Source organism: Magallana gigas, chromosome 5, assembly GCF_963853765.1.
Source record: "Magallana gigas chromosome 5, xbMagGiga1.1, whole genome shotgun sequence".
Classification (NCBI taxonomy): domain Eukaryota; kingdom Metazoa; phylum Mollusca; class Bivalvia; order Ostreida; family Ostreidae; genus Magallana; species Magallana gigas.
Window position 1 is genome coordinate 32,629,650 of NC_088857.1, and position 288,358 is coordinate 32,918,007.

At 32.9% G+C, this 288,358-nt stretch overlaps 11 protein-coding genes, 6 long non-coding RNA genes and 3 other non-coding genes across 27 annotated transcripts in view; 12 read left to right on the forward strand and 8 right to left on the reverse strand.

Moving 5' to 3' along the window:
- Positions 1-12,838: 12,838 nt before the first annotated feature.
- On the forward strand, positions 12,839-16,939 carry LOC105318831 (uncharacterized). 2 transcript variants are annotated; one of them, XR_010714181.1, is made up of 7 exons: positions 12,870-12,998; positions 13,191-13,268; positions 14,011-14,222; positions 14,470-14,625; positions 15,014-16,254; positions 16,600-16,806; positions 16,925-16,939. It is a non-coding gene; the product is annotated as an uncharacterized protein (transcript). The 2 variants fall into 2 exon arrangements; XR_010714180.1 differs by lacking the exon at positions 13,191-13,268 and having other exon boundaries at positions 12,839-12,998.
- A 373-nt stretch (positions 16,940-17,312) lies between these two features.
- LOC105318834 (uncharacterized) lies at positions 17,313-18,581 on the reverse strand. Its single transcript, XR_004601525.2, has 4 exons — positions 18,502-18,581; positions 18,252-18,398; positions 18,030-18,141; positions 17,313-17,889 (listed from the first exon to the last, which is right to left on the reverse strand). It is a non-coding gene; the product is annotated as an uncharacterized lncRNA (long non-coding RNA).
- Positions 18,582-25,757: 7,176 nt separating this feature from the next.
- On the forward strand, positions 25,758-29,914 carry LOC105318828 (epithelial membrane protein 2). 3 transcript variants are annotated; one of them, XM_011416116.4, is made up of 4 exons: positions 25,758-25,894; positions 28,001-28,237; positions 29,242-29,382; positions 29,508-29,914. In XM_011416116.4, exons 2-4 carry the CDS (start codon positions 28,024-28,026, stop codon positions 29,699-29,701), a joined length of 549 nt encoding a protein of 182 aa, XP_011414418.3. In that variant the 5' UTR covers positions 25,758-25,894; positions 28,001-28,023; the 3' UTR covers positions 29,702-29,914. The 3 variants fall into 3 exon arrangements, with proteins under 3 accessions (XP_011414418.3, XP_011414416.3, XP_011414419.3); XM_011416114.4 differs by lacking the exon at positions 25,758-25,894 and adding an exon at positions 26,596-26,757; XM_011416117.4 differs by lacking the exon at positions 25,758-25,894 and adding an exon at positions 27,110-27,550.
- A 4,860-nt stretch (positions 29,915-34,774) lies between these two features.
- On the forward strand, positions 34,775-40,938 carry LOC105318830 (uncharacterized). 3 transcript variants are annotated; one of them, XR_010713978.1, is made up of 5 exons: positions 34,775-34,789; positions 37,721-37,894; positions 38,639-38,864; positions 40,515-40,655; positions 40,792-40,938. It is a non-coding gene; the product is annotated as an uncharacterized protein (transcript). The 3 variants fall into 3 exon arrangements; XR_010713977.1 differs by lacking the exon at positions 34,775-34,789 and having other exon boundaries at positions 37,708-37,894; XR_010713979.1 differs by lacking the exons at positions 34,775-34,789; positions 37,721-37,894 and adding an exon at positions 38,496-38,519.
- An 8,577-nt stretch (positions 40,939-49,515) lies between these two features.
- LOC105318827 (uncharacterized) lies at positions 49,516-55,726 on the forward strand. The gene is made up of 6 exons (XM_011416113.4): positions 49,516-49,665; positions 52,633-52,814; positions 52,995-53,142; positions 53,637-54,482; positions 54,576-54,672; positions 54,789-55,726. The coding sequence occupies exons 1-6, from the start codon at positions 49,629-49,631 to the stop codon at positions 55,246-55,248; spliced, it is 1,770 nt and encodes a 589-aa protein (XP_011414415.3). The 5' UTR covers positions 49,516-49,628; the 3' UTR covers positions 55,249-55,726.
- A 1,685-nt stretch (positions 55,727-57,411) lies between these two features.
- Positions 57,412-61,884, forward strand: LOC136275256 (uncharacterized). The gene is made up of 3 exons (XR_010713792.1): positions 57,412-57,626; positions 60,514-60,699; positions 61,277-61,884. It is a non-coding gene; the product is annotated as an uncharacterized lncRNA (long non-coding RNA).
- A 5,861-nt stretch (positions 61,885-67,745) lies between these two features.
- On the forward strand, positions 67,746-78,830 carry LOC136275787 (uncharacterized). Its single transcript, XR_010714278.1, has 3 exons — positions 67,746-67,816; positions 68,319-68,413; positions 77,961-78,830. It is a non-coding gene; the product is annotated as an uncharacterized lncRNA (long non-coding RNA).
- A 15,809-nt stretch (positions 78,831-94,639) lies between these two features.
- LOC109618602 (uncharacterized) lies at positions 94,640-102,340 on the forward strand. Its single transcript, XR_010714212.1, has 4 exons — positions 94,640-94,810; positions 100,939-101,180; positions 101,306-101,449; positions 102,206-102,340. It is a non-coding gene; the product is annotated as an uncharacterized lncRNA (long non-coding RNA).
- Positions 102,341-102,401: 61 nt separating this feature from the next.
- On the reverse strand, positions 102,402-109,413 carry LOC105326990 (elastase). Its single transcript, XM_020066692.3, has 2 exons — positions 109,275-109,413; positions 102,402-104,670 (listed from the first exon to the last, which is right to left on the reverse strand). Exons 1-2 carry the CDS (start codon positions 109,306-109,308, stop codon positions 102,839-102,841), a joined length of 1,866 nt encoding a protein of 621 aa, XP_019922251.2. The 5' UTR covers positions 109,309-109,413; the 3' UTR covers positions 102,402-102,838.
- Positions 109,414-110,136: 723 nt separating this feature from the next.
- On the forward strand, positions 110,137-111,298 carry LOC105326993 (virulence metalloprotease-like). The gene is made up of 2 exons (XM_011427253.4): positions 110,137-110,254; positions 110,451-111,298. The coding sequence occupies exon 2, from the start codon at positions 110,492-110,494 to the stop codon at positions 111,296-111,298; it is 807 nt and encodes a 268-aa protein (XP_011425555.4). The 5' UTR covers positions 110,137-110,254; positions 110,451-110,491.
- A 90-nt stretch (positions 111,299-111,388) lies between these two features.
- On the forward strand, positions 111,389-112,565 carry LOC136275795 (neutral protease-like). The gene has a single exon (XM_066085787.1). The coding sequence runs from the start codon at positions 111,389-111,391 to the stop codon at positions 112,262-112,264; it is 876 nt and encodes a 291-aa protein (XP_065941859.1). The 3' UTR covers positions 112,265-112,565.
- Positions 112,566-124,394: 11,829 nt separating this feature from the next.
- LOC105326991 (dentin sialophosphoprotein) lies at positions 124,395-128,320 on the forward strand. Its single transcript, XM_020066686.3, has 3 exons — positions 124,395-124,552; positions 124,680-127,804; positions 128,011-128,320. Exons 1-2 carry the CDS (start codon positions 124,492-124,494, stop codon positions 127,781-127,783), a joined length of 3,165 nt encoding a protein of 1,054 aa, XP_019922245.3. The 5' UTR covers positions 124,395-124,491; the 3' UTR covers positions 127,784-127,804; positions 128,011-128,320.
- Positions 128,321-137,552: 9,232 nt separating this feature from the next.
- LOC136275671 (uncharacterized) lies at positions 137,553-140,839 on the reverse strand. Its single transcript, XR_010714192.1, has 3 exons — positions 140,449-140,839; positions 139,156-139,417; positions 137,553-138,981 (listed from the first exon to the last, which is right to left on the reverse strand). It is a non-coding gene; the product is annotated as an uncharacterized lncRNA (long non-coding RNA).
- A 10,238-nt stretch (positions 140,840-151,077) lies between these two features.
- LOC136275679 (uncharacterized) lies at positions 151,078-152,225 on the forward strand. The gene is made up of 3 exons (XM_066085351.1): positions 151,078-151,277; positions 151,574-151,771; positions 151,974-152,225. Exons 1-3 carry the CDS (start codon positions 151,202-151,204, stop codon positions 152,078-152,080), a joined length of 381 nt encoding a protein of 126 aa, XP_065941423.1. The 5' UTR covers positions 151,078-151,201; the 3' UTR covers positions 152,081-152,225.
- Positions 152,226-152,242: 17 nt separating this feature from the next.
- On the reverse strand, positions 152,243-158,783 carry LOC117685373 (uncharacterized). The gene is made up of 8 exons (XM_066085350.1): positions 158,649-158,783; positions 155,609-155,794; positions 154,665-154,808; positions 154,359-154,473; positions 154,066-154,236; positions 153,789-153,964; positions 153,255-153,373; positions 152,243-152,988 (listed from the first exon to the last, which is right to left on the reverse strand). The coding sequence occupies exons 3-8, from the start codon at positions 154,694-154,696 to the stop codon at positions 152,786-152,788; spliced, it is 816 nt and encodes a 271-aa protein (XP_065941422.1). The 5' UTR covers positions 154,697-154,808; positions 155,609-155,794; positions 158,649-158,783; the 3' UTR covers positions 152,243-152,785.
- An 18,318-nt stretch (positions 158,784-177,101) lies between these two features.
- LOC105326987 (uncharacterized) lies at positions 177,102-182,458 on the reverse strand. The gene is made up of 2 exons (XR_010714119.1): positions 182,065-182,458; positions 177,102-177,644 (listed from the first exon to the last, which is right to left on the reverse strand). It is a non-coding gene; the product is annotated as an uncharacterized lncRNA (long non-coding RNA).
- Positions 182,459-221,455: 38,997 nt separating this feature from the next.
- LOC105342707 (uncharacterized) lies at positions 221,456-256,556 on the reverse strand. 3 transcript variants are annotated; one of them, XR_010713971.1, is made up of 9 exons: positions 256,170-256,556; positions 255,887-255,993; positions 254,726-254,783; positions 248,966-249,043; positions 247,828-247,890; positions 239,194-239,268; positions 231,273-231,335; positions 223,345-223,392; positions 221,456-223,208 (listed from the first exon to the last, which is right to left on the reverse strand). It is a non-coding gene; the product is annotated as an uncharacterized protein (transcript). The 3 variants fall into 3 exon arrangements; XR_010713970.1 differs by having other exon boundaries at positions 247,828-247,887; positions 256,170-256,553; XR_010713972.1 differs by lacking the exons at positions 221,456-223,208; positions 223,345-223,392 and adding an exon at positions 226,503-230,277 and having other exon boundaries at positions 247,828-247,887; positions 256,170-256,553.
- Positions 232,961-238,173, reverse strand: LOC105331733 (uncharacterized). The gene is made up of 5 exons (XM_066085352.1): positions 237,869-238,173; positions 236,658-236,761; positions 234,973-236,328; positions 234,657-234,807; positions 232,961-234,312 (listed from the first exon to the last, which is right to left on the reverse strand). The coding sequence occupies exons 2-5, from the start codon at positions 236,676-236,678 to the stop codon at positions 233,741-233,743; spliced, it is 2,100 nt and encodes a 699-aa protein (XP_065941424.1). The 5' UTR covers positions 236,679-236,761; positions 237,869-238,173; the 3' UTR covers positions 232,961-233,740.
- A 13,366-nt stretch (positions 256,557-269,922) lies between the features above and the next one.
- LOC105342706 (sulfotransferase 1C2) overlaps positions 269,923-288,358 on the reverse strand; it is a 19,242-nt gene continuing 806 nt past the window's right edge. The window contains exons 2-5 of the mRNA XM_011449728.4: positions 280,866-281,180; positions 271,553-271,644; positions 270,306-270,465; positions 269,923-270,098 (exon numbers count right to left, since the gene is read on the reverse strand). Of these exons, the coding sequence (XP_011448030.3) occupies positions 269,977-270,098; positions 270,306-270,465; positions 271,553-271,644; positions 280,866-281,180 (689 nt within the window). The 3' untranslated portion in view covers positions 269,923-269,976. The remainder of the gene's footprint in view (positions 270,099-270,305; positions 270,466-271,552; positions 271,645-280,865; positions 281,181-288,358) is intronic.
- On the forward strand, positions 275,971-279,376 carry LOC117682363 (uncharacterized). Its single transcript, XM_066084509.1, has 2 exons — positions 275,971-276,043; positions 276,677-279,376. The coding sequence occupies exon 2, from the start codon at positions 276,683-276,685 to the stop codon at positions 279,251-279,253; it is 2,571 nt and encodes an 856-aa protein (XP_065940581.1). The 5' UTR covers positions 275,971-276,043; positions 276,677-276,682; the 3' UTR covers positions 279,254-279,376.

The following is a 288,358-nucleotide window of genomic DNA, read 5'->3' on the forward strand; positions in this document are numbered from 1 at the left end:
AGCTTTCAAAACACTTTAAAAGCAAAAAATATGTGGAATGTAAATATTTGGATATATAATTGGTGTAAATAGAGTGTATAGTGTTAATGAAGATAAATGTTTATATTGGATGTGCTTATACTCAGTATGAATTAAACAAGATAATTTAAAATAAACCCAGAATATTAGATGCATATAACTTCATCTCTCAATTCTTTTCATGTTTCAATTTAAGTGAAAAAAAAATTAGTATTTGGTGGATTTGATCCAGCGACCACAAAATCAAAAGGAACTCCGCGTTATCACTTGGCCACGCATCTAAAATTTTCAGAAGATGCATTTTCAATATATATAATTCATATGGCTATAAACATGATTGTATTAGAAAAGACACTAATTGAAATATTTGTCTAATTTTCAGTACAAAGACCATGTTAAAACAAAACTTATACAATGTAAACTACAATACCTGTAGAATATAATATTAATCCTATTTCTTTGGTTTAAAGTGGTTCAAATAGTCAAATTTTTGTTAAATGTCGACTTTGCTTATTTTGCATATTCACAGAGCAGGGGTATCACTTGTCATCAATGGCTCACAGATATCTTGTTTATCCTATACTAGCTACCCTCCTATATATCCCTAACAAATCCTGAATATTTTAATGATGTCATGTAAAAGTAAAAGTTTCGTATAAAATCCAAGGGGGGGGGGGTCTCTGGTAGAAAGCATGACGGGTAGGGATTTTCCTGCTATTTTATGTAGTATACATGAAAATTATTTTTTTTAATTCTCTATTGCATAACATAGTTGTTTATCTCTCTAATACATGAAAAAAGTATGTAGAACATTTTTTAAAATTTTTTTGTGACACCCTAAAATAAAGGGAGGTTACTCCAAAACATCCGGATTTTAAGCGTGCAGAATTTCATGATTTTTTTGACGGGAAATAAAGCTCTTTGTAAGGCTAGCGAATGTACCCTGGAAACACAATAAAACGATGCCTTAGCTAAAATTCAGTCGGGATTTCCTAAATCAGTTTTCAAATTTCTACCCAATTGTTATTCAATTTAACAAAACTTAAATGATTAAATACTAAAACACTTATAGTATTAAACTAATTATATTGACATTCTGGTGGCATAAAATATATATGATGTCAATGGTTAAAATTTTTAGATATGGTGTCTTTTATCGTTTTTAAGCATTTAAAAAAAAAAATTTGTAGTGTGTGCCATATGTTTTAAATTGAGATTAAACCAACAGAATATATTCAAAATTAAGATGACTAATAAATAAAGTCTGATCTTTAAATATTATAGTACTGCCAAAAATATTTTATTGAAAAACAAAATCTGAAAAATTAAGTCCAAATTTCCAGTTTTGCTACAAGCCCAATTTTGTTTGACACTAATTCCATAATAAAGTTAATATATTGAATGTTATCTCAATATTTATTCTTTTCATTTTACTTTTTGTGTTTGGAACAAATTTTACTCATGACATTGCATGAGCTTTAAAACAATCCGAAATTGAGAACTCAAACCCTATCAGTCAACAACGTTCTCAACCTATTTTCAATACATGAGACGTGGAAAGACGAGAAGGAAGATATTGATGTACTTAATTTAGTTAAATTCTAATAGTAAATGTGCTCGGATTCAAATCAAAAAGGTAAAAGTTTTACAAAACACATTCACATTTATAAAATATATTAAGTTCTCCAAGAATATCTCTAAGAAAGGAGGCCAAAAATGCATGTAAATTAATTTCCGTATCAATACCGGACCGCTCCCAAGTACTGGCTAGATGCGTCTATTAAAGGACAAAGCTAAGCATGATAACAATGGTTTTTATTCATAATTGATAATTTTCAAAATAGACCATTACTGCATATAGCATTATTCTACGCATATTTATGAAATAATTAACCTCTGTCTGCTCGAAATCGAACCATTCATTTTTGTACAGTAAAACATCACATAACAAATAGGTATGTTGCTCTCTGCCACTTTTGTGACTTTATTGTTTAACCAAATTCGGTTTGAAATAATCAGAAAAATGACAAAAGATGATTATATAACAATAATTAATAGTTTTATAAAACTAATTATTAAATTTAATCATAATTATTAAAATTATGAATATTTCATTCTTTATGCCATAATATTTTACAACTAAAATAATCCATAACTCCCATTACTGATGTAATCAATGATGTGATTGATTAGATCATTTATGCAAAACATAATCCTTGTGGTCTGAAAGCGCCATGCTTAATAAAGAAAAAAGAAAATACACAACGATTATTCTTTTTTATATACAGTCATGTTCATGAAAAAGGAAGGTGGAGGTGGTTTACAGATCGCTTTAAAATTTTCAATGCTTAGCTATCGGCGTCCTGAAAGAAAGTGAGAAGCCACGCTATTAAAATGACACTCCCAAGATTTTACCGCGGAATAAATTCATTGGTTACATCCGGCGACGGTGATTTTGTATCCATATATGAAGATGCTGTATAACTTTGACAATACCACAGGAAAGATAACTCTCGCGAACTTAACCGAAATTATCAATATGCATAAAATATTTTAAGAAATCTTAAAAATCATTTATTTGCGAAAAAATGATGGACAGCATAGTAAGATCATGGCAAAGCACATTCATGTGAAAGATGTAAGGTCTAAGGTGTCAACCGTGCTTTCAAAAAACAAAATGGGACGTGGCAGGTTAATTATTATACTAAGATATCAAGTGTATTGGAGGATAATAAGTGATGCATAATTACTTCTATTATCTATAATCTGTAAGTTTTCGTAAGAAATAGAGGGGATTATACTCAGTCGATGTAAATATATCATTATAGAAACGGGCATCGTCTAGCAGACGATATCCTGAATATTTGTTTGCCATAATTAAGGGGATACTTATTTAATCACATTTGCCATAATAAAAGGGATACTTATTAAATCACATACTGCACCTATTTCCTAGAAGAGTTAGATCTGAATAATGAAAACATAAATTTTAATGAAATTATCAACAATAAAAACTGTTAATAACAAATAATCCGTGTGGTTCAATATACAAAACACAATACACGATAGGAAAAGCTAGCAGTTGGGTATGTAAACAATTTACCTTGCACAAGAAACTCGTCACTTTTACAGGTGGCAGTTGGGTATGTAAACAATTTACCTTGCACAAGAAACTCGTCACTTTTACAGGTGTAATAGACAATAACAAAAATACAGATGCATAAGTACACGTCACATGCATTGTTTCTTCGCGTATTTCATAGAAATCACAATGTTAAATGTATATGTAGGGTGAGATATGATTGAAAAAATGACAATAACAAACTGTCAACCATCTCAAAAATCCATAGACAAAGTACACATACAAAGCAGAGCAACACGAACCTCCATATAGATAGAGGTACATTGTAGGGTCAGGGAAAAATGTCGTAATTAGGGGAAAATATCATGATCAGGAAAAACGTGAACAATTCGGTTTTCAATTAATAGTCGAGTGCAGAGCACCCACGGACCTCTGGAAAACCTCAGAGGAAGGACCAGGCCCGGGGGCCATAAAAGACAAGCTCACTTTTGATCTCAGTCTCACTTTTACCAAAGGAACATATAGTGGAAAATTGAGACTGAGATCAAAAGTGAGCTTGTCTAACTTTTATGGCACTGGGGCCAGGTGCCTACGAGGAGTGAGCATCCTTTGCTGACGGGTTACATCCGCCGTGTGCTCTTTGTCATGATCAGGGAAAAACAGGAAAAGTCCGTAGACAATCAGGTGGTTAATTATTCTAACAGTTAGTATGAAAAAGTCAGTCAGCATGCGACCCAGTTGAAGATCTTATTTGCTGACAAGGTCGTAGTATCGACCATAGAACTTACGAAAAGATGACTTCAAACGAGACTGTTTAAAGTCATGTTTTATTACATTGTAACTTGTTTGTCAGTACTTGCCTCCCCTTAGAAACTGTTCATACGAAGAGCATGCCCTTGCGTATCGAATTAACTGAGAGACAAAAACACCATATGCAGGTGATGAAGGTATGTTGCTACATAAGTAAGGAAAGTTGACTATAGAAAAATTGAAGTCGTCTCATTTATCGTAAGGTTTTGTTGTAGGCTACCATCAATGTCCAATTCCAGTAAAATATGAAAATATGAAATAGATGACGCAGACTCTGTGGTCTCTTTTATTTCAAGTTAACCGGGATATATCGAGTCGACGTAAGTATGAAAATAACAATTGTTAATTGATAATACGTCGTCGATATACCTGAATGTTGAGTTAAAGGCCACAGCGAGTGATTTATTTTTTTCACATACAGGATTTTGAATAAATTCTGCTTCATAAGAATACAAATTTAAAATAGATCTGTTAACAATGGAACACAATTGATACAGGACAACAGATTGTTGTAAGACTTGATTTCCAAAAACTACATAGATGCTGTCTATCAGAAACTCAAGCATCTTTTTACTGTCAACTTCAGAGTACTTGTTTGTGCAATCAAATGGTCTTTAATAAAATAATTTTTTGATTTTCAATGACAAGGTAGCATTTATACGACTTCCATTATTGAAGAAACAACTGTCGATGATATCAAAAAGCCTAGATTTTAATTTGTCATGAGGAATGGTTGTATAAAGCGTTGAAAATTCGCACGTTTTGATGTTATTGATTTTGGTAAGATTTTGTGACCTCAAAGTTTCTAATAATTTTTTATAGTTTTTTAGTATCCACATCTGATTCACACCATTTCTGATCTGCAGGGAGAAACAGTACAGCAGCACTAACGTCAAACCGCCTATCATCATATTGCTTTGTATGGACACGAGGATTACAAAGAGATTTTAGTTTCGGACCGCAATGTCCGCATAGGAATATATACTAGTAATTTTGCAAGGATATGTATGTATGATGGTGATATCCCTTGAAGTGCCTTCAAAACAGTCACAAGTAACTTAAATTAGATTCGAAATTCCACTGGCAGCCAGTGAAAAGACATAAGCAGGGGTTATATGAGCATGCTTGTTTGTCCTTGTTATAATACTAGCCGCTATATTTTGAATTCTCTGCAGTACAGGGAGCTCGAGCTCAACCCATACTGCAATGCATTTCCATAATCCAGTCTAGAGGTAACGAGTGAACACACTAAGACCTTGAAGGCATTTTTAGTGAGAAGTTTTCGAATACGACCAATATTACGACGTTGCTAAAAACGTTTAAAAAATACAACTTACCTCGTCTACCATACCAAGAGACCAATCGAAAAGTACATCAAGATTTTCAACAGAGGATTATGCCTAAATGATCTAACCATCAAAAGGACTGTGAACGAAGGCATTGTCTAGCCGCCTAACTAAAAGTCATTTTTTTAAATTTGTCTAATTAAAGTTATTTTTTTTTATAATAATGTAAACATTTATGTTTATTTTCATTAAATATAAATGATTTGGTCAAACAAAGAGGGATAACTTTGTATTTTGGGTTAAAATAGCTCATTTCATAATAGAAAATAACGGAAAACGGAAATGTTTTTTAAAACATCTTTCTCCCCCGTGAAACAAAGTTCCATTTGAGGGGCTTAAATTATTGTCATTTAGCATATTTTTACCAAAGGGTTTGTTGTTTCCCGGGGGGGGGGGGGGGGGGCATATGTCTTCAGACCGAAATACATTACAAAAAAGAATTTTACTTTGTAAAGTTTCGAAAAATAATTAACAGATATGAATTTAAATGAAATTTTACTTCAATATATATCGTAAATTTGTTATTATTAAGTTTTTTTGCACATATTGGCCGCTAAATAATATTTTCCTCACTCAAAGAGACCAATTTCATTTAAAAAAAATTAAGACCCCGCGTTAGCAAAACTTTTGTTTAAGAATAAATGATTTGATTAAAAATTTTATTTAGATATAAATTGATTAGGATTAGATTATACTTTTTAGTAGAAAACTTAGTTTTTAAATATCTGACAGAAATTTCGAAATATTTGGATGTAAAATGTAGGCGGGAAACGGGCGTTAGTGTTCGCAGTTCTTTACATTTTATTAAATACACCAGATTTGTTTTAAGGAGGAAAAATAAAGAGTTCTATTTTATCCTGATTCAATTTAAGCATATTTCATTTTATCACTGATATCAGCCAAGCATGCCTTAAGCCTAGCTTCTATTGTTCCCGATGTCGCATTTAGCTTGATAACCATGTAAACTTGGGTATTGTCAGCATACGTATGGTAAGACAGTCCATGTCTTCGACAGATCTCACATATGGGTTTCGAAAAAATGCAATAGAGCTTTGATCCAAGGACAGACCTTGGCGGTACTCCATAATTCAGATGAAAATCCACTGACATAAATGAAATGAATGGACCGCAGCTCGCTTATATCTGTGATTGAGATAGGATTCTATACAACATAAAGCATCACCACGTATGCTATATGAAAATTTAAGGCGCTTAATAAGGATAGAATAGTCAATCACATTAAAAGCCGCTGACAAGTCCAACATCAAGAGAACTGCACATGAGTTAGAATCTAACAATGTCACAATGTCGTGTTGTACCTCTAGAAGAGCTGTTTCTGTAGAATGGTTTACGCGGTATGTAGATTGGTGAGAATCTTGCAGATTGTTTGATACAAAGTGATGCTCAACGCGTCCACTGACCACCTTTTCCAGAATATTTTAAATGAAGGGAAAGTTTGAAACTGGTCAATCGCTCTTAAAGACTTCTGTGTCTTGCTTCTGAAATGTTTAAAGATGATGGCACTGATGATTCTGCCAAAGATTTATTGATTATTGTTGTGACAACAGGCAGAAGAATGTGAATGACTATCTTGAGAATATTTGTGGGGATGAGATCTAATTCGCACGACTTTGAAGCCGAGCTCATGATAGGTTTACGAGCTTCAGTGTTTGTTGTTGATGAGAACTTCAATTTCTGTTGTTGACGAGACGACTTAGAAGCCGAGCTCATGATAGGTTTACGAGCTTCAGTGTTTGTTGTTGATGAGAACTTCAATTTCTGTTGTTGACGAGACGACTTAGAAGCCGAGCTCATGATAGGTTTACGAACTTCAGTTTCTGTTGTTGATTAGATCACCTCCAGCATTACCGTTGTTGTCACAAAGAAAAGGGTCCTGTATTGTAGGCAAATTACTAATAGTCCAGTCATTCTAGCCAAAATATGACCAAACCTCAAACTAATTGCAACAGAAAAAAATCGAGAATGTTTGGATGAAGGGAAATTGTTAATTTTGGGTGAAAACCTTGATTTTTGGTGAAAAATCTCTGAAAACTGGTAATTTGCCGTGACTCAAAAAAACAAAATTAGCAACTTGCATAATTTTTTAAAAAATTTAGATTGTCCTTGTTCATCCACATTTTCGTTTGAAGATAAGCCCTCTGGCTATGAAATAAAGCCGCATTTGATGTTGGCAGCAAAGTATGAATTTGAACGCATGTTTTGTTTGTCAATACTCTTGCAGCAAACTTCCTGTAGCGAAGAACATTTCTTCTGGAACTCAAAATCAGGAGTAGAAGATCGTAAGTCACGAGTTGGCTCGGTTATCGATACATCCTTTTCTCGCATGTCCTTCTTGATTGAGTTAGCATTAATGTAATCACGTCGACATTTCTGATGAACTTTTTGTCCTGGAGTTGTGACGATTGTATCATTTCTGGTTTGGCTGGTCCTATTAACTGTGTTACATCCTTTTTCTCTTAGTTGTGTTATTTCTTCACCATTTTTTAGAGACACCCGACAAAAAACACAAGCATCCATCATTACCTAAAAAAGAAGATCAAACTGTTAAGATGAGATTCATTTATTTTGATTTTGCTTTCATATTATTTTTATCATATAAGATTTGTTTTGAATACAATATTAAAATAGATATATATGTTGACTTATAACCAATAAATTATTCCGATGTATTATCTGTTCTCAATTGAATTGTATAATGGTATTTTTGTTGAATATTAATTTCCCTCTGTTAATTGATTAATAAATATTCATTTTTTTTATCATTTTATTTTTTTGGAAATTGTCTCATCCTGTCCGCCCTATTTTTTTTAAATTTCATCCTAGCCCCCACACTAACATAAAAAAAAAATGGTAGCTCCATAACACAATTTGTCTGTATCGATTTTGTATTTGATTATCGGTAGAACTTCATTTTTCCATGAATTAAATTTGGTTAGATTGTAACCTTTTTGGCACTATCGGCGTTCCATAGTTTTATTTTTCGTCAGCAACTCCTAGCAATAAGAATAAAATTCCCTTTTTACGGGACTATTTAATGTATGTAATGTATATATTGTAGTCCAAATATAAAAAACAGAGCTGTTTTGTGTGTGATTTCTGGTTTAGAAACCTCGGCAAACCGAAATGAGCTCATTTCTGCCGCGTACTACATTTTGACGTTTCCCGTGTAGGCCCTATCTACGCCTTTTAAAAACATCCAAAATACCTTACATGGTAGCCTTAACTCTTAAGAATGTTAAATACGTATAAAACTGTTATATATAAGTTTTATATTAACTTACCAGAATGAAAAGGATGGAACCTAGATGCGTCGTCTGCAGTTGACCATTACGAGTTGTCTCCCATATCGTCATTCTCAATCTACGGGCGCCATATCTTTCCATAATATTTGAAGTAAAATCTAGATTTTTTTGGGGTCAAAATTGACGACTTTCCCCTACATAGGCGTCGGAACCGGGGGGGCTAGGGGGGGCTTAGCCCCCCCCCCCCCCCACTTTTTTTGCAAAATTATACCTAACCATTACAAACATAGCATGATAGAGGGTTCAGCCCCCCCCCCCCCCCCCCACTTTTTGTTGTAGGAAAGATTATTGTTCCTAAATTTACCTTGAAAGATTGAGAAGTTAGATTTAGAAGCCCCCCCCCCCCCCACGGATTAGGAATTTCATGATTTTGGGAAAAAAAAATTGGGTAAGTAATTTTTTTTTTGGAAGTATAGGTATACTCTCGCCCCCCCCCCCCCCCCCCCCCCCCCCGCCCCCCCACGGATTAGGATTTCCATGATTTTTGGAATTACTTTTTTCTCAATATTTCTGAGGATTAATCTAGCCCCCCCACTTTCAATTTGCTTCCGACGCCTATGCCCTATTTCGATTTTTCTCGATTTTTGATATGTTTTTTATACGTTATATTTCTCACGAATTCCACAAAAAACATTTCTGTTGCAATTAGTTTGAGGCATAACCATAGAATGACTGGACTATAAGGATATGGCTGTTGTTCCTAGTGATGATCAAGTACAATGTACGACCTCGGACATGAGTGGCTCCTGTCACTTGCTTCGATGTGCCATGGTCCTCCAGAATTCTGTGAAACCTACACGCATCGATGTTGTTTTAGTCATCCAGTGGCAATGATCAGTAATTCCTCAGGAAGGAGAACAAGATTGCCAAAATAACATGACCACTCCTAAAGAAACACAGAGTTTCGGAATGCCGGTGGACGATAAACCCAGCATAGTCTTACATTGTTGTTTAATGAACTAACCGTACATTCCAAAAGTTCAAAATGAGTAAAATGAGTATCGAAAGAAATGTTCTCTTTTTTTTTACACACAATCTTTTTAACAAAATTAAGTTTTCAAATATGGGGCGTAAAGGGCTGTCGAAAAGACCTTCCTTTTTTAATAATAAAACAGGTCTACTTTTACTTGTTTTGTTTCATTGACAGGGTTCAGTATTCAAAATCTAATTTATAATTGTGCTTTTGCACTGAAACGGTTTTGAAAGGCATGATTGATTGGAGAATTAATTTTTAAAGCCTTCACGTTTTTTTTGTCTGTTGTAGAAGTGATGTGTACATTTGTAACTAGTAAGCAAAGCCTAGAAAACACCCACGATAACTCTGATGCCAATTAATCCGATAAAAAGCCTGAAACCAAAATTCACGTTGAAGTCGATTTTGAAATATATTAAATAAATTGAATATTGAAAAAATTAGGGCATTTAGATTCAGGGCTCCCTCTTTACTATTGTGATATGTCTATTGTTTGTCTGCAATTCCTATATAACCTACTCAAATACATGAATAAAACTCCTCTTTATAGAGTAACAAAAGGAAAGCTGTCAACGTAAAAGCAAACAAAAGGATAACTAAGTTCAACAGCTGGTCAGGTTTTTTTTAAATAAACTATTAAACATCAAAATCCAAGTAATATGCATATTTCTGATATATGTACAATTGGTTTGCAACTTACCGTCCTATCATGAGGAGGGGGATGTAGGAGGAGTTATCGGTACAATAGGGGTGCCCTTTTGGTAGCCGCTTTCTCACCCGCCATTTGCACCATTTCAATAACCAAACTGATCAATCAATGAAATCAGCAATACAGAAATAATCTTAAACATGTACGAGGGTTTATTTAAATTGTTTTATATGTGTGTAAAACGAAAAAGGACAAGAAAGTCTTTAACATGTCAAGTTGTGGGGCAGTCATTTCATACTGTTCCTTTTATTTATGAAAACAAAACGGAACATTTTCTAATTCTAAATATATGTCAAATCATCAAAATTCATATTGGTAAGGTAGGGTTTACACAAACTTCCAACAAGCGCAATATTTACTGTGTATTTATTTGTATAGTTACTCATCACTTATTCAACATCACAGAAAGATTGACAAATGCTTGACCTCAATTCAAAGACGTTTTTGTAAAAATATTAAATTGTTATATACTAACTAGGAGTGGTCTTTCCGTCAGCACCAGAATAAACTAGTAAGTGACAATTATCTCAAGGTCGTGACGAATTGTCCAGGGATTGTTGAATTATAGTAAAACGTTTTGATTGGTTGTTTGTTTGAAGCGCACTTATCTTTGAAAATACTCTCATTGATCATTACATCCTATAATGCATTTCATCAATAAAACGTTTCAACCGGGATTGGTTTATTGGGGGTTATTCTTATAAAGCAGTCCTTGTATTCTTTTTAATTGTAAATAAGCGCAACGCATTGCATTATCGGTCATCAAAGACTCCTTATCAACAAATAAAACAAGGAAGTTGAAATACTACTGGTAAACTTGGCGGTTTTAAAAATCGGCATATTGTTGCTCAGGATAAAAAATAGCTTTTGGTGAATTGAAGAAGATATGATAATTGATTGATTCTTTGCATTTATTTCAGATTAAGTTTAAGTTGAATTTCGTATATCAATGGTAAATACTTATTTAAAAGTTTAATTGAAAACTACTTGCTTAATACTAAACTGCTACATGTAAAACAAATGATATTTACTGTCACATTGCGTTAAAAAATCTAATTCAAGGAGTGTGCATTCATATACTTATTAAGTATTTGATGGAAATATGTCTCTATTATAATTAAATTATAATTTATAAGTTCCATTTTTCCAAACGACGTCGATGGTCAATAGATTTCATTACGTCATATTCGATACGCATCAAAGTTGGAGACATATATAAAATATATAGTAAAGTTGTTGTGAACGCCAAGTTGTTGTTCCTACAGTTCTGCTTTGACCTTCACATTTGACATTGAATCTTAATGTTGATGTGAGGAAAAAACCATTGTCCAGAGTACATGTATATCTTCTTGTCAATTGGTCCGATCTGGCTATGCTTTTTTTACAGGGTGTCTGTGGTCAGAGAGTATGCAGTGACCTTGAATGATGTTTGATGGTCAAGGTCATATCGAATCATACAAAAATCTTTAAAAGCCTATACATGTTTATTCTACTCTTAGCCCTATTTGGCTCATTTTTAACATAAACATGTCGTTTTGGTTAATGGTGTGCAGAGATAACTCATGCAGTTTTCAAGATAAAAGGTTTTTGTTTTGCATATTAACAGTACATATGTCAGAGAGATGTCCATATTATTGGGATTTTTGTTTTGGATAATTTATGACCCAAAAAACCTTGTTCTGCTTACACTTATTTGCAAAATATTGCATTAAGACTACACCTATTGTACGGATACGGATCCCCCAACAGATTTCAAGAAAGGTTATCTTTGTTTTGCAGATCAATTGTACATATATCAGATGTGTGCATATTAATCTTGTTTTACAATAATGCGAAAATTGCCAGCTGTTAAACTTATTTTCTGCAAAATATTGTATATATACACCTCCGTTATATGTATATGTATTGTGTATTAATTTAGGGTTAAAAATTGATTATTGATACTCTGTTCACACTAAAGGAAAAAATATGTTTGCTGTCACATTGTTTTGTTTCTTTCAAGTTTGTTGGGGGTTTTTCCCAAAGTTGTAGATGATTATTATATGTTCCTATTAAACTTGATGTAGGGAAAATGCTTAAAAAGAATGTGCATACTGCACAATCCCATTCGATTTTATTGATAAAAATATTGTTTAATTGATAATAATTTGTAATAAGTCTATAGTGGTTTTTTTTTTTGGTTCAAAACATGTACACACATAATTATTGTATAGTGACTAAGGACGTAAAACCAAAAGAAATGTAAACAAATAAAATTTTTAAATTGCAAGATTTACATCTTAGAAAGTTGTCACGAAAGCTCAAAGTAAATTGAATCTATTAATTACCAGGTTACATAATTTTATATTTTATAATATGTAAAGCTTTTTTGTACGTGTATAATTTGATTTTCGAGCAAAAGTTAACTAAAATGTTAACCTATTATTATTATCATTGATATAACTTTCCAATTTGCCTATCTAAGGTTTTAAATGGATAAACAAGAAGTATTGTTCAGTGAGACAATAACAATGTAACTTTTAAACGTTGTTTGAATAGGCCGTAAATATTAAAGGGGTCCTTATACAAAGCATTCATATATAGCACAACAGATGTTTGTTTATGTCTTTCAGATGTACTAAAGTGTTTCAAACAGGAAGATAACTGCTGCCCAAGAGCAGTCTATCCCCTATTTCAACAAGTACATGTGACAAACTACATTTCGCTGCTTTACTGACCAGTATTTCAGGATATTAAAGTAAGTATAATTTATTTTACTTTTCACTTACAAAAATAGTGAACGTGGTTTTGTGAAGAATATATCTTTTAAAGTCTGCTTTAGGCATTTACTTTTACACGTTTTCTAATAAAGCGTGAAAAATAACGATTTTAATGGTATATTCAAATATATTAATAAAAAGGTTAATATGTATATTATATCTTCAATGAGGTCAAACATTTCACCACATGGTTTACCGACCAAATAAAAACTGTGAGACTGATTTGCTCTTTTGTGAAGTTGATACAGGTAGAGCAATGAATCTACTTCTTGACTATATTTTATACTTTTTATCTGACTTATCGAATGGTTTTATTATAAATACAAAAACAGGGACAAATTAAGTTTTTATTTATATGCATTTCATCACGTTCATATCGAATTTCAACTAACTAACAACTGAGTAACTCGAGACCAGATGTACAATGTACCCAGTTAATGTAATGTTTAGGTGATTCGAAACTGAGCGAAAACGATCCGCAACTTTTTTTTATTCCTATTCAATTGAATTTAAGTTTTTTAGAATATACTTTTAATAAATGTCTGTAATAGCTTCAATATAATAATATACGTATTAGTATATGTAATTCATCTACTAGTAAGAAACAAGTCACAAGAACTTGATAATTGATTATATCGAAATTTTTCTTTCCTTTATCTTTGTAATCGTCTCTGCCTTGCCTGTGCACGTGCAGTTTTTTAAAGCAGCGCTATAAACGGCAAAATCATAAATGGAAATCTGAAAAACTGCTCTTTTGAAACTTTAGTGATAATGCAAAGCAAGAAAGTTTATAAAGTTAAACAGACATATGACTTAACTGTTTAAACTTTTAATAACCGATAAAAACTTTCATTATGTATTAGATTAGTCGTAACAGCGTTCACCCTTGGCATGGGCGAGAGCGAAAATTCCATTTTAAATCATGATTTATGAGGAAAAAGTGTAACTGATAAGGGTCACAGCGTGAAATATTTATCATTTCTTTTCAAGTCAGGTGATCATAATGGAGTCCGTAGAGTCCCGGCCAAAGCTATTAATTACCGGCTGGTCCTTTGTGATGGGAGCAGGGATGTTAAATGTAATAGCTATTGGAACACCATATTGGATCTATTCGTCAGCTATTTTGCGTGTTAATTATGCTGGACTGTGGGTGTTTTGTACAAAATACTATCTGAATGCTGTTGCCGGATGTGTCGAGTTAGGTTAGTTTTTCAATTACACTTTCGCTATCCAAATTATTGTTCAACGCGTAAAACAATTGAATTAGAATGTCTACCACTCGCAACATATATTTTATTAGTGTGTAGTATAAAAATCTGCTGATATCCGATGGGAGAAAACATCATACATGTACATGTACTTGTACACGAAAAACCAATGTTCTTAATATCAATTACTAGTGTTCGTTGTTCTTCATGTATTCATCTAGATCTATTTTTCCTATAACAGATTCTGATTTTGGATGGGTAAAGTCAATAAGAGCAATGATGATTTTATCCGTGATGTTCTTTGGAGCAGGCTTTGTATCTTTCACTCTAAAAATATGGGTTTTAAAGACCCGAAAGGAGTTCGAATATTTGGGCATCGCATCAACATTCGCAGGAGGTTTGAATAAAAACTTTTTCGATTAATGAGTTAAATGACTAGTCATATTTTCAAATTTGCCGCCCTCAAATGGTTGCATTAAAAAATGATCGCCGAGAAACAAAATCATGATAAAAGAATAAAAGGCTTATATCGAAATGTGCTGTGTTACAAGTTTTGGAATATGTAAGACTTTATATTTTGACGTTAGCAAAGTTAATGTTTGCTTTAATAAGAGAGATATTTGAACCAATATAGTTTAAAATAAATTACCTTCACTTATATTATGAAAACTTGCATCTAGTTACATGTGCATTTGTTAATATCAACAAAATAATGGGATCCATTTTGATTAATATTAACGTTTATATTGGTAAGTTGATACACACTCTTTTTTTTTTATTTACAGCAGTCTTTACCCTTGTTGCGGTTTCCAGATTCGCCGACATGAAAGAGATGAAGATCAACAGCGATTACTCTCTGAGCTTTTCGTTTGTCTTCAGCATCCTTGGAATGATTTTGGCTTTAGTCGCCTGTGGTTTGGTGGTTATTCACATTCGAAAGAGCAGTCAACCAGCGACCTCTAGTGATTTCACATAAACCATGAGAACCCTTTTATTCATGATCAGTTTTCAATGTTATCGGCACATACCAAATTATAATTGCTTAATACTGTTATCCTGCAATTGCCTTATAATTTTTATTATAAAATGCATTTAATTAGGATGGATTTGAAGAGTTTGTGTTGCCGTGTCACCCTTGTTAAAAACGTGGTACCGGGTTTTTTTTTCAAATGGTTTAGAGAATATTATTTCATGTTTTAGTTTTATTTATTTTTTTATAATGAATACATTTTTAAAATTATGATTGATTCAAATAAAAATGAGATTTTCAAGTGAGTTGATAGCTGTAAAATTTAAGACATCATTTGACATATTGAACGTTTTGTATTTTAATAGTTAACGTTTTACCATTTTAATTGTCACCAATGCCAATGGCAATTCTGTACATTATTATATTTCCTTGCTTGTTTAGCGCTGAATTTCATATTCCTCGGAAGCGTTTAATATTTAAACCCTGTCTTCAATGTTTTATTCAAGGCTTTTGCTTATTACGAATCTTTTTCAATAAACAAACAGAATATCAGTGAAAAGATGTCAGTTTTATTATACAACGGTCCTTTTAATTCAACGATAATCATGTGTATTAGGTGTTCGTAATGCAATAAGTTACTTAGTTGTGCTTGAATTCTTCCGCATATTTTTTAAAAAAAATTTATATGAATATCAGTCACTGTCCTTTTTGGCTTCTCGGTCAAGAAGTTTGAGCTAGAGACGGTTTTTGTTGAATATATATTGCAAAATAGAATTTACCCCATCAAACATAGTGTATCTGTAATCAAAATGCTATATATATATATATATATATATATATATATATATATATTTATTTACATTCACTTTCTTTCCTCTTATTAAATTGCATTGATAGATTTGAGTGATATTTACGTATAACATAGAAGACCCAATCACCAAATCTGGTGCGGATGAATACATTCAGTCTTCCTTCAGAACATAACTGACTCTCCTCCCGACTTCAAACCGGATCACGAACTGATATTATACTTGGGCTGATTAATATTTCATGAATGTAAATATTTTTAAAGATTTATATGAATTTAATTGATTAATTTTTAGTATATACCTAAAATAAATTCATCAAATTACAGAATGAAAATAAAATTGTGTTATTAGAATTTAAAACGCTGTGCACTATTTTTGTCAGCATAATTTGGCTGTTTCAATGGCTCTTCCGTTAATTTCGCATTACTCGTTGAATAAGGCCGAATTTTTTTTTAATAAATCATATTTGCGGAAAGAGAACAAATGTTAAAAAACGTAAATATAAGCATTGAATCATTATTTTTTGAAAGATGTGGTCTCATAACTGCAACGGTTTGTGCATATATATATATATATATAACGATACTTTCAGAACAAACCCAGATCAAGCAGCAGCATATGTCATTGCATGTGTGGTGCTCCACAACATCGGAATTGAGCGGGGAGACATAATGTATAACAGACAAGATGTAGATGCTACACCTTATAACCCTACAGACCACCACGTGGCATTTAACGGTGCAGAGGGCAGTCATATGCAGGACTTCATAGCCCAGAAATATTTTGGCTAAAGAGACATGTACATACAATAGCTCAGTTATTTCATTTTATGAATTATTTACCTGTACTTCCTAATAATTAGAATCATATTCAAAGGAAAATTTTATAGTTTATTAAAAATTTATATGCGTTTTCAGAAAGACGCCCAAGTGAAGAGAGAGAGAGGAGAAGCACCAAGTTTTTTTTTCACCAATAAAATCAGCTATTCGATTTCTCCTCGTAGTTTGTGTCCGATTTGTTTTTACCTAAGTGCTCACATGGTAATCAGAATTTGACGATAATAGGCATGTTAGTAATGGTTGCAGAATGCGGTGTGATCGGGCAAATCTTGATTCAATTTCAGCGCTAAATATTTTGATGATCAGCTTTGAACCCGTGACTTCGAATTTAGTACTGTTTGTTTGAATACATGAAATCTTTTGTCCGTTTAAACTCGGGGGCGAAAAAAAACCCACAAAAAACTTGCAGACATGAGAGTACATCTCAGAGATATGTGGTAGGTAGAGAAACATGTCATGTCTAATTAATTCTCTCATTATTTAGATAGTTAAAAACGCTGACAATTGAAATAGATTTTAAATTCTATCAATTGAGGCAATTCAAGCAAATAAGAAAACAGAAGCGAATAATTCTGAAAATACACGAAAGTATACATTATGTCATCTAAAACTGTGATGGAATAATTATTCATTAAGAGAAATTAATAGTTAACTGCTTAAAAGAAAAGTTTCTATATACAGACCTTCCCGTTTGTAGGACACTACGTCAGGGGTCCCGAATCCACTTGTGGCCCACGAGTGAACTCGGGATCCCTGATGTTGTGATGATGAGAAGCATGGCTATATGCAAGTTATGTCTAGCAGACATTCAGGAAACTCTGCATTAAGTTTGCAAATCTCATATGACTTTTTGATTACAATGAAGTCAATTTCAGTTTGCAATTTTTTCTCCTCTTTTTCTAGTTTCCTTTGTTCTAGTAGAAGTTTCTTTATTTCTTCTGATAGTTTCTCGTTTTCCAGTGTCAGATTCTGGATTTCCATTTCTTCAAGACGTTCTCTTTGTGGCATCTTTCTCTTCTTTGTCTCCATTGTTGAACGTTTTTCTAAATATTTAGATATCAATATGTCGTGTTGATATATATATATATATATTTTTTAAAAATTATTGCTTAAATTCATACATGTATTTTAAAAATTGCAAAAATTGATCGTGACCAATCTTCCTTCTTATCGGCAAACCTACCATTGGATGAACTTAAGGCATCACCACTTGCCTCAACAGTCGGGCAATCCTCCATTCAGTGCAACTATACTATGGCAAATCTCTTGAGGTTGTTTGGTATATAGTAATGGTTCTAGAAGTTAGTACAGAACTATTAGTAAAGTATCTCTTACGAATTAAAAAAAAGAGCCTGAATAAGACGAAGCCGTAACTATTCTAATTAATAAAATGAACATTTTGTACCATCTGTATCAATTCCACCGACCAAGCCGACAATTGTGGGACGGGTATCCATCGCTTGATACAGGGCCTCCTCTGCTTGTGTCAGTGGTGCCGGTGGTTGACCACCCCCTGTCTTAGGGCGGCGTATTCCATCGATTTTATCTTTAGCTTTTAATCATATAGAAAAGTCAGTGTTAAATATTATTTGTATATTATTGACTTAATGTTCAATTGAATTAAGATGAATGTGCATGAGCATTTATATATTTACCTCTTTGTTTAATGTTATCGTATTTTTTGGAAATTGAGTCCGATGTTCGTTAATTTCTGAATTGTCTACATAAAAAAGAATGACGCTTCTAGAATAAACTAACTTTAGACCAGTCGGACTAAATAATGATGTTTCAATCGGAATAACACGTCGATTGAAGTATATTATTCATTTAAAGATTGATTTAGTTCTAATTAGGTATACAATAATAAATCAAATTTACTTGACAACAACGAAGGAAAAATTTAATTTTTACTATGCAGAAAAGTTTTCAGCACCATAAAACTTAAAAATTATGCATGGATGTTTTTTTATGTGGGGCTGAAATACACAGGAAACATATTTTTATGCACACCTGCTATTTCAAACGGAGATAATGATGAAACTCGTCTGCAAAACAACAACCATGTTTTGGGTAAGTTAAAAGCGATGCTTTTGAATACTTACGAATTGAGTCTGTCAGTGATGGACTGTCAAGTCTCTTCTTTAATTTTGCAATGTTTTCCCTTAGCCCCTGCCCCTTTCATTTTCCCAAACAACTTATCCTCATACTTTAAAACCTCCTCTATAAGGATAATTTGTTCCTCAGAGGACCAGTTGCCCCCCCCCCCTTTTCCTCTTCGCTGCAGATATTAAACTTTCAATATCGTTTTCGGCCATATTTAATCAAAACAACACACAGACGACAACTTTTATTACATGTACGTAAAAAACACTACGTAAAAAATCCGCGAAATAACGCGTTTTTATTCGCGCAACTCAGACAACTGAGTTGAGTGTAAATTTTAAGCCTCAACTGAGGCCTTCCTCAAAGTGATTGGTGACGGTGAATTGAGGAAAATCTCAACTGAGGCTACCTCAGTGATTTGAATTGAGTATTGAGTTGAGTAATTTGAAAATATTGGTGACGACGGGGCCTGATTGGTCTGTCCGTCAGAGATCACTTGCCCGGAGCATATCTTCTTTCCCCTTGCCTCAATCCGGGTGATACTTTATCTACATGGTGCTTTTGGGTAAAGGGTTTGCAGTGACTTTGAACCATGTTTCTATGTCTACGGTAAAGGGCATAGCAGAATTTTCATTATTCTTGTCCAGGGCATATCTTTCAATATGGCTCATTTCCCTCCAAGAGAGTCTATGGTCATAGGATGAGCAGTGACCATGAATGGAGTTGGTAGGTCAACGGTTAATGTCATATCAGACCACGCAAAAACGCTTTGTTTAGGGCATATGTATTTTCCCCTTGGCCTTATTTGGCTCATGTTTTACATAAACAGAGCTTTTGAGTATAAGTTGTTTAGTAACTTGAACCATTTTCCACGGTCAAATGTGAATGTCATAGCAGAATTATAGTAACAGTCCTCGTATGGAGTATATCTTCACCCCCTCTGCTCCAGTCTAATTCACCAACATGGTGCCTTTAATCAGAGTGTATGCACTGACGTTTAATTACGTATGTAGGCCAAGTGTCAAATCAGATCACACGAAAAACTTTTTTAAGGACTACGTTTACTCAGAATGAAAAAAACCCCCACTGATGATCATGAAAAACGATCTATTGTGTGTTAGAGACCTTTAATAGTAGTGTTATTTTCACTTTCATAAAAGTAGGTCAATGGCATTCTTTTTGAGTTACTGGCCATTGAATATATTTCTGAAAATTTAAGAAAAATCCCTGTATATATTACACTACGATTGAGATTTTCTTACTTACCAATGTTTGCTTCAAATTAACAAAAATATGATGGTAATGCTAAAACATTTATAGTATTAAACTTAGAATATTGACCTTACTCTGCTGGCATAAAATTTATATGGGGTCAATGATCAAAATTTTGAAATATGACGTCTTTTATCGTTGTTGTTTTTTTTAGCTTTTTAAATTTAAATTTGCAATACGATTATCTAAATGAAAAAGTAAGATAAAACGAACAGAAAATATGCAAAATTATGTTGACTAACAAATGAAATCTTAACTTTAGATATTGTAGTACAGTCATTTCATGCATATCTTTAACATATTAATGCTATGCCATGGTGTGCAATTTAAATGATATGCTATGAAATTTCAATGCAATGCTATGAGATTTGTATACTATGCAAGGAGAAATCGAAATAAGAGGGTTAATGATATGCTATGATATGCAATGAGATTTGAAAAAAAAACGCAGACGAGTTCCAAACATTTAAAAATAAAATGATAAGAAGCTAAAGTTTACCACTAATCTGCAATGTGAACATTCATTCTTTTTAATAAAATCATTTTAAACCGAGTTAAAATCATGTTGTATGCTATGCTAAGGTTCACGTATGCAATTGTATGATATGACGAATGAGATTGTATGCTATGGTATGTGATTTTAATGTTATGCTATGATATTCCAATGCTATGAAATGAGATTTTAATGTTATGCTATGGTATATGTTGGAAAAGATATGCTTGAATTCAATAGTAGTAAACCTATTACTTCTTTTCAAGGTAAAACTAGGAATAATTATCGTTCCTGAAAAAAGTTGGGGGCTAAACCCTCTATGATGCTATGTTTCTTATGGTTAGGTCTAACTTTGCAAAAAAAAAAAAGGGGGGGGGGGCTAGCCTAGCCCCCCCCCCCCCCCGGTTTTGACGCGTATGCAAATGGATATTAATGCATAATCTCGCGTGTTTTAGTTTCATACATTTCATACCACTTGGCTGTAAACCTTAGACATTGATTTGTAAACATTAATAAACAGATTATTATTGTATTCTACGTCTAAATGGATAAATTATGTAAGCATAAAACGGGGAAGTTTAATGGGGATACCCTCACCACTAGATTGTTAGAAATTATATTGAAAATTGACGTAAATAACCAAATTTAGAGAGAGATATACTAAATACCCATCCACTGGTTTGAAATAAATACAATAGAAAAGAAGTTTATTATTTCAATTTTAAATAAATAAGATAAGGTAAAAATTCGGACAAAGTATAAACAAAAAATGAACAAAAAATATGGCTTTACATATTAAGCATTATATCGTAATAATGTGTAAAGTATTAATTCCCGCGCTTGCGCGGGTTATCATCTAGCTGTAAAAATAAAAGCAGAACACGTACTTAACTAAAATCGTGACCATGCCCCTTTTACATGGTGTATGTTTACTGACCCAAGATTGTGCCTCGTTGGTCATAATGATTTTTATAGTTCTGTAAAAAATACACATGTACATGTATAGATGGTTGTCCGCATATATATGCTGTAGTTATTGATTTGTTCATTATACTCTGTCCCGAGTTTTTGCTTTCACCACTTTTTGCTTGATATTTCAATAATAGTAAATACCTTTGTGCCCAAACTACGTTCATCCACCAATATGAAAAATGTCCAGATTATCTGTTTTGAAACGCCCCTTCTACCGCTTCAGGTTTCAATACACATCCCGAAATTGAAAGTCTACGGAGATTTTGCATTGCAACAGCCATTAATAAGCCCGGATGATAATGTTAAAAAAATGCGCGATGTATTCCGAGTGTATTCCGAATGGAGAGAAGATGTAAACATTCCCCATTATAAATCTCCGTAAGGAATCGGTTTTCGTTCCTGTGAATTTTTCTGAGTGGAAAGGGATAATTGTTCAATGAAGATATCTTGGATATATTCCCTTTTAACAATTTCAACTGTATTTCTTTCACAAGTATGTGTAATTTTATTAAAAATCGATGGAAGCAATATCTTGGGACACACTATAGAACAAAACTGGTGTAATTCATTTTGTTTTAAAAAAGCGGCATACAGACATTTTGTAAACTAAATAAATACTCTTACTAGGTAATACTGACTGCACGTTAAGCTCTCCATACAGATCACGTTATCTCAGTATCGTTTGTGTCATTACCCAAACACTTGTAGTCAAGAGATCGGTGACCCGATTTTCAGTGTTCTCAAATAAACCTGTTTAATCATTCACACTCTCCAAATCCTATTATTGTTTGTATGATGCATCTACATACTCAGTAGAATGAAAGAAGGGTCAATCAAAGCTTAGAAATGCCTTCTCTCTCTTTTTTTTATTTAAATTTCAATACGATTGCCAAAGTTATTCCTGTATTTTCTGTAAAAAATTTTGAATAATTTGAAACAAGTTATGAGTGGCATAGTTATATAATCTACCATGTTAAATATCAAAATTTTAATGTTCTTTGATCTCTAACATTAATAACAAAGAGGACTATAAAGAGGTTTGTGTAAAATGATGACGGCGAGGCAGAGGCATTTCTTTGACTAACTAACACCCTGAGTCGTTCTTTAAGATTCTGCCACCCTTTCAACTTTGTGTTATGAATTTCTTGCGAGTTTTGAGCCAGAAAGCTAAAACTTTGAGGTACATGTATTCGCGCGCCTGCTCTGTTGGAAAATTTACCAATTTTCCTGTCTGCTTTAACATAAATTACTACATGTTAATAAGGAGAAATAATCATTTCCCCAACATACCTCTTTGCAGTGTGAGTTCCATGCTCAATGATTGCCTTGAACGAAAATTTTGGTTGATTTAAACCAAGACTATGATGCCTCTTAAAATTTCCTGCATTGTTTACAGTTAACAACACGTCGTAAATTGGACACCTGACATCTACATTTACATAGCTACACTCATTGAGCATTTGTCTGGCGCCGGCCGTTTATATTTTGCAATATCATGTGACGTCTACGTTGCGGTTGAAAGTTGCATGGTCCAAATATTTGGTAATTTCATTATCAAGTAATTTTTATACAAAACCTTTATATTAGAAAGTGCCCATGAAGACCAACAGAATCAGTCTCCTCTTAAATGTTAGAAATATTCAAGGTTATATTAATTAAATCACTTCTTGATAAAAGCACACACACAAAAAACAACCGCAAATGCATCATGAACGAGTTTATAAAAGTAAACCGTTTGTTTTAGTTGCCCTTATGATAGATTTATTCAATCTGCATAAAAGTAATATGTATCGATTGTAGGCAGAACAACCTGAGAAGTTTTTGTGAACAAAATGTACACAGGTTTATTTTTGAACTGCAAAAACATTGCGACATTACAAATACGTAATACAGCCATACCCGTCTTGATGTCAGGGGTGAATTTTAATATGAGGCGAAATAAAGATGTACCCTTTTATTTGAGTTTAGTTTGTTAACAAATTTTGTACATCAATTTTTAAATAAAAAGGCTTATTTGACTAGAAAAACTGCTTCAATGTCAAATAATTATCCATATTCGTAGCATAACAATCGTTTAAAGCATACCCAAAAGTTATTTAAAATCGGACCAAGCATTAATGTAAGATCATTTGAAGCGCTTCCTAAGAGTCACTATATTCTGGAACTGATTTTTCTTAAATAAAAGGTGAACTACGAAGTTCATCAGTTTGCCTTAGTCGTGTTACATGTATGATAAACTTTATGTATTTTGAATAATGTCTGCAATATACAAAAGATGAATAAGACCACTTAAAAATCATTTTTATGTCGTAATAACGAAAAAAGATACCGTTATTCCTAGAAAAATTCTAGTAATTACGAGATAAGTATCTCGTAAGAAGGAGAAAAGATCGCGTAATTACCAAAACTCTTGTTATTAGCATTTAATTATCTCATAATTACAAAAAAATATCTCGTTATAATAAGAAAAGATCTCGAAATTACAAGAAAAACATCTCTTAATTTCGAGAAAAAATTAAGTTTTTATGAGATGTTTCGTATTTTCGAAGTAAGATCTCGTTATACACAGACACACACACGCATATATATACATAATATGCATATGCCGTCATCTTAAATCTCAAAAACAAAAATGTGTGAAGAGGACGTTGACTTGTATAATAAACTTTACAAAATTAAACACATATATTTGAACAATGTTTAAGCGTTTTATCATTAGATTAAACTATGTGTCCATATTTGTTCTAACCAAGGGTTTTCAACCCCTGATCAAGCCGTAGTGAATTTCACAATTTAGGTACATGTACATGTGAATGGTTTCATGGACATCATAATCATGCATTCCGTTTATCCACCCCCCTGCTTTGGAGAAAGAGAAGCAGATTTTATTCTACATTTTCACAATCTGTCCATATCCTTTCCAATAGGACCTGAAAGCCTGAGCCAGGGAAAATACATTTTACAAAGTTGGAAGAATGCCTCATGGACATTATGGCAATGGATTTAGTTTTTTAAAAGAAATATGGGAGAATATAAATAGAATTTTAAAGATTTTACACATTTTCAATCGATGTTTATTTAGGTCGTTTTTAGAGCCCGAACCCCTGAACAAAAGGCCATGAATATCTAAATTGTTGTAGAGCATTAAATGAATACTACTAATGATATTAGTTATTTTCGCACGTGTTTGGTAGTTGGGAAGAACAATTATGGTGTTTTTTTCTATTTGAATTAATATGCCCTTTTTGCTTACATGTATTTACATGTAGCCCTGTGGTTGGTATGGTCATGAATATTACAATTTATTCCTATTATATTTCCTAGAGATTCTTGAATACAAATGTGTTAATATTTGCTTTGTATGTTTCAAGAAGTTCAAAATTTAAATTTGTTAACGAACGACGCACGATAAAAGATCGCAATGAGCGTTTTCTCCTGGAACTCGAGTTTTCACTCTAGATACCAACCTCTTGATGCGCACGCACAAATTAATTAACTCTATGTACTCTCCAAAATGGAGGGTGTCAATAAATACCATTATGCACGGTAAATTAGAAATGTCGAATGAAAATGCGATGCGTATGTACTTTTCCATGAATTTTTCCTCAAGAAACAAGAAAACGCTCAATATGCCATAATTGGAAGAAAGGTGTGTTGTGGTAATATCAGGCATATTATTTTTTTGTATTTGTATCAAGTCATTTTACCCAATGACTACAGTTTAGAATTGAATGTGCAATACGTACAACGCTTTATCATAGATCTGTTTATGTATATAATGTTAATTAAAACACATGTTTACCAAACGACAAAGGCTATTATTTTCACACATCATAAAATGTTACCAGATTTACGCAGCTTTTTTTTTTCTTGACTATTTTGATAAGTATATGCGTATTATTTATACTTTTCAAACGTAAATCTAACCGTTGAGATAACTCAAGTAAATATCAGAAGCTCTTTAACCTTACACTTCACCTATATATCAGTATACTGCAGTCAAATTTTAAATCCCTCTTGTAAGTGCGTTAGTACTCTTTTGTCGAAAGAGATTAATAAACCCCATCATCAAATAAATACATGCATCATTCGTAGGATGCTTATCCACAGTTTGCTAAGCCATTGACCTCCTTGTTGGGTATAAAGCATATGACATTCTGAAAATTTTTATTCATCTTGATTCTACAGAGAAATTTTATACATTGAAGGTAAACGTAAACTATACAACAATTAATTTATAGTTAAATAGTAGATATTTAAAATAGATTTTACCTTATTAAGTTTAACATATCTTAATATAATCTAAAGAAATTATTTTAACACAGAAAAATGTTTAGTTTAAACACTCCCCCTGGATATAGAATCATATATCGGATAATATCTTTTGTACCGCATGCGTGGAAGTTATCTACTGTGTAATAAAAGAATACTTTTTATCATACCAAATGTTAGAATTTTTTAGACATGGTTACGATATTTTAGTATAAAGAATGATTGCTCGATCTTGTTTAAATAATGAAGGTTTTTTTGTATACAAACGGCTCGTAAATTTAATACACGTTGCTACCTTAAATACGTACGTATATGTTTATTGGAAGTGTAATGATCCTTTTACATGTAAGTGTTTTGATTGTTATTTTGTACGTATAATTAATATATTCCTCAAAGTAAATGGCAGGTAGCATGCTTAAAGGAATGTTTAAAAATTGTCAAACAGAGGGGTTGATACCAAACCTCCATTTTCTGTGTGAGGAAGGGGTGTGGACGGCGGAAGGATAGTGTCTTTAATCAATGTCAACATTTGTTATTTTTATATACCTTGTAAGTTTTTATCATCACAAGGGCACATAAAGTTTACAAAATTGTTTTAATAACAAAATTGTAATATATCGTCCGTCAGAATAAGTTGATAATATCCCGATGCAGAGCATCTATAGTGGATTGTACAACAGCTTTAGAATCTGACAATTAATTCCCCAAGTGGTTTTCCATATAGCGTGTCACATGATCAGTTAGGAAAAACTACTGCGTAAAAAGTATAATCCACAAAAAATTCAATAATAACTTGAAGGTATGTGTTTTGAATTTGGTTAGTAGTTTTATGTATTTTACAGTTTAACTTTCAATTAAACTAGTTGCCAAAATTAGAATTTTTCAGTTTCTAAAATGTTCTTTGAAGGAAAAACAACAACGTAAAATTAGCATAATTAGAGTCAACAGCGCGAATTTAAAGATTTATATTTAGATTTCTTAAAGAGAAACGATTTTTGCAGTTTATTCCTGTGTTTGTTATATTATGAATTAAAATGTACACAACGGATGCAGTTGTGTGCGATTGAGGTTGTGGATGTGTCCGGGGGGAGGGGGGGGGGGTGTTAGGGGAAGGAGGAGCACATGACACATGCATGCATGTGGAATTCAGCTGGATTTAAATGTTGGTGGTATGGAAAAATCACTACGGGTAGACTTGATATAGAATAAAAGAATACAATTGACTGATAAAGGTCAGACATGAATGGTCCACTGGCATCGTAGACGATGTTTATAATCAATAGGACATTGACCGATTAATATTCTTTCTTTGTGTGCATATCGTGTTAGCACATTGTAACGATTCAGTTTATCTCTAAACCGAAAAATATGGACCCGTGTATAACATTACGACTTCTCTTAAAGATCGGTTGTATTTTTCGGCAAAGAAAACAAAGGATGTTGCGTTTTTAAATACGTAGTTATAAAACCCACTACAGTCATGGAGAAGTGACACATAATCACATGATCTAAATAAGCTTAAGGTTTCCAAGGTCAACGGCCCGGATACATCAATCGCCACTTTATGCCCTAATGAGACACATGGACAAACAGCAAGTATTTAATCACGAGGAAAAGAAATACTATGTTTTTATCATGAATCATCGAAAATGATTTTTTTATGACATAAAAAAATGAAGTTTTCAGTTTTACATATTAATTGTCAAAAGCCCTAAATTAAAAAAATATATATGTGAATTTCGTTCCTTATGTACAACTGTATAGCAATTAAATCACCAATTGCATGGTTATTTTTCCATCGCAATACACCGTATAACCAACCGTGAATAACGGTCTTTTCGCGTATTTTTATGACAAAATATGTCCCACTGTATCTTGACTTTTGTAAAACATTTTGTTATTATATTCAAAGAAACTGTCACTCATATTTTATTGTCAATGAAATGCATCAAATATTTTTTGACAGAATATTTATGTATGAAATACCCCAAAACGCATACTTTTGATAATGTATATGGTTGAAACATTTTATTTGTATTCAGGTTATTCATAATCATTAAACACCATGGCATGTGGCGGAAATTCCTGTTATTTTGGATTTGGATTGTTCCTGCTCATACTTGGACTTGTAATTGATGTAATAGGAGTGGCCTCTCCATACTGGATTTTAGCTGAAGTTGGAGGGGAAAAGGTTTATGGAGGATTGTGGAAAATTTGCACATCCGGATCAGTTGCTACATATTCATTTTCCGGGTGTGCCGACTTTGATGAGGTCCCAGGTATAATAACCAAGCGAATTTACAATTCTGATTTTTGCAAAAAAAAAGTGTTTATACAGATTTTGTTGAATTGTATAAAGAATCATTTACTTATATCTTCAAATTTAATTAAAATATACTAACCATTTTGCTTATAACATTGTGCCGGATAATTATGCCAGTGCCAAGGTGGCATTTTTGCACCCGCTTAAGATGCAGTTTCGGTAAAATCCATGTATACCAAATGATAGACCATTGCCTAGAGAGTATATAACCACTTTTGTTTTTAGGGTGTTTCACCTGACAGGTGAGATATTTAACTTCAAAAATTAATATCCCATCGGAAAATGAAAATTCCCATAGGAGAATTGACTCTCCTACAGGAAATATTGACAATCCTATAGGATTTTTTAAAAGTCCTGTAGGAATTATATTTCCTATAGGAGAATGGTAATTCCTGTAGGAATTTGATTCAGACATGTAGTTTTCCTATAGGATATTAAGTTTTCCTGTCGGATTTTATAAAATCCTATCGGAATTGAAATTCCTATAGGAAGTTCTTGTATTCCGATAGGAAATTTCAAATTACCTATAGGAATATTGATTTTCCTATGGGAAAAATGATTTTCCTATAGGAATTCATTTTTGAAAGGTAAATATCTTACCTGACAGGTGAGATACACTGATAACAAAGGTGGTTATTAACTCTTTAAGCAATGGTCTATCATATGGCATAATTGAATTTTTCGATATATGCAGCTTAAGCGGGTGCAAAAATGCCACCTTGGCACTGGCATAATTATCCGGCACAGTGTTTTATGTGTAATTGATATTAACCATTTAAATCAATCACAGTACTATAAATACATATTTTGCATATGTTGTTGTGTTATACATCTACTTATTAAATATAAAAGATAACATTTTGTTTGACTTAAGATTCAGGGCATGCTATATTTGTGTTTAATATCAGCACGTGTCTGTACTATTTATTTGTTTCAATCTTTGTTTACATTCTTTCAAAGATTGGTTCAAAGCTGTGCGAGGTTTCGGAGTCCTGGGAATTCTCCTTCTGCTAATAGCAGTCTTGACTGCGTTTCTTAGAATTTGTCTGAAGGACAGAGCATGCGTACTGGTCCTCGCCATTGTGTTGTCCTTTATGGCAGGTAAAAAATTTGTATTATAATTCAAAATTATAAATTAATTAATCAAATCCTAGTTTGAATTCACATGTACATGTAAATGTCGAAACACAATGAGTGCTGATAAACTGTCTACGGTTTTGTTTTAGCTGTGTGCAATGTCATATCTGTATCAGTCTTTGGAGAGAAATACTACGACATCGTCAAAGACAGCAGTGTTTTCAGCTTTCACTTTGCCTTCGTTTTCTGCATTCTTTCAATTGTCATATCGGGAATCGCTGGAATATTCATGATAGTTGAGGTAGCAAAAAGATCTTCCTACACATCCATGACTGGACGATAAATCAGTTTCCTATGGAAACGAGCGAGCATTTACAATTATTGATTTACTGTGTTAGATTAACACATTTTTTCCTAGCATACTGAATGTCGTAACAAAAATATGTATTCAGTGAATTTGGTGTACAAGACAACAACATCATTATATTTGTTTAAATATATTATAATCTGATGTACACGTTTGTTCGTGATTTATCATTAAAATGATCAATCAAAATTTTTCTGTCATATTTATTTTAATATAATATATAACACACTGTTCGGTCGGTATTTTCTAATTCTTCTGATTTATAATTACTTGAGAGAGAGAAAGAGAAAGATAGAGAGAAAGTTCAGACTTCAAATGAACCTTGAAATGCAAACTTGGGTCCGTCTAAGTGCGCTATGGTACTCAGCCCTCTGGGTCTCAATGTGTTTCAGTTTCAATTTGCTTACGAGAGTGAATAGGGTTTTATATACCAGACGTAAGATTTCGCTAAGATTTTATTGTTAGAAGAAATAAAAAAACATATATTTCCCCTTTGACAGAAATTTATGATAATATTTTTGTACATTGAATATAATTTACCATAATAATATAGGTTTTACAGACGCTCTTAAATTTTGTTTCCTAGCTTAACCTACAATGTTTATTTCTAGAAGATTTTCATATATCTAAAAAGAAAATAGAATCTTACTGTCATAACTGCCCTCAAACACAATCGGGCGAATGTTACTTTTTATAATATATACCAGGCAAGAAAAACCACTAAAATTTGCGGTATTTTCAGTAATTTAATCTTCCGTATTAATTTGGTGTAAAACGATTTAAACATTTAATTACAGTTAACATACATTTATAATTCGTACGTAGATAGTGTGTATTGCCAGGAACATTTATTTCGCGGCTGTCAGAAGCTAAATATATCGTATAGCCCCCTAACTCCGTCACTACCCCAACTCCGTCACTTTCGGGAAACTCCTCGCCTATTAAAATCAAGTGCGGTTATGACGTCATTTTTTGAATATCAAAAAACTTCAATCAAATGTCAACAATTTACAACGGTTAAATTTAAGAATGTGTTCAAACATAACAAAATTACACCTTGTTCATTTTATGCAACAATAATTGCGTGAAATCAGCTAACACTTTTTCATCGGTGCACTAAAATAACGATATTTCTGACATGCAGGCCCATTCGATGATTTACGGTGTTCAGTCATTTTAAGACAGGTCAAGATGAACCATTTCACATGTAATTTATTTTTTATTAAGGTTATTAATACATTTTTTTCAATCCGCAATAGCATTCATGCACTACACTTGATGATAACGTCAAATCGCTCATGCCGTAATTTTTGCCTTATACAGGGTTACAGATATATACGGTATATCTGTATTTAGAATATGCAACATTTATTAAAAATGTAATAAATAAATAATGTAATCATCAATATATTCATTATTGATATATTTTTGAAATATGTAAGGACAGAAATCAAACGGCTTCCATACATTCTGAAATGGTCATTGTGATTGTTGTTACAAGGACCCATTTTTTAATTCTGGCGATCATTTCACTTTGATAAAATTAAATACAATTTAAATTGTATAAACCGATTTAACTTATTTTAACTTGGCCTATATACAAGTTGAGTTTAAACTAAATTGTTAATGTGTCCTCATTCCCTGGCGTATCATAGGTCATATAGGTGACGGAGTTAGGTTCATAAACTATGATAGCACGTGTGATAAACGTCGTATTCAGAGGGCTTAATTGAATAATAATGAAAATATTTTTGTTAATAATTTTATAAATTATAACGTTTCAGATTATATTTAGTGATTGCAAATGATAAAAACCGCAAAAAATAATTTACAGAGAAACGCGGAATGTTTTCTGCTTATGGTGACGGAGTTTGGGTACTCGGGGATATATCGAAAAATGATACTATTTTAATTATCGAAAAATGCTTTAACCGAGTGAGTTTCTTTAAACTTTTATTACATAAGTTAACAGTGGCATCCAACACTATATTTGATGTATTTTTGTGACGTCATATATTTTTCTTAAGCACGTGACGGGTGTATTCTAACACGGTAAATAATCTATAAAAATCGCATCGGCACAAGTGAATAATGACATTAAATCAAAAATATTTTTATGAAAAATCCTTCGATAAGTAATGTATTTTGCAGTTCTTGCTGGGGGTTCATATAAATATTTCGTTTATTTGAAATATTGTCAAAACATTTCGCACCGCCATCGAAACTAGGCACATTTTTACCTTTAAGGCTCGATTTACACAAAATCGGGTCAATCGGTAGGTTTCCCCCAGCAAGATTCACAGTGGTACTTATTTTCTCTCCCGATTTCACGTAAAATATACTAAGATTGTTTTTATCTTTCACTTGTGCAAAGCCGTTTTTTATATGCACATACAAATCACCATTCATTAATTTACACGTAGCAGGGGGAGTCTCAAAACCATTAGTTTATGAATAGTTTTTTACCTATTACGAAGCTTTAAAACTGTTGATTTTTTTATACTCCATATCGGTGATATTGAATTTAGTATCACTAGTATTTACAACAGTGTCTATGTAAAGGAATGAAGCGGTTTTATTATGCACAATGAATATCACTTATTACGTTACATTAAATTCCCTAAGAACGATCGAAAGGAATGCAGATCGTGACGTCAAAGTTAACTATGACGTCATATCTTATGAAGTACAGACAAGTGACTTTCTACATATCGCTGTGAAATTAATCGGTCAGCCTTAACATAGCCGCGTTTTTTTCCTAGTTTTATCTAGCACAATGCGACTTGTGATCAGATTGCCAACACTTGTTTGCATACATTACTGTCTGCGATGTTATTTTCTACTAATAATAAACTATTCATGCTCTGCACTTACATATTAAGTAACTATTGATCACTTAAGCTGCGCTTACTTTGAATCCTTCTGCGGTTTGAGGCAGTAACTTCACATAATTAGTAAAAATATTTGAGACCAATGAAAAAAAAATACAGAAGATTTCCTTGCAAATGTTTTGCAGTTAAGAGACATGCACAACCTGTAATTTTTCCAGACCAGGTGTGATCTAAAAATGTCATATGGAGAAATCACGTACACTTTATTCATGAGCTAAATGCCACGTGACACTGTTCTCATTAATATTCATGTCTTCAAATTATCTCCCTTAGGAATGAAAATTACATATCTTTTATGTATGAAATTTGTGTGATTACGTCAAAACTTTAATTTTTTTAGAATGAGAACATGTGTTGGGGCAATGCATAGATTATCTGTGTATGTTTTTGTCACCACAATATCAGTGATTCACGCTTCAAATTCACTTTGAATGCCTCTCTATCAAACCATTATAGATAATCTAAAAATAGGACTATACCAGCTAAAATGAGTAAATAAATAAATAAACAGCTAAGAATATCAGCTTGAAACGGAATAGAATTATAACCTGAAAAATCTCATTCAATTTATAACGAAAATTCTTAAATAGAAGTATGCAATATGCCTAAATTTCAATATAAAGCCTAAATGCCTAGTTGCAAGTCCGACAGCGTACTGAGAAAGTCTTGAAAATGCTAAATTGAAAGTAAAAAGGAACCGACAAGACTTTTAAAATTTGAGTCAAGATTTCTGACACAGCTAGTTTGCAATGTAAACTTTGTAAATATATGAGAAACTAATTTACCTATGTATGGCAAGTATTTTAAAAATAATTCCAAAATCCCTTCATGACGTCTTTCATCACTAAAACACACTTTATTCCTACAACGCCCCGCTTCGATTTTTCAGATTCAAAAGGAACCGCTCTCTCAATATCTAATGTAAACAAAACAAGCACATTCCGATGCCGGATGTAGTAAATGAGAGAACCAAATGAGGAGAAAATATTTCCGAAATACTTATTTTTTAAAATTTGCGATTTTTCTCATTCCTTTCTATATATTCTATTGTACTGAAAATCGCCATTGTGATAACAATATGGCCGCTATGCAAATTAGTAAAATGTACACCATTTCTCCATATGTATCTTGATCTTAAGCTTTTGTCATTTTATTTATACAAGTTCAGGGTCACTGGAAGAAAAATGATGCATCAACAACTTTCCAATAATGAAATACATGAATTTTTTTTCTCAATGTTTGTTAACTTGCTTTACGTCGAATTAAAGACAATCATATTTTTTAGTTACACTTGTTGAAGTTCATTGAGTAGGATGTCATCCCCAACCTCTGTTGGTAATGAATCTACTGGCGTATAACCATGATCTAAGCTCTCTCTCTCTCTCTCTCTCTCTCTCTCTCTCTCCTCTCTCTCTCTCTCTCTCTCTCTCTCTGTGTGCCCATGAGAAAAGGGGCCTTATGGCAATTTTTTACATTTTGAGTCTTTCACAGATTTTGATAGAGCAAGGCTAGAAGTTGCCAAATCTGAATTTTTAATGGTCCTAGTCAACTGTTATTAGTTTTCTTTATTTATATCAATGACGTTAAAAATAAATAAATCATGACGTCATGTTTTTGCACCAATGTCAAGAATTTAATTGTAAAAGTGACTCTTGTTGAATTGTTTTTTATGCATATAATTGTGCAATCCAGAATGAAATCTCTGAATCCATGCGTCTTGAAATTGTTATAAAAATTATGTAAATGTTGCAGGATAATAATTCTTTAATATGGACAGGTGATTACACTTAAGAAATATGAGGTATACATATTTGAAAATAAACGTGATCAGGATATCTCAGTACACATGTTAAATGTATTCTCTTTCAAGCTTCAATTCATATGTTTATCTTCATCATTTCATTGTAAATTAATTTGGACATGAACTACTTATAGCATTGCGCTATATTCACAGATACACATATATACACTGTACTGTCTCAGTGAGTGCATCTGCTCTTCAGTCGGAGTTGGACAGAGACCTCATTGGACAGCAGGACGTACAGGTACATAGGTCCTAACATTTCTGTAGAGGTACTGTTGCCTTTCCCGTCTTTTTTTCTTCAGTGTTTTCTTCAGAGTCCATTTGCTTTTTGACGAACACAAACCAATGTTCTGCAGAGGAAAATCGAAGGTGATGATAATTTCGTATGTTCTTCACAGGGCGAATGAAAGTAAAACTTGTAATAAACAAACAATATAAAGCACTTATTATACACAACTGAAGTATTATTTAGAAACTTAACGTGTGTATCCAGGTATTTGCATGGAGTATTCTTTCTTACAATGACATCCGATTATAACACGCCAGCAGAGGTACGCTAAGACAAACTAGTTTTTATTTTGCCTTAAAATGAATTTAATAAATTTTTATAACGTCTAGATACATCAATGAGAGAGAGAGAGAGAGAAAGCGATATTTGTGTTAAAAAAAACTAATCCGAACTGTTGTCGGCATGAAGTGTGCATTTTTGTTCAAAAGTTATGTTCTGTCAGGGCATAGTCAAGCATGTTTAAAACTGCATTAGGACCATTCGTCCAAGTTCCATCGGATCCTGCAAAACAAATAACATGAAAATACTGCAGAATAAAACACACCTATAGTTTGATTTTCATCCATGATAAAATTAAGCTGCTTAGAAACACTGTCAATTCTCACTCCGAATACCAGTAGCTGCAAAAAATAGATCGGGCCTATCTGACGAGAATTATGAGGTAATTGAAAATGCTGAGCGAAGTGAAATGTGTAATGATCATTTGAGAGTTCTCGATCTTCCCTATTCTCTATTTCCTTCAACGCATTTTCTTTACGGGATCTGTAGAACTCTCGCTCTTTCTTGGCATCTGCAATGTGTTCCTGAATGTCGCTGATGGCCAACAGCTTCTCTTCTTCTGTTACAGCATCCAAAGTTTCATTCCGCAGTCGCTCACACCGATGGCAAACATCATCCCTAGGTTTGCTAATTTTGATATGTGTGACGCACTTCAGCCATATGTCTTGAAAAGAAGATACTTTTAGAGCACGAAGTTCAGACTATTTACATAATGCAAAGTAACGCTTTTGAATGTCCTTCTTTGTGTGTGAAGATGGAGGGTATACTGTCTTCAGACTGAGGCACCCCTACTTCTCCAGCAAAATTTAATGTAAATGTCACTACATTTCGAATTTCATAATATTTTAGAGAGTTTGCTGGGTTTTTCCCTGTGTTGCCATGTTCTCGGGAGATGGCCCCTTTTTCATTGAGATGTTTTGCAATATTAAAACTTTTTGAGTCGTGTTATATATTAAAACAAACGGATTACTGCATGTTTCCTGGCCTTGGAAAAGATATATATAGTTTGTTCTCTTCTCCCTTTTTTCGTAGATATCTTCTTGCTACCTTTTTAATTGAGTGAACACATGATGTACATCTCTCTCTTCTTTAACCATTTCTCTTTGTTTAAAAATGTGATCTATGACCTCTTCTTTTGTAAAATGTTCAAAACAAATACTTGAACAGCGACATTTGAATTCATGTGATTCGCAAGAACTGTCTTGATCACCCCAGTCTTAGCATATTGATTTACTCTGCTTGCAATTCTATCATCTGCTGCATTTTTCTAGAAGTATCTCATCATCATCACTGTTTATGAATATATCAATTAAACAGTCGTTTACAAGTGAATTTATTTTATCAAGTAGAAAGTCTGCTTCAATTTTACATGTAAGAATAATCACATTTTTTAACCCTTACTTCAGGGGTGTGTATATATATATATATATATATATATATATATATATATATATATATATATATATATATATATATATATATATATATATATATTGCAAAAAAGGTCTTAAGATAAACACTTCAGTATATGTCATTTGTTATTAAACGATTTATATAAATATTTATACACTACAGGAACACCATATTTCCATCTGAACTTAAAACTAAATATTACTCCCTCTGTGGTACCCCTATAGTGTATAGAGTTACTCATCCTGTATTTTATTTATAGAAAATAATATCTTCATATAATCCTACGTGATCTGAGAGATACATATACTTTTCTATTTAGTTAGAAAAATTGTTTTATAGTTTCATGCTTGCATAAATACACCACATAAAACTGTTTATGCAATGTTAATACAGTTTGTATAAACAGTCAATATTTACATGATCACGGGTAGAGTAGTGGGGCGGATCTATTGATATAAAAGAATAATCCACCGGTGCCTATGAAAAAAATCGTATCAATCCATATGTAGACAAATATAACGTTACTTCAAGCTGGTCCTTATTGAAATCACAGTAGGCTTGTCAATATTGAAGACATATGATAAGATAGACACACATATATATATATATATGCGTATGTGTAAATGTAAACAATCTAGAGATCTCGTCTGGAGCTTCTTCGTTGTGAAACCGACTTCGAATAGAATTCCGTTAAATTTTGTAATTAAAACCAGTTGACAGATAAGGACACGAATTAAATACATGACAGTACGGCAATAATTTTTTATTATAGGTTAAGTACGACAAAACGTTTGACACGTCTTAGAGAAGAAAATTCTGCGTTGACATTGCACATCTTTATGACGTTATTTCTGTTTTAGTAAAAATGCCATAAAGGCCCCTTTTCCATGGGCGCAAGTATATATATATATATATATACATATATATATATATATATATATATATATATATATATATATATATATTGTGTGTGTGTGTGTTTATAGGAAAAGTTCTCTTTATTTTAATTGTTTGTACAAAAAATATCTTATAGTTTTTTTAAAGATAAAATGCATTTAAAATATTATATGTAAATGTTCACAGAAAAGTGAGGTAAACTGCATAAAAGAAATTTTTGAGTTTGACAAAGGGGGATGATATCGAACCTCCATTTTCTGTTAGAAAGGGGTAGTGATAGGTGTAAGGAAGTTTCTTTAAATCATATCAAATTCAACTGTCATTTTAATATACCATATCAGTTTTAATCATAACATTTGGGGTCATTAAGTTTTGAACAAATGTTTTAACAACAAGAATTTGTAAAAAGTCTTCCTTGTCAGAATCAGTGTGAGAGATCCTGATGTGCCTATCTGTAGTGGATTGTACCAGAGCTGTAGAATCTAACAATTAACATTCCAAGTGTTTTTCAATATATCGTATCACATGTTTAGTCAGGAAAAACGCCTGCAATAAACACTAATCCACAGGGGAAAACATTGCACAACAATTTGAAGGTAGGTGTGTTGAATTTGGTTTAACTTAGTAGTTTTTATTAAACATTTTATTAAGTATTCTTTGCAGTGATGGTAAACATTTTACTGATATTATATGCTAGTAGACATAAAGTGACCTTTTTCAATTCGTATATCTTCCTTGTAAGGAAAAAACCCAGCAAGTAAATATGTTCGAATAATTAATGTCATCAGCGCGCACCGTTAAATGTATAATACTTTTTTCCTAAAAATAATGAAATTCATCAGGCGAAACTCTTTTAATTTTAGACAGTAAATTACAGATGCAATTTCCCGCAAGCGCAGGTGTGCATGTGTGTTTAAGGAGAGAAGTGGTAGGAAGGGAAGCATGACATTAGCATGCGGGAATCATCAGGATTAAAATATTGTTGGCACAACACAAAAAAAATAATAAAGAAATAATGATTTTTGTAAAAAATACACTCGTAGAACGAGTGATCCCGCATGGTTGACAATGAGCGTTAATACTTGGGAAATGGCCGATTACTATTTTTATTACGTTAGCATATTACTCTTGTAGAAAAGTTTGTTATTACATTCATTTAAAATGTCACTTGTGTTTTTTTGCCGATAAAATGCAGGAAGAAGCAATTAAGTTGTATCCAGAGTAAGTGTAGTTTAGGAAGTATTTTTTAAAAATGTAAATCTATGGTGACTGCATGTGAGTATGTTTTACTTGTAACAAGAGAGTATGTTTATACGATTTTACTTGTTTTTAAAATATAGATTATCCTAAATGAATTATGCACCATGGCATGTGGCGGAAATTCGTGCTATTTTGGATTTGGATTGTTCCTGCTCATACTTGGACTTGTAATTGATGTAATAGGAGTGGTCTCTCCATACTGGATTTTAGCTAAAGAGGGTGGAGTAAAGTTGAATGGCGGATTGTGGGAGATGTGCACTTCCGCATCAGATGTTTCAGAGTGTTCCGACTTTAATAAAGTTCAAGGTATAATGAAATATAATAATAATTCTATAATAAGGTTTTTATTTGTGCATTTAAAAAAATGTTGACCTTCGTAACTGATGAGAGATTAATTGCATTCTCAATTCAGTTTAAATTTTGCTGATAAGCAATGTAAAATTAATAAAAAAAAAATAATAGTAATCGCTGGACGTCGGACATATATAAAGCTTGAAAGTTGCATTCTCCAAAACAATGGAAGTAAGCAGTATCTTTTTTTTTTCATTAAAAACGTATACATGATTTTAAAAGTGTCAACATTACAATTCGTAACTAAAAAAAATGGTGTATGGGGTGAAATGAGCAAGAGGGGTTACAAGTTTTTTTTTACTAAAAAAGAGCTGTGCTTTCCTGATTTAAAAATAGATAACTATGTCTGAACGGTGTAAAATTGGGTTGCTTCCTTGCAGGTTGTAACCTTTTGCCTACAATTGTCTAATGTAAGAAATAACTGATGGTTGATGATTATCTATGAAAAAGTAAGGTAAAGGTCATCTAAGGATGTTAATGTTACTCGGCTTAGTCGAATAATTGGAGTTAGTTGAGCGATAGTCGAGTACTCGATGATATATTTGAACCTGCGAGTCCTTCAAAACCAAATAGTGCTACTGCCATCTTATCTTAACTAAAAAAAAAAAAACAGTTAAAAATTTTTGATAATATATACATGTACAACATGTGTTTGATTTAAAGAAATTGATAAGTATTTTATCCGAATACCCGTTAACAAATGTCCTTGCTTTTCCTTTTTTGTAACGATTGCACATTACAGCTCCATATCATGACATCGAATGAAAAACAATGGTGACCAGTTCCACGATAAATCATTGCTCGTGCCTAATCAAAGATTAATGATTATAAAAACAAACCTGGAGATAATTATAGATATGATTAAAGTTTTGAATATACAAACATCTAATCTAATAAATAGCTGATTAGAAGAACACAAAAATTGTTCTCAATTACAAGTTTAAATAAATCAGAAGAGAAAACAAATTTTACACGCCTAAAAATACACAAGGAAAACGATGGGGAAAAGTGTCCGAAAAAAACAACTCTTTTAACTTTCTTAGTCAAAAACTGCGGAAAAATAAAACTAGAGGTACTGTGAGCAAGCTCACAAATGATACCCCGCTACTCGAGAATTTATCTATAATAGTAAGTGATGGATGCTATCTAATAGACCGTCAATCTTCTATCAATAACAATTGCTCTATTTTTTAAAAAAGCTTATAATCTATTAATAATTTCCTTAAAATAATACAAAATAATAAAATGTTTTATTGCAACCAACTGCGCAAAAATGAAGGGAAATGTAAACGACTTATTATTTCTCGACTTCGCAAGTTCCGTGCATTGACAAATGAACTATATTGAGATTTATTTATTTCAAAGTAACTGGAACATGTTCATGCTTCCTATTGAATAATTTTGTTTAGTAAGACAAGCTTTTGAAAAATTATTACTTTAAGACTTGCATATGCAATACGCTATCATTTATATCAAAATTATTTTAATTTTACACTGACTTTGATTAAGAGCAGGCTATCAATGTTTTATCAGTGCGTACCTGGATTATCATACACTATCGGTGTTAAGTTATTGTTTAAAATCATTGCTTACATTCTTTTCAAGATTGGCTTAAAGCTGTTCGAGGTTTTGGAATATTGGGAATTCTCCTTCTGCTGATAGCCGTCTTGACTGCGTTTCTTAGAATTTGTATGAAGGACAGAGCATGCGTACTAGTTCTCACCATTGTGCTGTCCTTTATGGCAGGTAAAAATATCTTTCAAGTTTTGTAATTGGATATCGTGCAAAAAAGATTATAGTTTAAATGCACAAGTTTTCCAAAGTTGTTATTGTTGAAAAACAATCAATCAGCACTTATAAAATGTCAATGATTTCCTTGTAGCTGTTTGCATTGTGATATCTGTATCTGTATTTGGAAAAAAGTACAACACCATCGTCAAAAACAGCAGTATTTTCAGCTTTCACTATGCCTTCGTTTCCTGCATTCTTTCAATTATCATTTCGGTAATCGCTGGAATATTCATGATAGTTGAGGTAGCAAAAAGATCCTCCTACACATCCATGACTGGACGATAGAATAGTTTTGTATGGAAAAAGACACGAAGCAAGCATACTTGAAGATGAAGATTTACTTTTGTTCGATTGACACATTTTTTTCTAGCATAGACCAATCCACACTTTACAAAAGTTATGTCCCTTGGCCGCCATCTTTGGGGAAAAACCCATATATTTCTCACTGTAGCCTTTGTAGTTTAGAGGGTTGTTACTTCGTCATTTGACATTAGAAATCCGTTTCCGCTGTGAATTTGGATTGCCCCAAGTTGGGGCAACCCACACATCGAAGGAATAAATAAATAAATCCGAGAGATTTCTTCACAGGGCGCCCAAATATTTGGTTGTATAAAGAAGGGAAAAGTTGTGTTTTTCCCTTTTGACCTTTGGGTTGACCCCGCAAAGGGGAACAACTTTTGCAAGTGTGGATTGGACTATTCTGAATGTCTTTAAAATATATTGTCTTAAATGAATTTTATTTAAGACGACAACTTATACTAGAATATGTTTAAATATATATTTTTACTGTATATCTTTATCAAAAATGATCAATTGCAATTGGGTTTTTTTCGTGGTATTGTACTACAACAAATTTGAAAAAAAAACCTATTTGATCAGTGTTTTAATTTTTATACGATTTAATTATATATTTAATGTACTAGTCTTGTAAAAGAAAGGGACAGATAATAGTTACTAGGCATCTTCTTATGCGGTTGCTCATATTTTTCTTTAAAAATCCTTTTCGAAATCATGAAATTCTGTTTTATTGTTACTATTAAACAGTGATACAAATTTTCACAATTGTTGATAAACATTGTCAAACATTGAATATCATTACGATCACATGTACCAATACCTATATTTATAGGCAAACTAAATATTTTAATTTCATTTTTTGTTCACATCATCAAAGTACATGTCATATTTTTCTTATCCTGAGCACAAAATCCGTTGGTATATGTATCGTCAACAATCATTGCTGTGTTTAATGTATAATGCTACATTCTCTTGTCGTTACAAATTCATAATATAAAGTTAGAAGATTATACAGTAAACTAAAATTCTAAGTGCGAAATTGATCAATACGCTTACGTTATAAATAGATATCCAATTTCGAGAATTTTAATAATTAAGTTTTAAAGGAGCAACTAAAAGTTTTAAGGAGCAACCAAGATTATGGAAAAATAAGTTACACAACTTAGTTTTATGGCACAAAAAATAATTCGTTGAGTTTTATGAGGTGATCAATCTAGAAGTACTGATACCCCCCGCTAAGAAAAAAAATCATAACTCAAGTATTTTCCTATTATAGAAAATGATAGATGCTATCTATATTTAACTGTCCATGTTCTTTCAATAACATAAGCTCTATTTTTTTTAAATTGTAAATGCTAATATGAGTACACAAACGAATTTGTATTCTTTAAATTCCATTTATTCTCATTTTATCTGTTAGAGCTTAAAGACAATTACTTCCTTATGATGACAAATATGACTGGAATAAAACAATAATCCACATGTCAAGTAGCCATTTGATAAATTGAAATGTTTGGTATACCGAGCCCGATTTTTTTCCAATCTTTTTAACAATATTTTTTTTTATAGAAAACATGAATGACATCGGGGCGGGCCATTGTCAGAGGTCGGGCGGTGATGATATAATGTTAATCTTACAATAGATTTAATGACACAAGCAAGCTTTGTGTTTGATTTTACCTTCCGATAACACAAGACAGACGCAGACAGAAATTAAGTATTTCTTTTAACCAATGACTTTTAACTTGCCCGAATGACCATTGGTCAAGGTTATGACTCACCCTCAGGTCATAGGCAATTTTTTCTGTAAATTAAGAATTTCCTATGTTTCTCCATAAGGAAGATATAGAGCGGACATGAATTTTGCACTTTCTGTCAGTGCCCTTGACCTTGCCCGAATGAACTTGGGTAAAGTCATAAGCAACATTTGTGTGAAATAACAACTTCCAATATGTCTCCACAAGAGTAATAAGGACCAAACAATAATTTTGCTTTTTTTCCTGTCGGGGATCTTGACCATGCCCGAATGACCTTGAGTCAATATCATCCTCTAGTAATAAGCAATTTTTGTATGGAATTACAACTTCCAATGTTTCTCCACAAGGAAGATATGGACCAGACATTTTTTTCTGGTAGTAACCTTGACCTTGCCGGAATGACCTTTGGTCAAGGTCATGACACATTCTTTAGTTAGTACGTGCGCAATCTTTGTCTGAAGTTAGAATTCCTTATGTTTCTACATACGGTAGATATGGACCGACCCGCATTTTGCACTTTTCCTCTCAGTGACCTTGCCCGAATGACCTTGGGTCAAGGTCATGACACGAAAGTAGCACAGAAAGACGGATAAGGTGATTCCTACCCCCCCCCCCCCCACACACACATACACACACACTTTGTTTGCGGGGGGTATAATAAGGTCAATAGTGATCAAACCTAATAAAGCCTGAAGTACAAAGATTTGATTACGCGCGTCCGCCTTTAATCATCTCATATAATTCAAGAATGATTCCCCATAACTTTTTGGATTGGACTACACATTACAAAATCGACCCGTAAAGTTATCACGTATTAAAACTCTAGAAAATGTAAATACAAACAGATGGACTTGCCGATAATAAGATACATCATTTTATCTTATGTGCAGAACATATTTATAACATAATGATTATATTCATAAAATTCAAACGGAGGCCAAGCAGTTGCGCGCAGTTAACATACAAGATTGGTCAAAAAGTTTATTTCTTATCCTCTTCATATGTGAACGAAAGAGAGAGTTATATGTCTCTTGATTTAGAAAAATTCCAATTATTTGCAGTTACCGTTATATTCTTAGTAGAGTACCGGTTGCACTTACTGAGAAGAAATTTGGTATGCAGATTCATCATTAAAATGTCTCGATCAAGTTCGGTTTTGGGTACGATTGAGCATTTTTCATGAGTTATGTACCTTGGACTTCGAAAAATTCCAATTATCTTCAGTTTCCACTCATTTTCTTCACAGTGATTGTACATTCTTAAAATGAAATTTAATATACCGATATATTAAATTAGTATTTAGGCTAAGTTTGATTTTAGATACGATCGAGCAATTTTTAACAGAGTAAGCTTCTTGACTTGGAAAAAATTCAATTATTTGCAGTTTTTGTTCATTTTCTTCGCAGCTGTTTCTAAGGGAAGACCATAAGTGTTAATCCAACATTGATAGGGACATAAGTGAAGTGAACTGAACTTAAGTTAGTTAGATCAAAAGCTATTAGGACGCGTAGAACTGGTGCTATCACCAGTTTCCGTGGTGCTTAGCGGAACAGTCATGAAGTGGATGGGACAGAAGTTCATCTAAGGTTAAACCTAGCATGAATTCATAAAAGTATTTTGTCACCATGTTATTTTTTATTGCTTCTCAACTGCTACATGGGTTTATATGCCGGTCGAGAAAATTGTAGTTGGTTCCTTTTCAATTGAGGCATTAAGGATGCGCAGAATTTACTTTGTGGTAGTATATTTTGGAAAAAAAAAACCAACGGCAATCATTTAAAATTTCATCTTTATCTGGAGTACCGTGTAGGTGTTTTTATTTCATATTTTTAAAAAATAATTCATACCTATCGACTTAAGATTTTTATCGCATATTACAAAGAGTATTCCAATATAAATGTCAAAACATTGATTAGATTCAAAAGTGTTTGTTTTAAATATTTTGCATCATTTGATATAAGGGTCACCTGAGTTAGGTCACCCGAGTCACTGACGACTCATTCGTCGTCCGTTCACAATATTACTTTTTAATTTCGTAAAAATTACAAGGTCAATTGTCACTATTTTAGGAAGGATCGCTACATCGTCACAACATGTATGAAATCCGTTTGAAACGCCATTTTGTTTCAGATTTTTAACATTCTGTCGTGGTACAAAGTAGATATTCACCGTTTTGTTCAACTCTTCTAAGAAAAGGAATCAAAAAACAAATCATTCATGCATGGTACTGGTCTATTGTTCATCGAGTTTGCGACTGGACTGCACCTTCCTGCAAAACCTGAACGTGGGATGGTGAAAGAAAATTGACATCATACTTTGTAACAGGTGTATGGTGGCACATCTCTGCCCCTTGTGTTATTTTTCCATCAAATATGTCGACATGCAAGATAAATATGTTGACATGCAAGATAATTATGTCAACATGCAACATAACTATGTTGACATGCAAGAAAATTGCAATCAGATAAGAATTATACAAAATATCAAAAATTCTCAAATATCGCCTACTTGTGACATCCAATATGCTAGATGCTACTTTTTATGTCGACGTATTTATGTTAACATGCAAGATAAATATGCTGACATGCAAAATATTTATGTCAACATGCAACTTATTTATGTCAACATGCAACTTATTTATGTCAACATGCAACTTACTTATGTTGACATGCGAGATGAATATGTTGACATGCAACTTGAATATGTTAACATGCGAGATAAATATGTTGACATGCAACTTATAAGTTGTATGTCAACATAACTTAGTCGCATGTTAACATAACTAAGTTGCATGTCGCAATAAATAAGTTGCATGTCGACATAAATAAGTTGCATGTTAACATAAATAAGTTGCATGTCGACATAAAGAAGTTGCATGTTAACATAAATAAGTTGCATGCTGACATCAATAGGTAGCGTATCTAGCATCTTGAATGTCACATGTTGGCGATATTTGAAATTTTTTATAACTCTTATTTGATTGCAGTTTCCTTGCATGTCAACAAAGTTATGTTGCATGTTGACATAACTATCTTGCATGTAAACATATTTATCTTGCATGTCCACATAATTAATAGAAAAATAACTTGCATACAAGGGGTAGAGATATGCCACCATACAGATGTAATAAAAAAGGTTGTTTTTTTTCTCCAGCATATTCTCTGTAAATAGGAAATCACGGTCTCCTTTAACAGTATGGACAGGTTAAACAACTTTTTAAAAAAGTTTGTCTAGTAACTTAATGTACTCGTTCTTATTTATGAAGATATTAAGGGCCAATGTAAAAAAGAATCCAAACGATTTATACAATAATTTTATGGTTACAAGGCGTGCACGATCTTGAGTCTTTTCCAGACCAGGTGTCATATTTCTAATTTTGTTTTGCAGGACATTGTAAGCATATAAACCTTGCATGTAAACCTTAACATTTTGTTACTTTTTCAGTATTTAGACTTGATAAGCATTTTGATTTAAAGACATTTTCAATCAACCCCTATTTAATACTTTTTTTAAAGTTCATTCCAAACCTATGTTGGTCTTGTATGGATATGTTTACTAAATTCTCAACGGTCAACGCTATATTTTACAGAATTGTTGTGTACTGTTCGACATGTACAATGTACTGTACCTCTAATTTTATTATAAATAATGAACACTTAAGAAGTTGAAATATTTCTGTAATGAAAACACCAATTACTATCCAGGGTAGTCCTTCATACTACTTTTCCACCAACATCTCTATCCACATCACATGTTCTTGTGGAAGGTGCAAATAATGGACAAAATATAATGAAAAACGTATTATATAAATCAGTAATATAAAAAAAATTATGTCGTTAACAAGTGGGTTTTTTTTGCCTTTTTTGGCTCAAATAATCATAGATTTCCTCATGCTCAAACAGGAAAGCATGTGATGAAAAATTTAAGTCTTAATACACGTGCTTATCATGCTTTTTTGATCATGTCACATACTAAAGCCATTTGAACTGGAACTTTCTTCCCGGCATGTAAGCGAAGCTTCCGTAACACAATTTCAGTGGGAGAATGCAACCAAAGTTCGTCAAAACATAATTGATGACTTAATTCGTTGAATAGTATGTGGCAGTGCAATGCTGCTATGAATATCATGACTTGCAATTTAACTTTAAAATCGGTTGAATTTTATGCTTGATATGGTGGGCTGTAGGAGATTCAAGTATAGATCAACGGTCATTTGTGTGTTTATTGATAAAGCTAAGTACATGTAGACCTGTTGGTCACTTATCTTAAAATTGCCCCTAAAGTTATGCATATTTGACTCTACAGTGTAAAAGATAATTTATAAACTCCAATCTCAAAAACTTGAATTCCGCTGTAGTATTTGAATCTAATGCATAAAAGAAATTAATACTCACTGACAATAGGTTTCGAAAATTTCAGGAACAATTAACATGGTTTTACAAAATTATCATTGATTGTGCATGATTGTTGTCAGCATCACTCATGTAGTTGTGACCTCTTAAGCATTTTATGGTAATATTACCTGTATTTTTAATATTAATGAACTTTGACAGTAGTCGTACCTATAAATGTTTAGATGTATGACCAAACAAATTTCGTTGAATATGAGCATTTTTCCAGAGGTACTTGAGGATAATACCCTTCCCACAAATCCCTTGCACCCCACAGCTTTAGACCCCCCCCCCCCCCGAGTAGTTTACTCCTATTTTGATAGAAATTCTCTACGTACACACCATGTCTCTTTCCAAATATCTGAAAAAAATAAAGTGAATTTAAAAAATTAGGCAAACCCTCTCTCTCTGCATCTTAAAACGGAAAAGAGTCATTTTGGGGACTAAAGAACAATCCGCTTTATTTATTCTACAAAACGGGTTGATATATCGCAGTTTATACATGTGTTTCGCTTATTAATATGTTTTTAAATGAATGTGCATCTCTCTTTAATCGTACTCTATTATTCAAAGCAAGCTAGGTTACTGAGACGGAAGTCAACATCTTTCATTTATGTCACGTACACGCTAGTCTCGTGCTTATGTGCGCCAATACATGTAAACGAGTTTTCTCGAATGTAATCGTATTATCATAATGGAAATTTAAAAAAAAAAATAGTTAAAATACATGCGTTATATAGAAAGCCTATGCTTATTTATGTTTTTGGAGAAACGTGTTATTAAGTCCAGTGATGAGCCTTTCGACGACGGGTCAGAAATATAAATAAAATGCTACTACTGACCACGGTGTGTCAGATTATTAGTATGCACTTGATTGCATTTAATTATTAGGAGAATATTGTGGGAAACACAGCTGTCCAGTAATCATCTGGAAGCTGTCTCTGCCTCCTTTTTTAACGGTATGATAAATTATAATACTTGCGCGCATTCTCAAAAGTAAAGTTATTAGATTCAGAGGGTTCAGCCAATATTTTTTTTGTAATATATATTAATGTTGATAATTTGCATTGTATTTAATATTAAATGTAAAAATGTCATATTAAAATGTTATATCTAAATAAAAAGAGTAGTCTTCTGGAAGCTGTCTTTTTGCCTCACCTTTTTATACAGACTGGAACACGGGCTACTCCCCATGTGGGAGGGGACTTTCCAGTAACACCTTGGCTAGGGCATCTGCCATGTGTGGGCATGTTGGAAGTAAGATCTCGAGGATCTATATCTATTAGACCAAGTATCATGAAGCTCCACATGACAAAGAAATGGCTTCAGAATATAGAGGTAAAGTGTTATAATATAGTGGTTGAATTCGGGTTATCAACTTGCCGTAGCCACACCCGAAAGCAACGTCAACGCGGACGGACATAGTAGACAGTTACGTAGTGGAGTGGCATGCATTTTTTCTTTTTATGAGGCATATGGGGGGGGGGGGGGGGAGGGGTTTCACATGAACCGTCATGTCCTCAACCACCTGCGATTTTTTCTTGATTGTGCTTATTGTTATTAAGTGTCAGGTTTTTTTTTAATTAAAAGAACGATTGGTCTTTTTTTACACTTGAGGTTTATAAGAATGTTGTGCATGGTTTTTGCTCAAACCCGGAACTAAAAACAAAACAGAATACGGAACGGGAAATTGAATATCACTTTAATTACTTGAAAATTATATGCATGTTTATCATTTTACAACGAATTATTATTTATTTGATTCCTGTTTCCAATGTTTCACGAATCTCTAAACTTAATATGATTTGGTTTCCGAGCGCGGAAGGGAAGCAACTAATGCACATAGTATAAAGATGTTTTATAGGAAGATTAAAGATTAAATATATATCTATCACCAAAGAAGTGTTTTGAAATGATCCATGCGTTAACCTTGCAAGAATTATATTTTCACTTACATTCAACACAAAAAACTTGTAATAGTTATCTCAGATTTTTTAATGATCGCATCGTTTTCAGTGCAATATGACACTAACTAGCTTGGAAGGAGTTTTACAAACTCGCGATTTGTTTGAGGTCAACTTTACATGTACATTCAATATGATTTTAAAAAATCATCAATCAAACTCGTTATTAGTCATAATTTAAAAAAAATGGTTTAAAATGAAATTTGTTATTATGATGATCAAACTAGCTGTAAGTTTATATTAAGTCTGAAAAGATAATTTTGTAATTTAATTAAATAAGAATATTATAAAATAAAGAGTCAAGTCCATCCATTAATGATTACGTAAATGTTGCAATGCAAAATACTTTTATGAAGAGGAACTGCATATACATGTAATTGGTTTAAAATGATAGGGATGATATAAAAAATATGTCCCTATGTATAAATAGTAACTGCAACAACAAAAGCCGGAAAAAGTCATAATTAGCTACGTGCATCACAGTGAAAGATCACAGTGAAAGGTTGAAATCAACAGTTCATGAGGATGTTATTTTTAATTTTCATTCTTATTCAAGGTTAGTTATCCTTGTCTTTTATGAATATCGAATAGCAATACTTATTAGCTGTTTATCATCCCCAAATATATTTGTTTCCAAATTTATTTTAATAGAAGCATAAAATTAAATTAAAATAATGTGTAACTTGCATTGATTCATTGATTGTAAATTTCAACAAAAATAATGGGACTTTCTAAATATTTTATTTACGTGCATTGATTAACTTAAAAATATCATTATTGCAAGTCTTGCGTTTACAAAAAACAAAACAAAAGAAAACAATAACAAACAATAAAAAACCAAGCGACAAACGCATAAAAATCTATTGTTCTAGTAAATGTTGTAATAAACATATTGCGAGCATCAATTCATCGCATAAACGTTAATTATAACTGAACAAACTTCAAACAAGCAATTTTCATTGTGTAGATTACATGTTGTAGTTGTACATCCATGAGTCCTTTAAATAAGAATAAGCTTATGCAATAAAGTTTGATATGTATAATTTAATCCATCGCTACGAATTTGAACCAAAAGGAATGATAATTATTTTAACACTGTTATTGCCAAGACCTGGTCCTCTGCTTCTCAACTAAATAAAGCTGATTCACATTTTAAGGTATTAAAAAAGTTTTTCGGTGTCTGTAAATCCACGCATTACCAGATTAGTGGACGGATTTAAGGTCTTTACATGAAACAAAATTTTATTAAAACAAATTCAAAACAAGAAATCTATATTTTTAAATAATTGGCTTGGGGCACACTCTTAAAATGATTGTGTTAGCAAACATAAAACGCCGCTTGGGAAACTTACACTCCATAACTGAAAGCGACAGAAAAAGAAAAAAATATAGCATTGATACGCAATATATACCATAGAAAAATTTGTGAAACGAATATCCAGTGGGGTGGGAACCATTCAACCCAGGGGATTAGGCACTTTCTTCAATGATATCTAACTTTTATGTCTAATTTGAAATTCTTTTGAGAGAAAAGGTGTTAATAAAAGCAACGATTCGGCAATACTTTTTTTAAAAAAAATTCAACACCTGGGTCACACAGGAAACCAATGGCAACTAGTTATTTATTCGTCGTCGGACATTGGCAGTTGGACATTTTTAACATAATCTTGAAAACTGCTAAAACGTGACCAAACGTGCTTCTGTGATCTTTACGCTGAATTCATATTTATGTAGGCGGAGGAGTTATCTATTACAATGCTAATTTCCAGGTCCCCAGGGGTAGAGGTTTTTATATCGGGCCGTGACAAAAATGGTCATATAGTGTTAATTTTTTTTACTTCGGGGGGGGGGGGGTTCTTGTCCATATACATGTAGTATATAATGTTTAAAATTGTTCGTTTGTTCTGAAAATTAAATACTATTTCACAATTAGAGAGTGTCTTTTAAAATCAAAATATCATGATAGCTCAATGAGTACGAGTTCCATTTCAAGAAAGTAGTTGAACAAGAACTGAATTATGTTCTTTATTTGTCACTAGTATGCTGACATTATTAAATGAAGACTTAATGCAAATTGAGAGAGTAGGGCAGTCGTCTATTTTAAACTTTAAATGTATGTTAGACATATTTCTGTATAGCCCTGAGGGTGGGATTTAAGGCAGTGGGAAAATTATACTAAGGTTAGACTGTGATAATCAGGTGACCGTAAAGGCCTAGTGGCTTCTTATGTAATTCTGTTTACTTACTCGATTAACCTATGCATGAATAAGTTAAAGTCTCCTTGGTTCAACTATAATAAATTGATCAACATGATAAGTAGCGTAGTGGACAATGCACTTGCTTTTCACCGCTGCGACCTGAGTTCGATCACCGTAATCGACAGTGGTTGTATGTGATAGGGTATGGCGGTCGCCCGCTTGGACACGTGGATTCTCTCCGGGTACTCCGGCTTCTTTCCACACCAATGACCCCCTCGCGCTTACATCCGTGCCAACGAGAGATATTACTATAAGTGGTAGAACTTGCTTATCAATCGTTGTAAAAATAAATAAAGTTCAGGTTCAATAATTTCCTATGACTGAGATCAATCTATTATAGCCTAACCTACGAGACTTAAACCAATTAATTAATAATATATAAAGTCGGAAATCAATGTTTTAATTGGTTTTGCCTTGGAATATACTGCGTTATTTTAGTGATATACTAGCAATTGTAATATTTTGATGGGTCTTTTCTTTGTATAACGTAGATGTTTATGTAATATAGATAAAAATAAGTTAGATTAATAAATGAATATAAATTTCATATATTTAGTGTGATATCTTGTACCCTTTTAACTTTAAGGGTGAAAATCAATTCTAAGAATTCGCCATTTCGTGACGGCAATGTTTTAAAATCCAAATCAAGGAAACAGGCAACAAATTTGGTAAATTTGAATGCAACAGCAAATGACTAATTTCAAAATTAACCAGCCAGGAAGGTTTAACCTTTCATAAAATATCAGAAGGACATGTCAACGTTTTGTGAATGTTCAATTTGCTATTCATTAGAAAAATAAACACCCATCGAATTGTCTTCTTAACTACCTAGTTTAATTAAAAAGAGAATATTTACAAAATCAGACCCAATATATTTGGTGCTTAAAAATACACCAGGGGTTCCGAGGAAACAGATTCTAATATGGAACAAAGGTGTTGAGAGAAAAAAGTCATAACTTGATTCGAATCCCAAAAACTGTTGCGCCAAGAATAAAAAATGTTTCGATGTGGGTTTTTTTTTTAATTTATAACGAGTAATAAACTAAGAAAATTTTATTCGAAAATAATACCTAATTGGTATTTTTTAAAATGCGTAACTTGTCGTTCATTATGTGTTGTAGGAGTGTGGAGGATATAATAATGCTTACTTTTTCTTTAATGATGTTTGGAATAAGCTAAAATACTTCAAAACCTACCCCTATCAGATAATCTAGCATAATATTATTGTATTATAATTATGTTGTTGATTTGGTTTTTTGGCATAGGATCGTTGGCGAAAAGTACGAGTGGAACGATCACATCACCTGGGTATCCTGGACCATATCCTCTCAACACTAACGAAACGTGGCTTATAAATGCACCATCCAATGCAGCTGAAATTGTTATCATTATCCATGATCAAGACATACATCAAACCAAAGGCTTCCCTTGTGATGATTATTTAAAGGTTTCAATATTTTCTTAACGAACACATTAAATATTGTCATAGAAAGACACATCTTTTAGAAAATGATTAAATTAAATTATGTCAATAACAAAAATTCAAATTGAACGCAAAAAACTGGGTAATGCGATTTTAAGTAATATCACGAGTTATGCAACGTTATCAAAGTGGGGTTTTTTTCAGGTGGAAGAAATGCGAACCCATTTCGTTCTTTACAGACAGTGTGGTACTAAACATTACAATGCATTAGTAGCAAAAGGCAATGCTGTCGAGGTATCATTCAGATCAGATGACTTTGGTTCCGGAAGAGGTTTTAAGTTAACCTGGTCAGGTATGCTTCTAAATGGTACTTGCAAAATAATAAAACTCTTGTTATGCCGTCCTCGACAATTATATGTATGTTTAGGACCATTTATAGATAAAATTGGTCACTATTCATATCATTTATTCATATAAACTCGTTCTGAATCGAATAATTATATTTTTAATAGGTATTATATTTTAAATTATGATCATTATTGCATTTCCAGCGAATCACATTAAGACAGTCGGCAACTCAATTAGCTTTACGTCATTTATATTGTATTATACCTAATAATGTTACATTGTACACGCGTATACAATACATACATATACATGGTATTACTAGTACGTGTACCTGACATCTGGGCCACCAATTATATATTACTCTTTCAATTATAGAATTAAATGTTACGTACTCAATTTTATTATCACAGGAAATTAAAAAAAACTTTCCGATTCCCACGCAATGATTGACCAAAAAAACCCAATGTGGCAATATTAATTTTATTGGATTTTTTCTAGTGTCAAAGTATGCCACAAGAACTACAGAAATCATGAAATCGATAGTTGATGCAACAACCAATTCAACAGATCTATCTTTAAATCATTCGACAAAAAATACCGCTTATTCTATGCTTGATTTGTTTACAAATCATTTGGTTTCTAGAGCAACTATGGCGACATCAGCCATAAAGAAAATGGAATCCTTAACTTTGGTTAGGGTAACTCATTTTTACAGAACAGTTCCACAAATATTAAACATACCTACACATAAGGCGAAACTTTCGTACAAATATAATACTGTTACTCCAGTAACCAGCCTTTCAACTCTTTTTCAAAAGCGCCATTCAGTTTCTTCTGTACAAAAATCTTATCCTTCTACAACTGATCAAAACAAAAATGAATCTGTTACCAAAAATACAATGGAATATAAACCGATTTCATCCAGTCATGGACGAGTCGCAATGAGTTCGCTTGGAAAACCAAAACTGACTGAAAAAGCAGCCTTTGCTTCTATTCAGCAAACTGTTGAAACAACTACGTCAGAAAAGAAATCTGAAAGGCCCACTTTACGAAAAACAACAGATAAACTATATTTTTGGAGTGAAGCAGAGGTTAAAAGTACAACGTCCAAAAAACAAAGTTCAAATAATTCCATGCCATCAGATGTTGTCACTGCTAACACTACTACGGTAATGAAAAACAGCAATTTTGACGACAATTATACAGTTCACCAAACTACAATATTAAGTAATGAAGTGAATACAAATAAAACTGATGATATAACAAGCAGAGTAAGCAGTGAAGCAACAAATTTGAAAACTACATTACCAAATACCTGGGTGAATGATGTTTCTGACTCATCAGGTACGTAATTATATGATTTCACATACGTTATTTTTTCCAGCTTAAACGCAATAATGTCGCAAGAAACTTTTTTTTTTTTTTTTTTTTTTACAGATTTTCCCTGGATTTTCGTTTGTGTTCTTGGAATTTTTGTCCTGTTGATGTGTGTTTTAGTTATCATTATCTTTCTTCAACAAAAGAAAATCAAAAGGTAATACGTTGATATATACATGTACACGATTACACCGATTCAAAAAAAATATCTGATATTACAACACAAGTATTAATGACTATTCAATTGAATAATTATGAAACCTTTTTTTTCAGACTTAAACATAGGTCAAATGTGAACTGTTTAAACGACGATGACAGTTATAAAACGATTGCATGTGTAGATGAAAAAAGAAGTAAGAATCGGACGTATTCGAAGCTGCTGACTAGCAAGATGCATAAAAGTAAACGCCCAACGAATGTAGATGATGAAATGTATCTTTCAATAGGAGAGGGTCTTACAAACAAGAAAACAAACAAATCTGACTCTTTCAACAATACATCGAACAGGCGTGACTTTGCTCCACTTGATTTGACAGAACTGAAAGATATACCTACTTATATAGAAATTGTACCGGACCGCATTTCAATTTGTAATAAAACTACAACATTTGCAAGTGAAAAGGTAGTTTCCGAACCTTTCTACACCGAAAACGAAGAACATAGTATTCATTTGTCAATAGAGGGATCAACTCTACTATCAAATGCGTATTTGGAAATTAATGATAAACTGTAACTATATTTGATGCGTAAATCTTTAATGTTTAAGTGCCGAAACGCAATACTAACAATATATCATGTCGATATCCAGTTTAGATCGTGGTGAAGTTCGTTTAACAATAGCGTACACCTGTTCAACCATGCGCCTGTCATCGTCACACTCCTCTGAAGAGCATTGACTGAAAAGAACCCTGTAACACTAATTTTTGTTTAAAATTCCTACCTAGAATGTAAAGCAGGTTATAAACACTTTAACCAATTTGGCTTCTTTTATTTTTATTATACCCAGTTATTTTTTGTACTCATTTATCCTTTAAACCCGTTTCACAGAACTTTGTGACACTTAGTAGATAATTATGACACAACGTGTAAACGTGCATATTTACCAGATTCCAATTGTTTTCTTTTAAACCTAGAATGTTGGCTCTATTTTGAATTTATAAAGTGCAACTTTGGTTTCATAGTTTTTTTTTGTTTTTGTTTTTGTGTTTTTTTTTTTTGGGGGGGGGGGGGTGCCGATCATTTGAAATTAATTTATAAGGGTGGATCCCTACTCAGACGCGTCATCAATGTAGCAGATATAAGAAGCGTTAAAATCGAAAACGATATTTTTTCGGGTTTACCCTTTTTTGCCCTAATTTTTAATGTTTAATTGATAATTCTGAATTTGATAGAAGCAGTCAAGTGTAAATAATGTCTACAAGTATATAAATGTTTTGATCTTATTGAGTCCAATAGTTGGAAATCGTGAATTTTTGTACTGAGATTTTAGTACGTTTGTGTTTATCTATGCAGAGGAAAGGTACTGTTTATCCAAACAATTAATTTGTACTCAATACATGTAGTTTTGAAAGAAGAATTGTAGGGTTTATAAAAGCAAAGAAATAAAATGCTGTTTTCTGATGTATTTTTAAATTGTGTTCGTGACACTGCATTTGATAAGGGGGTATATGTGTTCTAAAGGTCGTAGAAAAAATAAGAAGCATGTGAAATCCAATATTTTTTTTGCTTTTTAGTTGCAATAGACATAAATCTAATATTTTAAAGTTTAATTAATGGTGTTTAACCATAACATTTTTTAAGATAAGTAAAAATTATGAAATAGCATTTTTGTAACATTTCATTTTAAAATTTAATTTTAATCAATCAAATAATGATAATCACACCTGTTATTACTTTCTTACATTATTAATGATTAATTAAAACATTCGAATGTTTGTTTTGCTTTGATATTTTTTTAATATGAGCCAAATAATGATTTTGGTTGAAATCATGTGATCGAAGAAGGGGATATGCATCTTCTGGAGACTCCAGTGATAAAAGTAAATAGCTAAGGCGTGTATTTTTGGGGCTTTTTTATAACGTAAGGTATTATTCTACTTGATTAATGAAAAAAACCTTACTTTAACCACAAAAAGCCTGAGTAGGGACGTACCTTAAACGACATTAGAATGAAGGCTTTTTCAGGATTCGTCCTTTTAAACCACCAACACACAACATGGTGCACCTACTTTTTAAATATTTTGATATTGATAAAGATTAACTTTGTTCAAATTCTTGGACCAAAGAGTTTATTACATGCAAAGTTGTACAAAAGGTTAATTGGAAATCAAACGGCCTCAAAAATTTCCTGTTAACAATAAACTATATACGATAATTTGTACTTCGGTGATGCACACATCTCGGTAGAAGTGTTACCTCGTTCATTACAAGATAGATCATAAGATAGTTAAATAAGTTATACATACTAGGTGCATGTAAAAGAAAATATGAGACTCGTAATTTAAGAAAAATGTGAGAAATAACAAAACAAAACCAAAAAAATGAAGAAAAAAATTAAATAACAAAACAATACCACAAAAAGTTTGATGCTGTCTGCCATTCTCAATTAGGTTGTTTGTAAATGAGACTGTCAAGGACCCGCCTTTGTTTATGAAATGTATGTCAGTTAATCGATTCGCGATGATGTGTCTACAATCTTTATACTGAAACATATGTCGGGTGCTTCGTTCAATTTGATATCAGTTGCTTTGTAAGACTAGCGATTTAAAGAAAAATGACTAGCTCTTAGGGTTTTACTCATATTCGGGTGTTTCCAAAACATCAGTCCTAGTAGAATACATGGTAAAAGATACATAATTTCCGAAGAAATGAACGATAAAGTAAGCACGGACATGGGCAAACCTATTCCCTCCGGTAACCAATCTCTTCTACAGTGTGTTGCTCATTGTGGCTTTGCTGGCGGCTGTGAGTCAGTGTCGTATTCTCCGTCCTCATACAACGGCTATTCAGTTATACATTCGTCCATTTCACCAAATTTAATTTTGATGCCAGGAGCGCGATATTTTACAAATGAGGATGTAACACAAAGTACTCTCCACAATCCAGCTCTCGGTGAGTGTATATTTTATTTGAGATATTAATTTGTGATCTGTCATTGTGTGTACACGTTAAGTAAAAGTAAACATTAATCATAACAGTAATATGTATTTCTTTGTTTAGATTGATGAAAACTATATACATATCTATATACTATATTAAATAATAGACTCGAATTTTTGGCCTTTATTCCGATAAATCGAAAAAGTACTGTCTTTTGTTTTATATATTTTAAATATCATTGGTACATGTACCTAAAGATTACCAATTTGTTTTTAGTTTTTCTCAATCAAGCTTCGCTAATTAATAATCAACGAAAATTCCGTTGATTTTTTGGATTTTACAATCTTGCACATTACATTCACGATAAATCGCGAGAGGCTCTTTAGTTTATGTTTCCACAATATCACATTTGCATGGATAATCCCAGAAACGATTATATAAAGACGTGTAAATTTTCATTGGAAATTTGCTATATATTCTTTTCGTCAAGGAAAACACGGGAGATAACACAGTGCATTTACTATGAAAAATCCCGAGAATTCTGAATGTCAACATAATGTGTAAATTCGAAGCGAGTGAAAAAAAGGTGGTGAAAAAGTGTTAGATTTTTCAATTATATTAATTAAATTTTTAGATCGAAGGTATATACAGCCTCAAAATGGTTTGTTATGAATAATTTTACTGTAATTATCCCCTCGCGCAACTTGATTTTTAAAAAAGCCCTTGCACGGATATAAATCAAACTTCGTACATTTATTGAGCATGGTAAAAGGACAAACCCTCTAGCCTTAGTATTCAAGTCAAGTAGTTGAAAACTTTATAATATATCGTGAAAATAACAAAATTTTAGACAGGAATTTTATGTACGACTTGACAATAATTACTTCCGTTTCACAACTGTGAACCTAAAGTGAAAGTAAGCAGTTCAAATCAACAAAATTATTTTTTTGGATTAAGATCTAGTACAGGTAACGAAACACTTTTTAGCTCACCTGAACCGAAGGTTCAAGTGAGCTTTTCTGTTCACCTGTTGTGCGTCGTCCGTCCGTCTGTAAACTTTTCACATTTATGACTTCTTCTCTAGAACCACTGAGCCAAATTTAACCAAACTTGGTACAAAGCATCCTTATGGGAAGGGGATTCTAAATTGTTAAAATAAAGGGCACAACCCTTTTTAAAAGGGAGATAATTGCGAAACTGCGAAAATTGGGTGGGTGTCTTAAAAAATCTTCTTCTTAAGAACCATTGCACCAGATATGCCAATATTTACACCAAAGCTTGTATATATAGTGAAGATTCTAAATTGTAAAAATCGCGATCCCCGGGTAAATACTGGGGTCCCAAGAGGGGTTCAAAGTTGATTAAAAAAGACAAATTTAACATAGAAATATATGGGGGAAAATGTTTTTAAAAAAATGTATTCTCAAGGACTACAGTGCTAAAATTAGTGAGATTACTATACAAGTACCCTAAGATAGTGTGGATTCTAAATTGTGAAAACCGTGATCCCCGGACTAAAACTACGTACGGCTCCAAAATATGTCCAAAGTTTAACATAGACTTATATAATGGGAAAATGTTTTTAAACTCTTCTTTTATTTAAAAGAATTACAATGCTACAGTTTGTGAGATTACTATGCAATCATTCTAAGATAGTGCAGATTCTAAATTGTTTAAATCATTTTTTTATTCAAAGAAGTATTAAAAAAGAAAGAAATTTCCATGATAAGTTTATCATTAATAAATTATCTGGAAATACATGTGTATGTTTATCGACTAGTTTTTTTTTTTTTTGTTTTTTTTTTTGGGGGGGGGGGATTTGAATCCCGACATCAATTACTGAAATATCGGGATCCAAGTGATCATAAATTCAAACAGCTTCAAAAAGGTGTAGATCTTAGTTTTTACGAAGTTTTGAATCATTGATAGACTTTATCAACTATACATAGACTTTCCATGTTTTTTTAGTTTAGTGTATAAGACAGATGATCGATGAGAATGCAAAATCTAACATGCCTAATGTCCTCATCACACCTGCAATTTTTTTATTTGATGAATCGATAAAGAAGCTTTTAATGATTGAAATACAAAACAGATGCCAATACCATCTTTTAATTATTTAACGAATATTTTTCAATTTTTTCAGTGAAATGGGATTTTTTTTAATACTGCAAATGGGTATTTTAGAGCTTTTAATTCAGTCTCATTTGATGTGTAAAATAACTATGAATAAAAACATGCCAAAGATAAAATTGTTTATTCTTTTTATGTATTGTTTAATATATGGCAAAATCTTGAAATATATGAGTTTTACAATATGTATTCAGAGTTCACTTCATAATAATCCCTTTCGAAATAAAATGATACAAGGACTATTGTTCAGGTGAGCGATTTGTGGCCCATGGGCCTCTTGTTGTAGTAGTGGAGGGTTAGTACAATTTGGTCTCCTCATTTACATAACTGTATATTCCTAAATAATGCATCCCACAGACAATAGTTCATGTCGCGAGGGGATGCTCCGCTTAGCGTTGCCCTTGTTTGCAATGCAACTTCATTAATTTTCTACGAAGTCGTTTGGAGCGATCCTACAAATTTCTGCTGCATTATGGGTACCGGGAGGCATTTTAACAAGTTAAAAACATTGGCAAACTCCGAAAGGTATTTTACAAGTTATGTAGTACAGTTTGAATATTTACAATTCGCAATGTTATCAAAACATTGGCAAACACCAAAGTGTTTGTTGCATATCCTGTGTATAATCGTAACATTTTAGATGTTTAAAAAACACCATACTTGTTCCTATATGCAGAAAACCAAGCATAACATACATTGTTCAGTATTCGAGCTGCATAAAAGACTTCAGTAAAGAACTATAACTCGGGGAATTTTTAAATTTCAGTGTCTTGTGCAGAACTAAGTTCACAGGGCTATATGTGGAATGAAACAATTGGTAAATGTTGTCATTTTCAAAACATCATGTTGAATGTTATTGAGGCAAGAGTACGATGTATGTCAGAAGCTCCCAACAGTGTTCTTCTTCTCATAGACTCCGAGGAAACCTACAATTTTGCTGTGGACACTCTGAGTATGTACATACAGTGTATCATACGTTGTTGTGGTACTAATCATGATCAATAATAGAATGCATAATTTGCAAGGAACGTTAAGAGTAATTTTGCATTTGGTCTCAATATTATTTTTCCCGAACTTATTTGTATTGTTCTTTCTTAATATCAAAGACCATTTATGACAAATATATGATTGACCCAAAGATGACTTGTGCATCTGGGTATAATTGACCTTGTTGATTAATTTTGTGAAATGTCTTGCATAATCGGGTCGCAAATATATGTTTGCTTGATATGAGAAGCACGAATGTATATTTTCGAAATGATATATAAAAAAAAACCAACCAAGTTTATACATGTACCTCAGATGATGCAACGAAATATACTTGGAAAACCCAGTTCAATATCATTTGATCATTGGGAAAAGTTGCATTAATAATGGCTATTTCATTAAGGATTTTTCTTTCACTATTATATTGAATTCAGTGAGTTTAAAAACTTGCATATGATACACAATTTTAAACTGACCAAACAATCCGCAGAAAAATGTACAATACGGAATTTGTATATGAATGCTATTTTATTCACTTTCAGAAAAATATGACGTTGGAACTATGTACGTCCAGGGCTCGTTATTCGATGGTAACTTTGTTGATGATAATGGAATACTGATGGTTTATTTCAAATGGCTCGAGGGAGAACCTACACGTGGGTACTATTTGCGAATCGACCTACTCACATATCGTCAAAAGACCACATATGGGACATCTTCGTATAATTCAATGTGTTGTCTTTTGTAAGCGACGTTAGTTTTATCTTTGAGACTGTGGTGTATTTGTTGTGAGGGGGATTCCATACTAAACATGTAATAAAATTTCAAAAAAATGCACGTGCAACCGGTTATGTTACTATTCTTATTTTGAGAAACTTAAGCCTACTGTAAGACCTTTTTTACTCAACTTTTCATTTGGATGAAAAATCAAACTTGTCTTTAAAAATATAACTGATAAAAGGGATCACGTAGATCTAGCCCTTCAGATATTTTAACAGTTTTTTTAATCAAACATTGTAAAAATTGAAATGTACAAAATAGACACAAACTAACGGTCAATAAAAATATAATCACATCCAATTTCTTTTGAATTAGAGTGTTTTTTTGTCAAAGAAAGTGTTCAGAGTCATTCCAATTGGCTTGCATGTAAATTTAGACCCACCTACTCCGTTAACCTAATAATTTTAGTTATTCCCCTTGCATTGGTCATTAAGCCTGCTTTTCATTTACATGGCAGCGACTCGATCGTTAAATGAGGTTATTGACAATTTTTGGGTTTTTAAAAGTAAAATATCGTAGCTTAAAAAAAATATTAATTTTACGTTTTTATGGTTTACAAAGTACTTATTGATTATCGCTCACGGTTTTATCAAACTATTTATGTTCTATTTAAGAAATAAGGTATCATATCTGGATGTATATCAGGATATAATTACGGGTTGGTCACGTGATCAAATCCCTTCGGGCTTTATGGAAGATTGATCACGTACAACCCGTATTTATTTCCCGATATACATCCAAAAATGATACCTTATTTCTTATATTTACATTTGTTACAAGTAATGACAATAAAAATGCTCCATATTTTCTCTTTTGCGATGACATTGTAAGCTGCTTCGATTAAGATGACGTAACAAAAAATAGTACAACAATGCTGCAAGCTTTTGAATACCATTATAAATAAATATGACACTACTTTTGAAAAGACAACACTTTTTTATTATAATAAAGGGATACAGAAAAGAAAATTCACTTGTACAATTGAAAAAAACCGATTGAAGCTTGGCGGAATAGTACATGTACCAGTTCTGCTGAAGTCACGATTAAAAATTTGAAAACAAAGCGATTGAAAGTTGTGTAAGAGTCTACTTAGGCATTTTCAGGAGAAACTTATCGCAGAATCAGATTCAAGAGCATGATGATATTCCTCCGACAATATAGAGGAGGGCAATTTCAACTTCGAAGTTCTTTTTACGGAACAAAACGGAGAGAGAATCACAAGGAGTTTTTGACCGTGATCCGTGAATGGACTAAACACGAAAGGTCTGTAATACTGCGTTTGCAATTTTGATCGAGGCTTGCAATAAAATCAGAAATGAATTTTAACGGGATTAACTCCTATGACATATTGCGGTTGTTATTTTCAAGAACGCCTCGTTACGATGTCGATCCATAATCATTCTGTTCATAGGCCTAACGTGTTTTTTAACATGAATTTTTTATACCCTGCAATTAATGTTATAATTTTTTTAGAAACTGAATGAAAAAAACTTCGTATAACAAAATACAGATACGTTTATCTTTTTAAGGTAGAATAACACACCTGGAAAAAGTCACTGAAATTAACAGGAAATTTTTTTATAATGGAAGATATAATGATAAATAAACTGTACAAATGTCAAGTAAGCGAAAAATTTGCAGTTTGGGGATAAAAAATGAATATGTAATATAATTATTCCAGTAAGTAACAACAAACGCCCCTGCGGGATTCGAACCCGGGATGTACGGATCACAAGTCGGACACTTTATCCACTCGGCTATTGAGTAAGTTAATTGTTTCAGTCCATAAATTCCTTTCAATAAAACGAAATGTCGTTTCGATCAGCGGTCAGCCATTTTGAAATGATGTGTTATTCCACCTTGAGCCTAAATTATGTTTTCAATACGATATCTAATAGGCGTGTTTCAGCACTAGATCTAGTCGGTTAGTTTGAGCACATAGAAAAAGGAGTGACCTTGATAATTCATGCGCTGCTTTGACCTCTTGACTCATAATGATGTTATGCAGAAATAACAGCGTATTGCGCAAACAGTTTTATATTAGGGAAAACATTTGCAAGTGTAAATATTTGATCATAAATTTCCGATGATCATCGATTTTTAGCAGCACGATCGCAGCGTTCGCTCTCGCCATCTTAAGGTCAAGATCTAGTAAATGAAAGGTGCCTACAGGTTTATGATATTCAAGATATAAATTCTTTTAATGATGCTTCATAACAATATCTTTGTTTCAAAGGGTGTACCGGGGCTTTAATTTTTAGTAAAATGGGTTTTTTTTGTTTTTTTTTGCAAAATCGTCATACAATCCAACTTTATTTGATTTTGTTCGGGATCAGTTTAGATACAACTGGGATAGATTCGATCTTAAGATTTTCCGATTTTTCTTCAATTAGACTATAATTTCGTTTTCAAGTTTTGTTGAAATATGATTGTATAGCAATTGCTTAATCCGAGTGACAGTTTATTTGTAGTTTTTATTCATAAGTTAAAAAATATCTAGTGAGGCGACAATTCTTCATTTTCATTAACATTTTTTTCAAACATATTATAACGTTTAATTGGCCGTCTTTGGTATGTATTTTCATATTTGTTTTGCGTTTTAATTGATACCAAATTTTTATTATATTAGTTGTAAAATATCCGGTTTGAAGCTAAAACGATGTTTCCACTTTCTATTAAAATATACCCCCCCCCCCCAAAAAAAAAAAGAAATGACAATATCGGAGAAGTACTTAAAGACGATTGTACGGATGCACACGAGATTTGGTGGCTGGGCCTATTTTTTGTTTGTTTGACAAATATAGCCATAAAGTGAACATACATTTTAGATGAACATGTTTTTAGATCACTCAATTGGGTTTTCATCTAATTTTTAACCCCCCCCCCCCCCCCCCCCCCCGATCCACAATCCTAATCATGAATTGATCAAACGATAAAAGTTAGGGTATCAGTCAGAGAAGTTTCAGATTAGTGTTTGGATGCTTTTAAATAAAAATACGAGACTTCCTGACAGTTCCATATACAAATTATGGTACTAATTAAAGGTGTCAGTCAAGGCCTGTGGTCTTGCTGGTAATACAAATTTACAGTTTTTATAACGTATATAATTTGGGAAATATCTGCCAGTGTTTCTATCGTTTTCCAGTATTTACCTGTAAAGATAACTAAAACCTAGTGATTTCATTCAAAACGGCCATAAACTTTTGAAATAAGAATTCATTCACAGGCATTAAAATAACATATGCACTTTAATTTTTTTAAATTTGATTTCTCCAAGTAAAATATGCAGCAATATGCAAAACTAAGAGTAATGAGCTTTTTACAATATTTCATAATATATTTCCAACCTACTCTCTGTAAGAAATTTTATATGCAATTCGTTAATCTCAAATCTCATTCAAAAAAATTACAACTACTTATAAATTAGAAACTACATTGAAGAATGAATAAAAGAAATATTTTAAAGATATTTTTAAAAAATCCTGAAAAAAAATGTTTCATAATATATTTCCAACCTACTCTCTGTAAGAAAAAAAAACCTTTTTATATGCAATTCGTTAATCTCAAATCTCATTAAAAAAAATTACAACTACTTATAAATTAGAAACTACATTGAAGAATGAATAAAAGAAATATTTTAAAGATATTTTTAAAAAATCCTGAAAAAAAATGATTTAAAATGTCGAAACTTTCTTGGAATATATATTTATTTTTTTATTTGCTTTACGATATACAGTAGACAGATAGATCTAGATGATTAATGAAAGGAGATTTGATTGTTAGCTTCCAGCAATTGTAATCTCTCTCAATATTGGAGCGAGACTTGTTAAAAAGATCATAAGAAGAATGCAAAGACGCGGGAAATTAGTTTTGGGAATTAATGTACAATACCATAAGACGTGTTCAAAGTAGTACACGCTGTGTAATAATCTTCGGCCATTAAAGACGCATGGATTGTAAGCAAGAGATAAAACATTGTGAAAATGCAAAAAAAAAACACAACCCAAAACTTATTATATTAGTTGTAAAATATCCGGTTTGCAGCTAAAACGATGTTTCCACTTTCTATTAAAATATACCCCCCCCCCCAAAAAAAAAAGAAATGAAATAATTGGAAGCCAATATCGGAGAAGTACTTAAAGAAGATTGTACGGATGCACACGAGATTTGGTGGCTGGGCCTATTTTTTGTTTGTTTGACAAATATAGCCATAAAGTGAACATACATTTTAGATGAACATGTTTTTAGATCACTCAATTGGGTTTTCATCTAATTTTTAACCCCCCCCCCCCCGATCCACAATCCTAATCATGAATTGATCAAACGATAAAAGTTAGGGTATCAGTCAGAGAAGTTTCAGATTAGTGTTTGGATGCTTTTAAATAAAAATACGAGACTTCCTGACAGTTCCATATACAAATTATGGTACTAATTAAAGGTGTCAGTCAAGGCCTGTGGTCTTGCTGGTAATACAAGACTTCACGGTATTGAAACGTTCAAGCTGTGGGAGGGAGAATGTATTGGTAATGACCGACGTCTTCTCCAAATTTACTGTTGCCGTCCTAACCCGTGACCAAACGGCACAAACGACAGCTTAGATTCTTGTCCGAGAATGGTTTCTGAAGTATGGCACCCCAGAACGGCTTCATTCGGACCAGGGTCGCAATTTTGAAAGTTTACTGATATCAGAGTTATGCAAACTTTACAACATTAGAAAGAGCCGTACACCCGGAGGGAAATGGGCAGTGTGAACGCTTCTATCGAACATTGCACGACTTATTAAGGACTTTCCCCAAGTCAAAAGAAACGTTGGCCTGAACATCTGCAAGAACTTGTGTTTGCATACAACTGTACTATTCATTCGACAACTGGATTCACCCCATTCTTTCTCATGCACGGAAGACACCCGCGACTTCCCATTGATTCCCTCCTGAGTTTAGACAGTGACATGGAATCAGGTGGCATACAAACGGATAGGCTGAAAGAGGCATATGAACTCGCCTCAAGACGTCTCGAGGAACAGGCTTGTACTTGTCAGGAATCGTGGTGTAGTTGGGAGGAACAAAATTCAGGATTCTTGGGAGAAGAGGAACTTTATTGTACTTCGAACCGTGAATGAAGATGGATATATTTACGAGATTGCTCCTATAGATGGTTGTGGTGACTCGAAGATAGTGAACAGAGTGAACCTCCGTCCAGTTAGTTCTCCAGAAGAGGAACCATTCAGTGAACCCTTACCAAGATCACAAGAATTAAGTTCCGATAACAAATGTGGTGATACAGAAACAAAGAATCAGGAAAACATGGAAGACTCTGACAGCTCAGATGATGACTCTGAAATCTGTACCGTGAGATCACGCAGACCAAGTCAGATCCCAATTCGTCGATCCGTCTGTACTACAGCAGGAACTCACAGCAATCCATACCATCATCTAAAGTCAGCTTCTAGATGATCTATGTGGAATTTTTGCTTTTTGTAGTTTTTTGGCATTTTGTAGCTTATACATTTTGTAGAATGTGTAGTTAATGCATTCGGTAATTGAATGTAAAATCTAGTCTACATTTTATCATTCTAATTTTGTAGATTAATTGTATCATTTAAGTTGGTCATATATATGTGATGCGCCGAATATTTTTTGATAATAGTAACAAGGGACGTTACTAAATCAAGTTGGGGAGTGTGTAGCCAAGTGTATAATTGTAGACTCCGTTCTTACTTTCCGGATTTTTGTATCTCTACCATGACCTTTTATTGTTTTACCATTGAACTTGGTGACGTACATGTAACACAAATTGAGAACTGTGACCGATAGATGCCATGTGCGTTGCCTTTGATGGTCTGTAAGCTACTTTGAGCCACTTGGACGACTCCACAGGTGTGTACTTGAATTTAAATGTGTATTTTCATATTACTTTATCTAAGAATAATTATTAAAATCATCTGTAATTCTATTGAATGATGTAGTCTATGCACTGATCACAATTGTGTATTCCCGCCATTTCGGTAGCTTCACCATTCAGTCGTTTGATGTTTATCTGTAGAAATACTTTTATTCAGTATTACTGATACAATTATCGAATTGTTTTATTGAATATATATTACTGTGAAATGAGTTTTGATCACATTATTGAATTTATCTTGTCTGTTATAAATGTGGTTAGGTATTCCGGAAACTGCGTTTCCGTTCATACTGAAGTCTCAGTTTAGGTTCTGTAATTATGTAGCAAGTAGTGTTTCCTGTTATCATTGTTTACATTTCGCTAAAGTGAGATTTGTAGTTATAATGATTACTTGCTTGATGGTAATATTTTCTTTATCAAATACTCAAATACAGTTAGTGATTATGCATTCTAGTCATATGTTTGTATGTTGAGCTGCTACGTTAGGAAGGTTGTGAAATGGTGATTATAAGTATCCTTGTCGGGTTGTTATAAACACATAATATGTTTATGATTGGAAACTATAGACACCATTAGGGTTGTGTCCTATTTAGAATGTATTACAATGTTCACTATTTGTGTGTAAGTAACTTGTGTATTTATAACAACACTATCCAGTGAATGATATAATTATCATCTTGAGTGTTGATCTGTACTTGCAGCATAACTGCTGCTACCTTATTACTATAGTTACTAAAGGTGGGCACATGACCCAGACCTGTCCTAGCAATATTTTGTATAACTGATTAAATTATTAATATGTATCTTAGTGCACATAATGTGACATCAATGTAAGATATTTTTGAAAGTTACTTTGTTTAATAGTTCAATACATATAATTAGAATTTTCTTGTAATTTTACAGGCTGCCTTCTGTTTTGCAATAAAAGTTGTAATCCAAAAACGACTTCGGCTTCAATATGTTGAAGAAATAGCTGGTGGAGAAAGAAGAAACTAGAGGTACTGTGAGCAAGCTCACAATTGATACCCCCCGCTAAGAAAAATCATAACTCATGTATTTTTTCTATTATAGAAAATATTGAATGAATCTATTTCATCGTCCATTTTCTATAAATAACAACTGCTCTATTTTTTAAAACTGTTATTGCTTATATGAGTACACAAACCAATTTCTATTCTTTAAATTCCATTTTAGTTCAAGTTAACTGTTAATGCATGAGGACATTTGCATCCTTATGTTAACAAACATGACTCGAATCAAACGAAATTCCACATGTCAAGCAGCCACTTAATATAAACATTTTGAATTATTGGTATACTGAGCCCGATTTTTTTTTAACAATGACCTTGAACTGCCTCAATTGACCTTTGGTCAAGGTCATGACATACTCTCAGGTTATAAGCATTCTAGATGTGAATTAAGAACTTCCAATATTTGTCCATTAGAAAGATATGGACTGGACACGAGTTTTATACTTTTCTGCAAGTGACCTTGGCCTTGCCCAAATGACCTTGGGTCAAGGTCATGACAAACCCTTAGCTTATAAGCAATCTTTTTGTGAACTGAGAACTTCCAATGTTTCTCCAGAAGAAAGATATGGACCGGACAAGAGTTTTGCACTTTTTTCTGCCATTGACCTTGACCTTGTCCAAATGACCTTGGGTCAAGGTATTGACACACCCTTAGGTCATAAGCAATCTTTGTGTGAAGTAAGAACTTCCAATGTTTCTCCATTAAAAAGATATGGACCGGACACGAATTTTGCAATTTTTTCTGTCAGTGACCTTGACCTTGCCCAAATGACCTTGTGTTAAGGTCATGACACACCCTTAGGTCATTAACAATCTTTGTGTGAAGTTAAAACTTCCAATGTTTCTCCATAAGAAAGATATGGACCGGACACGAATTTTGCACTTTTTCTGTTGGTGACCTTGACCTTGCCCGAATGACCTTGGGTCAAGGTCATGACAAACCCTAAGGTCATAAGCATTCTTTGTGTGAAGTAAGAACTTCTAATGTTTCTCCATAAGAAAGATATGGACCGGACACGAATTTTGCACTTTTTCTGCCAGTGACCTTGACCTTGCCCGAATGACCTTGGTTCAAGGTCATGACACACCCTTAGGTCATAAGCATTCTTTGTGTGAAGTAAGAACTTCTAATGTTTCTCCATAAGAAAGATATGGACCGGACACGAATCGAACAGACAGACGGACGGACAGACGGACGGACGGACAAGGTGATTCCTATATACCCCACCAAACTTCGTTTGCGGGGGGTATAATGATAAGAGAAAGAGAGAATGCTATTAGAGAAAGAGAGAATATTTAATAGAGAAAGAGAGTATGAATTGAAAGAAAAAGACCGTACGTTATATGAAAAGAGGAAGAGTTATCATTTTGGCAAAAAAGCATGAAAACAACCAGAGAAAGAGGAGATAAAATAGGTGATGAGTTTTAAGTTTATGTTTGAAAGAAGAGAGGCAGATTTGAAAGAAAAATTGGCAATCAGCGAGAGAGAATTTGATGAACAGCCACAGACTTTACAAGATCAGAAAGAGAAAATGAGATTATTAGAAGAGAAAGAGAGATCAGAAAGGGAAGAGTCATTCAGGAAAAGAATGAGAGAAACAGATCAAAGAGAGAAAGAAGTAGAAAAGAGAGAAAGACAAATGAAAAAAGAGAGCATGAAGAGTTTATCTCAAACTTAAATAGGTTAGCCCCACATAGTGCTACCACAACACCATCAGTGAAAAAGTTGAGGACAGAAAAGGTTCAAAAATACAAAACAGACCCACGCCACCAAATTGCCAACTTACGATGGAAAAACAGAGTGGAAGCCTTACTACATTCAGTTTAATCATATTGCTACAAAAATACATGTGGAATGAGAGATGATTGAATGTTTGAGAGAGAAAGCATTAAAATTCTTTAGTTCTAGACCAGAAAATGTGCAAAAGGACTTTAAGTTGTTAAGTCAGAAATTTAAAGAAAGGTTTGACAGGAAGGACCAGCCTCATATAATTCGTCGCCAACTGCAAGAGATCCAACAGAAGGCGGACGAAACCCTGGAAGAATTTGCCGAAAGGATAGAAGATTTATCCACTGAGGCTTATCCAGACAGTCCAGAATTCTTCAGAATCAACATCATCATCGATGCATATTTAAGGGACTGTTTGGAAAAGAGAGCTGCATTAGTTACTTTAGGTAAAGATCCAAAAACTTTAGACAAAGCGGTTCAACATATGAAGAGTGCAGTTACGAACCAAAAATTGATCATGGGAACAAAGAAAGATGTTAGAAGTGTGACATTTAAAGACAAAGACGACATACCCAACACAGAAGATGTCAACATTAGACTAGTTAATAAAGTCCTTCCCAAAACAACTTCATCACTAGAATCCAGAATTTCGACCTTTGAAAACGACATCAAAGAGACAAAAAGATTATTGAGAGAAATATTGGAAAGAATGAGCGGAGAGAGAGAGAGAGAGAGAGAGAGAGAGAGAGAGAGAGAGAGAGAGAGAGAGAGTCAAGACCCAGGTTTAAGTCAACACAATGATCTCCCATTAAATACAATAGGTCAAGATCTAACAGTTCAGAAAGAGGGAGTGAATGCTTCAAGTGTGGGGAGATAGGTATTTTGCAAGAAACTGTTCAATGCAAAATAATACATTTTTCAGATCAACATCGCCATCACAAAACAGATCACCCTCACATTCACCAACAAAGTCCCAGGGAGATTTAAACTGTCTGGAGCTGAGGAAATAGGCCATTCGTCAGCACATAGTAATACCCCCAGTCCACAACCACATACTAAATATAAATATAAAACACCATCTGAGTACAAAAATCTTTATGTACCAATTCAAACTCAAAATGTGATGATAGATGCTGTAGTTAACACTGCAGCACAAGTTTCTGTTATCAGTGAAAATCTTTACATGAGGTTACACCCTAATCCCAAGATCAAAGGTCATGTGCTTCTCAAGGGTATAAGTGGAACTAACATAGATTCTAAGATTTGTCAGGATGTTCCCTTATTATTAGGAAATTTCAAAACCATGTGGAATTTTGCTATAGCAAATATAGATGATTCTGTCATATTGGGCCTTGATTTTTTAGAACATAACAAGGTAGATATCAGTTTACTTTATCTGGTATCACATGCGTTCAGATTGCACAGAATATGTGAAGTGTGTAACAGAAACAAAAAACCTAATGTCAAAGCTAAGTCACAATTGGGACAATATCATGTTGGTGTTCTATTAGAAAGAATACATATGGACATTTAGGACCTTTAACTGAAACAAAGAATGGAAATAAATGAAAACTAGAACTTTTTTGTCTTCAACAAAAAGTAAGGGCTTTTCGACATCCCTTTTCCCTTTTTTGATTGTAAATGTCAGGTAAAATCGTATCTATTTTTTATTTAAAAATTCTTCACCGCCTTGGTATAATCAGTTGCCTATTAGAAATATAACCTTATGAATAATGCAATGTCAAAAAAAGATAACTTCAGCACTTTAAAAGTAGATATACTTTTAATTTCTAAAAGAATATTTCCAAAAAAATCATAAAATAGTAAGCATTCCTTTCTCAAATAGAAAACGTGGTATGCCTAGCGTATTAATGTTCTACGTTCATTGAGCAAAGCGAGAAAACTCTTTGTAAATCACTTTTTCAACTTTTAAAAAGTTGCAATATTCACACCCTTAATACTCCTATAAGAAGTTAAAAAAATGGCCCTACGGACATAATTTTTAAATTGTACTCTTTACTCAAAACTTAAAACCGAAAAGATTTTAAAAATCGGATGAAAAATAAAAAAGATACAGCTAAAGGGTTGTTTTTAGCTTTGACCCCTCTAGATCCCTTATCTTTCAAAATTTTTATCTCAAAACATTTTCCGGTCTTCAAATTAGGTTCCTCAATATAAATATTAAATATGAAAATATTTACTTGAAAACTGTTTGAGAAAAAGTGGCACGCGTGAATTCAGTTTAACATTACAACACCCAAAGACGATTTTTTATCAACTTATAAAACCGGAAGTTCTCAATGGTTTCACACGAAACTTTAAATATATGATGATTATGACAATTTTAACATTTTCCATTCCTCTTTTTAAAAAATTGGTGGTTATTTCAATTTTCAGTTTTTTCATCCCCCTTTTTTTGAAAGTTTGAAGTCTAATATCTCAAAAAAAGCAAGAGATACAAAAAAGTTGTCGCTTACGATTTTGTATATCATACTATGAAGTATCTAAATCCAAAATTTCTTAGTTAATAATCAAAAAATAAAATAGATACAAAGGTCCTTTTAATATTTTGTTTTTTGCATGTGTAAACCGGAAGTATATAGACCGGTAGTCCAAAAAGGGATATACGGGAGAACTAAACAGTTGCTAAAAGAATCTAACATTAAATTCTTATTTTTTTGTTCCGTTTTCAAAAAATCCATGACGAAACTTTGTCGAGAAGAATAATAATAATAAAACAGAACGAAAACAATAGGTCTTGTCGACCAAAAGTCGAAAAGCCCTAATAAATACATTTTGATGATTATAGATCAGTTCACAAAACGGATTGAATGCTTTCCTTTACCTAATCAAAAGGCAGAGCTTATTGCTAAGAGCTTTGTAGATAATATTATTTGTAGATTATGATGCCAATTGGAGTTACATACTGACCAGGGAAAAAATATGGACGGTACTATTATGCGTCAAATATGTGAACTTCTACACATTCCTAAAACAAGAACAACACCATATCATCCTGCATCCAATGGACAGGTAGAAAGATACAATAGAACACTTCAGAAGCTTTAATGAGTTACATTAAAAATAAACAGGATACATGGGATGAGTATTTACAACAATTAGCGGGCGCATTAAGGGCTTCCAAGAATAGACAAACAGGGTTTACACCTAATGAAATGATGATAGGTAGGGATGTTATTCAGCTATTAGATATCTTCTTAGATACTGTAGATCATGAGGAAGAGAGAGATTTAAACACTTAAGTGAAGGATCTTAAATCAAACTTAGAATCTATCCACAGGGAAGCTAGAGAAAATCTTAGAACTTCTAAATGTTGACAAAAGAGAGACTATGATTAAATATCAGTTCAAAAGACCTATGATATAGGGGATATTGTCTACAAGACAAATCCTGCTACAATTGTAGGTACAAGTCCAAAGTTAAAATCTCCATGGAAAGGTCCCTATTTAATACTAGAAATCAAATCTCCAGTATTGTACACAATTCAAGATCGAAAGAAAGAAGAAGTGATACATCACGACAGAATTAAATTGTGTCAGGACAGAAATAACCCTTTGTGGCTGTCAAGATTAAAGGGACATGGTCACGATTTTGGTCAAAAAATATTTTTCCGATTTTAATATTTACAATGCTTCAGAAAGGCATTTTTAATAGGCAACCGAAATTTGAGTGTCATTTGTTGAGTTATAAGCGAGTTACAGAGCTTGAAATTCTTCGTTATGTAAACAAAGCGTTTGTTTACATTTTGAACGTTGAAGTAAAAATTTCAGTTTTAAATCTAAAACGAATGTATTAAACATTAGGAACTGTTTATCTATGCTTAAAATAAATAAAAAGATAGACAAATAAGCTGAAAAAGGTTTTTTACTGGTATATTGAACTTATGTAAACAAAAAACAGGACACGAGCCTTGTTTACATGACAAAGAATTGTGAGCCCAGTAACTTGCTTATAACTCTACGAGTGACTCTCAAATTTTATTTGATCATTAGAAATGCATTTCTAAAGCATTGTAAATAGTAAAAACATGAAGAAAGAATTTGACTTAAATCGTGATCATGACCCTTTAAGAAATCAGATTCTTAAAGATCAATACAGTACAGATACATGTTATTCAGAATTTGACGACTTAAATCTTCATACACTATTCAGATTACCAGAAAATGGTGAATTATCTGTAGCTCCACAGTCAATGACGTCGGATAGTCTGTTGTAATTGTCTAGTTTAGATCTCAGAGTTCCATTTAGTCCATCAACTGGTAACAGAAATTCAGGAACGTTAATTAAAAGGGTTAGAAGAAAGCGAGAATATTTGAAAGATTGTGATTTAGATACCTTAATAATACTGGTGTTTTTAAAAAAAATAATGAAAAATATTACTCATTTTTAGGACAGACTATAATTAATGACTTGATTATCACTTGTGTATATATATAATTGTGTATTGGTTTTATGACTTAATATTCCCATTTCTCTTGGGTCTCCTAATTACAATAGTTTGTTTATGTATTAATAAACATATATTTAAAAAAAATGTGTATCATGAAGTTTTATTACCAGTATTTACTATATGGTATATTTAATATTGTTTTCCCTTGGACTGAAATGTCACATTTTCATTGGTTTAAACATAGCACGTGATTGCCTCATATATCTCTATATTTGTTCTGTGAGAAATAATATTAGGCAATATGGCCGTCATTGGTCGACGCTTCGCTTACTCATTTTGACATTTCACAGTATTTTATACATAAACTGCATGCTGTAAGTTCTTAAAGTATTTGGAGTTGTTGCCCTTTGAAATTCTTTAAAATTAGAGTAGTTGCCCTTAGAATACTGACGTCACATTGTTTTGTCTGGAGCAGAACAAAATGGCAGCGACGAAATTTGCTCAAATCTCTGCAGAGGAAAGGGAGAAAACATTTGAAATTAAATAGCAACAAAACATTGTAAGTAAACATGGGTAAAGCAAAGATTTTGAAAGAGTATTTGAAAGGTGAGATGAAAATTTTGAAGAGTTTAAATGAGTTAAATTGGACGAGATGTAAGGCATCTTGTACACGGCTTTGCGTAGATCATCGCTATTTGTGAATAAATATGTCGCTTGATAGCCCTCGAGAAAACAAAACACTTATTAGGTTAGTTACTGACTCACTACGGAAATATATTGGGTTGATCAATCTCATAGAAGGCTCGGCTTCGCCTCGCCATCTATGAGATTGATCAACCCAATATATTTCCGTAGTGAGTCAGTAACTAACCTAATAAGTAATAATATTATGTAGTTCATGATGGAGGATGAATTCGTACCCAACTATGAATTTGGATCAGACATCGAGACACCAAGTCCGCCTAAAATCCAAGAAGCCACCAAAAGTAAAAAAGGCAAACCATGTCCTGTGTGCTTGGCAAAATATACTCATATTAAGCGGCATATTATCAGAGATCATTTACCTTGGTATGCTTCACCATCGACATGTTGTTCACTTTGTTAACTTTGGACAAGCACATTTTTTGGATTTACACAATCAAAAAAATCACAACAACAATTACACTTCTCAACATTTGGATATTTTTTGGGTTGATTTCATGTTTGGTCTTTTGTTACGCATAATTCAGATTCTAAAAGTGGAAAACTTTGAAAACTTGTACAAATTTATCAACAACAATGAGCGCTTTGAACGTGCCAGGGATCAGTGTTTAGTGATGAATATTCAGTAGTTGGAGAAAAATTTCTTTATCATAATTCTCTAGTGAAAAAATACCACTGGTTCCATATCCTGTTACAAATGCAGCTGGTCTATTGCATTGGAAAATTTTAATTATCTTAATCAATTTGTCAAATAGTGCTGAATTACATACAAAAGTGTTCCAAAAATATGTTGTGTGGATATTAAGTTCTTCATTTGTATACTGGAGTGAAAAGCGAGCAACTGAATTAGGAATCAAAAACTTTGAGTTTGAGTTTGACAAAAATGTTCTTGAGATCTTTTGGAAAGGCGTTAGGGGAATGAAGTGGGAGAGTTTAATAGATATCATTGAATTTTGTAAATCAAAATTTCTAAACCCAGATTTCATTATAATCCATCTAGGTTCCAATAATATAAAATTTTCATGCTCAAAAAGGCCATTTTCAAAAGTTCAGAGGGATTTAAATGCTGCTATGAATTTAAGAATTTTCTCGGAGACATATTTTATTTTCAGAAATACTTTCTAGGCTTGTTTGGTGGAAATTAAAATGGACAGAAGGGGAGAATGAAAGAACGATTATCAATTCAGAAGTTAAAAGAATCTTAGATAGGGAACATTTCATACATCATCCAAAAGTTATTGCAAGAAAATCATATTTTTTCAGAGATGACGGTGTTCATCTTTCTGAATGATTATTTGATAGAGGATTTTAAGCTTAGGATAAAACACTTCATTTTATAGTTCTGTATATACATTTTGTTTTTATACTTCACATTGCAATGGCACACTTATAAACTGCTGTCGATACAGTCGGAATGTCCGATTGTTCACAGCTAAATGTAATTTGTGTCATTTGGCAAGCTGGATTGTTTTAGTATGTTTTTATAACTTTTATATACCAGTTCTTTTAAATAAAATGGGGAAGAATGTAGTGATAACCGATAAGCATATTCACATCGGGTCTGGGGCTCAATAACAGTCAGCTGATCAGGTGCGCGAAATCGACAGTTGTATAGATACCCAGATTACAGACGGACGTTCTCGCCGATCCTGTGATTGACACAACTAAGTCTGGTGAATTATTCACTAACTAGGCACTCTGCATGTTTGAAATATATACCTTCACAACACAATCACCAGATTTAGTTGTTTAGGCCTAAAAAAAAAAAGTTGTGTGTTTAGGGTAACCCGACCTAATCTACAAAAATGCCCCGATCCTACCATTTTTAAATGACTATTTTTATCCAATTGTGATTTTTATATTATTTCTATTAAAAACCCATTCTTAAATTAGACACCAACAAACATTCTTAGGATTCATGCAGGAAAAACTATGATAAAATAAAAAAGATTTTCTACCTACCTAACCTAATTTTTTCATAAGTGTTACCCTAAACACACAATTTTTATAATAGACCTTAGCCATGTCATTTGATTTACCTACTTGCTACATTCAGGTCAGGTCAATCACTAGATTTAGCTACGAAGCTTGATGTACCTACATAGCTTTATTTACCAACCTGAAGTAGGTTTCTTACTAGGAAAATCAAGCTACATAGCTTAATCTAGTGATGTTATTTACCGTATATACCTGAAGTACGTTAATTCTGCTACTTTTTTGGGTTTTTTTATGTAAAACACAAAAAGTCCCAAGGAACTGTCAACCTACATTTGTACCTACATTTGTACTGAGTAGTTTTCGAAAATGAACCAAAAGCAAAAAGTTAGGTGGTTCACTACACCTTGAAATAGTTTTTCAAATCAGCAGAAAATTACTTGATTTAGTAAATAGCATGATAAATGATATGTATATACATTATATATTAAGTAAGACAAAAGTGTGTTTTCAAAAATTAAATTCTGGAGGAAATTTCGAAAATCTTTTGACATAATCTATTTTACTCATGCATTGGCCCATATATTTTGGATATGACTTCATAAAGCTGATTTTATTGTCATAGTTGCATAGATGAGCGATGTAAATATTTCTACTGTGACAACACTATATTTGTATATTTTAATACAAAACTTATTTAACTGTACGTTTGAATATTGTTTTTTCTGGGGGAGAAGAACTCAGAACAGATTTCAAGAAGCCTAGTGGTATTAAAGCCTTCTTTCCTGATGTACCGTTGATCGGAATGAGTGGGACCTTAACAACTGAACAGAAGAGGACAAAACCAAAACAGTTGGGCTTAGACAGTTATAAACTCACAGAGGAGACACCAGACAGGCCGAACATTTTTCTTGAAAAGTACAGGAAAGTGTCTGGCAGTGATGTTACTTCGGAATACGAAACGATTGTCCTTGAACTGTGTAACAAACTCTACGAACAAAAGAATGACTTCCCCGTCACCTTGCTGTTTATACCTGTTCACTACATGAGTGAAGGATAAATGTATCTACAGAGCCTCTTCCAATCTAGTAACATCAACGAAGCAATCTACAGTGCAATATGTTCAGGGCAGGATGAATATGTAATTAACACAACAACAATTGAAGAACTGAAAAAGATCCAAGAATCCGCTACGTGCAGATCATCTCAATTTCTGGAATGGGATTTCATCCCAGAAATGTGTCCCGAGTTGTTCATACATGCCCTTCGAGAAATGCTTCACAATATTTGCAAGAAATTGGAAGAGCTGGCCACCAAGGACAATCATCCATAGCAACTCTATACTTTGGAAATCGGGACATTGCTACCAATCTCCCGGGCATGAAAGAGGATATCATCACTTACTGTAAAACGGAGGACTCTTGTTTAAGAAATTGCTTGCTTTCTGTGTTTGGTTTTGAAAAAGATACTTCCATAACCGATTGCAATTGCTGATCGTTTTGCAGAAGCCAGTACTTTTGCGAGGAATGTGTAGTTTGGTTTGATGAACAAGCTCTTATGTCTGGGCAGCTCATGTGATCTGAGGAAATCTGGATAAAATTGATTTTATGTACTTTACATTTTATTTTTTTTCAAATACTGACAAGAAAATAGATGATAATTTTTAAAATTACAAACTTTTTGAGCACTTACAGCTTACAATGAGTACATATGCAAAAATGTTTCCATACATGAATTTATAAATTACTGAAGTTACTATGAAAACATTCAATAATGTGTGTGTGTGATGTCACAGTAATAGACACGCACGTTAATCATTTGTTGGTTGCAATATTGCAAACATAAAATGGGTAATGTGAATAATTCTAAATCATCTGCCTTGCAATGTTAAAGCTAAATATATGTAATGAACAGCAAATTTAAAAAGTTCACCAAAACATGGACTTGGTTGGTCACATCATCAAACCATCTGAATAGACATTCAGGCTTCACAGGAATTGACCAACCAAATTCATATTTTTCAACATTGCTGTTTATTTCTGAAATAAGCATATTGCGTTCTTCTAAATAGTCACAGATCTATAATTTTATTTATATAGGTGGTAAATTGTCTAAATTTTCATAGTCCTCTTCTTCCTCCTCTTCAACTGCAACATTAAATCCTCCAGTTAAGCGGCTGATAATTTGATGAATTCTGTAATTAAATTTTGGAAAGTCTTCCAATTTTGACGGCACATGTCCGATATCTTGGAAACCATCACACATCCTGCCAGGGGTAAATCGGAATGGCCTGAGCTTTCGAAGCTCTTTGAATAACCGTATTTCATCGGCCTCTGTGACTGTATTAGAATGTCTTCCACTTTTGGGGTTCAGCAGAATACTTGAGTCAAAATTTGAACATATAGTTCACCGATAGCATCAGCTGACCTTGTAACTCTGGATATTAACTGCTCTTATTCTTTGAAGGGGAGATAGCATATGATCACAATTCAATATTTAATAAATGTTTTCTACCAAGTATTTGCTCAATGCCGAGTGTGAGAAGAAAAATGGTAGGGAATACTGACAGTTAAGAATGGCCATGTTTAAGTCGCCTTCTTTTGCAGTGTCATTCATTTGCATTAAATGCAGGTACCAGTGACAAAGCTGAAGAAAATAATTAAATAATCACGTTTCTTCTCTGTTATACCAGGAACTAGAACAATGTTGTTATTTACATTTAACAACCGATATCTTTGCTGAGTTTGAAGATCTTTTGGTTCACTCTGTTCAGTGTCAGCTTTACAGTATCCGTAATAATCCATAAATTTGGTTATACGATCAAGAAGTTTCTTTAATTCTTCACCTATTTTCCCATCAGCTATTGTCAGATTATTTTCTGGGTTGCTTTTCATATTGTCCATTTCAAAATATTCAAGAAATTGCTCTTTAATCATTGCCTCGCCAGTAACCATTAATAGATCATGATGTGGTCTAAATCTTCCTTTCACCTTACCATTAACGTTTGACCTATGTAGTAGGGTTTTAAAGTAATTGAGAGTTCCTGGAGAGTTCTTATTTTTGTAGAACCTCTTGTTAATTTTCTAAAAATAAAAATGAAATGAATGTGTACGTGTGTAAAAAAAAAATACAATTATCTGATCTCAAATTTAAATTGGTTCAATTTTAATGATTATAAAATTTGTGTTGATAAATAACATATAATGTTGGAGAATGTCAGAGAAAAAACCTCTTATTTAGTTTGAAAAGTTATCCGTGTATGCAAAAAACTGTTCTAAAATGACTGGTTGTATTAGAAATGATATTTACCACCATATAGGTGTATGATGATGATGATGATGATGTTATAATGAATATGTGAATGAACTTGATTTTAATAAAAGAAAAAAAAAAGTATGAAAAGAAATGTTCAAGCAATGGTTCTTTACACACCTAGAGAAAGCACAAAATGAAATGCTTATATTTTACCCAAGACAATAAAATATTTTCAGCTGAGACAATTCACTAAAGCAGTACATATATTTTCTTAAAGGATAACTTTCTTTAATGCAGAATTATGATAAACTTACTATTTGTAGTTTCCGTATAGTTCACTCTCATTCTGAACCTCCTGTATAATAAATAATTTTTTACAAAATAACATCAAAACAAATAACAAACAATAACATGGTAATGATAAAGATATAGCAAACAAAGCTAAACAATAACAAGGGAGAAGAAATCACTGCCATAGTTTTGTGAAAAGTACTGTAATCTTAGTTATTAAATCTTCATTCCTAATTAGAATATTCATAACTGGAAAAAGAAAATGTAAGAGTGCATGATGCAAAAAAATACCGACAATTTACAGTTCCCGATCTATGGACCTGCATGACCATCAAAATTGGGGAAAATGTTCTATATAATATGTCCCTCCCCCTATTTTGTTATTTAAGGGGAAGGAGGCATGGGTTTTCTGTGACAAATATGAGTAACCTTGCATAGCTTATTTGATAAATTTCTGAAAGAGATGGATTGGATGGCATTATATCTACTGAAAAGAACCTAGTGATCGAGTACTTAAGATCTGTATCATTATTTTCTTGTTATCAATATAGTCTGGTCCTGATTTCTAGAAAAGGCTCTAGAAACACGTTTTAACGGCAATGATTATTATTTGGTCCAGCATGGTTTTTTATCATGATTTAAGTATGCCGAGTCTGAAAAAATATGCTGGCCTTTATGAAAATGGCGTTTAGTAGGTCAAAATGGCGATTCAAAAATGGCGGACACCCAATCTTCAATTTTTTCTCTTAAAGTCTCTTCAATGGGGAAAAAATTACTATACAAACTAATTAATTGGTCAAGCATAGTATTTCATCGTATCCTATGAGTGCCGAGTCTTAGAAAATATGATGTACTTCTACAAATGAGGTTAATTAGATCAAATGGCGATTTAAAACGGCGGATAACAAAATTTTGTTAATTCTTCCTATATTTCTAAAATGGACAAAAAGCGCGAGACAAACAATGAACATTCGGTCCAGCAAAGTTTTTTAATCATGACTTGGATGTGGTTACTCAGTAATGATATGCTGTCTTAAAAAAAATAGCGTGAATTATCTAAAAAAAAAAAGGGCGATTCATAACGGTGAACATCCAGTTTTTATAATTTTTTTCTTTAGTTTCTAAAATGGAGAAAAAGCGAGGAACGAACAATTGTAATTCTGTTAATAACATTTTCAAATCATAAATAAGGCGTGCTAAGTCTGAAGGATTATGCTGGTCTCCACTAAAACGGTGTGTTGTTATGTAAAAATGGCGGACAGCCAGATTTCACATTTTTTCCTTAAAGTTTCTTAGTTGGAGAAAAAGCATGAATCCAACAATTATAATTTGGTCCGGCAAAGTTTATCAAGATAATCAAGGCATGCTTAGTCTGAAGAAATATCCTGGATATGACGAAGATTGCGTTAAATAAGCCAATATGGCATTTAAAATGGCTGACACCTAGATTTCTTCACTTTCTATTTAACTTTATATTCCAGTTCAACAAAGTTTTAATTCAAAACTACGATAAACTGAGTTTGAAAATATATGCTGAATTTTCGAAAATGGCGTAATTTAGGTCAAAATGACGTTTCAAAATGGCCAACAGCCAAATTTCATAACTCTATTTTAAAGCCGGTTAGAGGGGTAAAATGTGTAAGTATAACATTATACAAATATGCACATGACAAATTAGACTTAAACGCTTTGACGATTTAAAAGAAAAAACCAGTTCCACTTTTTACTAACAAAATGTTAATTTTCTCTGCTTTGTCTTATTAAGGCGTATTTTGTATTTAAACATTCTTTGTTTATGCTTTTCAATATCCCGACTTATTCCTAAACCTTTCTGGGATTTTTTAAAATTACATTTTATGGACCAATTTCTTCAATCCGCCTTTAAAATAGCTTATATGATAACAACCGGATACGTGGGAACAGTGTACGACATTGAGAACTATTCTAGTGTATGTTTGTCTCTTCCTTTTGTGCCTTTATAGCAAATAAATCAAACTAATATATCATCATATGTACTGGAAAAGCTCGTGATTCAAAATGAGCCATAAATCAACACAGCTTTACATATAGGAATAAGTATGCGCAATATGTTTTGCGCAACCCTAAGAATTTTACTCTTTTTAACATTATTAGGGACAATTTATACTTTGTATAAGGAATCAAGCTGCCTATGTCTTCGTTAAGGATAAAACAACCTTTTGCAAAATTGTCAATATGTGTTTAATACAAAATCAAACAAAAAACTGTATGGGATTGTACCATGTAATGATGTAAGATAACTAGCAAAGTGCTATATCCAAAGAAAATAAAACTTCTTGTCTCTTAATTTCTTAAATGTTGCAAGTACTAGTAAATCAAATATTAATTCATCTTCATTACAGAGTATATCTTTTGATTTACTATTGCATGCATGTCAATTTACATATACACTAGAGTTTGACCCGTGCGTGCACGGGTTACATTGCATATCGGACATTTATGAAATAGGTACATCGACTTACAATGCCTCCCTTATACCCGTAATGTAGCAGAAAATTGTAGAATCGCTCCAGAACAATTTTGGAGAAAGTTAATGAATTTGCCTTGAAAATAACAGTCAAATTCATCACAACAAACCTTTTTGAGACTGCAAATACCTTTCAACTCAAAATTTTAATCCATAGACGGGAAGATGTTAACACCTTTTAACCAACGTACATGTATTTTCTTTGTAAATTCATTTTTATGATAAAACATATTCTATCTTCACTCTCCTACCAAATATAATGTAGCTTTTCTGCATGTAATCAAATATTTTTTGTCATCACGAAGACAAAAGTAAGTACTTAGTCATGTTAGTTGAAATTTATATTTGTTATTTTATACTTTCTTTCATAAGAAATCATTAATATATATGAACAGGATATATAGCAAAAGTCCAATGAAAATTTACCCGTATTTGTATCATCATTTCTGAGTTTATTCATTGTGAAAACATAAACTAAAGCTCCCGTTAGCGTGAATGTATTGCGCAAGCGCAATATTGTAAAATCCAAAAAATCCAGGTGATTTCCGGGATTTTTAAAGGAATTTTCGTTGATTATTAATTAGCGAAGCTTAAATGAGAAAAAATAAAAACAAATTGGTAATCTTCAAGTACCAATGATGTTTAAAATATATAAAACAAAAGACAGTTTTCTTTCGATTTCTCGGCATTAAAGACCAAAAATTCGAGTCTATTATTTTAATATAGTAGTATAGATGTATGTCAATAAAAAGTTAAAAATCACTACAAGTACAATCCCTATATAACAAACATGTAATCAGCATGCAATGACTGTTGTATATTAATGATTCAATTGATTTTGTTATATAAATTCAATAAACCCCTTCACAATAAGTGATTTTCTGTTCTCTTGCAGGGCAAATTGATATACTTCATACTTTGCCGAAATTTTAGTAGGTAGATAATTAAATGACGTAAATTCAACAAGTGACACAACGTCATATTTCACCAAATTATGTCATTTTGCCCTGCAAAAGAGCAGTACCGCAGTTACTGTGAAGGGTTTAATAAAGGTACTGGACATTTTCAGCCTTACATATGAGCCACTAAAGTAAAGCTTAAATATAACAAGATACCTGTGAGCCAATGCTCACTAGTGATACCCCCGCTCTGATGTGAATAAGCAAAATACCGGTAAGCAAAGTCGACATTTAACAGAAAGCTGGCATCCGATTGGTGCAGAAATATATCCCACGATATGACATGCCTTAACACTGTGTAAAAATTTCAACGACTGCGATAAATAGCGGCTAAGAAATCTTTGACGAAAATTTGTTTGAAAATTTTGGCTAAAAATAAACAAAGTCGTCATTTAACAGGAAGTTGACGTCAGATTGGTACAAAAATATATCCCACGATATGGCATGCCTTAATGAACACTGTGTAAAAATTTCAAGCATCTGCGATAAACAGTTGCTGAGAATTCTTTGACAAAAAATTGATTGAAAATTTTTGCTAAAAATAAACAAAGTACTCATTTAACAGGAAGTTGACGTCTGATTGGTACAAAAATATATCCCACAATATGGCATGCTTATACACATATTGTGTAAAAATTTCAAGCATCTGCAATAAATAGTTGTTGAGAAATCCTTGACGAAAATTTGTTTGAAAATTTTGGTTAAAAAATAAGCAAAGTACTCATTTAACAGGAAGTTGACGTCCAATTGGTACAAAAATATATCCCACGATATGGCTTGTCTTAACAAACACTGTAAAAATTTCAAGCATCTGCGATAAATAGTTGCTGAGATAAATGCAACAGACATTTTTGTTACGGACGGACAGACAGACAGACGGACGGACAGACAGACAGACACACAAGGATAAAACAGTATACCCCCTCTCCTTCGGAGCGGGGGTATACAAATTTCCTCTGTACTAGGGCAAATTAAGGTGGTTATGGGACACTTCCATATTGTGACGTATTGCCTATTCAAATGAACAATAAAATCAGTTATAATTTTACATATTTTTTTCCTTCCTAAATCAGTTACCTAACATTGCACAGCACTGGGTTTGAGTGTAATCTATGGATCTGTAAGTCATGAGTTCGAATCCCGCTGGGGCGTTTGTAATTTTCATCTTTCCAAAAAAATTTATAATGTAATTTTTGGTCAAACTTTGTAAAATTTTAAAATTCTAAATCAGTGAAAGTATTTAGATTCTAATGCACTTTTATCCACATTTATGTTGACTGGTGTCCTATACCAACTTAATGAAAATTTCTAATTCATACCAACATATTTCAGCTTTTAGAAAATTTAAAAAATTTATTCATTAAAATAAATTCCTGAAAACATGAAACAAACAAAATATTAACAAGTATATAAATTCTTGAATTACCTTTTTTGCATTTAATGGATAATACTGTAACGTGCCCGAGGATCAAGTAAAACACGGTTTAAAAGTTATAGAAATTTAATTGTGATTAAACAGCAATATAATTATAAATATGAACTGGTATATCTCTTGGAACTCTTGGTTGGTAAATGATTAAAGCAGCTAATAAATATAACACGGGTGTATTTTAAAATAAAGGGGGTGGGGGATGTCGACTGGCACCCAACGTACGTATATAGATTTAGTAATTAATATTCCGTAAATGTTTGGTGTCTGTATAACTGTTTCCCAAACTTACATTTTGTTCAGTTCTGCTGGTTACTGCTTACTCTCTGTAGCCTACCGCTCGTTCTCTCTCTCTCTCTGTTAGATCCGCCTGCTATATATACTCTTCCTTGTCACCAATGTAAATAGTGACTTAGTACCCAATACTACGTCACTGACTTTGGTGACTTTTACCAAACTCCCATAACCGGAAGTTCAGAGTTACCAATGTTTATGCGGTGCATGGAAAACTATTTTACGAGAAATTACGTTTGGTATGGGATGCCATCGATAATAAAACAGCATGGGGAAATATATGAATAACTAAGTTATGGTGAGCAGGTATGATTTGTTTACCAAGTCGAAATAAGCGCTATTTAATGACATTTCTTATTCACCACATCACCAATCTGTAGCAATCGCCAACACGTGCACCAACAATGTCGCCATTCAAATCACCAACAATCACCAACACGTTGTTGTAATTGATGTACCGTTTAATTAATGAATACATGTATTCAACTACAAATCATCTGCAACACAGCATTCAAAAATTGCGCTTAGTATTTCGGTAACACAAGGGGAGTAAGGAAAAAAGAACGATAACTCTAAACCCATGTATTACAATACTGTGAATTATCCCTTCACAATCAACAACGTGCTGTGGTCCCTTGTAACAAAGAACTGAAGCAAAGGGAGAAGTCTTTGATGTTAGAGAGAATGATTGGGACCTTAGTGTCTGTAACATCACGCTCTGATCACTATTTTCATTTTCATTGGAAAGCATTTGCTCCAGAATGGTTAAAGTTTCTTCTTCTTGTGCTTTCTTTTCTGCTGTCCCTAATCATATTTGCATTATAGGGGTGATCAGTGTACCTGTTACATTCTCTATCAAAAGACGTTGTGTTACATGTAGTATCCATGGTATCAGGAAGTACTTGTAACTTCAACTGTTTCCTGGAGATTCACCTCAATGTGTTAGCGGGCGAAATATTCACAGATTTTGGGGTGAGGGGGAAAGCATTCCCCTTTTTTTACAAACACTTGCCCCAGACAAGAAGGACAGCGCTGAGGCCTTTAGTTGCTCAGTAAATTAAAAAATTTAACTATTTTGCTATGACAGTTTCTGCACACTTCAGGCTCATCATCGCCATGATCGGTCTTTTTAAATAAATCATCTGCGATATTGCTTCCCTTCCCAAGAATTTTATCAACTTATTCTCAAAGTTTTCTATCGTTCTTCTTGCCTCTAAGCTTAAAGGTTTTCACGTTAGCAGCCAAACAAACAAAACAATCGATCTTGGCAACCTTCACCGGCGTGGTCGCCATGTTTGTTTGGGTTTGTACGACAGTCGTGTGACGATAGAATATCACGTGTTTCAGAACTGCTTTTTTCGGCGTTGGCAGCTTAAAGGTTTTCACGTTAGCAGCCAAACAAACAAAACAAAAAATCGATCTTTGCAACCTTCACCAGCGTGGTCGCCATGTTTGTTTAGGTTTGTACGACAGTCATGTGACGATAGAATATCACGTGTTTCAGAACTACTTTTTTCGGCGTTGACAGAGGTGTAAGCGAAACTTGTGTAGCACGCCCTCTGGTGAGAGAAAGGTCATGATGGCGACTGCGACAATGTCAAACATGTGGTTTTAGTTCGCTAGAGTTTCGTCTCTAAATACATATTCGTGGATATTATTGCAAAGATTTTAAAGGTAAATATATTAACATGAACTAATAATATTTTTATGCATTGAAAGTTTATTGTAATCGCGGTAAGATGACATAATGTAATTTATTCCTTTTTTGTACTCGGCACCGGAAGTTAGCTGTGACGAAGCAATCAGCTGTTTTTAAGTCGTTTTGAATGCTTGTTAAACTTGTTGAAATTTCCATTTTAATGAATTAAAGTATTAAATCTATTACACTTTTTAGTTTATTCTTTATACACAGAGTCCATTTCTAGTGGATTTTTTATTTGCTTCCTGTGAAATAAATCAAAATCGTTTATGTAAACAAACCTCATACAGTGTTATATAGTAAACGTTATGGCCGAACAAGTAAATATCATTGAAGAATTATTCGCCGATAGCGGTAGTGAAGGGGAAAAAAACTTTGAGGGTTTCAATTACGAAGATTTTACAAATGTAGATAAAACAAATTATGATGTTTTGGACGAGCAACTATGGAATGAAGGTGATAGACATCCTTATCCATTGAACTATAAAGAATTGCCAGGTTTACAATGTGAAGTTAGAGATACCGACTCTCCTATAGAGATTTTTGAACTGTTTTTAAAAGACACTGTTTCTTGTGAAATATTTTCATAATCAAATAAATATGCAAAGCAGTTTATTAAAAGCATGCCACTTAAAGAAAAGTCCCGTTTCCACAAATGGAAAGACACAACGACTTTGGAGATCAAAAAGGTTTTAGCATTAATAATAGCAATGGGACTTGTTTCTCATATAGATGTGTCCGAGTAATGGACAATTAACCCAGTTACTGCTACCCCCTTCTTCCCCAGCGTAATGTCAAAAGATAGATTTCTTTTAATTCTAGCATTCTTTCACCTAAAGGATAATAGGTATTATGTGCCTCGTGGTCCCTTCTATGAAAGAATGCTGTCCAGATTCAGAACAGTGTATAAACCTCATCAAGCATTGGCAATTGATGAGAGCATGGCGAGGGAATTTAATATTCAGGGTTTACAGTCCCGATAAGCCTATAAAGTATGGCTTAAAAGCCTACATGCTTTGTGATGCTGAAAATGCATTTTGTCTAAAATTTAAACTTTACACTGGCAGGTCGATAATTCAACCCTCAAAAAATGGTGCAACATATGATCTTGAAAGGATCTTCTTCAAAACTATTTCGAAACAGGACACATACTTTTCTGTGATAATTATTATAGTTCTCCACATTTGTTCATGGACTTATGGGTCTGAGGTACAGGTGCCACAGGTACAGTGCGCCCTTACAGAAAAGGCGTTCCAGAGAAACTTAAAAAGATATCTCTGAGCAACAGAGGAGACACAGCAAGTGCACATTATGGTCCCCTAAGTTGTCTGAAATATCAGGATGCAAAAACTGTATATTTCCTCAGTACAACCGAGTTTTCACACTATATTGAAACAGGCCTTCATGATTTCCATCAGAATCTAGCAAAAATAAGACCCTCCATGGTCCATATTTATGACCAGAAAATGGATGCTGTAGATAGACACAACCAAATGGTTGAAAATAACAAAGTGCCCTTTAAAACTTTAAAGTGGTGGAAGGAACTTATCCTTCATATCATCAATCTGTCAATCGTCAATTCGTATATCATATACAAAGAATGCTGCAAAGCTGCAACACCAATGCTACAGCGCAATTTTCGAAGGAAGCTGGTTGAACAGCTGATCCAGACTTCTGGTGAGAACAGCACGTGTTGGCCGGCCAGCTCCTAGGATCCTTGAGAGGTTAACTGGTAGACACTTCCTGGATAGACTGGAGGAGGGAGGGAAGTCTATGCACAGACAATGTATTGTGTGTGGACCAGCAGAGCGAGAAATGCTTCCACCAACGAGGTCTGTGGAGAGAAGCGCCCCAGCAGATGTGGTCACTTGACAAGTTATAAATGTAAACAATGCAATGTTCCTCTGTGTATCACACCATGTTTTGAAATCTATCATACAAAGCAAGAACATATTTTAGCTTACAAACGAATAAAGTTAACTTCATGGAAGATAATGATTTAAATGTTGAACAATATGAGATGCAATTTTGATGATGTTGAAATTTGCCAAGCTAATGACAGAAGAAATGTAGTTATCTATTCTCTAGGTAATTTTGTGTGTGCAAAAACAAAACTTCATTAAAAAAATTGCATTAATTGTTACTCTGTGCAAAATGGATTTCATATGCATTGATTATTCATTCTGAGAAAAAAAAACTTTACTTCATATCTTCCTTTTAGTTTCAACTAACCAAAATAAAAGGTTTAATTTACATGTAACATTATTAAAACATATGCATCATTTTGGAGGAAAACAAAGGATTAAATTGTACAACTTAAAGTCAAAAGTAAATTGTTCTTAAATTGTGTCCGTTTGAATATTAAATTTGATAAAATTATGTCAAAACTAACATACCTAGTATATGTAAACTATGTACCAGTATCTGTATTTTAAAAGTTGACTCTAGTTTTTGTATATATGATAAGAGTTAAATTTGGCCCCCATAATTCGCCATTTTTTAAGTGTTTCGGGTACAATAAAATGTTAAATAATTTTTTAGAAGAGTTGATATAAAATATATTTTTCATCTATTTATTTGATTTATTTGCACTCACTGGCAGTATATGACGTCAGAAGTGACGCCATTTCTATAATTCAATCAAAATCAGCCAAAAAATTGACATTTTTCTTATCTATTTACGAATGGGAAATATAGAGCGCATGCTTGAACAAGGAAAATTTTTTTGTCACTTATTAGTCATGGCTAGATACATCTCTGATTAAAATATTTTATTTGTTCAAGAATGCGCTCTATGTTTTCGGAAGGAAAAACTGCTTGAAAACAAGCTGTTTTACGCTAAAAATGCAAAAATGGCGGGAAAAGGTTGTCTTTACAATGTCGTATTTCTAAATTGTGGGCACTTGAACCAAAATGTATATTTTGTAAACACATCACATATATATCTGTACCAAGAAAACAAAGAATGATAGTAAAATGATGATGTTCATTTAAGGGGGCCATTTTAGGCCCTTATCATATATAGTCCTTTGTTCAAATTGACTTATTCACATGATGATATTGAAGATAAGTTTCTTCCTCTTGAGCTGATGTATGGTTGTGTTGAGGATAAAGTCGATCTTAAAAATTGGAATTGATAGAGAAATACTGATGAAATATTGAATACAGACTTATGTTCATTTCATCAGGTACAATGTGTTTCAGTTTGCTATAGCATTGAATGATTTATTTTTGACGTCGTCGTGTCAATAACTGCCGTCAGGTGAGCAGACAAATTGAATAACGCGCGTTAGCGCGTAATGATAATTTGTTTGCTCACCTGACGGCAGTTATTGACACGACGACGTCAAAAATAAATCTTTACATTCCCTTACTGAAGAAATCAATTGTTTACTTAAATAAATCGATATAAAGTGCAGATCACGGAGGGAGTGATTAAGTAACAGCAAGAACAGCTATTTCGCAAAACCGGTTCAAACTGGTTTTCACATAGACTGTTGGGATGTGATCGACGAGCATGAAAATATAATCCATGATAAATAACTCTTGAAATGTTGTTTTTAACAATAAAGTCAACTTTTTTACTGAATAATTATAAAACATGGTGTTTTGACAACATTCATGCAATGCATTTTTGACAGATAACATAGGAATCACTGTTTGAGAACTACTTATGTAAATTACTCGTAAATTCATACGCAGTGAATAGGTGTTGCATTTAGAGGCATTTAAACATCACGGAATTTAATGGAAAAACACAGTAGAATGTAAATATAATATAAATGAGTGAAACAATGCTAACAATCCATTGTGTAATTATTATTTGACAATTCATAATCTGAAATTTATTTAATAGCTGTAAGCTATTAGAAAAATCTGTAGTACTGTACTTGCTGAGTTTATCCACTGAACTAGTTATTTTGTTTAGATACATTTATACGTATTAATGTGGATAACGACTTAGGTCTTCTTCACTCAATTATTTGGGTGTTATCAAAATAAACTTAATTCCTAAAACTGTCACACATTTCCCTAATTACTATCCCAATAAATTCTGATAAATATACTTCAGAAGAAGAGAGAAATGCAAATGCAACAATAATTAATAGTGTACAAAGTGAAGTAATGAGCTTCTTGTTTTTTGCAAGCACGATTCAGGATGGTGGTATTTATTAGATTTTCAACTTGGGTAAAGTTTTCAAATTGAAGCTTTTAACCAACAATGGGTAAGAATAGTATTACTATACAGGACTATTTCGCTGTAGTTATGGATCTGGTACATTTAAGAAATAAACAGGAATTTAAAAAGTTCACTGGGATATGAACTTAGTTGGTCACGTGATCAAATCCTGTGAAGCCCGAAGAGTGTATCAGAAGATTTGATCACGTATCAACCAAGTTTATATCCCTGTGAACTTTTTAACATTACTGTTTATCACTTATATATACGTTTGAGAATGGCAAACCGTTCAGAATCATTAATACTACGGTGTTTTTATGTTTACAATATTGCAAGCGATAAGCGTTATCATTGTGACTTCACGAAAACGTTCATACTGAAACGTTTTCGCTTTTCTTTAGTTTTATATAAGGAAGCACATTTGCAAATGTAAATATTACAATTGAAAAGCAAATAAATTGGACGCTCAATAAAGGAGCACTAAGGTTTCTCTTTACATAGGTCCAAAAAAAATATTCTTACTTATGTTGCATATGGCCTCAGGGTTTGTAACGTCCTTGACCCAAGGTCAATAGGTCAAACTTAAGGTCACATTATTTTTTTGTACATATCTTATGTCCTGAGACATGAGTCTGATAAAGTTTAAGAATTTCTCTAGGACAGTTCTAAGCCTTTGATAGATTGTTTTATTTTTTCAGTTTTAAAGTTTTTTGACGATGTCTTTTTAATCTTATTTATGAATATCACTGTGCAATTCAATGTATTTTACACATTATGGAATGAGTTTGACCATTTCATGATCCTAGAAAAATAATTAATATCTCCAAATACTCCAATATACTAATTTTTATAGCCTGGAGTATTTCCAAAACCCGTATATACCATGTTTCTTAAAGCTTTCAAATAATTCTGATTTTTCTAAAATAATGACCATTAAACAATGGTTGCCATGGTAACACAATATCACTTAAAATTTTGCCAAACTACCTTAGATTTTCAAACTACATTATATCTGTCAACTGGGAAATTTTATCATTTTTCTTAAAAATTGGTCATTTTATTTACGTTTAAAGAAAAAATGTCTATATTATGCCATTTCTTTAAAAAAAACAAGATATCTGTGAGCCAATGCTCACTAGTGATACCCCCGCTCTGATGTGAATATGCAAAATAAGCAAAGTTGACCTTTAACAGAAAGCTGGCATCCGATTGGTACAGAAATATATCCCACAATATGGCATGCCAAAACAAATAGTGTGTTAAAATTTCAAGCATCTGCGATAAATAGCTGCTGAGAAATCTTTGACAAAAATTTGTTTGAAAATTTTGGCTAAAATAAACAAAGTACTCATTTAACAGGAAGTTGACGTCCAATTGGTACAAAAATACATCCCACGATATGGCATGCCTTAACAAACACTGTGTAAAAATTTCAAGCATCTGCGATAAACAGTTGCTGAGAATTCTTTGACAAAAATTTGTTTGAAAATTTTTGCTAAAAATAAACAAAGTCGTCATTTAACAGGAAGTTGACATCTGATTGGTACAAAAATATATCCCACAATATGGCATGCCAAAACAAATAGTGTGTTAAAATTTCAAGCATCTGCGATAAATAGCTGCTGAGAAATCTTTGACGGAAATTTGTTTGAAAATTTTGGCTAAAATAAACAAAGTACTCATTTAACAGGAAGTTGACGTCCAATTGGTACAAAAATACATCCCACGATATGGCATGCCTTAACAAACACTGTGTAAAAATTTCAAGCATCTGCGATAAACAGTTGCTGAGAATTCTTTGACAAAAATTTGTTTGAAAATTTTTGCTAAAAATAAACAAAGTCGTCATTTAACAGGAAGTTGACGTCTGATTGGTACAAAAATATATCCCACGATATGGCATGCCCATACAAATATTGTGTAAAAATTACAAGCATCTGCGATAGATAGTTGCTGAGAAATCTTTGACGAAAATTGGTTTGAAAATTTTAGTTAAAAAATAAGCAAAGTCGTCATTTAACAGGAAGTTGACGTCCGATTGGTACAAAAATATATCCCACGATATGGCATGCCTTAGCAAACACTGTGTAAAAATTTCAAGCATCTGCGATAGATAGTTGCTGAGAAATCTTTGACGAAAATTTGTTTGAAAATTTTAATTAAAAAATAAGCAAAGTTGTCATTTAACAGGAAGTTGACGTCCGATTGGTACAAAAATATATCCCACGATATGGCATGCCTTAACAAACACTGTGTAAAAATTTCAAGCATCTGTGATAAATAGTTGCTGAGATAAATGCGACAGAAATTTTTGTTACGGACGGACAGACGGACAGACAGACACACAAGGGTAAAACAGTATACCCCCTCTCCTTCGGAGCGGGGGTATAAAAAATCAGCAGAGACATGTTCAACACAAAAAAAAACAATACAGCAGAGCAAGGGTTAGATCAAGCTTCCAATACCGGAAAACCATCTACATTCTAAATGGATAAAGCCAGTATGTTTTATCTTGATCTTACACGATATCGATATTACATTGGACAGCAGGGATTACTCTAGTGAACGGACAACAAGGGTATGAATCTTGTTACTTCTTCTATTCAATGGTGTTAAAAGCAGTCAAACTTAAGGGGTATTAAATAGAATTAAGGACTGCGTGTCCAACTTCAAACGTAAACCTCGATATTAAATATTTGTTGATAAGATCTAGTCCGCGGTGATTTGATTGTTGGGATAAATACTGCGGTCAAATATCTATGGAAAATATATACACGTATATGCCTCTAGACAGTGAAGAATATTTCTCGAGACAATGATATGCAAATTTATTGTTCGAATTTTTAACTCTTAAACACTTCGTTTGTCAGATTGAATAAAGACCAAAACACGCGAGTCGAAAATTGTGCTTAATTGATTCTCAAAACCCAATCTTGACTGTGATTCAATAGGAGACAATATTTAACAGTTAATAGTAAGTTATAATCTTCACGTATTACTTAATAATATGATGTTGAATGTTTTGGTAAGTTAATTTGATAGTGAAGGGCACTACATTATTAATCGTACTATTCAAATACTAGATTGGTACAATGTACATGCAGTTCAATATTATGTAGTCAAATTTAATCTAAAATTCCTGTTTTGGGGGAAAATTAAGTTTTCCAAAGAACAATTTATTATATTAGTTAAATTTGGCCCCCATAATGCGCCATTTTCCAAAGTGTTTCGGGTACAATGAAATGTCATGTTATTTTTAGAAGAGTTGATATAAAATATATTATTCACATATTTATTTGATTTATTTGCACTCACTGGGAGTATATGACGTCAGAAGTGACGCTATTTCTATAATTCAATCGAAATTAGTCAAAAATGTTCATTTTTCTTATCTTTTTACGGATGGGAAATAAAGAGCGCATGCTTGAACAAGAAAATTTTTTTGGACACTTAATAGTCTTGGGTAAATAAATCTCTAATTAAACCCGCACTTTCTAAAGAAAGTGCGGGTATATTGCTGTTACTCTGTTCCGTCCGTCCGTCTGTCACGGTTTACTTTCTCAAACTACTCTTACATCTTATAAACCAGCAAACTGAACTCTTTGAGTTTGATTTGGGGTATCGTGTTGTTTTGTTAAAAGGTTTCAAAAATTCTCTTGTAGTCCTGGGGGTCAAATAATTGGTACAAAATTATGTTTTTTAACAAAAAACCTTCCTCAAACTCCTCCTACATTTTCAACAGTAGACAAATCATCTCTTGGAATATGTTTTAGGGTATCCTAAAGATGACCAATAAGGTTTCGGAATTTTCAATTTTGTGCTGGGGGTCATTTAATGGTGAAAAATGACTTTTTTTTATCTTAAAAAAAAACTGGTTTCAAAAACGTATTTTTTTGGCAGTAGCCAAATGATCTTCTAGAATATGATTGGGGTGTCATATTGAAGTGTGATAAGGTTTTCAGATTTTTTTTATTAAGGGGATCAGTGGGCAACCAAAAATGACGTTTTTTTTTGAAGAAAAAAAAAGTATGGTTCTTAGAACTACTCTTACAATTTTTGGAGTAGCTAGATCATCTCTTGGGATATACTTGGGGCTGTCTTAAAGATGTGCAATTTGGTTTTAAAAATTAAATTTCATCCAGGGAGTCAAATAGTAGCTGAACATTGACGTTTATCACTCCAAAATAAACATTGATCCCAGAACTCCTCATATGATTTAATGGATAGACACATCATATCTTGGGATATGATAGGGACTGTTCTATAGATATGCATTACAGTTTTGAAAAAATAAATTTAAGCCTGAGGCCCATTACCTCATACTTTTTGATGCTTTTTAAGGATCAAAAATAAATAATAATGGTTAAGGGTGGGGATCTCAACCATTTTCGAGATATTCGTGCACTTCCTGTTCGAGGGGAGGTCACGACCGACCCTGGGCCCATGACCTACATACCGTTTGATGCCCCTTGACACAAGGAACAAGAATATATATGGTTTAAGATTGGGGATCTCAACTGTGTTGAAGATATTAAGGGACTTGCTGTTAAGGGACTTGCTGGGAGGTCAGGACCACCCAAAGGGCTACATAACATTTGCTGCCTCTTGATATAAGGAACAAGAATATATATGGTTTAGGAGTCATGATTATGACAGTTTCTGAGATGTATGGCAATTTCCAATTCCTGGGGGGTGGGGATTACCCCAGGGGTCAGATCTAATAAACCATATAAATTGCCAGTGACAGTCAATATATGAATCTGAAAACCCTATATTATTATCTTTGTCCAAGTTATCATTTACAATATAGTCTGCGATTCTTCCCATTAGGTTCAATTTTAGACCCCAAACCCTTTTGAACCCCCCCCCCCCCCCCGAAAAGCGGTTGTCTAACCCCAAATGAGTACAAGTGAAAAGCTGTCAATGTGACAGCAAACCGGGTTTTCTTTTATATGAACTGTATCCATAATCCATGTCAACCCGTATCCAGTGAAATGGAGTACCCTATATGCAACATTTTGCCAAAAACTGACTAAGTTCAAAAGCTAGTATTTTTTTCATAAATAATCAGAAATCAAAATCCTAGCAATATGCACACCTCTGATATATGTACAATTGATCTGCAAAAGACCAACTTCCTATCTGGAGAACTGTAGGAGGAGTTATCCGTACAATGAGGGTACCCTATATGCAAAATTTTTCCAAAAAATGACTAAGTTCAAAAGCTGGTATTTTTTAGATTAATTATCGGAAATCAAAATCCTAGCAATATGCACACCTCTGATATATGTACAATTGATCTGCAAAAGAACAACTTCCTATCTTGAGAACTGTATGAGGAGTTATCCGTACAATGAGGGTACCCTATATGCAAAATTTTGCCAAAAAATGACTAAGTTCAAAAGCTGGTATTTTTTTGATAAATAATCAGAATACTAAATCCTAGCAATATGCACACCTCTGATATATGTACAATTGATCTGCAAAAGAACAACTTCCTATCTTGAGAACTGTATGAGGAGTTATCCGTACAATGAGGGTACCCTATATGCAATATTTTGCCAAAAAATGACTAAGTTCAAAAGCTGGTATTTTTTAGATTAATTATCGGAAATCAAAATCCTAGCAATATGCACACCTCTAATATATGTACAATTGGTTTGTAAAAGAACAACTTCCTATCTTGAGAACTTGAGGAGGAGTTATCCGTACAATGAGGGTACCCTATATGCAAAATTTTGCCAAAAAATGACTAAGTTCAAAAGCTGGTATTTTTTTGATAAATGATCAGAAATCTAAATCCTAGCAATATGCACACCTCTGATGTATGTACAATTGATCTGCAAAAGAACAACTTCATATCTTGAGAACTGTAGGAGGAGTTATCCGTACAATGAGGGTACCCTATATGCAATATTTTGCCAAAAAATGACTAAGTTCAAAAGCTGGTATTTTTTAGATAAATTATCGGAAATCAAAATCCTAGCAATATGCACACCTCTAATATATGTACAATTGGTTTGTAAAAGAACAACTTCCTATCTTGAGAACTGTAGGAGGAGTTATCCGTACAATGAGGGTACCCTATATGCAATATTTTGCCAAAAAATGACTAAGTTCAAAAGCTGGTATTTTTTAGATTAATTATCGGAAATCAAAATCCTAGCAATATGCACACCTCTGATATATGTACAATTGTTCTGCAAAAGAACAACTTCTTATCTTGAAAACTTGAGGAGGAGTTATCCGTACAATGAGGGTACCCTTTTGGCACCCGCCCGCCCGCCATTTTCACCATTTTAATAACCGGATTTTTCCGTTGGAAAACCCGGTTAAAAATCAAACCTGGGTGCACAACTAGATATGCAGGCCTATTGTATCCTAGAGTTTTGTACAATTCTGTTCAGCCATCTCTGAGAAACAAGTTCAGAGAGGGATTAAGAAGAAGAAGAAGAAGGATGCATGTAATAAGAACCGTACAAAAACAATAAGTCTCTAAATTTCATTATGGAGACTTAATAATAAAGTTTTAATAGAGAAAGGATCATTAAACAACAAAAATTTAAAGATAATTGACAATTTCTGATTCTAAGGGGGTCAGGATGACCACTTAGTGTCATGACTTACATACCATAATGATCTGATGCACCCTGACAAAAAGAGGAATAATATTTTTGGATTAAGGTGGGAATCTCAATGGTTTTTATGACATTTGATAATTTCAGGAAGAGCACTTGGGATCTTCCACTTGAGCACTTGACCCCTCACTCCCACCCTTTTTAATAAATCCGTGCACACGATTATGTACATGTAGGCACACAGAAGCAAATCTAAAGCCGCCAACCGCCGCGGAGAGGGGGCATAATTTAATTTTGTTTGTAATAATCATATAGACCATTATACTTTCTATGACGTGAAATATTAAGATTATTGATTAACTTAAAATTCACATGCAAACAGTTCAACCCCAAATTGCACATAAAGTGCTGCTCATGTGTATTATCATATGGGAAGGGATCTCATCCGTCAGTTATGCAAATTATAATTTTTAAATGTATTACCGGAACTTGCATGTGGCCGTCCTTTTTTATTAAACTGGTACAAAACAGTGTTATTTAGGGGCAAACACTTGGTACGAGTATTACTGTCTAATGACAGCATCGAGTTAAAATAGTTTGTTTGTTCAAGCATGCGCGCGCTCTATGTTTTCTGAAAGAAAATCTGCTTGAAAACGGGCCGTTTTATGCTAAATATGCATAAATGGCGGTAAAAGGTTGCCTTTACGGTGTCATACTTCAAAATTGTGGGCACTTGAATTAAAATGAATATTATGTAAAAAGATCACATATGTATCTGAACAAAGAAAACAATGAATTACAGTAAAATGATGTTCAATTTTGGGGCCATTTTAGGCCCCCAATTATATATAGTCCTTTGTCTTTATTTTTAATACCCCCGCTTCGAAGGTAAGAGGGGTATTCTGTTTTACCCTTCTGTGCCTGGACGTCCGTAACAAATTTCTTACGCATTTTTTAGCAACAATTAATCACAGATGCTTGAAGTTCTAATATATTCTTTGTTAAGGCATGTCATAAAGTGGAATTATTTTGGTAACAATCAAACTTTCTGTTTTTTACGACTTTACTTATATTCACAACAAAAGTGAACATCCTTTTTATACTAAAGTGTAATTCTACAAAAATATATATATATAATTTAAATGGATTGCAATGTCATCGAGCTCCCACATGCTATTTATTTAATGACTGGTTCGTTAATGTTTCTGACCCATTTGAAATGCTATTCTTATTTTTAATTTGACAGATCAGATCGTACGAATTAGGGAATATAGGTTAATTTCAAAGGAGAGGACAAAAATAGGCCAGGCCTGCTCTCCGCTCATATTTCATTTTGAAATAAAATATTGTTTAAACTAATTTCAAAGGGTAGAGACACAAATAAAGACGCCTAATCTATGCTCTTTTATCTACATTCCTGATAAGATAATCTCTACACGAAAGAGAAAAGATGGCTATATATTTGGAATTAAATTATTTCAACGTAAGTACACATGTACGAAACTTTAAAATGAAATGATTTTCCCCCTAAAATATAGTAAAGGAAGTTGTGAAAGAAAAAAGCCTTTTGTTTTTAAATCGGATTGGAAGATTTCCGATACAAATAGTGATTATGCTCATCGATTGCTGTTGTTCGGGTAATGCCAGGCTGGTCTATACATATAAGTGCAAGATTTCTAGATGAGATTAAATATTGAATAAAAAAATTCACTCTCTAAGAAAACACATTAGAATAAATAATATGATAATCTTTGCATTTTTGAAAAGAAAACGCAATATCTGATCTAAATAAAAAGTTTTTGAATATCAAATCATGTACAGGACAAAGATGTTATGATCATAATCTGATAAACATACTATTAGCTATTAAGATATTAAAATCGAGATCGATTTACATAAGGTAATAAAAAAATGGCATAAAATATGTTTTTAATTTATCACAAAATTAATTTCTAATTTAAACCAAAACAAGAGACAAAATTTTGACGTGTAAATTATAGAAAAAATATTCATGCCATTTTGAAGTGAAAAAAATCCGGAGCAAGAATTACTGTATTTTATTTTTCTTATTTATTTTTCTTGAAAAAATACATTTGAGATATTTAAACGTGGATGTAACCAAATTAAACGGGTTTGAACTTTATAGGCAAAATTACATGTATAATATAGACGAAGTATGAAACAGGTTAAGCAATTCTTATAGTAAAGCTATGGCATTAAAAAATTCCATATATAGCTTCCAAAGTAAGCCATTTATAAATAAATTTAGATCACCTTAGGAGTACAATGTACACGATTTAAAATTTAAAAATATGTCATCAAGAAAAAATAATTATTAACTTTTTAACTATAACTCATCTGTAAAATTCTCCAGTTTTTGATATGTTTATGAGGGCAAGATACATAATATGCACCTCTGCACTCATATTTTACAATTGTTACTGTACATTTATGAATGGTTATATGCTTCCGTTTTTAATTGATACGTACTATCTAATATCTTTTTTTTCTTTCATTTTTACAGATATATGATGTTGTCCTGGCTCCGTGATAAAGTCAAAACTCTTCAAAACAAGAATCTTTTGCTAATCGGTTTAACTATTTCATTTATCGCTCTCGCATTCCAAATGATAGGTTTTCTTTTTCCTTTCTGGATGAGTTCAAACGATGGTCCTTACAGCGTTACTGTTGGTCTTTGGCAGGTCTGTGGCATGGACGGAGAAAGCGAGTGTCTTGATATACAAGTAGCCGGGCCAGGTCTACCAGGTAAAAAAGAAAGTTATACAAGAAAAAAAACCTCAATACAAAAGGCAAGCATTTCAAAATTCCAGTAATTGTTTACTATGCATGTATATAGGAAGTTAAAGATATGTGTAACCTTTGCTTTTCAGGCTGGTTTATGGCCGTGCAAGCTCTTACCGTCCTTGCAGTTATCTTTTTCATCCTTGCTGTCATTTGTGCTGGTGCCAAACTGTTTTTGTTTAAAAACAAGAAATTGTTCTTGTTTGTGGCTACTGGCGCAGTCTTTTTAGGAGGTATGTCGTTTCAGTTGTTTATTTAACCTTACACTGACATTTGATATACTAGTTAAGATAAATTATGTATATTATAGGGTGTAATAATATGCACAAGTATAACTTACGCAAATGAGTGTGACATGATTATATATAATATATTTGTAGTTATTTGAAATCCGATTTTTTGGCAACAACTTATCAACATTTATTCCATACAAACCAATTATCTTTGAAAGTAAAGGACTTCCACCTATTAACACAAGCGAAATCAGTCTCCTTTCAAATTTAAAAATTCAATATGGGAACACAAAATATAAAACCCAAACCAAATGCTTAGAGGGAGAATCCTATCGACTGATTTGTTTATTTATATCATGATTTGATTGTAAACAAAGCAAATTTCTGAAAGGTTATTGGAAACTTGTACACAGAGGTTTTGTAAATTGATTTGCCAACACATTTTTGAAATCTTATCTCCTTCATTTTTTGCGAACGAAAAGTTGAAATACAATCAAAGCTGCCTCGAAATCAGGGGGCGAGTCTTACGAAGGCGCGGGATAACGTTTGTTTCCCTTGTATGTAAAAGTTCTTTTATAATTTTACAATATGCACACTTGGAAAAACCATCGCTTAAAAGCGTACATAAAATTTGGACCAAGCAGCATAAAATATTGTTTCGTAGTTTTAGTATATGAAGGTATGCAAAAAACATTTTTTGAAAGAAAAGGAAATGTAATGATTATATTACATATAAATATAATTTTTACATTTTAGCTGTAAGCGTTTTCTTTGCCGTAATCGTGTTTGCTGCCAGAAGAAATGAGCTGTTCTTTGGCAAAGCTTACACCCTGCACTTTGCATATGGATTTACTATTTTTGGAATGTTGGCCGCTGCTACAGCAGGATTGTTTTTTGTCTTGGAATTAAGGAAAATAAAGTGAAAGTTTCAAACCTTTATTTTCTTTCAAAGCCACGGATTTTATTCGCAGTTGCTGCTTTTGATACACATTCTTCATTTAAATGAGAAAAAAAAACACCTTTATATACTCTGTATATGTAATAAAAATGATACTGTTTAACATATTTGTACCATGGCAAATGAAGTTAGAGGATTGTTTATGTACAATACTTTATTAAAAAAATAAATAAAATTGTACACTTTTTTAAAAACTGTTTCTGCAAACTTACGACAACTTCTGGAGTTTTAAACATAACATGCTGTTTACAGTTAAATTGAGGGTCATCATACAGTTTTAAGACATCTAATGAGTCATATTTACTGAAATTATTATCCATTGTAGTTTGATAAATACACCATTATTAGGTTATTTTTATTCAGAACCAGACAGGCATAAAAACATGGTTTTTTTTTTAATTTTTCATACAATGAGTGTTTATTTCAGCTATTTACAAAACATCAATCCATAATGAAACGCCACTAAAGCCTTTCTCTTTAGGTAAGAGATGGATGTAGCACAATTTCTTTCTGCATTTTTTGGCTGGAATCTGCAAGACCTCTAAGTTTCCGTCGCTGACTGAAACATATTTTGCCTTGTTTCTTTTCAATATGAGATTGTAATTCAAATACAGATCAACATCCCCAGCTCCTCCTTCAGTAAAAACACGAATAAATTTATTCTTAATTGTAAACTGTCCATCAAATGCTAACATTATTTTCTCGTTCTTCGTGGCCATTAAATTTTGAATATGTGTCTTCCCATACAATTTTCTGATATACATATCTAAATTGCAACCATTCAAACCAACAACCGAAAATGCTTCTCTAATGACATTTGTATCATGACCAAGATCATAGGCAGCTTTAAGAATCCCACAAACTGCGTCAGAGAAGTTGGATACTGGACCCCAGTAAAATCTATTGGCATGGGTATAAATTTGAAAAGTTACTTTCAGTCCGATATTCGGATTTTTCATTAAAATACAAGATACTTTATTGAAAATACCACTTGATAAATGAACTTCCATTCCGTCGTAATAGTCCTGTACATGAACGATAGATAACCCATCTGTTTGTTGGTTACAAATGTCGCGGATTCCTTCCTCATTGATTTTGTCAGTTTTGGCTCCTATATGAAAATCGTTTATGCCAGTCATATAAAATTCAAATGTCTCTCCAACCAGGTCGGAGAATGCCTCATTTATTGCCCCTGACTGATTCTCATATTCTAAATTGGAATAGGATTCTGTAAATACGTGGGCAAACTCGTGAGCAACTATATCATATGTTACCAATGGAAAGTTTTTCTCATCACCATCACCGAAAACTAAAGCTTTCCCATTATACATCGCGTTAAACTGTCTCTTCCCATAATGTACCCATATATCAATCGGAGGATTTCTTATTACTGAAACATGTGCCCACTGATCAAACATTTCGAAAACCCTCTGTGACATATAAAATGCGTCAGACATAGGAGAATAGCCACCGTTCACTTCGTCTTGAATGCTTTGGTTGCAAAGAAATCTAAATGGTTTCGATCTATTGGGCATCAGTGCCGATTTTAAATCGTATACACGAACTAGTTTGGATTTTAGAGAGCACACTGTTCCATTAAAATTACTTTCTACATTTAAAGGTGGATAGTTTTTTCCATAGATAATTTTTTCCGTTTTTAAATTTCCTCCAATTGCATTAATGAGAGAACTTTGGCGTAACCTTTGTACTCTTCGGAAAATCAAACCGGAATTTGCATTGATAAATATTCCAGGTCTGCGCATATCTTTGGGGGTAATTATGAGTAACGTTATATCATAGCAGAGAATCCCTGTGCCATTCCATGGAACAATAACAAGTGAAATCGAACTATCTATAACGTTGGAACCATCCTGTATCTTTTCGTTGGACAGAGCTAATGCCAATGCCTGGTGTTTACTCAGTAGAGGAACAACTGACGTAATATCTCGCTCTAAATCTTCGTACCATTCACCAGAAATCTGACCAGTCCAGGAACCTGTGTTTGAATCTATTTCTGTTGTAATGAAAGCATCATATACTGGAATCCCTTTGAATGTTTCACGATATCGAACTATTTTTGTTTTTTCTATAGAATCAGCCTTGTCAACGAGGATCAAGCCATTATTCTCATTCGCCAAAATATCGCTTACTTCACCTACTTTGCTATCATATGTCTTGATGTCCCTCCTTTTGTCTACATAGATGGAGTTTATTTGTCCCGGAAAACTCATCTCTCGATATCCATGAATCTGTACAATATGCCCTGAAACAAAATATCATGATATTAGATAAACACGTAACATAGTCCCTACTTGGTTGACGTTATCACTGATAATTTTTATTACACTTCGATTAAATTGACATTACAGTTATTGGGAATGACGGATGAATTGTAAAGACATTGTTAATATTAGCTCAAAATATCGGAATAATGTGGAGTTGCTTGTTAGTGTTTTTCTTTTCAAAATATTCCATGCTTATACAACTATTTGTTGTTTGTAAAGCCTTTACACAAAAATACAGGTTTTATCACTAGAAGATTTCTATGAGTAAAGAAAAAAGAGTGTTTTTTGCTAAATGAAGGTAACTAACAAAATACCTAATAGTATGATAAACATTGTTACTACGGTGAAATTCATAGAGGAACATGTATTTTTCTTCTTCCATATAATTATATAAATTTAGTTATACTGTCCGAAGAGCCCAAATGGCCAAAAGCACTAACAGTAAACAATTAGGACTGTCGCATTCTGTTTTAATCATATAAGTTTTTTTTCTTGCTGTACCAAGACTATAATAATTCTTAACGCCCAGCTCTTAATATTCTAAAACTCCAAATTATAAGTTTTAAAAAATATATTGAAAACAGTTTTTAATTCGTTGCCAATAGCACCTAGTGTTAAAATGCTCATCTGTTCATGCATAAAATGTAATCGAGTAAGTAACTCCTTGACCATGACCGTATTTGTTGAAAAGCGTGGAGCGCGTGTTCGAAATGTTTTTCTGATGAGTTTTTCAAAACCGTTTTGATTCGATCGGTTCCCTGCCTTTATCTGCTTTTAAAAACATAACAAAGTGAGAAATAAGCAGTGCATATCTGCCCAAGAACTTTCAAAATCAGTTGACTAGGTCTAAGCAGAGAGTGTGTATTTTGGAGGTATTAGTCCAATCCTTTGACCCAATTACAACCGTTATGCAGCGAATCTTTCTTTTTGGAAGATACATGTACATATAACTGTAAACAAACTGTTTTATGATTATTTGAGGATTAATTTGGCTACGAACTGAAATGTTCCCACACCTCTGAACGTCTACTAGCGGCCATTTTTGTTTTTACATGTTATGTAAATTTTGAACCGAACTGAAATTTGGAATTCCAAATTGGTGCACCGAATCGACAGGAATGAAGCGCGGTGCACCGCACAGCCCTAAGGGGTGCCATGTAGTTGAAATTTTCAAACACTTTTGTTTAGGCGTGCCATGTAGTGGTATTCATTTATGGATGAATTCGATGTCAACTTCTAGTTACATTGTAAAGGTCGATTAAGTATATTCAGAGTGGGGGTACATATATCAATAGTAAGCACTGACTTAAGGATAACTTGCTAATCGTAAAAGTTGTCAATCTACAATTCACTAAATTATTTGCCACATAGTTAGATGCCGTTTAAGACCACAGGGCTTCTTGATAATAATTTATCAGCATACTTATGTACATGTACACGTTTGAATTTTTCCAATTATATCATTTGTAATTATTGCATTTCAAAATAGTTTTTACATGTATCTAAACAACTTTGACATCATTAATAAGAGACTCTTTAAACATAAACCGTTGGCAAAGAAATGCTTATATACACGTGATTATAAAAAAAAGACACCTCTAGATCTGTAAAAGGTTTGTAAGAAATTTTTGTTTGCTTACAAAAAATATAATAATGAATTTTAGCAGAAAAAAGTTAACTTGCAATTTTCTGATGGTACACGTATGAGAGATGACAAGTCATTAACGGCTCCGAACAAATCCTTTACTCGGTCAAGCTAAGGACCCAGTTAGAGCAAAGTGTTTAGGTAAGCATGACAGTGTATTTGGCAATGATAGAACCCAGTGCTTAAAGGGGCATGCTGACATGGTCACGATTTTGGCCAAATTCTATTTTTCTGTGTTTATAAATTATTTAAAATGTTTGAGGGATGCATTTCTAGTGGTAAAAAAATTAGAGCGTCAGTCGTAGAATTATATGCAAGATACAGAGCTCACAAATCGTTGTAATAAAAACAGTGCTCGTTTTCTGTTTTTGTTTCCATATGTTCAATATCTATAATACTATATTAAAATAATAGACTCGAATTTTTGGGCTTTAATACCGAGAATCGGAAGAGTGCTGACTTTTGTTACTTTTGTTTTATATATTCTAAACATCGTTGGTACTTGAAGATTACCAACTATTTTTCAAGCTTCGCTAATTAATAATCAACGAAAATTCCGCTAAAAAAATCCGGAAATCATCGATCTGGATTTTTTTTTTTGATTTTACAATCTTGCGCATTACATTCTTGTAAAATCAGTTCTAAATAAAGGTTCTTTAGTTTATGTTTCCACAAAATCACATTTGCATGCATAAACTCAGAAACGATATAACCAATACGTGTAAATTTTCATTAAAAATTTATCATTTATATTCTGTTCATCAAAGGAAATACGGGAGATAACTCTATTAGTAACTCAGTGCATTTAATATGAAAAGTCCCGAGTGTTCCGAATGTCGACATGGTGTGTAAATTCGAAGCGAGTAAAACACGTTGGAGCAAAAATGTTGATTTCTTCATTAATATGAATTAAAATGAAAGATATTTACAGCCTCAAAATGGTTTGTTATGAATAATTTGACTGTTATTTTCAATGCAGCTTTATTAATTTTCTCCAAAACCGTTTCGGAGCGATTTTGCAATTTCTTGCTACATTACGGGTTTAATAGGAGGCCTGTCCCGACACACAGTTAAATTATTCTAACTAAGCAGAGTGTGGTGAAATTAATAGCAATATTGTAGGCATAAAGCTTGGTTATGTAGATGTCAACAATACGGTGTGTCGATGTATCTATTTCGTAAATGTCCGATATCATATGCAATGTTAACCCGTGCACGCACAGGTCAAAGTCTAGTACCAATAAAATATCCTTTTCAGACTGAATTGTCTATCTTTTTATTCACTTTCAGCATAAATAAACAGTTCCTAATGTTTGAACGCATTCATTTGAGGACTAAAATTGGAATGTTTTACTTCAACATTCAAAATGTAAACAAAAGCTTTGTTCATTACATAGCAAAGAATTGTAAGCTATGTAACTCGCTTATAACTCAACAAATGTCACTCAAATTTTGGTTGCATATTATAATTAAAAATGCATAACTCGTTACTGAAGCATTGTAAACATTAAAATTGGAAACATGATTTTTTACCCAAATCGTGACCATATCTCTTTAAAATGCTATTATGTTACGTCCATGACTTTTAAACACATAACACCGATTAAAGGAGAGACAAGGAAGCTTTATTATGAAACTGATTTTAAGGGATACACTTCCTTCTTGGTACACAGTTGTCAAAATATAGGAAACTATTCATCATTGGAAGGAGATGTAAAATAGAAAAAAAAGCCTCTTACTTAATTAAACAATTTCCGTTTCAATATCTCTTGTGTATTTTTCCAAACTTAAACATTACAGTCAGTAGAACAGTTCTATGACGGAGGTTTTGTTTTACCTTTTATATTTTTCACTTTTATTTATTTCGATTGTCACTTCACTGCGAGTGAATCTAATACTATTTCAAAATTTACAATTGTCCCTTTCCAATAATTACGCTCGAGAATGGATAATGAACTACTTCCGTTTAAAATCACGTGAAAGTATAACTGAGTCATATTCAAGTTGGGACAGTTTTCTTTTAAAGGAGTCTTAGAAAGTACACTTATATTGAGTCTTATTGACTATGCATCATTATAGTCATTTATCATTCTTATAAAAAATCTTATTAGCGCAAAAAATACTAAAGGACTATATTTAGTATGGTTTAATATCTGCCCCCAATTTTAAACAATTTTTAAATAGTATCGTAAACAAATAAAATCTTCATAAATTAGAGTACAGAGGATGCCTATCACTTTTATTTTCCTTTTAGACATTATTACTCATTTGTTTATCTATGACGTCACCTAAAGTGCAAATACTGCCATTTTTTCTTTATATTTTGCTTTTGTCTGCTCAAGTTCAATTTTAACGTATGTTTTTCTTCCTATAATCATACACATCATGCTAAAAATGGTACTTGAGGAAGCCTGCGCTCGATGTTGCCCAGTCGAAAAACCATCGGAAAACGCCCATATTATAATAAACAACTTTCATGACGTCATTTCTACATTATGACGTCACTGTGGTGATAACCTTTTACACACCTATGTTCAAAATGATTTCAATTATCTGCCACCTTATTTTTAAAGCTCTTCAAAAAATTTAATTTTGGGGGCGAAAAATGCATAATACCGCTTATAGTACAGCAATTGAACAAACGCTTAAAAATGACTTTTTGCATGACTATATTCTATTTTTTAATAAGAACATATTATTTTTTAACTAATTACGACGGAAATGCATGTTCAGACTTACATGCACCATTTAAATAGGAACCTATTATTTATTTGGACTGAAACGTATACGCTTTAGCTTACAAATATCAATGTAAAGATACCTTTACAATAATGAGGTATCCTTTAAATGAGGAGAATGTTAAATTGCTTCTTTCTTTTTTTACACACACCTTAGTTTTTATTTTCCGGAGATTTGTTGTTTAAACTACATACATACCTGAACAAAGGCAAAACCAAAATACAATGTTCATGATAATTATCCTTGATGAAATAAAACTTGTTGTTGCGGGAAAAAATCTTTAAAAGATTGCGACCGTATAATGGTTCTGGAAGATGTGCACTTTGCTATAATCTGAATTTAACATTGAAATAAATTGGGCTTGCTCTTGGCATATATTTATTGTTACAGACTTGTTTACAAATGCCATCTGGAATTTTAATAAAATGTCATTGTGATGACCCAAAGATCAATTGCACAGGAATTACGACATAATTCTGGTTTAAATTATTGTAAATGAGAATCCATTATTTATAATTGTGTATGCAATATCACTTATATGTCAATGTTCACCAATTTGTACCTATCATGTCGACATACAATCGTTGAACACGTAATTGAAAACCTTGCTCAAATTTATTCGGCCATTTCGTTAATTATATAACAATTCATCGACTAAAAAGTTGAGCATTTCAAAATTTCTGAACTAAACCAAATGTACTTTTCACATAATGTTAAACTGTTGAGAAAATTGACAACTCACTACGTGCTGTGGTTTTGTCTTAGTTTTATGTTGAGGGGGTACGTTAAAATTTACGATGTGTCCTTTGAAAGTATAATCATAATGGATGTATAACCAGCAATCATTTGTTTTAGTTGAGAAAACTGTATATTATACTATTTTGATTTAAATTCATTCAATGCCATTATTTCCTAACAATTTATAAACCTCATATTGTAAACAGCACGAATTGGTTCCGTATTGCCCTATTACATTTGACGCACAAGTAATCACTTGTATTAAGCGGTATTAGTTATTGTCAATTTAATATAATTTAGACTGAACTTTGACTTAACTTTTAACTTTTTTGGAATTAAACCGGTAAGAGAGCAAGTCCTACTGTATGTACATGATACTTTGTCAATTTCCAGTTGAGGAACAATGTATTTTGTGTGCTTTATCGTTATTTACTGTTCAGGTTAGTATTAAAATTGCTATGTGTAGCAAATATAAAACTTTCTTGTGTAGAAAATACCCAAAATTATTAACTCTTATATATATGTTTAAAAAAATTGCATTTTTAAAAAAAAAAAAATTAATGTAAGGAGTACATTGTATCATTCAAAAAAGTTGAGTGGTATATTTATTTGCATGACAATTAACTTTGTTTGCAGTTCTCAGTGAATGATACAGAAAACTGAATGTAGTTGAGAAAATGAATCGCATACAAAATGAAAGGAAGAGAGAGATATCGAAGACAGACCACTTTTCGACTATTTTTACAACTCAAAACAACGGTTTGCACATTTTGGATAAAGGAGACTCCGCACAAAAAACAAAAGTCATAAAATATCAAGAAATATTTAAAAGTCTACCAATTTACAATGCCTTTGTTACGGACGAATTTGATTCAAACACAGGTGCTTGGACTGGACAAATGTCTGGCGATTGGTACGAAGAATTAGAACAGGATATAACATCAGTAGTTCCATCACTAAGTAAGCAACAGGCATTGTCTATTGCCATGTCAAAAGCAAATATAAAAGACCCATCTGTAGTCAAGGACCGTAAAATAAAACTGATTATTGTTCCATTGAATGAAACTGGGATTCTCTGTTATGACGTGACTTTGCTAATCGTTACACCAAATAAACCTATGAAAAGACCGGGGATGTTTATTGATGCAAATTCTGGTCAAGTTATTCAAACTATGGTGCGGTTACGTCAAAGTAAGCTAATAAACGCAGCTGTTGGAGGAAATAAGAAAACTAAGAAAATTGAATATGGCAATGACTTCCCTCTCTTGAAATATTCTTATGATGAAATGGGTGAAAAGTGTGCGTTCAAGTCTAAATATGTCGAGGTGTATAACCTACAGAATGCAACTGAACTTTCCGAAGGAGCAACACCTTACGAATTCGTATGCTCTAAAGGAGTAAATGATGAAGTTAATGGTGGATTTTCCCCAATGTCTGATGCGTTCTTTATGGGCCATCGTATGTTTGACATGTATAAATCATAGGCACACACTGCTTTGATTTCTGGTCCACCTTTGAAGATATGGGTTCATTACGGCAATTTGGAGTTGGAGGCATCGTACAATGGATTGAGTATGGTGTTTGGTGATGGAAGTGTGAAACATTTCTATCCTTTAGTGACCTATGATGTTTTTGCACACGAAGCTGCACATGCTTTTACAGAACATCATTCATATTTAGAATATGAGAATCAGTCGGGTGCAATCGACGAGGCATACTCTGATCTTGTCGGGGAAACGTTCGAATATTTTATCACAGGAACATTTGATTTTCATATTGGTGAACAGTCGGACAAGTTAGATAACGAGGCTTTCCGTGACATGTGTGACCAAAACAAAGATGGAAAGTCTATTGTCCATATAAAAGACTACTACGACGGTATAGAGGTTCATTTAGCGAGTGGTATCCTAAACAAAGTGTCTTGTATATTGATCAGAGAACCAAGTTTTGGAATCAAAAAAGTTTTCCAAACATTTACGCATGCCAACAGGTTTTATTGGAAACCGGACACCAACTTCTCAGTGGCAGCCTGTGAAATTCTAAAAGCTACCTATGACCTAGGTTACGACCAAGCCAAAGTTCGTGAAGCGTCTATGGTTGTTGGTATTTCGGCATGCAAGCTAGACGAATATATTCGAAAAATATACGGAAACACCCACATCAGTGATTTGAATGCAAAAGAAAATGAAAGTATAATTTTTGGTGTTACGAGTTTTACTGGTCAATTTATACGAATTTTTACTGACGACGGAACAGGTGATGTAGATATATACGGCAATAACGAAATAAATTTTGATATCGCCTCTTCAACGTATAGTTCCACAAATAAAGGTAACATGGAGATTTTACAAATTCGAACAAAAGATTGCTGGAAATATCATTGCTACATCCATCTTCTGCCAAAAATGAATGGTTTTAATAAAGTCACCTTTCAGGTTGAAATGATCTGATGTACCTTAAGAAACATGTTTGTTGTCTTTTATATTGTGACAGTCATAGTAGTTATGACTGTGACAGTAGCAGTAATTACATATGTAATTAGAAAACATTTAATGATCCACATGTACATATAGCCAGTGATTTGCTCATAATTGAACGGAAAATCAATAACGCAAAATGGAATATGTTATTTGGCATACAAATTGCCATTAGAGACTGATATACTAAACAAAAACTTGTTACGGTTACCTCATCTTGTTTACATAAGACTCTAGCTGACTTAGCAATATTATATCATCTGTAAATTTCTTATCTTCATGTATATTGTTCTTTAAATAAATCTTTGAAAATCTGTTTGTTATTTTTTCACACAAAAGTTAAAAATTCACAATAGGTTGTGCATGATCTGCTGTAAATTAACAATATTCGAGTTACATGTATAGTGTGTTACTTGATTTAGATGAGCATTACATATCTTGTAGAAGTCTTTCCAATAGTTATTTTGTTTATACTATTTTTTTTTTGGTTTAATATATGTAATAGCAATATCAGTAGGATACCAAACGAAAGTGCTATAGTCCAGATGGAAGTTACGGCCCTTTTGCCATGTGAACAACTAGTAAATTTGTGAAACTTCCGTTAACTTCGATTCCACGTTTAGTTGCCCCGCCTTTGTTTCAATTCATTTATCGTTCACTACCATAGACTGCCCAATTTCTTTTTTTATTTGCATTAAGTATATATTTACGTTTGAAAAAGGCAACCATTCAAAAGTATTAAAATAACCGAGTTTTCAATGTTTACAATAATGCAACTGTCAAACGATAAGCGCGTGTGGTATTCATAAGACGTCATTATAAAGTTCAAATGCGCAGAATTAAACGTATTTGCTATTCGATGGTCAATTTAATTGGAAGCATATTTTGCAAATGTAAATAATGTCCAAAAAAACTGAAACGACTCAAAACGGCTTATTGTATAGATAATAGAGTTAGCAAAGCCGTTCTTTAAAAAATAACAGGAAGTGTATTAGAAAACGGAGATATTTTTTAGTCCAATTAGCAGACGATAATTTTACATAGAGATATCAGCTAGATAGAGAAAAATGACTTGTTAGACCTAGGACGAACTTGAACTGCAAGTTGATTTTGTTGCATACTAGAATAGATGATTGGCAATTTGAATGTGTTTGGTTCCTCATTCACCCTCCAAACCATAAATAAATTCGGGGATGTATGAAAATGAGGTATGCATGCGCGGATCTGAATTAAAGAGAGAATGGGAGTTGGACAAATTTAAATTTGTAAAACTAACAGAGTACATGTATTACTGAAATTACCGAAAACAGGCTTCGGACACCCTCTGGGAAACAAAAGTATCCTCTTACCCATGAACTTTTTTTCTCTTTGCATATTAATGAAACGTCAGGCATGTTAGATAGTGCCCTTATTGAACCAACGATATTCAAGAACTAGAGTTACTTTTTTTTTGCGTTTGTTTGATTTTAAAGGGGCATGGTCACGATTTTGGTCAAATTCCATTTTTCTGTTTTTCGTATTTACAATGCTTTAGAAATGCATTTCTAGTTATCATATGGAATTTAAGAGTCATTCGTGGAGTTATAAGCAAGATACAGGGCTCACAATTCTTTGTCATGTAAACAAGGCTCGTGCCCTGTTTTTGTTTACATAAGTCAAAAATACCACTAAAAATCTTTTTAAAGCTGATTTGTCTATCTTTGTATCTATTTTAAGCATAAATAAAAGTTTTTAACGTTAAACACATTCATTTTAGACCCAAAACTGGAATTTTCACTTCAACATTCAAAATGTAAACAAACGCTTTGTTTACATAGCAAAGAATTTCTAACTCTGTAACTTGCTTATAACTCAACAAATGACAACTTTCGGTCGCTTATTAAAAATGCCTTCCTAAAGCATTGTTTTTATTAAAAATCGGAATTTTTTTTTTTTTGCCCAAAATCGTGACCATGCCCCTTTAAATGGCCAAAAGCGTCAAGTATTTTTGCCAATTATTATGAAAGTAATTATTTCATCTCTGTAAAGACTCCTAATCAAACGCTAGGAATTAATATATGCATTAAATTGCGAGAAGCACATCTTGCGGATTTTAAAACTTTTAAAACCTCGTTTTTATTTTTCGGATAGATGTAAACTATTAGGCATTATAACAAAAATTCGACGTTCGCGATTTTATATTCTTGCGATTAGTCTCAAAATCGCTTAATTAAGTACATGTAAAATAAGGAATCTACAGTATTCTTTTTCAAGTAGTTATATCTTACAGCCTATAATAACTAATCCACACATAGTGTTATCAACAATGATCATAAAATTCTGTTATTTTTCAACTAGGTGTGGCCTTTACAAACTGTTTACTTACTACTATATTTAAATATGTCCGAACTATTGACATCAAAAGGTGCAAAATGTTTAGAAAGTTACTGCAATCCAAATACTCAATCCCAAATATACAATTCAAAAAAAAATGCAGCGTTTAAACGGAGTTGCGATATCAAAATGGTGACTACATATAATATAATATAATATAATATATGAATATATTAATGACCAGAATTCTATGCTCATATGGCCAACATTACTTCCATGTAGGCCCCGATGCGATTCCGATCTGAAGGCAACAAGACGATTTGTTACAGTATTAAATAACACCGAACACAAATATGAAGAGAAAAAGTTTTTATAACGTAATTAAATAACGTTTTTGTTTCGTGTACCTACAAGTAGTTTTAGAAATAACCCCGTTTTAACGCCAATATACAACTAGTATACATACACCTTGATACACCTTAATATTACATGTACATGTACATTATTAAGACTAGTACAAAACAGACTGAGGTAAAACATTTGTAAAGCATTATTTACTCTATCTATTTTACAGTCCTATTCCAAAATATACCGGTTGTTACATTACGTTTTTGAAAATGTGTACATCTTTATAAAAAATAATCTGCACACAGGTAAATCATATGAAGAAAAAAAATCAGCTTTGCATACGAGCTCGTACATTGAAAAATAAGTACGGTCATGCATGTATCAGACTTTAGAATAATTATCATAATTTCTTCAATTGTTTTACATAAAACAAACATTTTGACAAAAGTCTTTATTTTTTCACTATAATTTATTATTATTATTTTGGGGGGACTTTGAAATTTATATCGACCCCGATCGAAATGTCCCGCATTTTTTTCAGGTTGGCACTGCTATTTTTAACAAAAACACGTAGTGCAAAATAACGATTTCAAATTACTTTTAAAAAATTTTCTCAGTTCAGGTACATGTAACGTCTTTTCTGTCTTTTTTAATCTATTTAGCATATGTTTTACTGTTGGGAATCTTTGCTCACATGATTTTACCGTTGTGAGTTTCCTATTTTTAGTTACAGCTACAACACTTTAGATGTAACTTTTACATCAGATATGCAATTGAATGATATACGATTGAAAGGGATTTGTTCTGTAAAGTTAGACATTATAATTAGACAAGTAAGTTGACATGTTCATACATATTTTGTAGTAGAAAAAAGTACTTTGAGGTGATATGCTTAGCCATGATTCACCTGTCAAACACCTGTGAAAAAAAGGTCCAATTTATAATTTTGATAATAAGTATTACTTACAGTGGGTTCTTTTAATTAGTAAAAATAGATTATATTTCATAAAATAATCTGATGAATGGACAATTAATCATGTATGAAATATAAGAATCTCCTTCACTATTTCTCTTGTTTTATAAATAGCATTTCATAGTCAGCGTAGAGATTAAATAAGATTTATGTTACATTTGATTTATGAAAGGTTCGGTGCACAAGAACATTTTTTACCATCAATTGTAATTCTATCAAAATTTCCATTGTTTAATTCCGTTATTGATGTTCAATTATTCTGATATCTGTTCTTGACTTTCTTTAAAATTCATCTCCAGGTTATTAAACGGGCGTTTTATTTAATTTGACCATTTGTTATCTCAGTATTTCATTAAGTATTATCTACGGTACTCTACGCTGCAATGTACTCTTCGTGTAAACACTTATGTATGAAACAGATAGTGGGTATATTTATAATATAATAATCCATTTCTTTCATGTTCTATTAATTTTGCGATCAAAAAAAAAAACTGAATACTGTGGTTTCATTAATTTTCGTGGGTATCAATTTTCGTGGATTTTCTGAAAACCACAGTTTCAAGGATTCGTAATTTCGTGGCCAATGATCCATACAATACAAATTGATAGTTGAAATTGAACTTCAATGAACATTTAATTTTGTGGATCAACTTAACAACGAAATCCACGAAAATTGGTATTCAACGAATATTGATGAAACCACAGTAAACCTTTTTGAAATGAAAAAAAGGTAAGCAAGTTCACATTCCAAATGCTGTCTCATTACGCATAATGAATAAGCGTACACACAAAATATCCAAAATAGTAAATAGAGAGCATAACAAAAAACAATAATAACATCAAAACTTCTACCAAAATATGCACATCTTTACTTTTGTTTTTAACAGCAACAACTGTTAAAACATACTAAATTCAATAGTGCCATAGTTCGCGGAAAATAATGAATTTCCTTGTTATTTGCACATTTGTCCTATTTCCGTACCACTTTTCTGTGGAGTTGCGCTAGCAAACTGTCATTTAAATTAAAATTAAACAAAAAAAAGCAGGGCTGACTGACGGCCGATTGGAAAAAAGTCAACAAATACCTCCCACAACAAGTTTCCTGGAATATAATATTAAGCAAATATCAAATATCTACTATTAGGCACCCTTTTATCTTTTTCTTTTTTTCCTTTCTTTGAATTTTATTAAGAGACTCAATTCTTTTGTTTTAACTCTAAAAACGGAGCTCTTTATTTTTCATATCCACATGTGTACATATTCTTGCAGGTTTTCAATTAGGAGTTCACCTAGCCCGATATTGATTTTGTAGATTTAGCTTTTCATACAATTTTGATTGTCAGTCACACGAATTAATTGGTTATTTGCTCTCTTCTTGTGTTTCCTCTTTGCTTTCCATCACCTGTTTTTATTACAACTAGAATTTTAAACGTTTAAACAATATCAATAGATGTATATAAATTTCATGGTGTTTTCAAAATAAAATAAAAACTATAAGTTTTCTAATATTTCACTTGCACAAATGTCATAACTCAGCTTACGAGGGCAGAAAAGGCATGAACATTTATAGATTATATTAATCTCCTTTGGAAGTAGTTAAAATCTAAAGTAGATCTCTTTACTCATAATAGTTTATAATCTTTAAAAATATAAAGTAGATCTGATGAGTAATTTTTGACCACCCGGAATTCATAACAATATTCAAGTGATATTTTCTTATTCACTGTCAATTTTTTTTGGGTAAAATTAGTTTTACTTCTCTCTAACATCTGCTATTGAATTAAAGAAAGTGAATGCGCCTCTTCTCAACATATTTTTTTTCTCCATTTTTTGTCGAAAGAAATTTGTGAAGATCTGATGTATTTGAGAAGGGCTTTATTTGCAATGTAATTAGAATTTCGTCGATGTCAAGAGAAATATGTCTGTGTCGGAATATCTTCCCTTTTTCTGAGCGGCTACAAGATTCTGGTCACATGATATCGAAGGACAAGGGTACAGCGCCAGCTTCTAAATGGTAACCACAGAATAAAGCTCGGCCGTTCTGTCAACTGAAATATGAATAAAAGAATAATAATTATAAAATATAGATGCCGTTCAGTCTCATTTACAGACCTTTCAGTCGACTGCATATTAAAGCTTTATCCTGCAAAGTTTGAATAATATTTATTTAGTTTTGTATGTCACACCAAGTACCTCTTTTTTCAATAATGAGAGTTTAGACGTTTTGTAATGGCTTAAAAGATGCATTTACACGCCATTTCAAATATAGATCTATATATGTAGGGATTGCATTTTACCCGTTGTATTCAAAACTTTCAAAAAGAATTATGCATATTTAGGAAAAAATTCCTATTAGACAATCTTTACAAATTTAAAGCTGTTTTCAGCTACTCGACGTGCATTTGATAGACGACAAATAATTACGTGATCAAATCTTTTAATCATGCTATGAAATTTCAATGCTTGGTGTCCATTATTAATAAAATCAATAATATTCCAAAACGTCATCAATTATTGCTCTGACCATGGTTTCACAAAGTTGATCTTCCATTGGTTAATATAGAAACTTATTTCCCTGCATTCAATGTGTATTTATGCTATTAATTTCAACGTATTTGTTTTAAGTCTGATTTATTGAATCTTTGGAACTTTGAACTTCATAGTTATGAATTGCACTGATGGATTGTCAACTTTCTTGCATTTTCTCTCAAATTCAAGCTGTCGCAATAGTGATTTTTATGATTTTAAAACGTTTTTAAATTAAAATTGTGATTTTGCACAAATGCGTATTAAGACCTTTGTAAAACGACACAGCAACATAGTTAAATTAATATTGAAATTATATTTTTTTAATTTTAATTGGAATTCTTGAATTCGTTAAATGTACAATACAAATGGATCAACTATAATTGCGAAGCATTAAATAATGAAAAATACAGCTTAAAATTTAATGTTTGAACAAATGTCCTTGAATTTTTTTTAAATGCATATTTTGACCATTTTTTGGTCTAGAATATACTTTCTTGCGTCAAAAAGGTGCGGCTACCATTTTTAAAAGCGTGAGGTTTAGTGGCCGCTTTTGACATATCTAATTATCAAAGGCCGCCGCAAATCCATTGTTCTAATGTTATTTATGTCGTCTGTCCTGATCTAGTCGACTGTGTCATGGTATTAATTAGCTCGGAGAGAACAGGGGATTAACAAGAAGCTATTTTCTTCCAGATAAAACAAACTAGGTATTCTTTGAAACTCCTGACCTCATTCATTACAAAGTATAGAAGCAAAACAAAAATGTACTATGTAATTATTAGTATTATATAACATATATTTTTTAAAACTACCTTTGAAATAAAACATTAAAGGATAGAATAGGGTGCAAGGAAATGATTTATTAAAATCAGTAACATATAAGTTATAATGGTTGATTTTTATAAATCAATTTCAAAAGAATTAATGCTTTATTTTCTATTTAAAGACAATTATTACGTAACGTGATTCCAAGTAACTGTTATATTGAGGACTGAGCATTAGATCATGACTGTGTGAAATGATGATTTAAATAAGCGTGTTAAAATGCGTCTGCCTTAAAAAAAAGATAATGTAAGTAAATGTAGTAATTACCAATGACGAAAAAGTATCAAAGATAAAATTAATCAATTAAAACATACACACCTAAATGACATAATGACATTGTACGTTTAAAAAAAAAACAAATAGAATGAAAAATATTACTAAAGAGAAATCTTGCATAAGGATAACAATATCCTGTTTAAGATATATGACATTGTTTCTTGACACCCAAAATGGAACGCAATTCATGTCACCAGTGTCAATGGTGATTTTTTTTTAACCGGTTTCAAGTGAAAAATCCGGTTATTGAAATGAACCATGCCCCCCCCCCCATCCCCCATCTTCGCTAGCCAAGGGTTGCTCCCCATAAACCCTAGGCGGATTTCATTACGAAAACTCGGTGATGTGGTGGCGCTATCTAGCGAGCAAATTGAGTTGCGCCCCTTGCATATTTACATTTTAATTGAATTAAACAACGGCTTGTGTACACACAACGGCATTAATACAAATTGAAAACATGTTGACTACCGAATATCGGAACATAAATAACGATGTTATTAAATACGAATTAAGTTGTAACCTAGGAAACGCATGGAATGTTTTATTCATAGTGTTTTGTAAGGACCTGTACCGGGAGTGAAAAAGTCGCCGTTATATATGGAAGCTTTCATGCCATAAAACCAGGTATCGAAATTAAATAAAACACAGCTCATTGAACCCTTAAACGCAATAACCATAAGCAGGAACGTATATACTAACGGGATAGGCAACTTTTACATTCGCCATGTTTACTTCCCATGCTGTTCACGCGAGCCTTGACAAGTTTGTAGAACTATGTTCATTTCCAGTAAAACATACACGTCAGGTTTTTAAAGTGATCTAGCTAGTTAGATCATCGTTGGGGAGGCACTGTACTCGATAACTTGTGTCTCAACTTGTTAAAAGCACCGAATGTTTTCCCAAAGATCACACTTGTGTTTTCTTTTAAAGTTTATATTTACCAGCACTGCGATTGGATCAGCTACTCGCAGCTGCAGCCAATCATAAAACGGAGCTTGTTACCGAATTTTCGTAATGAAATCCGCAAAGGGTTACGGGGAGCGAAGTGGACCGAAAACCCTTGGCTAGCAAAGATGCCCCCCCCCCCCCGCCCCAAGTTATATCTTATCTGGCCAATTGTTTTTTGAGAGAAGATTTTTGTAAAATATCAAAAGAATTTCAATAATTGTTGTTTTAATTTATCTCCCCTCTAAAGGGGAACTTGCCCTTCATTTCAACACATTTTAAAGCCGTTAAACCAAGGATGCTTTGTTCTTATTGTAATTGAAATCGGCTCTCTAGTTCTGAAGATAAAAATGTGAAAAAGTTTACACTAACAAAGACGAAGACAGACACCGGACAAATTTTGATTAAGAAAGCTAGAAAAATTTGAACAAATGGAATGATGAAAAATGTCAAATTCATCTTTGTTAATACCTTATGGATTAAAGACACTCATTGTCATGACTAACATGTCAGAAGATCCATTTAATCACATGACAAAAGCTAAAACCTTACATTGACTATTGTAAGTGCAAATTAATCAACATTAATGGGGAGAGCGATCAATAATTAATAAGACCATTTATCGTTAGCAACGTATCATATTTTTTTTCTTTACATGAGGTTAATTATGAATTAAAACAATGTGGTTCTTATTTATGATGGCCATAAAAACACGTTCAGTAGAACATACGCGTAGCAAATTGAGGTCAGTCGACAATCACAAGGTTTGAGATGACATGAGTACAATGAATGTTTTTTACAGTAAGCACAAATGCAACCTGACAATAGTTGTTTACCCCTTTAAATAATTTTACACGACTCTTTATGTTTTCTTTGACTAATTAACATTGGATAAATAAATATATATTTATAAGAATAAAAAGATTTTGAAATTCAGCAAAACTTTTCAAGTATTTCAAAATATGTTATGTACAAATGTAATTAATTAAAGTAGGCTTTAGAATTAAATCTGAAAATAAAGCGATAACATGACTATTCGTTAGATCTTTTATTTGATATTCACGTGATACATGACATTTCAGCAAATTTTATGTTTATCAATTGTGATTGTACACATATTCGCTGATAAGCTGCAAAGCTTAAAGTATGAGGAATTAAATAAGGTCCTATTATAAGAATGAATTTCGAAGCTATAAAAATCGTTGAGTAGATAAATACAAATTTTAGAATCACCTCAGAAAGAGTCTTTAATATCTTAATTGAGTGATACGAGAACTTGGATATTAAAGGATACTTTCTCTAATTTGTTCGGTTTATTATAGAAGTACATGTAACCACCGTACAACTCACGCTTTCTGAATGAGTTTTTAAAATGAATGTTATCAATTATTGTTACGTCGCTCACCTATCGTTCCAGGGCATTCAAAATTTCTATTATATTGAATTTACTTTGGTGTTAACTTGCTTCAGTGAATGAACTATACATATCAAATATTTGCAACACAGTTCATATACTGCTAGCAATAATATAAAAGTTGTATAAAAGTGTTCTTTATGAAAGCGCGATTACCTTCTTGATAATTAAAAACTGATAAATGTAAACAATCTTTGTACGCAATGACAAAGTCATTGATCGCTTATTAAAAGAAGTATAATCTACAAAATTAAGAGAAATCAGTAAACGTATATTTGTGTGTTTCAAATGGTGTATGTAAATTAAAGACGACGGACCTTATTCGCTTTACGCAGATACATTGTAGAAAAAAATATCAGCTGTTAAACTTGGTGATTTTCTCGCAGAATATTGCATATAGGGTACACCATTTTTCTAAAAAGATATTGTTTATCAATTAAGGGTTTACAAATGGTTTATGGATACAGTTCACATGAAAGAAAACTAGATTTGTTGTCACTGTGACAGCTTTTCCCTTGTCTTAGAATTTGTGTAGTACTTCTCATTAAAAATAACCACACATTGCACTTAGGCATGTGCCCCCGTATATAAGAAGTCGATGACCTGGTAATTTAAAAAAAATGAAATTTAACTCAAAATCATCATATAAGTATCATATTTCAATTTGGAAACAATTTTTCATAAAAACAATTATTGTAGAAGTGAATTGGGTCCGTCATCCTTTAAATGAATTACGGTAAATTATTGTGAAATGCCAAGGGATTAAAAAAATTGAAATGAAGGTTAGTTACAATTAATCACATGAGAAGTAAAGTTATAATACAGATATAAAATTCCACGTAAACAAGACGTCAATGGCTGCAGAAAAAGATATATTAAAAATGCATGCGTGTAATATGTTTTACAGACAATAACTAGATAATTAATTTATTCAAAAGTCTCATTAATGAATGGATTAAATCAACAACACAATGTCAAATAATGACACTTGTGACTTAACAAGTTGTTTAAAACCAAAAGTATGAATAAGTTTACTATTTTTGAACAGTTTATAAACAGAAATGTAAAATAAGTGTACACTTTATGGAATTCAAACCATGCAATGACCTTAACAAGAGGACTTAGGATAGTTTTGAAACAGGATGTATTATAATTTGACACACCTACATGCAAGTGTTCATGATGCATAGTGGAACAATATTTTTTTTATAGCACAAATAAATTGCAATTTTAATGCACCTTATAAAAAAAATCTGATCAGTAGTTCAGGGATGTTTAAAAAAGTTATTTCAAATGAGGTTATAAAAAAAATTCAAAGGACATATTTGACAACGGGATTGAAAAATCAAAGACCAAAAACGTTACTTTGTGTTTTCAATTATGGCTTAGACTGACTTAAGTAAAACGTTCCAGACTTTGTAAGCTTATTAAAATATTTTTGAATTTCAAATCATGACGTCTCATCAATCCAGTATCTATTGTAGGAAATGAAACTGTCAGTATGATTTATTGCGTGTTAATGAAATCAAAGAAATTTTCAAACAAGTTATTCTGATATTCTAATAAACTCAATCATGTAGTTATCTTTCAAAATATTGATTAATTTTAATGATGCATTTTAAAGCTTAAAAATAGCTATATTTTGAGAGAGAAAAAACATCAATAGTTAATCTTATTTAAGTTTTGGTCTATTTTCGGTTTAGTATTTGGTAAGGTTTCAAAAAATGTAAATCATGAATGTCAAGTCAGTGTTAAATCAAATGAGGGTACCATTCGATTGAGTTTTCGTTTTCTCATATTGTCACAGAAGGGAACTAAATACGCTGATATACGAATTTGGTTGTGTGTATACATCTTTAATAAACTAGTTGTTTTAACAAAATTGGAAGTACACTCTTTGAATCAGCAAACTTTAGATCTTTCTAATTCATTTTAACATGTCCAATCATTAAAAAACTAAAGATTTTTATGGAGCTTTGCTCCATTATATTGTCTGAGTTTTTAAAAAATCCCACCGATAACGATCTGTATTACGTGTAACGTTTTGATAAGGGATAACTACGACTTGAATAATGGTTTTTTACATTTTTTTCCTGAAAACTACGACATTCAAGCTTTTAGCTGTTTTTTTTTTCTTGCAAATTGTTTTCTCATAGCTTCACATTTGAGATTAATAAGATCAGCAATTTTAATCCATAGTAATAATTAAGTTTACGCCTAGTTAAGTTCATAGAAGCACGTTCTATTTCAATCATTCCTAGGCGTGAGTAAGTCCTCTTTAATAGGAATGACGTGTGGTTTGTCCTGCAATGTACAAAACATGTGACCCTCATTATGAAATGTAAGGAAAGCGTTTTCATTGAATATGTAAATTAAGTTGATTTTACATACTGCTCGCCTTTTATCACTGTCAGTTTTATTTGACAGTTATAATCGTGCTGTACAAGAGGTATATAAACCTCTTGCACAATTGTTTAACGTCAGTCGTAAAACATCGCTTAACTGGAGCTGGTCTCCGGTAAATATATTGCAATAGTTGTCATTGAAGTATTACAACTTCGGATTTTTATAATCATTATGAAGCTCTTTTTCTTAGTGGTCGCTTTGTTGGCGTTTCTCGCGACTGGATACTGTGCAAGTACGTATAATTCTATTAACAAAGAACTTGCTCTTAAGTTAAATGTTATGAGTTTTTATGTACGAATTAATAATTTTATATACTAAATATCAAACTATAAAGCAACCATTCAATCTATTTAAAACAGGTATTGGTGTTCATGAGGATAAGCCAGACAGTGAAGAACTAAATAATTCAAAACCTGTAACGGATGATAACGAAGAGGGCCAAAATGATGATGACAATAAAGATGAAGACACATCAGTGGAAAACAAAAACGATAGTTTCAAGAGCAGCGAAAATGAGGATGACCAGAAAAAAAGCGAAGCTGATGACAACATTAGCAAAGAAAATAACAGCCAAGGTGATGAAAACAACAGCAAACAAGATAACAACAAAGCTGGTGACAACAATAGCAAAGAAAATAGCAAGCAATCTGATGACATAAACAGCAAAAAGGATTATAGCCAAGCTGATGACAACAACAGCAAAGAAGATAACGGCCAAGCTGATGACAATAACAGCAAAGAAGATTACAAAAAAGCTGATGACAACAACAGCAACGACGATAACAACCAAGCTGATGACAATAACAAAAGTAAAGAAGATAACAGCCAAGCTGATGACAACAATAGCAAAGAAAAAAGCAAGCAATCTGATGACAATAACAGCAAAGAGGATAACAGCCAAGCTGATGACAACAACAGCAAAGAAGATGACAGCAAACCTGATGACAACATAAGTAAGGAAAATAGCATACGATCTGATGACAATAACAACAAAGAGAATAAAAGCCAAGCTGATGAGAACAAAAGCAAAGAAAATAACAAACAATCTGATGACAACAACAGCAAAGACGAAAACAACAAAGCTGATGACAATAACAGCAAAGAAGATAACAGCCAAGCTGATGACAACAACAGCAAAGAAAATAGCAAGCAATCTGATGACAATAACAGCAAAGACGAAAACAGCCAAGCTGATGACAATAACAACAAAGCAGAGAACAGCCAAGCTGATGAAAATAATAGCAAACAAAATAGCCAGCAATCTGATGACATAAACAGCAAAGAGGATAACAACAAAGCTGATGACAACAACAGCAAAGAAGATAACAGCCAAGCTAATGACAATAACAGCAAAGAAAATAACAGCCAAGCTAATGACAACAATAGCAAAGAAAATAGCAAGCAATCTGATGGCAGTACCAGCAAAGAGGATAACAGCCAAGCTGATGACAATAACAGCAAAGCAGAGAACAGTCAAGTTGATGACAACAATAGCAAAGAAAAAAGCCAGCAATCTGATGACATAAACAGCAAAGAGGATAACAGTAAAGCTGATGACAACAACAGCAAAGAAGATGACAGCAAACCTGATGACAATAATAGCAAAGAAAATAGCCAGCAATCTGATGACATAAACAGCAAAGAGGATAACAGCAAAGCGGATGACAACAACAGCAAAGAAGATAACAGCCAAGCTAATGACAACAATAGCAAAGAAAATAGCAAGCAATCTGATGGCAGTCCCAGCAAAGAGGATAACAGCCAAGCTGATGACAATAACAGCAAAGCAGAGATCGGCCAAGTTGATGACAATAATAGCAAAGAAAGTAGCAAGCAATCTGATGACATAAACAGCAAAGAGAATAACAGCAAAGCTGATGACAATAACAGCAAAGAAGATAACAGCCAAGCTAATGACAACAATAGCAAAGAAAATAGCAAGCAATCTGATGACAGTACCAGCAAAGAGGATAACAGCCAAGCTGATGACAATAACAGCAAAGCAGAGAACAGCCAAGTTGATGACAATAATAGCAAAGAAAATAGCAAGCAATCTGATGACAACAACAGCAAAGAGGATAACAGCAAAGCTGATGACAACAACAGCAAAGAAGATAACAGCCAAGCTAATGACAACAATAGCAAAGAAAATAGCAAGCAATCTGATGACAGTACCAGCAAAGAGGATAACAGCCAAGCTGATGACAATAATAGCAAAGCAGAGAACAGCCAAGCTGATGACAATAATAGCAAAGAAAATAGCAAGCAATCTGATGACAGTACCAGCAAAGAGGATAACAGCCAAGCTGATGACAATAACAGCAAAGCAGAGAACAGCCAAGCTGATGACAATAATAGCAAAGAAAATAGCAAGCAATCTGATGACATAAACAGCAAAGAGGATAACAGCAAAGCTGATGACAACAACAGCAAAGAAGGTTACAGCAAAGCTGATGACAATAACAGCAAAGAAAATAACAGCCAAGCTAATGACAACAATAGCAAAGAAAATAGCAAGCAATCTGATGGCAGTACCAGCAAAGAGGATAACAGCCAAGCTGATGACAATAACAGCAAAGCAGAGAACAGTCAAGTTGATGACAACTATAGCAAAGAAAAAAGCCAGCAATCTGATGACATAAACAGCAAAGAGGATAACAGTGAAGCTGATGACAACAACAGCAAAGAAGATGACAACAAACCTGAAGACAATAATAGCAAAGAAAATAGCCAGCAATCTGATGACATAAACAGCAAAGAGGATAACAGCAAAGCTGATGACAACAACAGCAAAGAAGATAACAGCCAAGCTAATGACAACAATAGCAAAGAAAATAGCAAGCAATCTGATGACATAAACAGCAAGGAGGATAACAGCAAAACGGATGACAATAACAAAAGTAAAGAAGATAACAGCAAAGCTGATGACAACAATAGCAAAGAAAATAACAACGAATCTGATGACCACAACAACAGCAAAGAAGAAAACAGCCAAGCTGATGACAATAACAAAAGTAAAAAAGATAACAGCAAAGCTGATGACAACAACAGCAAAGAAGATAAAAACGAGAGCCGAGTAAATGACAGTAAGGAAGATGAAAACATCAGCAACAGTCAAAAAAATGACAAAAACAGTAAAGACGATGAATCAAACGAAAGTCTATTAAATGACAACAACAGCAAAGAAGAAAATGCTATGAAGAGCAAGCAAGTCGACAACACAAATGTAGATGACGATCGTTCCGAACCGGCCGATGGTAACGATGGCTCTGTTGATACAATAAGTGGGGAAATAGGGAACCATATAGATAAACTGGATTATTCGGACGAAACAGAAGTAGATAGAAAAGGAAAAGACCATCGTAGTGATGAAGATTATGATTATGCATTAGAGGTTAAGGACGTCAATTCCGTTCAAGTGATGGAAAGACCTGACTATGGTGATTACGATTACATGTACTGAAGCGCCAATGTTTCTTGCCAAGTAAGTATTTATTGGTGTTCTTATATCTATATAAATTCTCATATCAACGATCGATATATGGAGCGAAGTTTGGTATTTGTGTTCAGCATAAACAGTATTAATTACATTAAGATTGTGTCTACAAAAGTCTTCTTAATGGATTGATTATCGATAAAGCTTGCCAATATTGATATCTTAAAATAACTAACATAACAATTGTTTTGTAGAATCGAGAAAATCCAACATAAATGAAGTCCCATCCAATCAACCTAAGGATATTAGCGAAATAGGTCACGTTAAGGCTGTTTCGTGCAGGGAAGTGAAATTGGCTGAAAAGTGTCGCTGCAGGCGGCGACACTAATGCACCATGACAAGATTATGTATTTCATCCAAACAAACGAGACAATCGTAGAGAAGCGTATGCAATCCTCATTCATTATCCCACTGTTAGTCATTCATTGTGTGTTGTTAATTTATTATGCTGTGATATTTAACTGTTTTATATCAGACTGTTATTAAATTATTCATATACGTGTATTCATATTGTTGTCATAATTCTGCTATGAGGAAATGCACATGTAGTTTTAACTGGAACAGAGTATATACTTCTATACAATTTTTGTACAACTGTGTAAACTGATAATTTTAATGATAAAATTCCGATATAGTTATTTTGTACAAGCTATTCTCGTGTAAAATTTTTAAAAAACATACTATAGAAGTTTGACTTTACAACACGTAATTTCAGTTGCATAAATGAGTCAATATAATTTGTTTACATTTATGGAGAAGTAATGCTAACACTAAAATTCCAAAGCTTTCTTGTATATATTCCTTCCAATTTCTTGGAAAGTTCCATGCACTTACTCTATTCTTAATTCATGATAATTTGCATACCAATTATATATTTACTTACAAGTAATCAACATGCAATTCCTAAAAAAAATGGTTAGTTAATATCGTATCAAGATTATTACAATTCATCTCGAGCATTAAAGTAAAATTGTTTAAAGGTTATTCATCAGTCATTTCTGAAAATCATGCTTAAGAAGAATAAAAATATAAAAATTTCCATAAACAATGAATACATTAACATGTTTAAACCCTTTCATAAAATAACAAATTCTTCAGAAAAGTGGCGCCTACTGTATTAAGAGTTCAAAGCTGAGAAATGTATAAAGACGCGCCTTTCTTTCTGTGTTTTTTAACATCTCTGAATGGACATTATTCATTTTTTTTTTTTTTTACAAAAAATGTTTAATTTTTTTTTCATAATATAGCAACTGTTGTAAATTTTACTAAGTAAAGCTAAATACGGTTTTATAAAAAACTATTAGTAATTTTCTTTCAAAATTGTTTACACATAATTAAGAAACTGAAAGGTCATGTTTGCGCCCAATGGTAATAAATTTTATAAATGTCATGCGTAATAGTGTAGAAATATGTCGAGTTATATCCGTTTATATAACACATCTTGACTTTTTGAACAAAAAAATACCAAAATTCATGTATAAATCCATATAATATTAAGCATTTATTTATAAAATTATTGGTATGTTGTGTCCTTAGACTGATTAATATCCTTGTTTTACATACTGTATAGAAAGTAGGATTGCTAGTATGTAATTTTTATAATATAAAAGGAAGTGAATTATACCTCACATTTAATGTAAACGATGTAGATTGTTATAATCAATGAACAAAATTATAAATGTTCGGCACATTCAACTATTCAATAATGCACAGGTGTATTTCCGAAATATCACTGCTTTTGATAACATCCACCAATCGATCACTTCAGAGATGATTGACAAGAATTTACTTCATATACTTAACAGTACCAGCTTTCAAAAACCGCAGTATATTGATTTACATTGATATATACGACGAGGTTCGTAATTGACAATCCATTGACTTATTGAAACAATGTAAGACTCTATATCCTGCACCTAATAACAGGCTATTTGAAGTTTTATCTTCAGTAATTTTTATAACGAAAGTGCGGACTGTTCTTTAAATATGAATTCTTAATTTAGATAAATTGACATTAACATTGATGAATGCATTTTCATTGACAGCAGGAATCATAAATATACACGATCTTCTGTGGAATTTTAACAAATATTATTTCTCTACATGTACCGTTGTAAAAGTGTCTGCAGAAATGTATGAAGAATACTTAATACTTTCAATAGACGAACAACGTGTGAATTGCATTATAATATATAAACCAAGTCTACATTCATTCAGATGTGAACAGAAAATTATTCTGTATAAACGCACAACTTTGTATACAATACTCCTGTCTGTCTTGATAAGAAAATATGACTACAAATGCATTCACGATGGCCATCACTTGTCTGAAAATCATTTATATCTAAAACTGTAATGTTAAGTGTATTTGATTAAACAACAACAAAAAGAAATTCATCAACCACAACTAATGGTCAAAAATATTAAAGACTTTGCCTTAAAAAAATGGACGAACAAAAAGTGTACTGATATGAATTTAATGTAGTATGTGTAATAACAGGTATTTTAATTACAGTCTATTTTGGTAAAAGGATGACGAGACAAAATTAAAATGAGGGTCGTACATATCTTCATAGACAGACACAGTAAAATGGTAAAGAAGCCGCTCTCACAACACAGCAGATTTGTTATATATATATGTTCACAAATCGATCTGTGAAAAATATTATCCATAAAAATATTGAAGAAAAAAATCCGTTTTATGAGTCAAGTTTTCTGTTTTATTGGTTTGACATTCATGATGTTACTATTGCTACATTATTTATAAAATATATGTAAAAATTGTCGTACTAGTTTATCAAATAACACAATTGTTTAATTTTATTGAAAAATTGTAAAAATGTGTATTTTATTCGAAATCTAGAAAAACTGGTTGCTTGTAAACTGCATGATCTTTGGGATCTTTTGACACCAGTCATTTCTTTTACGGCCGCGGTAAACATCAAAATCATAATAATAAAAGAATTGTGTATTGATAATGTTGCTATCTAGTTTGTAGAGTTTTCTCTCTTGCAGCACAATACCAAATTCTTTGGCATCTTCGTATATAATGACGGAGAGATCTCGCAGCGTATAACTAATGGAATGTTTCGCGGGAAAATTGTAGGTGCGTCGATTCGTTAGCGTGGGTAATCACTTTTTCCTTGAACGCCGGTCAGTTTCCAGTTTTTGGAAAATTATAAAACGTTTTAGCCACCTCCACCCCTTCAGATTCCTTCGAAATGTACTTTGTAGGTTTTTGCCTAATTGGAATTGTCTGGCGCTTTTAGGCAACAAGGATTGTTTTTTTAAAAACAAATTATGTAATCAATTATGACATAAATTTTATGAGTTATTTGATTATCGTAATATTGGTTGTTAAGTAATTTTTGGGAGAAAGAATCAAATATTCATAATTTGATATATATGGTATAAAAGGTGATTATTACATAATTGTCGTCTTCTCGTATTATTTGTAATTTTATTTGGGATAAAAATAGAGTCACAATAGCTATGTATTTAACAACGTACATGCTTTAGCTCTGCAACATTCGTATGATTAATTTACCGTAACGATATACGTACAAACCACTTGTTAAAACCTGAGTTGGGATTCAGTTGTCTGGGACGATAATGTGTCAGCTTATGCGTATTCGACGTCTGTGCATTGTGAATGACATGTATTTCAGATAATTTTAAATTTGTAATCAACAGCAGGTCGAGGTGAACACAACCTTGTACGAAATCATATGCTGCTTATCGATAGTAATAGGCATTGTACATCATTATCATAATACATGTAGTAAGGAAAGGTTAGGAAGTCTGAATAACCGTGGCTGTTTTTAAACCATGTATTTTTTCTTTAAATGCAGAGTTCTGTATAAAAATGTAGAAACACATATTCTAGATTTTTTTTATTTCGCCTTAATTAAATAATAATTGGTGGTCGAAAATATCTTATTTTTAGGCAAATCTGTTATTTATAAAAATGTTGACCCTCCAGCCTCATTTAATTTTGAAATTATTTAATAACAATAATCGCAAATTTCTACAAATGTAACAAATGTAATGAACTCTTTACTAACACAAACGCTTGCAGTCATCTACTAAAGATGGATGTAAAGATTAGTTGACCGTTTCGCATTTGAAGCAGAAAAATAGGAATTGATCGGTATCGTCTGCAGCTGGTTGGTTATTTTTAAACATAGGAGTTATTTGGTAAATTCTGATTTGCATAAGCAATGTCATGTTACTCATTACGTAAAAAATACATGCAACTATTCCAGAGTAAGGAAAATTTGACTCTAGAATAGTTTTAAGCGATGTCGCTTATTTTACTTACCCAAACATAAATTATGCAGCTAGACTTAGTTGAAAAAATAAATTATAATCTAACGGAATTATATGACATTGTGTTACTGTTGATAGTTATTGGGGGTTATATATGAAACCCTACATAATTAAAGTTTCCTTATGATGACAACTAACTGATCTGTGACCCAAAAAGAAACTGTTTTACCTATATATGTTATATTAATTCCAAGTGGAATAAAACGCATTTCTATTTTTATAATTGAATTGGTAAAAAAAAATTGATATGCTACGAAACAAGACAACCATCAGTTGACAATATTTATCTAAACTATATTCCTTTTCAAAATGAAATAGGATCGGACAGCAGGCATACATTATGCAGCATTTTGTCCTCTCCTTACATAAGGATCATGATAACATAGTGTTATTTTATTCATAATACAAGTACGGTACATGGAAATAAATTATGTACAAACAGAAGACGCATAGACAACAAGAATAAATGAATGAGAAAATTATGAAGAGACAAAACAGACAAAGCATAAAACTTAAAGAAGTAATAAAATTAATCTGCAATACAATCCACTGCCTTTTGTTATGTAAGTTGACATTGAAGTATGCTGAGTTGGTTTTTTTTAACAAGGTAATTTGGATATAATGAAAGTTCTGTCAAGGAAACTTATCTTGTCCTCATTCACAGGAAAAAACCACAAATTTCGACTTCTGCCAGAGTTTAAGAAAAATATTTTGGTCAGAAATAGTAATTCTCCTTGGTGACTGTTAACGAAACTGTATTCATTTTATAAAACAGACTAACTCACGGATAAATCAAAGGGAAATATAGGTTTAAGTATGAGTAGAAAATCTGATTTAAAAAATCTTTAAATATATGAAGAAACGACAAACACTGTATTGTGACAGAAGAATTAATAACTTAAATAGGTTGCATATATATTATGATGAAAAAGTGGATAAAGAATAGCTTTATGAGAATTTGTGCCAATATATTCATTTCACTATAGATCAGATAAAATTGATCACTCATCGACATTTTTCAATTCATGTATTTTATCCATTAGTAAATACTATTAATATGTATTAATGTTTGGAGGGAAAATCCCTCAATAGAAATCGAAATCCAGCTCAAATATACATGTATGTTGTACATGTTCATATAGGATTACATGTTTTTAACACAAAGTTAAGAGCTGCCATCTTAAAGATAATGTATTGTTACATGTATATATACAGTACATTTTTACACAGCTTATAACAGGAGTTGTGGCTCTTACATTATTCGAAATCTGTATTCCATCGAAGAGAAAAAGATGTAAATAATCTTAAATCGTTAGCATAATAATGTGTGAAATAAAATCTTCTTTTGAATCATGTTTTAAAATGAACTTGCGGCCACTGAACACCAAAGTTTAATACAAAACTGTAAGAAAAAACGTATTTATTGTTGTTTTTATTAAATTGTAAACAGATTGCTAGTTTACTTTTTTTTTAATGTCCCTGTGTCTTGCACCTCCCCACAGTGCCGACACGATTTATTTATTTTTTCATTTGTGCGTTATATTTGTTAACCTAAACATAGGATTTACAATCAGATTAACTAAATCCAAGCTTAACTAATAAATTTCAGTTTTAAAGATTGTCTTCTTAAAAATGTTACATGTAGGTATATCCAGAAATGAAATTGAAAACTATTCAATATTTTTAAAATGCATACATTCATCATTCGATATCAGCTTGTTTCATTTTTTTCAAAATATGGATTTGACCGACTTATTTCATCTAACATTTTGGTATACACCCTAGTCCTTATTATTATTTTTTGTACACAGGTGTATTGTATATGTGATAATAATGGTGCATCTAACAAAACAACAAGATGTCAAAAATGCTAATACAGTAATTTCCGATGATTATGGGTACAAAAACATTGAACTACATTAAAAATTGCGTATGGGTGTATTATTCCTTTTTTAGAGTGTTTAATGTAAAGGTTCGATGTGTTTGACATCGGGAAGCCAGTCTAAATCCGCTGTTTACGAGGGCATATACTTAACAGATCATTACCATCTTTTGGGTATAAATTAAGGGAATGTTTAAATTATTAAAAAGGGCTGCTGCTTTGATGAAATCTATAGAATGAATAAATAATACGTAAAATATTAAGCGAAGGTCATATAAATTCTAGCTGGTCCGGGAGCTCATTTCTTTGATATTCATTCTAATAAAAGATGAACTCTATACAAAGCAGCAGCACTTTTCAGAATCTAACAGAAAAGTAGATTTTAATTATCATTTAAATTTTTAATTCAAACAAGAGCATGCCCTTGCAATATTAAAATTTGTTTATGACCTCCACTCGGGAGAATTATCAACACATGTCACGTGACTATTTATTCAGGGGGTCACACTAAGTGTCATACAAAGCAGCATTTACTATACTGTTTCATTTAAGCTATCCGATCCATATTAGGACCTAATTTTCCCAACCTTGAATATCCATAATGTATTTAATACTTTGATATTAATATAAAGCATTTTAGAATAGAAAAAGATTTGCCGAGAGAAATTTTCAAAAATATTATTAACTAAGCAGTAATTAATTAATGAAGATTGCATTATGGTCTATGGGGACAAGCACATTTTTTAAAATAAAAAAGTAAATACTAGGATAATCAATAAATGCTTTGGTGAAAAGATGTATTTTATCATTAGAAATACAATACAATTCAAAATAAATTTTATACTGTATAGATTTTTTAAATTAATTTTTTTTAGAATAAAAGCAAAGGGGCGCAACTCGTCAAGAAAAGGAAAATGTCATTAATTAGGACGCATTCCACTCTTACATATTGATACTTAAACATGAAAATTATGTCCAAGTATACCGAGTATTAAGCCCATGCATATCTGTTATGCACCCAAATTCATTAAATCTGGGGCTATTATGGATCGGATACCTTAATATCACATTTATATCATGATAAAAAACTTTACATAAATATTTTGTAAGAATAATTGCATCGTTTTATGAACGTGTAATTCCGCTGATATTTTCGTAATAAGCCTTAACAGTGCTGCGGACTGACATAACAGTTATTACACCCAATTTGGACACTCCTACATGTAGCTACATTATTGCCCAATTAAATGAAATCGAAGATGATAATGTAGAGCAATTTAAACATTGTCGACATGTGGAAGAATAATTGCAAAGGGAGACGAGGACATCTGGTATTTAAGGTAATATCGATGTCATCAATTGACATATATGTAAAACAAGGTGATAATTTATCTCCAACCTTATTTTCAATTTTTATCAATGACCCTGTTCATGAAATTGATAATCTAGATGTAGGAATGAATCTAGTAAGTCGTAAATTATCCATGTTGTTATACGCAGACGATATTGCTTTGATAGCCAAATCTACAGAAGATTTACAATGTATGTTAAATAAATTACATGTATTGAGTGGTGCAGACGTCGGAGAGTACTTATAAACACCAACAAGTCAAAATGTATGCATTTAAGTAAAAAGTAGGACAAGAGCAACGAATTTTGAATTTACCATTGAGTCCTATAAACAAGCTAGAAATAGTTGATATTTATAAGTATCTGGGAATAACATTCACTTACTCAGGAAACTTTATGGAAAATGGAGAAAGGCTAGCTAAAGCAGGGGGACGTGCTCTTGGAAAATTATTTTCTCAATACATAATAATAAAGCCTTAAGGTTTCACTAATACGAGAAACTATTCCACTCCTGTGTTTTTCCAGTTTTGGACTATGCATCCAGTGTCTGGGGGTTAAAAAAATTTCAATCTTTTGATAATGTTCAAAATAGAGCTATTCGTTATTTTCTTGGAGTTCATCGTTTTGCGCAAACTTCGACAGTTTATGGAGACATTGGATGGATAGCTAGTGAATAGAGACGTTGGATTATTGTAATTAGATATTGGAATAGTTTTGTCCTTTGACAATGAACGGATCACAAGAAATATATATATATATATATATATATATATATATATATATATATATATATATAGTTAAAGGTATAATACGATACCCCCCCCCCCTTCCAAATCCCACGGAATAGGATTTTCGATCTTCTATTATTTTTATACTGACAATGCTCTACATTTCTTTTATTTCCCCCGCTTACCTATCGCATACTTTAAATATCCATAGGAAGCAATGAAGGACTGAAGAGGAGTTGATATCATGAAAATTATGATATTATGTAACTAGACACGATCTCGTTGCGAGCAACGAGTGGGTCTTCCGTTTGATTATGAATAAATGATAAGGTTAAATCAAAATGTTGACATTTGGTACGAGTTACTATATCAATTTCCTTTTAAACTAATTTTTGGACCTACACTGCAATATTGAGATTTCCGGAAAAGGTCATTTTAAAACTACAATATCTCTGCAATGCGTTGTCCGATTTTAAAACAGTTTTTAGATCTGTATTCAGTACACTGTCTACAAAACATATATGCTTTAAAAATCCAAAAATCGAAATTTTGGAACACTTCCAGTGACGACCAGAAGTGACGGAAGACCTGCTTATATTAACATTTGATAAGTTTAAAACATATTCTGATGAAAAGAAATTGTAAATTTTTTAATTTGAACAATTTTTAAAACACAACTTTCTAAAAATTCTGTTTGAGCGGACCGGAAGTGACGAACGATCATGGTTTTACCTGATCGGCACTAAGAATTCAAAAATATATCATTCCTGAAACTTTCAATGTTCCTTCTTAAATCGTATTTTAGAAAATGGGAGCACAAAATCACCTTTTATAAAAAGAAAAACGAACATAACGGCTGACCGGAAGTGAAGTCATCAACAAAAATGTACGTGATAAAAGACCTTGATATTTTGTATTATTCGTGAAAATTTCATAAAAATCCGTTGTAGGATATTCGAGATATTTGAGTTTTAAGAAAAATGTTTAAAAAAAAGAGGATAACTAGACACGATCTCATTGCGAGCAACGAGGAGGTCTTCCGTCCGATTTAAGAACTTGAGATACATGTATTACCTTGACTTTGCTTTTTAACAGCTACACATGATTTGAAAATAAAATAAAGTAGTCTTCATTCTTAGAGCAGAGACTATTTTATTTCCGTTGTAAGCGCTCTGGTTGAAATATTTAGGTCCCTCTTTGTTCCTAATTTGAGGGTCCATCCCCAGTTTTTTCATATTAAATAAAGAAAATTATTATTCTAAACACATTTCATTCAACAAGTGTTTAAAAATTTGATTCCATTCTTAAGGATGGATTCTTTTCATATTTCTTATATTCAGAAAATGATGAAGTTAAGCATGTAGAGACTTTAAGATATGCTCATTTCAATAAAACAAAAAAACTTTAGGGTAATCTTGCTTGATTTTCTTGAAGGTCGTTTGAAATGTCAATGCTTAAAATAGAGTTTTTTAGTGCAATAACACAGAAATTCAATGGTGGTATCTTAAATTGATTGCTCAAGAAAATAAAATATGATTAGATGTAAAAAAGCAACTTAAGTCTAAGGTTCTATGTTAAAGCATGATATTAAGTAGTAAAAAAAAAGAACTTTTGTGCTTGAATCTCACAAAATATGTATTCCGAAATTCCTCTGTACACTTGAAGAATTGATATTTTGGTGTTCATTAATCCCCATTTAATGGATTTTTTTTCGTTGTAATCATATATTCAGAATTTTTTTGTTTTACATTCATAGTGAAGATCAGTAGTGAGCAAATCATTTACAGTAAAGGAATTGTTAGGTATTCATGCATAAAAGATTTACAGATTAGATCGAATTTCCTCATCTTAAAATTTTTCAATAAAAACATGAAAATATTTTATTGCAATTTTTAGGACAAAAACTTATCAGGCCAGACAAGCAATTGGATAATATATTCTTTATAAACTGTGATATTATGAATTATTGCTGTTATTATCATGTTTCAAGTCAATAAAAAGTAAAATATTTCCGTCCGAATTTCCTCTGATACAAAATATTATTGTTTATAAATAAGTTACACATTTTTCCTGAATGTAATAATGTTACATTGAAAAACAAAGCCACAAAATGAAGCTGTATTATTTGATAGTATTACTATAATATTGATCACAAATCTCAAAAATGTACCATGAAATTTTATCTTCCTGTTTACAATGATATGGTTGGCAGATATCAGTTTAAAATACAATTTATATATGGCATCTTAGCTGTACTTATAATATATATTGATCACAAATCCCAAAATGTACAATGAATTAAATTATATCGTCCTGTTTACAATGAAATTTTGGCTGATGTGGTTAACAGATATATCAGTGTAAAAAATGCTAAAAATACTAAATGTATTAATATATGGCATCTAGCTTAGCTGTACATATACATGTAACTATATTAATCACAAATCTCAAAATGTACAATGAAATTATACTTTCAAGTTAAAAATGAAATTCGGCTGATTTGGTTATCAGTGTAAAAAATGCTAAACAAATGCTAAATGTAACTACTATTAACCATGCAGTACATGTACACTCAACACACTAGTCTAGAATCTTAACTTTCACAACGTGATGAAAAATATTTGTTTAAAGATGAACATATCTTTAAAGACTTTGTAACACGTGGAGCTTTTTTTCACATTTTCAGAAAAGAGATTGTATATTCCATCTTTGCTATCTCTGTTATAAACAAGTTGTAAAAAACTAAAACAAAGTCCACTCCCTACAATCTTGTCACCAATCTCTTCTTGTCTGCTGCTTAGTAGTGTTCTGCTGATGGGTGGCATGTTCAGCTCTGCCAGTATTCCACTTATCTGGTCAAAGCCTATCCCAGTGTGCTGTACAGGTGTCAGAACATGAAAAGAAAAATAATCCAATAATAAAATACATACCATCAATAATTTAATATAATATTCATTTTAATACAATTTTCATTATTTTAAACTTAGTTATCATTTTGTTTGGAATGTTTGTCAATTTTTTTTCATCCAATGTACATTGAATATACTGACCTGCTGCTAACTTTGTATTGGCGTCCCAAATTTTATTATGCCTTTTTCCTGTTGGAACATTGTTGATCATTTTGCAAGCAGAATTCATGCAAGGTATTTTGAGCATAGCTGAAAGACAAAAGTTTGTTATTCCTTGGCAGTGGGAAAATTGTAAGGGTAGGCCGCATTTCTTGCAGGCAGACAAGCCATCAGCAAGTACCCCAAGCTCAATCAACCTACGGCCACATCTCCAGTCCTTTTCAAGACGAGGGGAGTCTATTACCTTAATTGAAAAAAGAGAAGAAAATTCTTGTTCTGAGATTTCTTTATGCAAAAACTCTGATCTTGGTTAAAATTCATTTTTTTTTCCATGTTGTATTTTGTCATTTTTTTTCTTCAAATTCTTTATTGTATGCATATTTCTTTTGATATATAAATGTTAATGAAATAATACCTATAGGTATAATGATATATATGAATTTAAAATACTGACTTATGATATCCATCTTTATTTTGTACATGTATTAGTGAAGGTTTAAATTTTAAAATCCATATTGCTATACCTTAAAAAATAAACTTATGCGACCTGACTTAAATTTGAAAAAGAAAAATGAAAAAGATTAAGACAATTTTAATAGGAAATAAAAATTTCAAATTTATCTAATTTTTTGTTTACTTCATCTTGATACAAATCTCTTATTAACTTCAGGTAATTCTATATAAGAAAGGTTCTACTGTTTTGTGACTATAAAATTTAAAAAGTCGGGTTATATAACAAACAATGAATAAATTTATAAAGAGTTAAATTAATTCTTTTAATATTACTAATCTCATCATAAAAATTGTAAATGATTTTTTTTTTGGCTCTCTGTGACTTCGAAATATACACCTAAGACGTTTAATATAAACAAAGTATTGTATGATTTATTGTTGGGTTTTTTTTTATAATGCCATATTTTTTTTATCCGTATGGGCCGCCATATTTTATAACTGAGTGTAAAGTGTTAACAGTTGGAAATAATTCTCTGATCGTTTTCTCTAGGAATGATTTGGGCAACTATTACCTTTTTACAAAAATAACAGAGAAAAATAAACATGGTATGTGTTACATATTGCAATCTATTTAGGTAACAACGAAAATGACACTATCTCTGTCGTCTGCCTGTGCAGTGGCGATATACTCCGATATACAAATACAATATGAGCGATGCTAGAGTTTGCAATGTATATGTTATGATACTAGTGAACATATAATGCGTAAATATCATTTTTCTCAAATATACTTAATATATAAGCAGTTAAATTAGAACATACATTTTCATTGTAAACAATCTCAGACTATTCGAGATCTACTGGAACATTGTCAACAGAGTGACAGTCATCTGACTCAATTGTTTCATAGGTGGAGGCGATTTTAGAATAGCTATGTGTCTCGGCTATTTTTGGGTTCTCCCATCTCTGTCGAATGCCCCTTTTTAAGGAGTCGTATTTGCGTTCCCGTCGTTTTGACACAAAACGACCCCTCAATCTCGGCCTCCCCCTCTCCATTTGTTTTTGTTGTTCTTCGCGCCGACTATGGCATGTCGTAAACGACATAATTTTACCTTTTCCTTGGTCTCAACACATTTCATAAGGTATTATTTTGTGAAATGAAATATATTCATAAGTATTAATGTAGTTTCATTGTGAATTGCAACAGTTTGAATTTTACGACATGTTCAAAATGATGAGAAGAATCCATCCTTAAGATATTTTGAATAGATTTGGACCCCTCTTGGTTCCCAATTTTAGGGGCCAGCTCCTTTTTCTTGATATTAAATGAAAGGAAATTTAAAACTAAACCGATTTTGTTCATCAAATATTTAGACATTTGTTACTGTTCTTCAGATATCTGAGATAGAATTTTTAACGGTCCGATCCCTGATCTTCTATTGGACCGTTTAACGAAATTTTTATGCTTGAATATTGTTCAGTAGATCATTTTTTCTTCTATACTGCTTATCAAAATATTTTCTTTTACGAGATATAAGTGATCAAAGTTTTGATATTCTGACCCGAAAAACCCTTAATTCCGCTACACACGAGAAAAATATTATATTGTATTGGTACATGACAGTAAGGCCCCCTTTTCTTGGTATTAAATGAAAGGGAATTTAAAACTAAACACATTTTGTTCAACAGGTGTTTAGAAATAATAAACCTGGAAAAGAAATATATTAGGAGCCGACCCTATCACGCACTAATTTTTCAGTAAAGTGCTATGGATGAAAGACTTCAGAGCCCTTTTGGCCCCTAAATTGAGGGGACAGCCCCTTTTTCTTGATGTCAAAGTCTTTTGATATTAAATATATTTTGTTCAATTTTTTACCGTTCTTGAGCTATTTGGGAAAGAACGTTTAAGAGGCTGGCCCCTTATATCCTTATCAGGGCCACAAAACGAAATTATAATGATTGAATATTGTTAAAAACATTATTTTAAGCATTTTTTATTCTATATTGCATTTCAAAAAAATTGTCCTTTTTGAAATATAAGTGATCGAAAATGTGGACTTCTGGCCCCTTAAAACCAACAAGAATAGAATTCCTGGGTCCCCCGCCGGTCAAGCAGTATACTAGTATCGACCAAGGCTGATTTAGGAACTTGACCAAGGTATTAGTGGTATAAACATTTGGTATAAATTTCATGTAAATCCGTCAAAATTTGTGGGCATGAGAGCGCTTACAAGGTCAATTTTTGGATAAAACGGAGTCATTATTGTGGTCAATGTCCCATAACTCTAACAAAAAGTATCGACCAATGCTGATTTTCAAACTTGACCAAAGTATAAGTGGTATAAACATTTGGTATAAATTTCATGTAAATCCGTCAAAATTTGTAGGCATGAGCGCGCTTACAAGGTCAATTTTTGGATAAAACGGAGTCATTATTGTGGTCAAAGTCCCATTACTCCAACAAAAAATATCGACCAATGCTGATTTTCGAACTTGACCAAGGTGATAGTGGTATAAATATTTGGTATAAATTTAATGAAAATCCGTCAAAATTTGTAGGCATGAGAGCGCTTACAAAAAAGTGTGACGGACGGACACACGGACGGACGCCCGGCATTTCTATGTCCCCGCTCCGCGTTGCGGCGGGGGACAATAATTACGTAACGCCTTGATTTTTTTTCTAATGTTTAGTTAAATAAATGTAAGATGAGCAATTTTGCTTCTTAAACATATGACAAAATATTTCTGATCAGGGCAACAACAAAAATTTTTGATGGTTGAATATTGTTAGGAACATCATTCTCATCATTTTTATTATATATTGATTTTCAAAATGATGCTTTTAAAAATATTTGTTCTATTTGAGATATGCTATCAAAGTTTTGGACTTCTGGCCCCTTATAACCCCTTAAAAACCCCTAATTACGGAACACATGATAAAAAAATTATAATTTATTGTTAAACAAGAGATGTTTGTGAAACACTTATGCCCCCTTCCCTTGGAAACATCCACAAAGAAAATGAACGTTAACTGCAAAAAACTGGAAGTTTTCGAAGTCCAAGGGGTATAACTCTGTAGAAAAGTGCTCTCTCATACTCAAAATCAAACTTTACCTAGATATTATTTAGATAAACCTGTATACTAAATTTCATTTCAATATGTTCATCCTCTGCGAAGAACACGAGAGGAAACTGCAAATAACTGGAATTTTTCTACGTCCAAGGGTCATAACTCTATCGAAAATTGCTCGATCGTACCCAATATCAAAGTTGACCTAGATATTGTCATGATAAACCTGTATACCAAATTTCATTCCGATATGTTCATCCTCTGCAAAGAAAATGAGCGGAAACTACAATTAACTGGAATTTGTCTACGTACAAGGGCCATAACTCTATCGAAAATTGCTCGATCGTACCCAATATCAAACTTGACCTAGATATTATCATGATAAACCTGTATACCAAATTTCATTACAATACGTTCATCCTCTGCGAAGAAAATAGCGGAAACTGTAAATAATCGGGATTTTTTTACGTCCAAGGGCCATAACTCTATCGAAAATGCTCGATCGTACCCAATATCGAACTTGACCTAGATATTATCATGATAAACCTGTATACCAAATTTCATTTCAATATGTTCATCATCTGCGAAAAAAAAGAATGGAAACTGTTGGTGGACCGACCGACAGACAGCAGCAAAGTAATATACCCTACCTTCTTCGAAGGGGGGCATAATAAATGTGAGATGGACATTATTGCTTTCTAAACATATAACAAAATATTTTTCAGTAAAGTACTATAAAAGACTTCAGAGCCTTTATGGCCCCTAAAATAAAAAGATAGGTCTTTTGATATTAAATATATTTTGTTCAACAAGTGTTTAGAAATTCTTTGCCGTTTTTGAGCTAGTTTGTAAAGACCGTTTTAGGGACTGACCTAGCTGCAATAATGTAGCCCTCTCCCGATTTTTTTTTTAGGAGAGGGCTACAACTCCATAGGATCTCCGTAATGGTGCAAGTGCGGGAGTGATTCACTCCTGCAACGATTTCGTCTCAAATCGTTTATAAATGACAATAACATTTGCATTTCTTACCTGAACTCAAACGTTGTAGATGTCTATGGCATAAAATAATCCAAAAATATCACGTATAGTCCATATATCGGTTATTTTTCGTGTATGTCAACAACGAAAGTTAATTTGTTCAACCTGAATTAAAAAATCATTTTATCTGGTGGAAGTCAAATATAAAATCGATCTTTTCAGACCGAAGTCAGCCGCATTGAAAAATTAATTTTGCACCAGTACGGAGATCCTGTGGAATTGTAGCCCTCTCCAGTAAACATCAGATATAAAAAATCGGAGAGGGCTACATTATTGCAGCTAGGACTGACCCCTTATCTCCTTGTTTGGGGCCATATAACAAAATTTCGATGGTTGAATACTGACAAGCGCATCATTCTAAGCATTTATTATTCAATATTGCTTTTCAAAATATTTCTCAGTAAAGTGCTATGGAAGAAAGATTTTAGAGCCCTTCTGGCCCCTAATTTGAAGGGCCAGCCCTTTTTTCTTTACATCATATGAAAGGTCTTTTGATATTAAACATATTTTGTTCAAGAAGTGTTTAGAAATTCGTTGCCGTTTTTTGAGCTATCTGGGATAGTACGTTTTAGGGGCCGACCCTTTATCTCCTTATTGGGGCCAGACAACGAAACTTTTATGATTGAATATTGTTTAAAACATCATTCTAAGCATCTTTTATTCTATATTGCTTTTCAAAATATTTATCCTTTTGGGATATAATTGATCGAAGTTTTGGACTTCTGGTCCCTTAAAACCCGTAATTACGTAACGCATGATAAAAATTTTATAATGTATAGTTTTATAAGTGAAAGATGAAAATTTTTGCTTCTTAAACATCTTACAAAATATTTCTCAGTAAAGTGCTATGGAAGAAAGACTTTAGAGCCCTTTGACCCTATTTTGAGGGAACAGCCCCTTTTTCTTGATATCAAACGAAAGCTCTTGTAAATATAAATTTTATTTGCTCTATATGTTATGTTAAAATATTTTCAGGAAAGGAGATATAGAACAAAAAACCATTCAAAATCACGTCGTTTTTTCAAACTCGATTTTCGGGTCCAGGCGAGCTTAGAAGCCTTTGAAGCCAGACAACCATAAACGCCTTTAAACCCTTAATCACTGAAAATTTAAATTCAACATCTTTTTTCGTTTAGGATGAGATAGCAGGACAAACCGACCCTCTAAAAATCGCTAATACGTCAATATTTCCTGAATGGAAATGACGTCATTAAAATAAAAAATTGTATATAAGGTTTTAATCAATATCTACAAGATTTTCACGAAAATCGGTCGAGTCGTTTTCAAGAAATCGCTTGTACAAAAAAGCGCAAGAACAAAATATAATAAAAGGGAAGAAGAAACCGAACAAAAACAATAAGGTCTTCCGTTGAAAACGGAAGACCTTAATAATAGTGAAAAATAGAGAAAAAGAAACCTAACAAAACCAACAGGGTCTTCCGTTCGAAAATGAAGACCCTAATAACATCATGACTGATTTTAAAGCAGAGATTTCCGTCATCACTGCTGTTATTCACATGGTGACCGACGACAATCTCCTAGCCAGCGCTGACTACTCCCTTCATCATGGCAAAAGTTTGATACCAATTAAAAAAAATCCATAATTTGCCAAATGAAAGAATAAGAATCTTTGTTTGAAAAAGAATTTAATAAAATTAGATACTAATCCTGATCAAAATTTATAGGGACATTTTGCATTTTGATTATTAGATGTTACATTTTTGTTTTATGCTACTTCGATGTACTTTATTTATCAGAAGAGTGATTTTATCATGAATCAAATCCAAAAGTTCATGAAGCACCAAATGAAAGACAATGGGTTTTACATATTGACAATAAAAGAATGCCAATCATACAAGAAACTCCAGTATTCCCTTTTCCGAATGATGCAAAATTTGGCATATCATGGCGATTACAAACACCACTTGATTTTACATGCACTAAATTGGGCGTTTGTACAGGTACTCGCTTATTCCTGTCATCAATTGCAATACAGATAAAACAGGTTATTATCAGTTAATCGTGGATGAACCAATCTTTGAAAACTCATGCTCTTACGACGCTGTAGAAAAAGTAATGTATTTTTATGATACACGCACATACACACTGCATGATGCATGCAAAACAATAACATTATTTAACTGTAAAGAAAATAGATGCAGAAATTAAAAAAAATACTCTGGTGACATTCATAGGCTTAAGGCCATTTTCTAGAGGAGTTGAGTGTGGGGACATTTAGACACTGGGCAGCTATCGGCTGTATTGGTCTGCCGTATGCAATTGCCTCTTGATTTAATGAGGAGATATTTTGTTTGTCCAGTGTGTCGGTAGCAGCTCGATGGCATCACGGAATTGACAACATATACATTATTTCTGTCGCTGGCCATGTAGATAACCCTGAGGATGGAATAAAATATAAAAAAAAATATCCTCATGCTTACAGGTACACAGGTAGATAGCAATAAAAATACATTTATACATGTATGTAGGAAGTATTGAATTAGTTTATATTTTGATTAAAATATTGCCAAAACCATTGCAGGTAATGGACATTTTAAAATAAAATGTCTAAAGCAATGTTTAAACTGATGGGCGTTAGCCCGTGTAGATCTGGCGAAAATGCTTGGTTCTAGAAGTTTAAAGTACTTGCTGCATGCCAGAGTGCTATAATTTTTGTACTAATTTTAATAAAAACAAATCAATTTATACATCACATTTTTTTTAATGATATGGGTTTGTTCTAATAGTTCAGATCATAATAAAAATTGGCAGATTTTAGAAAAGCTAGAACCTTCTGTCCGATGTTTTCTGGAACATCTTCGAAACAAAAATCAGTAATTAATGTACAACATTTCTTTAAATTTTAGATTAGCTATCCATGGTTTCAGAGCAGCCGTAAGAGTGAACAACAGTGCAGTAATCCTTGCAAGCAGATGCAAATTCTAACCATTGTTCTTTTGTCAAAATATGCCACTTTACATGAAGACATATATAAGGGATTTTAAGTTAATGATTCGTATGCCGTATTCCTCTGTGGTTTATAAGTTCTTTGCAAATCATGAGTCCTAGAGCGTCAGTGGCAACGAAAGTAAGGGGGAGATTTTGTTTTTGAAAACCTCAACAAAACGAGAAAAAGTTTTATGCCCCCCCCCCCCCCCCCCCCCCGAGACTGCAATCCGCAGAAAGGTGTGAAATCATCCATCTACAGAAATATGGAAAGACTGGGCAAGGTAAAATAAAAGTAGTTTGTGTTTTAACATTGAACAAGTGAAAAGCTGTCAATGTGACAGCAAACCGGGTTTTCTTTTTTGTAAACTGTATCCATAATCCATGTCAACCCTTATCCAGTGAAATGGAGTACCCTACATGTTTATGCAACATTTTGCCAAAAAATGACTAAGTTCAAAAGCTGGTATTTTTTTCATAAATTATCGGAAATCAAAATCCTAGCAATATGCACACCTCTGATATTTGTACAATTGATCTGCAAAAGAACAACTTCCTATCTTAAGAACTGTAGGACAAGTTATCCGTACAATGAGGGTACCCTATATGCAATATTTTGCCAAAAAATGACTAAGTTCAAAAGCTGGTATTTTTTTCATAAATTATCGGAAATCAAAATCCTAGCAATATGCACACCTCTGATATTTGTACAATTGATCTGCAAAAGAACAACTTCCTATCTTGAGAACTGTAGGAGGAGTTATCCGTACAATGAGGGTACCCTATATGCAATATTTTGCCAAAAAATGACTAAGTTCAAAAGCTGGTATTTTTTTCATAAATTATCGGAAATCAAAATCCTAGCAATATGCACACCTCTGATATATGTACAATTGATCTGCAAAAGAACAACTTCCTATCTTGAGAACTGTAGGAGGAGTTATCCGTACAATGAGGGTACCCTATATGCAATATTTTGCCAAAAAATGACTAAGTTCAAAAGCTAGTATTTTTTCGATAAATTATCGGAAATCAAAATCCTAGCAATATGCACACCTCTGATATATGTACAATTGATCTGCAAAAGAACAACTTCCTATCTTGAGAACTGTAGGAGGAGTTATCCGTACAATGAGGGTACCCTATATGCAATATTTTGCCAAAAAATGACTAAGTTCAAAAGCTGGTATTTTTTCGATAAATTATTGGAAATCAAAATCCTAGCAATATGCACACCTCTGATATATGTACAATTGATCTGCAAAAGAACAACTTCCTATCTTGAGAACTGTAGGAGGAGTTATCCGTACAATGAGGGTACCCTATATGCAATATTTTGCCAAAAAATGACTAAGTTCAAAAGCTGGTATTTTTTCGATAAATTATCGGAAATCAAAATCCTAGCAATATGCACACCTCTGATATATGTACAATTGATCTGCAAAAGAACAACTTCCTATCTTGAAAACTGTAGGAGGAGTTATCCGTACAATGAGGGTACCCTTTTGGCAGCCGCCCGCCCGCCCGCCATTTTCACCATTTTCACCATTTTAATAACCGGATTTTTCCGTTGGAAAACCCGGTTAAAAAGTAGCCACGTTGCATATAATTTTTATCTATGGATAAGCTACTGATTTTTTAAAAAGATCAAATCAAACCTGCAGATGCATATGTCACAAACGGAAAAAGACACAGATAACACGTACATATCATATATATCACAGACGAAATAACGTTATTTAGAATACGACAAAAGCAATATCTACAACAGACCAAACTTACAACACTATCAAATAAACCTACAGAAGAGCCTGAAGAGGGTCAGAGCGAATCTGAGGGGGGATAACCATTCAAAAATTTTAGGTAAAGATAATTAGAAATTATATTCAATTTTATTTTTTACGTATTAAATGTTGGGGAAAATAGAATTTCAGATAATGTTAGTGAATTTTTCTAGGAAGCCGTTCATGTAACTCCCATACACTAAGCATACCGTCAAAATGAACAATCCTTCTCCTCAAACTACCCACAATGCATTTTTACACAATCCCTCCCCACATACCCTACACCGACTGCTATCAATGTTCTTTCAAATACAGATTCCATCGTTGCTTGATCAGCATGTTCAAAGGAAACTGGCGGAGCGGTTGGTGATGACGATGATGATGGCAACGCCGACGAAGCGAGTTATGATGCAAATGTGGGTGCGTCAACAGACGACAAACTCTTAGTAAGTTGCTAAATCCAACAACATGTTTCACTTTATTTTTATTACTTTTTAATTAAATACTACGAACTGTCTGAAAACAAACATCAAAGTCTACAAAACAATTTATAATTATTTTTCTCTCTACATTTCAACAAACTGTTTATACCTCATTTGCATTCATATCTGGCCCCGGAAGGTCCCTTTATGACAATATAGACCATAAGAAGTGGCGGTGTATACATCCTGTACCTGTGAAATATTATTGTATGTTTTGTATATTGTATTGCATACTGATCTTACCTTGTTGTTACCTTATAATAATTCTTCATGTGTTTAATTTTCTATTTAGTATCGGTAAAAGGACTATAGTACTCTTATTTTATATTACATATTGGTTTATCTTGCCCGAAGCATCACATTTGAAAGAGGAGAGCAAAAGTCTTGATCAAACATTAAATCATTTTCTTTTTCTATATATACATTTTTACATGCATCAACATAAAAAGAAAAAAGTGCACGGGGTGTCTTCGTTGCTTCGGCTTTACTTCTTAAACATTTAAAAAAAAAAATAATAATGATACGCCATAACCTTTTCCAAAAGAGTATCATTTCTTTTGCTGAAAGGCGGAAGGATTTTTTTGTCTAAGACCTGTAGTGTTTGTCGACTCATTCTGAGTACGACTGGATCACCATGACGGGCTGTGACGTCACCTGGCGGGAACCCGTGCTGCAACCTGATCACTTTGACGAAAGGCGATAGAAGAGCAAGTTATACGACAGCTACAACGTGTGCAAATGAATCGGTAAGTTCGGGGCAAACCATGTTATGGTAATATAAGTGTAAAAACACTTTATTGGCGCCCGACTCGAGGCCCGAACTCCTATTAGCTGTAAGGAAAATTTTTTTACCGTAGTCTTTCACGATTTTTTTTTTCTTGAGGCAATTTTTCAAAATTAACGTGTGCAGCCGCCATTTTTGGGGGCTCCGCGTGGCTCAGCTTCTTGAACTTATAGCCATTTCGTGACTTGATTGATAGTACTGATAGCTTAGAGTAGCATCCTTTTATTTATTTAGGCAACGTTCTTTTTGCATCAAACTTGTGTTTTGCATTTGTCTTTGCACTATTTTTCTGTTTTGTCCCAGTGCTCCGGTGTGCGCCACTTTGAAAATGAACGATTCTTTAGAGAATGCTTTAGCAGCGTTAGGGCTTAGCGATAGTGATAGCGATGACACCATAACGCCCATGGTGGAACCTTCTGTTTAAATTGGGCGCTCGTCTCGCAAGCATAGTAATGGTAGGCTAAGTGATGAAGAGGATGAGCACCATTACACTCCTAGACCATCGGGAAGAGCGCACATGTACACTGCTTCAGACAGCGAGGAAGACAGTTACCCCCCGGCGAGTAGTACGGGGTACCTTCGGGGTGAGACTGCGCGTTGCCCAACAGTCAGGGGAGGGGGGTTAGTAGTACCCAGGGTGGCCATTATATTAGGCCAGCACAGTTTCAGGTCCCTAGTGCAGTACATTCGGGTGTTAGTCAGGGGTCTGTAATAAGATGCAGCTCGCCAGTGGGGGATTATGACTTTGTCCCACCCAGTGATATATATGGGGACCCCATCTCACACGGTTCTTATGTGGCCTCTGCCCCTGGGATATCCCCGACAGGCCATAGTGCTAAGGCTACACTTGAGTCCAGGCTTCGGGGCCACCAACGCTGAGATTTTCTCAAATCTGAGATTTCTCAGAAAATTTGAGTTTTTCTCACCAAACTGTGCCACCAAATAAATTTTTTCTCAAACTCAGACTTGTCTTTGAGTTTTTTCTGAAAATTGAGATTTATCTCAAACGTGCGTGCCACCAATGTTTTTTCTCACTCAAATGAGAAAAAAATTTGAGATTTCTCAGAAAATCTTGAGATTGGTACATAGTAACCTCAAATAAAATCTCACGCGAATTCACTCATCCAAAATGGCCGTCAGACGACGTCTGCAACGTCGACGTCGACGTAATCTTGGCGTTCCAAGGCGAATCCAAGACAGATCTAATCCACTGGAAGGACTGAATGACAATGAAATATTTGAGAGATATCGATTTTTCCCTGCAACAATATTTTTTATTGTTGACATTCTGAAAGACAATCTTCAGTTTACTAGTAGAAGAAATAACCCACTTACTCCCCTCCATCGAGTGTTGGTTTCGTTAAGATTTTTTGCAACTGGGTCATTCTACATAACGATTGGCGATACTTTGAGCATATCAAAAAGCACAGCTGGCAGGGCAGTTAGACTGGTGACGGAATTGTTATGTAGAATGACCAGAAGATTCATCCGTCTTCCGTCAAGAGAGGAATTTGTAAACATCAAGGCGGCGTTCCACAAGATTGCCGGTAAGAAAGTTGTCTGCATATCTGACCATGACATTAAAACTTTATATGCATCTTGAGCCCGACTCTTTTAAACATTTTTGACGAGAAAAAAATTGGCCATATTATGTATAAAATAAACACACTCATATTTCATTACAGAAATGAATATATATTTTTTTTGTTTGAGGTAAAAACCTAATTTAATTTATATCGATTTATCTATTTTATAAATATTAAATGAATATGAAATATAACAACATTTTCTTTAATATACCCGTTTCAATAAAATTGCAAATTTAAAATTTATTTTGATTCAGGGATTTGGCTGCACGAGTCTGGCGTTTTAGGTGCATCTCCAGATGGTTTAGTCCCGCACCCACCAACATGTGATGTGAATTTCCAGACACCAGAGGCTCGAGATGCTGTTCCTGATATAGTTGAAGTGAAATGTCCTTACTCTGCAGCACATTTAACAATATATGAGGCAGTGCACAGTCTAAAGGATTTTTACCTTGGTAAGTACATGTATATACTGATGTATATCAATCTAAATTCATGAAAGCACTCAAACTATAGAGTTCTGTGTTCTATTACTCTTTCAAAATATTTGTATATGAGCCTCTATTAACTACATTTCCCCTGCTGTTCCAGTTATTGATATAAAGTTGTAAACCGTATTTGAATATATGTTTTATGCAAACTCTTTGTTGTATTTAGAATACAGAGAGGGCTTTTTCTACCTCAAGTCCAACCATCCTTACTTTCACCAGATACAAGGCCAGCTCCATTTGTGCAACAAGAACTGCTGTGATTTGATTGTTTAGACTACTAAAGACTGCAAAATTATCCGGATCACCAAGGACTCTGAGTGGACAAAGAACATTGCACAATTAATAGAATTTTATTTTAACACTTTCATTCCAGAACTATTTAAAAATCAACAAGATGTATTGAAATAACACACCTAATAAAACAAAAGAAATCAGTGCAGTCCACTTATTTATTATTTGATTTCATATACAAAACATAGATCAACAGCAATGCTAATTAAGTCTCATAATAGCATAAAAATGTAAACTTGCATTCCATTCTACTTTAAAAGTGAACAATGTTGCATGAATAATTTGTTTCAGAAAAAATAAAAAATCAGATGGATTCTTAATTGTAATTGCTCTATGAAATTTCTTTCAAAAGAGGTGCTTTCAAGTTGACCAAGGAGGAACAAAGTTGAAATATCTTGGTTGATAATGGCCTGTAGGTTGCTGGTATGTGGCGAAGTATTTCAAAGTTCTTTATCCTCTCATTAGCCCGTTCCACGTGAATTCTTGCTCTGGCTATTTTGTAACACAGTTCTGCTTCTTTCTGGGTAAACTGCCCTCTTGAGGATAAAAATGCTGGAATGTTCAAGCACACACCTTGGGTTAATTGATCATGGATTGTGAAGCCCTTGTCAGCTAAAATCAGGTCTCCAGGTTTGAATTTCTCAAAAACTTTGCTGTGACGCACAATCGCAACATCTGATGTTGATCCTAGATATAAAGGAGAACAGTAAGTGATGGCACCATTTGGGCCAGGGCGACACAAGGCACTGCTTTAACAGTGTGACGGCTCTTATATGAACTGTATGCCATGGCCTGTGTATCCAGGTGTCCAGGAATATCTTGGGTTGTCTCACTGGCATCCATGGAAGACCTTGCAGAGGAAAACTCTGCAAATGACTTTGGCATAGAGCCTAAATGAAAAAGGGGGAAAATCAATTAATTCAACAGTACTTTAAGTAAGATGTAAAGTTGGCTAAATATTTTCTGAATTATAGGGAAATAATTTAAGTCTACAATATAGCAACATTCTATAATTATTACATGTATATTATGTTAAAGCAGTCTGCATGATTAGATAGCAAATCAATGTTTGCAATATAGATAAAGAGTATAATGCATCAATATTTGCTTCATAATAGGATTTTCTATTCATGTGAATGTAAATCATCATACAAACCTTTGCATTTAAGTTGACTGGGGAAACATGTGTCAACAACACCCACATACAACATTTCATGGAGGGCATGAACCAATGTGTTAAAAATGTTGGAAATTGTAGATCTGCTTACACAAAACCTGCGAATTGAGAGATAAAATGTATATTGTTATCAAAATATTACCATCCAAGAAAATAAGTACAAAAGGTCCAAGGGTCACATTGCTCACCTGAGCCATCTGCTTCATAGAGATGATCAGAGGTTTGGGATTAACAATGTGTATATATTGAAGGGTATGGACAAAAGTAAACCTTTGTCATCTCCCAATATCCATGAATGAACATTCATCAACAGGAAAATAAGATTTAGATCTTGATACAAAAACATATATGATTTGAGGGCAGGGATCTCAATGGCCAATGACAGACAACAGACAAATTTTGATCAGAAAAGCTCACTTGAGCCTTTGGCTCAGGTGAACTAATATATACTGAATGTAATTTATTATTTATTTCACATTCAAAAATTTATTAAATTAATGTAAGTTATTATACCTGTGAGCCAAGTCTATGTCTCTTAGGTTGAGCTTCAGCTTCATCAAAACAATCAGAAGCTGATTTTCAATATTTAGTGATGGAGACCAACCATTAAAGTAATTTAATTCAAAGCGACCAAGCAGTCCCACAAGCACTTCAAAGACATCATATTGTATTGATGTGTAAAGCAGCATCTGCAAAATAAGTCATAAATTTCACAAGAAAGAACCTTTGATAATTTTTTTTTATAGTATGTAAATTTCATTTTACCTCATCAACAATAATATATATTAACCTTTTCTTCGCTGTCCCTAATTTCCGCTACAGTCATGGGTTTTCTTTTATTGCTGTTGATCTTTAGAGCAACTAACTCTTCTTCCAACTTTTTAATCTCTGAAGAGAGTTGTTGCATTTCTATTAAACAGTTTCTTAAGCAAGATACTGTGTAGCTGTGATCTACATCAACCTTAAGATAAATATATTTTCATTTCACTATAAGTATGGATATTGTATCTACTTATTTTTTACATAATATACCATTTTAAAAAAGTTGATTAAAAATATTTGCAAAATGATTAAGGAAGTTACATGTTCTTCATCTTCACAATCAACAGCATCTTGTATCTGCTCTTTCTCACAGGATGGACGCTGGGTTATTGTTTTAGCTTCACAGGACTGGGACTGACACGTCTTCCTCCTTTTCCTGGAAGCATTTTTAATTAATATATTAATATATAAATATTAATTAATTGTATCTAAATAGCATAACTTTGTACATAATGTTTATTTTGTAATATCAACCACATCTAGCATTCAATATTTGACAAATTAATTATAGGAAATATTAGAATTAGCCAAATTAAGTAAATACTTCTATGAAAAAATTTCTCTCACCTATCTGATTTTTCTGGATCAGGAAAATCCATGTACCTTTTGTCGTTCCATGCAAAGTAGACAGGATCTCCTTCCTTTTTCCCCTCTTTGAAATTGCAGGAACAAATCCTGTCATTTTGATTTTCTGGTTGTCGATCAGTTCTTCTAAATAAAGAAAAGTCAGTTGTCTGTATAGTTTCAAAGCAACAGCATATACCGCAACTGTTATCTCTCACTGTATACACGAAATCGAGGTGGAATTCAATATACATGTATTGAATTTGACGGACAAAATTTATATGTACATCAGTATTACTAGTACACTATGTACATCTGACATGATGTGTATCAGTATATTTCAACAAGTGTTTAATTGATTTTAATCATGATAATAGACTATGGGCTCCGCAATTTACAACATGAATTCTCTTTATAACAGCTGAATAATGACTACTTAGACTGTTACGAGTACATGTATTAACAATTCTACTTGTACTATATTAGGCATAAAAATATAGCAGTATTATAATTTACTAAATTAATTTTAATTTTTCATCGACAGTATCACTATGCTTATTGAACTTCGCAGGTGATGACACATGCACTTGTAATGGTCCAGTCTGTTTAAAATCAAACCTTCTACTAGCTCCTTTAAACCTTCTACTAGCTCCTTTATTTTGATGGTCGTATTGGAAGGTTTGATTTTAATCAGATTGGTACGTAATGGTCCACATACATTTGTAAGATGTACATGTGGTTCGTGAATACATCAACAGACTAACGCAAATCTATAAATTGATGTATAACGCATTAAAAATAAAGTCTCACTATTCGTCCTCAGGTATCGCCTTGCTTATTAATGAAATAAGTTGTATGATTAGATGTCATGTCCTGAAATCCGGTCAAGATCGCTTATATATTTCATTCAAAACATGCTGAATACATTTAGATGCATTAATACTGACCTGCATATCTTTCCCCATAACGTCCTTTTCTTTGTGTCAGTCGGAAAACGATAGAACTTGCAACTATTTGCTCAACTTCTATGATTGCATGCGAACGCAAAGCAGATCACCATGTTTGTTTGTCACCGGAAGTATTAAAATCTCGCGCGCTCTCGTTTGCGAGCTTACAGCCCCTATTGTAAAGCACTGCAAAATTCTAGAGGAATTAGCACCTAGTGACATGATATAAGCATATGCAGGTTTCACTATTCACAAATTGTTGCCAAAAGAGGTAAACCTCAATATTCCTCCTTTCCTAACATCTATATCCCAATACACCCCAGGATGCCAAGCTTTGTAGACAAATTGCAAAATTACGCATACATGTTGAGCGTGCAAATGACCACATATAAAAAACTGAAATTTTTTGACACGTGCCTCATCAGTTGAGATGCATAAGTTAAAACGTGTTTAGTGTAGTCAGTTTTCATCATCCGCTTTTGCAGGAAATTGTTCAAATGTCAAGATGATTGATAAGGTAGAAATCAATAGCTAAATTTGTTCTCATCAAATTTAATATCTTTATAACTGTTGGAGATAGAGAACAAATTTATTAAAGTAAATGTCTGTCAAACAGAAAAAATTAGCTTCCCTGCTGAGTTGTTTTGTGATTTTTGGGTCCTGGGCCCGAGGTGTCGTTGGGCCGAAAAAATACAGAGCAAGCCAATGACTGATTCAATAAACAAAAGACATTGAGAACAGCATTAATGGGAAATGTCTGCCAAAAAGAGTGGGAGGAAGTAGCGGACAGAAAAGAAAAGCAGGGAGGAGGAGACTCGGGAGATTATTTCTATAATTTTTGTCTTCATGAACTGCATGAGCAATAAAATATTTTACAATTTAATTATGTTAACTCATTTCTACTTGCTCATGTGTTGTTGTTTTTTTGCCTTATATCAAAGGAAAACAGTGACCAATCAATGGTCCAAAATTTATCTGCGATATTGGCTCAACAATAAGCCGACAAGTTGGTTCGATTAAAGGCCGATGAGCAAATTGCCATTGGTCCAATGTCTATTGCTTACAATGGCCCAAGCGTACAAAAGTTACGTTTTCCTAGTATTAAAGAATACAGTGCCCCAACAATGGCCCACTATTGTTTGTTACATTGGTCCATCAATAAGCCAACAAGTTTGTCCGATTAAGGGCTGATTAGCAAAATCCCGTTGGCCCAATGTTAAATGCATACGGTGGCCCCAACATAAGAAACATTGTTGGCCCAACAAAGATCCAATGACGCCCTGCTATATATACATCAGAAAAGTATTGATTTATAACAAATGCATGAGATTTTGCAGATTGAATACTTCCTCCGAATGTGTATAATATATGTTAGTATTATTATTAGTTCTAACAAAACAATCCAAACTTTAATTTAACAAAATTAAAGTTATAAACATGAAAAGTTAAAAAGTAGTAGATTTGCCTTAAATATCAATGTCACGCAGATCAATTGGAAGAATGTTCATTTCAAATCCAGAGAGTGTTCCTTTGATGTTTATACATATAACAATTCTGTCCTGTTTTGATAAATTAAAGCGTATTTTTTAAGGCGGTTGGCTCTTGAAAAACTAGTAATGTCAATCATCCAAAAACATATTGAATATAAAGATGGTGACCTAGCATGTTCATTTATTTTATTTGTGACCTTTGCCTCATGCCATTTTATAACCGGGTTTTCCAACGGAAAAATCCGGTTATTGAAATGGCGGTGGGCAGCTGCCAAAAGGGTACCCTTATTCTACGGATAACTCCTCCTGCAGTTTTCAAGATAGGAAGTCGTTCTCTTGCAGATCAATTGTACATATATCAGAGTTGTGCATATTGCTAGGATTTTGATTTCTGATAATTTATAAAAAAAAAAAAAAAAAAAAAAATAACAGCTTCTGAATTTAAAACAGTTTTTTCCCAAAATATTGCATATAGGGCACCCGCATTGTATGGATAACTCCTCGTACAGCTTTCAAGATAGGAAGTCGTTCTCTTGCAGATCAATTGTACATATATCAGAGGTTTGCATATTGCTAGGATTTTGACTTCTGATTATTTATGAAAAATACCAGCTTTTGAACTTAGTCATTTTTTGTCAAAATATTACATATAGGGTACTCCATTTCACTTGATACGGTAGGTTGTGTTTGTCAATTCAGGGTTGACATGGATTATGGATACAGTTCACATAAAAGAAAACCCGGTTTGCTGTCACATTGACAGCTTTTCACTTGTAGAAAATATGGGGCCCCATACAGAAATGATAATTTTCTTAAAATTATTGTTTAAATTTGGCATGAAAATTAATAACTTTAAGAAATCAAACAAATGTTTAGAGTTTGAACTACTAGTATTATTCAGTTGCGGTTTCAATACAGTTGAAGTTGAACACATGTAAAGACTAGTATATAAGTAATACCCAAGTCAGAGTTTAAAAAACCTTGCTTTACTGATGGCTTCAAATGCCAATAAATAATGATTACATCAGCAAAAGATTGTTACAAAATTCTGATGTAATCAAATTATAACGCAAATGTTTGAGTCTACAAGTATAAATATTATAATTCTTACTATAAGACAGTTGTCTGAAAATATATTCATCTGAATTCTCATTTATACCAGGCAAATTCAAATACATCTCTAGAAAGTTCAATGGACAGTTTGCAGAACTTGTGCATGAAGTATATACAAAATTATCCTTGTTCTAAACATCAGTTTTGCTTTTGGGAACAAATAATTTCAAATGTCATTAATGAAAAGTTAATGAAAACCTCTGAATATTGACAATTTCAAAAAAAAAACCAGAAACCCTGCATAACCCAACAAAAAAAAACACGAAACAAGTCAAAAAGCGATGCTTGCTTTCCTTCTAATAAGGACACGATCGAAGAAAGACTTTCTGGTGTCAAACGTTACAAATAAGCATAAAAACGATTGGAATAACATGACTAGGTGTTTTAGAACAGTAATGAACGAAATGACGATAAAATTGACAATTAATAAACCTCACCTCAGAAAAAGCCGGTACCAGGTTCACCCCAGAGTTAGCACACAGCTATTTAAATTGACAACATACATATAGGTACTGGATGGTTTGTCACGAGAGAAGTATTAGTACGTCCTTCCCTCTGGACCGCCACGTCCAAACTGACACTGCACGGACTGGTCCAGTGAACTGAGGTTCAATAAGGGTATTTACAAATACGTAAAACTAAAACACTAAGGGGCTCAACACGGGATATGTGGTTAAATTAAAATACGAAAATAAATTTATACAATGATGAATATTAATCTGACACCACTGAATATTGACCGAGATGTTATGTTGTTTACAGAATTCAAAAATGCTAAATGCCAATTCTTGAAGTTCTAATTTCATATTACCTGACTCAAATATTTTGACAGAATACATGTATAAAGACATGATTTTTCCTGCAGCCATTGCCAGACACCTTGCTAAAGCATTTAGTTATAGATCAATAAATTTAGATAACGTTTCTTCCACATCTTTTATTCTTCTTTCTGGATTGGAAATATTAAATTCAATTGAATTCAAATATATGCCAAACCATTCAATTTTTTGGACTGGACAAAAAACAGATTTCTTATGGTTGATAAATAAACCGGCCTGTTCCAGGGACTTTAATTTTTGTATGGAATCTGAAATATACTTTAGTTAACATTCCTCAAACGTCTGAGCCATAAATAAACCGTCGTCTAAGTACCGAACAATTCTGATGTTACATGCTCACCAGTATCATACCACAGATCTAAGACACTTGGTAAATACAATTGTGTGCTTTTCCTTTCCATTGAAAACCTCTATAAATATTTGGCATTCTTTGCTAATATCAATGTGATGATATCCCGACTTCAAATTGAACTTGACTAAAAAAAAAATAATATTGTAATATTGTAAAACTGTTTTGTCATCTTCTGATTTCATCTTTCGTTTTTTTTCAACCCAGCTGGTAACCAATCAGCAATTCTTATTTGCTTATGTCTAGTGTTAATTTTATCTCGAAAACGTTTAATAGTATCTTTATAGTTGGGAGACAAATGTTTAATTTATCAAGTTCTTCAATACACTCTTCGTTGAAGATGTATTACACTCTGTTACCTTCGAACTTAAACTCTCAGGCGATGTTATCTTTCAGCTTTTACTTGAGCAACTGTGCAGAGTTTGTGCTGTCCTCCCGCAATATCTCGGCTAACTGTTGAAATTGTGTGTTCAGTGGCGTCGGAAGCAAATTGAAAGGGGGGGGGGCTAGACTGATCCTCAAAAAAAACCTCTTGACAAGCACGCACAAAAAAAACCCTATTTCCCCAAATCATGAAAATCCTAGTAATCCGTGGGGGGGGGGGGGGGGGGCTCTAACTTCTCAATATTCCCATCTTTTCAAGGTAAATATTTGAACACTTATCTTTGCTGCGAGAAAAAGTTGGGGGGGGGGGGTGAACCCTCTATGATGCTATGTGCCAAATGGTTAGGTTTAACTTTGCAAAAAAGTGGGGGGGGGGGGGGCTAAGTCCCCCCCCCCCCCCACCGGTTCCGACGCCTATGGTGTTTATGAAAAACGCCAGAAGTTTTACAGCGTCAGTCAAAGCGAAGTAACTATTGGAATTGCTTGTAGTTTCTCCTGGTGTAAGGATAACTTCTTCACGCATCTCTTCGTCGCTTCTATCTGCCATGGGGAAGCTATCTATAACATGTTGTCTGCACAAAGAGAGAGTTTTCGAATGACGCTAACTTCTTAACTCACTAAACACGAGAAGGCTCACTTCTCTAATTTAAATACCTGTATAGCAGGTGAAATACTTATTATTTTTAATCAAATTTTGTTTCCGTTATAAATAAAAATAAAACAAAAACACGTGTTTGATGGACACACGTGTCATCATACCTTTTATAAATACATGTAAAGTAATGATACAACATTATTGTGTGTTACATGTAACCTGTATTTACAGATCGCTCTGGCGCAGGGAACAACTATTCCATTGTTTTTTTTTTTTTTTTGGGGGGGGGGGGGGGTGGAGCTGACTTTGGACTTTTTATCCATGACTATCTGACATCTGTCTTTGACAAGCTTTATACTTATAATAATGTTTTTTCAACAAATTGAAGAAAATGTACACGAATACTATAGAGAAGTAAATAAATAAATCACAATACACAACATATACTAATTGTAATCCATCAAATCTATATCGTGTTGTACATGTATATCGCCAAACTTTTCATTTGATTGTTCTCAAATACCTATAATGTTGCTTTTATATAATCCTATTTTATCACATTAACTGTTTTTGAGACGAAATCACTGCCACCTTTAACACTTCATTTGAAAATTCGCTGTTTACGGTCGCCATGTTAATGATAAAATCCCGAGACATTCCGAATGCGATTTCCGACAAAATGGCAGGGCAAATTCAAACGTGTATATTAACAAATTGCCTTGTTACGACTCATTAAATGAATAGTTTGTGGACGTATCTACAAATGCATGCGCAAAAAAGGTTTGTTATGTATAAAAATGTGTTTTCCCCTGCATACCATTAATCCACTTCCGGTTTCACCGAAGGGGACTAAAGCTTTTTTCTGCGTCCGCCAGTCCGTCTGTCCGTCCCACTTCTTTTCCACATTTTTTTTCTTTATGCGTTTGGGGAATAATATGGAATTTGCAGAACAGCCCCAAATGGCAAACTACAGATCAAGTTTACACTTTTGTAGCGTCTGGTTGACATATTTTCGAGAATATAAATTTTTCATATTCCAATTTGTTAATGTTCTGGTTTGTTATCGGGTTCGGCGTGTATTGAATAAATGAGGCAAGTATGATTGTATTCAGTAATAATATCGGGCATTACTTCTACCATTCATTTCTAACAAACAAATTAGTTCTGTAAAATAGTTGTAAAATTAATCGGCAGGGTTTTTTTTCTGGTATTATTACAATCGGGTTCGTTATCGGGTTGGTCTGTTTAACTGTTTGGTTTGATTCGGGGTACATAAGACGGTACGAAATTATATTGTGCATAGCAGTGCATTGTTTTCACAAATTTCTATCAGCAAATACTTATTGGACCTACCGAAATTACAGGAGATAACTTAAACAGTATTATTTTACCAATTTTATATTTAATTTCAATATCAATTATATAGTTAGAATTTCCTCTGTTCTATTATCTTTGAGTAAAGCATACTATCTCGTTTATAATAGTAATGAAACAGATGTATGCTTCAAAGCTATATTTGAATAATACAAACCGGTAGGGGACGTGTATTGCCTATGCAATACTCTCAGAATACTTCTTTTCAACAGACTTAAAATAGACTGCTACCATGCAAGTTTATGGGACGAATTCTTACTGTGACATGAGCGTAGCCTGATCACGGTAAGATTATTCTTTCTACTATATACCAATCGCATGGCTGTTGTTAAAAATAACCTTAATGCAGTGTTAACCTTTTTTTTCTCAAAATTGGCCAAAGAGTTAAATTTTAAATTCCAAAGACCACGAAAGGAATACTACACGTCGGCCACGAGTTTCAGGTGTGCAATCGGGTGTAACGAAATCGAAGGCTTTATATACCAGGTATCTGTATGACAGTGCCTATTTACGACCGGTGTTCAGCTTTAATTCAAACTTTTTTTCACATAGCGTAAAATGGCAAGCAGAATTGAGGATAGCGAGAAAGACAAGAACACAATCAGTTTAACTTACAAATCAGAGCCCAAATTAAAGGTTAATTTCATACAAATTTTATTGTAATTTCCTGTTATTTGTATTATTTTCACAATTAAGAAAATCTCGACTATAAAGTTGAAACCTTTAAGGATTTCTCTAAATTTTCATAAAACATGCAATGGCCATCAACTCAAAAACTAAGTCACTGTCCAACTCTTTCGAAATTAAAAAAAATAACACTACACTGAAAGGTCTATAATACACAATTAATGGTTTCCCATTATCATCAGTGGAACTTTTTTTTATCATTCTGAGTAAACGTAATCCTTCAGGTGGAAGGCTACATCCTCACAACATGTCTGACATCTGTTTGAAACGCCATTTTGTTCCAGATTGATACCTACATGTATTTGTTGGGATACAAGATAGCAATACGCCGTTTAATTGATCACTTCAAACGAGAAAGATGAATAAAGAAATGAAATCACCAAAACGCTCAGAAAATTTGTCAATTTTTTTTCGTGGTTAAGGCTTTCAACTAACATTGATTATCAGTTGTTTTGAACGAAAAACGTGGATTTTAAATAATTATAATATACTGTTTCCCTGCTGTTGGCAATACATTTTTGTCATGTATTCTGCAACAGACGATCATACTTAAGTTGCAGATTTTCGATAAAAGTAAGCAAATATAATATTTTTTCACTTAAACTTTATATGAATGCTAAATATTAAACTAAAGTGTGGTAGCACGATCTTTTGAATTGATCCCAATCTAATTAAAATGTATCCTAACTTCCAAAAAGTCTTTAGAGCGATCAGCGGCAGTGTCAACACCTTTAGGAATGTTAACTAAAACTGATATATATATATATATATATATATATATATATATATATATATATATATATATATATATATATATAATATATATATATATATATATATAAATTCATGCAGTCATCAAAAATCTTAATTTTTTACATTCAAACATTACCATAGGTACTACTAACCTTGTAAATTTTTGTATCTGTATATTTAGAATAGACTTGTTCTTTTTTAATTTTCTTCGGGATTTTTATTAATTGAAAAATTGATCCCTGATATTTGAGATCATGTAAAATAAAGAATGACAACTCTTAAACAGAATTTTTCATAACAAGATCGTTGCAATAATTTAGTATTATCCTCATCTCATTAATCAATGGCAACAAATATTCTTTATATTTTCAGATTTTTCTGGGATTTTATACAGCAGTTTGTCTTATAGGATTTTTTTTATATTTAAGTTTTATATTTATGTTGATTCCAATAAAAATAATACAAACTTTATTCATGATTATTTTGTTTTTCATTTCTAACTTTATAATAATTTACTTTCATAAGAATTTCAAAACCAGAAATGTTTACAATTTAATAAATAAGGGGTTTATGGAACCACACTGATATTTTTAAAATTTTCTAGAAAAAAGAGTATTGTATTTGGAGATTTATTACTGTTGAATACTGTGCTTAGTATTAGTACATGTAACAATTGCATGCAAAAAAAAATCTCCTACAGTTATTTGGTTTGAAATAGAAGAAAACATGTTACACACTAGGAGTAGCCACGTCCTTATCAGTCACCGATTAAATTATAACTGAAAAATAAACAAAAGGAATGTAAAAATGAAAACTGTAAATCTTCTCTCTTGTTAAAATGATTAAACAAAATTGTTATAATACATAAAAACTCTGCATACTATTAATTTAAAGATTACTATTAAAAGTAAACCAATTTTTGTTTCCCAGTCTGCACTCAGTGGTTCGTTGATCTAATGGAATATCTGACAGTGTATCTTTCCGGGTCTGCTGTCGTTTAAAAATGAGGTATTGCATATACAATTAATTTGTATTTTAATGCTCTTCATAATGGCAGATTTAATTTTTTTGAAGAACACAATCCATTTTATGCATCTTTTATACACGGGAAAACAAGAAAACACGCTTGCAAACCTGTATTAATTATATCTTCAGGACCTTTGTATAATAGTCGAGTGGCTTAAAAGCAGGAGACAGTAATGGCGGTGAGATTGTGTTGAAATTATTCCCAGCTAAATCCAAAATAATTGCCATCATTTTGATTTTCAAGCTCATAATTGTTATCAGGAAAATTCGATGTTTTTGTCGCAAGAGACCGCTGCTTTTCATAGATTTTGAAGCAAGTCGAACCATCCGATAACTGACGATGTCGTTTTATTGAAGACTTCATCACGTCATTATAACAATTAATGAAAATTTTCTATGTGACGTTATCTCACCGTCGTTTAATTTTTCCAGATAAATTGTTCGTTTATAGTGCTGAAAATTGAATCGCACCTAGTTTTCTGAAAAGCATAATTATGATAGGATCTTTATATCATGTCTTTTGTTATCTCAATAATTTATTTTAACTCGTCTTCATTATTATACCTTAATTAACACATTCAATGTAAACAAACGCCGTATTCGGTAGAGCACACACCCTCTATTAAGGGCATTGATCCAATTTGTTGAATACATACTTTGCAGGTCTTAGATTCCTAATTAATTATTAATAGAATTAGATGTCCCTTGACCACCTGCTCGGGATAAGTTTTAATCACATAACATGGAAGGCTGTTTTCTTACTCTGCTTTTGATGTAAAGAAAGAATTGCATGTGGTAAAGTTTAACATTTGTATAAAGTTTATCTTAACTTTTATCAAATAAAACATACAACATAATTTGAATTCAATAAATACACATGCTGTGTTCACCGTAACGGTAATTAAATTAACTCTTATTTGTACTACCTAATACATAGCTTTAGCATAGAATTTCTTTCTTTTTCGTGATTTTTCTTTCTTGCTTTATACAAAATTTCGTTAATAAAATAGTCATTTTTAATTAAGAAATCAAACTCCCATAACAGAATATATTCACCAGATCGATTCCTTACCTGTTTAATTCTAAATCCGCGTTGGTCCAAAACCATTTAGTTTGAAATAGCAGTTCTGCTATGATGTATGTTGTTACGTATCCAAATAACGTGCACAGGGTATATCCAAATAATGTGTACAGGGTATATACATGTATCTTATTAATGATTAACTTAACGTGTTAAAACTTACAAAGTATGCCTTCAACGTTTTGGTTCGTCGTTGTGTACATGTACATTAAAGTCTCTTTAATGAATTGGAACTTTAACATACTAAAGTAGTATAACAAAATTGATTTCTATTTCAAAGACACATATTTTATACCCCCACTCCGAAGGAGAAAGGGACACACTGTTCTACCCTTGTGTGTCCGTCTGTCCGTCTGTCTGTCCGTAAAACAAATTCTGTCGCATTTTTTCTTAGCAACTATTTATCGCAGCTGCTTGAAAATTAACACACTATTTGTTTTGGCATGCCATATCGTGGGATATATTTTTGTCTTGTTAAATGACGACTTTGTTTATTTTTAGCCAAAATTTTCAAACAAATTTTCGTCAAAGATTTCTCAGCAACTATTTATCGCAGATGCTTGAAATTTTAACACACTATTTGTTTAGACATGCCGTATTGTGGGATATATTTTTGTACCAATCGGATGCCATCATTCTGTTTAATGTCGACTTTGCTTATTTTACATATTCACATTATAGCTGGGGTATCACTAGCGAGCATTGGCTCACAGATATCTTGTTGTTTTTTTTAAAAATTAGTTCATAATGATTTTACCCCTCTTTTATTGTAAACATGATTTTATAGATATATAATTGCTTATAACTACCTTATAAAACCATACTTTGGACAAATGATTTTTATTAACCAACTAAAATCAGTTTTGCTGTATACCATCTATCACCCGTGCCTCATGTGCTAATTGCTTTTATTAACGTTTTTGTGATATGGTATATCAAAGACCCAAAAGTTAATATAGTTTCATTTGTCTTTATGTCCCATTGTTAGCGGGCCTATTTTGTATTCTTATGAAGCAGAATTTATTCAAAAACGTGTACGTAAAAAAAAGCACTCGCTGTGGCCTTTAACTAAACAGCCATGTATATCGACGACGTATTATCAATTAGCAATTGTTTTTCCCATTCGTACTTCGACTCGATATACCCCAGTGAACTTGAAATAAAATACCACAGAGTCTGTGTCACCTGTTTCATATTTGGATATTTTACTGGAAATGGACATTGATATTAACCTAACAACAAAACTTTATGACAAATTAAACGCGATGACCTCAATTTTTCTACGGTAAACTTTCCTTACTTATGTAGCAATATACCTTCATCACCTGAATATGGTGTTTTTGTCTCTCATTTAATTCGATACGCAAGGGCGTGCTTTTCGTATGAGCAGTTTCTAAAACGAGGCAAGCTACTGACAAACAAGTTGATAAATCAGGACTATCAACAGTCTGGTTTGGAGTCATCTTTTTGTAAGTTCTATGGTCGATACAACGATCTTGTCAGCAAATACAATCTTCCACTGAGTCGCCTGGTGACCGACGTTTTTCATACTAATTGTTAGATCATAATTAATCACCTAGTTGTCTACGGACTTTTCCGGTTTTTTCCCGATTACGCCAAAGAGCACATTGCGGGTGTGACCGGTCAGCAGAGGATGCTCACTCCTCCTAGGCACCTGATCCTACCTCTACCTTTTTGAGGGTCCGTGTTGCTCTGCTTTGATTTTGTATTTCGTTTTATAGATTTTTAAGATGGTTGACGGTGTTATTGTCATTTTTAGCTCACCTGAACCGAAGGTTCAAGTGAGCTTTTCTGATCACCCGTTGTCCGTCGTCCGTCCGTCCGTCCGTCCGTCTGTCTGTCCGTCCGTCTGTAAACTTTTCACATTTTCAACTTCTTCTCAAAAACCACTGGGCCAAATTTAACCAAATTTGGTACAAAGCATCCTTATGGAAAGAGGATTATAAATTGTTAAAATAAAGGGCACAGCCCTTTTCAAAAGGGAGATAATTGCGAAACAGTGAGTATAGGGTGCATGTCTTTAAAAATCTTCTTCTCAAGAACCACTGCACCAGAAATGCCAATATTTACACAAAAGCTTGTATATATAGTGAAGATTCTAAATTGTAAAAATCGTGACCCTCGGACCAAAACTGGGGCCCCAGGCGGGGTTCAAAGTTTAACATAGAAATACATAGGAAAATGTTTAAAAAATCTTCTTCTCAAGAACCACTGCACCAGAAATGCCAATATTTACACAAAAGCTTTTATGTATAATGAAGATTCTAAATTGTAAAAATTGTGACCCTCGGACCAAAACTGGGGCCCCAGGCGGGGATCAAAATTTAACATAGAACTACATATGAAAAATGTTTAAAAATTTTCTTCTCAAGAACCACTTCACCAAAAATAACAATACATACACAAAAGGTTGTATATATAGTGAAGATTGTAAAAATCGTGACCCTCGGAACAAAAGTGGGGCCCCAGGAGGGGTTTAGATTTTAACACATATAGGAAAATGTTTTAAAATCTTCTCAAGAACCATCGTGCAACTGTTTGGGATATTACTATGCATACATGTACATCCTTAAATAATGTAGATTCAAAAAATTGTAACTCCCGGACAATTGATGGGCACCAAGAGGGGTTCAAAATTTAAACATTTTAAAAAACAAAGGAAAAGTTTAAAAATTTTCTTCTCAAGAACTACAATGTTTTAGTTAGTGGAATATCTATGCATGCATCCTTCGCTTATGTAGATTCCTAATTCGTAAGATCGTGACCCCCGGACCAATAATGGGGCCCCAAGATGGGGTCAAAGTTTATTATAGAAATATAAAGGTAACAGGTTAAAAAATCTTCTTCTCGAGAACTACAATGCTTCAATTTGTGAGATTACTATCATGCATACAACCTTGGATAATGAAGGTTCGACAGTTTTAAAATAGTGACCCCTGGACTAATACTAGGGACCCAAGATGGGTTTAAAGTTAAATGTAGAAGTACCGGTATATATGGAAAATGTTTAAAAATCTTCTTTTCGAGAACTACAATGCATCAATTTGTCAGATAACTACGTAAGCACCCTCAAATAGTGTAGATTCGAAATTATAAAAGCCGTGACCTCAATCTAATACTGGGGCCCCAAGAGGTGTTCAAAGTTTAGCATAGAAATATAGAGGGAAAATGTTGAAAATTTTTTTTCTAGGGAACTATAATGCTTCAGCTTGTGAGATAACTATGCAAGCATCCTTAAATAATGTAGATTCCAAATAATTAAAACTTTAGCAGTGGACTAATACCGTGGCCCCAAAAGGGGTTCAAAGTTTAACATAGAAAGATATATTGAAAATGTTTTTAAAAAGTTCTTCTCGAGAACTATAATGCTACAGTTTGTGAGATTACTATGCAAGGATCCTCAAATTGTGTAAACTCTAATGTAGTGGAACCAAGAGTTCTCTTCTACGTTCAGTTTTTCAGGTTGTGTACGTGCGGTCCCACCGCAGTGCTACACATTTTCATTCCTATGTTACTATTTATGTTGTTCAAGCCAACCATAAACCTCGTAGCATTATTGGGTCCCCAGAAAGGGGTTCAATGTTTAAAATAGAAAAAGCATATGCTACGAAATGTAATGTTACAAGGAACTGCTGTTCAGGTGAGCGATGTGGCCCATGGGCCTCTTGTTTTCATTTGGTTTGTCAAGAAAAGTAGATGCGTAACCTCTTTGCAATTTAAAGATTTAAATAGATTTGCATATCCAAGCAATAATACTCATATAGTAATAAATAAGCGAAAAAAGGAATATCTATAAAAAAATCTACTCAGTAAAAACATAAGTCCCTGCGGGATTCAAACTCAAGATGTACGTATCACAACCCCGACACTTTTATTAACCTCTCGGCTATGGAAATATCGTTTTGATAAGAGGTCGGCCATAAGTGATGTGTTATTCCACCTTATCTGAATGTAGGCGCATCTACATGTACAAATTAAGTACTTCATTATTACGTACAATTCTAGTAATCGCGTTACGAGGAGTTCCAATGGGAATCTTCATTAGCAGCAAATTATATATATACTTATATAAATACACTGATAAGAAAAATACTGCCAAACTAGTGCGAAAGGGGCATCATTTAAAAATTATTAGTAATATCCCGCAGATATGTACATCTACTCTTTATGTCCATGTTAAATTCAAAGTTTTGAAAATTCCTTTTCAGTGTTTTCAAACACGTTGCGCTAACGAATATGTTTTGTAGTAGTCCTATATTTATAATGGCCAAACTTCTTTATTAAAACGGCGCTTAATGATTTTAATAAATCGAATCAAATTCTCCTGTAAAAACGTACAATATAAATCTACACTTAGTATCCGTATTAACTATAAAAATTAATGACCTGTAATTAATACACCGGTTTAACAGGAGCTGCAATGACATATACATGTATTTTATTAAGATATTCAATATTGGTCAATCATCTCAAAGTTCATAATCCCAAGGGAAAAATTGTTGAATCTTAATTTTCTAAGAAACATGTATTTACATCTACATTTAAACTTTATATGACTATTGTTGACCAAAAAAAAAAAAGTAACGAAGTATTGAAGCAGTTATTGAAAATCCAGAGAAGACCCCCCCCCCCCAAAAAAAAAAAAAAGAATAAATTTTTGAAACATCTTGAATGATATTGGTATGTGAAGTCTCATTCAAAAAGTCTTCAATTAAGCTGTAAGATTTAAGTTTAACTTCGTGTTAGTTACATACACTTGTTTATGATTTAAACCGATAACATTTAGAATTTGACAGTTTCGAAGCAAACTCAAGTACAGCTAATTATATCTTACATTTAAAGGTTTGATATAACATCGATCAAAAATATTTTAAATGATTAACATAAAGTCTGTATGGCATCATATGTAGATACATACTAATTGGAATGAAAAAAAACTAGTATATTAATTTCGGAATGTCAATAATACAGGAAATAAATGTTTGAAAAAAATAATAACGGCAACCAGCATAGACCGCCATAGTAGTTTAAAGAGGTAAAAGAAAAGACAAATTGTCTACCATTCAGCTTCCAATTTTTTTTTTAGAAATTAAATATCTCCTACACTTTGCAAATAATTTATCTTGTCCACAGTGTAAACCGAGTGCAATTCATGGTTACATATACCAATCGTGGTTAAGCAGTGAATCATCCCCACGAACTGCCACCTCAAAGATATATTGACGCTGAAGCAGAGGTACAATTACATCAATATACGTTGTCTTGTGACCCGACCTTCATTCAGCTTAAAGAGTATGGCATGAATGGTGATCAATGCACCCACACAATAAAATGATTTCTTCCTTAAAAAACATCCACGTGGACTAATTTTAAAATACATATATACAGTGCAGTCCAATTTTCAAAGGATTTTTTCCCAATGTTTTAATGATTTGTTGGGATGCAACTTCGTGGATTTACTTGAATGTGTAACAATTAAGGACTGAGCTTCATAACTCCGTCGGGTGTTAATTCATGAGAGAGAGGAACTTTGTTTTGGACAGCTCGATTTTCTGTTTTCATTTGGACATAGTTATGTTATACTAACCTTAGTAATACAAAATCATAATGTAATGTACAACGTTCTAAAAGACAAGCTGTTAGCGGGTCTCTATGATATGGTTCTAATCCCAGCTACTTCTGTATACAGCTAAGTGCCATACGTCACCAGCTACGATGGCGTCATGGTGTTTCCTTACGTTGTGGTACAGGCTTGTTTAAATTGAAAACAAGGGCACCGCAAAGCGGAGCATCCCCTCGCGACATGACTTGTTGTAGGGGGAAATTCATTATTTCGGAAAATACATGTGAGTTTTTCAGATCAAAATTAATCAGATCAAAATAAATATGACACAAGTATTTCTAAAAACCACTTTGAATACATAATATATATTTTATCCTAATCCCCAAGCTTTGTGGTTTATAAATGGGGGGGGGGGGGTTACATGTACGTGGTTGCACAGTTTTCCAATTTCTAGCAGAAACTGAACACATGTACACATATGCTTTAAAGTTAGATAATTTAGATTCATTGAGTGACATTCATTTTTATATGAGCATACATAAACGATCCGTACACGTTTTGAAACGTAGCTGACCATCTTGCGATCTGTATTCTGCTCAGAAGGACAATTCTAGTTGCTTGTGGTATGTCAACCCATAGTAGTAGATGTGCAGCTATTATTAATATGAAACAATCTTCGCGTGATAAATGTGCGATATTTGTTTGAGTCACTTCTGAATTTTGGACTAGTTCTTTTGTAAGTGATACGGAAAAATTTGTCCGAAAGTCGACTGCTTGTTTCGATGTCAATCGGATGACTTTATTTTCTTCAACTTTTACCTATGGGAATTCTTCTAACTCTCTAATACTACAAAACGTTTGGGTTTTTTACCTTTACTAGATTAAAATCCCAAAATATCAAGTTGTTGATTTGAACTGCATATGGTAGCGATTTACTTAAAGTCGTACATAAAATTACCGGAAATATCTATTGTCAAGTCGGACATAAATTCATATTTTAACTTCACTTTTTTACGATAATTTAAAACATATTGAATCAATTGACTTGGAATTCAATAGGATTTGTCCTTTTACCGTGCCAAAGAAGTGTACAAAGTTTGATGAATATTTATAAGAGGGTTTTCTTTGAATTTTGCTAAAAACCTGACAATGGACACAAACACACACATATACGCACAGCAGCGATGCTATATCCCCCTCGCAACAAGTTGCGCGAGGGGATAATAAAGGTAATAAAAAGTCTTATCTGGACTTTGTAATCTTGAAACAAGAAATTTTGACTGGGCAAGTGACGTGCTATTACGAGCCATAATTTATTTTCCAAAATGCCAATGTACTTATGCTTGTTAATAGTTCCTTCAACATTTGTTACATGTACAGTTCGCACACTATGGCAAGTTATGCTGACCATTCGTTGATCTTTGGGACACACGCACTCGAGAGAACCAGCGTCATCCTTGGAGCGCCTTGTAAAAATTCCCCGGTTCGCACCCAAAACAACTTGCTTTTTCAGTTGAAATGACTTTATTCCACTGACCATAAACATTCAACCTGACTTAACCCTACAACAGTTTAGTCTCTTGTTTCTTTTTACTTCCCTTTCTTCCTCTTTTTTACAACACGTCTGTGATATAACATCGCTGCGTTGTTCGTTGAACACTTGTTTTGTCAAATTACCCAAAGGGATATTACGGTTTGTCCGATCAAGCCTTACAAAAGACCTGTTATCTCTGTAGTCGCCCGCTTCGAGATTTGTTTTTCGTGCTACCCTTTTTTTTAAATCATACAATAACTTCGGAAACTGTTCCACGACGAAAGTTCAGTGTATCAGCAAAATACTATAATGTACATGCATGTCCCTTATTTTTCATTGATTTAATAATATGTTTCACGTTTGGGTACAATTCTTTACTTATTTCTGTTATCTTTATAACTGCATGTAAACAATCCCCTATTATTGCTGGTGACGTATGTCACGTGTTTGTAGTTGCATACGTATGCGTGCGAACCAACAACTTAATAGTGGAGAACATATTTATGCATAAAATTGATAGTTCCGTAACCGATAGTCATCTAGTTTTTTCAGATTGTAAACAGCGATTTTGTTCAGATTAGCCGTAACCAGAAGAACTGACGACTTAATCTTGTATCATTTAGGCTTTTTATTCTTAAAAGTATATATTAGTTTAGTGATTTTAATAAAAGCTTGACGTTTACAAGTATATGTAATCAAATAGTGTGCTATGTAAGACCAACTTTGAAATATATATGATCTATTTATTTTTGTAACAAATACAAAGCAAAGAGAACGTTAAATTCCTTGAAATTTATAAACGTTTAAAAGGTATTAATAAGATTAAAAAATTATCGGAAATTTTCAATCAGTATTGCCCTAAAACGAAGGATTATTATTTTGCACAATGAAACCTAATGATTATGTAACACTTCTGACACAGATATCGATCCTTTCATCCATTGTGATGGAGGTTATAGAGAAATACAATGTTGTTGATCTCCTAGTTCAAATATTAACATTTCACTCGTGAGATACCGAGAGCAAAGAAGACATATTTCTCGGCAGACAGCGAGAATCGACAGGAAGCTTTGGTTTGGAACTTTGTCTGTATCAGACCACCTGGATAAGTTTGCTGACTCCTCCGCAATAAATACCATTGTCACTAACACAGATTATCAAACGAAGGGCACGATCTATATCGTTTCGGAACACAGCACGTTAAAAAAAATATTTCTATAATTCAATCTTCATTCCACACATTTGTTCCTTTAAAATATCAAAAACTAACTCCAGGGTACTAATCTTTAAACGAACTAATGAATGGATTTTCGTTGACCCTCAATACCCTTTATATGTACACATGTATATCAAATCTTGTAAATGTATTTTTCTGTTTTATTTGAATTTAACAAATACATGATTGTATTATATTTTCATAAATTCTAATAAGACAATCTGAAAAATGCACAAACTAATCGAACCAGTCTTTAAACCCTGGCAATGAAATATCAACTGACCATGTCTACTTTCCTCTGGGTTTTTTTTAGTCTCGGCACTCAAGATCAACGTGTCATCCTTAGGGCGGAAATTTGCTACGATATGATCTGCTACGCTATAAATCTGATAAACAAGGCAGTAAAGTGGACTTACAGTGCACCGATATGGTAACTGTCAGGTGCTGGTGAAACCGGACTGTCGATAACAGAGATCCTGATTCATGACTGCCGGCTATTCCGCTGACGTCCATTGTGTGTGCGAAAGACGGTGTACATAATCAATCAATTAAGATTTATATGTTGTGTCTCAAATACTTGCAATATTATCAGACCTTTTTCTTGTTGGCCTTTGTAAAATACAGTGGAACGAACTTATATATTAATAAGAAAAACCGGATGTGGAAAGAGGGGGTAACGTTAAATCAAATACAGACGCAAGTGGTTTAGGACTTTGCAGATGTTGGGTTGGAGAAGTTACTATGTAGTACATACCGATTTTTCTACGATAAAAAACTTTATAATAAAATTTAATTGAATTTTTCTTTCCAGGAATATCGCGCACGCGTTAGTTTTTCTGTTAATACCTGAGTTACTTCATTTTTAATTTAAGCGTGCCGATGAGAGATAATTTGTATAAATATTAAGATTTCACCGAGAGAAATTTTCTTATTATAATTCTTGATTTATTGAGCCTATCTGCATAAAAAAAGTTGGAATTCTTAAAAGTGTATTGAACAGACTACCTCAAAGAATAGATATAAAACCAGTGTAATGATATCATAACGATCACACGCATATATACGTTTTATGACTGTTATTATCTACAGTAATGTAGCTATATTCCATTGTCATCAAGTTATAATAAGGGTTGCCTTCTCAAAATTAATAAGTAAAAATGAAAAGTATCAACAAATGATGCATTGTCTTTTCGAGTCGAAATCAAGGACAAAACCTATTATATCACTTTTCCCCCCATATCGATCATTTTTGCCTTGTTGAAAATTGTTTTTGTTTCATTTCTTTGTAGATAATGAGGGCCTTAAGCAACGGCTTGTTTTCTAACGATATTTCTGATGTTGTTTAATTCCATTGCTATCAAAGAGAATCATTTCAAATTATTCTGTAACGAGTGTGCGAACAGCTGAATTACGTCTCTACTGCCAAACCCTTCTAAGACAGAATTTCTTCTTTAAATTCCAAATTACCGATTCCCATTTTGTATGGAATAAAAGAACATACAATAATACAAGGATTGATTTTAAATCATGAGTTTTCATGGGGATTTTTTTCTTACTTTATATATTTCATTAATCATGGTATTTATAAAGTCACAAATTCCTTGAATAATTTGTTCATTTAGTTACTGTAGTAGCAAGCTTACTGGCTTTAGTATCCATGTAATATTCATACACAATTTACTAGTAAATTATATATCTACTGTTTATTTGCATTCCGCTAGAGTGCAGTTTAAACAATTAATGTTATAAAAGTATACATGCACATAAAAGCAGCACATAGAATATGTTCTTCTTCGACTGTAAAAATGCTTTTAACAGTTCCAAGGACTAAAAATAAAAGCAATGTTATATTCGGACAGAGCGCTATTGAATATATAAATAAGGAGGATTTTAAAGCCCGTTTTGAATAAATTCTATGACGGGCGTTCTATAGGAGAACATTTACAATACTATTTTTGGTTGCAGGAGTCATATCTTGAAAACATTTATGTACATGTACACCACATCGTGCAATGAAAGAGTTTTTCCAAACATCAAGATTCATCCTGTTAATCTTACTCTAGATCTGACACTTGTTCTTTTGCTCATGATCAGTAATGAATACAATGCATTAAATTTTCTTCATACGTTCGCACGATGCAATTAGATAGACAATACCTAAAGTATATTCCGTCCACAATATTACACTATTATTATAAATACATCTTTCAACAAAACAAAAAAGGATATTTTAAATAATAACTTTGTAATTTTTTTTATGAGCTCTAGATCTGTTATACAATTAAAACGGACATGGATAGGTGTTACATGTCAAGATAAAACTAAACGACTTAATTGTTCAATAAGTATCATCAATATAGACGAATGAATGAAAAATATCGGTGTGGGTCTAGTTTTAGTGGTGCAGGAATGAGTATGTAAAATGTTAATTTTCGGTGTTTACTCTTCATGGTCTGTGTGCTGTCGAATAATAGATGTATTGATAAACAATCGACACCCCTTTTATGCAGTGTTGAGGAATAACGCTGAATTATGTAGTCCCGAACTTGACATTGTTGCTTTTATTCACCTTCTTACAAAAAAGTGATTACATACTTGTATGATGTTATGTTACTATTTATTTAATCCTTCTCTCTCATCCTTGGGAAGTCGAGTAAAATCAGCGAAATTTTACACAAGTCAACATTTTATAGTCGTTTATGTAATCATTCCATTAAAATACTTTGCTTATCAGTATAATTACAATACAATTTCACTCTCATCATAAACCTAAAGAGAATGATGCAGGAATCTTAAATCTATATAATGTAATGACTTCAGTTTAATAAATTATTGAAAGAAATGGAATTTTATTGCGAAATCATTTAAAGAAGCCAAAATAATTTCCAAAATCTATTAATGCAAAAGGACATAAGCACTTTGAGTGTCCTAAAACAAACAACACGTGAGAAGGATTTTACAAACATCTTATTTGCGAATTAAATAAAACAATCATTCATTACACTGATATTCAACCATTCAGGTGTAAAACCCATAAAATCTATAGTCTGTAGACATCAATTAACATTATGGTTTTTACACTTAAACGCAGTTCTATGTTGAGTTGACTACAGTTTGTAAATTACAGTGTTTATGCAACTCGTAAGTACGGTCTCGCACTTAATAATGATAATTTTGCGTTGACTTTATATATGTACTGCATAGAACGGGCATTCGAAGATATTTCGAATTAAAATCATTTTTACTTTACCAGTTTAAATTTTGTAGAATTTGTAACCTAACAGCACTCACGCCTTATTCATTTAATGAATGAATAATTCTCAATTAATAAAGGAGATATCAAATATGAATGTTTACAGTAAATGGGAATTTTATTATCTACGTTAGTTTTTTTGCATGTTCAATCAAATTCACTTTCGCGGAATTGGTGAATTGTAGCAATCTTCAAGAAAAAAAATCATCTAAAAATACTTTAGTATTTGACTTTATCACTCATCGCACTCATTTTACGAAATTTAACGATTTTTTTTCTTGGTGTAAGATGAAACATGTTAAAGATGATATGAGCGCAGAATTCAATGTTCAGTTCATGATTGGTCATATTTTCATCACATTCCACTTATGATGAAATACGTTATCGCCTGTATAGTGGAGTGGCAAATCGCTTTCCATATGCAATATGCCACCCTTGCTGTCGCTTGTTCGGTGTGGGGTTCCAGTGAAAGCCCGACACTCCAAAAGGTGTAGCACGTTTGGTGATAATATACCTGGGTCTACTTTTTGCAGAAAACTGTTGGAAATCGTCCATGGAGTCACGTTTGCCATACGTTATAGACCATCCCGGCGATGCCCTTTTACCGTACGAAATAGCCCATCCTTGTCCTCGCTTTTGCGATTCTTCATCAGGTTTGTACGAGCCTGCACTGTACATTCCTGTTATCAAGTTCAGGAGTGTGTCATCTGCGTTCTTGCGTAATTCATTGCTTCCTGATATAGAAAACCCACTCGATCCTGTGCGAAAAGAGAAAGTGATAATGTCAATCATTGTTTGTTTGTACTATCTGTTTAATATAATTATAAAGTAATTGTTTATTCTTAAAACATATTTTTGCTTCATCAATATAAATACATTAGAGCTTTTTTTAACAATCCAAAAACTTTCTGGGCAAATTCACATAACATAAGTAAGATATAGCTACAAAATAGTTTGCATTGTTTTACGTCAACGGCACGTGAGTAGTTTCTGACCTGCGCGTGTATATTTGATATTTGAGAAGTATCAGTAAATGAAACACTTGGATAAAACAGAGAACACAACGACTGACAAAATATAAAGGTTTTGATTTGGAAGATTCAGGTTAAAAAAAAAAACATGACATGATATTGGATAACACAACGATAAGATATTAAGATATATATATATATATATATATATATATATATATATATATATATATATATATATATATATTTATAATATATATATATATATATATATATATATATATATATATATATATATATATATATATATATATATATATACACATATAAAAATGAAGTTATCAACGCACCCATGTGTTAAAGTGTTATATTATCTGTAAATGTCACCGGACGCATTCAGATAACCATTGGATTATTTCAACTATTCATGCAAGTCTCCTTTACTTTAAATATATGACGCATCATTATATTATCGAAGAACCAGTATTGGTGCTACGCGCTCCCTTCTTTCAACCATTTTTCTGTTTATTTCATTTATTCATTTAATTCTTTTGTCGAAATTACATGCGCATGAAACCCGCGCTAAAAACAGTGCGTGCATGCTAATCTGGTCTGAATTAAAACGATGCACAATCACCATAGCAAGAAATATAAAGAAAATGTGCAACTCACATATTGTAGCTGTAGCATTTATTTGTATTTATTTGAATTAATAAAGAGACATAGATAAATGTTTATTTAATGTTTGAGTATTAGCATGCGTATCATAACGTGTTAAAAATTAAAAAGAAAACGCACTAACGAGTCACAATGTCAGTACAAATGCGAATAAATATTTGACTTTGAAGATCAGAGTGTCATGATTAGCATTGTTTGACATTTGCCATTTTACTTGACAGGTATATAGAAACAATAACTCTCAGTTGTCATTCACATTGTGCAAAATTCCCACTAGTCTTTTGTGATGCCTTGCAAATAAAATTGTAACCAACTGTCTTTAATCCCGATAACTCGTCAATATTTTTATATTCATAGTCAGTTTATGATGAGGGTTAGGGTACTGGATGTCTAACAGAAACAATGAACTAATGTTTCTATTCAAAACAGTATAATCGAACACCTCCAATGAATAATGCTGCTTTTGAACGAACTTATTAAAAGCTATCAATGGAAATACGATGTACCAGGAATATGGCCTCTATATTTACGAGAGAACGATAAATCCGAGACTAACCGACGTTTCTGAATGTTAAATGGGATGTCAATCAAGAATGATTAGAAAGAGAGAAAATTAAAGCGGTGTTTCGCAGCTCGTAATCTCGATCTACAGCGTCGAATCACACTTCCTGTGAATCGATGTATTGGATTGTGCCATAATCCGGTTAAACTCGTAAAACCTCCAGTATTTTCGAAATAAATCATCGTTAAATGATCTTTGAGAAATACAAAAAGTTATGTCGAAAGACTTGAGGTTCATGGGAATCCATGCACCTGTCATTCATCTTGTTGACAGCGCATCCTTATTTTTTTTAAATCTTGAGTATTTTAAATGATTTTGTCTGTATATGTTTTAATGAACATCAATTGCTACTTAAAGTTAAAATGGGATTTATAAGGAATAGTGCATAAAAAGAAACACATAACACTTTCGTCTTCTAAATTAGTATAGCTTTAAATATTTGATCAGATTATGTAATTATTTTTGGTACTTTGTACCTCAAAGAGGAGAAGGGATTTTTCGGGTCATTGTAGCTATATCAGAAGGCATGTTGACAGTTTCTTAAAAACTCTTCTGAAGGAAAAAGTATTGTAAATATGTTGCATTTAGCGTGCAAGATATTTTGCGGAAATTGATATTTTAACATGCTAGCGGGGATTTGAATTAGCGTTTTTCTGGATGCACCCATTCTTATACAAATATCCATGGCATTAAGCAAGCTTTTGATTTAGCGGAAGCCACTTTCTAAATACGCTAAATGAAATACACAACCAATGTAACACGTTTACAGTTACCACCAAAGTTTTTCATATTTTACCAAATTCGTGTTCACATTTCTAACTGTTTCATGTTTATCATGATGTTATTACAAGTTCTTTATTAAATCATTCGTTGCAAGTTTTTGGACATTTTTTGATTCGGACTTTAACGCATGGTAACTTTTATCTTAAAACGAATACCAACGTAATCTTTTTTTAAGCACATGACATAGTCTGATATATTCACTGTAAACTCTGTTACATGTACCTGTCCACTCTCTAGAAAAGTTGATCATAGTTTAAAACATCAACAGTTAATTTTGTTTTGAAGACCTCTGTATTGACTACTAGAAAATTGAGGTACAGTGTATAGGTATATTGTAAACAAACATACTCAAAGTTTGTTCTACTCCGCGTTGTAACATTTGATTTAAAGGATTTTATAGATAATGCTTTGGCAGAAATATCTAGGAAAATTTGCTGAATGAAATATTTCAACATACACTAGCTGTACGTACGACTACATACCAATTTTTTTTTTGGGGGGGGGGGGTTACGACTACAGCATTGATTGATATCGACATAATACATGAAAATCATAATGCAATTTAGAACTTGCAAATGGCGAGAGTTGTATGGTTCAATATGGAGTGCAAATCTGAAATTTTACTCATCTGTGCTTAATGAATAAGTTTCAATCAGCAAACAATCAAAAGGGAAGGAAATAAACAAAACAGAAAATAAAATGAAATAACATACATGTATTTCAAAATTTGTATCAGTTAACAAAAATAATCTTTAAGTTACACCTTTTGACGATTAATATTTATAGTTTGTAATCATACATTTTTTCACCCAAAGCGATACAAGTAATGTATTGAATCGGACCAGTTTAAAGATACATGCATGTACATCATATGTCTTAGTTGATAGTGTACTTTAAATAGTTAGTCATATATGAAGTACTTATACCACACCACTTTTAACTAACATAATTCAAATGTATTCCATGGCATGTAGTATTTTAATGTGCCTATCAAAATGAAAATCCCTGTAAAGGTATATGCGCTGTTAATTATATCGAGAAATGAAATGTTCAATCTTGCAATATAATATAATTCAACGGAACTATGAGTCTTATAAAAGTAAATTATATTTAAATCAGTGATGTTTGTGAAAAACTATCAACATTTTTTATTGCTTTTGATGCAGGCTATAGATTATAATTCGTTTTTCCTGCCTTTTTCATTTTGTAGCCCAGGGTGCACTTGAGCGAGGGTCTCACCTTTTGTTTCATTACAATAATCACGCAACTCTTGATTCCTAATTCTTCACTTGCTGATTTTTAATCATCTGACGCAGAAATAAAATAAGCTTAACTTCCGCAGAACGTGATTCTGAAAGCGACCATTTCTACAGAAAATATGTACCTAAGTTAAGAACATTTAAAGGTATTTAGCTTGAAATTAAAAACATTCACAGAACAACATTCTATGATTGTGTTTAATTTCAAGGGATTTTAATTTTCAATTCAGCAATTTTAAGTTAAATTATAAATGTATGAGTATGAAAAAAAGTTTCCTCTATAGTCGGTAATTACATGTACTTTAATCTTTTAGACGAGTATTCAATGATAAACAATAAACTTCTCATAAAATAAACTTAAATCTAATGATGACAATGTTTTGGACTACTTTTTATTCTTAACGACTAGTAGAACTTTATCGACAAAAGCCTCATAACTACGGTCATTTTCAAGGTATTTCCGATCAGTGTTAAGATGTCTGTCCAGTGTTTACAGAAGCAGGCTGTGGAAGAGTCGATACCTGATATATAATACTGATGCGGGTGATATTGTTTTTCCGTCGGCTCATATTATCCTGTAAAATTGTCACCTTGATCCCTCTGAGCCTCAGAACTCTTTTTCCTTTTGCTAACAAGCTTTTTCCTATGCTGTACATGCCGTCAATTTATCGCAATTTTCATTACCCATGGAGAGATTTTCGCGCCAAAGGAGTCATAATTATACGCTATCAAGACAAGAGTTGAAATTAATGTACGCCAGAGATTGATAGAATACTTAGTTAACTATGTTGGAATATCAAAAAGTTTTCCCAACGTGGTTCATATTTGTGGGCGTTTTATTATTACTTTGTTTAGCTGAAGCTGTTTAAGAAATCCCTCTAAATTGAAACAAAAAAAAATATTGTTAAAAATTTTTTAATCTTACCTTGTGCAATCATAAATACCACAGTCAACGACATGATGCAACAGTTTCCAGTTAATTCCATCAGTTCTTTTTTTATTTTATCTCCGAAGTCTCCCAATACGAGGAAATAGAAGCTTCTGTAATCAAGCAGTAGCAGTTGTTTAAATACACGTAAGATTCCTTCTATCACAACAAAGCCTATTGAATACCATCAAAGACAAAAGTCAGTAAAATATGCACCTCTTTGATTTCCTTTCGATGCCACGTGGAATGAAACAAAAAATAATTGTTACGTCGTCGTTGTAACGTCAGGACCGTCAAATACTGTTAAAGATGTTTGCTTCTCATCGAAATGTGATAAATTCGCGTTGCAGAGAGTCTCTTTAGAATCAGATAAAGTGGCGTGGTGAACCGTAATCGACATATGTCGAAGACGATTGGTTTTTATAACAACGCGCGCATCCTAGACCCGTCCCCCTTTCGCACCCGTCTCGTTGGCGGGTAATTAACGGGAGGAGGAAGACAATGACCATAATGTTAAATTTGCTATCGTTCGTTGATCGAGTAGTAGGAGGTGGGGATGCTCCTCGGCACGTTGTAGTTGACAGGTCCGAGATTTATCGTTGCTTTCAATTATATCCATAATAGGTGCAACCAAAAGCAATTTGGGAAATTATTCGCGCTAAGATCGCTAAAAATGGTTGTCTGGTGAGAGTTGTGGTATACTTTGTAGATTTACTACAAATAGAATATAGACATAATATATTGTTTTAAGTAACGATATATATGTACTTTGCTTGGGGCCTTCGAGTATTTAACGAGACGTGATCGTGTGCTGATACTTCATGCTGACTATAAGTAGATAGTTCAGAATAAGTAAAATGACAGCTGAAAGAACGACCAATTTCCTCCTAAGTTTCGACTTTACAGTACAAAGTGTGATTCTTTAATAACTTAAAGACATGGTTCCTTGTCAAAAACAAAGCTCAATTGTCTCTTACACCGATACACGAAAATACAAAGTGTTATTAGTGAGGAAACGGTTTTTAAAATAAGACGTGTTCTTTAAATGATTAAAATCTAGTTCAAGACTGATATTTTGGTTGTGTCACTTAAAATCGGATTGAGATGACAATTGCACATAGGATACATGTATCTCTGTATCGTTGGGGGGGGGGGTATATAGGAATCACCTTGTCTGTCCGTCCGTCTGTGCAATCGTGTCCGGTTGATATCTTTCTTATGGAGAAACATTGGAAGTTCTTACTTCACACAAAGATTGCTTATGACCTAAGGGTGTGTCATGACCTTGACCCACGGTCATTAGGGCAAGATCAATGGCAGAAAAAGTGCAAAATGCGTGTCCAGTATATATCTTTCTGTTGTAGAAGCATTGAATGTTCTTACTTCACAGAAATATGGCTTATGACCAAAGAATGTGTCATGACATTGACCCAAGGTCATTTGGGTAAGGCAAGGTCACTTGAGGAAAAGTGCAAAATTCATGTACGGTCCATATCTTTCTTATGGACAAATATTGACGTTCTTAATTCATATAACGATGGCTTATAACCTGAGGGTGTGTCATGACCTTGACACAAGTTCAATTGAGGAAGTTCAAGGTCATTGTTTCAAAAATGCGTAATTCCTCCTGTGTCATGTCTTGTGTTTATGGAAATATTAGAAGCTAAAATTTGATACAAAGCTTGCTTGTCTCAGGCAACATAAAATTATTTTTAGATTCTCGTCCTCGTCTCTCTGAAAATGGCCTGCCCCGATGAATTTTTTGTTTGAAAAAAAAGAAGTGTGGAAAAAAAAATTTACGGAAAAAATCGGGCTCAGTATACCAATAATTCAAAATGTTTAAATATTAAATGGCTGCTTGACATGTGGAATTCGTTTGATTCGAGTCATGCTTGTTAACGTATGGATGCAAATGTCCTCATCCATTAACAGTCAACTTAAAATAAAATGGAATTAAAGGATAGAAATTGGTTTGTTTACTCATATTAGCATTAACAGTTTTAAAAAATAGAGCAGTTGTTATTTATAGAAAATGGACGGTGAAATAGATTCATCCAATATTTTTCTGTACGCGTTATGGTTTTTTCCTTAGCGGGGGGTATCAATTGTGAGCCCGCTCACAGTACCCCTACTTTGTCCAGGAAGGAGGGGGGGGGGGGTATCGATGGATACTTAAGTTTGCCAAAGGGTCCGAGGCTTATTTTCGGTAATTTTACTAGGTACATTCGAATTTCTCACGAGATGGAGAGCCAGGATCTACCGTCTCCCCGAGCATGAGTCATATGCAGTCAAAGTTAATTCCAGTTGAGTTTAAAAATAACAAATATATTTAAAAAGTATTCATGTATTGTAGTGCTTCTTTAATCTTAGAAAAAATAAATCAAATGTGTGCTCTCATCAACATCATTTTATAGGAATGACCGATCGAAGCAATAATTCAATTAGCAACACCAAGCATAAAGCATTCCCCACCCGATGAGTGAACACATTGTTTGGCTATTCAATTGACACTATTGTTAAACCATAAAACTTGGCTCCCATAGGAAAACGCCAGAGCGAAATGATGAGCCGACGAACCAAGCATGTCATATTTTTTGCGGAGTCTTTGTGGTTCTTTGCGGGTAAGCCTAGCCGTGATGAACTCAGGAAGTCCTAATCAATTTAATTATTCTATAATAACGAGTGAGCTTTCACCTTTCTGACGCATGTGGCGTGCTAGAGATTTATACTAGTTTCAATATAAATTGTTTTCTCGGCGAGTCCTTACAATATGTAATTGCGAGCGAGTTTTCAATCATATGGATTTCAATATTACTAATTAAAGATAACGAACAATCAAAAGCTTGACATGTATGTCGGAATGTAAAAACCGTACTTTTATTTGGCTCAAGACGTCATAACACGAATTTGAAATATCTTGTTTGACAGCGACCGAGTTTAGAAATGTTTCTATCATAATAATGAAAACAACCGCATTATCTGAAATCAAGAGCAATGTTTATATTGATGTTTCAGTGACAAGCCAATAATAGTACCCGTTGTAAGCTGCTGGTCAGCAATGTCGATTTCATGTAACTATTCCTGTTATCGATTTGCTAATCATTCAGTTTATTATACATGATGATACATGTGCCTAAAGAATCTTTATGTTACGAGATATCTAACAGTTTGATACATATAAAATTAACATATTTTTAAGGTTTGTATTTACGCAATAACTAACCTGTATACACTCTTTAATAATATATTTAAATATTTTGCCACCCTTGTGTTAGAGGATATGAACAGTTTGATACACATAAAATATCATATTTTTAAGGCATCTATTTACGCAATAACTGACTTGTATCCACTCTTTAATAATATGTAAAAATATTTGCCACCATCAATTTAATTTCTTAAATGAAATTCAAAGTACATGTACATAGTTAAATTGACAGTTTTTTTCGGTACATAGATATCTAAATGCATATTTAAATAATTCCAAGGACACCTGCGTATTCTTTGTGTTTTTAAAATGTATATTAAAGTAACATTAATATTGATTAGTACATGAAGGACAGATAACAGTGGAATCTTCCCTTGACATTTCATATGCCCCAAACAAATTAACACTGCAAATGGAAAGATTTCTTGATACGGAAAACCAATTTATGTACGTATAAAATATAAGGAATCTGATACCACACATATTCCTTATTTTATTAATTAGCTTAACAAACATAGTTGGGGCTAATAATGGATAGAGAAAAAAAGGCGGAAACTTGTATTGAAGTGACTTTTCCCTCATTTTCATATTATCATTTAAAAAATAACACCCCCATCAACAATCATTTGAGTTGTTTTAAAAACATTTATCATAAGTTGTCAAGTAAGAACAGTTCTGATATTGTGTGTTGTTTCATAGTTGCACTCTTTCCTCCCACTATCCTTTAAATAACGCCCTCTTTGTACTACTCGGGAGTACTGTCAACTTACATGACAAACTTATTGAATGTTATCAAGTAAATTTTATCAAAGAACGTAAGTATTTGAAGGTGTATGTAATCTATCTTTGTTTTGAAAATTGTTGCAAGCTTTTAAAATTAATTTTAAAATGTTTTGGTTTTATGTAAGCTAATGAACATTTAACGATTAACTAGTTTTAACTTTCAGATCCCTTCAGGACGAGGTATTTTTAGTTTTGGTGGTATTTAACCCCATATTTGCAAACCTTTTTGTAACTCAACTATTACTTTATTGTTTTCTTTTTAAAAACATTATGAACTTTTTTGGGCAAATAAACTTGGACTCATTGGAAATTATTGACCACAGAGATAAGGTAATATAATATTTAGCAGAAGCTCAGAGCGATGCAGATTATAAAACATTCCGTGTTTGTATATAGATTTATGTGGAACATTGGTTGACAAAAATATTTTGTTAACTCAGATGTTGTAGTTATAATAACCATACAGAGAAAGACACAGCTGACAGGAGAACACTTCTGCGGTTCCCCCCTTGTTCACCAAAACAACCTTGTGGACGTCTGGTTATAAGCCCTCTAAGACAAAGATGGAAGGACGGCAAAACAATTGAAGAGGATGGCACTGCACGTTCACCCTAAAACCTGAACAGTCATCTAGATTTCAAGGAAATCCAGAACGCCCATGAATTTTTCAGGATACAGAGACCATCAGGAAAAACAATTCGCTCTCCATCCAAGAAATATGCAACAACGAAAAGTTAGACTTCATACACTTTAAGGACGACAACATCTACCTCGTCACATTTACAGACATGAATACCGCATCTAAACTTCTACATAGAATATCTAGTAACAGTGATAGACAGTGCTTGTAAATTGAACAGGCAATATTTGTGTAAATAGTTCAATTTTAATTTAATTGTTAAATTTAATGCATCCTTCAAAAAGATGTTATTAAAATTATGTCATGTTTTGTGCATATACTTATATAAATTGCAAATATCTAAACAGTGTTATTTGAATTTTGAAAAATGACGTAAGATGCAGTATTGTTTTGGAAAAACTTACTTTAAAGAAACATAGATTTCTAAACAGTGCTATTCAAAGGGACTTGAACACTATTTGAGTTGTTATGTAAACAAAGCTCTAGTAACATGTTAATTTACTAATAATCCATTGAGAAAAGTGGCATCTTTTTGACAACATGACTCGTGGAAAACAATATAAACTAATTCAATATGTTCATAAAAAAAATTAATACTATTATCAACAAAAAGAGCAACATTTGTTTGAAACTTACACCAATACAACATATATGTAAACAATAAAAAGACTCATTAAAGCATTATAAATTCCTACATTTATAATTCTAGACATTAAAATCAGAGAAATGAAACTTTAAAATTTTAAGCTCAAATATTGTCTAGGCTTGTTTAAAAAAAAATAACCAATGATGAAATATTTGTTTAACTTTGAAAATCTAGATTTATTATTTTCATTTCGATACATGCTCATAAAACTGATTAAAAGAAAGAAATGCATGTGAACAAAGGTAAATTCTACCCATGTCGACGTCTTTTTAAATGACAGCATAATTGCCTAAAATAAAGTTTAGCTTTGGAAAGTAGTCGTACGGTACGGGGAAAAACCTTTAATTCTTGGATTTTATTGCATTCTTCTACGTTTACATGGAACAACCTAAGGTACCTCACTACACCTACACTCATATTGTTTAAGACACTACGTCACAAGATGGCGATTTCAATGTTTTGTTAAACTGTTTATATCGTTCAATTTTATTTTATGTTGTCATAGCTCAGTGGTTAAAGTATTGGGCTTCTGAACTGCAGTTCATGAGTTCGAATCCGCCTGGAGCTTTTGTTTATGTTAACTGTATCAAATTTTTGAAAATGTAATTTTTCATCCAAAATTGCATATTTTTTTGCCTATTAGACTTAAATACTTCTTATCCATTATGATATCTATCATAATCAAGCGATTTTCTGCTGATTTGAGAAAATATTTCACGGTGTAGTGAGCCACCTTAATTAATTAACTAAACATTTTTTCTCCAAAGACAAGAATTTCTAATAAAAGTTAAAGGCGGAATTTACATATTCTTATTTTTTTATCGTATAGTTTCAAACACTGTCCCTCCATTTAAAAAAAAAGAGTGCCAGGATAACGATATATTAATTAAATCTTGCTCCAAGGTAATGTTGAAAACTGTGACGTACATATCAATAAGCTCGAGACGTAACGTGTTGTAAATATATATTATTTTAACAGTAACTTGACCCAAAGGGTCTTGTTGCCAGGCGCTGATCATCAACCTTAAGCCTCTTTCAAATTGGTGCACGAGCGCTTTACAAAACTTTGCGATCGGAATTTTTTGGCTTCGTATAGGAGCTATCGCATACATCTCTCGCATTTAATGCATTTGTTTTGTGGTCGCGTCAAGTCTTTCATTAAAGTGGACATGACACTATTCAGACCAAATCACGAACATTATTACGAACGTTTTACAAAGTTCTGTGTACTCGCAAGAGCGATGCATGATTTAAAGATCGCAACTGTTTATGTGTGACTTGTGAGACCATGAGACTGTTGCTCAACGTGTCTCATGTAATCTTTTTACGTTTTTCTATCATTGCAATATTTATCGGTTTCAGTTTCCTTGCTTTGCCACAAGTATATGCTGGATAACTTGTAATACACGCCCCGTTGTATTTTCGCTTTTATTTACTGGTTTGCCTCGTCTTAAATTCGCCCAAAAATATATGTTGTGTTACAAAAAGAAGATTGTATGAAACATCGGAATTCGCCAAGTCTTAGTCCACTACATGTTTAACTGACAAAAAGATAAGATCAGCGAAAATAATACGGGGTTTCCTTATACATGTACGGTATACACTGTATAAGCATATCTGTTTCAAGCCATAATTGGCCTTGATTTTGACTGTAGTTTTTGTCATCTTTGGCGGTACATGTATCTTCTCTTGCATTCAATTATTTCTACTGAAGAGGGTCGGACATCGGCGATATATATGCCCCTCTGACTCGTACGAGCGCCGCTCGTCCATTCACATCGACGCACGTTCTATCGTCCGATCATCTAGTCTTCCTTGCGATCCTATCGCAATATCTTACAACACTCGCTTTAATTGAACAACAGTCGCATATAGATGCAAAAAAATCGCAAGGTTCAATGCGGTTACATCGCAGCTACATGGGTCGTCCTGAATTGTGCGAGTTTCCTACGAGTACTTTTTCATACGCGATTATTTTGGCAAGTGTTTACGAACCATATCCAATATTTTTGGTTTCACGAACATTTTATCACGTCCAATAATTAAAGGGGCTTTAGGTAAAAGATTTGAGTTGACATCATCTTAATTATTTCGTAAATCGATCGATTAGCTAGTTAAAACAGGTTCGTGTAGATTTCAGTCCTGTCGGTGTCCGTAGAGCTACATTTAACAATCACAATCGGTTTTTGTTTAAAATAGAGTTGAACTAAAACTTAAACTTGGAAAACTACTGTTCCAATAGACCGTCACCATGCCCCTTAAACGACTGTTCCCAAAAGCTGCTTGGATATTGGTTCCTATTAACCTAAATGAATGTATCAATTCAAGATGCTACTTTTCAAGTTAAAATCAAAATAATATTTATTAAAATTCTATGGTTTCCTGCAACTATGAGTATTTATTGTAATACATTCAACCACTCATATTATTTTAATAAAAAATCAGTTGTAAATGATTGACTTAAAACGACCTGTACAGTATTTTACATTCTAATATGGGTCGAAATAGATGCTAGGTTGAATTTCTACATGTTGTTTTCATTTTTACAAAGCCAAGGTGGGAAAGAAATCTAATGTAGTAAACAAACCACAATTTTTATCATAATATTTCGATTCATCTTTTTTTCCTTTGATCTTAACATTAGCAACACAAACGAAGATTCCTTCTGTCTATTTTTTACCAAATTTTACAGGATGAACTACTGCCATTTGGTCAACTGAAAGGTCTGGAAAGTTGACTGAATGGCGTTACCTTGCCATTCAGACACCTTTTAGTTGACCGAGTGGCCCAGTGTTATCCTGTGTTTTTAAATATAAAGTCAGCTATAAGTTTATAATTCAGGAGGAAAGTACATTGGCCGGGAAGATTTGATAAGATTTTATTTATATTAAATATTCTAAAATTTACGGAGGACGACAAACCACTAACCAGGAACGAATAAGGCGACCTTCAATGTAGCAAAAATTCAGCCGTTACCCAAGTTGTCACATATACTCTATGTGAAAATTCACGAATAGATCTTGGGAGAGTGAAACAGAAAGATAAGAATTACCATCCGGTATCAGCGACCATCGATCTCGTAGAAGTCTCGGTCAATTGATATTAGGTTATCCAATAATATCATCAGGAGTGGGGTAATAAAGAATCACGCTACATATATGATTTAATTGGTGAAGTTAGGGTAACAAAATGTGACTAGCGAGACCCATTAAAGACGACGAAGAAGTGTCTTAAAGTGGAAGGATGTTTGTTTGCAGATTATGAACAGAGAACCAATACATCGATAGCTTTCAGCGTGACGCAGTCCAGATGTCCGTATTTGCCAAAATATAGACTGACCAATTATCTGAAGGATCGTTAATCCTAGTTTTAGGACGGTTTATTTCATTGGATAAGACGGAGTGCATTTGATGATTTGGGAAGAACTTATGTAACAAAGAGATTGAATTGATAGTAAAATTATACGAACCTTTTTTGTAAGGAAAAATACTTTTTACTATTTTTGTTCGCTAAAAAAATATGTATGAAAATGCATTATTCATTTAATTCAGGTGGCTCTATACACCACTTTTTGATGACGCAGTACGCAAAAAAGTAAATCTGGAAGCATGCAATTCCGGTACTGGCTGATTTAAACTGAGGCGAATTGTATGGGGACCGCTCTTTTGAAAAATTTGTGAAATGAATAGATTTAATTTGATAATTGGAAAATTTATTACTTACAAGTAATGTGGCATGTGACACCTTCACGTTGTGTGGTATTATTTATAAAAATAAATAATAAAATGAAGTATAATTCATTAAATAGTTTCTTTCCCATCGTCGTTTGTTTCACCGTAGCGCAGTGATTTTATGTAAGTTGGTTCACTACAAACCTGAAGGTTATGAGTTCGATTCCCGTTGAGAACAATAAATTTTTCAAATTTTCTAAAACGTATTTTTTGGTTGAATACTGTGAAAGAAAATTCTAAACCGGTGAAAATATTTCAATTATAATATACTTTAATGCACATTAATATCGACACCTTAAGGGTATGGGAAGGTTGCTTTGAATTTCTCTCAGGTTGAGACACATAAATCCTAGTAGCCAAGTTAATTTTCCCCTATATTATAATTATTTGATTTATTTTTGCATTAAAACGAATATATTCACTTTTACAGGCCTATAATGAAATATGTATGTATTTATCATTCCAACATTATATTTAGGAAATGTTCCTCAACTCAGAAATGAAAAGTCCCCAAGGTGTTTGGGCCTTGGGACTTAGGAACGATAACCCTTACCTGAGGAACTTTCATACCAAATAAAATTTAAAAATATTTTTTGTGTTTATTTGCAATGATTTTCATTCAATTTTTTTTATGTCACATTTATTAAAATACATTTTCTTATAACATCAAGCAACTTTTTCAGATGATTTGTCAACAGAGTAAGAAAATATGAAAAATAATGTTTTCGGGAAATACTAAAAAATATTGCAGTAATAACATTTTTGAATGTTAAGAAGTGTTATATATTTTTTATGTGTCCGAAGGAAATATCCATCATATGATAAAAAAATTCTCTCAATTTATTAATAGCTGTCTTTAAAAAATATTTTACAAAAACACGAAAAAACATTAAAAAATTCTTCAAAAATACCTTTAGTATCCCTATCATCATTTTAATACTCGATAAGTATGTTTTGTGGTCTTCTATTGAAAACTTGATTTAACTGTGGGTGTATAGAGCCACCTTAAATTTCTATGATATATTATATCAATTATAAGGAAGCAGTCACTGTAATTAAATAGTGATGGGCTTTAAATTTTATCGTGTCATGATATAACGAGTCCTTGCTGTGAATTTCAACATCCGACTGATTGCGATCGTTTGGCGTATTAGATATAGGGCTCTTATTTTCTCACTTGTACGTGGATTTGAAGTAAGCTGATAGAAAAGGGCTAAAAGTTGAATCCTTCGAGCACTACCGAATTTGCTTTATTTCATTTATACTATTTTAACCAGTCACGCGATTTCTCGAAAACTGTTAGGTTTGATGAATATTCATATGAGCCGTGAATTATTTTTATTATCGACACTTTCGAATTCTGTACAATCTCAAAATGCGTGTTTTATTTATTTCATAGGTTAGCATAACTAGCTGATGCATGTAGCATTTCCAAGTAATCGCCTCCCAATTACGTTTAAACAGACCACGGATTTGAAATACATGTAACTATCGTAGATGTGCATTTTTAATAATCAAATTTAAGGGCAGAAGTTCAGTTAGGCTAAACACTCAATTTGAAATCCTGTATTGATAATTGATATGATCTTTAGTTTAAATATTTTGTTTCTATGGATTTTGTTTAAACATGAAGGCGAAAAATATTCCCTTGCCAAGATTATCTCAATATCGTTTTGGTGCTTAAAATTAATTAATTTCTGTGATACTAGAAATGCCAATGTGCCAAAAAATGGGTTCTTCATAGCACATAAAACACAGTGCCAGATAACTATAACAGATATAGTGCAAGAAATCAATCTGCGAAATAAGATCAATAAATTAACAAGTCAATTTACAGCTAAACAACTTAGAATCCTTGCAAAAGTGTGGTATTTCCTCACTTGATATTACTTTGTATGGGATTGATTTAATAACAAGTGAGATCGGTTTAAATATGAGATTTTTAACTTTTCTAACATTTCACAATCTGTTAAAGTTATGACTGTTTGATAATGCTTAATGCGGGTGAAAATGATATTTGTATATTTTGGTTGATAGATTGTTAATAAACAGGTTTTATTTTAATTAAGTTCACCTGACTATTTGGTCTTTTGTAAGCTTTTTACTGAAATAGCAATTATTATGACAATGGAAGCGGCTGTAAAGATGATATAATGAAAACTAACTGAACAAAGTTATAAATCTAGTTGAAGTTTTGTATATATAAGAAACTTCATTACCAACATACAAGTACTAAAACGTGTTTCAACTTTACAACCACGAAATCTTTCATATTTACAAAGGTTCAAAATACTAAATGGAATCTGGGTAGGGTTTGGTAGGTGTGGGATTAAAGTTGTTTACAAATAACACCAATCCTAAGAAACACTTAAATAGTACATCGATGTAATAAATGAAATACCGATTCATCGCTATCGACCATTATAAACACATCATTGCAATGAATCATTTTTGGTGGATGATATCGAAAGTAGCGTCATATTCTAGTGTAGTTTTAAATATAAAAAAATCTCGCAGTTTTAAAATCTAGAACCAAATCATAAGCGCATGTTGCCCCAGATTACAAAGTGAAATGGACCCAAATAACTAAATACCTTTGAATTGGGTTATGACTGATTGTTTAATGACTGCTTGTCACCAGTTCGGCGATAATTCAGCAATAAAACAACGGCATTTGGGACGTCTAAATAATGCATACTTGTCACCGATAGTACCGTCACTAATCAAGCAACATCGAATGATATGGATGAAACTCTAACCGACTCTATTGCGCCCAAAGAGTGAATTGGGGATATTTTTTTTTACAACAAATGTACGTTGTGTAACTGCTTTTAAAAAATCAACACCTTTAGAAGTAAATTGCTTTAAGTGAGACGCAAGTCCGTCGGATGTTAAAGTAACTATTTTAATAATATCCCACGCAACAGTTTGCGGTGGTACTTTGCTTTAACCCGTCCGGCATTGAGACACAATCAGTACTAGTCAGTCAGACGGTCAGTCCTGTTCAGAATTTGAGACTTTAAGGGTTACATGTAATACGGATATTGAAGATCTACTAATTACCATGCAGGAAATTATGATTTCTTTATTTTTCATAGAATTTTACCCCACCTCTTTTGATATCAAAATTTGGCTCCTTATCAAATAAAGATCGAAACATCTTGTGAGCGCAGCTTCTATTAAACCGATGAATAGAAATTCATGAACGTTCATACTTGTTTAGATTTTCTGGGAATTTTGCTGCATATAAACTTTAAATATTGGCCATAGAGATATATAATTATACTGAAACAACTTGTTATTGCAAGTCAGTTATTTGTTAAGTATTGTAGGAGTGTGAGGTATGTGAGCTTGCTCAATTTTTTATTCTTTGCATTTGTTTCTCACGCACACCCTTTCCTACCCCAGATGAACGATCTCTTGCAGCCTTTATCGGGATCCATGAATATATCAATACACGCATAATATATAACAGATGCATATTAATATATTCTAGGCTGATGTACACAACTTTGTCCATATGTCTTGGAGTGCTTCTTTCTTTTAATGCAAAATGTTGATCATTTTTATTTCAAAAAATTGTTGTTCCGAAAAAAAGGTTTGCGGTCGTTCTTTTGAAGCCTGCGTAAAATAATTATATTATCCAATTTAAAAAAAAATCAATATTTAACCATACGTATGGCATTGTATCATTTAGTAGTGGTAAATACTCAAAGATTAATATCACGAATCTGATTCTTTACAAGTTAAAAGTGTGTTCTATTTCTGTCTTTAAGTTATCTTTTTCTTCTTAAAATCATATATTAAGAATAATTTCGAAAGCTATAAACTTGATGCTGTCGTATTTAGTTCTTTATGGGCCAATAACATGGAACAGTAAATAGTTTATCAGGAAGTTTCCCCACATACGCCACATGACGTGTCGGAAGTTCTCTTTCGCTGTCAATTTCGCAGAACAGATAACCTTGGTAATATCGTTATTTCACCAGTCCTTGGAGGCACTGTCTTCTCTGCCGAACGCTTCCTCATAGATTAGTCCGTAATTTTTTCTGAAATTGTAACAGGATGAAGACCCTATAAGATTTCTGACAAAAAACAGCATGAAGCGTGTATTTTAACCGATTTGTTTCTAGCTATTATAATAACTCTTGCCTCTACAATTTTAATAAGCAAGGAAAAAATAAAAATTATCAAAAACCTTCTTACTTTCTTTGACCAACACAACGATGCCTTGGGACATCGAGAAATGAAAAATTATGCAAAATGCTAGTAGTCATTAGTAAAATGTACTAGAGCTAAAACCCGAAAGATCAATCTCTTCTCTCTATATTGCCCAAAACCGACGTATTGCATTGAGTTTCTTGGTTAAATTTGTGTTTTGATCCATTCATTTCGTCCTACCATGAACTCAGTCTCTCGAATGAAGTTTTTTTGGAACTAACCAGAAACATTTTATATTGCAAATTAAGTTTTAAATGAGAATTAAAACGAATGAATTAATTTTTGTACTTATAGTTTCCGTCATATTGTCATTATTGCAATAGTATGATTACGGCATTAAGGTTTTTTTTATATGGACTGAACACAACATGCACTATTAAAAATGATTAGAGTAATATGGAATTGAGTGGGATGATTTGTAGAATAGGAATCAAGATAAGAATAAAACCAATTAGGAACAATAGAGATTTTATCATAATCAGTGATATCAATGATCGTCATTTACTTTAAATGTCAAAATGACATGGTTGATCGTTATACACGTTCACGTAACGTAAAAAAAATCCCCATTAGCGAAAGTCGTTTGTCTTTACTGACGACACTATCATTAAACCCTTCGGGAAAAACTGCAAGAAAGTTCTCAATGACAAAGCTCGATTTTTCCTTAATTGTTGCAATATATCCATCTGCTTCCTACTCTGTAGTTTTAATACAATTTTTTTGTATTTGGGGATATTCACTTTACGGGGAGTTTTTAATTAAATGAATTTCCATTAATCATTTCACAACGATATCCGAAGAGCGTGTGCATGGAAAATATTTGTTCTTACCAAAAGTTAACTTATAATGAGGATAGTGTTCCAAATAAGGGTTATAGTACGAAACAAGCGCAATTTTTGTGCACCGTAAAAGTTTTTTGTATGTTAGTCTCTCTAGCTCTACGGTCTGTCAACCCAATTTTTTTCCGTATAGCTACACATTTATGATTATGCAGCTGTATATTTTCATGAAATATTTAATATACTTTTTTCAATTTCTTGTATTCCATGTGTGTTTAAAATGACTTTAAAATTAGATATTAACATAAGGAAAATGTTTTTAGTTTTGTACCTTTTTATGAAAATTTGACCATTCAAAGTCTTGAACAAATAAACTGAAAATGGATGTTTTTGAAAGTTATTCTAATAACAAAAATTCTTTGGCCATTAAAGAGTAAAATAAAATTTAATGCAAACGGCTCTGGAATATTTATAATATGATACATCTGCAAAATACATCCCATTTTAAACTGAAAAATTCGATTCCGAATAAAATTGTAATTAATTCTAAATCACCATGCAAGCAAAACATGTTTAATGTACTATTAAAAATAAACATCAGCAGATCATGATGTCCAATTATTGTCCTCCCTTGAGAACATCCGAATATTACATTATCAGTAATTTTTCAATGGTGTAAATAGCGTTGAAACTTGGCATCCAACATTAAACAGCAATGAATAGGGTAACAGATACTGGGTGAAATCAATTATAAACTTAGGTTTTACTATGAATTCATTTATCACCTTTCATAAACCATGGTAATCTAGGTATCTCTCGCCGCTGGGCTTGCGTTATATTTCTCGTTTGGGCAATAACCTTTTGTACCTAGAAAGGGGACGTGTGCTTGTAGAACGCGAAGCGGTTAACTGAGTCCGCGGCAGATATAAATGAGAATTGTCCTTATTAGATATAAACGTTTTAAGTACTATGTTTAACTATGACAATTACTATGACGTTAAGGCTCACGATTAAATTTTCGAACATTTCAAAAATGTTTGGTAGATTCAAATGACTTTGATTTTGAAGATAGTATGCGATACATTGTATTTAACATATAACTATCGTTGTAAAATTTTCATATCATACGTGTGCAATATTCAACACTTAATCATTTTAAATATATATGTAAAAACTGCAGGGTTTCGCGTTCAGTAGCCGAAGACTGAACCTAGTGCTCTACGCTGTTAGTAATCAAGAAAAAGAATGGTCTTTTCGATATATAATTGAGAATTGACTTTTTCAGTAAAGTCAATTTCTGAAATAAAGTTACCCATGGATAGATAGATAAAGAGGTTTTCGAAGAATAAACTATTCTTTAAAATCAAATTGGTTTACCGCCATAAAAAAATCCAATGGTAATACCCTGCAACATTAATCTTTAAAACTCATTGTTACACAATAATATGTTTTATTATGTCGAGTTGATGAAGTTTACTTTAGGATTTCTTTGGACAGAAGCACCAAATACAAACAATAAGAGTTAACTTGTCAAATAGACGTATATCACTTTGGGTTTCTTTGCAAACTTTGTTTGCAACAATATATTTATGGTTATCTGAAAAAGCACATAGCAATACCAATTATTGAACAAAAAAGAAAGAAAGAGACAAAATTCAATAATGTTTTTTTTATATATTATTATAATATTTGATATAATTATATATTTTTTATATTTTATATATTATTATTATATATATGGTTTTTTCAATACCAATATTTAACCAATGGAGCCATATCCCAACGCTAGAAACCCCCACCCCATCCCCTCCAAAACATAGGATCCATGAATTTCAACACATATATCTATGCACAAGGAACGCAAATTCACGAAATGATAATAAGAAATCCCTCTCGACACTAATTTCATGAGAAACTCCTGACTATGGAGCTCTAAATTGTACAATATTTAGTCATTCTTGCTTTTCAGAGCTTTGAAAAAAGATCGCAAAATTTCCAGAAGCAGGGTAAAGTTTTTTAAATTGCAATCTCTAGTAAATTTAATTTAAAAGATTGCCACTGGTGAAGATAAGACATGTAATTTAGAACTATTAAAATGCAATCTGTGCTGTTGCATTATTGCGCAAAAAATTTCTCTCCTTTTTTCCTTTCAATCTATTATATCAACTCAACACATATCGAATAGATCAGGAAGTGGTAAATCAGCACGCTTGTTTTTGTCTCTTAGTACATTGTACTTCAGTATTATTAAAATCGTCCTCGCTCCAATATTTACCTTAATAAAGATCAAACGATATATTAAAGAGCTAATATATGTGTTTTTTAAACCATTCACCAGATTTTCATACTTCGTTATGTACTCAAATCTATCCTCTCTTTCTCTCTCTCTCTCACATATAACGGGAAGTTTTATGGCTTTTAATAATAATTTTGATACAGATGTCCTACATTTCTGAATCTAATGACAGTTATCGTTATCTATTACAGTCTACACGTAAAATTGACATAATAGTGTCGCCACTGAAGGTTGATAAAATTTCGTTTTTATTGCAGTTCAGTGTTCCAAGTCCAAAATCATTTCGAAACACTGATAGTTTAATCATTGCGTAGATAAAACCGACAACGAAAATTGTAAAGCTTTAAAATACATGTATTCTAATATTTGGAACAGGAAAAATTGCTATGGATGCTTACGCATCGTTAAGAAGATTCTGAATCAAACTTTATATATTTACTTTACTAAGGGAAATTAGTTTCATTCCATAACAATTTTTTAAGTTAAACACTTTAATGAAACAACTTATTAATAACGAGTGAAGCGAACTCGAAGAACCACTACGCGGGAAAAAGAACGATCTAAAACTACAGATGTATGATATATTTTTGGTTATAAGATTTTCACATAATATTTTCCTAAACAAGCAATTTTTCGTGCGTAAATTCCAATAAATTGACAGTTTTTTTGTATGGAAGGAACTGTAGCTCCACAGTCCGTCAACTGGAATTTCTCGTGGAGCTAGATAAAAACGGGATACTGAGTCATCGGCAATGTCATTAATATTATATTATTATTATTGCCTTAACATACCGCACTGTATCATTTAAATTAGATATTGAGAAATACATAATGATTGCGTCAGTATAATACGTCATATGCACACGAAAATTAAAAAAAAATACTTGTTTAGACATTTATCTTGTTATTTCGACTTAATTTCCAATTACGACTTGTCGTTTGTTTGTCGTATTCTCTCTCATCAAACAACGGATTGTCTTCTACTTCATAGTACTGTGTGTATTTTGTCAGTGCGACAAAAAATGAAGAAAAAAGTAGACTTTGCGTGGTTCGAGTAAATTTTTGTGACATAAATTAAAATAATTTCATGTTGATAAAATTTTAATATTTCTTTTGATTTCATTGACAACCAGATGACAACCTTATAATTGCAGATTTGCTTTTTCTATAATTAAGATTTGTGCAATAATAGCGAATTTTCGAGGAAAGCAGATAAAAGACTGATCGACATTTGACAATTCCGCCAATGGAATTGATTCCAATTCTTGCGTTGAACATGTTAGTACCTTTTTCTACAAACCAAATAATTTAGCTTTTACAAGGAAAGAACATTAGTAAGATGTACATGTATGTCATAATACACTTATTTTGACTTTTAAAAAAAAAAGAAAAAAAGTTCTAATTTGGCTTGACGAGAAAACTTTCATGAACATTGGCATTTTTTTTCCCTGAAACTTAAACCAATAAACTGAAAAGTAAACAAACAAAAACGTATTAAGAAACTAAGCCTTGTAAAGAATACGATTTTACACATTTAGAAATTATGTTTTAGTATAAATGAGGTTTTGAGTGCTGAAATCACACATTTGCGACTAAGAAGAAAATTATTTGGTAGATAACAGTTGAATTTGGAATGCAAACGCATGACAGGATTTAGAAATAGAAAGCTAAATAAAGACTCATGTAACAGCTAATCAGCTGCCTGCGTAACATTTGGCTTTGGCACTTGATTATTTGTTGATCTGTTATTGATATGTATGATGGGATTGTTCACCGTGACTTGGAATGAATTTATGACTGTCTAGTATTGATATTTCGTTTTTCTGATTCGGTGATTTGAATACAGATACTCATCGATAATTCAGAAATTCCCAAGGTTAATAGGAAATAACAAACCCTTTTGTAGATTATAGTCCCAAAACGATAACACTTGCTTCTATGTTTTAGGCAGTTGTCAAGACGTTTTATGCAATGCATTCTATGAATACGGCAAGATTGCATTCTTTTCTTGTTTTGCGTTCCATTTTAATTTTCAAAAATATTCATTATGTTCGATGAACAATAAATCACCTCATAATAATCATTCCTTGGTCCACAATTATTGGACGTTTTTTTTTTACAAAAACTAATAGACCCTAATGTAGTTTACTATATCGCCCTATTATTTTGAAATTCAATGCAGTCTATATATCATTTATTAATTCAATTGGTATTTCACATGATCTAGGCGTGGTCTCAAATTGCAAATACACAGGTTTATCAGCTTCATTTGAAAAGTTGAAAATGATTCCTGGTGATACAAATCTAGAAAAAAAAACAAAGTACCAATCAATGGGGAATAAACCGCGAAATTGAATATGGAAGCCTTATAATCATCCTACGTAGTTGCGCTAATTATAATCAATTAAACGGTAATTAAAATTAATGGCAAGTGAAGATAAGACGATTTCACTGGTTTTCTAAGATTCGATTTTTCTTTTGAAGACGTAATGTCACGAGTATTTACTTGTTAAATGATAGAAGTTGTTCGTTGGCGCGCGTCGTTATCAATCTTTTTTTAATGATGATTATTGAGTTATTATATTTTCATATCACATGCTGTACGCCATCTAGTTTGACTAAGATCTATTCATTTCCTTTAGTCCTTTTTAAAGGACGTGCGTAAACTCAGTAAATCTTCTTCAAAAGGGAGCGACAAATGAAATCATTCAGGGTTTTTTTTTTTTTTTTTACAGCAAAACAGTATTGTTCATTTTTAATCCAAGTCAACAACCCCGAAACACTTACATATTTTCAGTTGTCTAAATAAGTTAGTAAAAATGTTCAGCAAAATGTTTATTCCCTTTATTTCAAGTGGAAAAATGCTATGCTCCCCATTTTTTGTAATTTTAACAATTTTATTTATATCCTGAAGCTACTTCTGCAAGTTTCCTTTCAAACATAATATAATCATAACTCATGTTTATTTGAAATACAGTCTAATAAATTTCAGAAGCAGTTGATCTTTCTATGTTTCTTTCATTTAGCAATTTATACATGTACATGTATGTAGAAAGTTCACTAATAGAATGGTTGAGATTCCAAGCCATACTAGACAATATTAAATACCGTGCAATTCGCTACTTCGTGGGTACTGTAGATTCCTATTTAAACGCGTGGAATTAATTTCGGCGTAAAATCGCGAGAGGCAACCCGATGATTTAAAAATCTCGCTTTTATTTTTCAGACAGTTTTGAACTACAGTAAATTACTGCAGAACATTGGTGATCGAGATTATATATTCTCGCGATTTGATACGGAACAGTGGAATCGCAGAATTAAGTACTCGCGTAAAATTAGGAATTTACAGTATACATGCACCTGGATTCAACCATAAGGCTTTCACGCTATTCTAGGAAACGTAGGATAGATTCCAGGTCAGTACCGTCGGTAGATAGGTACATGTATATACGATCAGATTTTGAAAAAGAATACCTCATGTGATTGAAATCGTATTACATGTTTGTTACACTGTTCGTAATCACCACATTTCAAGTTCCAAACGTATTTTTATAGGCTATAACCAAATATACAACCTATGCTTTTAATAGCAGTTACATGTACTGTAATTAGTATTGTGATAAATATTTACATTTAGATTTAGGTAACTAACTTATGACAAAGATTGTATAACTGCATTCAATGTTCAAATATGATGAATTTAAACTATTTAATTCCCAAAGTAGCATGAACGTACAATTACCAAGATTTTCACTAGAAAAAATATATTTTCTATGACTTTACCAAAACAACTCAGGTATTTCCATAACCTGTTCAGGTCATCTTGTCATCAGGCAATGTAAATTTGTTGTTGACACCCTCAATCAAAAATCGGAGGTCAATACTCATAGGCAAGAAAATATCGGTTAGAAACATAAAGTGCTCGGTTGCAGATGTTGAAGTTCTTCAGTAAAGATTGTTTGAAATTATCTTATTACAGCTGCAATTCTTGTATAGAGCAACTACGCAAAAGCAAGTGGGACTTTCCTTCGATTATGAAACTGTGATAGCTCCAGCATTTATTAGTATGATCGAAAAAATACATGTAACATTACAAATGTTTTCAGTGACCCAATGAATATTTTTTTTTGATGTAAATTTCTTTAATTGGCTTTTTTTCATGTAAATTTCTTTTTTTGGAAGCCATTCTCTAAAAAAAATATCAACATTCTAAATTTTTATTCCGAGATGATATGATATATAAACTAGGAAGATAAACATTTCAAGAAACGTCAAAATGGGTGTACTGAGTGCTTTATCTAAACTATAACTAAAATATACCATGTCATTTGAGTTTTTTGTTGTTGTTGTACTTCTCCAAGTTCAAAGCGACGTCGATTTTTCAATGGACAGCTAAAGAGGGCTCACAAAAGAGAAATAAAATGTAATTGGCGCAGAACATTTGATCAGTCAATGTTCAGGTAAGTAATATTCCTAGCAAGTTATATGTAGGACATATTTAGTAAACTTTAAGGTGTGTTCATCAATTAATTTTCATAATTATGATAGGACCATTTTAACAAGACCTTGGACTTTCAGTAGGACGTAGCTATTTATTCCTTGCGCATGCGTCGAAACAAGTTAAAAATGACGAGGTTTCAAGCGAAATATGCACCGATTGCATACTCTTTGCTCAAAAGACAGACAAATCTTGTTGATTTTAAGAGCCATGGTTGAGTGGCTAGCAATGAAATAGACAGATAGACCTACGTCACATTGCTGTTTGACACAACTACCCAATAGTTCAAATCAGTGTATGAGATTACTGGAGTGCTAAGTAATGAGAGGAGAGGCACACCGACAGCAATAAAGGACCAGTGGAAAGAAAGAAAAGGTGGAAAGAACACTCCTAAGAAATACTAAACCGCCCACAACCTGACCACCCATTAGAAGTGGAAAGTGAACTCCAAGGACAACTTACAGATGAGATAGACACAAGCCCCATAAGGAAAGTGGAAATCATCAAGGCTATACAGAAACTGAAGAATGGGAAATCTGGGGGAGTGGATGGTATAACAGCTGAGATGTTAAAAGCAGACATAGAAACAACAGCAAAGTACTTAGAAAAACTAATCAAAGTACCGAAGAACTGACGGGAGTTGATTTTATCAATGGTTATTTATTTTAAAATCAATGATATGTTATTCTGCATGACAAGTACAGGTAGTTTCTAATCTCTATTTGAATAACGTCAATTTTTATAATATGAATTTTCGGACTTTTTCGACACAAGAATGTTGATAAAAACCCATGTAAATCATGATAAGTATTATTTAAAGATAAAATAAATTCAATCAAACTATGTATCAGTGATAGAAATATTTCTGGAAAAAATATGGATCCAAGCAATATTGAAACCTTGTCTCGTTCAACCAATCGCTCGGCTATCGCCGTTAATCTCCGACAAGCAGAGAGTCTCCGGAGACAACCGAGCGTCGAGTTGAACGATACTATATTGAACTCTGGCGTAAGAATACATACAACTACAAAAAATATCCAAATTGTTCGCACCATTTAAATGCTATTTTCAATGTATTTATAAATATGTTTCCTTGAAGAACAATGCTTTAGCATTATTTCGGATTAATCAATTATTCTCAAGAACTAATTCTTGTCAGCGGCGTTGAATTGTGCTTTGGTCCAAAAACTGTTTCACTTTCGGTTTGTCAAAGTAACTGCATAGGAGAGTTGATTAAAATCAACTCCCAAAAATATCTGGAGTGAAGAAACACTACCATCGATCTGGAACAAAGGCTTGATTGTGATGATACCAAAGAAAGGTGATATATCGATAAGTGACAATTACAGAGATATCACACTTTTATCTGTGTATACCAAACAAGATTTTCTCCAGAATAGTGATACAAAGGATACAAGAAGGTTTGGAAAAACAACTTCGTGAAGAACAAGCTGGTTAAAGGAGGGGAAGAAGTAGAACAGAACAACTATTCACTCTCTGCAACCAAATAGAGCTATGTGCAGAGTGGAATTTTACACTGTTTGTTAATTATGTTGATTTTGAGAAAGCGTTTGATTCCATTCATAGAGAACGCCTTTGATCAATCATGAAATGGTATGGCTTCCCAGACAAACTGGTCAGGATAGTGAAGCTACTATATGAAACATTTTGCAGTACTTGAAGATGACAAAGAAACTGATTGGTTCCGGGTAACAACAGGAGTGAAACAGGGCTCCACAATACAATGTCCGGATTTCTTTTCTTGCTGGTTATAGATTTTGTAATGACAAGAACCACAGAAACAGAACCAACAGGAATAATATGGAACTTCACTATTAAACTTGAAGATTTGGACTTTGCAGACGACCTTCCCCCTTCTTTCTTCAAAATTCCATGACATTCAACAAAAGACTCAAAAACTTAATGAAATTGCAAGACAAGCTGGCCTCGAATAAATAAATATATATAAATAATATATATGAATAAATAAAGAGAAGACCAAAGTAATGCGAATTAACACAGATGTAAGAGAGACAGTCAAGATCGCGGAGAAACACCTAAAAGATGTAGAAACATTCACCTACCTAGGGGGCATACTAACAACAAAAGGGGGAGCTGACGAGGACTTTAACAACAGACATGGAAAAGCCAAATCACAATTTGGAAGACTCAGGAAAATCTGGAGCTCGTCAGTTTTCCATTTAAACTAAAATAAGATTATTCAACAGCCTGGTACTGTCAGTCTTACATGTATTATATGGCATGGAACATGGAAAATAACAGAGAGGGACAAGAAAAAGATTAACACCTTTCCGAATAGATGCCTGAGAAAAATCATAAGGGTAAGATGGCCAGATAATATTTCAAATGAAGAACTTTACATGAGAACAAAAACAACTCGAGTAAGCGACATCATACTTATGAGGAAATGGAATTGGATTGGCCATGTCCTAAGAATGCCAAACAACAGAATTTGTACCACCGCACTGACATGGCATCCAGAAGGATGAAGGAAAGAAGGCCGAACAAAAACAACATAGCGCAGAACTACAGAGCAGGAAAGATCAGAGCTGGGATGGAATAGCTAAGCGTCAGCGAGGGCAGCAGCCAAAGACAGGGAGTGGTGGAGGCAGTGTATCCGGGCCTTATGTGCCAGCAGGCACGAAGCGGTTAGGTGAGGTGAGGCCGTACGTAAATCGCGCTTTATTTCCACTTTATAGTCGAAAATAACGTTCCGCGCTATAAATAGACTAAAGGTTTCCCCTTCCTATTTATGTCACAGTGCCATGCTTCTAAAATGATGACGTGTACACAAATATTTTTTCGTCTGCTGTCAAATAAAAAACAATAAACACAGTCGTATTGAAATGGGCCAAAAAGGAAGAGCTTAGTGTTGAAGTAAGAAATCTCATTATTACTACATACAAAGTGAAAAGAAACTTTAGGAATTCCTCGATCTACTGTAAAAGTATTATTAAAAAATTGGAACAACATTATGATGTAAAAAATCGTCCTGGAAGAGGCCGGAAGTCATTATTTACGGTGAAAGACATTAACAAACTTTCTCGGGTCATTAAAGAAAACCGAAGGCAAAATTTCAAAGATAAAAACTGGTATAGTTAATGAAAACAGGTATCATCAATTTTGTACAAAAAATGTTGAAAGAAAAATCAGAAAACTAGGATACGTTCGGAGGGTTGCTTAAAAAGTTGCAGTCCGTAAACTTAATAAAAAAAGAACATGTAAAATAGTGTAAAGATAGAAAAGAATGGGGTAAATTGATTTTCAGTGACAAATTCAGATTGTTATTTGGAACAATAAGAAGGTTTATGTTTGGAGAAAAGCGGATGGAAAGTTCAACCCTCAACTCGTGTGTCCTGCTCCGCGACGAAGGCTACGTGTAATGGTCTGGGGGTGCGTATGTTTTAAAGGTGTTAAACGTTTGTACTTTAACTGATGTCCAAGGTAACATAAATGCACAAAAGTACTTACAAATAATTGAAAATAATATTTGGCCTGTAATTGCAAGGCATTTCCCAAACAATGATTATATATTCATGAACGACAATGCCCCTATTGTTAAATAAATGTGAGATGAACATTTTTGCTTCCTAAACATATTACAAAATAGTTTCAGTAAAGTGCTATAAAAGAAAGACTTCAGAGCCTTTATGGTCCCTAAATTTTCTTGATATCAAAAGAAAGGTCTTTAGATATTAAACATATTCTGTTCAACAAGTGTTTAAAAATTCGTTACCGTTCTTGAGCTATTTTGTAAAGACCGTTTTAGGGGCTGACCCCTTATCTCCTTCTTGGGGCCATATGACAAAATTTCGATGGTTGAATATTGACTAGAGCATCATTCTTAACATATATTATTCCATATTGCTTTTCAAAATATTTTCCTTTTTGAGATATAATTGATCGAGGTTTTGGACTTCTGGTCCCTTAAAAACCACTAATTACGTAACGCATAATAAAGTGTTTATAATGTATAGTTTCATATGTGTTAGATGAACATTTTTGCTTCTTAAACGTATTACAAAATATTTATCTGTAAATTGCTATGGAAGAAAGACTTTAGAGCCCTTTTGGCCCCTAAATTGAAGGGCCAGCCCCTTTTTCTTGACATCATATGAAAGGTCTTTTGATATTAAACATATTTTGTTCAACAAGTGTTTAGAAATTCGTTACCATTTTTGAGCTACCTGGAATAGGACGTTTTAGAGGCCGACCCCTTATCTCCTTATTGGGACCAGATAACGAAACTTTTATGATTAAATATTGTTTAAAACATCATCCTAAGCATCTTTTATTCTTTGCTTTTCAAAATATTTGTCCTTTTTGAGATATAAGTGATCGAAGTTTTGGACTTCTGGACCCTTAAAACCCCTAATTACGTAACGCATGATAAAATTTTTATAATGTATAGTTTCATAAGAGAGAGATGAACATTTTTGCTTCTTAAACATGTAACCCAGGCAGTAGACAGAACACCAGTAAGGGTCATACAATGTATTTATTCAATATATACAAAAAACCTGAAACATACAACATTGACTCATTTGACAGTTATCTCAGAATACGGTACAATAACTTGGATAAAGATTATTTAATATATAGCATGTAATTGTTAAATTATAAACATAGAATATATTTATAAGTAATAAATTACACAAGAATTACCAGACACCGGCAGCTAATCGCAGACAAAGCTTGCGCTTAATCTTCATGCATACAGGTCTGTCCCCTCTCAAGGCAAGACAAAGTGTGCGCGGGCGTGGTTAGTTAGGCGGGAAGATTTGTAAGTAGAAGTTAAATTTAGAATGTTGTCAGACAGGTCAAACGGGTAGTCGAATGGTCAAATAAAAATAAACAATTACACGTGCACAATCTCACCTGGAGATGTAAATAAAACACACACACATGCACACAGAAACAATTACGTTTACAAATAGACAAACATTATATATTAATTACTTACACTGGTTACAAACATATTACAAAATATGCTATGGAAGAAGGAATTTGAAGCCCTTTTGGCCTCTAATTTGAGGGACCAGCCACTTTTTCTTGATATCAAACGAAAGCTCTTGTAAATATGAATTTTATTTGCTCTATATGTTATGTTTAAATATTTTTAAGAAAGGAAATAAAGTACGAAAACCATTCAAAATCACGTCGTTTTTTAAAATTCGATTTTCGGGTCCAGGCGAGCTTCGACGCCTTGAAACCAGACAATGATAAATGCCTTTAGACACATCTACAATTTTTCGTCTACAATCCCTGAAAAATTGAACTCGATTCCTTTTTTTGTTTAGGAGGAGATAACCGGACAAACAGACCCTCTGAAAATCGCTTTAACGTCAATATCTCACGAACGGAAATGACGTCATTAAAATAGAAACATTATATATAAGGTTTTTATCAATATCTACAAGATCTGAATCTTTCACGAAAATCGATTGAGTCGTTTTCAAGAAATCGCTTGTACAAAAAAGCGTAAGAAAAAATATAATACTAGAGGTACTGTGAGCAAGCTAACAATTGATACCCCCAGCTAAAAAAATATCATAACGCGTGTATTTTTGCTAATATAGAAAATATTGGATGTTTCTATTTCACCGTCCTTTTTCTATAGATACATGCAACAACTGCTCTATTTTTTTTAAACTGTTAATGCTAATATGAGTAAACAAACCAATTTCTATCCTTTAGTTCCATTTTAAGTTAACTGTTAATGCATGAGGACATTTGCATCATTACGTTAACAAACATGACTCGAATCAAGCGAAATCCACATGTCAAGCAACCATTTAATATTTAAACATTTTGAATTATTGGTATATAGAGCCCGATTTTTTCCGAAAAAAATTTCATCAGGGCGGGCCATTTTTAGAGAGACGGGGATGAGAATCTAAAAATAATTTTATGTAGCCTGAGACAAGCAAGCTTTGTGTCAAATTTTAGCTTCTAATATTTCCATAAATTGAAGACATGACACAAACAGGAATTAAGCATTGTTTAAACAACGACCTTGAACTTCCTCAATTGACCTTGGATCAAGGTCATGACACACCCTCAGGTTATAAACAATCTTTATGAGAATTAAAAAATTCAATATTTGTCCATAAGATATAGAACGGACATTAAAATTGCACTTTTCTGCCAGTGACTTTGACCTAACCCAAATGACCTTGGGTCAGGGACATGACACACCTTTTGGTCATAAGCAAAATTTCTGTGAAGTAAGAACATTCAATAAGATGAATTTTGCACTTTTTCTGCCAGTGACCTTGACCTTGTCCAAATGACCTTTGATCAAGATCATGACACACCCTTAGATCATAAGCAATATTTTCAAAGGTTTCATTTTTTAACTACATCCTGTCAGGTTTGAAAATCTAAAATATACATTTTTTAGGCAATAAGAAAAAAATACTGTACATGAATCTTGTATTTTCTATCAGCCCAAACTATAGTAATTAATATACCACACACACAAAGAGAGAGAGAGGGAGGGTAAAATTATTTTAAGTCACCCGAGTCACTCAGGTGACCTATTGCAATTGGTCTTCGTCCGTCGTCGTGCGTTAACAATTTTACATTTTTAACTTCTTGAAAACTACCAGGCCAATCGTTACCATTTTTGGAGTGAAGCATCTCTATGGTAAGAGGAATCTAAATTGTGAAATTCATGGCTTTCCAACCCCTGGGGTGCCACGGGCGGGGCCAAATATTTAAAAAAAGCCAAATTTTCAAAAATCTTCTTCTCTACTTCCACACATGTGAGGAAAAAACTGAATGCATGGTTATGATGTCCATGAAGCCTTCTACCAAAATTGTGAAATTCATGACCCCTGGGTCAGGGGTTCAGGCTCTAGGGTCACAGTAGGGTGGGGCCAATATGGCCAAATAGGTAAAATGTATTAAATCTTAGAAAATCTTCTTCTCTACTCCCATTTATATTTGTTGAAAACTAAATGCATGATTATGATGTCCATGAGGCCCTATACTAAAATTGCGAAATTCATGACCCCCTGGGTCATGGGTTTAGGCTCTAGGGTGGGGCCAATATGGCCATATAGTAAAAATGTATTAAATCTTAGAAAATCTTCTTCTCCACTTCCATATATATTTGTTAAAAACTAAATGCCTGGTTATGATTTCCATGAGGCCCTCTACCAAAATTGTGAAATTCATGACCCCCGGGTCGTGCTCTAGGGTGGGACCAATATGGCCATATAGTAAAAATGTATTAGATCTTAGAAAATCTTCTTCTCTACTCCCATATGTATTTGTTAGAAACTAAATGCCTGGATATGATGTTCATGAGGCCCTCTCCCAAAATTCTGAAATTCATGACCCCTGGGTCAGGGGTTCAGGCTCTAGGGTGGGACCAATATGGCCATATAGTAAAAATGTATTAAATCTTATAAAATCTTCTTCTTTACTCCCATATACATTTGTTTAAAACTAAATGCATGATTATGATGTCCATGAAGCCCTCTACTAAAATTGCGAAATTCATGACCCCCTGGGTCATGGGTTCAGGCTCTAGGGTGGGGCCAATATGGCCATATAGTAAAAATGTATTCAATCTTAGAAAATCTTCTTCTCTACTTCCATATATATATTTGTTAAAAACTAAATGCCTCGTTAAAATGTCCATGAAGCCCTCTACCAAAATTGTAAAATTCTTGACCCCTTTGTTAGGGGTTCAGGCTCTAGGGTGGGGCCAATATGGCCATATTGATAAAAGGTTTCAAATCTTAAAAAATCTTCTCTTCTCCCACAAATGTGGGCAAAAACCTGAATAAATGGTTATGATGTCCACTAACTCCTCTACCTAAATTGTGAAATTCATGGCCTCTGGGTCAGGGGTTCAGGACATAAGGTGGGGGGGGGGGGCAATATAGTGTTAATGCATATAATGTTTAAAAGTTTTCTTATCTATTCTCACACATCTGTATTAAAAACTGACTTATAATTATGTTTATCAGGAAGTCCTCTACTGAAATTTTCATTTTCATTTCCCCATGAGTATGGGTTTGGCTGTAGGGCAGGGCCAAAATGGATGTATAGATGTTTATGCATATAATGTTAAAAAAATATCTTCTTTACTCCCACACACCTGAAAGGAAAACTCAATTCATGATTTTGTAGACCAGATCTTTAAGTTTTTTGCCAAAATTATAGGTTTCATGGTTTTTTTTAAAGATTTCAGGCGGGGAAGTGGTCGTCATTACAAATTTATAATTTTTCTACTCCAGAATGAAACCTAATTAATTAAATGCATATATGAGACTCCTCGACAAGTTTGTGTATGGGTTATATGCTATTCAGGTGACCGTAAAGGCCAATTGGCCTCTTGTTATATCGGTTATAATACTGGAAGTAATTTTTAAGCTTCCAGAGTGCATGGTTGGACAGTGCATCCTTTTAATGCATTCTTTTTTGCTTTTAAGGGTGTATGTCTGTTCTCTATTCTAATGGAACACAGTTAAGAGAAGGGTGGGGATTAGGTTGTTTAGCACCTCTTAAAACAATAGATTTGTGGCATTACACATTACTAGCATTACTTTGAAAACATGTAATGCATTGCAATGCATTACCATTACATTTAGCATTACCCCAAGCCTGATAAATTGTTGACATCGTAACAAGAGCAATAACTCCTGTGTATGGAACGCATGCTTAAATATCTACATTCAGTGTATACAGATGAATTTCCCCTCATCTTTGCATTTAAAATTTGCAACGTTCAATTTCCTATGAATGTACTTAACTAATAGCACATTTTCGGGTTGCTGCCGGAACACCGTTTTCTTCGAATTTTAGACACGCCGAAATATTTTGTTGACCATTTAAACTTCCGGTTTCCTAGCTTCAAAACGGTAAAATATGAACGCTTATTTTTGGATGTTGTCGGTCATGTAACACACCAATTACGTTGGTAAAGCGAGAAATAGTATAGTATATGTAAAAAATTTGTTGCACCGAAACAGAAGTTCCGTTTCGTGAATTTAGTAGCGTTTGTATTCTTAGTAATAGCCAATGAAATAAGAGTTTTTGGAATAACGTGTTTTAGTAGAATTCTTCGACTATGAAGTTCAGTTTCTAGCGCACGCTCTACCCGAGCAAGTCAAATTTAGATTATTTTAAAGTTTATTTAAATTGTAATATTTATGATAAGGTCCGTCATTCATTTCGTTTACCTCGAAAACTTATCGGTTTCCATAGGTTTTGTACACAAAACACTGTGATTTATCTATCCTGGGCGAAGAGGGAAGGATAGTTTTGTTTACATTTCTACATTGATATATACCACAAAGTTCAAACGATGTTCGTGTAATAGTATGAATCACATACTGGCACACACAAATAGATAGGAAGAGACATTCACAGCACCGGTAACCGGTTACGGGTAACTTCCTACTTAAAATTCAAACATGATTTAATTTTTCTCCATGTACGTATCAGCAACATTTGAACTATTAGATACGGATGAGATAATGATCATATCCTAACATTCTCTTTAAAAACATGACATTAACACCAATCTTTGAAAAAGACGTGTCATTCAACAATGAAGAATTGCAACATTTAACTTTCAGGGAAGTAGGAGAAACAAGTGACTTGTTTAAATCTAAACACAGCGTTAAAATTGCATGCATCCATTGCCTTCCGTTATTTTTCCATCGTCAACAATAGTATCAGTTCTCCGTTTCTTTGCGTTGTCATACGTTCCCCTGCCTATGAATGCAGGTCTCCCTCTGAAGCTTTCTTTTGGGACCTCTAGCTAAAAATGTTGATTGTCTGGTCATCTGTTTTATTTTTGGAGGCATCATTTATTTCTTCATTTTTTTTGTAATGTCGCTGGTAAACAATGTTTTTCCTCTCACTAAGAGTAGTTGTCGATTTTAACTGCTGAAAACGTTTTTACCTTGTACGGTTTTAGTATACTAGTATATCTTCTTTTAATGTTCATCCGATATATAGCATTACATGCCAGCATACGACACAGCTTTCTTAGCCTTTTTTATTTCCACTTTATTGGTTTTGAACATTTCTGCTACAATTACATTCATTTGGTACAATCGCAAGTCCCAAGACTTTCTGCAGGGATTTATCGCTTTGTTGCATGTTTGAAAATAAATTTTTCCCCATTTCAGAGATTATCGTTGGAGGAATAAGATTTTTACAATTTTCTTGGATCTTCAATTTATCAATGTACTTTGAAATGTCTGTTTTTGTGTGTATCCAATTTAATGAATTTAGATAAATTTTATGATACTGGTTCGCAAATTTGGTCTCATCTCCAAACATTTACGGCATAGCAAAGTACGATTTCTCATCATCAAACACAACTTGGGGATCATTGTCAATGAAAAACATTTCGAATGTGTTTGTATTAGCGTCACTTTCGATTTCCAGAATAAATTCTTCCATTGGCATTTGGTTCATACCGGAAGCACTACATTCATCGCTCTCTTCATCGTTTCTTGAGAATATTTTTCTGATCTACTTAATAATTTTTGCAGTAAAGAATAGATGGATTAAAATCTTCTTTTTATTTTTAAATGTTGTTTGCAGTGACTTTATCATCGCTTTTACATTGTACGTTTAAGTGGTTTTCTTACAGGGTTTTACTTTTTTGTTTTTCCCAGGACCTTTACCTGACGAAGCGTTGCGTGCTGTATTTGGACGATTCGAATTTTATCTACCATCCTCATCATTGTTTCGATTTCTTCCGTGGCGCAGAGTTGAACAAAGTCACCAGAAATAGGACCTTCGTCTCGAGAACTAGATTCTGACAACTTTGGCATCTTCTTTGAGATATACAGTATTAATTTGTCCGCGTAAAATATTGCCAAACTCGTAACAGCGTAATCTAAATGTACATGTAACTCAAGATACTGTCTTGCAGTATGTTTCCAAACACTACGTGAGTGGCAGATATATTTAGGCCTAACGGACAATCGTCAGAACCACTCGGGTGTGAAAAATATCTTTTATTTTGATCACATTTAAAGAAGGTACACGTGGAATTAGTATGGCATGATATTCCATTTAAACCAAAGTAAAGCTCATTGGAGGCTCAATGATTGAAAATGTAATTAGATCGAATATATTAATTTTAAAAAGAACGGTTTTAGTAAAATGTAAAATAAATACTGTATCTTTTGTCAGGCGTTCTGTTTGCAGGTTTCACTGTGTATTTACAGCGTATACTTAATTTCCAGTTAAACAAAACCAAAATAATTGCTGAAATCTAAATGCTGGACTTTATATTGTCAGTATGTTGCATTCTTTGGAATTACTTTAAAATTGAGGAATACAATTTGTATGCTTTCATTTTGTAAAAATAAATATGTAGAAACCCTTGTTATACAACAGAGGGACTGTCTCCCTCGGAGGGTGGGCGTGTATATATATATATATATATATATATATATATATATATATATATATATATATATATATATATATATATATATATATAAGCATAAATACATATTCATAGTATAAATGCAAAATTTTGAAAAAGTTTTTTTTCTTTCATTTGATGAAAAAAAGATAGAACTGAACAATATGATAGTTTTAAAAGTATTCTCTTTAATATACATTCTTAACGATTGACTTGTTTCTTTTAAGATTTCAACTCTACAGAACTACTGATGGTAGTGAAACCCTTTGATATGTGTGGGCCAAAAAAATCACATGGTAATTATCAATGCAAAGATTTTTTTTTTTAATTCTGTTTAACACATACATGTATAAATGTACGTACGGTGTACATGTAGCATCGTTATTTCATAAAAACTTGATATAATATACTGACGGATAATTATGCCAGTGCCAAGGTGGCATTTTTGCACCCGCTTAAGATGCAGTGTCCGAAAAATCCATGTATAACAAATGATAGACCATTGTCTAGAGAGTATATAACCACTTTTGTTTTAGCGTGTTTCACCTGACAGGTGAGATATTTACCTTTAAAAATTAATATCCCATAGGAAAATGATAATTCCCATAGGAGAATTGATTCTCCTACAGGAAATATTGATAATATCCTATAGGATTTTTTTAAAAGTCCTATAGGAATTATATTTCCTTAGGGAGAATGGTATTTCCTGTAGGAATTTGATTCAGACATGTAGTTTTCCTATAGGATATTAAGTTTTCCTATCGGCTTTTATCAAATCCTATCGGAATTGAAATTCCTAGAGGAAGTTCTTGTATTCCGATAGGAAATTTTAAATTACCTATAGGAATATTGTTTTTCCTTTCGGAAAAATTATTTTCCTTTAGGAGTTTATTTTTGAAAGGTAAATATCTCACCTGACAGATGAGATACAATGATAACAAAGGTGGATTTTGACTCTTTAAGCAATGGTCTATCGTATGTCATATTTAAATTTTTGATATATGCAGCTTAAGCGGGTGCAGAAATGCCACATTGGCACTAACATAATTATCCAGCACAGTGTTATGTATCGTATATGTAAATCGTTTTCTATACAACATATGTTGATTTTTTTCTTTTTTTCTGATAAACTCATATATATATATATATATATATATATATATATATATATATATATATATATATATATATATATATATATACACAGTGTACATGTTACATTTTTTGTTTATTAAAACCTGGTATCTATTGTAAATCTTTTTTCACCATATGCTATCTTCTGATATGTTATTATATTCTTGTTTGTAAGGAATCAATAAATAGAAAAAAAAAATATGTCAGAAATTATAGCGCGCACTGCGCCTATTTCTCTGAAATTGTTAGTACATGAACGAAGTTGCAGAGGCAAAAAACTTCGCACTTTCGCCTTCACATCTTCATGCTTCGCCGTCGCGTCTTTGCCCTAAGGGTGAAAGTGCGAAGGTCGAGTTGGCCCATTGGAACATATTACTATCGCACTTATTACAATTATACCTCAAGGTCGCATTTATCTCGATCTCTCCTTCTCCTACCTCCCCTCTATCTTTGATTATGATCATCTATTTTCATAAATACTTTGAACCGTTTAAAGCTTTTGACATTTCTCAACTGCTCATCCAGCTGTCCACCGTACATCCATAAATAATTCGGAACGTTCCCATAAACTTGAAATAGTTTCTTAAGGTTACAAATACATGTATCTCCTGGTTTTATATTCATCAAATTGCTTTCTACTTCGAAACTCAAATCAAATAAGAAATCGGAAAGTTCATGTTCACGTGGTTCGGAAAAAGAAAATCAAATCTTTCATTGCCAAATATAGATTAAACTCCTGAAAATGGCATTTCATACCTTTTACATTCAAGTTTTTGATGAAAATTGGCTGCAACATATCTCTTATACCGATGAGTGATTGTTGGAAAGATTCATCTCCATCAAGTGGCAAATCTTCGATAAATTTCGGAGAAATTCAGTGAGCGATCGGTCTGCCAGCAATTTCTCGAATACGAATCATCCTTAAAAAGCTCATTATGATGTTTTTTCTCAACAGATTACATGATATTGTGTTTAACATGCTGCAGATAAAAAACCGGATTCGGAAAACTATTTCTATTGTTTTCATTAAAAAGAGGTGAGGAGAATTTTACTTTATAGCCAAATTTCCCCCTCCTCATAACTCTTTTTCGGAAATCTGTCAGCATGGTTTTGGATTTTTTTGTATTTTAATGTATATCGTACATTTTCCGTTTTTGTTAAAAAAAAACAGCGTTTCAAAATGGAACTCTCACATTTGTTCGATTATTTAAAGGATGGAGAATATCCTTAATCATTTAGCAAAGAAGATAAGAAAAAATATGCAGCAAGGCTAGGCGGTATGTCGTCAAAAATAATACTTTATCTGGATAAATAGAAAGAGCCCATTAAGGGAGACGATAATGAATTAACACAAAAAGAAATTTAACAATTATATTATGAAAACAAGGGTCACATGGGAATTAAATGGACATACCTAAAAACTGAGAAATATAAGTGGAACGACATGTACAAAAATGTTCAGAATATAGTGCGACATATGCAGAATGTCAAATATGTGGTTTATTTCCAAAAAACTGTTGAAGAATTGCACCAAATTCCTATTCAATCCCAATGGCATCATGTCTGACTTGATCTTGTAAAAATGCCACAATCCATATTAGGAAATAATTAAATGTACCTTTTAACTCAAGTGGATTTATTTTTTTACAAAATGGCCAGAAGCTGCACCCATCAGATCCAAAAAAATCAAAAAGATGTTGCTCTCGCCCTTTATGAAATTTTTCTCAGTATGGGATTCCCGCCAATTATAAGCAGCGACCAGGGAAGAGAATGCGTGAATTCATACACTAATGGATAAATTCTCAACAAAACTGATATTTGTCCAGCGAATATCCTCTGTCTACCATCCAAAACTAACGGTTTGGTGGAACGATTCAATCAGGCTCATTAAAATGGCGTCATCAGAAAACTAGGATACATGGGATGACTGTATCAAAGATCGAAGCCCTAATTGCATACAGAACATAGATCTAAAACGTTTCTTAATATGACGCGTTTTGACGTTATTTTTGGACTTGTCAATAGACTGTACATGTAGTATTCATTGTGATACGCTCGAAAAAACCACTGAATATCAAGATGTTATGAACAATATATGGAAAAAAGTTAAACAGATGTTGCCGAAGCACAAGAAAAAGAAGTAAGAGTACCATACGAAAGGAAAATCACCATTAAAAGCTTATGAAGGAAACGACAAGGTCCTGTTGTATAACGAGAAAAAAGGGAAAAGATGTTCAAAAAAGGAAAGCAATTGGGTTAGGCCGTACGCTATACATTTAGTTAACGAAAAAAGGGTGGTTTCTTTAAAGAAGTACAATGGCGAAGTGCTATGTACAGAGTATAATGTTAAACTTCTGAAAAGGTTCAAAGACAGAAACATAAGCACGCCTGAAACAAATGATATTGTATCAGATGAAACTGATACAATAAGACGTCTTTATCACAGAGGAGGAAGAAATGACCGCTATTTCTATCCAGTAGACAAAATATGGCAGAGAAAAAAAATTAAGCACTCCTGGTGGATCAGTCACTGAATCGGCACACAAACTAACAATAAGGGTTCCTCTGACACAACACATCATGCGGCTCAGGATGAAACAGGTGGCAATTGTTTCTTCTGGAGTATCTGCTATGCCACATCTGGTTCAAAAAACATATCGTTAGAAAGCCAGAGATATGAAAACCAACGAAAATACTATAACACAATTTGGTGAGCGGTATTAGGCTGAAAGTGGGATACCAGATGAGGTTAAAAGCGAAAGCTTACGAATTTCGAGAAAGATTACCATGTTACGATTCATAAACAGTTCTATTTTGACCAAACATTGTATGCTGTCAAATTGTCTTTTTCTGTGTTTAAGGTATTTTTTCAGGAAACAGATATAAATGCCAACTTTTACATCGTATCAGAATGAATCCATTCTCTTACTTTACAGTCTTGTTTTTATCGTATATGGTTCATTTTTTATATTTCCTATTAATTACATGTTAACTAAACTCAATTAGATATGATATTACCATACCTAAAAATTCTTTCCATTTTTGTGCATGTAAAAATAATGTCATTTTGAGGATTAAAAGCACAAACAAAATCAATTGATGAATAAATAATGGATTAAAACGTGAAGTTCTACGCATGTCTTTTGGGGAGTTGATTGTTACTCTGGCAAACCGAAAGTGAAACAGTGTTTGGACCTAAGCACAAATCATTACCGCTGACAAGATTTAGTTCTTGAAAATAATCGATAAATTCTATGTAATGTATCTTGAAGCATTTGTTTTTAAGAAACTTATTTATAAATACCTTGAAAATGGTCAGATTAAATAGTACGAACAATTTAGATATTTTTTGCAGTCGTATGTATTCATACGCCAGAGTTCAATAAAGTCTCGTTCAACTATCGGCTGTCTTCGTAAATTTCCGACAAGCAGAGAGTCATTCTATATGTAGAGGTCGCGTCATCAAGCTATCACGTGACCTGGTGTAATTCTCTTGCTTGTTGTAGATTAACGGAGACAGACGAGCATCTGGTTGAACGAGACTAGAGTTCATTATTGCTTTGAATTTTTTGAATATTTCGATTACTTATTAATGCATAGTTTGACGGAATCAATTCTATCTTTAATCATTACACAACACGATTCAACAGGGGTACCCGATTTTTCTCAAAATTCTTGTCGGAAAAGTCCGAGAATTCATATTATAAAAATGTGCGTAATTAAAAGACAGATTATAAACTACTTGCCAAGCAAAGTAACATATCGTTGATTTTAAAATGAATAAAAATCGATAAATTCAACTCCCGTCAGTACTTCAGTATTTTGCTTTTCTGTTGTGTTTACGATAATTAGACAGTTCTCTATGAAGGATATGGGTGCCAGGTTTAGAAAAAAATGTCGCGGTAGCCATACGATTAATGTTGCCGCCAGATAGTTCTTTGACTGTCGCAACATAATTATCTGATGGCTGCCACTAATCTTAACTATGTGGCGGTCGTTAGAAATAAAAATTTCTGACGTGGCACCACGGGTTTCCGTGGTGTTTTGACATTGTTTTCTGGATAATGTGCTTAGTCCAGGTGTCATAATGCACATACATGTGTATAACATATACATATAAAGTGTACGCTGATAACACGTTGTTGCGTCATAATAGAGCGCCCGTAATAACTATACATTAAATGAGTACAGTGCCTACAGATACATGTAGCTGTAAGCGTCCCAATATACATGTAGTATACGTGATATTTTTGTGTATCCTTGTTTTTTAAAATCTATTTTTTTTTGGCAATTTAATGTAAACAGAAATACATCATTTAAAAATACACATACACTCATACATAATTCTTTATCAACATGGTTTAAAATACATCTTATTTATAAAACTAGCCACCTTAAAAAAAATTACAAACAAAAGCGCACTTGATATACGACTTTTTTTCCTTATCAATTGAAAAGGAGAAGAAGCTTTTATTTTAAAAAATAAGAAGCTCATCACAAAGATGTGTAAGGTTTTTTTTTAAAATTTTGATTACCCTTGTTTAATTGTTTAAAGAGATGATATGGTATACAAATATATCTTTACTGCAAAAATAATAAATAGAGAGTAAGATTATATTTTCAGGTAAGTGGGCCGTATGTCATCTTTATGGCATCGTTTTTAAAATTGCATATTTCTAAATCACGTTGCAAAATGAAAATCGAAAAAAAAATTTAGCATGCAATGAATGATAATATATACAATAAATATATACATAAGATTAGTTCCGCTCCCATTTGACATTTTCCGGAGTAACCAGCAAAATACTGATTTTGTTCTGGTTGTGAAGCCATTTCATTTCTTAAAAAAAATGTTTACATCATAAAATCTCGCATCTCGCAAAAAATATCTTTAAAAACATGAATATGCGTGACTTTAAACAAAATTGTAAATTCAAACTTTACACATGCCTTTAATACATATTCAATTACAATACCCCTTACCCATGATAGGGAGCCCAGTAATAGATTTCAGTTTCTCATCATATTATTGCACCCTGTCTCTCGTTTGATATTTAGTAGAAATATATTATTATATTTAAGAGCGTCAATTCTAACGATAGTGATTTAAAATTCATGGCCTTTTGTACGAAAGGTGGCAATACATTTTTACTTCCTTTCAGGACTTATTCCCTTCCTCTACAAAATTAAGTCTGCTGCATGTATATGTATAATTATAGTTGAAAAGCCAAAAAGATGGCAAGGGGAGAAAGGCACTACATAACACCGGCTCAAAATTCAACAGTAAATATTCAAGCTTTAATTATTTGATATTTATTACTTCCATTCGTTTCACCAACAATTTAGGGGTTTTTTTAATATCTTATCGTAGATTTACGTGTTAATTTCTATATTATAAAAAATGTGGTTTTAATGAGATTACTGGTATACAAGGTTACACGAAAAACTGTTCTGAATCAATTCAGTGAAAAAATTGATGGTAGTATTTGCTTGATAGGTTCCTTGTTTTCAAGAATACTACAAATATTGCCAACCCGACTCACCCGTCTAATTCAGAAGCAAAAGCTCATCTTCTATGCTCTATTTACATTGTATAATGAGTGGATATAGTTCCAAGTTTTCTGTCTTGATATAAAATGATTGCAGTCGGTAAAAATCAACCTTATACATATTAAAACACCAAATGCGGCATATGTAGCGGACAATATGAAAGAGCTAAAGTTTAAATACTAGAATCTATCAAATATATACATGTACATATACATGTACTTGTACATTTTAACTGTGTATAGCAAGTTCCAGTTCAGTTCAAAGAGAGTTCAAAACTCTGAAGTTTAAGTTAATTTTCAACAGGGTCAATTTTAAACGTGTCGAGGAACTCAGCGTTTAAAAAGTGTTTTCAAGCTGTTCAAAAATAACCCCGGGTATAAATTTTGATCTCAATTTCTAACGTTAAAAAATGACCCCCCCCCTCCCTCCCTGGGTCACTTACCAACCTCAATCAATATCATTAGTTTAAACTGCGCTAGTGAATGGGTGAAGAGGAAGGTCGATGCTACATACTTCGGAAATCGGTAGTTCATTTAAACAAATACAAAAAAACTGATTCTGAAAAATGCAAATACAAACATTATTTTAAAAAATATTCAATTTTTTTTACGTCAACGGCTGTAAGCTCACTCCACAGTCAAAACACTGAATGACTAGCTACAATCATGATTATTTTGTTTTTACAATCTATTGTACATGTATAATGTACGTGTGCATACATGTAAGGATAGATAATTGAATAATAATAATACAATTGATACTTCATTCTAATCTGCTTAAGCATTTTCATTTTCGTTTTGCGAAAAACGATCGTGCATCCAGAACAATTTGAGAAATTCCAAACCAGTTTGAAATCGATAAAATATTGTTAGAAAAAATGATAACTTTATATAAATCATCATGATATCTTTGTCACCTTCAAAGAAAATTAGTTCCTCTTTCCCTATACTTTCGCTTACCCATAGACCAAGGTTGATTATGCTCAGGAGGGAACAAACTATGTACATACCGTCCATGAGTAGCCATTGAAAAAAATTGGAACATCTAGAGTTCCTATTGCAGCAATCAAAACCTATAGAATTTTCAGACTTCTTACATGAGTATGTCCAAAGTATAAAAAGTGTTTGCGGAAAAACAATAATAATATTTATAATTTTATCTACATATATTAACGTATCATTTTGCATTTTAGTGGTTCGTGTACCAAGACAGCTTAAAATGTTATAGGTAACACTACCAATACTGGTTATAAACAAAATGAAAACCCAAAAGTTGAATTGAAATGTTTTACAAAATTGTGAGGTTATTTCCTTACATGTTGTGTCTTTAATTTTACATGTCCAGTCTTTAATCATGTATGAAATAGGCAGTATTAAGAGAAGTAAGACAATCGATGAGATCACATTGTGGGTAATTACGTATATTTCTATATCTGATGATGAAATATCATCTTTTAGAAACTCGGTAAAAGTGAAAGCAGCAAATGCACATGATAACAGGAAAAAGATGTGTCGGATTGACGTTTTCATAAATCTAGATAATAGCAAACTCTTTTTGCTTAAATCTGAAGAAATGCATGACAGTGAACCGCGTTTAGGAAAATTTGATTCACTAGCTTTGGATAACAACAAGTCGATTGCCAATAAAGAAAACTCTATCACAGGAGGTGAAAGAAACTGGTCTGCGTTCGCAATAGCTTCAATAGCGCGGCCAGGAGATGATGTGTTCGTCGTAGAAAAATTACTAGTTTTCTCATTGTCTATCTTAAACATAAAATCTGACGAAAGAACATCGATGGAAGTAAAAATGTTGACCAAAACAATACAGAATGTGCAAAATGCCTCTGGCCATGTATTGTCGTCTTTCCTTTCATGGAACATCGTCAGTGTGATAAAAAGAGAAAATGTGTAAAAAATACTAGATATATAACTAAACACACCCAAAATATTACCCAAATTCCCGTATTTCCATCCATAAAATCCACAGTATAAAAAGTGCCATAGTCCTAAAATATACATTACAAAAATTTTGATTTTTGAAAAGGTAATTTTTTGAAAATCTATATAATCTTGCTTGGAATTCTTAATGCAGCGGTAAACTCCAAGGATAAGAACAAATATCGAACCAAGTACATGGAAAGATATCCGAATTACATGCATCACATTCTTGGAAACAATCAAAACACACAGAGATGCTGATATTCCAATGGCAGTCAGAAGAATTGCTGCAAAGGAAAAAAGAACTAAATGATGGTTACATGACGATCTAGCTTAATACTGTACATAAATATGTATGATTTACAAAAATTAAACCTAATTCTGTCTTCGGATTATTTTTATCTAAAACTGTCAATTGTATACCTAATAATAGACTCGTTTGTCCCCTCTTGAACCAATGTTTCCTTTGATCTGTAATATTAAGAATTATTATAGCAAAGTCATTGTAAAAAAGCACATGAGTCATGTGCATATGTACGCTTCGAACGTGGAGATGCTGCTAAGCTTTCCGGGACTAAAATTTAGCTTTTGCAGGAAATTAAAAGTTGCGTTTAGAATGCAATATATTTAAGTGTATTTCAAGAGTACAATGACATATGAAGATTCAATATATATATACTTAAATACAAAACTAGAATCTCACGAAAAACAGATCGAACTTTTACATTAATCAAAGTATCATTTTTATACACCAAAACAACTTCGGCTATCACTTTTAGAAAATCCTTAGATAACATATTTTACATACAGTGCTGCTATCGTGAAAGTTGAGAAAACAATCTTGTCCTATATCCGGTATATCCTGAAAATAAGCTCTAACCTATCCTACCCCATGCCATATAAAATATACGGATACAATTTAAAATAAAACCAAATTTGAGAAACATGATTTTATCAACAAAATGTCTAATGAAAACATAAAACCAGAAAATCTTAGAACGGTATAGCTTTGTTAACGTGTAACGGTAAATCGTACGCGGCTTGTACACAATAAATTAAACAGGTAATCGATTATATTTTTGTTTTTATTTAAGAAAAGGATAAATAATTTCGATATAGTCATTATACTATTGTTTAAACACAACAATTTTATCAAATTGTTTTCTTTAACACATAATAACCGAGTGAAATTATCGGTAAATCGGCCGATTCCTTAAGCGATACATGTAAATACGATCTCAAAATTATAATTTCTTAAGGAATCATTAATATAAAAAAAAAATCTCATTTGTAGTTTAACTATTTGGAGTTTTTGAAATTATAAATTCATACGCATTTATAGTTAGCTAACATTTGTTAATTTAATCTGTAATTTTGTGTGACATCGAATTCTCACAGTAAATATATACTTCCTCACCTTTGCAAAATTATTGTCATTTAAAACAATACAAATATGGTTCATTGAATAAACAACCTTTAATGCAATAAATTGTACGATATCTATCCTTGTATCAATATGATATTTGTATCAATTTGATATTTATTCTTAAATGTTTTAACTTGTAAAACAAATTAAATGACATTGCAAACGCATCTTTACGTTAATTTTTTGTTTGCAAAATCACTCTGAAATGTATTATACTAGATAAGAATCGGATTGGCTACAGATTGGCTACGGAATGCAGCATTTAAGTACATATTAGAGGGTCGAATATACATGTGTAAACGTCATAATTAAAGACCATGATCAAAATTATAATCATGCTGAGTCTGGGTTTTTTTGTCTTGTGTATACTTTAAACCAGTTAACAGCACCATGAGAAGCTCATTTTGAATCCAATAGAGATTGAATTTATCGTTTTCTACGTACAATACATAAGAAGACTCTCCGTTTGTTTTTGTTTTTATATATCGTTCATTATCAAATTTTTAAGACTAACAATCTTAATTCATTGCCAATTCAAACGAGAAAGTGCTTATTCAATGCAAAATGTAACATTATGGTGTTAAAAATAATTCAGGTACAAATATGGAGAAGAACAATTTTATTCTCTTTTAAAATTAAATCATATTTTTTGTTGACAATGTACGTGTAATAAAACTCTTGTATAAAGCAATATGAGCTGCATATGTCATGCAGAAAATTATTGTAAAGTTGTAACAAAGTATTGCAATGACCAACTATCTTTAATTATCACCTTCTAGTATTGTCAATCATATTTATTTTTAATAAAAACGCCGGAACAATGAATAAATCAAGATCGCTTAGTTTAAACTCCCCGCCGCAGTATTAGCAAATAATGTTATTCGCATTAAATGACAAATTCTGGAAAATTAAAAAAAAAATATGGATTTGAGATCGTTCTTTTACATTTGACTTTCCACTAAATTACAAACCAAACGAAACAAGTTCGTTGAAAACTAAAAGCGGAGGTTGAGTCGCGATGTCGAATAACCTCTGCGTAGTTGTAGAAATTGTCAACAAATGCCAAATAGCGTAGAAAATGATTGTCGTCGTAATTTCGACATGGCAATTCCGACTTTGGAGAATGCATTTTAAACAACCTGATTACAATTATAACAGACTTATTCAGTTAGCGAAGAACTTGAACTTGGAATAAAATTTACGGGAAGCCATTTTCAACATAAAATGATAACAGATTAACAGCTGTCCTTTATTTAATAAGAATGCATATATTTATGCATACTCGAATATTGTTTATATTGACGTATAAACCTAACATTATCAATTTTGTTCGGTCGATTACTTGAGTAACAGAAAGGCATAAACAAGCGTTTTATTCAGAGCACTGTGTACATAGTATAATGTTAAAGGAGTATGGTCACGATTTTGGTAAAAAAATTATTTTTTAGATTTTGATGTTTACAATACTTCAGAAAGACATTTTTAATAGGCAGCCGTATGAGAGTCATTTGTTGCGTTATAAACGAGTTACAGAGCTTGAAAGTCTTCGCTATGTAAACAAAGCGTTTGTTTACATTTTGAACGTTAAAGTAAAAATTTCAGTTTTAAACCTAAAACGAATAAATGTGTCATGTAAACCAGGCTCGTGCCCTGTTTTTGTTTACAGGTTCAATATACCAATAAAACATCTTTTTCAAGCTGACTTTCTTATTCATTTTAAGCATAGACAAACATATTCATTTTAGGTCTAGAATTAGAATGTTCACTTCAACACTCAAAATGTAAACATAAGCTTTGTTTACATGGCAAAGACTTGTCAGCTTAGTAACTCGCTTGTTACTCAACAAATGACACTCAAAATTTGGTTGCCTAATAAGAATGCCCCACTGAAGCATTGTAAGCATTAAAATCGGAAAAATAATTTTTGACAAAAATCGTGACCATGCCCCTTTAAGGCTTTATTATGTACATGTAGTTTGTTTTCAAAAAAACATGGCCACATGTGATAATTTAATTACTTCATTACTATAAAATAAATGTTGTTTTTCACTTTTCTTCCCTTTGAAAATTTCATGAACAAGCTATTAAGAAAAACACTAAAATCATTAGATTCTTTCCTTTTTATTAATAAAAATTAATTATATTATGATGTGAGTGTATTTCTTAATACATGTTTCTTATAAATAAAAATTATACACTTATTAATGAAAAATACTGGTCTAAAATGCGCCTGCAAAACAACTCTGTACTGTTTATTGATAACCCTGTAACAAATCTTAAAAAGCTACGTACATGTGTTTAAAAGTAATGTACATGTGGTTATAATCACCAATTATTCTAATAAACTATACTTTGACCCGTGCGTGCACGGGTTGACATTGCATATCGGACATTTACGAAGTAGATACATCGACACACCGTTTAGTGTTGACATTTGCATAACCAAGCTATAAACCTACAATTAATTTCACTACACTCTGCTGAGTTGGAATAATCTGTCTCGGGAAAGACCTTCACCACAGTTAAAATGCCTCCCATATACCCATAATGTAGCAGAAAATTGCAGAATCGCTCAAAAACGATTTTAGAGAAAGTTAATAAAGTTGCATTGAAAATAGCAGTCAAATTGTTCATAACAAACCATTTTGAAACTGTAAATACCTTTCTTCGAAAAGATTAATTCTATAATTGAACATTTTTTCAATAACGTTTTTTACACACCATATTGACATTGAAATCTCTCGGGATTTTTATAGTAAAATTAATGCATGGTGTTAGAGTTAACTCCCGTAATTTCTTTGATGAACAGAAAAAAATTTCCAATGAAAATTTAAACGCATTTGTTTTATCGTTTTTGAGGTTATCCATGCAAATGTGATATTGTGGAAACATAAAAGAAAGAGCCTCCCGTGATTTAGCGTGAATGTAATGCGCATGCGCAAGATTGTAAAATCCAAAACATTCAGATGATTTCCGGAATTTTCGTTGATTATTAATTAGCGAAGCTTGATTGAGGAAAAATAAAAACAAATTGGTAATCTTCTAGTACCAATGATGTTTAAATTATATAAAACAAAAGACAGTACTCTTCCGATTTATCGGTATTAAATCCCAAAAATTAAAGTCTATTATTGCGTGGACCCTAAGGTCCACGCAGAAAATATATAAGCGAGGTTAAACCGGATGCTATGGGGAAATTTCAGCCTGTGCATCAGCTAGCCTGGTTCCTGTGCGTAATGGGTAGCTCAGGGAACCAGGCTAGCACACGTTTATCTGAATCGGGATCGGGATTCCGTGCCATATGAAGTTCAAAGGCGCTGTAATTGTAAAGTTGTCGGTAAACAGTACAGAAACAAAGTATTCCTTTTAAATGATTGGCATGTGATATGAATTATCAGTATTATGAAATAAGTTAATGTTATGCCGAAACTACAACATGCATCAAATAGCATAATTTGCAATGTTTTGTTTTCCGAATACACATGTAACTAACTTTACTTTTATAGTAGGCGAGGCTAGAGAACTTCCCGATTAAAATTTTTTAGCATTTAAGTATGATTGAATAATTATGTCACTGTATAAAAGTATAAATCTCAAGAAAAATACATCAAAATATGAAATTTTTAATTTACACAAAGCTGTCACTGCATAGTTAACAAAGCAGTGCGAATCGTAATGTGTGCGCAAATAGTAGAATTCACCGAATGCCTGATACTCTACATGCAAACTTCATTCATAGATAGATCATAATTATTTTAGAAGTATAAACCCTTTAAATTCTGAGATAAAAAAGTCAGGGCTATACAAACATGTATACGTTATACAACGTACAAATTTAGTGGTTAAAAGCAGAGGGTTAGAGTCGTTGCATGGAATCTCTGATAATCTTAAGGCTTTCACGTTTTCGTTGGAAACACATGCAAAGGGTCCACGTATTTTTAAAGGACAGGAACTTGTTTTAATATACATGTAGTAGTATAGATTGTTACAATATTAGACAAACGATTCAAACCATAACCCCAATCATATCGCTAAGCAATGCTTTGCAATTTTTTCACTCCTTTATGAAGATATTACGAATATGATGACCTGCAGAAAAACGGATCGAAAACTAACTATTGATTTAGAAATAAAATAGTAGACCAGAACGGGTTTTTGTGGTTGTCATATCTGCATCTTCTAGCACTGCGCAAGCATTATAAATACATGTATAAAGAGGGGATATCATTATTTTTACTTACATAAAACAGATGACAAGATCTAGACCCTTATGTTGTTGCAATGGGTGTTAAATGTATGTTGTGTACACTGATAATTTTAGTTTAACTATCAAGTGTATTTTTGTTCTGTCTAAGTACGGTATTTTTTCTGGTGCCAAAAATATTCTAAAAAATCGACGCCAGTATGAAATCGAAAAAAAATCGTAAGAGGTAAAATTATTTTGTTGATAACAGACCAAACATCTGCGTCATATGCCTTATATATTGCAATACTAAATACAGGCAGCCTCTCCTCTCCGATGCTATCGCTTATCCATAACCCAAGATTTAGCACCCCTAATAAGCAACAAAAATAAAACACGAAACGTTGGTGCAAAGTTTTGCAAAATTTCATACAGTAACGGCGGCGGTTCTGGTAATTTTTAGGGGAGTGGGTCCCTAATATAAACATAGTTTGAAATCCAGCTAATACTATACTAATAATATTTTCGGCCCAAGAGACATGTATGGTATGACTTTGGTTCTTGTGACCTTCAGAATCTAGTGCAAAACAGTACATAACGTGGTAGACAACATTGCCAAAACATGTAAAAACCAATACAAATGCTGATACGTTTAAATGAAAAGTGAAGCTAGGCCACTCAACTAAGATACATATTGATATTAACAAAAGCATTGTGCTCTTCATAATCAATTGCATAGTAGCATAAACAGTGAAATCTTCAGGGTGGCCCAATAACTCTTCCGATTTGTTGTTTATCATTACTACAGTTAATGTAAATGCGAACAAACTAAATGCAAAAATAAAAAAGATGAACAAACAGACGATTCTCATGGGGTTTTCACATTTTTCAAGTAACCTTTGTTTTTTGCTGTAGTTGCATGGTAACTTAACAGAAATATTGTCGCTTTCCTGTGATTTTAAACCTGTAACTGGAGGAGTATTGGCCGTATTTTGAGTTTGTTTACGTAACAAATCGGCTGCTGCTAAGTAACTCGACTCAAAATAATTTACAGACGAGTTTCTTTTGGTAAATAGCAAATCAACTGCCATTAATGAAAATTCTATCATAGCGGGAATTAAAAACGGATCTGCTTTCTCGATAATCTTAAGTGCTTCAAACGTAGGTTGAGTAACGTTTAGAATTTGTAAATGATCGTCATCGTCTTCAGATTTAAATAAGAAATTTGACTCCGAAAATATTGTATCTAACCAAATACATGCATTGGATACGAGAATTCCTAGGGACATAAAATTTTCGGCAAATGTGTTTTCAACAGCTCTGTCGTAAAAATTGGCAAAATATATGAACAATAGTAATGTGTACATCATGGTTATAAAATTATACAATATGCCTAGAACACTGTTAACATAACACTCGTCCATAGACAAAAAAGAAAAATGTTTCCATAGGTATAGTCCACAATGAAATAAGTAACATATTCCAAAAATGTACACTGAAAACAGTTTAATTTTCAGAAATGTGAGTTTTCGTCTATTTCTCCGATTTCCAAACCCACCGTGTTTTGCTCGTAGATATAAAAGTATAGCTACGAAAATGACACCGATAATATTGAATATTATTAAAACAGATAAGACCATCCTATCGGAATAGCATTTCTTATAAATCAGCTTTGCCCAATTGACCACCATTATAGACACCACAACAGCCAAAACTACAACACCAAGCACAACCAAAACTGTTGATTCTGCAATTAAAAAAGAATATTTAAAAAAATATTTTCATGATATTTTAATATTTCTGTTCATGTATATTTTTATTATCGCGGCATCATCAACGGTCTTATTAAAAGTTGTCCCTAGGATCGCTCGTATTCAAGACAGTAAAAATGGAACATTTAGTTTTTAACATGTTATGATTACAATAGTTACCAATGCATTCTTTGTTAACAGTCATATCTGATTTCAGAGTTTTAAATAATTAGTAGTAGACACTGTAAAATATATGAAAAAAGCAGGTCACATTTAACATATAAAGAACGGTTTTAAAATAATATTGATTTACAACTAAGGTTATAAAATGAATCTTTAAATACTTCTTCTCCAGATATGCATTATTCCTGAGACTCATTTAATTTTGGCTAGATATTTTTTAGGTCGATTATGCCGAAATTGTATTCTAGTCTTTCGATACAACTTATTGTTGCTCTCAGGCACAAACTTGACTTTTTATGATCTGCCTCCTTTTTTTGATATTTATGTACATACATGTAACTTATTTACTTTGTACATGTTTTTTATTGTGCCTTTTGTTCATTGTCATTTATTGCATCATTCAATAAATGACCATTTCTATTCTCTAAAGAGGAGTTATGTTTTATATCGATGGTGGTGGTAAGGCAAGCAGACATAAAAATACTTCGTAGTCAAAATACTGTTAAATGTTTCTGATCGTAAACATTTGATATTAAGTCCAATGATGTACATTGCTATACATGTAAATATAAAAATCTAGAGATTAAAAAATAACTTTTAAAATTTTGTTACTCAGTGAATTTTTTTAGGGAATTGGGAATCATTCTTTGAGTATATGGTGATCATTTTGGTTGGGCATAAGCACATTCAATAAAGCCTGCTCGAATTGCTTCAAAGTAAAGTATTGCTTAGAACTGATTGAAATCACAGACTTTACATTACATATCATAATACCACAGTTTGATCCAATATTTTCAAATAACCTTACCGCTTTTTTGCTCAACCACAGGGCCTGTATGTTCTTCATTTGTATTTTGACTCCCGCTCTCTCCTAATATAAACACAAATTAAACAAGGTTAGCCATTCTTTGTTTTTCATCGAAAACACAAAACGTGACAAATATCGGCGATAAGACCTGAATTATAAGAAATGTACTAATCAACCAAGGGACGGAAGCCCTTCATCGCTTACCTTTGTACAGCTTAAAAACTGACCCAGCTGTCAAACTTAATTACCAAACAAGGTGTGTAATACTAAATATCAAAGGACCTGGTTCACTTCCCTTAAAAATTGGCCCTCTTTCAAATTAGCTATTTTTTTTACAATATCGACTCAAGAACGTGTAGAATAAGAATTTATCAAAATAAATTTAGTCAGGCATTTAGTCACCCCACACAAGGTTGTTGAATATAGCATGGTTACGCTATCATTACGTCGCATATTTGCAACGTCATGACGTCATATATCTTTAAGACCTGGGCAATTTTTAATCCATACTTAATTTGAAATAGATTCATTAATATTTTGTTTCCAAATTAACAGTTCACAGTTTAATTTTTTTATTTCAACAATTTAAATTTTAAAGACTTATCAGCCAAAAAGTCGGGATAAGTATCCAGAACTAACAAAAGAATCAAAATAACACAGACCTCCATCAAATCTTTTCTATCAAGTCAACAACAGTTTGTTGGGATTATTTTTACGAATATTTAAACAAGTTAGATTTAACAATTTTCAAGACTCACAATCAAAAACATTATTCCATATTATATTGATTCTGTCTTTAGAAAAATACAGCTATAAATGGAATCTTTGTTAAGGCACAAATGACATTTTTATTTAATCAAAGAACTTCTTTTGGGGTTTTTTCTGTCGAGAATAACAGAAGTTTTCTTGTGGTTGATGGATGTTCAACTGCCAACAGAAAGCTTTGGAACTTATGGCGCATGTTTGGTACAAGTCATTAAAACATTTGAGAGACATTCTTACTAAAATACTAGTTACACATGCAAGTCAAACTTCACAAAATTCTTGATATATATCAATGATTTTAAGTACTTTTATTTCAAATAAGCCCAAATCAAGATCAGACAGACAATATATTTACATGCCTATATGTTTTTTTGAACATGCTCAAAAGAAAAACCAGTACCTATGCCAAAAAAGCATTTTAAAGTTTAATTTATATTATACTGTATACAGTCTTTTTTTCAATGCGATACATGAGCCAAATAAATATGAAATTCGTACCTCTGGTCAAGATATGAGGTTTGATAGACAAATGGACAAACAGTCGGTCTACATGTATATGTTGCTCTGAAGTCAACAATGTAATATAACAAAATAATCCATGAAATCTAAAAGTGATTATCCTTTAAATATTTCCAACAAAGTGCGGAATGAAAATGAAAGGCGAGGCCCTATGAAGTGTTTAATTTTCTCAGCGCATGTAACATATCCAATGTACCTTTTAAGGTACAATTCTGAGTAAACTGGCACATATCACTACAAAATAAGTGATCATGGTGATAGCAAAGATAAATAAAATTAAACATGCTTCATCTCCCCAAAAACATATTCAATAAAGATGATCAAATCATTTGTAATTTCTAACCAATTGTAAAATAATTTAATAAACATGCTTACAAAAATGCTGTCTTGTTGAATTTTAAAAAGTCTAAATAAATTCATATTATTCGATTTCTTCATTGTCTAGCAAAACTACTATGAGGAAACAACCTTGGGGGGATGAAATAATTATTGTATGCATAAAACTGAGGATTAAACAATATACAGTGTATAAAGAAAATTACCACTGTACAAATAAATTATTTAGTTGAAATGTGCGTGTTTAAAGAAAAACTACAAAGAAAGTTTATACTACTACAATTTTTTTCTCTGTAACACACATAACATTAATTGAAAAAAAAATCATATTTCTATGAAAAATGACAATAACAAACTGTCAGAATGTTAACAAAATTAATTTGGTAATTAAACAGTTTACTTTCAAGAGTAATACCATAATTAGTGCAATTCCAATTTAAATACATGTACTGGGTAACTGCATCAGATATTTTGAGTACATGAATTACACAAAAAAAATTAATTGACATTGATTAAACTTATAGCATATCTATACATATGGTTGGCCAATTTCCACCTTTGACATAAAACCACACTAGCTAATTTACTTGAAAAAAAACTGTTGTTTACATCTGGGGCAGATTATTTCTGCATGCATCCAACATTAAACTCACACAAAAGTTTTCATGTAAATCCGCTTCCCTAAATGAATTAAGGTTAATATTAATTCAGTCTACTTAAACAAAATAGACTGCAGAATATTATAACAATAACTGAATAGATCATAATAAAAATTGAGGCAATTGGCAATGCAGGTAGCATGTATATACATGTATGGTACACATTTATATCTATGAAGAACAGGCAGTCTATTGTTCATTCAAGCACTCTGAGGAATCATCCTCTGATTCTGACTCATCAATTGCATCTGGAATAACAGCTGCATCATCAATGAACTTGCTCCAGTCCCTTACAGATCTTAAGGACTCCATGTCACGTCCTAAACCAATATACCATAAAACTGCGGCAATGTGGGCACACATACCCACTACTCTTGCCCCAGCACGACATCTACAATACCATCCAATCACGCTTCCCTCATCATATCGTATCCAAAGAAGGTAAGACTTTGAGGAAATATGCCGGCTCCTAATCCTGACTCTTATCAAGGACGGGTCTTCTTTATGAACCATGATATCACATCCATTCCCAAAGTGTTCCTCTGCATAACTACTAGCAAGCTTCACTTGATATGTGCCACAGGTCAGCTCTCGAAGTTGATCTTCATCAAGACGAGGAAAATCCTGAAGCTCGTCAGGGTGTTTCCAGATCGCTGAGCGGGTATCCAGTTTCCTTTCTTCTACTTCCTCTTTTAGTTGATTGATTTGTCTGGACAGGTACTGCATCTTAGCTGCTACAAGAGAGTCTTCCTCAGTGCAACCTAAAGATAATTCATGAAATGTAATGTACATGTAACAAAAAACTAAGAGACCCAAGGATCTAACAGCGTGGGTCCTAACATACACTGAATATAGCATACTCTACAATTGATACACACAATTAAAGATGAAACAAAATAAACTGATTGGTGATATATGTTTATACCCAAAACCAAGTAAAATCGGATGATCAGGGATAAACAAAATACTGTAATACACTCACATTTCTTCACTAGCATCGTGTACACTTAACAATATTATACTTGTAGTGACTTAATTAAGTGACTTAAATATAAAGAAGTTCCATTATTCATGGCTATCATTTTCAAAGCATATATATACATACCAGTTGACAAAGGTGGAAAGTACTTGTTTGATATTCCACACACAATTTTGATGAAGTCACTAATGAACGGCACCTGGGACGAAGGAAGGACACGGTCAAAAAACTTCCACCTCTTTATCCTTGCATTAGCAGATTCTACCACCCAGCGTATCTGTAACATAAATAATAAAAGAGATCAACTCTATGTGAATATACTAATATATAGCAACTCTCTCTTTCTCTCTCTCTTTCTCTCTTCTCTCTCTCCTCTCTCTCTCTCTCTCCTGATTCTTTCTTATTTATAAATTAGAATAATGCTGTATATAGCATACCTTACCTTGGTCACTAAACGGCTTGTATTTGCATCTGCTGTTGACATTTGCTTTTCACCTTTCTTCATAAATGCAGGCATGGCAGATACTAATCCAAGGTCTTCAAGTAATGTCAAGGAATCCCGAAAGCCTCTGTCTACAACAAACACATCTCTCTCTTCGATCCACTTCAACACATCTTCTTTGTTAGTTTTCATGATGTGGCTCAAGATTGCAGCATCATTGTTCTTCGCTACATATGGTCCAAGAACAGAGAGGTAATAGCCACTAGTTGTTACAACAATCATTGGCTTCACCAATGGACGACCCTTATGCATGCTATATGATTTCCTTTGAAAGGCAAAGTTCATACTTTTTTGTATATAAATGTATGTGCCGTCTAAAACAAGAATGGCTTGGATGCCAGTACCACCAAAAAGAGACTCTGCTAATGGCCTGGTATGCTTATTTATAACATCCTCTCTGGAGATGTGCTGAAACCCAACATTGTTTGGTACAAATGTCTCCATCAGTGTTCTCCTCACTACCGAGATGGCGCGACGAATGCTTGACTTTGAAACATTTAATAGTGTTGACAGCATTTCATTGGACAGACCACATCTCATCTTAAGAAGAAAAATTCCAAGGCTGGTTCTAACACTGCGAGTGGATGTGTTCTTTACCTTTCCATCTACAGCTGATAGCAGATCATCAAAGGAGACTTTATTTATTCCAGTGAGGTTGACATACTCTTGGTCACTCAATGCATTTGGATCATCAAAGTCTATTCTTTTCCCTCCATTTAGCAGAGCAATCTCCCTTAGATACATAAGCATATCAACAATAGATGTCCTGTTAAGTGTAGATGTTTCTGAAAATGAGGAAATTTTTTCTAGTGCCTCTTCAGTGAATCTTCCATTGGGGAGATGACGTGTGCAGCATCTTGAACCTGGCGGAATCAATACTCCTTGTTGTAAAAAAACAGAGTGACGTTCATTTGATGACACCACAACCAACTTTGGCCCAGGTTTTCTGCAGATGAAGCAGCTGGAATGACTGGAAGATGTGGAGGGCACTGTCAGGGTTACTGATGGAGGACTGTGAATGGCAGCATTCCTAGCATTAATTTGCTTCCTCTCTGGAGGAGAGAAGGGAGCTGTGTCTCTTAACTCATGCTCCAAGTTTTGTTGTTCACTTTTCCTCCGCTTAAGATGAGAATGTACCTTCACTCGACACAAACTACACAACACTTCATCCTCAGACACATCGCCTACAGTCCACTTCTGGAGAACTAGTCGTTGTGCAGCTGTCACAGTACGTCGATCTCTCTGGTTTGTTCGTTTCTTACAGCAAACACAAGGATATTCTCTTTTCCTCATATGCTATTAAATATAATAAGCAGTAAATTAATTAATTTGTGCACCACTATAATAAGCAAGTTTACCAACGTCTGTTGACAAATATGTAAGCAGATGTACTAATAATTATATAATGCATTAATTATGATTAATGATAAATATTGGCAAGATTGTATATATAACCAATGGGCCACAGCAACTCAGTTGGTCATGCAATTTAATTGGCTTGCTGTATTTTTGATACTTTTTCTTTTTTCTTCTTATATTCTTATATTTTTTTTCTTCAATAATGGCCTAATTACCCTTTAGATTTTTTTTTTTTACAAAAAATAATTATATTAATAATATCCTACCTTAAAGAGTTCTTTTCCCATGCCTAGGTGAAACTATTGTACTCTAATTGTTGTGGCAGTCATATCTTTCATAGGCCATGGTCATGTATTGAATAAACTTGAATCTACAATACCCAATATTGCCCTTTATAATTCATAAATATAATGAACCAAATAAACAGTTTATTAGTTTTTTTTTTCATTTCTATGTAATTTTTGATCATTGTCAAACTTTCCTTTAATCGCCTAACCTACCAGGGGCCAAGATTAAAGCAAATTTAAGTTTAGATATATTTTTTGAAGTGTCTCATACATTAACATTATGTACATAATTCACATGTTAAAATGCTCACACAATTAATGTACATGACTCAATATGGGACATCATAGACAATACAATATTAAAACTTCATAATATTTTGTCTTTTCATTCGTTAATACATATAGCTATAAAAAAAATAATTTGTATCAAGTGTTCTAACAGCTATGTACCGGTATACACACGTACAGATATGACATAATATCTTTAGCAAATATATCCAGATATAATTCTAGTTTTAACAGTTTAAAGCTGTAAAATAACTTGTAATCCTAAAAACAAATTATCTATTGGACCATAAACATGAGTATATTTTTCATCACATACCAAAGTTCGTATAAAAGTAGTTCCACAAATCTATTTTATAAAGTTGGCTACCTAAATTCAATACGCCAAGTAAATCTATTTATAGTAACAGGTACTTTCCAATTGTTTATAGGGAAACACACGGTGCATGTGTGAAATGCGCTACATACCTCTCATAATGAACAAATTATAAAAAAAAAATATGACCAAACGTCCATTGATAAACTGTGATCAAGTCCACAAATTCACAACTGACGACGAAAATTGTCCATTATTGTTATAGGCCTACCCTAAACCAGTACTGTCCGAGTGTATATCGATATACATGTACATCTGTAACCTTCAAAATGACCATTAAAATGCATGTATATGTAAACACACTGAATAAAATGTTTTATTTAATGAGTGTATTAATTACACAATGTAGGTGGATTACTAAATACTAGTGAAATCGCTTACATAGTGTTACAGTACCAGGAGACGATTGTGTGCATTTTGTGTTCAAGTCGTCTCTACATGCAAATGAAGAAGAGGGACAGGTTTACATGGTTTAGTTCTTTTTTTCATGGCAGTTTGACACTGTACAATTCTATGGATTTAAACTTACCTATAAACAAAAGTGGCAGTCTTGGATTTCTCCAAATTAAACTCGGACACCTCGATCATTCGTCTGCGTTTGTCACTACGGTGACGTCATACTGTTTACACAGCGAAAGGGAAACAACTCAAAAATTTGTTTGTTTTTTTTAGAAATTAACATAGTGCGCGGAATTTTACCATCGTGATTTTCGGCATGGAAGTCGCTCCTATAGAGTTTTATTTTTTGGCAAAGTAAGAACTTGGTAAATCAATGCGCACACAGTAAAATGCTGAATTATACTGCCGATTTTACCAATTTTTTCCGGAAATTGTAATTCCGCCGGAGAATTTCACGTAAAAAAATAATCTTCGAGGCAATATCGGCAAAATTTTATTCCATATTTAAATAATACATATATTAAATATATATTTACGGTACAATTTATTTTTCAAGAGTGCAGTTAATTTTTTGGTAAATTTGAGGGCGTAATATCACATCAACTGAATCAAGTTCTTTCTTTTACAAAGTTGGCTTTTTTTATGAATTATAGTGGTCATTAGCTCTCTGTTATTATTTTGCCATAATAATGTACAAATTGATTGTAGCATTAATTAGTTTTTTCCTTAAAGTATTGTTTTTAAACCCATAATGTACCCATTCCTACTTTTTTCGACAATATCTGAACCAACTTACATTTAAATCAAGCATGCATGCAAAAACATGGAAAAAATACATTACTTATATTTTTTAACTCCAATCTTAGACCTTTAAAGATGCCTTGATAACCATTTAAACAAAGTTTGGCGGTATTCACTGAAAGATAGTTTGTGCAAAATTTAGGTTGCAATTAACTTAATTCTGAGAAGTTTTTTTTTAAACTGCACATAACTCAGAGACTGCTACTTGTATGCATTGACAGACGAAATACAATTGATAAGAAAAGCTCACTTAAACCATCATTGGATCATTTAAAATACATGTAAATACCTCAGCCATTACATATGAATTGTTCTTATAATTTTTCTTGATTTTTTTCTTAACGTTTATTTTAAAAAATGAATATATTTTCTTTTAAAAATATAAGGGTGCAAAAAGCATAATTCAGATATAAAACCGGATGTGGTATTAGAAACTATTTCAAAGATATTTTCGTAACGTTAATCTAAATGGGGTGAGGTGTTTTACGGGCAAAAAATATTATATGATCAGATGCCGAACAAATTTTTAATCAGAAAGATGCAAGCGATATTTTAGCTTAAGAGCTTCATAATTGAGAAAAATACTATATTTTTATCATTATTTCTAATTATATTGTGTGTAAATAAAAATATGCCGGCCTAAATAACCCTTACCTGGGACAACGACATCAATATTGTCTACAGTTTCACCTCCTGTGGCAGGTGTTTTTGTTTTTGACGAACTGATTCCTGAAACAATGTACGGAGTGTTTGACGTTAATTGTATTTTTTCACCATGCAGTTGTTGTCACTGCAAAAACTTTTACGTTGTCATGTACAGTCTATGGTGTAAAAAGGTGGTACATGTGACATTCAGTGACTGATGTCTTCCGAGGATCCACGTGAAAAAATTACAGTAAAAGGAACTTTATTAAACTTGCAGTCAGTTTGTCATCACAATGGGTGATGAGAAAAGGTTACCTCCTAGGATGTTTGTTTTGTGGGACTTTGCGCTTAGTGAATGGCATAATATGGTTTTAAATTTACTCCATGTACGTAATCATTCCATCGTTAAAGACTTAAACATGATATTATCAGGGCATTGACATGGATAAGATACTTTTACGTTTATAAAAACTGACTAGTTCAATGTTATAAAGTCGTGCTATTGGACATTTTTTTTATTATAAATGTATTTTATGCTGGACAAAGTCTATATGTTTAATAATGTTTGACTTTATAGTTTGCTATTTGGCACTATTTTAATTTATCATACCTTTATAAATATTTTCTATGTAAATTTACAACGAATAAACATGATGTTCTATCTAAGCGTGAAATAGTTTCCGTGCTATCTGTCCATGATAAATAGTCATCTAAACTATTCACAGGCGGCATTTGATTTCTCGTTTTAAAACTCTGAATACCTCTGACGTAATCCCATCGCTACATTAAATTCAAAGTCCGATAACTCTAATTGTTTATCATTCAAACAATTTGCATCGCAGACAAATAAGGGTTTTTTTCTGTGTAATAAAATTATACCTATTATATATATGCGCATGCTCGAGATGTAGACGGACGTTTTTTTCGGAGAGCTTAAGAATTATACCAAAAAACTGTGTTTCTAGCTATTTAAGAGAATTATGTGATACGCAGCTACAGTGATAGTGAGCAGTTAAAAGTGTTTTTTGTGGACTGAATAGTTATTTCTGGTAAAAACGGTGAAGAAAACATTCCGTGTCTTAAAGTTGTGGGGGCCGGTGAACGATACTCAGAACCTGTTTTTGCACAATGGCATCCAAAAAGCGAAACACAAGACTAACAGAAGTAGATAAAGAAACGGAGAACTTCGATACCTCTGACAAAGGTGAAATCTCCCAGAGCAGGGATATCATGCAAGGTATTGCAAGTATACAAAATACTTTAGCTAACTTTTTATTACGTTTAGACGGTCAAGGTAAACATTTAGACGATCTCACACAGGAGATAAGAGCGAGAGATGGAATCACTGAAAGGCTTGAGAAGGTCCAAGACCAGACAGTTGAGACCGAGAACCTAATTTCAGAACTGCAGGAGAAAAACAAAAAGATGGAGAGAGAGATGAGCCGCTTACGCGACTATGTAATACGCTTAGAGTATTGTGTTAATGTTCAAAGAGATCAAATAATAGATCTGAAGATAAAGTATATGGAAAACAATGTAATTGTTAATGGCATAGAAGAGAAAGGCACAGCAAATGAACCTGAAAACCTTGCTGCCATTATCAGGAACATTCTTATAACAGAGATGGAAATGAAACCAGAAACGGCGGATCGCTTGCAGATCTCGAAAATGTTTCGTATGGGTGAATTTGACAAACGTAGGAAATACCCGAGACCAGTCTGCATACAATTCGCCTACCGAAACCACAAGGATCTGGTAATGAGTGGGGTCAAGGTGCTCAAAGCAAAGAAATCACCATTCCGTTTTGCACAGCAGCAACCAGAAGAAGTAAGAGAGAAAAGGAAACAACTTTTTGAAGTTCAGAAAAAATATACTGAAAAAGGCATAGAAACTAAGATGAATGGAACGAAACTCATATTCACTCAGAGCAACTCTGTCTATAGAGATAAACTCGGTTCACGACCTACTGCTGATGAGATCATTACCGACGACGAGGTCAACATAACGGTAAACCCTGGGAAGTCTGTCGAGGACAATGGAAACCGGTTTATTGGCCATGCAGTATCTGTCGAGTCTTTCAAGCAGGTCAGGAAATCTATCGTGGAAGTGATGCGCATCAATACCATTTCAAGTGCGAGTCATAACATATATGCGTACCGATTTACCAGCCCAGACGGTTCCACTCATGAGGGTTCTGATGATGATGGCGAATTTGGAGCGGGACGAGCGCTACTGAAAACCCTGATTGACAACGAAGTGACTAACGCGCTGGTTGTGGTCTCGCGCTGGTATGGTAGTAAGATCGGTCCTCGAAGATTCACCCACATTAACGATGCAGGTATGAGTGCCGTAAAGAACATGCAGGTACCTGTTATTTCGTGAACTTACCAGTCGAGTATTGTGCGTTCGTGACTATTGTCTATGCAAGTTCAAACTTTAGTATTAGAACTTCCCACTGAGTTCCCCACAATTATGCCTTATCTTTTAAAGGTAATCATGGTATAAATTACCATTTGTTTTTCATAAAAAAAAAAAACCTTGTATATATGTAACGTATTATCATTACTATATATATTCTCTTTCCCCCTCTTTTTGTAAACTTGCATGTCTATCATTATACAATGGTTTTTGTTAAAAAAAAAACCAAAAACATGTAATTGACTATGGTTGAAAACTCGTTCGGTTAATGGATACCCGTTAGTCAAGATTTTTAACTTAAAATTTCAGCCATTTTTTTGTAAAAGATTATCCAACCGGAACGCATGTATACGGATCCGGTTCTACCTTTTAGTTTACCATGTTACCTTCCGACTATGAGTTGGAATGTTTTTTTCCCACATGTATGTAAGTTTAACGGTTACTTTTTTTTCTTTTGTTGTTTATCTTTTTTTTTTTTTACTAAACAACGGAAAGATTATTTATCCATATAACACAGGGTGAAGCAGATTTTATAGTCTATTATGTCACATTTTTTTCTCTTTAAGTGACTCATTATCCCTTTCTGTTTTGTTGCAGTTTAAGACACATGTATTTTGATTTTTTAGTCGTCGATATCTATGAGTCAACTGCTCCGAAAACGCATCTCAATATCTTTTATACAATGGTTAAGACTATGGATGACCCCTTCATCACGATCGGAAAATATTAAACTTGTAATGATAAACTATTTTTTTTCCATTTAGAGCAACATATTATTTTTTGGTATATTCTGCTCTCGCAAATTTAGAACCTTATTTTTCCATGCTTCTTTTTTGGCATGCATCAATACCCTCATTTTTTTCTACATCTTTTATAAGAATAGTTTGGCTTTCTGCTCTCTTTTTTTTTGGGGTACACTGTTTATCTGCATCACTTTTTACTTATCATGGATGAAAAAACAAAGGAAAACCTTCTTAAAGTTCTTACATTAAATTGTCAAGGCCTGGGGGATAAAAATAAGCGAAAGGATGTTTTTAACAATCTTAAATCAAAGAACTGTAATATTTACATGTTACAAGATACCCATTTTACAAAAGAAGATGAAAATATAATTAAAACACAATGGGGGTATGAAGTATTTTTTAGTTCCTTTAAATCAAATGCTAGAGGAGTTGCTACTCTGGTGAATAATAATTGTGAATTTAAGTCCTTAAATGTAATTCAAGATGATTCGGGAAACTACTTGATACTAGATGTAGAAATTGAAGATATTCCATTCATACTTATAAATATATACGGTCCCAACAATGACAGACCACAATTCTATTCAGAATTGAAAAGCAAAATTGAAGACATCTATACCTCACAGCACATTATTTTAGGAGGGGATTTCAATCTTATATTAGATAAAGATCTTGATTCTATGAATTATAAAAATCTTAATAACCCTAAAGCCAGAACTGAAGTGTTAAAGTTAATTGACACATTCAACCTTAAAGATGTCTTCCGAGAACAATGTCCTTTTTTGAAAAGATACACTTGGAGGAAAAAAAACCCTATTAAGCAGGCTAGGCTTGACTTCTTCCTAATTTCGGAATCATTACAAACTATGTCACCATGTATTAAACATGAAAACAGTTATCGTTCTGATCATTCCCCAGTCTTATTCCAATGCAAATTAAATGAATTTATAAAAGGGAAAGGTTTTTGGAAATTTAATAATTCACTCCTAACCGATAAAGACTACATCAATATCATTAAAAAATTACTAAATAACATAATATGTCAATACTCATGCCATGTATATAATAAAGAAAGTATCAGTACAATTAGAAATGAAGATCTCTGCCTTACAATTAATGATCAATTATTTCTTGACACATTACTTATGGAAATTAGGGGCAAAACAATTTCTTATGCTAGTTACAAAAAGAAAAAACAAAATCAAAGAAAATTAAAACTGGAAAAAGAAATAACTGAAATTGAGCAAAACTTAACCCAAAACACAATTGACGAACTTAATGAGAAACAGAATGAATTAGAGCAAATTAGGAGTAATATATTAAAAGGACAATGTATAAGATCCAAAGCTAAATGGATTGAAGAAGGAGAAAAACCCACTAAGTATTTTTTGAGTCTAGAGTCGAGAAACTATATTAGCAAACAAATTCCAAGAATACAAAAAGATGACGGGTCAATTATTACCGACCAATTCAAAATTCTAAATGAAATTAAAATGTTTTATGAAAATCTTTATAGAAAAAGAGAGACTATTTATACAGAGGATTTTCGATTAAAATTAAACAAATTTAATGTAACAAAGTTAACAAAAGAAGAATCTGATAGTTTAGAGGGACCAATAAATAATACTGAAGTCTATAATTTTCTGAAAAAAATGAAGAATGACAAAAGTCCCGGCCCAGATGGTTTCACCTGTGAATTCTTTAAGTTTTTTTGGAAAGACATTGGTGTTTTTGTGACTAGAGCTATTAATAATTCTTATGAAATAGGTCAATTCTCAGACCATAATAAACTTGGTATAATTACTTGTATACCAAAAGCAGGAAAACCTAAACAGTATTTGAAAAATTGGCGCCCTATTACCCTTTTAAATGTTGTCTATAAAATAGCATCAGGATGTATAGCAGAACGTATTAAAGTACACTTAGATAAACTAATAAATACAGACCAAACTGGGTTCATTAAAGGAAGATTTATTGGAGAAAATATAAGACTAATCTATGACATTATACAATATACAGATTATAAACAAATTCCTGGACTGCTTATGCTAATAGATTTTGAAAAGGCTTTTGACACAATTTCCTGGGAATTTATCAATCAAACATTAGATTTTTTCAACTTTGGTAATAAGCTCAAAAAATGGATTAATACATTTTATAAAGGAATAAAGTCATGTGTTTTACAGAATGGGCTCAGCTCAGATTACATATACCCTCAAAGAGGTTGCAGACAAGGAGACCCTATATCGCCCTATCTCTTTCTCCTATGTGCAGAAATTCTTGGAATAATAATTCGAAATAATAAAGACATAACAGGTATTAAAATTGGAAATGTAGAATATAAGCTGTCCCAATATGCAGACGATACATCCCTTATTTCTGATGGCTCTCCCCTAACACTTGATGGCATTCTAAGAGAATTAGACTTCTTTGAAAATATATCTGGTCTTAAAATTAATTTCCAAAAAACAAAAATGGTATGGATAGGTAGCAAAAAATTTTCTAAAGATGTTTTTCACCATACTCGATGGAAGCTAGACTGGAACAACACAGCATTTGACCTTCTCGGAATTAAATTTTCAATTAACCTTGAAGAAATGTCCGAGCTAAACTATTCTCCTAAATTATCAGAAATCAATAAAATAATGAATCAATGGAAACATAGAAAGCTAACACCGATAGGGAGACTTAGAATAATAAAATCATTAATTATACCAAAATTAAATCACTTAATATTAAGTATACCCAATCCAGATACAAACTTGATAAAAAAATTGGAAAACGATTTGTACCACTTTTTATGGGGATGCAACATGCATAAAATAAAGAAAAACACTGTAATACAAGATTATAAATATGGAGGGCTAAAAATGATTGATTACCCAGCATTTATCATTGCCCTTAAATCCAGCTGGATAAAAAGATTAATTAATTCTAATGCAAAATGGGTAAAACTTTTAGAAACAACCTTAGAAATTGAAATATCAGATTTATGGAAAAGAGGATTAGATTTTACTTTTAAAATGATTAGAAAAATACCAAATCTATTTTGGAAAGAAGTGTTACTTAGCTGGGCAAAAGTAATAAAATCAACAAGTAAACAAACTGAAAAACAATTTAATAATGAACTTTTATGGGACAACCCAAACATTCTGATAGGAAATTCCTCAGTATTTTTAAAAAAATATTTTAGAGTAGGGTTTACACTAACTAGTGATCTATTTGACTGTAATGGGAATTTTCTTAGCTTAGAAATACTAAATAACATGAAAGTGAATACAAATTTTATTGAATATGCAGGTCTAAAAAAAGCTGTAAAAAAACACATAGATAATACAGATATGAGCAAAGAACATGGACCTAAAATTCCAAACTCTATTTATCTTTTTTATAGGAATACAAAAGGATGTAAGGAAATGTATAACATTTTAATTGAAAATAAAAAAGAACCGATAACATCATCAATTAGATGGAGAGATCTTGGAGAAAATTTCACCGATTTAGAATGGAATAGAATCTACTGTCTCTGTTTTAAAGCGGTCCAAGAAAGTAAACTCAACTGGCTTCAATATCAAATTTTACATAGAATTATACCTACAAATTATTATCTGCACAAGTTGAAATTAATTGATTCTCCCTTATGTAGCTTCTGTAAAACAAATATTGAAACAATTGATCATCTGTTTTATGAATGTTTCTATGTAAAAGAACTATGGTGTAATATTGAAGAATGGTTTTTAAATCAATTTGATATTTCCATAGTTTTTGATAGGAAATCTGTTTTATTTGGTAAATTTCTAAAACAAAGCATCTATAAAATGTATAATTTAATATTGATGGTTATTAAATGGTATATTTTTGCTACCAAATATAACAAAAACCCTCATCTAAGTTTTGAATTAGTAAAACAAATAATAAAAAACAGGATTCTGCTTGAAAAATATATGCTATTGAAAAACTGTAGATACTCAGATTATGAAAACCACTGGCAAACAATTTGTGAGAAATTATAACAAGTTTTATGACATCTGTGATTGCTTAAACTATTCTTTCTTTTTTTAAAATTATATTGACTTGAACAAATATATTGATAATGTACCCCCCCCCCTTTTTTTCTTTTGTATTTTTGTATCTTCTTCTGTATCTCTCCCTTTTTCTCTTTTCATTTACTGCTATCATCTATTTATTTATTTTTTTCTTCAAAAAAACACGTTTTTACACTACACAGCTAATATGTTTTCTTTAGATTAATAAGTTATTACAATATGTAGAATCTTGAAATGTATGAAATATGTCTGAAATATGTGTGTATGTGGATTTATGTGTAAACAAAAATAAAAAAATTAAAAAAAAAAAAAAAAAAAAAAAAAAAAAAAAAAATTATACCTATTTACTGGCTATGAGGACGAAAGCAAGTTAATTGTTCCCCAAGACAGCAACTATTTGAAGAGGTGAAGCCGAGGGAAATAGTTGCTGCCGAGGGGGACAATAAACTTGCTTTTGTCCGAATGGACATCGTTTACGTGTATATTAATGTTTGACTGTTTAGTCTGCTATTGGGTACTAATAAATTTATTATAATATTTAAGCTTTGAATCATTTTTTTTTTAAAGATGTGGTCTCATAACTGCAACGGTGTGTGCATACAAATTGAATAACGCGCGCTAGCGCGTTATGAAAATTTGTTTGCACCCAACAAGAAATTAATCAATTGAATTAATTTTACTGTTAAAATATGTTTACATCAAGAAATATTCATCAGCGTAAGTATAATTATATCAGGTCGTGATCTGGCTTGAAGTTACGAGGAGAGTCAGTCATGTTCTTCGAGAAATACTAAAGGAAGACTGTATTCATACGCACCAGATTTGGTGATTGGGTCTTCTGTGTTATGCGTAAATATCACTCAAATAAATCAATGCAATTTGATAGGGAGAAAGGAAGTAAATGTAAATATGTTGTGATGTTTTATATGTATAATTATGTTTCACCTTTACATTGAAGAAACACAATTTATGCAGTCCTACCATGACATCACAATGATAGAAAATTCGATTAAGGATATTAAAAATTATGTACTATTTAGAAAGTAGTTAACAACACACACTGTCGTTAAATGGTCCTTGTTAAGCGTCTGAACAGGATGATAAGTGAGCAAGTAAATGCCAGAAAATATAACATGAAATGGTATTTATTTAAGGAATTTAGAATCATTCTTTGATTATAATGAGGTGATTATTTTGGTCACATCCAATGAAGCCCGAACGGCTTCAAGTTATAATTACTGCTTTCTTTAGTGAAGAAATTTTATGTGAAATCCCCTCGCACAAACTCTCACAATCTTTGGTCATAGATCGAGAGGTGGTAACATACCAAACGCCATTTGTCAGCATAATGCAATATAAAATAAACCCACAGACTTTACATTTAGTATCATGAAGACATTAACAACGCAATTTGACGCATTTTCAAATAATCTTACCGCCTTTTCGTTCACCAGTTGAGACTGTATGTTCTTCATTTGCATCTAGACTCCCGCCTTCTGCTAGAACAGAAACAAAATAAATAAGTTAGTTCTCATTTCTTGCATGTGGTAATTATTAAATTTTTTTTACCGAAAACGCAAAACGAGGCGACTTATGACATTACGGCGATAAGACCTGTATTTTAAGAAATGTACTTTAACTCAAGATGAAATTTATTCAATCTTCATAATGAAGTGACCAAACGATGTGTGTAATTTTGAGTTTTTAATCTCTTTTTTCAAAATTGTTTGTTTCATGAACTAAAGAGGTCGTTATCTGTCCGTAACATTATTGCCATAATTATTTGAAAATTGATTGTAGCAATTATTGTTTCCTCTTAAAATATTATTTCAACATTGATTTAAGACCCTTAATGTTACCCATTCCTGATTTTTTCGACAATATCTTAACTAACTTAAACAAGCCATGTATGCAAATTCTCTGTGAAAAACATACATGTATATTATTGAATTCATTTCTTATTATACGTGCTTGTTGCCTGGACAATCATTTAAACAAAGTTCAAAGCTGTTCACTGAAGGATAGTATGTGTTATGTTTAGGTTGCAATTAACTTGATTCTGAGCACGCAGTTTTATAAAATGCAAATAATTCAGATTAAAACATTCATACATGTACGGATGGACAGACGAAAGACAACTGACAAGATTAGCTTACTAAAGCCATTCTTAGATCATTTAAAATAGCTGACAGACATACCGATTTATATTTGAACTGTTCATATTTTTTTTAAATTAAAGTTTTGTTGATCTTAAACGTTTGTATAAAAATTGAATTCGTTAACTCGTTTTAAAACAGAACAAGATGAAAAAAGAATAACTCATCGAAGGACATACAGCCGGCATTTTCGTAGAGTTAATCTTAATGGGGTGAGGTTGTTTCCGGGCAAAAGGGAAAAGTAAATGACAGCAACACAATCACATCCATAACTAACTTTTAATCAGAATAATGCAAGCAGTATATTAGCTGCAAGAGCTTATAAATTCATCATTAACTGAAAATATACTACATTTTTTTTCAATATTTTAAAGTATATTTTGTTAAAATCAAACCGTACGGTCGAAATAACCCTTACCCGAGACAACAATATCGATATTGTCTACAGTTTCACCTCCTGTGGCAGATGATTTTGTTTCTTCTGACTTACTGATTCCTGAAACAATGTAGAGATTTTGACGTTAATTGTATCTTTTCACCATGCAGTTGTTACTGCGAATAATTTTCAGGTGTCATGTACAGTCTATGGTATAAAAGGTGGTTACATTCTGTGGATGATGTCTTTCAAGAATCAGACAAGTAGATTTGCGTGGAGAATTTACAGTAAAAGGAATTTTATAAGTTAAGTCAAACAGTATCACTAAGGGTAAAAAAGAAATGATTACCTGTAAGGATGGCTGTTTATCGAACTTAGTGAATTGCAGATTATGGTTTAAAACATGTAACTTTTGAAAAAATACAAAACCATCTATTTAGTACACTTCATCATAGCAATATGAGGGCAATGATACGGATAAGATAAGATTACAATAATAAAAGTGACTATTTTAAAGCTGTGTGGTCTAGATCTTTGCTTTTTACAGTATCGAAAAAATTTCCATACATACTAAATATATTGAAAAGTTATAGAATTTCACGTTTCCATCAGCACAATCGACCCCTTTTCGGAGTAAAAATAATAACAACCTGCATAAAAACAGGTCTTTATGGAAATAAAAACGTTTCCTGTTTGAAAACAAAAAACGCTAGAATGCATCGTGGGCATATTTAGAAAAAGGAACCGTTTTGTTTCGTGTCCCGATTGATTGGGTTTATTTTTCCTGCATATTATGCAACAATTATAAACAAAACAAAGTTAAAAAGATAATTGAAAATGTACATTCTTTGATTATCTTTGATTTGCCAAAACATTTTTGAAATCTCAACTTCTAAAGGAATGTAGAAGTCGTAATACAATCATACCCGCATCGTATCGGGGGCGAATCTATACGTTGCGAAATGAGTTGAGTTGAGCAACTTATTGAGTTGCATAATTATATTTATGTTTTCTCATGCTGCACAACCTCACCGCAGCTCCGTTTTTGCTGTCTGATAAATAAACTCAACACTTGTGCATGATGAAATATGTCATTTATTAAAAATGACGAAAGTAAAGAAAAATATAAACAACATAGTAGGGGATCAGACCCAAAACTGTTCACACAAAATGTTAAATAACTTATCAATATGCTGATCCCCTTAAAATACAGAAAAACAATATTTTGTTCAAAATTATATACAATATATACAAAACCAGCAAAAAGATGGCACCTCAAAAATAAAATATGCCATATGCAAAATAACAATATTTTGTACATGTATGCAACTTTCGAATATTGGAGTGGAGAAACGGGGATGGTGGTGGGTGTATCAAAACATTACTCGTGCTAACACTCTCATAGATGAAGACAGAATGACCCTACTCTCACTGGTCAGATACTGACCGCATCAAACCACGTGACCGTATCGCTTAATTTGATTGGCTATTAAATTAAATTTGGGGAGAATTACACCATGGAATTTTTAGCAATTACATAATAGGTCACTGGGAGGTTTTTAGACTAGGAATTTGGGCTAAAAATAGACATGGACAGTGACCACTGCAGGGAAATTACATAATATGGCCAACGACCTCTACAAGGCCTGGGAAAGAAATGCAACTTATCTAATCAAACATAAACATGAAAAATACAATAAATCAGCAAATAAAATTATAGCATTCAACACATAAATACAATTATTAACATAATTGTTGTTTTGTTAATCGCTCTATCCTACCTATAAACGTTAGGTAGATCTACCGTTAAATAGGTTCAAACAATGTTTTTTGAGCTGTGAGTTATATTCCGTCCAAAGGTTCTACATGTAACACGGTATTTTTTTTTGTATGTTTTAGTACGGCAAAAATATCCTCTAATATGTGTGCTATTGAGCATACACGTTTTCAAATTTAACATTGGTTTCGGAGGAATGTGCCAATGAAATAGTTTGTGCCTAAATCAATATTCAGGTGAGGGGGAGCATATTGTGTCCTTCATAATTTGATAGGTTTGCGGAAATTCTATAAAGTGGAAGGTTGTGTTCACAAACTGCTGATAAAATTTATTCAGCTGGTATAAGCTAACACTTAAGTTCAAAAGGGGAAAATTAAATCGAAACATCCATACAAGTATAAAAAGAAAATTCCATCATCGCTGTAATAAAAAAACCGGATCTCCTTTCTCGATAATCTCCATTGCTTTAAATGTAGATTGAGTAAGGTTTATAATCCTCAAAGATCGTTATCATTTGCTGATTTAAACAAGAAAGTTGACTCCGAAAATATTGTATCTATATACTAGTCAAATACATGCCTTCGCTTCGGGAATTTCTGAGGACATGACTTTTTCAACAAATGTTTTCAACTGTTATGTCGTAGAAATTGATAAAATATATAAACAGGAGTAATGTGTACATCATAGGAATAAACTTATACAATAAGATTAGAACACTGTTAACATATTAACATTCGTCCTTAGAAAAATGTTTACATAGGTAGATTCCACAGTGATATAAATATCATATTCTTAAATGTACATTGAAACACTTTTTCGTAAATTTTGTAAAATGTTAGTCTGACGCTTTTTGTATATTTTACCGATTTCCAAAGCCAACATATGTTGCTTGTAGATATGATAGTATAATATCTATGAAAATGACACAGATGACATTGAATATAGATCCTAATGGAACTAGAAAACTGACCAGTCAGGAAGGGCCCCGCTATGACAATTAATATAGAGAAGTGAAAAAAATCTTTGAATTCCATCCTCTTAATATAAACAATGATGAAAAATAAATGCCCGGCAGAAGATGTAAAGAACTGGAATATATAGGATCTCGTGATTTGTAGTTGGATATGATTTTCATCCAACAATTAAAGTGTTCTTTTTCTTGAGCCTTAGTGAGGGGATAAAACACACAAGTTGGATAAAAATCATATTATACTACAAATCATACGAGATTCTATTTATCCCATGTTTTATACACCACAATCAATGTTTACACTGTTTATAACACTCCACATTATTTTACTTCATTATGCCTACGCAAATCCCATTGTAAAGTCACAACTGTGGGAAATCAAAAAAATATCCAATGAGTCATATCCACGGGATAAAGTGGGTTAACATGGGATGAAATAAAATTTGTTAAAAAAACAAAGAATTGATACCAATGCAATGATACCTAGGCTTTGCCTCAACTTCAAATAAACATCACTTGCAGACACATGTGTACGGTAATACATATAACAGATAAAAGACAGACCTTAGATTGCAGTAATTAATCTCAATGTGACAGATAAAGATAAAGCTTAGGATTTTCTTCCTGTGGAAGGTTAATTAATCCCAAAGGACAAATATTGCAAAGCCTTCCATGTATACAATGGTAACATTCTCAGCAGTTATCTCTCTTTGCCCATTCATTCTCAGCAGTTATCTCTCTTTGCCCATTCATTCTTATGCATAGTTAGGAATCTACCCCACCACCCCAGCTCCAAACCAGAAGACATAGAGAACCAAACTTAGCATCAAAATATGTATTTCTGCCTACTGAACTACCATACCAAATTTGAACTTGATTGGGCAACCATAAAAAAAGTTATTAGAAAAAATCAGGAAATTTGTGGACGGAAGAGTGACAGACGGACGGACAGAAGGACGGACGGACAGAGTGATTACTATAGGGCACCCGCAAATCCTTGCGGGGCCCTAATAACATTACATATAAATCATCCTATGGGAATAGCATTTCATATAAATCAACGTTTCCCTATTGACAAAAATTATAGATACCACAACAGCCAAAACTACAACACCAAGCACAAGCAAACCTGTAAATTCTGCAATTTAAAAAAAGAAAAGCTCTCCTCCTAGACCTTCTTTCAAACACTTAAAATAACTGACTCAGCAATATATAATTAAATTGTTTATAAGACTTTAAAAAAAATTTTAAGACGACTATGCCAGTCACACATTATATATGAAAGATATGACATGTGTATAATTAATCTGTGACAGTGTGTATCATAGGTTTAAAATGCCATGCTCCCACTTAGCACTAGACAATGTATTAAACCTGTAGCTCAGTAGGTAATATATTTCAATTCAAGACAGGATCTGGTAATTTCCCAAACTTATCAAACATTCTCCTTTTACTGGCTATATAGTGGTTTCTTATTAATCGAATATCAAATAAATATGTATTTAATCAAGTCTCAGATTAAATATTTTGAAAATATTGTATATGTAAAAATGTCATATGAATGCTTATACATTGTTGAATGCACGATTTATTCCAATTTTCAGGAATGAGATCATAGATATACGATTTATGATGAAAGTTATTCCAAACGTTAACGAAGCTATGTAATATATAGAGTACTTTTTAATGAGTGTATCTTAAGATAACAGACGAGGGGGCTTGTCCCCCGAGTCTGATATCTGAAGATGCACGAGTTAAAAGTTACTCTCTATGTTTTGTATCATTGTTTTCAAGTTACCCAATGCATAATCTATTAAAATTTCATAATGTACCATATTATACGACCATTGATGTGATTCTAGAAGTTTAGTGCACTACATTTTATGAAAGTTACATCTACCTCGCCCTTTTAAGCCAGAATGCCGTGGATGACGATTTATGACGACTGATTTTATGCTCTCGGCAGTCGCAATTCTTAATATACTGTGGAAACCGAATTCCTTTGGTAAATTAGGAAACCTGATCATTCACAATCTGTTGATATGCATCTCCGGAATGAAGATCCTCAACAAACGCAAATATGCTGAATTACTGGTTACGACGCTTAATGTGTTAGAGGTACATAGACAGGACCCGATGGCAGTGAATATCCCCCGCGTCCTCTATTGTGTGCGGATTATTGCGTCATTTTCGAGAGGAAATCATTCAAAATATGAATTTTTTTGATGAACAAGACGACCTCTTTGCCGTTTTCCGCAAAGTTTTAGACGTTTGCATGAAGGAGTTCTTATTAAAGGGTCAGGTACCAAAGTTGATTTGATAATGCCGGAATAGGAGGAAAAAATCTGGACTCGTGGAGTTCGGGTTAGATTCTTCTCAAGAACTAAAGTATACAGATCTTCGGTCTAAGGACATTTGACGAACACCAGTTTTGAAGTTTTGATAATTGTGTATTTCATTTCGAGCCAAGCAGTAAAAAAAATGGTCAGTTTTCTTGTAATAATAATTTTTATAGTTGCTTTAAACATTTCACAGAAACTATTATGTTCTTTGAACTTCATAAAGCACACGAATTTGTAAATGATAAAAACAATTTTCTTATTCTTGCTACCTTTTTTTTTAAAGTGTGATCTATCAAAAACAAATAAAGAGTCTGATCTATCACAGATACACCAAATAAAAACGTTGTATATCAAGAAATCAAAGTACTGAAAGCCGGGCTCTTTTGGTGTCTTTATGCATATTGTGATGAAGACTGAAAAAATCTCTCTCTCTCTCTCTCTCTCTCTCTCTCTCTCATGCTTTTAATGTCAGAGAGCGACCACATTTTGGTCAAAACAAAAATATGTCTGTCTAGATGTTAATTGCTGCTCATTTAAATACAATGTACATTTATACATTTTTATAGATGCCATATTTCGATTTCGTTCCGTTAAAAAACTCACCATTATAAGCTGTGTTTGATACAATATTGTGATTGAACTACTTAATAGCGTTTGTCTTTTTCAGGTGCATTTGACTGTTGTTTGGAAGTTATGATAAAATCCGACATTACCTTTGCTTTGGATGCCTTGGTCTGCCATATTATTACCCACTGCCAATCGTCTGTGTCGCTGAAAAGTGTACCGTCGTATATAATTTACGTAATATATTACGTATATAAGTAATAATTACGTAATTTAACGCAATATACATGCTTCACTTTTCCAGTTTCCAACTGTATTTTGCAAACTTTTACTACCCACGGGTGTTTTGTGGTCAAGACATTACCTACCAGATCTAGAACTTTTCGATATAATATATTTTTTTCGTATTTAACTTTTATGAAGTAAAGAAAAAAAAATATTAGGCTTTAAGATTTAAACATTTTTCCTATATCTTGGTACAGAGCTCTTTACTTAAAGGGGTAAATACAGCTTAATTAGAATGATATATTAAATTGACACTGTTTGATATGAAGCTAGCCAATTTCATATTTTGAAAGAGTTTTATTTTATCATTAAATATGTAGTGAAAATAACTCCGTTTCTAAGGTTGAATGCGTAAAAGATTTCTCAATTTTTTTTTCCTGTAAACTATTTTTGCATTCTAAAGAAAGTTTTCCTGATTATTTTATAAAGATTTATCTATAACTTTTTTCTTATCGGTAGCTTTTTTTATTTTTAATATTTTATTACGTATACTTATCATAGAGCAATCATATCACTGGAGAAGATGGCTCAAGACAGACGAGTGGATGAGTCTAGTCCTTGCTCTATGTGCCAGCGGGCATAGCAAGGACTAGCTAGGTAGGCAAAGCAATCATATTTTTTAAGATAAAAAAAAACGAAAGCAGACATTAAGGTTGAATCTATACTTTATATTTTATAGAAATTAAGTATACACATTTTTAATAATAATTATCCTACGTTCATATAGGAAAAATACCTATACAATATTTTCAAAAGAGAAGAATTTTGGCAATAAGTTTGATAAGTTATAATAATGCTATTTACCAAGTAAAATATATTATTTACATATATACGACAAAATATAACATCTATCAAAGTTAATGTGAAAGTAACGGAAAGTAATTTAATAGTTGAGTAGTTTAATACGCAAATGCCTGATTTCATTAATCTCAATTTGGTTTTCATATATTTAACCACATAATTCACAATACCAATAAAGTATCATAAACAAACTACAATAAAATTTGACGTTAAAACACACTTACTAAAACAAAGGCTCAGGGCGCTTCCTTTTTCACTTCTTATCAGAAATGTAGAGAAATTATCATAGATATTCCTTTTGAATCTAGGTTATCGGCAAGGTAACGGTGATCTGAATTGGTAACACATCGGAATGTAACTCCGATTCTGCAGGGTTTTTTTTCAGGTTTGCCAAAATATCAAATGACAATTTTAATGCATTTTAATCTTAAATTTTCAAAAATGTTTAATAAATTGATGTTCCAGATTTGTGCCGTTTTGGTGATAATTAAAAGTTTAATTCCTTACCTGAACAAAACAGTCACAGACTAGGACCATGATAACACAGCACAGGTGCAACGAATTTTTATTTTGATAAAGGCAGATTTTGCAATCTTTACCAAACACGCAGTGCTTGGCCTTCTAGATGCCTTCTAGATGCCAACGTGGATTGCAGATTCGATAAAATGAATGGAGTCACTCCTATTGATAGAACTCTATTTAAAGATGGTGCATCTGCATTATATAGGCGTGTTTACGCATACGATTTTCGTACTTCGTACAATTTCATGTTGAAGATGTGTCTATCCTCAGTCTAATACATATATTTGTCTATCACTAGAAGTAGAGACAGTGAAAGTGTTTATCAATTTTCCTTAAATGATCAATCAAAGCTAAGTTTGTTTTGACACAAGGGCGTCTGACTACTGATATACGTGTACAGGGTGTTACAAAACGTATTTTACACTTTTAAACTGTTATAAAATTTTAATACCTAAAGTTACACTCATATAAAAGATGTTTATTTAAAAAAAATTTGTTAGCATTCATTTGTTAACGTTTCGTTTTTCTTGTTTCATATTAAATATTTCTTTGGAAGCATGATAGCATATATTCCAAATGACTCCCTATTTCCTTTTACATTGTTTAAACACGATTTGTAAAGTTTTCACAACAGTTTTACATGCATATGATCAACATAGATTACATTTTTGTCTCGTGACTTTGCTGTTTTGAATTATCTGTTATTGGGGAAGGCGAGTTCAACCTGTCTTTTAGATAACCTCATAAATAGAAATCAAATGGGTTCAGATCGTGGGAGTGGGTGGCCAAATATTTGGGGTACGAAATGTATTGATAGCAAACATGTCAAGCCACCGAAGAACACAACCTGAATTGTGTGGCGTAGCACCGGCCCGTTGAAGCCGCCCATTATCCGAATTTACAATGTTTCTTCTCTGAGAAAAAAAGTGCATATTATTCCGCTTGAACTGGATGCAATTCAAACAGTAACTTTATTAATTGGGTTTTGCCGAACCCCAAAATCTAAAAATCTGTTTAATGACAACATTCTTGAGATGGAGGAGAGTTTCATCGGAAATCATATGGCATTTGTTAAATTTTCAATCTCGGGTCCATTTACCCAATTAAATTCAACTGGCAAACTCTAAACGAGCTCTTTCAAATGCTGCATCACACTTAACATGTAAGAAATAACGTTTGAATAAAATGAGTACTCTATGAATAGTTGATTTCCTAACGGTGCCATTGAGTTCATGCTGTACCCGTCTAACTGAAGTCGGTAATAAACCTATAACGGCGTCAATGTTCTCACTAGTACATGTAGGAACACTTCTTGGTCTCCCAATTTCAGAATATTGCACATGCCTTGCGTCATTTATAATGCCTTTACCTTCCTCACTATAAATTAGCATTCTGTTGAGCACTTTCAATTTAGGATGTTGTTTTTTCATTGTTCTAATGACTTAAGTAGCAGATTAACACTTGTTAAGTTTGATAATTTCCACCAGCTGCTCACATGAAGGTTTTATCTTTAAACATGTGCTGACATACTGCTTAAAACTGTCCTATTTGGAATATTTTATATAGGCTCTGATCGAAATTTTTGTTTTGTATACTGGTAGACATTTTTACAACTCACAGTCACAGGCCTTGGAATTAATGAGTATTTAATTAAGTACATTAACTGATTATGGTATTGCCCATAGACGATGAGATTCCCTGGTCCTTGCATGCCCTGCAGTAACACAATGGCTTGGTAGTATCTCGATATCATCATGGAGGATCTTGTACATCATAGTGAGTTTGCCTTGGATCTTTTTAGTTGCAGCTTCTCCCAATGTTGTTGTTCACAAGATGTTAATTAGTGATGGTTCCAGGGGAGTAGTCGTATTAGGTGTTGACTACAAATCTAACTGCCCTTCTCTGCACCATTTCGATGGAGTCAATGTGCAGTTTGGTGTATGGATCCCAGACATACTACAAGGATGGTCGAACGATTGGTCCTTAGCAGTTGGTTTGCAGCCGTTCATGTTCCATCTAATGAATCCAAAAGACTTGTTGACTTGGTTGTACCTTTTCAAGTCCTGGCTGATAATAACTCCTAACTACTTGCTGGTTTCCTCCATCGCTATCTTGTGTCCGTGTAATTCATAAGACGTTACTACTGGATTTTTCTTCTTGGAAACATAGATTACTGTACATTTTTCTGGGGTAAATGACATTTGCAAATCACTCTCTAACGTCTCTACAGCTGCTAGGTCTTCTTGCAGTTTGATTGCGTCCTGTTGCGATTTTATTATTCGTAGATAAAGTAGTTTTCTGCGAATTGTCGGATGTGAGGCCTCGAGGTCACGAACGTTGAGTTTTATTCACCTCAAATCTGAGTAAAGAAAAAATGTTTATGTTTTGATGATGTTTAAAAATGCTCTGTATTGGACGCCTGTATTGTCAAAATGGACGAAGTCGACGTACTATTCCGAATGTAAGCACGGAAAATACGGAAAAAATCGATTATTCTGTGTGTTCGATAACGCAGCCACTGGTCTCAAGTAAACCTAAAAGGAGGTCAACATGGACGGATCTTGAACAGTGTTCTTTTAGAAGAAGTTACTAAAAAGAGAAATTGCTATTTGGAACGTTAAAGGGATGTGGAAGAGGGGAAAAAAGAACAGGAGGCAGCACTGGAAGATGTAGCTAAAGCAGTTTCTCAGTACGTTTAGTAATTATTAAGTATTAAAGAATCAATACATTGAATAACTTTCTATTTTGAGAAGCGGCAATTCTGTTTTACAAGACAAATAATTAATGACATGGAATTTATAAACATAAAACGGGTAATTACTTAATTGTTAAATGACCGGTAAACAAAAACTAATATCTGAACTATAAAATGTTCTTTTTAGTGTTTAACGCGGGTACAAAGGTACATGTAGCTAACATCAAAATTAACATACATGACCAGCTGATGTTTGATATTTTTTTCATTTGAATTGACTAGATTCGATTTTGTCATTTCCAATTGCATGAATAACAATTTGCTTTCATAAGAAACAGAGGTGTAAATAACTATAGTGAATATTATAACATTGTATACACTGTCATACATTAATATGCTATGTTATTATAGTAATTAAAACTCAAATACTGGCTTCTTCTCAAATGTTTTCTCCATTCTATCATTTGTTTTCTCTGTGCTTTGAAAAAAATGTCTATGGTTTATCTTAAGTTATAAACAGATAACAAGTTTCAGCTTTCCTGGCTGATTAGTTTCTGAGAATAAGATTTTTAAAGATTTACTCTATATATTCCTATGTAAAACTTCGACCCCCCCCCCCCCATTGTGGCCCCACCCTACCCCCGGGGTTCATGATTTTCACAACTTTGAATTTACACTACCTGAGGATGCTTTCACACAAGTTTCAGCTTTCCTGGCTGATTAGTTTCTGAGAAGAAGATTTCTAAAGATTTACTCTATATATTCCTATGTTAAACTTCGACCCCCCATTGTGGCCCCACCCTACCCCCGGGGGTCATGAATTTCACAACTTTGAATCTACACTACCTGAGGATGCTTCCACACAAGTTTCAGATTTTCTGGCTTTCTGGTTCTTGAGAAGATTTTTGAAAATTTCTCAAAATTTTTCATTAATTTCTAATTATCTCCCCTTGAAAACGGGTATGACCCTTAATTTTCACAACTTTGAATCCCCTATACCTAAGGATGATTTGTGCCTAGTTTGGTTGAAATTGGCCCAGTAGTTCTTGAGAAGATGTTGAAAATGTGAAAAGTTTACGGACAGACGGACGGACAGACGAACGACAGACAAAATGTGATCAGAATAGCTCACTTGAGCTTTCAGCTCAGATGAGCTAAAAACGATAACAGGAAAAAAAGCTGGAAAACAGTATGCAACTTTGAAATGCAGAGGTAATTTATATAGAAATAGTTTATTGCGTTACTGTTAAGTTTGATTCAAGTCTCATAAAAATGAAAGAAAGTTTGAGACGATAACCTAATTGATAACTTTTTTTAATGTTCAGCTAAGGATGATGAGGCCTAAAACCGGATGAGGACCGAAACCCCACTCTTTTTTGTCCCCCGCCGCAACGCGGAGCGGGAACATAGAAATGCCGGGCGTCCGTCCGTGTGTCCGTCCGGCACACTTTTTTGTAAGCGCTCTCATGCCTACAAATTTTGACGGATTTTCATTAAATTTATACCAAATGTTTATACCACTAATACCTTGGTCAATTTCTGAAATCAGCATTGGTCGATACTTTTTGTTGGAGTTATGGGACTTTGACCACAATAATGACTCCGTTTTATCCAAAAATTGACCTTGTAAGCGCTCTCATGCCTACAAATTTTGACGGATTTTCATTAAATTTATACCAAATGTTTAAACCACTAATAATTTGGTCAAGTTCGAAAATCAGCATTGGCCGATACTTTTTGTTGGAGTTACAGGACTTTGACCACAATAATAACTCCGTTTTATCCAAAAATTGACCTTGTAAGCGCTATCATGCCTACAAATTTTGACGGATTTTCATTAAATTTATACCAAATGTTTATACCACTAATACTTTGGTCAAGTTCGAAAATCAGCATTTGTCGATGCGTTTTGTTGGAGTTATGGGACTTTGACCACAATAATGACTCCGTTTTATCCAAAAATTGACCTTTTAAGCGCTCTCATGCCTACAAATTTTGACGGATTTTCATTAAATTTATATTAAATGTTTATACCACTAATACCTTGGTCAAGTTCCTAAATCAGCCTTGGTCGATAGACTCGATACTAGTATACTGCTTGACCGGCGGGGGACCCAGGAATTCTATTCTTGTTATAATTTACATCAATAACTGAATCTTTTTGGCAGTGTACAATCACACTGCTCAACGCGTCATCGGCTATTCTGTTGCCATCGGAAATTTAATTGGTGGACAACTTTTGACAGTTGAGTAATGATCAAAGTGTTGATAGTAGAAGAAAATGTTCATGTGTTTTCCGTGTACAAAAATGAATACAGATCCGAACTAAAGCGCCAGAATATCTTATTCTAGTTTGTGTGAGTCTTTGGAAGACTTTAACTGTCTAATTTGCTATTTTCAATAGTTTTTGTCCGATACATGTATATATTGTTATATATAGGTCCATTTTCAAATTCTTGATGTTTACATAACATTTAACAATTGTGCACATTATAGCATTGTATATCTAATCTGATGATAAACGTTTATTTTTTTTAAGTGAAGATGTATTCAATAAGATTAATTTTACCCCGTTCAAGAGCATTTTAAAAAATATTGTGAATGATTTTTTAAGCATATGTTAATATTGCTACAATATACTCCAGTGCGCAGCAGTTGATGTGCGATCGGAACTAAAATGGCGATTTACCAAGTGCCTGCAGTAAATAAAAATAAAACATACAAGTTAGTGTACAATGGCATGAAATTGTTTTTTTTTTATTCAGATGTTTTGGACTTTGGACGAGTCGTGCGTGGAGTGTCACCATTCAACGCCATCTCTAACCATCGCCAGTTCAACCGTTCCGGCATGCAAACCCCCCATTATGTATCATGGTGGAGAATCTAAGTCTAACAAAAAGCAGTAGGATCTCCAAAAAACAGCTGTTAATGAAGGCGATGCAAAAGATGGAGATGGAAATAGAAGTGATGATATTGAAGAAGGAGAAACTAAAAGAAGAAATTTACGATCTCCGATCCTCAGCAAAGCGAGATAACTCGTTTTCATATTCGGAAATAGTTTATTCGTACTATGAAGTCCGGCATTTATATTTTTTGGAAATCTTTTGTCAAAGAAGGAGAATATGTTACTGTAAACAATCCAACATGGAGGGAAACTGTCAACGATCTAGAGACAAGAAAGGTCGGTTCAAAAAAGGGTTCACTAGTTTTTCCACTGGCGTTGACATAAATAACAGCATTGATGTGAACAATAATGAAACTCAGACATACGTAGATGATGTAAATTCTGGTTTGGAGTTGGATCACTGTGAAAATGATAGCGAAGAACTTTTTCGATTGACATATACCAATATTTTTTATGGACGAAGGATCGTAGAGTTTTCAGTTTTGGTTGATCATCTAGAGCGAGGATGTGTTGTGTGCTATAAACCACTAAATTTAGCAAAGTGTGTGAAAGAAAAACAGTATGGTCTTGCGAGCTTATTGTACATAGAGTGTACCTGCTGCAAGGAGTTGACTATTGTACCAACAGGGAAGAGACACAACATTGGTGCAAATGGCCAAGGTCCTTTTGATGTGAATACTAAACTTGGCGTTGGTATTTATATGAAAATTTATACATTTGTATTTATATATAGATTTGCATCTAATATTAGAGAAGCACATATGTATACATGTATGTTGTACCATTAATTGTCTTTGACACAATTGATTGAAAAATAGCAATCTAATATTCAATTTATATGTTTGAATATATACATGAATATACAGTATATACATACCCTATATACATGAAGAGCTAGCTTTGTCTCTTGGATCATGCACTGTAAAAGATGCTGAAAGAAGAATGAAGAAAAGGAAAATTAATTTGGACCAGATATCTTCAAAGGAATTCAAAAAGAGAAGAGTAAAATTGAAGAAAAAGTCATCATCTGCAACAACTTCATCAGAAATAAGAGAGGGTGTAACATATGAGAGTGCAGTTCTTTCACAGACTGGTAGCATCCCTAATGACAAACTCGAGACTATACCGTCCCCTCCAGAACAACTTCACCAAGTTCCATTGCCTCCTGATGAATACAGTAGAGCCTACTTTGATCTAGAGACAACTGGTTTAGGTCAGTGTATAAATTGAAACTATCCTGATAAATACATGAACATTTATAAAAACAATAAAATTTTCTTATAAAACAATAAAATTTTCTTATAAACACGTTATCTTTGTTTCTTTTATTTCAGATGCATCATGTGAAATAACACAAATGGCGGCAAGGTGTGGAGATTCTTCTTTCTGCCAGTATGTATTACCTTCAGTTGTCATACAGGAGACGGCTTCAAGGATAACAGGACTTACATGTGACGGTTCAACTTTTTATAAAAATGGTGTTCCTGTCCAAGCAGTTTCTATACAGGAGTGTTTGACATCATTTCATGAATGGCTAAATAATACACCGGGTATCCATTAACCAATACTATTTGCTCATAACTGCAGAAAATTCGATCGTATTGTTTTATGCAGAGCAATGAGAAAATGCTCTGATATACCATTGCAAGACTGCATTATTGGATTCTGTGATACTCTGCCTATGTTGAAGAATCAAGCGTCTTGTAACACCACAAAAACAGTGTCTGAGAGCATGGTGAAAAGGATGAATCTCTCTGGTTTTTCAATGCATCAACTGCAGTTTGCATACCAAAGAGGAGACTTCGATGGTGTACAAAGTGTACTGGGTGAATGTTTTCATGGAAAACCAAGAGTAACAAAGCGCAGGAACATTATTATACCTGTTGTTGACTTTTTTAAAGAAAGATAACTTTTCTCATACATGATGTAATTGATATTTTCTTTTATTTCCATGATTATATTACTGGATACAGCACATTTGTATTTATTTATTTTACATCTACATATCTACTGAATGTTTTTATGTGCAGCAGTCAAGTGTAATCATACTCTACTGAATACAAATTAGCAAAACCTTGAAGTCACTTCTTTTTCCTTATATAAATCTATATGGGTGATAATGCATTATCTTTGAAAAACACATGGAAACAATACATATAAATGCTTCTTTTATAATTATAATCATTAGTCTGAGACTGTAAAACGCCATTTGCGTTAAAATTTACACTTTCAATTTTTGGTACATGAGGATCGGAGAAACTTAAAGGGCGAAATTAATTAGTGAACAATAAATCATCTATTTTTTCTATTAATGTAATATATTTTACCAGTTTATCAATTTGCGAAAAAGGCCTGTGCGATATGGTACCGTACTGCCTTCCCTTCATTCCGACCTCCGTGTTCACAATATATTGTCGCTCAATGCTCAGATTGAGAAACACAACACAGGCCATCGCAAAAGAACAAGCTTGTTCTGGCTGATCTCGTAATCCTTTAAATACAAATAAAATAAAAGTCAAAATTGAATACCAACCGCAGTAAAATATAAAAGGGACTTGTACTTGAAAAAAGTATTCTGAGTAAATTGCATGCTAATATTCTATGCATTTGTACATATAACATATATGAAGGCAAGAAAATCGCCTCTTAAGGATTCCAATCGCTTGCTCAATCGTCATCCTAGTGCAACACAGGGGATAATCGAAGTTTTCCTCGGTTTTGTTTGATTGAGTCAGGTAGGGTACCATCAAATATCTTTTTAAGGCATAGCCAGAATCACTTAGGATCAAACCTGTGCGCGCATCTAAGTGAAATGAAAAATGAAGTGGATAAAATATATTTATATACGTGTGTATTTTATTTTTCCTTTCAAATTTTTGCTTATAAAAAAAACTGATTTTTAAATTTATGTACTCGCTGGTCTCAAATATCCTAGCAAGCAAGGATTCTTTACATACACGGAAATCGTGTACACTTTCGGGCCATTTTGCAAACAATTTACATAAACGATATGTTGCATCACAAGACATCTACAATTCATTCTCATTTAATGAAGATTTTATTAGGGTGGCTATAAGGTAGGATAGAAATAAATTCAATTTTATAAAGATATCTCAAAAATTGAGAGAGAGAGAGAGTTTCAGATATGTGTTAAATAATGTATGACCTGCACGTTTAAAGCATAAAATCCTTTCCTGCCGACAAGCTCCGCCTCGTTTTGCAAAGGACATCTGACACGAATTAATGCCCCTTCTTTAATAATATGAATTAATAAATATAAAGTTTGCATTCATACATTCGGAAAACATATAATTATATGTATATGAAAAAATCCCTCAGTGAAATTAAAAAGACACAGACTTCGTTTCTTCTGTGATCAACTTCTTTAAAATCGGTTTTTTTATATTTGATATAATCACGCGTTATTCATTTCATTTCCATTTACCATAATATTTATTTTGACAAAAAGACTTAAAGTGAAAAACTATAATACAAATAGGTAGATGTTGTCCTGTCTCTAAAAATAAGGTTTGGTCGTTTGAAACATGTATAATATTTATCATCTGTAAAGCCTTAATAAAATCATTTAATAATTGTCCGTTGGTGACGATCTTTTCTCAATGACGATCTTTTCTCAATGATGATCTTTTCTCAATGACCTCTTGTGTCCGACATGATAGGACCCAGTTGATGGTGTGACCACTCATTCCATAGAACTCCTGTTTCTGTGAAGGTCTCTCATTGGTCATTTTGTCAAATTCCTTGGAGTAGTCTAGAAGGACTAAATCTTATCTGTTCCCTGGATGCCATACCCCAGCTGGCTAGCTTATAAATAGCAATGATGAGTTGTGTTTCCCAAGATCTCTCGGGTTTAAAACCGTGTTGTTGTTTAATATTTTCATGATGTTATCGTGGACTACGTTTTCAAGACGTTTTCAGCATAAATATGTTAAAGAAACAGGTCTATAATTGGTAAGCGTGTGTTTCTCTCTCTTCTTGAAGATGGGGACGATGGAACCTTATCACCCATCATCTGGTATTGTACCAATATCAATGGGGAACTGGTGCAGTTTTGTAAGTATGTTGGATAGTTCCATAGCATAGTCCTTCAAGAATCGGCCGGATATCATGGCAGGTCCTGTAGTTTTGTGTGGTTTAAATCCCCGTACAATTTTAAACACCATGGTTGTTTATAAAAATGTCCTTCCGATGTGGATGTGGTGATGGTCTCTTGTCTGGTAAATATGAGAGGTCCTCCCAATTATAAGTTGACTGGAATTGGTTATTGAGTAGATACATGTAAGACATGGTCTGAGGGTAATGTAAAGAAGTCTGTTTGCATCTTTCAATGTTGCTACTCCTGTTATGGCTTACCTTTTGCTCTTCAAGTAAGTCCATAATCTGGGGTTGTTTGTTATATCCCCACCGATAATCTCGTCCACGTACATATATGTATCATGTGCTTTCCTCACTTCTATTTGAGTTACTTTCTGTAGGGTTTTGGGAGTTGATTTTTATCAACTCTCCTATGCAGTTACTCTGGCAAACCGGAAGTAAAATTTGTTTGGACCTAAGCACAAATCAACACCGCTGACAAAATGTCGTACTTGAAAATAATCGACAAATTCGATGTTATGTACCCAAAAGCATTGTTTTTTCAAGAAAATTTATTTATACCTTAAATTTAGTCGGATTTTAAATGGTACGAACAGTTTAAATATTTTTTGTAGTCGTATGTGTTCCCACGCCAGAGTTCGATTACAGCGGTAGCGTTTGAAATAAAGAACAGACTATATCCATTCTGAAGACAGAACCAGTACTGGCGTGGACTAGACTTTATCATTTCTTTGTTAAAAATTGCTTTGATATCTTTTCCAGATATATTTCGATTACTGATAAATTAATCGTTGAGTTTGATGGCGCTAACTCTAAGAATATAACACAACGTGATTCATATGGGGTTTTCCGTCTATAGTTCATTATTCTTGTCGGAAAAGCCTGAGAATTTATATAAGAAAAACTGTGCGTAATTATTCAAAGAGAGCTAAAACGCTACTTGCCATGCAAAATAACATAGTGTTGATATCAAATATAATTATCAATGACTCAACTCCAGTCAGTCTTCAGTACTTTGTTATATCCATATCTTTAGGATTCATTGATCTTCTTGCTTTTTTATATGCGCTTTTTTCGTAAAGGCTGTATAAATTGAGTCTTTCTCATATTTATGTATGCCTTTCTTGATATTGATCGTGTCAGTTTTGTACAATTAAATGTTTTTCGTTTTGCTGGCTTACTCCTTAAAGGTGATAGTAAAGTGTCGGTCAGAATCATATCATGGTCAAATCTGCCCAAAGGTTGTAAGGGCTTACATCTGTTCACCAAGGAAGGGTGTGATGTGAACAATAGTTTTAAGGATCTATCGTCGTTTATCGTTTATGGATTTTTTTTTCTTATATTGACATTCAACTTGCCCAATTAAGCAGAACTATTTAATGTGATTTGATACATTTTTAATATACAATGATAATATTATATGCAGTGGTAACAACCTTGCTGAGTATATACACTGCTAACATTATTTTATACTGTCATTACATGATTATATTTAGGAACAAAAATCTTTATATGAAGCGGAAATATCAATACAGAGTGTCATATCATTATATGCAGTGGATAACTCATTATATGGTATGAATGAATCTATTAAATGATATGTTAAACTCATTTTATACAGAGATGAACTCATAATGTACAGTACAGATCAGACCCAACCTAACACCAGAGTAAACCACAACCGAACCGTGGGTTAACTTGGGGTTTACTCTGGGTCTGCTCTTTGAAAATTTGAGTCCATTCGGGGTTTACTCGGGGAAGTGCTTTTAGTGTCAACTGTACACACTGAAGTGTGAAATTCCTGCCCTTTGTATTTTCCGAATACACACGTTGCGTCTGCTTTCATGGGTATGCTTCTGGGCTGTGTTCAAGCTCGTAGCTGCTACGTATGGCTAGGTAGTTGAACAGTAAGCTAGCCTAGCCGCTACGTAGACATTCGTAGCCCAAATATTTTATGCTTAGTATCAAATTCAAGATAGCCACATTGCTTACCACTTTGTAACAAACTTGAAATCTATAAACTTACTACTATTTTGTTGATCCTTTAAGTTATAATCAATTTTAACATGTATATTTCCGTTTGAAATTAACAAATTATGTCGATGTAATTAGTCTTTAATTGAATATTTCCAACTGAATCTGAGACCTAGCGGTCCGTTTAATTGACCTAGATACATTTATATAAAACCTAGCAGCTATACTAGCTGCTACGATCTTGAACGCAGCCCAGATTTGGTTTTACTCTCCGTGTCCTCCCTGGGTTTACTCTGGGCCCACTCTAGTAAACCTACAAAGTAATGCTAGGGTTAAGTTGGGGTTTACTTTCTAGATTGGGTCTGATCGGTACTGTATATTGTTGTTCAATTGTTACGTCATGGGGTACACTCCTCATGTGCAGCCACCTTATCATTTAATGCGGTGCAACATTTTGATACGAAGGGGAAAGTTCAGTTCATCTATATGCAGTACTAATTTCATTTTATTGTGTGTAAAATGCTCTATGTGTGGCGGTAAGCTCTTTTTTAAACGTAATAAAAGCGTTTCATGCTATAATGGTAAACCGTTTATATATTGTGACGATTTTATTGAGTTCACATGTTGAGCAATCATTACTTTCATTGTTACTGCAATGCCGGCCAAGCTTACAGTTTGCTGGTGATTTAAAATGGTGCAAATGCTAAACTTCTCTTTGAAGGATATCATTAGTACAAAAAGACAAATAATGCAATATATCTACTGTGCACCATGTATTACCGTTTGCTGCTTGTTGAGAAACATACTGTAGACAAGATATTCTTAATACCAGAGAGGAAAGAATAACAATGTATTATCATATACACTTGTTTTGATCATTCATATCTGAAATATTTCAACATTTCAATTTATTCTTGTTAAGTTTATATTGTACATCAACTTTAAATTAATATGAATTTTATTTTTTCTGTCAATTTTTTTTCAGCATTCAGCTATTTTTATATATTTATCAATGTACTGTATCGTTACAAATACAAGGGCAGAATCATTATTCCATCATCTAGTTCACTACTTTAGGCTGTATTAGATATATATTTCTTTCTAGAACTAGTTTCTCGAAATATTAAGATAAATTGCTTTGAATATATATTTTTATGAGTTCTTTTTCCTAACTATCTGCTTACTAGTATGTGAACAAGCTACAGTAACTACGAGATGTTTTAAGAGGATAGGTTATTGCATAACCTTGATATTAAATACTCAACTATAAGCCCAACTTTCAAAGTCCGTAACAGATCAAGAGTCAAAACTATCAGTTACTATAGTCACTGCCAATAGAACATGAGACAAAGCATATGTTAACAATTTTAAAATACACTGTACTGACAAATTTAATCATAATTAAAGTCAATGCTTTATAATACTAAAGAACTAAATGCTTTCATCCATAATTGATAATTTTCAAAATAGACCAAAACTGCATATAGCATTATTGCACGCCTATTCATGAAATAATTAACATCTATCTGCTCGAAATTGAACCACCTGTACAGTAAAACATCACATAAGAAATAGGTATGTTGCACTCTGCCACTTTTGTGACTTTATTGTCTAACCAAATTTGGTTTGAAATAATCAGGAAAATGACAATAGATGATTATATAACAATAATTAATAAGTTTATACAATTAATCATAAAATAATGAATATTTCATTCTTTATGCCATAATATTTTACAACTAAAATAATCCATAACTTCCATTACTGATGTAATCAATGATGTGGTTGATTAGATAATTTATGCAAAACATAATCCTTGTGGTCTGAAAGCGCCATGTACTTGATTAATTCTAATTAAATCAAGTTCAGACCCCAAGGAGGGAGGGATCATTTTTTTAAGATTTAAAAAAATCACTTTATCAATTTGTTTGATAGAAAAATGGGTAATAAAAAACGTTTACAATCAATATGATGAAACAAAGAGCTTAAATACAATATTAAGAAGCAACATCATATTTGTTCTTTTAGTTGTGTTTTTAAATACAGAAAGAATGAATTATCCTTAACTGTTTTCTATCCTGGTCAAGTAATCAAGGTAAATCTTATGAAGTTGTTGGGCAATATTTTGAGCAAAGCAAAGAACCTGCCATTTTTGTTCTAAATAGTTCATCAAATTCTTCATTCTGAGCAACCGTGAAATGATTCTTCCAATCTCCGATTTCACCTATATAAAATTAAAAAAATCTTATACATCTGTAGCAACTCATTCCGATATAACTATTTATGATTTGTTTACACGGAAATATGAATTTTTAAATAAGTGTGTTGTCTTTGACCGATTACTACATAATAAGAGCTTGCGTCTCTAAAATAAAAATTGTATATATTATGTATAAGTGAAATATTTGTCTTTAAGCATAAACACACTTGCCTTTTCTGTAGTGCTGGACTTTAGATTCGGTTTTCTTAACCGTCAGGTGAGCTTTCTTCAATTTGTCAAATTCACATTTTTCGGCTATATTCGCAATCAAATCATCTGAACACTCGACATCCAGAAATTTTGCCAATCTTTTTATTTCTTCTGTTGGCTTCTAGAAAAGAAATACATGCATATATTTTAGATTAAATCTCAATTGAAAGATAAGAAAAAGTAAAATTTCGGAATAAAAAGGCAATAAATAATGCATTTTTATACAATATTGCTTTTGGAAAAAAAAATAACAAAAAGTCTAGTGCCATAACGGTCACCCGAGTACCAAAGCCCGTAGATGGACCTGTCAGGGAGTCTCATGTGTGAATTTTGAGCTTCATCTTAACCCCAATCCGAGATTTCTTTGACTGTTACACCTGCTTTTATTATTTGATGTATACCAACGGCAACAAGATACCAGAGTAACTCTAAGGGCCTAATTCTATTTTCTCTTGTTTGGATTTTTTAAATAAGGTAAAAATAGCCACTTTAAAGCGGCGTAATTCCGTTTTTTATTTTTTTTTGCATTAAATTCTGGTAAATAAAATCTATGATATAAGTTTCACAAGGACTGGGCTGCTGGTTTTATTAATTGTTACTGTATTGCATCGTTGGCTCCGCTCAAGGGCCTGAGCCCTGACCTAGGGGTCTCGAATTTCATATTTAGCTAGAGAGCTTCATGGACACCATAACAATGCACTTAAATTTATTCTCCACATGTTTGGGAGCAGAAAAGAATACCTTTTTTAAAGTGATCTCTTTGCCTAGTTAGCCCAAAAAAGGAGACCTTAGGGGTAGTTTTGATACCTTTTATCTTAGAAATTCTTTAAATCAAAAGTGTTTAACAATTAATGTACTTTTCAAAATCTTCACGATCTAAATTTGTTATCGGACGATGCACAACGACAGACGAGGACCAGTAGCAATAGGTCATGGGAGTGATTAGGTGACTATTAAATATCATTATATGTAAGGTTATTGGTAAAAAAAAAATTTACCTCCATATGATAAAAGGTACATTTTAATAATGTAACGCCTTTTTTAATCATGCATTTGATCTAGTTATCTTTCAAATATGAGCTGTAAATAATTTTTGAATGCATGTTGTTTACGATGTTCGAAATTATTTATATTCAAAATTCAAAAAGTTGATTTCCGCCATAATACATACATGTAAAGTCCAGTTTCTGAATCAATATTCTACTTACTAATTTGATATCTTCATAAAAAATGACATGAACATTTTTACTTTCCATGATGAATGTTCGCTCGTACTCTAACCAACCACCATAATTGGTACCTGTAAAAATATTTCAACTGAATTCCTTTCATTGTTAGGATCTGAACTCAATCGCAAATTTCTTTTCGCTCAACCGTTACCAAAAGATAATTATATATATATATATATATATATATATATATATATATATATATATATATATATATATATATATATATATATATATATATATAAAAGCACTAAAAATAACCAACGACACGAACAATAAAGTAAAATATTGTCAAATTTTCGGGACAACCCGTCCCTTCTTCAGGACAACAAAATAAAAACTACATAAGAAAGAAGAAAAACATCTACAAAACTAGCACTAAACTAAACTAAATAATATATAAAAACTAGATAATGTTTAAACACCGGATCAAAACGTGGCAGCTACATCTTTATATTAAAGAATACGAGCCCGAGAAAGAAAAATTTCTTTCTTTCTCGGGCTCGTATTCTTTAATATAAAGATGTAGCTGCCACGTTTTGATCCGGTGTTTAAACATTATCTAGTTTTTATATATTATTTAGTTTAGATTAGCGCTAGTTTTGTAGATGTTTTTCTTCTTTCTTATGTAGTTTTTATTTTGTTGTCCTGAAGAAGGGACGGGTTGTCCCGAAAATTTGACAATATTTTACTTTATTATTCGTGTCGTTGGTTATTTTTAGTGTTTTTTTATATCTCATCTTATAACCTTGTATCTTTTGATCTGACACTTTAGATAACGAGTGTTGTTGGTTTGCTAGTGCTTCTTATATATATATATATATATATATATATATATATATATATATATATATATATATATATATATATATATATCACTATGAAAATGGGCTTCTGGGGCTACAACAGTAAAAAATATGTAATCTTTTATCTTCACTACTTATGTGCACTATGGCGGTAAATTTACGTATGCACACGCACGAGTGTTTTTTTTTCTTTTAAACCCATTAGTACACCTTATAAGTTATGTAAGAGTTTCTGATGGAAAATCGTTATATTATCCTGAAAATAATACAGGCAGATTCAATAAAAAGTCAAATTGCATGGTACCTGAGTGAGAGGTTTTGTGAAGATGGTCCCCAATCTACTGAATGACATAATAATAAATGGCAAATTTTCAAATCTTGTTGCAAAACGCCTCAATATTGAACATGCAAGCTAGAGCCATGATTTGAGTGTGCAAAAAAAGACTTCTACTAAAACAGTGAAATACATGGCTCGGATATTGGCTCCTAGATCAATGATTCAAAATGTTTTCAAGGGTTCTGCTTATTAAAGAAATAACTATGTCAATGGTTATGTTCTTATTTGACATTCACGCAAGTTAAAAATGTGGCTGTCATGAATTTATGTTTTAATACTCAGTTGTAATATTTAAAGTGCATGTAAATGACTGATGCAAACAGTTTTTGTATCATTATACTTTTCTGCATTTTGCCTATGTAAAATGAAAAAAATGACAACTGTCAACCATCCCAAAACACCATGAAACGAAATACAAATTCAAAGCATAGCAACACGGACTTCTAAAAAGATAGAGGTGCCTAGGAAGAGTGAGCATCCTCTGCTGACGGTTCACACCCGCCGTGTGGTCGGGAAAAAACGGATAAGTCTGTGGACATGTAGGTGATTAATCATGTTCTAATAATTAGTATGAAAAACGTCAGTCAGCATGCGACCCAGAGGAAGATTGTATTTGATGATAATGACTTCAAACGAGACTGGTGATAGTCCTGTTTTATCAACATGTTTGTCAGTAGCTTTCCTCGCTTTGGAAACTGTTCATACGAAGAGCATGCCCTTGTGTATTGAATTAACTGAGAGACAAGAAACACCATATGCAGGTGGTGAAGGTATATTGTTACATAAGTAAGGAAAGTTGACTATAGAAAAGTAGAAGTCATTGGGTTTATCGTTAAGTTTTGTTGTTAGGTTACAATCAATGTCAATTTCCAGTAAAATATCTAAATATGAAATAGATGACGCAGACTCTGTGGTATCTTTTATTTCAAGTTCACTTTGATATATCGAGTCTACATGCATGTAAGTATGGAAATAACTATTGTTAATTGATAATACGTCGTCGATATACCTGAATGTTGAGTTGAAGGCCACAGCGAGTGATTTATTTTTTTCACGTACAAGTTTTTGAACAAATACTGCTTTATAAGAATACAAAAATAGGTCTGCTAACAATGGGGCACAATTGGTACCCTTGTGAATTCCAACAAATTGTTTGAAGACCTGATTTCCAAAAACTACATAGATGTTGTCTATCAGAAACTCAAGCATCTTTTAATGTCAACTTCAGAGTACTTGTGTGTGCAATCAGAATGGCTTTTAACAAAATTATTTAGATTTTTTAGACTTCCATTTTTATTGAAGAAACAATTGTCGATGGTATCAAAAAGCCTAGATTTTAATTTGTCAATGGGAATGGTTGTATTTAGCGTTGAAAAATCGTACGTTTTGATGCTATTGATTTTGATAAGATTTTGTGACCTCAAATTAAGTTTTTAATAATTCTTTTAATTTTTTAAGTATCCACATCTGATTCACACCACTTCCAATTAATACAAATAAACTTGTTACTTATTCAAGACCAGGTTACCCTTTTATTATCGGAACTCTTCTGATGTTATTGCCGTTACATGTAGTCGTTATGTTCAAAGTCCAATAACTTGAACGTTTGATACCCCCGCAAACGAAGTTTTGGGGGAGGGGTATATAGGATACACCTTGTTTGTCCGTCTGTCTGTGCAAAATCGTGTCCGGTCAATATCTTTTTATGGAGAAGCATTGAATGTTCTTACTTCCTACAAGATTGTTTATGACCTAAGAGTGTGTCATGACCTTGAGCCAAGGTCAAGGTCACTGGCAGAAAACTCCAACATTCATGTCCGGTCCATTTTTTTCTTATGGATAAATTTTAGAAGTTCTTAATTCACATATAGATTGCTTGAAACCTTAGGGTGTGTCATGACGTTGACCCAATGTCAATTGAGGAAGTTCAAGGTCATTGTTTAAAAAATGCTTAATTTCTGTCTGTGTCATGTCTTGTATTAATGGAAATAATTAGAAGCTAAAATTTGACACAAAGCTTGCTTGTCTCAGGCCACATAATTTTTTTTAGATTCTGATCCCCGTCTCTTTGAAAATGGCCTGCCCCGATGTATTTCTCCCTTTTTTTTTAAAGTGTGGAAAAAACAATTTCAGAAAAAAATCGGGCTCAGTATACCAGTAATTCAAAATATTAAAGTTTGATTCGAGTCATGTTTGTTAACATAAGAATGCAAATGTCCTAATGCATTAACAGTTAACTTGAAATAAAATGGAATTTAAAGAATATAAATTAGTTTGTGTACTCAATTTTAAAAAATAGAGCAGTTGTTATTTATAGGAAATGGACAGTGAAATAGATTCATCCAATTTTTTCTATAATAGAAATACATGAGTTATAGTTTTTTCTTAGCGGGGGGTATCAATTGTGGGCTTGCTCGCCACTCAAACTCAATAAATGGGTGCAATTAATGTCGCCATAAAATAACAAAAAAATTAAAATCAGCAGAATTGTAATTGAGTTTGCAATACAAAGTTAGTCCATAAGTGTTTCAAAAACACACAAAAAGATCACGGGAATGCGTTTATTTCCAGCGAGAATTTCATATAAAATGCTAAAACTGACATGTTCGTTACTGTCGCCATTTTGAAATTACATTTTGAAAAGAATGTTTTGCAGTATTAACTGGACAATTAGCGAAATAAGTTCCTACATATTATTTTTCAGTAAGAAAATTTAATGATTTAAAAGACAATAAGTTAAGTTCGCCAGTCTAAGAATTAATTAAATTAATTTGAACATTGTCGCCAGTTTCGGTGTGATCTCCGTTACTTTAGATATATAACCACTGCAAGAGTTGTACATTCTATGAAAAAATACAAAAATCCTAAAGAGAACATTGTGAGGTCTTTTTGTCCACATAAATGTTAAGATATTTAATATAATTCCTTTTGTCTAATCATATCACTACAAAAAACAAAAAAAGTCTGAGCGTAGATTTAAGACTGTAATGTTCGTTACTGCCGAAACTGAGAAAGCAAATGCAACAACTGTTCAAAGTGAATACTGAACATAACGATAGAATTTGTTGCCATAAAAAACTGTCTTTAATAAACACTACAGTTTTATTTTGAAGCGCCCTAGGCACATAAATGTTGGTTACTAAATGTTCGTTACCGAAATGTTCGTTACCGTATTTTACGAAACTCTTTGTAATTTCAATCCTAGCTCAAATTGTTTGATGCAAATAAAACACGTGACAAATTGTTGGTACATCAACATCCGGCATTAGTGCCAAGGACAGTTAGAGAGCATGATTGACTGCTAAAACAACCTAAACGTCTGACCTCGTGAGTATGCATACACCTTCATTAGGATTAATTAGTTTATATTATGTGTATCGAACAAATTTAAATGGGTACATAAAATAAAAGTCATGTAGATCAGTTCTAATATTATAAACGAGCCACATGTTTATTTATTTTGTTGTAGTATATCTAAAAAAAGAATGAAATGTCCGTTACCTATTGTAACGAACATTTCAATAGACAAGCACTGTAATTTTTAACAAATATTGAAATTATGAATAGCTTTAAATTGAAATCATACACACATTTTTATTTTAGTTTCATATTTGATTAATTTCTTGCTACTTAAGTGGGATTTATCTCATAAATTGCATCGCATATCAAGGTAGGAAAGGCACATGCATAATTACATAATACAATTCAGCATTTATAACACACAAAACCAAACGTATTAATAAAGGAAGTAAAAAAAAACTGTATTAACAAATATTTTATGTATTTTTGAAATTATGTTATGCTTATCAATAGGATAAACGTCAGCATACTTGAATATCTTCAAATTATAATCTTGTTAACTTGAGTAACGTACATTTCATACGAAAGTAACGAACATTTCATTGACATTTTCACACCTAAAGAAATAATTAACAGCGAAATTATCTAATTTGTTAACAGAAAAATATGGCTAAAACAAGAGCCGAGATTCAAAAAAGCTACAGGGAGAGATTAAAGGCCAAAAATAATGAAGAATATCTTAAAAAAGAAAGGGAAAGAAGAAGAAAAAATTACGTGCCGTCAAGTCAACTTACACGGAGAGAACGTATAAGGCGCAATGTAAAATTGAACGAAGCTGTAAAACGTCATCGCAGAAGAAAAAAGGAAGCAATAGCAGAACTATTACAACAGAATGTCCCAGAAGTTGAAAGTACAAGTGGCTATGATAGTCTAGACACACAGACTGCTGATCCTCGATCACCTGACCATAGTAGCCCCAGACTTGTCGTTCAGATGGCATTTCCAAATAGGAGAAATGGGCCAAGAAAAAGAGTTGCAAAGGCACTTGCAAACAAATCAAGAGAAGTATCTACATTGAAACAAGAGTTAGAAAAGCTGAAAACTAAACACAAGACGACACAAAGGCGACTTTTGCGGCTGCGTAGAAAAAATTCTTCGAGTCAACAAGGACCATCAACCCCAAGGAGTAAGACAGAGGCACAGATAAATTCTGCTAGATTAGATAAACATCAGGCAAACACGGTCAGGAAACATCTTTTATTGAGCAACGTTGTCATGGATGAAGTAAGGTCTGCAAAGGAGCAGAATAATCCTGGAAGAGCAAAGATTCTTCACAACGTTGTAGCGGGGGCGATAGTTAGGAAATACAGATGCGCAAATTTGCTTAGTAAGTGGACAGGTCTGAGTAGAAATAAACTCAATGCTGCAGGAAAATCAAAGTCAAAGACACTTCTGTGTAGTAAACAGCAGCGAATGAGAGAGGTTATGAAGTTTAAAAATAGTGTAATCAACTTCTTATCAAGAGATGATAACAGTCGTAACATGCCTGGAAAAGCAGACAAGGTCAAGACAGGTCTAGGACAAAGCGCCCAAAAGCGTGTACTGACTGATTATATGTCTAACCTTCACAAAAAGTATCTGAGTGAAAATCCAACCATAAAACTTTCACTGGCGTCATTTCAGAGGATACGACCTAAACATATCTTAACCACTTCCTTTATCACTCGGGATCGCTGTCTATGTACCAAGCATCAGAATATGGCTCTTGTTCTGAAAGCAATTCGTCAGATTGGCATTGCTGTACCCCTAAACCCCGAGACCTATGTTGACGACCCTCCGATTGATCTAGTAAGAGAAGGAATTGACACTAACGAGTTTACTTTTGACGAATGGAAACGAGTAAGTGTGGAAGACAAGGGAAAGATAAAGATGGTGATGCGGGTTGTCCATGTGACCAAAACAAAAGAAGAGTTTCTTGCTCACCTCGAAAAGCAAACAGCAGAATTTTCAGATCACGTTTCTAGAATGAAAGTCCAATATCAACAGATACGTTTACTAAAAGAGAAACTTCCTGTGAATCATGCAGTAATTCACATGGATTTTGCAGAAAATTACAACTGCAAGAGTGTAGAGGAAATCCAGTCAGCATACTGGAATCAGACAGGCGTGACATTGCATCCCACTGTAATATACACACGCCCAACAGAGGAGTCAGAATTACAACATCAAAGTTTTGTGATTATATCTGATGACCAGAATCACAACTCCACATCTGTGGTTACTTTTATTAAAGAGATTGTGAAGGACGTTAAACTACTAGATCCAGAAATTAAATGTATCCATTACTGGACTGACAGTCCAACATCACAGTACAGGAATAAGACAATATTTCACTTAGTGGCAAATCACCAAGAATCGTTCGGAATAGATGCTAAGTGGAATTATTTTGAAGCAGGACACGGTAAAGGTCCGTGTGATGGGCTTGGTGGATCAACCAAACGTTTAGCTGATCAGGCAGTAAAATCGGGAAAAGTCATCATCCAGGACGCAAATGATTTTTTTTGTTGGACACAGTCAGCACATTGTTCCATGAAGCAGGTGAAATTTAGATTTGTTCTAAAAGAACATTGTCAACAAACAGAGAAAGAGATTGCATTATGGAATGCAAAACCTGTAAAAGGCACAATGAAAGTTCATGCAGTTGTTGGACAAGGATCAAACTCCATTCTAGTCGGAAACGTAAGCTGCTACTGCAGTGATTGTTTGGCTGGAAGCAACTGTTTATCGTGGAGAAAAGAATCAACAAAGCCGAAAGAAACTTTACCTACACCACTCTTTGACAAGGAAACTCAATTTGATATTAATCAGAATGATGTCACGGAAGGTAGACAACCAGTCGAATCTGAAACCGAAGAGCCTGCTGTGACCGTAGCAGCAACAAATTCAGTAATACAAGCTGATTGCTTGTATGAAATTGACCAGTATGTTGTTGCTCTCTATGACGGAAGGTGGTATATTGCCAAAATTACAGACAAAGATGAAGATGACGAATTTCCATATCAGATTTCTTTTATGGAGAAAAAGAAAAAGATGTTTGCGTGGCCAAAAACCCCAGATGTTTTGTGGTGCAAAACATCCGACATTGTGTACACCATAAATGAGCCAAAACCCTCAGGAAAGTCAAAAAGATTATTTATAATCGACAATGATCTCTGGGAAAAACTTGATAATCTTTAAGTAACGGACATGTCCAAACATCGATTAAAAACAGTTTAAATATGTTACTCCGAGCTAATAATGTTTTTGTTGATGTTTAAGTTGCTATGTTTTTGATAAATGTTTCATCATTTACACGAAACAAAAAGTTTCATAAAGAATTTAATTAAATTTAATACATTTTATGCATTGTAACGTACATTTTACAAATTGTAACGAAAATTACAACACAAGTCTAAGTTATTTTACAAACAATATGTTGATTTTTTTTTTATAGATGTCTTTGTAATTAATCCGTAGTATACTACATTTTCCAAAAACAAAACAAGTGCTTTAAGAAATTAAACTTATTTTAAAATTTATGTATCTAAATTTATTTCTGTTCAATATTTTGTACAGAAATGAACATGAAATCAGTATATAACCATTAGTATACATATTAATTGAAAATAGGATTAATATTAGTCACTGTATTTCTAGGATGAACATAAATACTATGCAAGATTACCTTTAAGATATGTTTTAATTTTGAAATAACAATTGTCTAATTCTGTAATGTTCGTTACAATAGAGGTACTGTTTTTAAATCTCTGTTTGAAAAGTTTATAATTGCTTTTTATTTTGTTTAAATGTTTATATGTTTTGGTGTTAGTTAAATGAATAAAATTTGAACACAAGTTTAGTTTTAGTCTGTGTCTATTAAACATGAAATAGTTTGTATGATTAGATAATATAACATTACATTTGATTTTGGTAAAAACATATTCGGGTCGTTTCTTTTAGCTAACAATAGATAGAAATTAATCGGAAGTATCAACGAAAGCCTAATACTGGTTTGCAGCTATTTTATGTATTTCATATAAAAAATATAATTTATTAGGGTCCTTTCCTTTTTATATCTCTTTTGAGAATTTACAAACCACATGTGGTACTTTAGTACTTTAGTTACAGAAAAATGGTCAATGTTTGAAACGAGCTCACAAAAAAACGCTTTCTTTGATGTTAAAAATATTTTAGAAAAATAAACCTTACATATTATTCTTTTGAAAAAACAATATTCCATCAATGAGGACACTGTTTCATTTTTCTTCCAATACCCACTTTCATTTGCACCCATTTATTGAGTTTGAGTGTCACAGTACATCTAGTTTTAACAACAAGTATTTGAGCATCACCGACAAATAACTTTTTTCCGTATGAAACATCACCTATTTACTGGTTATAAGGACAATAGCAATAGTTTATGGTCCCCCATAATATGATCAGAAATATGATATGAAATCTATTCTTCTCAGGGGACAATAATCTTGTGATTGTTTTCGTAACATATATTTTTAATTTGTTTCTTTAACATATTATGTACCCTTTAAGTTAGACTGTAAAGCTCAATCATCTTAATCATTAAAAAACTGTATTTTCAAAATATATATTCTAACATTTACTTAATATCATCTCTTGAAAGTGTATTTTAAGCTTTAATTAATGTTTTTTTCTAGTACAAGTTTTAAATCTTGAGCCTTTTGAAAGTATATGAATTTCTATTTTGACTATTTTAAAAAAGAGAAAATGCAGCATCCAAAATTACCAAAGTTTCTCTATTTTTACTAAAAGGGTTCATTTATTGATTTCTTACCAGACCCAATAACTTTAGATTTATAAAATGAGTCCCAGTCTTCGGTAGACCCAAAATTCTTCTGGAAATGGAAAAGAGAGACGAAGACATCTTTGGGGTTCCTGATGACGTGTAAAATTTTCCTTTGTTTAGCAACATGTTGCAATGGAAGCCAGCGATATGGTACATGAGTGTTGAGGAGTCTAGGAGATGGTATTTTTTCTATATTGCTCCAGTCATCAACAAATTCCAGGAAAGCAGTTTCTTTCGTTTTTTCAGTATATTGATCCTCTTGTATAAGCAGCATATTTGTAATTTCCCACAACCAATGAGTACCTATGAATAATTATGTAATAATATAATACAAGAGTTAAATAAATCGAGCATTCCTTTAACTTTGTAATTAAACCCCTGCCAAGAATTAAGACTACTTTATCCATATTGCAAGGTTATAATATTCAAAAGTATTTGGTTAACCGACGTTCTGTTGTTAAATATCGAATTATTGCACTACTTTGAATACTAGTAATTCGTATATAACAGTTTACACTATTGTTGTTTGAAATTTATCGTTAAGATGTTGAATAAAGCTTTCTTTTTTCCTTTTTTTCGTTAGGGTGGGGGGTGTTTAACTGTACCGCTTTTATTTTGGTGTAAATATGCACGAGGTTTGGACTGATCTATACTACAGTACTATCTTGATAAATGAATCTAGTTTACAGAACAGAGAACTGTATAAATCTCATGGTTTATCTTATTAATTCGTGATTCGTCAGCCAATTTGTTTAATTGCATTTATCACCATATCGTGATAAATGCTTTTAATTCTAATGCAATCGCGACAACTCTGCATGTGGATGTGGGTATTTAAGTTGGACAAGTGCGCAATTTGCTGTGGGTTTGACTCTGAGTGTGTACTGTGTCTGTGCTGTGGGTTGGTTTGTTTGAACTTGAACGAAGGCATTATTGCCACTAAGATGGGTTTTTCGTTTGTGTCGGCACAGGTCCTTGAACACAAACAATGAGCTTGTGTAATTTTTCAATTTAATATTTTTTGACGGGGGAAGGGAGGAGGGCGGGTTATGGTAAATTCATATTGTAACAATATGGGTTTGGGGCGGCGGAATCCGAAATTTATCTCGAAGGAGAATTTTTTTAGTTTCTGTCTCAAAACTCTAGAGTTATTTATCTGCAGTGCTGGGGAGGATTCATGGGTCACTTCATTGGTACATGAAGGACCGGCTTTACCCTTGGTGCCAAGGGCAAGCTTTGGGGGCCTACCACTGTGGGGTGTTTTATCCCCAGATGGTGTTATACCAGGGGAGGCAGGTTTGAGTTTGGACCCTGAGTCAGAACTTGATTCCCTCCTTTTGTTTGAATATTGTTCCCACCACAATCGCCTGTCGGGCCCTAGCGCGCCAATGATTAGGGGAGGTCACCCCTGTAGGTGGGTAGTGTTTCTTGGGTTCCGCCGCTATAGGCTTATTTTGTATAAACAAATCGTAGCAAAAGTCGCCACTAAATGTAAATACAGTCCTATTATCAGTAATAAACTCTTATTAATAAATTATTACCTGTAATCTGTGACATATTTTCGAGTTGTGTTTACAATTCCAACCATCTTTCTCGTTTTTTTTAAACAAATAGCAAGCAAGTTTCAATTTCACAATCTTTGGTATAGTTACCTGCATGTTTTTATAGATTAATACATGTAATTTGTTGCAATACATGCTTTGAAAGAATGTCTCATAACAGAAACAGAATATGCATCAGAAAAGAATAAAAACCTTGAGACGCTTTGTTTACTGATTTCACAAACAACATTGCGCTACATTATTATACTCATACCAGAGAATACGGTAATGCATTTTATCGCAAACGTAAAGCTGTGTTATTATACGACATGCTGTTAAGATTATAAGTAAATGGAGCATGTAAAATAATACATGTATCAAGAAGGCAATCTATGTTGTATAAATTTTTGGATGTGGATTTCTCATGGAAGTTGTATTTTTTATTTACTTGGGGTAAGAGCACTTTCTTGAAAGGGGATTCAAATTAGTTACACGTGTCATGTTTCAGCTAAGGGAAACTGTACAACCACGCACAAAATTCTCATTGATCTTTGCTGGTAGATGTATAAACAAATAAGTGTGTTGTTCTGAAGATGCAGTGAAGTGATATTCTCATTATGAAACGCTATTCATGAGGACGTTTATGTTTATCAATCACATCTTGTTGAACTTTGATATAGACCATACAGCTTTACTGTAACAGACTGCGATTATCTGATTAAGCAATATTTGTCTTAATGAGAAGTGATCCACTCTGTAAACAAAATGCCTCTTCTCCTGTATTAATATAGTTTATCAGGAACCAAGTGACTTACTTGACATGTATATTTATCATTATGTAAATACATGTATTTAAATTAGAAATATCATTGATACTTGAACTGATATGTGGGGAAGTTTCCTTTAGCAATACAATGTATATAGATCCAAATGTTTTAGACTAAACGAAATCAAATTATTATTTATTTGTATAATTCTTGAAAAAATGTAATACCATTGTAACATTATCAGACAAACTGAGCTCAAAATCTATTATTAATTAATAGAAACCTTATTAGATCATAAATTAAAGCTGCTTGGTCCGATTTTATATCAAATTTTATGCACGCTTTTAAACGATGGCTATGCTTAGAATATGTATAATAATAGACATTGCAGTAGTTTTACCCGTCAATTATGCCAAATTTCAATGAAGAAAAATACGTACAAAATTTGCTAACAAAACAAACGACATTAAAAGGTACCGCGTTATTTCGCCCCATGTTAAATTTCACCCCTGACGACGAGACGGGTATGGTTGTATTACGAATTTGACATCGCTTTAAATAAAGGTCGAAATGATCAGACAAATTACAAATAAACATGTGTACGTTTTGATCGCTAATATTTCTGAAGTCTGCTTTCTTTACAATCGATGCATAGCATGTGGGTTGAATAACCCCAATCATTCGGGGGATGAAACCAAGCGATTTCCTTTTTAGCTCACCTGAGCTGAAAGCTCAAGTGAGCTATTCTGATCACATTTTGTCCGTCGTCCGTCTGTCCGTCCGTCTGTCCGTCTGTCTGTCCGTCTGTCCGTCTGTAAACTTTTTACATTTTGAACTTCTTCTCTAAAACCGCTTATCCAATTTCAACCAAATTTGGCACAAAGCATCCTTATGGGAGGGCGAATATAAATTGCAGAAATAAAAGTCCGATCTGTATTCAAAGCGGTGAAAACCTTGAAACTGTAGAAAAAGGGGGGTGCATTTTTAAAAATCTTCTTCTCAAGAACTACCGAGTTAATCTTAACGTAATTTAGCATAAATCATCCTTAGGGAAAGGAAAATATAAATTGCAAAAATTATAGGCGATTTCTGTTCCAAATTTGAGATAATTGCGAAAATACTTATAAAGAATGGCTCGTTATTCCATATATCGTAGACTGGCAATTCATTGCGATAGACTGGTCTTTATGACAGGCATCGCCAGTCTACCGCATCTCGAAAACGAGGTTCTTTGTTTGAAGCTGGCAGTTTGTTGTGCAACAGTTCACGTGCGAATATAATCTATGAAACATGGAAATAACATTGGTGCCGATTATTGTGAAGTAAATTGAGGTTAAATATTTCAACGCGTTGTCATTTTCACTTGTGATGTTGGTTTTAGCTTGTTTTCATTTTTTCGTTTCATTTTGCTTTTTAACTTGGGAAACAATCGCCTTGTATTTGGAACATAGACTTCGGTAAATGTTTACCTGCGAAAATGATAAAATCTGATGCATTAACAACGTACTAAAGTGCATTTCCCTCTGTTTTTATTGTTTATTAATTAATTTTCTCATTGTTCCAACAAGGATCAAACAAGTGTGTTGGTGTTAGCTTGTTCGGATTTTCGTTTCGTTTTCATTATTTACGCTTTTAAACCTGGAAACTATCGTCTACAGGTATTTCGTGATTTTTACGTATCAATTCAAACAGATACTTCGGTAAATCAAACAGTTAACTGTTTACCTGCGCAAATTAAGCAAAATCTGATGTAGGGGTACTGAAATACAATTCCTTCTATCGGTAATTCGGCATTTTCTTTTGCGTAATGGTAGATTAATGCAATAGATTTTGTTGAGATGCTCGACATTTTCTCGAGTTTATTCAGTTTAAATAGAGTTTGATATCGCTGACGGAAATATGTAGGTATATACATGTATATATATATGATTCATTTCGAAAAAATAAATTGTGTTCTTTATTTGTTATAGTGCATGTTTCTTGTGTTTAATTGTTTACAATTTCTATTTACTAACCATATTTGAGTGTTAAGCTTCGAATTATAAGCAAGATACAAAGATTTGCTCACAATTCTATGTTTGTACACAGATCTTAAAAACTAAAGATGAAAAAAGTAAAAAATTTGTCAATATTTATTAAGAAAATGTTCAAAGTCTGTTCTTCCAGAAACCAACTTTAACAACTTATTGTATTGTAAACTTAATCTTTTTAGCTCACCTGAGGGTGGGGCCACAATGGGGGGGGGGGGTCGAAGTTTTACATAGGAATATATACAGTATATCTTTAAAAATCTTCTTCTCAGAAACTAATCAGCCAGGAAAGCTGACACTTGTGTGGATGCATCCTCAGGTAGTGTAGATTCATAGTTATGAAAATCATGACCCCCTGGGGTAGGGTGGGGCCACAATGGGGGATCGAAGTTTTACATTGGAATATATACAGTATATCTTTAAAAATCTGCTTCTCAGAAACAAATCAGCCAGGAAAGCTGACACTTGTGTGGATGCATCCTCAGGTAGTGTAAATTCAAAGTTGTGAAAATCATGACCCCCGGGGGTAGGGTGGGGCCACAATGGGGGATCGAAGTTTAACATATGAATATATTGAGTAAATCTTTAAAAATCTTCTTCTCAGAAACTAATCAGCCGGCAAAGCTGAAACTTGTGTGGAAGCATCCTCAGGTAGTGTAGATTCAAAGTTGTGAAAATAATAACCCCTGGGGGAAGGTTGGGGCCACAATGGGGGATCGAAGTTTAACATATGATTATATAGAGTAAATCTTTAAAAATCTTCTTCTCAGAAACTAATTAGCCAGGAAAGCTGGCACTTGTGTGGAAGCATCCTCAAGTAGTGTAGATTCAAATTTGTGAAAATCATGACCCCTGGGAATAGGTTTGGGCCACAATGAGAGGTCGATGTTTTACATAGGAATAAACAGAGTAAATATTTAAAAATCTTCTTCTCAAAAACTAATCAGCCAGGAAAGCTGAAACTTGTGTGAAAGCATCCTCAGGTTGTGTAGATTCAAGGTTGTGAAAATCATGATCCTCAGGGGTAGGGTGGGGCCACAATGGGGGGGTCAAAGTTTAACAAAGGAATATATAGGGTAAATCTTTAAAAATCTTCTCAGAAACTAATCAGCCAGATGATTCTCTATAATTATTAAGACTTTGGCCCCAGGACAATTCTTTGGCCTCACGAGAAGGTTCAGAGTTTGATGTACGTTTATATCCGATATATAAACTATTGTTAAGGATCTTTTTGAGAACTGCAATACTCAACATATGATATGACTACAAAATCATCCTGTCAGAAAGGGGACTAATGATTATAAACATAAGAATATCCAGGGGAAAATGGATTTTATTTATACAGGATCTACATGTATTATTGTACATTGTCCAGATAGTTTGTATTATGACTCCATTAAGCTGATTTTATCATACCTATTGTTCCTCAGGTGAGCGATGTGGCCCATGGGCCTCTTGTCTAAACATTCTCGTGATGCATTTGGTTTGTTTTTTCGTTTGCCCAAAGAGAAATTGTTTTTATTTACTTTGAATATTTTTAACTTTGAAAGGATACTGATTCTGCTGGTGTAAATAGGAGAAAGTCCATAACTTTCTAAGATAAAGGATTTGTATGGAAAAAATTTTGATACTGTAAAAACAAAAAAAGTCGGACCAAGCAGCTTTAAGTAACCCATGAAAAATATGTTACTCACACAAGAAATGGATATTAACTACATGTTCGATACATACGCTCTTCTAAAAGCTAAAGTGAGCTTTTTTCATCACATTTTGTCCGTCCTCAGTCTGTCCGGGTACTTTTTAAAAAATCATCTTATCAGCAACTATTCAGTCATATTCAATGTAATTTAGCATAAATCATCCTTATGGAAAAGAAATTATAAATTGCAAAATTCAAGGGAAAATTAAGGGCTAATTTTTCAAATTTAAATTGTTACGAAATTAATAGAAAAGAAAAGAGGGGGTGGTTCAATCAGTTTATGATGACGGGTTGGTATTCCATATTTCAAAAACGGGGTCGATCTGAAAAAGACGATTTTTTTTATGTAACAATTCGCATGCGGAGGAAATCTTTGAAACATGCAAGATACATTTGAGCCGACTTCGTGAAGTAAATTGAGGTTCAATGAGATGACAGTTTTCACTATTGACGGTGTTGTTAGATTGTTTTGATTTTTGTTTTATTTTCTTTGTTTATGCTTTTTAACCTGTGAAACAGTCACCTCTAATTTTTACAGGTCAATTCAAACATAGACTTCGGAATATCAGACAGTTGACTGTTTACCTGCGCAAATGAGCCATATCTGATGTATTAACAACATACTATAATACATTTCATTCTTTCTTTAAGTAATTCGGTATATTCTTTGCGTTATGATTGATTAATGCAATGTGTTTTGTTGAGATTCTCAGCATTCATTTTTTGGAGTCTATTCAGTTTAAACAGAGTTAAATATCGCTGACGGAAATATGTAGGTGCATGTATATATCTGATTTATTTTGAAAAATAAATTGTGCTCTTTGTTTTATGGCATGTTTTTTCTGTTTTAATTGATTACAATTTTCTATTTACTAACCCTATTTGAGTGTCAAGCTTCGAATTATAAGCTAGATATAGAGCTTTGCTCACAATTCTATGTTTGCACACAGAGCTGAGGCCATTCCTTTGTTCGTTTACATTTTAAATGCTGAATGGGAAATACCAAGTTTAAAAATCATAAGTTGAATGTAATGAACTCATGTGAACAAAAAATGACTTAAACCTAGCAGAATTGTGTATCTTGCTTATAATTCTACGATTGATGTTCAAATATTGATTCATTATTAGAAATGCCGTGCTAAACGTTAAATACTTGTACAAAAAAAATGAAAAGGATGATAGGCTGTATAAACTACTTTGAATTGCTTGAAATCTACATAAATTCTGATAGTTTTTCAGACAAGAGTAAATAAAAAACGACACTGTTAGAATATTTATCAGTTCTGACACATTTCTGTTACGGGAATAAAAGCATTATCGCGATTCCTGATAAAATATTACAGCGGAAAATCATCGTGGTTTGTAGCCATTTGTGGTTTTTGAATAAAGATGAAAATAATGGGTTGGTCTAAGTAAAATAGAGTGATATGCCTATCAATACTGT

What these genes read in the sequence shown, in the direction of transcription:
- LOC105318828 (XM_011416116.4), top strand. Translation starts at nt 28,024, where the DNA reads ATGGCATGTGGCGGAAATTCCTGTTATTTTGGATTTGGATTGTTCCTG. An exon ending in CGACTTTGATGAGGTCCCAG is followed by an intron (nt 28,238 to 29,241) that starts GTATAATAACCA and finishes ATTCTTTCAAAG; the next exon opens with ATTGGTTCAAAGCTGTGCGA. An exon ending in TGTGTTGTCCTTTATGGCAG is followed by an intron (nt 29,383 to 29,507) that starts GTAAAAAATTTG and finishes GTTTTGTTTTAG; the next exon opens with CTGTGTGCAATGTCATATCT.
- LOC105318827 (XM_011416113.4), top strand. Translation starts at nt 49,629, where the DNA reads ATGAGGATGTTATTTTTAATTTTCATTCTTATTCAAG. An exon ending in CTTGTGATGATTATTTAAAG is followed by an intron (nt 52,815 to 52,994) that starts GTTTCAATATTT and finishes GGTTTTTTTCAG; the next exon opens with GTGGAAGAAATGCGAACCCA. An exon ending in TGATGTTTCTGACTCATCAG is followed by an intron (nt 54,483 to 54,575) that starts GTACGTAATTAT and finishes TTTTTTTTACAG; the next exon opens with ATTTTCCCTGGATTTTCGTT.
- LOC105326990 (XM_020066692.3), bottom strand. Translation starts at nt 109,308, where the DNA reads ATGAACATTGTATTTTGGTTTTGCCTTTGTTCAG. An exon ending in TTGGTTTTGCCTTTGTTCAG is followed by an intron (nt 104,671 to 109,274) that starts GTATGTATGTAG and finishes ATTTTGTTTCAG; the next exon opens with GGCATATTGTACAGATTCAT.
- LOC105326993 (XM_011427253.4), top strand. Translation starts at nt 110,492, where the DNA reads ATGAATCGCATACAAAATGAAAGGAAGAGAGAGATATCGAAGACAGAC.
- LOC136275795 (XM_066085787.1), top strand. Translation starts at nt 111,389, where the DNA reads ATGGTGTTTGGTGATGGAAGTGTGAAACATTTCTATCCTTTAGTGACC.
- LOC105326991 (XM_020066686.3), top strand. Translation starts at nt 124,492, where the DNA reads ATGAAGCTCTTTTTCTTAGTGGTCGCTTTGTTGGCGTTTCTCGCGACT. An exon ending in CGCGACTGGATACTGTGCAA is followed by an intron (nt 124,553 to 124,679) that starts GTACGTATAATT and finishes TATTTAAAACAG; the next exon opens with GTATTGGTGTTCATGAGGAT.
- LOC136275679 (XM_066085351.1), top strand. Translation starts at nt 151,202, where the DNA reads ATGACCAGAAGATTCATCCGTCTTCCGTCAAGAGAGGAATTTGTAAAC. An exon ending in GGCGTTCCACAAGATTGCCG is followed by an intron (nt 151,278 to 151,573) that starts GTAAGAAAGTTG and finishes ATTTTGATTCAG; the next exon opens with GGATTTGGCTGCACGAGTCT. An exon ending in TCTAAAGGATTTTTACCTTG is followed by an intron (nt 151,772 to 151,973) that starts GTAAGTACATGT and finishes TGTTGTATTTAG; the next exon opens with AATACAGAGAGGGCTTTTTC.
- LOC117685373 (XM_066085350.1), bottom strand. Translation starts at nt 154,696, where the DNA reads ATGGATTTTCCTGATCCAGAAAAATCAGATAG. An exon ending in ATTGTGAAGATGAAGAACAT is followed by an intron (nt 154,237 to 154,358) that starts GTAACTTCCTTA and finishes ATTTATCTTAAG; the next exon opens with GTTGATGTAGATCACAGCTA. An exon ending in GACATAGACTTGGCTCACAG is followed by an intron (nt 153,374 to 153,788) that starts GTATAATAACTT and finishes CTCAATTCGCAG; the next exon opens with GTTTTGTGTAAGCAGATCTA.
- LOC105331733 (XM_066085352.1), bottom strand. Translation starts at nt 236,678, where the DNA reads ATGGGAAAAGAACTCTTTAAG. An exon ending in TGGGAAAAGAACTCTTTAAG is followed by an intron (nt 236,329 to 236,657) that starts GTAGGATATTAT and finishes TATATTTAATAG; the next exon opens with CATATGAGGAAAAGAGAATA. An exon ending in CTTTCCACCTTTGTCAACTG is followed by an intron (nt 234,313 to 234,656) that starts GTATGTATATAT and finishes AATTATCTTTAG; the next exon opens with GTTGCACTGAGGAAGACTCT.
- LOC117682363 (XM_066084509.1), top strand. Translation starts at nt 276,683, where the DNA reads ATGGCTAAAACAAGAGCCGAGATTCAAAAAAGCTACAGGGAGAGATTA.